Raw genomic sequence first — 288,358 nt, 5'->3', positions numbered from 1 at the left:
AGAACCTGCCCCTCTGCTAGCACAAGGGAGAGGGTTCGCCTGTATTTTCCCAGAAACAGAACGACAGCCTCTTTGGGTCCCAGGAAGGTACATCCGGCCTGCAACACAGCAGCTTGACCTAGATGATATCCCGCGCCCACTAGCGCCAGACCCCGAAGATATCCCACGCCCTTTGATACCAGAACACAATACTAATGGCAATGATTGAGACATCGGCCAAGCCCCCTCCAAAAAATGTTTCTATTCCAATGAGTGCTCTCTCTAAGTTTCTTTCTGCTGATTGCCCCTCCTCTATGGAGGCTCTTTTTTCCTCTTTGTCATTCCAGATCTTTCTAAAGACCCAACTCTGCACAAGAGAAGCCTCTGCTACCTCCGCAACCCGCCGTTGACAAGTGCCTGACCTTCACCAAAACGTGCCTTATAACCTATCAATAAAGGGAACTCACCGTGCAAATGCTCCTCAAGCTCCCCTCCCACCCACTCTTACTTTGCTTTTTTCTTGCAATTTTCATTTTTCTAACAATCTTTTCAGCTGTCTGTCTCGCAGCCACAGCCCCAACAGACTGGAACCTTCGTCAACGTCTTCTCCTCGCTATTGCCTGGTTGCTTCTAATTGCTATCCTCATCTCTCTTGTAGTCCTTCTCCCATGACCACTATGCACCCCCAAGTACATTCATCTGAGCCTACTACCCCAACACCGTCGCCCATGGGGACCACACCAGCTCTCTCTCGCCGCGAACGACGTCGACAACACTTCTTTGCCCGCCGCCTAAGCCGACTTTCTCTTGAAGATGATGACCCCATCGAACGCCAAATTCTTCAACTCCTCAGACAAGCCCGCTCTATCCAGACCCCCGCCTCCTGCCCCTCCACCCTCCCCCGTCTCATTCATCTCCTTATCCTCATGCTGTCTCTAGCCTCCTCTGCTACCGCCAACCTGAATCACCAGCCCTTCAATTGGACCCTCAGCCTCTGGCAGTTTGAAAAACTTCTCGCCTTCAACGTGACTGCTGGAGCCCCCTCCTTCACGCTGCACGTTTGCCGGCTAGCTGGATACGATCACACAGATACTAAAATCTCAAGCTCTGTTATAAATACATTTAACATGGGGTACATCAGTAATAAGTTGCCACCCCGACCCAAGTGCTCAGGCACCCCTAGCAGTGGTCTTACTGGCCCCTACGGGAAAACTCTTTCCGGTTACTATATATGCCCCCCTTCAGTGAGAGGCTGTCATGATCCGACACATTACTACTGCCCATCCTGGGGCTGTGAAACCATAGCCTATGGCCTGTCTACAACCCCAAAAGACAAAGACCCATATCTCACCCTCAAGTATGGAAATCGATGGGACCGTGTCACACTTTCTGTCAAAGACCCTAATTCAGATCAGTGGTTCACAGGCCGCACTTGGGGGATCCGTCTGTATATGACCGAGTATGACCCTGGTGCCTTTTTTATTATAATGAAAAGACCTGTCTCCGCCCCACTCTCTGCTATTGGTCCCAACCACATCCTTAACCATCCTCCCCCACCCACTGTTCACCTTCTTCCGTCCTCATCTACTCCCCTCAAAATCTCTTCCACCTCGACCGCCTTCGTTCCTTCTACTAGGCCCACTTCCCCCCCTGCTTCAGATTTACAACCACATCCTCTCATCTCCTCTAGTCCCTACTTCAAACTCCTAAACGCCTCCTATTTCTCTCTCAACGCCTCCCACCCCAACCTCACTCGCTCTTGCTGGTTGTGTCTTTCCCCCAGCCTCCCCCTCTATGATCCACTTGCTATTCCTTCACCACTCTTTACTTCCTCCACCGACGATTCCCCCTCTTCCTGCAATTGGAATCAATCTACTCATGTCCCACTCACTTTTACGTACATCTCTTCCAAAGGTTTATGCATTCACCCCCATTCTTCTCGCACTCCCAGCCTTACAGCCTGTGCCAACTATACCTCCCCAAATATCTCTACCAAATACTTAATTCCTCTAAACACTACCCTATGGCTTTGCTCTTCCACCGGACTTACTCCATGCTTATCTGTTGCTACACTTAACAAGACCAAAGAAACATGTGCTCTTATCCTCCTCACACCTCGAGTCATTTATCACACTCCTCTACATTTCTTTGAAGCCTTTGATCACACGCAAGAAGCTATTTACCTCCACAAACGCGAACCTATTACTGCTGTACTCACTGTCACTTCCCTCCTAGCTGCAGCTGGAGCTGCCACTGGTGTTGCAGCTCTAGCCACACAAGCATCTGCCCTCCAAAACCTCAGACAAGCAGTAGACTCTGATATCATCTACCTCCGTGATGCAGTCAAATACCTTAAAGACTCTCTTAATTCTCTCTCTGAAGTTGTCCTGCAAAACCGCCGAGGCCTTGACCTCCTCCTCCTTAAAGAAGGTGGCCTATGTGCTGCTCTAGGAGAAGAATGCTGCGTTTATGCTAACTATACCGGCTTAGTAGACTCTAGCTTAAAAGAACTTGAAAAAGGTCTCAACCAACGCCGACTTGAACGAGCCCAAACTGCTGGTTCCTGGGGCTTCCTGCAGCCCCTCCTCCCCTATCTCCTCCCGTTACTAACCCCAGTTCTGCTCATTGTCCTGGGCCTCACCGTCGGTCCCTGGGCCATTCGACGAATCATCCGCCTTGCCAAAGATCATGCTGACAGTGTATTCTCCTCATTTGTCCAAATTCATTACCAATGTCTCGTTGCTTCTGATTCCATTCCTCAATCTCGACCATGTCCTCGCCCCCCTTCCCACCGTACTTCCTGCCTGTAAGCTGCTTACTGTAGAACTTCCTGACCGTAGCCGCCGGCACGGGTTTGTTTCCCTCGGCGTAAAGGGCTTGGGTGCACCCCCCGCCCCCCTTTATTGCTATACGTCAGAGAAATTTTGCAGTTAAGTTAGCCACAGTGCTATCCACCCCAAAAAAGCAACATCAGGTTAGATATTTCATTTAGCACTAGCACGTACCGACCCTAAGGGCTATACATGCATCCTGATCAAATGCTATGTCATTTGCCCTTAGCCAGTCAATTCTGCCCCCTCACCCCTCGTCCTCCCCAGAGATACTCTGTTTTCATCTACTCTCCCTTAAAAAACAGAAGGAGCAATTGTTGCTGCATCCCTTCCCCCAGCCTTTGTTATCTCCTTCCTCCAGCCGCTGCTGTCCTTCCCGCCAGTCCCGCCCACGTTGCCAATATATAATCTGCCTTCTTCCCTGGCTACTGCCTACCTCATAGCCGCCTGCACAACTCCGCCTATCCACTACCGCCCCGTAGTTAACCCGCCCCAGCTCCTGCCCCTCCCTCTACCCAACCCTATATAACCAAGTGTATTTCCGCAATAAAGCAGACTTGTTCCTGCGCTCAGGCTGTCTCCATGGTTTTTACCGCGCGTCCCCCACGCCTGGAGAACCTAGGCCTACGCGCTGGCCTAGGGGCTTCCCGCCGAGCCGTGGAAGGCTGCCCGGACCTCGTGGGCCGCTAATCACTGCCAGCGAGCCCACAAACAACCACACAACAGTCAAAAGAATATTGAATCTCCATATTCCTTCTTTTTAGGATGCACTGGAAATCAATTCTGGGATCTTCCAGAGTGGAGAGATGGTTCAGTGTCTTGCACCACCTCAGTTCTTGGCCTGCTGTGTCTCTTTTTTTATTTTTAATTATTTATTTTTAAAACTTTGTATTATCTTTTTTTAAAGATACATAAATCACATAAAATGTTAAAATAAAAAATACAAGACATTCCCATATACCCTACTCCCCATACCCCCTACTCCTCTCACATTGACAACTACTTTCATTAGTGTGGTACATTCATTGTGCTTGATGAGCACATCTCACAGCATTGCTACACAGCATGGATTATGGTTTATGTTGTAGTTTACACTCTTTCCCAGTCCATTCAGGTATTTTCCCAAAGGTGGTAAAAGTTATGTCCTAGGAAAAATGGGCAGTTGACAATAACAGCTTCTCATAATTACCAAAAACTGGAAGGAACCAAGAAATTCAATAGGTGAATGAATAAATAAAGGGTGGTAATCCATAAAATGGCATATTATTTAGCCATAAAAAGAAACAAGCTGGCTGCCAGAGTCCATTTATTCAGTGAGGGGCAAGTGCAACACCACATTAGCCACGGGTATCCCCTACTCCCATACCTTGATTATGGTAAAGTTGTCTCTTTGCAGCTGAGAAGCACTCATTTTAAGGTTTTCCCCACAGGTACAGCTGCCATGGCCAGGTCACAAAAAGAGTTGGTGGCAGCCAGAATTGATATAGAGTTCTGTTCTGGGCCAGCATGCATGCTATCTGAGGAGGGTGTAAGTAAGTATCTAAGCCAGTTAATCTCAGTGAAAAATGCAGTTTGGGTTTGGTTCTTCAACATCTGGGTGGCCAGCCAGGATGCCAAGTGTGTGGTCAAAATGTAAGGTGCCGCTGCCATCATCAGTCCTCAACAGAACAAGAATACCAAACAGCTTCATCTTTAACTACTCCTACTACTCACACACCTTGGCTTAGGACCCCCAGGTTATAAAAACAACAGGCATATTGGGACAGAGAAGAAATGCTTATTGGAACTTTTGATGCAAAGCCATAGAGCTCTTCAAGACTCATTTTGGCCCTTCTGCAACCACAAGATGCTTAAGTCCAGAGTAGAAGTTCAGTGAATGAAGTTAAAGTTGAGTAAATCACTGAGGAAAATGGTATCTTAGTTGTCCATCATGGATTTATTAGGAAAAGGGCTAGGGATTTTAAGGAGGTAAGAATCTAATGAATATGAGAGTTGCAGGTGGAGAGAAATAGTGCCCAGAGATTTTACAGCTATCGTGCTGATATCTGCATCATGTATACCTGGATGTGTTTTGATAGTGACCATCTCAATGGCTTCTTATGGGCGGTGATGTGATGACACAAAGGAACTCTTAGAGTATTTAACATCTGTAGAACATGGAAGCCATTTTCTGCATGTCTTCAACCAGAATTTCCTTCTGCAAAATATCCTTTATGGTATGTGACCTCTGCTTACTCAACACCACAGAGCAGATGATGTGGACATAACTACTCAGGGAGCGAAGTCCCATATGGGGGGTGCAGAGCAGCAAAGCCTTGTCAAGAAACCAGGGTAATACATGAATGATACCATGGCAAGTTGATATTCAGCTCCAGGTCTGACAAAAAGCATGGTGAGGAGAAGCTTTGAAATCTATTTAGTGAAGATTAGGAGAGTACACTGGTCTACAAAAGAGAAGAGAGACATCTCTGGACAGATAAATCTAAGAGTTTTCCATATTTTTTAAAACCAGTTCCTTTCAGAAAAGGTATTGGAAAATAATGTCTATTTCATGATGGGAATTGTATTTATATGTGTACATGTGCACACACGGATGTGTATAGCATATTTTTGGGCTCAATTAGAATTCTTCAGACTCTTTAAATTCGCATGTTGGCAAGTATATAATTTTCTAAGTTGGTCATTTTGTGGATATCTGTTATTCCAAACTAAAGAGCCTTTCAGATACTCTTAAAAGAGTTCAATTTTCTGGGATAGGGAAACCCATCCTTGAAGTGTATTCATGGGTCCTAGGTGGTCCAATTAAGCCATATCCACTCACAAATGGACCCATAAATATGTTTGTCCTTTCTTAATATTCTGCTATTCCACTGTAATATTCCAATTCTGACATGGACACATCTTGGAAAAAACAATGAAGATAAATTATCTACTATTAGGGCATGAAAGAAGGGGTAGATCTAAGAGGATTAAAATTTAGAGATTTGAGAGATGTAGGATCCAAGGAACAGTACAAGGAGGGGTTCAGTCTGGCTTCTCCGATAGCAGTGTGTGTATGAGTATGCATGAATGTGTGCATGTAAACATGTGTGTATGTATATGGGGGTATTTGAAAGTGAATGTATGTATGAGTGTGGGCTTTCCAGTGTTAATATGTGTAAATTTGTGAATGACAGAATGTGTGGGCTCTTAGTGTATGATTATGTGTATTTGCGTAACTCTGTGTTAGTGTGTGTTTTTGTATTCTGTAACTGTTCATCCGAGTGTGTATGTGTACATTACTGAGCTTTTGAATGTCTGTGAAAGTTTGTTTCCATGTGTAAGAATGTGTACACATGAATTATCATGTAGGTGGCCATGTTTGTTTTCAGAATTTTATTTAATTATTGCCTGTTCACATCCTTTCTCATCCACTGTAGCATGAATAGATGGAGAGTGATGATTTATGTGCATAGTATTCAATATTCCATTACATACACACACACACACATATATACTGCATTTTGTTTATCCATACTTCAGTTGATGGACACTTGGGTTGCTTCCATCTTTTGGCAATAATGAATAATGATGCTATGAACATTGGTGTGCAAATATGTGTTCAAGTTCCTGTTTTCAATACTTCTGGGTATATCTCTTAAAGAGGGTTTGCTGGGTCATCTAGTAAATCTTTATTTACCTTCCTGAAGGTAAACTGTCCTCCATAGGATGTGCACAATTTTACATTCCCACCTGTGGTGAATGTTCCCATTCCTCCAAATTCTCTCCTACACTTGTAATTTTGTTTTGACTAGTATCATTCCAGTGGGTGTGAAATCATATCTCAATGGGATTTGATTTGTAATCCTCTAATAGCTTGTGATGAGCATCACTTCATGTGCTCTTATCTATTTCTATATCCTCTTTGGAGAAATGTCTATACAAGTATTTAGCTCATTTTTAAATTGGATTTTTGTTGTTGTTGAGTTGTAGGATTTCTATATATATTCTGGATATTATACCCATATCAGTTGTGTGGTTGACAAATATTTTTTTCCCATTAAGTAGGCTGTCTCTGCATTTTTGCAGTAAAGCGCTTTGATGCACAAAAGTTATTCATTGTGAGGAGGTCTCATTTTTCTATTTTCGTTGCTTGGGCTTTGGGTATAGAGTCTAAGAAACCGTTGAACAAGTGAACATCCTGAAGATGCTAAATTACATTTTCTTTAGGAGTTTTATGGTCCCGGCTCTTATATTTAGGTCTTATGAGTTGATTTTTGTATATGATGTGAGATAGGGTTTTTTTTCCATAATTTTGTATATTGATCATTTGTTTTTTCAGCACCATTTGCTGAAGAGACAGTTTTCCAATTGAGTGGACTTTGCAACTTTGTCAGAAATGCCGTAGATGTGAAAAACCATTTCTGAACTCTAAATTCGATTCCATTGTCAAAATACCTAACTTGTTTCAGAATACTGTTTTGATCACTAATTTTCTGATGTTTTAAAGGCAGGAAGTATGAATCTATTGATTTCATTCTTCTTTTTCAAGATTTTTTTGGCCACTCACAGAATAGACTATTGAAATTTTGACTGGGATTGTGTTGAACGTCTATATGATTTTGCTTAGAATTGACATATTAATGACATTTAGTCTTTCAAGCCATGAGCAAGGAATATCCTTCCACTTATTTAGGTCTAATTTGATTCCTTTAAAAATTTTTTTTAATTCTGTAAACAAGTCTTTATGTACTTCATTACAAGTATTCTTACATATTTTGTTGTTTTAGTTGCTATTGTAAATGGAATTTTTTTAAAATTTTCTCCTCTGATTGTTCATTACTAGTGTATTAGAACACTACCAATTTCTGCATATCTGCTTTGTACCCTGTGACATCACTAAATTCTTTTATTAGCTCTAGTATATTTTTGTCATTTAGGGGGAATTTCTACATATAATATCATGTCAGCTGCAAATAGTGAAAGTTTTACTTCTTCCTCTCTGAATTTGGATCTCTTTTGTTTCTTTTTTTAAAAAAGATAAGACAACATTGGCTAATACTTTCAGTATGATACTCAATAATATTGGTAGCAGGTCACATGCTCATCTTTTTTTTTTTTTAATGTGTGGAATACTGCATATATATATATTTTTAAAGATTATTTATTTATCCCCCCCCCCCCTCCCCTGGTTGTCTGTTCTTGGTGTCTATTTGCTGCGTCTTGTTTCTTTGTCCGCTTCTGTTGTCGTCAGCGGCACGGCACGGGAAGTGTGGGCGGCGCCATTCCTGGGCAGGCTGCTCTTTCTTTTCACGCTGGGCGGCTTTCCTCACGGGCGCACTCCTTGCGCGTTGGGCTCCCCCATGCGGGGACACACTTGCGTGGCAGGGCACTCCTTGTGCGCATCAGCACTGTGCATGGCCAGCTCCACACGGGTCAAGGAGGCCCGGGGTTTGAACCACGGACCTCCCATATGGTAGACGGACGCCCTAACCACTGGGCCAAAGTCCGTTTCCCCACATGCTCATCTTGTTCCAGATCTCAGAGGCAAAGCTTTCAGTCTTTGACCATTGAATGTGATATGAGCTTTGGAGTTTTATCATATGACTTTTATTACGTTGAGGAAGTTTCTCTTTATTCATATTTTTCTAAGTGTTTTTTTTCAATAACAGTGGTAAATTTCTCAAATGCCTTTTCTGTGTCAATTGAGATTATTGTGTCTTTTTATTCACTTCACTTTTTAAATTTTGTGTATTCCATTAATTTATTTTCTTGTGGTGAACAATCATTATATGCATGGAATAAAATCCACTTGATCATGGTGTTTAATTTTTTTGATGTGCTGCTGGATTTGATATTGTTGAGAATTTTCACATGTATATTGACAAAAGAAATTGGTATATTTTGTTGTTTTTCTAAAATCTTTACCTGTTTTAGGCATTAGGGTGATTTTGTCCTCACAAAAAGAGTTGGATGGTACACCCTCCTCTTCAATTTCTGGAAGAATTTGAGAAGGACTGGAGATAAGTCTTAGAATAAGAGATTCACTGGTCCTGTGCTTTTTTTTCATGGTAGGTTTTTGGCATCTGATTCAATAGCTTTACTTGTAATTGATTTGTTGAGGACTTCCAATTTCTGTCAAATAGGTGTAGACCGTTTGTGCCTCGAGGAATTTGTCCATTTCACCTAGGTTGTCAAATTTGTTGGCATATTGCTGTTCATAGTATCCTCTTATGATCCTTTTTTATTCCTCTGAGTTCAGTACTATAGGCCTTCTTCTCAATTATGATTTTTTTTGTGTCTTCTCTTTTTTTCTCTTCAGTCTAGTGAATATTTTTGTCAATTTTCTTGATCTTTCCAAAATGCCAACTTTTGGTTTCAGTAATTCTTTCTATTGACTTTTTTTTCTCAATTTCATTAATTTCTCCTCTAATCGTTGTTATTTTTTTTTTTCCTTTGACTTGCTCTGGGATTAGTTTGCATTTATTTTTCTACTTACCCTAGGTGTGATTTTAGGGCTTTGATTTTAGCTAATTCTTTTTTAATGTAAGTGTTTAGGGCTATAAATTTCCCTCTGAGCAATACAATTGTGGAATCCCATAAGTTTTCATATGTTGTGTTCTCATTTTCATTCATCTGAAGATATTTATTGATTTTCCTTGAAATTTCTTCTTTGACTCAATGATTATTTACTCAGTGATTTAAATCTTTAAATCCATTTATTTGTGGATTTTACTGTGTTATTAACTTCCGGTATTTCCATTACGGTCAGAGAAAATGCTGTGTAGCATTTCAGTCTTTCTAAATTTATTGAGACCTTTTTTGTGACCCATCACATGGTCTATCCTGGATAATACCTGTGCACTTGAGAAGAAAGTATATCCTGCTGTCTCAGGGTACAATGTTTGATATATGCCTAAGTCTAGGTCACACATTAAATTATTATATTTCTGCTTTCTTATTGAATTTCTGACTAGATGTTCTATATATTGATGGTAGTGGAGTATTGAAGTCTGAAATTATTATTGTAAAGAGGTTTACTTCAGTTTTTTTCCAGTATTTTGGCAAATACTAATAGTAAATACAGTATTTACCTCATGTATTTTGGTGCACTGTGGTTAGGGTATTTCTTCTTGGTGGATTGCCAGGTTTTTGAATATAGTGTCATTTTAATAATATCTTTTGACTGAAAGTCTATTTTTTTTATTGATTTTGTAAAAATATTACATTAAAAAAAAATTAGGTCCCATTCAACCCCACCACCCCCACCTCACCACTCCCCCCCCCCAGCAACATTCACTCCCATCATCATGACACATCCATTGCATTTGGTAAGTACATCTCTGGGCATCTCTGCACCTCATGGTCAATGGTCCACATCATGGCCCATACTCTCCCCCATTCCATCTAGTGGGCCCTGGGAGGATTTACAATGTCCGGTGATTGCCCCTGAAGCACCATCCAGGGCAACTGCAAGTCCCAAAGGCGCCTCCACATCTCATCTCTTCCTGCCATTCCCCATACCCATCAGCCACCATGTCCACTTTTCCCACTCCAATGCCACCTTTTCTCTGTGGACCTTGGATTGGTTGTGCCCGTTGCACCTCTATGTCAAGAGGAGGCTCAGATTCCACATGGATACTGGATGCAATCCTCCTGCTTTCAGTTGTAGGCACTCTGGGCTCCATGCTGTGGTGGTTGTCCTTCTTCAACTCCATCTTAGCTGAGTGAGGTGAGTCCAATAATTCAGATTGTAGGAGCTGGAGTCTGTTGAGGCTCAGGGCCTGGCTATCATATTGTCAGTCCAGAGATTCAAATCCCCTAAATATATCTTAAACCCCAACACCAACTACAATTCCAGTAAAGTAGCATGAAAATCTTATGAAAAGAGATCCCATCTGAATCCAGTGTAATCATGCCAAAACACCAGCTCCAAAGAAGGTCCATCTGACATGGCAGTGAACCCCATCTGCCATGGCCATAGAACCCGTGGGTCTCTTTAGCCCTCCAAGAAACCAATACGTGGGGATTGTATCTACTTTATCTGTCTCTTAGACTCTGCTCAATTGTGCATAAGGGCAATCATTCTGACAGCCTCCAGACTCTTTTTTAGAGACTCGTAGCCATATAAACTCATTTCTCCTTTCCTTTTCCCCCTTACATTAGGTCAAACAGCATTTTAAAGTCATGTTATTATATGTAGACAGGGATATTCTGCTGATCCACATCGAACCTTCAATTCAAGGTCATTTTCCAGTTGCATCATCAGTTGGTAGTTGATAGTGATCTCTCGGTGCCAAGGAGGCTCATCCCTGGGTGTCAAGTCCCACGCTGGGGGGAAGGCATTGCATTTACATGCTGAGTTTGGCTTCGAGACTGGCCACATTTGAGTAACATGAAGGCTGTCAGGAGGAAACTCCTAGGCACAGTGCTGCTCTAGGCCTTGTTTTTATTTCAGGTGTATAGGCTCACAAGCATAGTCATTAGTATCAGGGGCTCACTGTTGGACCCTCATTCCTTCCTGGTCCTTACCGTTGCACTAGGGGACTGCCACTGCTCCCCTAGGGACCATGACAGAGCACCCCCGGCCAGGAACCCAGTACCCCCCAGCTGTTGTTTTTAATTGTTGCCACTATGAGTATATCCAAACATTACCATGCACCCTGGACATATGCCCTGTATAACTGCCTGTCAACCATATATCACCTGTCAATAACATCCTATACCAGTATTCCTCTGCTGCCATTGTTGAACCATTCTGTGATCCAAAACTTCCTGAAAAATGAAGCCCAACATAAAGCCCAATATAAAGGATCCCTTACTAGTAAAATGGATTATATCGATGGGGTTAAAGGTTAGATATAGAATACATATTGATTTGGAAAAATTCTACCTCCTATCTTTTTCTTTTATTTTTTCCTAATTATTGAGCTTCTCTTCACAAGAGCCTTAGATCACAGTAATTCATATATACAATATACAGTACTCCCACACATCCACCACAAAACCTTTTCCCTTCCACAGTGATATTCTTATAACTTATTCATATCATATTTACTTAAACTGATGTACAGACTCTGCGACAATAGCTTTGAAGCAAGGTGACATCTGTGCTTACATTGTGGTCCATACTTTAGGATATACAGTTTTCTAAATTTTTAGTTATCCTATGTTTTACATTATGGTTTACATTATTAGTCTGTCGTCCCCTTTATGTTTTTGGTGTAATATTACATGTTTTATATCCGTCTTTGTGTACTCTCACAAAACTCCTCTCTTACCCCCACATTTACCTTGGTTCCATCCATTCCACATCCATTTTCCCCTCCCCTTGGGGCCCACAGTGACAGCCAATCGCCATTTCCTGAAGAGCCACGTCCAGAAATACTTGCAACAGTGTTCAGGGCCTGACTTGCTCAGGGCCTGACTTGCCCTAATGCCCTGGGAGCCGTCCTTTCTCTCGAGAGATACAGTTCCCTCTTTTTTGATGGCATTAGCCCTCCCCAGTATGTGGGGTCACCCCCACTCTCACTACTTGGGTCTCTATCCAATGGTACAACCCACCCTGGCAAAATAAGCATTCAGATATTCCCCAGGAGTCTGTCCTGTGTCAGACCATCCCCTCTGAGCATCCTAAACAGATAACCCTCCTAATTATATTTTGATACGGTTTTCTCAGCATTTTACTCTCAACAAACACCTGACACTCTCTTACGTTCATATGTTGCCCTTCCCTCCCCCCAATTTTTTGGGCACTAATACCCATCTGCCCATCCCCAGCCCCCCTCAAACCCGCAAAGCCCCACCCAAAGGCAACCCCTTGCCCCCATTTTATCTCTTCTTTGTGCTCATACTTACTGCCAGCTCATCATAGATTCCACCCCTGCAGACGTCGGCTCACATCCTTCCTCCACCCCCTGATTTCCTGTAAGCCTATCGTTCAGGCTCTAGCTCTCTGAGGCAGCTTGCTTATTTCATATCATTGAGGTCATGTACTATTTGTCCTTCAATGCCTGGGTTGCTTCACTCAGAATAAGTTTCTCAAGATTCATCCATGTTATCACGTGTGTTTGTAGTGTATTTGTTCTTAAAGCCGAGTAGTATTATATTGTATGTATATACCACTTTTTATTGATCCACTCATCTGTTGATGGGCATTTGGGTTGATTCCAACTTTTGGCGATAGTGAACAATGCTGCTATGAACATTGGTGTACATATATCGGTTTGTGTCCTTGTTTACAGTTCTGCTGGGTATATACCCAGCAGTGGTATTGCTGGGTCATATGGCAAATCTATGGTTACTTTTTTGGGAAACGCCAAACTGTCCTCCAGAATGGTTGTATCCTTCTGCATTCCCACCAGCAGTGGATGAGTGTTCCCATTTCTTCACATCCACTCCAGCATTTGTATTCTTCTGTTTTTTTCACAGCTGCCAATCTTATGGGAGTAAGATGGTATCTGATTGTAGTATTGATTTGCATTTCCCTGATAGCTAGAGATTTGGAGCATTTTTTCGTGTGCTTTTTAGCCATTTCTATTTCTTCTTTTGGAGAAGTGTCTGTTTAAATCTTTTTCCCATTTTTTAAATGGGCTGTTTATCTTTTTATTTTCAAGATATAGGAGTTCTTTATATATGCAAGTTATAAGTCTCTTATCAGATATATGGTTGCCAAATATTTTCTCCCACTGTGTGGGTTCCCTTTTTACTTTCTTGACAAACACCTTTGAGGTGCAGAAGGCTTTAATTTTGAGGAAGTCCCTTTTATCTATTAGTTCTTTTTCTGCTCATGCTTTTGGTGTGATATTCATGGAGCCACTTCCTATTACAAGGTCCTGTAGATGTTTCCCTACACTGCTTTCCAAAGTCTTTATGGTCTTGGCTCTTCTATTTAGGTCTTTGATCCATCTTGACTTGATCTTTGTATAAGGTGTGAGATGGTAATCCTCTTTCATTCTTCTCCATATGGCTATCCAGTTCTCCAGGCATCATTTGTTGAATAGGCCATTCTCTCCCAGTTGAGAGGATTTGGTGGATTTATTGAATATTATATGGCTATATATGTGAGGTTCTATATCAGAACTTTCAATTCAATTCCATTGGTCTATGTGTCTCTCCTTATGCCAATACCATGCTGTTTTCACTACTGTAGCTTTGTAGTATGTTTTGAAGTCAGCTTGTGTGATTCCTCCAATTTCGGTTTTCTTTTTCAATATATCTTTGGCTATTCGGGGCCTCTTTCCTTTCCAAATAAATTTCATAGTTAGTTTTTCTAGTTCCTTAAAGAATGCTGTGTTTATTATTATTGGGATTGCATTGAATGTGTAGATCAGTTTTGGTAGGATAGACATCTTAATAATATTTAGTCTTCCTATCCATGAACAAGGAATATTCTTCCATTTATTTAGGTCTTCTTTGATTTCCTTGAACAATCTTGTATAGTTCTCCATGTATAAGTTTTTTTACATATTTAGTTAAATTCATTCCTAAATATTTGATTTTTTTATTTACTATTGGGAATAGTATTTGTTTTTTGATTTCCTCCTGATCTTGCTCATTATTGGTGTACAGAAATGCTACTGAGTTTTGCGCATTGATCTTATAACCTGCGACTTTACTAAACTCATTTATGAGTTCTAGAAGCTTTGTTGTAGATCTCTCAGGGTTTTCTATGTATAGGATCAAGTCATCTGCAAATAATGAAATTTTGACTTCTTCCTTTCCTATTTGATTGCCTTTTATATCTGGTTCTTGCCTCAGTGCTCAAGCAAGTACTTCTAAGACAATGTTAAATAGAAGGGGAGAGAGTGGGCATACTTATCTTGTTCCTGACTTTAGAGGGAAGGACTTTAGGATTTGTCCATTGTAAACAATGTTGGCTGTAGGTTTTTCATATATACTCTTTGTCATGTTTAAAAAATTTCCTTGTATTCCGATCTTTTGGAGTGTTTTTATCAAGAAAGGGTGCTGTATTTTGTCAAATGCTTTTTCTGCATCTATAGATATAATCATGTGATTTTTTTTCCTTCAATCTGTTTCTATGGTGTATTACACTGATTGATTTTCTTATGGTGAACCATCCTTGCATACCTGGAATGAATCCCACTTCATCGTGGTGTATAACTCATTGAATGTGTTGTTGAATATGATTAGCAAGTATTTTGTTAAGTATTAGTGCATCTAGGTTCATTAGAGAAATTGGCCTGTAATTTCCCTTTCTTGTGGTGTCTTTGTTTGGCTTTGGTACTAGGGTAATGTTGGCATCATAGAAGGAGTTAGGCAATGTTCCTTGTGTTTCGATTTTTTGGAAGAGTTTCAGCAGGATTGGTGTTAGTTCTTTCTGGAATGTTTTGTAGAATTCACCTGTGAAGCCGTCTGGCCCTGGGCTCTTCTTAGTTGGGAGGTTTTTAGTGATGGATTCTATCTCTTTACTTGTGGTTGGTTTGTTGAGATCATCCATTTCTTCTTTCGTCAATATAGGCTGTTTATGTGTTTCTAGGAATTTGTCCATTTCCTCTGAATTGTCTTTTTTGTTGGAATATAGTTTTTCAAAGTATCCTCTTATGATAGTCTATTTCTGTGGGGTCAGTGGTGATATCTCCTTTCTCAATTCTTATTTTGTGTATTTGCATCTTCTCTCTTTTTTTCTTTGTTAGTCTCGCTAAAGGTTTGTCAATTTTGTTGATCTTCTCAAAAAACCAGCTCTTGGTGTTGTTTATCTTTTGAAGTGCTTTCTTATTTTCTATTTCATTTAGTTCTGCTCTTATCTTTGTTATTTCCTTCCTTCTTCTTCCTGTGGGATTAGTTTGTTGTTTTTTTTCTAATTCCTCCAAATATGCAGTTAGTTCTTCAATTTTTGCTCTTTCTTCTTTTTTGATGTATGAATTTATGGCTATAAATTTCCCTCTCCGTACTGCTTTTCCTGCATCCCATAAATTTTGGTATGTTGTGTTGTCATTATGATTTGTTCCAAGGTAGTCGTTGATTTCTTTTGAGATTTCCTCTTTGACCCACTAGTTTTCTAAGAGTGTGCTGATTAATTTCCAAATCATGGTGTGAAATCTGGGCCTCTGACCCTTGCAAATTTCTAGCTTCACTCCACTGTGGTCAGCAATATTATTTTGTATGATTTTGATCTTTCTGAATTCATTAAGCCTTTCTTTGTGGCCTAGCATATGGTCTATCTTGGAGAATGATCCATGTGCGCTTGAGAAAAATCTATATCCTGCTGTGTTTGGGTGTAATGATCTATATATGTCTATTAGGTCCAGCTTCTCTAATATACTGTTCAAATGTTTTGTTTCTTTAGTGATTCTCTTTTGAGATGTTCTGTCCAGAGTTGATAGTGGTGTATTAAAATCCCCCACTATAATTGTAGAAGCATCTATTCTTTCACTTAGTTTTTCCAACGTTCGCCTCATGTATTTAGAGGCACCCTTGTTAGGAGCATAAATATTTATGATTGTTCGATCTTGACAGATTGTCCCTTTCACTAAAATGTAGTATCCTTCATTGTCTCTTACAATTGTTTTGCATTTAAAGTCTATTTTGACTGATATTAATATATAGCTATTCCTGCCTTTTTTTTGGTTATTGTTTGTTTGTATGATTGTTTTCCAGCCATTCACTTTCAACCTCCATGAGTCTCTGGATCTAAGATGTGTCTCTTGTAGACGGCATATAGATGGGTCATATTTCCTTATCCAGTGTCCCAGTCTGAATCTTTTGATAGGTGAGTTTAATCCATTGACATTCCGTGTTATTACTTTCAAGGAATTATTTGTGTTAGCCATATTTTGATTGGACTTGTGTTTGTCATATTTTGCTTGCTTTTTTTTCTTCTCTTTTTGTCTTTTTGTTGCTCTTACACTCTCCTCCAACTCTGCCTGTCCTGTTTTTTCCTTTCTTCCTGCAGAACTCCCTTTAGAATTTCTTGAATGGCAGGTTTCTTGCTGGCATACTCTTTCAGTTTCTGTTTGTCTGTGAATATTTTGAACTCTCCATCATTTTTGAATGCTAGTTTAGCTGGATAGAGTATTCTTGGTTGGAAATTTTTTTCCTTTAGTACCTTGACTATATCCTACCACTTCCTTCTTGCCTCCATGGTTTCAGATGAGAAATCAGCACTTAATCTTATGGAGCTTCCCTTGTATGTGATGGTTTTCTTTTCTCTTTCTGCTTTTAGAATTTTCTCTTTGTCTAGAGCGTTGGATGATTTGACAAGTATATGTCTTGAGGTGGGCCTGTTGGGCTTTATGACAATTGGGGTGTGCTGTGCTACTTGTATATGTACATAAGTCTCTTTCAGTAGATTTGGGAAGTTTTCAGCCATTATTTCCTGCAGCACTCCTTCTGACCCCTTTCCCTTCTCTTCTCCTTCTGGAATGCCTATAATACGTATGTTTGAGCATTTTGCATTATCATTCTGGTCCCTAAGTCCTAGCTGGATTTTTTCTATCTTTTTATCGACCAATTCTACTATCTGTTTGATTTCCGATGTACTGTCTTCCACATCGCTAATTCTCTGCTCTGCCTCTTCTAGTCTGCTGATATTTGCTGCAAGTGTATTTTTGATTTCTTGAACTTTGGTGTTCATTCCCATCATATCTGTTATCTTTTTGTGTATGTCTGCAATTTCCCCTCCAAGTGTTGTCTTCATGTTGTTAGCTTCTCTCTTTACTTCATTAAATTTGTTGGTGATAAATGTTCTGAGATATTTAATTACTTATGCAACGTTCTGTTCCCCTTCCTGATTTTTAGTTTGTTCATTGGGTCAGCCATGTTTTCCTGATTACTGGTTTGGTTTGTAGATTTTTGTTGCTGTCTGGTCATCATTTTTTCTTGTTGGGTTTAATCAGTTCCTTAGCTTCTTTGTCTAGTCTTGGGGATTTATTAGCTGTTGTTTTTGCATAAGTGTTATATCTTCTCTTTGTCACATTGTTCATCTTATTCTAATTTCTTATTGCTGTTTGAGTTCACTTTAATGGAGAGTATTAGGGCCAGGGAAAGGCAATTGTGTAAGCAAGGAAAAAGTGTAAATTAGTGTTGGTGATAAATGTTAACAGAGCAACAATATGAGATCTGGGAGGATGGATATTAGATTCATGTAAATTGTATAGAGTTATAGCAGTAGGTATAGTACCTATAATGAGGTAGTCGACTGAATATGGGCGGAATATGGTATGAATTTAAAAACTAGTATTTTCATGAGAGAGGGAAAGAGAAAAGAAAGGTAATAGTTTCAAGAGTGAATAACAGAGAGAAAACAAAACAACGGTATTAGAAATTAAGAGTTAGACACTTTGGGGATCAAAGAAAGGGAGATGGAATATAGGAGAGACAGTAGATGATGGAGGATATCAAGATGTAGGGGAAAGGGGATAGTGTAGGTAGCCAAAATCAGTTCACACAGAAATGAGGCAGTGGAGGATGAGGAAACCCAGCAAATGTGAGGTGTTCTCTGTAGCACCTATTGTATAATTATGATAAAATAAAATAAGAAGAAAATGAGGGACAAGAGAGAGAGAAAAAAACAGAAAAAAAAGAGAAGAAAGGAAGAAAGAACAAGGGGGTGGGTAAAGGGCAGAGAACAGGTAGGGAAAAGAAAAAAAAGATATACATCAACCACAACAGCAACAACACCAAAAAAACCCTAAATAATTGGAAAAAAAAAAGACTTTGGGGGATACGCTGGGAGAAAAGACTAGGGATAATGCAATGTTAGCAATCAGGACATTAAAAAAAAATTAAAAATAAGATAAAATGAAAATAAAAACAAAACAAAATGAAACAAAAAAGAAAAAATGCAAACATTGATGGCTAGGACATTCAAGGCCCTCAGATGGACCTCAGGGCATGATGGATTCAGGGGTGGCTAGTCTGAGATATTGAAGACTCAAGAGGTGTGAGTCTCTGGGGTGTGGGCCACCAGGGTTTAGGGGACTCAGACCTGGCAACCTCAAATCTGGTCAACAGGGAGCCTGGGAGCACCACAGTGTAACACAGCCTTCAGGGATCCCTGTAGCTGGGTGCCAGCCCTATGGGGGAAGTCAGATCCACAAACACTATCTTATGTGTCTGAACCAGGCAATTCACTCACTCACTGGGGTCTATTCTGTGGATGTATCATCAATTCGGCTTCAGGACAGTTCCCACCCTGTAAGCCCCTGGAACGGCCACCTGAGGGTGCCTCTATACTGCAGCCAATTTAATGATGCAGATCAGAAGCCAGACCTGGGCAAGGGGCTCCAGCCAGAAACACAGACAACAGAGTCCAAAACCGAAATTCCCAAGCTTCGCAAAATATTCCCCCAATCAGCTTCCAGACGTGTCCCCCCCCCCTCCCCGCCACACTCTATAACAGCCTCCCGGTTACGTTCCTTTATTTCCAGCAATCTAAGCCCGCTATAGATCTGCAGCTGGGCTTTGTGGGGCAGGGCTCCAGGCAGAAGCGCTATTACTTGTGTCCGCAATCAAAATTTCCCCGCTTTGCAACAAAACCCCCATTTGTCTCGCCAAATCGGTCTGCAAATGTGTCCTGTCCTGTCAACCCCCTAACAGCTCGCCCCGGGCTCGTGAATTCCCCAGTACTGCAGGGCCTCCAAAAAGCACGGCCGCAGCACCGGTTCCGCGGCTCCACCCACCCCAGGAGGGAGCGTCTGGTGCGTAGCTCTCACCTCCATGCAATAGAATTTCAATTATATCTTATAGACTAATCCTCTCCATTACCTTCCCACCAAATTGATGTCCAGACACTTCCTGCCCTGCAAAAATCCCGAAACAGCCTGGTCCTGGAGAACCTCCAATGCTGCCCAGCCACTTCTTTGCAGGAGAGACCGCCAGGTAAGGTCACTCAGCCACCATCTTGCCTGTACTTTGGTTTTTATATGTCACACCTTTTAAAAAATATTTTATTGTCTTTTTTTTAAAGATACATAGATCACACAAAATGTTACATAAAAAACATAAGAGGTTCCCATATACCCCACATCCCCCACACCTCCCACATCAACAACTTCTTTCATTAGTGTGGTACATTGATTGCATTTAATGAGGACATTTTTTAACATTGCTACAAAGCATGGATTAGAGTTTATGTTGTAGTTTACATTCTCTCCCAGTCCGTTCAGTGGGTTATGGCAGACTATATAATGTCCCTCATCTGTCCCTGCAATATCATTCTTTTTGTCTCTCTTTTCCTTTACCACAACATTCTTTTCTGTATAGTTGATCTTTTTTTATCTGTCTGACTGGTCACTTTGTCATTTCTGTATCTGTATATATATTTTAATTCTTTATGGTTATTCTGGTCTTTATATTACACAACCTACATCTATAACTTACTTATTTAAAAATAATCAGTAGCATACATATTCTGTGCTTTTATGTCCCTTCATTTCCCTCTATATTTCTGTTCCACTTTACTATTTTATATTTTGTGCATCTTTAAATCAGGAAATATGCCTGTTTTTTGGTTCAATTGTATTCTGATTCTTTTAGGACCTAAAGAGTAGAGTTGTATATTTTAGATTCAGTACTATTGGGCTTTTAAAAATGCCTTTTTTTGTTTTTAAAAAACTTTAGATTACATAACTGTAATCATATTCAATGGTGAAAGTCTAAAGACATTCCTCTAAGATCTGGAACAAGAAATTGCTGCCCACTGTCACCACACTTATTTGACATTGTATTAAATGAGCTTGCTCAAACACTTAGGCAAGTAAAAGAAACATAATTAAAATTGGAAAGGAAGAAGTAAAACTTTCACAATCTGTGGATGACTCAAACAACTAAGAGTAAATTTAACTAAAAGATTTCTACACAACTAACTGTACAACATTGATGAAGGAAATAAAAAAGACCTAAATAATTGGAAGAATATTCAAAATTCTTGCATCAGAAGACTAAATTGTCCTACCCAAATTGATTTACAGATATAACACAATCTTCCACCAAATTACTACAGCATTTTTGTACTCAACCAGAAAAGCCAATTTTAAAATTTATTTGGGAAATCAAAGGGCTCCAAATTGCCAAAAACTTGTTGAAAAAGGTAAACAAAATTGGAGGAATCATGCTAACTAACTTTAAAGCACACCACCAAGCTACAATGTTCTAAACTGCATTGTATTGGCACAAGGATAGAGACACTGAACAATGGAACAAATATGAGGGTTCTGATATAGATCCATGCACATATGGTTTATTGATATTCAACAAGGCCACAAAGCACACTCAACTGGGACAGAATAGTCTGTTCAACAAATGGTGCTGGGAAAACCGGAAATCTATGTCCAAAAGAATGAGAGAGGATTACCATCTCACAACCTATACAAAAATTAACTAAAGAAGGATCAAAAACCTAAATATAACAGGCAAGACCACAAAGCTCCTATTGGTGGGAAGTACTTATGAGATTCTCTATTAAGAAAATGTTTTATAAACTTTATACCAAAGCATGAGAAGCAACAACAAAAAAAAAATAAATGGTGCCTTCTCAAAATTTAAAACTTTTATGCTTCAAAGGATTTTGTCAATAAGGTGAAAAAGCAGCCTACACAATGGGAAAAAAATATTTCAGAATCACTTATCCAGTAAGGGTCTAATGTCCAGGATATAAAAATAAATCTCAAAAATAAGAAGACGAAGAATCCATTTTCAAAATGGGCAAGAGATTTGAATAGGTAATTTTCCAGAGAAGAAATACAAATTGCTAAAAAGCATATGAAATGATACTCAACACCACTATTTAGTAAGGAAATGCAAATCAAAACCACAATGAGATATCATCTTACACTTATTAGACTGGCTGCAAAAACAAAACAAACAGAAAACCTCCAGTTTGAAGAGGATGTGGAGAATGACAGCAGTAAACTCTTACTGGTGGGAATGTAAATGGCATAGCCATTATAGAGGACAATTCTGTTATTCTTCAGAAAGTTAACTATCGATTTCCTATATGATCCTGCAATCCCACCACTAGGCATATACACAGAAGAATTGAAAGTAGGAATATGAACAGATATATCCACACCAATGTTCACAATAGCATTATTCATTAGTGCACAAAATTTGAAGCAAACCAAATGTCCACCAATGGAAGAATGGATAAAAATGTAGTATATATACTAACACATTGGAGTATTACTCAGCCATAAAAAGGAATGGACAGAAGCAGGGCAAGATGGTGTCTTAGTGAGTGCATCCTTGTCATCTCTCTTGCAAAAACCAGCTGAGTAGGGATAGAATCCTGTACAAGTGAGCTGTTTTGGAAACCCACAAAGCAAGAGGTTGCTGGACATCAATCTAGAGAGAATGTGACAAAAGGAGTGTTTCCTCAAGGTAAAACCATGGTGTTCTTGGACTTGTGCTGAAGCTGTGGAAGGCAAATCCCTTCCCCTAGGACTGATAGCTGCAGCATTCCCTGAACTCTGCTGGCCATATGCGAGTGTTCCAGACCCCCTGATTCCCCAAACCCACAATCCCCAAACCCACATTCCTTGAAAGCTGTGTTCCCCAAACACCATGTTCCCCTTACCCTGCATTCCTTGAACTGGCATTCCCTGAGCCTGTGTTCCCTGAACCCAGTGCACACTAAACACCAGCATTCCCCTAGCCAACCAGACTTGGACAAACTCTGAGAGTGAAAAGGTTCTGGTGAGGGATGCAGACGGGCCGGAGGGGTGCAGGTTCAAACTTCTGGTCACTCCTTTTGTGAGTCTGGAGGAACATGCCAGCTCTCTTGGGGAGCAGCTAGGAAGAGAGAAGTGAATCTGCTGAGGCAGACTGATTTACCTAAATGCACTGAGATACAGAAAATTGGTCTAAGAGAAGGTGGAATCAGGCAATTAACTAGCCCTGGGCAACACACTTAAGGAAAGGGGACAGTAGGAAGTGCTTTGTAGGCTTCCAATAACATATTTAGTTTTCCTGGCAAGGTGTGGGTGCACTCTCTCAAAAAGACTGAGAGTCATTATTTTCTGTGATGATTTGGTTCAACAGGGTCCCATTTGAATCACAGAGGGGAGCTCTCACTTGGGCTTCCTGCTGCTCTGGGAGAGAGAGAAGTGGGGAAGGAAGAAAGGCAGAAGGACAGATTCCTAAGTAGTCTATTCAATTGCAAAGAGAACTCCTTTCTTGAGGGTTTGTCTGATTTTTTTGTTGGTTTGTTTTCTTTTCTTTCCTTCCTCTTTATCCCCCAACACCTTTTTATTCTTTTTTTTTTCTAATAGGTGCTGCAGGCAATATTTTTGTTTGCTGTGATTCCTCATCCTCAATTTCCTCTTTTCTGTGTGTACTGATTTTGGCTACCAATGATATTCCCTTTCCTTTACATCTCTCTATCTTCCATCTACTGTTGTTGCTGTCATATTCCACCTCTCTTTGTTTAGCCCCCAATTTTTCAGGCTTTTTGTTTCTAACACCTCTATTCTGTTTTATATCTTTTATTCACTCTTTTGTTATTGTCTTTGTTTTCTTTTTCCCTTTCTCCTGATCACACTGATCTTTTAATTCATACTATATTTTTCTCCATATTCAGTTTCCCATCTCATTTTATGTACTCTTTTTATTTTTTTTATTGCTTTTTATTGTTATAACTCTACACAGCTTACATGAGTTTAATATTAATTTTCCTAGGTCTTACATGGTTCTTCTGAGGACGTTTACTACGAATACTACTATTATACTTTTTCTATTCTTACCTCTTTTGTTTTCCCTGGACCTAATCTTTTTCCTTCAAGGGAACTTAGACAACAAGGAAATAGAATAAGAGGAACAAAGTGTCAATGAGAAGACACAACAAACACATAAAAATAGCACCTAAATAAACTCTGAGACTAGACAGAGAACCTAATCAACTGAACAAACCCTTTAAGATAAAATGATGACCAGAGAGCAAAAAAAATTACAAAACATACCAATAATCAGGAAGATATGGCCCAATCCAATGAACAAACTGAAAAAAAAAAAAAACAGGAAGAGGAGCAGAACATTGAAAACTAATCAAAACTCACCAAACAAATATCATGGACCAACTTAATGAAGTGGAGGAAGAGATAAAGGATATTAAGAAAGCACATGGAGAGCATACAGAAGAAATTGTAAACATACACACACAAAAAAATGGATATCATAGGAATGGTACAATCCAAGACATAAAAAATACCTTCTCAGCAAATAACAGCAGATTTGAAAAAGGAAAGGAAAGAATTACTGATGTGGAATACAGTACATTTGAAATCAAACAATAGTAGAATTAATTGATAAAAAGATAGAAAAAATCCATCAGGGACTAAGGGATCTGAATTACAAACAAAATGCAAAAGCATATGCATGATAGATATCCCAGAAGGAGAAGTGAAAGGAAAGGGGACTGAAGGGGTGTTGGAGCAAATAATGTCTGAAAACTTCCCAAATCTATTGAGGGAAATTCTTGTGCATATCTAGGAATCACAATGCACACCAAACAACATAAATCCCAAAAAGCTTACCCCAAGACATATACTTGTCAAATTATCCAATGCTCAAGACAAAGAGAAAATAATGAAGGCAGAAGGAGAAAAGAAATCCATCAAATACAAGGGAACCTCAATATGATTAATCTGAAACCATGGAGGCAAGAAGGCAGTGGTATGACAGAGTCAAGGTACCAAAAGAAAAAAAATTATTCCAAGAATATTCTATCCAGCAAAGATGGCATTCAAAAATGTTGGAGAGTTCAAAATATTCGCAGATAAACACTAAAAGAGTATGCCAACAAGAAACTGGCCCTTCAAGAAATACTAAAGGGAGTTCTGTGGAAGGAAAGAAAAAACAGGAGAGAAAGAATTGGAGGAGAGTGTCAGTCCAACTAAAAAGACAAAAAGAGAAATAAAAACAACATATGAGGTATACAAATCCAAAGAAAATATGTCTAATATAAGTAATTCTTTGAGAGTCTTAACACTAAATGTCAATGGATTAAACTCCCCTGACAAGAGACACAGACTCACAGAATGGATAAGGAAATATGACCCATCTATATGCTGTCTACAAGAAACCCATCTTAGACACAGGAATTCAAGGAGGTTGAAAGAGAACAGCTGGAAACCAATCATACAAGCAAACAAATAACCAAAAAAGTGCAAGAGTAGCTATACTAATATTGGACAAAATAAGTTTTAAATGAAAACCTATTTTGAGAGCAAAGAGGGACACTACATATTAGTAAAAGAGGTAATCTTTCAAGATGAAAGAGCAATCACGCACATTTATGCACCTAATCAGGGCACCTCCAAATATATGAGAAAAAACTGGAAAAACTAAGTGAGGATAGATGCCTCTGCAATTAGAGTAGGGAACTTTAATACACCATTATCACCATTTGACAGATCATGTCACACAGAGAATCAATAAAGAAGCAAAGATTTTGAACAATTTATTAGAGGATCTGGACCTCATAGACATAGACAGAACATTACACCCAAATACAGCAGGATATACATTTTTCTCCAGAACACATGGGTCATTCTCTAAGATAGATAAAATGCTAGTTCACAAAGAAAGTCTCAAGGAATTCAGAAAGATCGAAGTCATGCAAAATAATTTCTATGACCACAGAGGCTGAAAGTCTGCAAGGTCCAGAGAACCAAATTAGACACCAAGATATGGAAGTTAAGGAGCACACTCTTAGACAAAGGTGGGTCAAAGGAGGAAATCTTAAAAGAAATCAGTAACTACCTTGAAACCAATGAAAATGACAGCACAACCTATCAAAACTTATGGGATGCAGCAAAAGCTGTATACTGAGAGGGAAATTCATAACCATAAATTCAAATATCAAAAAAGAAGAAAGAGCTAAAAATCAAAGACCTAAGTGCACACTTGGAAGAACTGGTAAAAAAAATTTTTTTAAATTAACCCCAAAGGAAGAAGAGAAAGAAAGAAAGAGAGAGAGAAAGAGAGAAAGAGAGAGAGAAAGAGAGAAAGAAAGAAAGAAAGAAAGAAAGAAAGAAAGAAAGAAAGAAAGAAAGAAAGAAAGAAAGAAAGAAAGAAAGAAAGAAAGAAAGAAAAGGACAGAACTAAATAAAATAGGAAATAAGTAAGTACTAGAAAAAATAAACAAAGAGTTGGTTCTTTGAGAAGATCAGCCTCCCTGGTGCCGAGGGGTTACTACCAATCACTAAATTGTGATGCAACTATAAAGAGACCTTGAATAAAAGAGTTAACTCAGACAAGCAGAATGTCTAAGCACACATATAGGATCATGTGTTAAAAACTTTTTGACCTTGAATAAAAGGGTGAAATGGCAAAGACAAATGAGTTTATATGGCTAAGAGTCTTCAAAAAAGAGTCAGGAGGTCATCAGAGGGTTCGTGCTTACACATGCCTCAGCAGGACCCCAGAAACAGCTAAAGTAGATACAACCCTAGGTATGGGTGCTCCTGAAGACTACAGAGACCCAAGGGTATATGGTCATGGCATATGGATTTGAAGTTCTGTTCCATGTCAATGGGTGCTACTTTGGAATTTGTGGTCCTGAGTGTGATGGAGCTGAACTCAGATGTGACCTTTCTACACATGCATCCTCTGTCACTTTTACTGCACCTATGATTGGTGTTAGGGATGGGGTATACCCAGAAGACTTGAGTTTCTGGACTGCCCATGTGCCACCTGCATCCTGAGCCTCAGCAGAGTTGCAGCTCCTTCTCTCTGGTCCGTTGGATTTACCCAGGTCAGCTAACAAGGAGGTGAAGATGGTCAACCACACACCAGGGAATCAAGAGTGCCTACAACTGCAAGCAGGAGAATTGCATCCATCATCCACATGGAATCTAAGCCCCCTCTTGATAAAAAGGTGGAGTGGACATCACCATCCCAGGGTCCACAGAATGGAGGAATAAAATATGGCTAAGAGTGGACTCACTGGTGTTCTACTATAAAACTATTGTGAAAAGTAATAGAAGAAATTGGAGCATTGACGTGGAGAAAGTGTCCACAGTAGTTGCTGAGGACAGGGAGAGGGAAGAAGAGATGTGATGTGGGGCTATTTTTTGGGACTTGGAGTTGTTCTAAATGATATTGCAGGTTCAGATACAGGACTTTATTTTTTTCTCTCTCTTTTTATTTTTTTAATGTTACATTAAAAAAAAATGAGAGATCCCCACATAACGCCAACCCCCTCACCCCACTCCTCCCAAATCAGCAACCTCTTTCATCATCATGGGACATTCATTGCATGTGGTGAATAAATTTTGGAGCACTGCTGCACCACATGGATAATGGTTTACATTGTAGTGTACACTCTCCCCCAGTCCACCCAGTGGGCCATGGCAGGACATACCTTGTCCAGCATCTATCCTTGCAGTACCACCCAGGACAACTCCAAGTCCTGAAAATGCCCCCACATCATATCTCTTCTTCTCTCTCCCTACCCTCAGCAGCTACCATGGCCACTTTCTCCACATCAATGCTACAATTTCTTCCCTTACTAATCACAGTAGTTCCATAGTAGAATATCAGTAAGTCCACTCTAATCCATACTCTATTCCACCATCTGGTGGGCCCTGGGATGGTTATGACCACTCCACCTCTATATCGAGAGGGGCTTAGATTCCACATGGATGATGGATACAATTCTACTTGCAATTGTAGACACTCTTGGCTCCCCGGTGTGGTGGTTGACCTTCTTCACCTCCCTGTTCTCTGGCTGGGGTAAGTCCAATAAACCAGAGGGTAGGAGTTGCAAGTCTGCTAAGTCTCAGGGCCTGACTGTCACATGGACAGTCCAGAGATTCAGGTCTCCTGAGTATACTGAATGTATTGGGGGAGAGTGTGAATTTCACTGTAAACTAGTGTGGTGTAGTAGTGCTCTAAAATGTGTTTGCCTAGTGCAATGAGTGTGCCATAATGATGAGGGAGGTTTTTGGTGTGGGAGGAGTGGGTGGGGGGTGTACAGGAACCTCTTATGATTTTTAATGTAACTTTTTTTGTGATGTATATATCTTTAAGAAAATACAATTTACAAAAATAATGGGGTTGCAGGTGGGAAAAATTTAGCATAGAACCAAAAAAATAAATACAAAAAAACATTAAAAAATAAATAAATGTTTTATGGTGGGTCTGGGGAAATACTGTATATTGTATATACGAATTTTGGTGATCTAAGACTCTTCTGAAGCTGACATTATGTTGGGATTCACTTTACGGGAAGTTTTGGATCACAGAGTGGTTCAACAATGGCAGCGGAGGAATACTGATATGGGATGTTATTGACAGGATATATATGGTTGACAGGGAGTTATACAGGGCATATGCCCAGGGTATATGGTAATGTCTATATATACTCATAGTGGAAACAATTAAAAACAACAGCTGGGGGGGTACTGGGCTCCTGGCCGGGGGGTCACTGTTGTGGGCCCTGGGAGAGCAGCGGCAATCCTCCAGGTGCAACGGCAAGAACCAGGAAGGAAGGAGGGCCCAACAGTGGGCCCTTGATATTAATGGCTACACTTTTGAGCCTATGCACCTGCAATATGAACAAGGCCTAGAGTAGCATTGTGCCTGGGGGTTTCCTCCTGACAGCCTTCATGTTACTCAAATGTGGCCACTCTCACAGCCAAACTCAGCGTGTAGATGTGATGCATTCCCCCCAGCGTGGGACACGACACCCGGGGATGAGCCTCCCTGGCACAGAGGGATCACTACCACATACCAGCTGAAGAAGCAACTAGAAAATGTCCTTGAATTAAAGATTCAATGCGGAACAGCAGAATATACCTGTCTACATATAATAACATGACTTCGGGAAGCGGTTTGACCTAATGTAAGGGGGAAATGGAGAGGAGAAATGAGATTATAAGGCTGTGAGTCTCTAAAAAAGAGTCTGGAGGTTGTCAGAAGGAATACCCCTATGTACAACTGAACAGAGTCTAAGAGACAGATAAGGTAGATACAACCCCAGGTATTGGTTCTTTTGAGGGATAAAGAGACCCACGGGTTCTATGGTCATGGCAGAAGGGGTTCACTGCCATGACAGATGGCCCTTCTTTGGAGCTGGTGTTTCTGCGTGATGGAAATGGACTCAGAGGGGATCTCTTTTCACAAGACTTGCATGCTACTTTATTGGAATTGTATTTGGTGCTGAGTTTAAGATATATGTAGGGGATTTGAATCTCTGGACTGATAATATGACACCCAGGCCCAGAGCCTCAACAGACTTCAGCTCCTACACTTTGACTTATTGGACTTACTCCACTCAGCTAACATGGAGTTGAAGAAGGTCAACCACCACAGCATGGAGCCTAGAGTGTCTACAACTAGAAGCGGGAAGAGTGTATCCAGTACCCATGTGGAATCTAAGCCCTCACTTGACATAGGTGTGCAATGGACACAACCAATCCAATGTCCACAGAGGAAATGTGAAATGGGTGTGGGAACGGTAGCCATGGGGGCTGCTGGGTGTGGGGAACGGGAGGAAGAGATGAGGTGTGGAGGCGTTTTCGGGACGTGGAGTTGTCCTGGATACTGCTTCACGGACAATTACGGGACACTGTAGATCCCCCCAGGGCCCACTGGATGGAACGTGAGAGAGTCTGGGCTATGATGTGGACCATTGACTATGGGGTGCAGTGATGCTCAGAGATGAACTTACCAGGTGCAATGGATGTATCATGATGATGGGAGAGAGTGTTGCTGTGGGGGGAGTGGGGGGCGGGGGCGGTGGGGTTGAATGGGACCTCATATATATTTTTTAATGTAATTAAAAAATAATAATAAATAAATAAATAAAAAATAAATAAATAAATATATTTACAAGCTATCAAAAATAAAAAAATAAAATAAAATTATAAGAGCACAAGTGTTGAGAGGATGTAGAGGGGTGGGAACCCTCATCTACTACTTGTTGCAATACAGGATACAGCCATTCTGGAGGAGTCTGGTGGTTCTTCAAAAAACTTGCTATAGATTTGCCATATGACACAGCAATTCCACTGCTTTGTATATACTCAGAAGAACTGAAAACAAGGGCACAAACCAATATGTGCACACCTATGTTCACAGTGGCATTATCCAATATTGCCAAAACTTGGAGTCAACCAAAATATCCAACAATAGATGAATGGATAAACAAAATGTGGTATATACATACAATGGAATACTACTCAAGTGGAAGAAGGAATACAGTACTAACACATGGAATAACACGAATTAATTTTAAGGACCTTATGTTGAGTGAAGCAAGCCAGGCATTGAAGGACAAATACTACATTAACTCTTGGATATGAAATAAGCAAATCAAGTGTCTCAGAAAGCTAGAAACTGGATGATAGGCTTACAGAAAATTGGGGCAGGGGGAGAGGAAGGTTATGAGCTGATGCCTACAAGGGTGAAATCTATGATAAAGTGGAGGTAAGTATCTGAACAGGAACAGGATAAAATTTGGGCATAGAGATACTATTTGGTGGGGCTTTTCAGACTTGAGGAGAGTTAGCATTGGGAGGATGGGTCAGATGGTCCAAGGAATTTGGGGAAGGTTGGGTGGAGCATGTGACCATGGGAGATTGTCAGGTATGTGGTTGAAACTATAATGCTGAGAAAAAATCTTTAGAAAATATAATAAGGAAGGGTTGCTTGTTTAAAGTGCTTATTAGGGGGCATCTGTGACAGTGTGCACCTGGGACGTGCTTCTAGGGACTGTGTGAGTGCTCATCTTTTCATAATTTGTTATATCATTGGGGGAGACCCATACAATGAGTAGGAAGGTGTTGTACCCCCATCCTGGCGAGGTCTGATATTCTCAAACAGAGAGAAGTGTTTGTCTCTAGAGTATTGGTGGCTCCAAACTGGGAAGGACAGTCTAGTGTGTCAAGGCCTCGGCATTGCTGCAGGATGTATGAATCAGATCCTACAAGCAGTGAAGCTTGGTTGTCACTGTGGGCCCTGAGGGGGTGGGTGGGAGAGAGGAATAGAACAGATGGAAGAAGGGTGACTGGGGGGCAATGGAAGTGTTCCACAAGTTCATGCAATGATAGATACAGGATACGAAAAATTACACAAAAAAATGTATGAAAGTCTATAGACTAAAATGCAAACTATAATGTAAAACATAATGTAATTAAAAATTTAGAAAAGTGTACAGTCTAAAATATAAACCATAATGTAAAACAAAATGGAACCATGTTTGAGAGGTATGTTTCAATATCTGTACATCACCTACAGCACATGTAGAAAGATCATTGCTGGGGAAGGGGGAAAATGGTTTGGTGTTGGATATATGGGAGTCCCCTATATTGTATATCTGAATTACTGTGATCTAAAACTTTTTTGAAAACAAAATTAAAAATTAGAAAAAAAACACAAAGAAAGCATGTAGACACTGAGGAAGAAATGAAAGAAATTGCCTTGCTACTGTATTGTATATACAGTATGTATATACAATATATACAGTATATTGTATGCCCTGTATGGGCAACACCTATTATAGTGATGAGAAGCAAAACATCAAAAACAAAGCTATTGAGGCCCCCATATATACCCCATCCCCCCCACCCCCCTCCTCCCATATCAACAACCTCTTCCATCATTGTGGCACATTCACTGCACCTGGTGAATACATTCTGGATCATTGCTGCACCATATGGGCGGTGGTCTACATTGTAATCTACATTCTCCCCCAGTCCACCCAGTGGGCCATGGCAGGACACACAATGTCCAGCATCATCCCTGCAGTACCACCCAGTACATCTCCAAATCCTGAAAGTGCACCCACATCATATCTCTTCTTCCCTCTCCCTACCATCAGCAGCTACTGTGGCCACTTTCTCCACATCAGTATTACAATTTCCTCCCTTACTAATCACAATAGTTCCCCAGCAGATCACCAGTAAATCCACTCTAATCCATATTCTATTCTTCCATCCTGTGGACCCTGGGATGGCTATGTCCAGTGCCCCTCTACATCAAGAGGGGCTTAGATTCTATGTGGATGATGAATGCAATTCTCCTGCTTGCAGCTGTAGGCACTCTTGGCTCCCTGGTGTGGTGGTTGATCTTCACCTCCCTGTTAGCTGGCCAGAGTAAGTCCAATAAACCAGAGGGTAGGAGCTGCACATCTGCTGAGGCTCAGGGCCTGACATCACTAACTGCCACAGTTAACAAATCCTCAAGCAAAAGGCTCCTGTGTTTCTAGGAATGTCTGGATACCATAGGGAAGCCACATTTTGTCATGAAATCAACAACCCTTCAGAGGGCCCTATCAGGGAATTTTAGAAAATCTTTTTCCCTGATACATTGCAGTTATACTCATTTATACATCTGTATTCATGAATCTTCTACTCCTTTCATCTGAAGCTATAATTTTCAATTTACCTGTTAAGCGTATTTCTCAGAGACTTAAATCCTTTGGCTTGTTCATATGCTAGTTGATCCCTTAGATCCAGCAGATCCATCGTCAAATCTTACTTTCCATTTCTTAGGGCTTTCCCTGGATAACCAACAAAATGATGATGATGGAACAGCCCAACCCCCACAAAACAGGGAGTATCCTCAACTGCAGACAAAAGAATTCTGTTCTGCTGCTCTTAGTATCTACATCCCTTCTCTGACTGAAGCACTCAAAGTGGACATTGCCCCCAAATCACTCAAGATTGAGGAATGAATAAAAATGGGGTTTGGGTGTATCCACTGACCAAACAGATTTTGTTACTGTAGTTATTATCTTCTGTTCATTAAATATCTTGTAACATTGACATAAAAATAATTTTTAAATAACAAATTAATTTACTATCAATGTGAAAAAACAAAGCTTTATAATATTTTTCAATTTTTAACCCCATTTTATTTATAGCTTATTTTAGTTTTTCTAAATTAGTATGTATTCTATTTCTAATCTTTAACCCTATCACTACTATTTCATTTTCCAATTAATTGAATTTGGCAATATATTGGGCTTCATTTTGAAGAAGTTTTGGACCACAGAGAGCTTCGACCATAGCAGGAGAGGAATACAGGTGTGGGTGTTATTGATGGGCAGCACAAGGTTGGGAGACAGTTCTCCAGGGCATGTATATAGGGTACATAAAAATGTTCAGCTATGTGCTGGTTATTTTCATAGTAGCTACAGTTACAAATGACAACTGAGGGAGTGCTGAGTTGCTATCCAGGGGAGCTGTGTCACATTCCCCAATGGAACAGCAACAATCCCCTAAGTGCAAGGGCAAAGACCAATGAAGAAGGATGATCCAATGATGAGTCCTTGATACTGATGACTATGCTTATGCTCCTGTGTGCTTCTAATATGAACTAGACCTAGAACTGCAGGGTGCCTAAGAGTTACTACCTGAGAGCCTCCATGTTGCTTAAATGTGGCCACACTCTCAGCCAAACTCAGCATGTAAATGCATTGCCTTCCCTCCAGCATGGGATGTGACTCCCAGGAATAAGCCTCCCTGGTGCCAAGGGATTACTACCAATCACTAACTGGTGATGCAACTAGAAATTCAAGAAATTCAAGAAAGAGACCTTGAATAAATGGGACAACTCAGACCAGCAGAATATCTCAGCATACATGTAGAATCATGTGTTAAAACCTGCCTTTTGACTTTGAATAAAAGGGAGAAATGGCAAAAACAAATGAATTTATATGGCTAAGATTCTTCAAAAAAGAGTCAGAGGTCATCAGAGGGGTCACGCTTACACACACCTAAGTAGGGTCCCATAGACAGCCAAAATAGATACCACCCCAGGTACTGGTGCTCCAGGGGGCTACAGAGATACACAGGCTCTATGGTCATTGTAGATTGTTCTGGAGTTCAGGGCCATGTAAGTGGATCCTACTTTGGAATTTGTGTTCCTGAGTGTGATTGAGTTGGACTCAGATGTGACTTTTCTACACTTGTCTCTTCTGTCACTTTTACTGACTCTGTGGTTTGCAATAGGGTTGGTGTATACTCAGGAGACTTGAATCTCTGGACTGTCCATGTGCTGGCTGGGCTCTGGTCCTCAGCAGAGTTGCAGCTCCTACTTTCTGGTTCATTGGACTTACCCAGGTCAGCTAACAGGGAGGTAAAGATGGTTAACTACCACAGCAGGGAACCGAGAGTGCCTATAACTGCAAGCAGGAGAATCACATCCAACATCCATGTGAGATCTATGACCTCTCTTGATATAGAGTTAGAGTGTACATCACCATCCCAGGAGGAAAAAAATATGAATGAGCATGAGCTTACTGATATTCTACTATAGAACTATTGTGACTCTAGCAATGGAAGAAATTGTATCATTCATGTTGAAACAGTGGCCATGGTAGTTGCTGAGGGCAGGGAGTGGGAAGAAGAGATGTGTTGTGGGGGCATTTTTGTGTCTTGGAGTTGTCCTAAGTAATTTTGCAGGTATCCTGCCATAACCCAGTGAATGTACTGGGGTGAGTCTAAACTACAATGTAAGCTATTATTCACGTGTTGCAGCAGTGTTCCAAAATCTATTCACCAAATGTAATGAATGTGCCACAATGATGAAAGCAGTTGTTGATGTGGGAGGAGTGGAGTGGGGGTCGTGTGGTGTATATGGAAACCTCTTATACTTTTTAATGTAACATTTTGTGATCTATGTATCTTCAAAAAATACAATAAAAAATGATGGGTGTGGGGGTGGGGAGGGGGTATATGGGAACTTCTTATGTTTTTTAATGTCACGTTTTGTGTGATCTATTAACTTTAAAAAAAGATAATTAAAAATAAAATAAAGAGGCAAATATGGCAAAAAACAAGACACTATGACAAGATGAGCCCTCACACACTCCCAAGAAGCCTGCCCCTTTGCCAGTTGCCCCCCTTAACACCTTAAACAGGTAATCCTTCCTTATTATATTTTCTAAAGAGTTTTCTCAACATAGTTTCAACCACATGCCCAACAATCTCCCATGTTCATCTGCTCCCCCCAACACTCCACCCATTTCCTTGGGCCATGTGACCCATCCTCCCAACCCTAGCCCCCTTCAAGCCTGAAGCCCTCCCAGTAGTATCCCTATGCCCCTATCTTATCACTGCCCTGTACAAATACTTACCTCCTCTTTATCATAGATTTCACCCATGAAGGCATCAGCTCATACATTTCCTCTTCCCCTCCCCAATTTCCCATAAGTCTATTATCCAGTCTGTAGCTCTCTGAGACAGCTTGGTTTGCTTATTTCATATCAGAGAAGTCATGTAGCATTTGTCCTTCAGTGCCTGGCTTGCTTCACTCAACCTAAGGTCCTCGAAATTCATCCATGTTATCCCATGTGTTTATACTATATTCCTTTTTATAGCCGAGCAGTATTTCATTGTGTATATATATATATATACACACACCACATTTTGTTTATCCTTTCATCTGTTGATGGGCATTTAAGTTGATTCCAACTTTTGGCAATATAAATAATGCTGCTGTGAACATTTGTGTGCATACATCAGTTTGTATTGTTCTTTTCAATTCTTCTGGGTATATACCCAGCCATGGAGTTGCTGGGTCAAATGGCAAATCTATAGCCAATTTTTTGAGAAACTGCCTAACTGTACTCCAGAATGGTTGTATCCTTCTGCATTCCCACCAGCAGTGGATGAGTGACCCATTCCTCCACATTCTGTCCAACACTTGTAATCTTCTGTGTTTTTTTTTATAGTCATCAGTCTCATGGGAGCAAAATGGTATCTCATTGTAGTTTTGACTTGCATTTCCCTAATTTCTAGTGATTTTGTGCATCTTTTCATGTGCTTTTTAGCCATTTGTGTTTCTTCTTTGGGGAAGCATCTGCTCAGATCTCTTGTCCATTTTTTAAATGGGTTATTTGTCTTTTTATTTTTGAGATATAGGAATTCTTTATATATGAAGAATATTAGTCTCCTATCAGATATATTGTTACCAAATATTTTCTACCATTGGTTAGGCTGTCTTTTCACTTTCTTGAGACATTCCTTTGAGACTACCACCACACTTTTAAGAGTAGCAAACTGAGGCTAGAGCCTGCAGTAATGTTCCCCAGGCACACAACTGTTGGGTGGCAGAACAATCATTGTGGAAGAAAGCCATGCTCAACTTATAAACAGCTGGGCTAGCACCTGTTTGATGGAGTTGGCGACTGAGTAATTTAACTGAAAAATGTTTAGGTAGGCTAAGTCATCCTTCAGGATGGCAGGTACCAAGGGCCCCATGAGCTTCTCCCAAGTGCCTTTCCTGTCATTGTGTACCATGAAGAGGTTAAAATTAGGTAAAAATTAGATATGATCACTCTCTGACATGAACCTTCTAATGACTTTGTATTATAATTAGAATCAGAGCTGAGTTGCTCAAACTAACTGATCTTGTAGTGTTGCAGCAAAGCCAGGAGTTCTGAACAGCAGAAAAACCCAAAACCAGCTCTCAGGAGAAATGGAGGAACATATTTATTACACGTGGGCCCAGAGGAGTGTCAATCTCCAAATTCTGAGCCCATTTTTCAGTTTTCATAGGTTTATATAGGAATTTATGTAGGATCAGCATGACTTTTACTCATTGGCTAATGCATTACTAGGCAAAATTTTGCAAGTGGGGTCAGAGAAACAGAATTCAGGTGCAAGGTTGTGGGCTGATTCACAGAAGTGGGGGGGGCAAGGGAGTCACTTGTTTGATATCTTCCTGCTAGGGCATGATTTCACAGGCTGATTTACAAAAACAGGAGACAGGAGTCATTCATTTGATATTCTCCTACAAGGCCATGCTCTCACAGTCCAATCCACAGAAGTGGGGGCAGGAGTGACTTGTTAAATATTTTTGCAAGGTTATGCTTTTTATTTCTCAACAATGGATAGTCTAGGTCAAGATGACCCCAATGATTGACCTTTGTAGAAGACCCCAAGAAGTTTTTCTCTCAGCACAGAGAATATCCATCTTGAAGATGAATCAAGCATGGGTGGGTGGGTTAAGGAAAGAGCAATGTAGACAGGAAAGTGAGGGGTCTCTAAGATGGACAAATGCATGGCCTCTTCTGGGTGAAGAACGTCCCAGTTATGCTTGCATTGGGGCAGAAGGAGCATCCTGGGGAGTCTGTTATGAACAGAACACAGAATGTCTTCAGGTGGAGCCTTGTACTGCAGGTTGGGAATAACAAGGGAAATCAAAGGGACATGATTCAGGCCTTCTAATCACAGTCTCAGCAACTCGGAGCTGGAACAAGTTTAATCAGTACATGCCCATCCCCACTCAAGCCCAGATCCTAATCATTAGCCATGGATGAGGAAGTCAACCTTAATGTCTTCCTTTGCACAGCACTGGTGCTATGGTGTCCAGGGTGAAAAGACTGGCTGGGACTTCATGTTACTCAAATGTGGCCAGTCTCGAAGCCAAACTCAGCATGTAAATGCAATGCCTTCCCCCCAGCGTGGGACATGACACCCGGGGATGAGCCTCCCTGGCACCGAGGGACCACTATCAACTACCAACTGATGATGCAACTGGAAAATGACCTTATACAGAAGGTTCAACACGGATCAGCAGAATATCCCTGTCTACATAAAATAACATGACTTTAAAATGCTGTTTGACCTAATGTAAGGGGGAAATGGAAAGGAGAAATGAGTTTATATGGCTACGAGTCTCTAAAAAAGAGTCTGGAGGCTGTCAGAAGGATTGCCCTTATGCACAACTGAGCAGACTCTGAGAGACAGATAAAGCAGATACAACCCCCAAATATCGGTTCCTTCGAGGGCTAAAGAGACCCATGGGAGTTATGGTCATGGCCGATGGAGTTAACTACCAGGTCAGATGGCCCCTCTTTGGAACTGGTGTTTATGTGTGATTGTGTGATGAATCTGGACTCAGATGGGATCTCTCTTCATAAGACTTTCATGCTAATGTGCTGGAGGTGCAGTTAGTGTCGGGGTTTAAGATATATTTAGGGGATTTGAATCTCTGGACTGACAATGTGATAGCCAGGTCCTGAGCCTCAACAGACTCCAGCACCTACAATCTGACTTATTGGGCTCACCACACTCAGCTAAGATGGAGTTGAGGAAGGACAACCACCACACCATGGAGCCTAGAGTGATTACAACTGAAAGTGGGAGGATTGCATCCAGCATCCATGTGGAATCTGAGCCTCCTCTTGACATAGAGGTGCAATGGACACAACCAATCCAATGTCCACATAGAAAAGGTGGCATTGGATTGAGAAAAGTGGACATGATGGCTGATGGGTATGGAGAAAGGCAGGAAGAGATGAGAGGTGGAGGCATCTTTGGGACATGGAGCTGCCCTGGATGGTGCTTCAGGGGCAATCACTGGACATTGTAAATCCTCACAGGGCCCACTGGATGGAATGGGGGAGAGTATGGGCCATGATCTGGACCATTGACCATGAGGTGCAGAGGTGCCCAAAGATGTACTTGCCAAATGCAATGGATGTGTCATGATGATGGAAAGGAGTGTTGCTGGGGGGGGAGAGGTGGGGTGGGGGTGGTAGGGTTCAATGGGACCTCATATATATATATTTTTAATGTAATATTATTACAAAGTCAATTAAAAAAATTAAAAAAAAAAAAAGACTGGCTTGGAGTCCCAGAGCTGCCAAGTTGTCAAGGAGTTATTGAGGAAGTCGGTGCACAAGCAGGGCCCCCAGCACTAATGTCATTTACTCCTCGTGCCTGGATTACTTGAGTGGAGTGAGCTCCTCCATGTCCAACAGCTCACAGTCATGCTGGGAGTAATATGTAAATCTCTTTTCTTTCAGCTGCCTCACATTCACACAGTCTTTCAGCTGACACTTACAGAATATCTTCCATGTATACAGAGATATGAGAGCACTTTGGGCCTCCTCCAATGTCTTTTTACAGACTGGGAGGGAATGGAGATGGTATATCACCAAGGTAAATGCTGACATAGAGATGAGGAGGAGATCTCATGTGAACAAGAAAGCCACCTTCTTCAGAAAGTATATAAGTTCAAGCAGAGTTTGTAGAAGAGGCAATGGTAGTAGTAAGTCACTATGAAATGTGAGGTGGTGGAAAAGACATGCTGGGAATAGCATTGCTGTCTGGACAATGCATGAACAAACATGTTCTCAACAGGCCTTTGTGGTTATGTCATGATGTTAGAGTACAGAGGAGGGGAGGGTGATGAATCAACATACAAATGACATGAAGATTAAGATTTAGGGACCCCATTGCAAGGGGCTTGTAGGAATTTTAAAGTAATTTTGTATTATATTCATTAAAGTTATACCTCCTAGGTGGCGGATTAGGCGGCGGACTTGGCTCAGTGGTTAGGGCATCCATCTACCGCATGGGAGGTCTGCAGTTCAAACCCTGGGGGGCCTCCTTGGCCCATGTGCTTCTGGTCCATGCGCAGTGCTGATGCATGTGAGGAGTGCCCTGCCACACAGGGGTGTCCCCCGCATAGGGGAGCCCCATGCGCAAGGAATGCGCCCCATAAGGAGAGCCGCCCAGCGCGAAAGAAAGTGCAGCCTGCCCAGGAATGGTGCCACACACACAGAGAGCTGACACAGCAAGATGACACAACAAAAAGAGACACAGATTCCCGTGCCACTGACAACAACAGAAGTGGACAAAGATGACACAGCAAATAGACACAGAGAACAGACAACCAGGATGGGGGGTGGGGGGAGAGAAATAAACAAACAAACAAATAAAAAAACATTGCTATACTCTGGTATTTCTGACACCTGTGGCTTTTTAAAAGACGACTTATTTATTTGTTTATTTATTTATTTATTTATTTATTCATTCATTCTTTCCACCCTCTCATTGTTTGTGCTCACTGTCAGATCATTGTGTGCTTGTCTTCCAAAAGGAGGCACTGGAAAACTTACCTGGGCCCTTACATGAGGGAAGGAGGTGCCTAATCACTTGAGCCACCACCACTCTCTGCTTTGTTGTGTCTCTCATTATGTTTTCCTCCTTTTGTCTCTTGTTGTATCATCTCATTGCATCAGCTCACCACACCAGCCCATTGTGTCAGTTTGCTGTCTTGCTCATCTTCTTTAGGAGGCACTTGGAACTGAACCATGGCCTCCCATGTAATCGGTAGGAGCTCAAGCACTTGAGCTATATAAACTTCCCTTGACACCTGTGTTTTTGCAAACTTCTGACCTCATCCTCTAGGGGCAGGGTCTGAAGATTCTCAGCTTAGATTCTGCCCCATCTACTGCCAACCATGCTGCCCTCTTCAACCCCTAAAACCAAGCCATCTTCAGCAATCACCTGAACCACCTCACCCCTGCATCTGCCACTATGCAGATGGTGACATATCCAGAGAAGGGCCTCATATTCTCCAAGGTCACACAATCACTCAGTATCAGATCTAGTGATTACATTAGGATTGTATATTATAGCTAGCAGAAAACCCAAATAGTGACATAAACAAAAAAGAACTTTTTTTTCTTCTCAACCTGTTGGCAGTGCATACTGACCCCTGACTGACTAAGATGACAGTTCAGTGATCGTTTCTCTTTCTGCCCTGGCATCTTGGTGTGTGGTTTCCATCCTTAAAACTCTCATGGTCCAAGATGTGTTCTGGAGCTCCAGCATGGAGAAGCAATTATTTCTGTTTTAAGATGGCAGGAAGCAAAAAAGGAGAAAGGGAAAAGTGGGTCTCACAGCTGGGTCAGATCTGTGTAATCAGCCTCCCAAAGCCCCACACTGTCCTTCTACTCACATCCCGTACACCTGAACTTAATCTGGTCTCTCCATGCAGAGGATATAGTGGAATAGAAAGCACTTTTCAAACTGTGAAGCCATGGCACTGTGCCCATTTCTTATTTCCCTTAGCATTATTCAAACTTATTTACAGGTTCTTATTTATTCAAACATTGCAGAAAATTAGTATGAAATAATTCTTCCACTCAGATATCCTGTTTGTCCACCAGAGACAATATCTTTCTAATGTTTCCTTTGTATCCTTCCAGAAATTTTCTATGCACCATGCAAATACGGTGTGCGTGTGTATTTGTGGTAGCCCACTCAAATCCAGTGTTGCCAAACAGAAATATAAGTTCAGTCACGTATGCATTATAAATTATCTAGGAGCAACTACACAAAAGTAAAAGCAATTAGTCAAATTGTAATAATCTATTTCATTAAATTTAACATATCCAAAATACTATCATATAACATATCATAAATATAAAATATTTTAAGGAGATATTTTCACTTCTATTTTCATACCATGTATTTGCAATTTCCTTCTAGCACTTACTTCTCCTCTCAGTCCAGATATGTGCCTGCTGGTTACTGATTCAGACTAAGGACTAATATGCACTTGATTTTTCCACTTAGCCATTTACTTTGGAATTTCCAAATGGTCCTTTTCAACATATACAGGTAAACTTCACTCTCTTCCAAGGCTGCACCATGATGTTTTGTGTAGATTTGCTGTAAGTGATTTAACTAATTAATGTGTGATGCATAGGAGGTATCCAGTCTTTCAATGACACAAGCAGCATTGTGAACATCTTTATAGAGATGACTGTTTGCATAGGTGTAATTAGATTTTGGAGAAGATGTTAGAATTGGAATTACAAAGTAAAAAGGTTTTGATTATTTGTCTGATTGCTTAAATACAGAAATCCCCCAACTCTCAGTTCCTATGGCATTCTCAGCCCTCTTCCTCCGCACACATAACTCATCATCTTTCTTTATTGGATTCCTTTCACTCTTCTTAGCTTTGTTTTGAAAGCACTTTGATGATTCTGAGTCTTCCTTTTAATCTTTGTTAGGTGAGTGCAGAGCAACCTTTAATGCAGGGCTAATTCCTCCACACAACAGAGGTCATGCATTCTGAGTACTTTGCCTGAATACCCTGGAATTGGGAGCATTTTACATTCTGCCTGGTGGAAGCATGAACTTTTCCCAGTCTTGGGTGTCCTGTGAGTATTGTGCTGTCTGTTGCTGTCTCATGGCTTCTTAGGACTTTGTTTGGCTCCTTATACACATGTGTTTTATTTAGATGAAAACTTGAGGGGAATCCCCTGAAGAGCTTCAAAGTCTTCTCTCTCTCGCTGTAGCTCTTTCCTCTCCATGCCTCTCTCTCCTTTTGCCACTCTGCCTTCAAGTAGAGCTGCCTGTTCTTCCCAGCACCATGGTCTGATCTTATTGACACTGCCAAAATGTGTCCAGGCCACAAACTGTGGGCAATCACCTCATTTGTGTCACTTAATCTGATCAACGTGACTTGTTTTCTAGTGACTAAAACTGTGTTTTCATATATTCCATTTTTCACAACTGTGTTGGGGTACACATATCTCTGTTTTACTGAAGGGAAATTGAAATTTAGGGGAATGGCATGAGAGGCAAGAAAGACTGATGAAAGGATTCAGAGAATATGAGTACTGGTTTTTGATCTGCTACAGACTTGCTGTGAGGCTTTGTGTCTGAATCTCCTTTTACCCATCTGGAAGATAAAGTGAAGTGCAAGTGTCATTGTGCAATTCCTATTTGCCTATTCTCTTTGTAACACTAGGAGTTTAACAATTATATTAGCATCCATTTTGCATATGTAGAATCAAAGGCAGAGGGCAGTTAAGCAATTTGTCCAAGAAAGGAAGACTGGGATTTGGAGCAAGGCTGCTGGTATCAGTGCTGTGTTTTCACAACTACCCACTACTGCCGCCCCAGGTGATTCTAGCCCAGGATGAGGTAATCTCTAGGGACTTCCCTCCTCTGAGCTTCTCTGGTTCCATACTTGTCTACAGTCATCTGTGAGTTTATGGCTTAGAGTGCCCAGTCAGGTTGCTAGTGACCTTGCCAAACAGTTCTAAAACCCCAGACCAGTTTTGAGACACAAACCACAAAACTATTCACCCTGTTGTCACTCTGAGGACTAGGATGACACCCATCAAATCTCTGAGTGATGGATTGTGATCTAGAGCTCCCTGTCCATGAGGTTTTTGGAAAGTCACCTCCTTTGTGAGCCTCAGTTTTTTCATCTGCAGTTCACTGCTGCCACAAACAGTGGGAAAGTCCCTACCACTGCAGTAACCACAAAACCATTTCTCACCTCCTGAGATTTCTTATCACACAGCAAACTCCCAGGCCCATGAATCCCATGAAACACAAGGACAAATCCACCAATATGGGTCTGCCTTATGCCAGAATGTTCCCTTAATATGTGTATAAACAATTTTAATGAACAAGAATGGAAGTATAATACAATATAATCAAGCCAGTGCCAGCAATGCAATTATATAAGGGACTCAGAAGTTTTCCACCTTCTTTGATAGGAGCACTTTATTCCATGGAAGTCTTCATAGTTCATCTCAGAAAAATCTTACAAATGAATATTTCTCGTTTGTCTTGTACTGTGAACCACAATGACATTTTTGGGGTTTTCTTGAAGGCTGCAAGAGTTTTTGTCTGAATCACAATTTTTCTAAAGCAAGACCTAATCAGGGATTGGCACGTAAGAACATATTGGAGATGTAGGTGGAAGATAGTTTTCTGGGAGTCTTGGAAGTTATTTCTCCCTTCTGAGAAGTTCTCATAGAGAATTTCCATCTGCACCCTAGATGTAGACAACTTCCTGCTGGTGCTAATGTAAGCATGGCTCTTTCCTTTAGAAGGGCTTTGCCTCCTGGGTACCACAAAGAACAAACATGTCTCTTAGAGAGAAAATGATTTATTGTGAGTGCACAAGTAAGGAACTGGTGGAATCTTCACAAACCAGTTCAAAGTGATAAAGGGAGCTAGGGGTTTTATAGGCAAAAAAAGGAAAAGGTATAGTTGAGAAGAAAAACAAATATTTTAAAAATATATGATGTGAAGGATCTTGTGAGGAGGGTACATGCAATTTCTCAGTCCTGTGTTATCTCAAGCACATCAAATTTTTCCTTGAGTTCAGCAGCTAATAAACCAAAGTTTTCATATAGCCAAGAACTCCAGGAAGCCAAGAACTTCATGGCTTCTTTCTCAGCCAACTGCTCAAGGATATTAGTTTTTTCTCTCTGAGAAAAGGTACAGATTTACACCCTTCTGTCTGATTTTGCTTTGAGATAGTATCTTATTCCTGTAAGCAAAACTGAAAAGGTCTGGTTAATATCCTTGTGGGAACTAAGTGTAAAGAGTTAACTTCTAAAATTAGAGGAAGAGAAAACCAGCTCAATTCGTTTTAGAAGTTTTAGACATGCTTAAGTGAAGAACTCTTAATAAGCACATTTTCCAGCTCTCACATCCTTCCTTATGTTTATTCTCTTCTTTTTAATTAGATATCTTATTTTTATTGTCTTTTTTAAAGGATACATTACATAGATCACACAAAATGTTACATTAATTCCTCAGGAAGCTAAATACAGAACTGGCATATGATCCAGCAATTCCTGTACTAGGAATATATCCAGAAGAACTAAAAACTGTGACACGAGCAGACATCTGCATAACAATGTTCATAGCAGCGTTGTTCACAGTTGCCAAAAAATGGAAACAACCCAAGCATCCATCCACCAATGAATGGATGAACAAAATGTGGTATATATGTATGATGGAATATTATGCTGCAATAAGAAGAAATGAAATTGGGGCATATGTGATAACATGGATGAGTCTTGAAGACATTATACTGAGCGAAGTAAGCCAGACATAAAAGAACAAATATTACATGGTCTCATTAATATGAACTAAATACAAATAATAAACACATGGAATTAAAACCTAGAGTACAGGTTGTAAGGAAATAAGAGGAGGTTTGAGAAGAACTATGGATGCTTAATGTATGTAGAAGTTTTAATTAACTTGACTGTAAAAGTGTAAAGATGGATAGAGTTGAGAGTAGCACATTATAGTGAGTAGCAACTGGTTGTAAATGGGATTGTGGGAGAAAGGAGCGGGAGAGGGCGCAGGCTGTGGCTGCTCTGGCTGCTGCCTCTGCTGGTCTCAAAAACAGTTTTTTGAGCATTAGAAATTCTTCAGGGCCAGGTTGTTTTGGGATTTTGCAAGTCAGGAGGTGTCTGGACATTGATTTCGTGGGGAGGTAATAGAGAAAATTCATGTTAAACATAAAATTGAGGCTCGCTTACACGGAGGTGGGGGCTGCACGTGGAATGTTCCCTCCTGGGGTGGGCGGAGCTGCAGCACCAGCACAGAGGCTGCGATTCCTGGAGGCTCTGCGGTACTGGGTAATTCATAAGCCCTTAGTGGGCTATTGGGGAGCTAACAGGGCAGGAGGCCTTCGCAGACGGATTTGGGGAGATAGACGGGAGTTTTATTGCGAGGAGGGGAATTTTTTATTGCGGACACAAATAATAGCACTTCTGGCTAGAGCCCCGCCCCCAAGGCCAGCTGTCAACCTGCAGCAGCCTTAAATCGCTGGCAGCAAAGAGACGTCACCAGGAGGCTATTTCGGGGGATGGCAGGGTGGGAGGTGGCTGGAAGCTGATTAGGGGAATTTTTTGCGAGGCATGGGATTTTTGATTTTGGACACTGATACAGTGCTTCCAGCTAGAGCCCTGCCCCCTAAGCCTAGCTGTGGATCTACAGCATCCTTAAATTGGTTGCACTATAGAGGCACCCCCAACTGGCTGTGTCGGGGGCCTGCAGGGTGGGAGGTGTCCTGAAGTCGAATTGGTGATACAACCACACAAGAGACCTTAGTGAAAGGGGGAATTGCAGGTTTTGGAGACATAGATCAGAGTTTGTGGACGTGACTGCTCCCACAGGGCTGGCACCCAGCTGCGGGGATCCCTGAAGGCTGTGTTGCACTGCAGTGCTCCCAGGCTCCCTGTTAAACAGATTTAAGGTTGCCAGGTCTGTGTCCCTTAAACCCTGATGGCTGACACCCCAGAGACTCACACCTCTTGAGCCTGCAATATCACAGACTTTCCATCCCTGAATCCACCATGCCCTGAGGCCCATCTGAGGTCCTTGATTGTTCTAGCCCTCAATGTTTGCGTGTTTTTTTTTTAATTTTAATTTTTAATTTTTTATTTTCTATTGTCCTGGTTGCTAATATTGCATTATTTCCTAGTCTTTTCTCCCATTGTATCCCCCAAGGTCTTTTTCTTTTTTCATTTATTTAGGGGTCTTTGGTTGTTGCTGCTGTTGGTGTTCTATATCTCCTTTTATTTCCTTACTTGTTCCCCTCCCTTTTCTTTACCCACCCCCCCTTTTCTTTCTTTCTTCTCTCCCTTTTTTTTTCTCTCTTTTCTCTTGTCCCGCATTTTCTTCTTATTTTATTTTATCTTAATTACACAATAGGTGCTGCAGGGAACACCTCACATTTGCTGGGTTTCCTCATCCTCTGTTGCCTCATTTCTGTGTGAATTGATTTTCACTACCTACACTATCCCCTTTCCCCCACATCTTGATATCCTCCATCATCTATGTCTCTCCTATATTCCACCTTCCTGTCTTTGATCCCCAAATTGTCTAACTCCTAATTTCTAATACCTTTGATTTGTTTTCTGTCTTTTATCCACTATTGAAACTATTGCCTCTCTTTTCTCTTTCCCTCTCTCACGAAAACACTACCTATTAATTCATACCATATTCCTCCCATATTCACTCAACTACCTCATTATAGGTACTCTACTTACTGCTATAACTCTACACAACTTACATGAATCTAATATCCATCCTCCCAGATCTCATATTTTTGCTCTGTTAACATTTATTACCAATACTACTTTAAACATTTTCCTTTCTTTACACAATTGCCTTCCCTTGGCCCTAATACTTTCCGTCAAAGTGAACTCAGCCAGCAATAAGAAATTAGAATAAGAAGAACAAAATGACAAAGAGAAGATATGATACTTATGCAAAAACAACAGCTAATTAATCCCCAAGACTAGACAAAGAAGCTAAGGAACTTATTAAACCCATCAAGATAAAAAGATGACCAGACAGCAACAAAAATCTACAAACCAAACCAGTAATCAGGAAAACATGGCTGAATCCAATGAACAAACTAAAAACCAGGAAGGGGAGCAGAACTTTGCACAAGTAATTAAAGACCTCAGAACATATATCACCGACAAATTTAATGAAGTAAAGAAAGAGGTTAACAATATGAAGACAACACTTGGAAGGGAAATTGCAGACATACGCAAAATGATAACAGATATGATGGGAATGAACACCACAGTTCAAGAAATCAAAAACACACTTGCAGCAAATACCAGCAGATTAGAAGAGGCAGAGCAGAGAATTAGCGATGTGGAAGACAGTACATCAGAAATCAAACAGATAGTAGAATTGATCAATAAAAAGATAGAAAAATTCCAGCTAGGACTTAGGGACCTGAATGATAATGCAAAACGCTCAAACATACATATTATAGGCATCCCAGAAGGAGAAGAGAAGGGAAAGGGATCAGAAGGAGTGTTGCAGGAAATAATGGCTGAAAACTTCCCAAATCTACTGAAAGAGACAGATGTACATATCCAAGAAGTGCAACGTACTCCAAATATAAACCCCAACAGGCCCACCCCAAGACATATACTTGTCAAATCATCCAACGCTCAAGACAAAGAGAAAATTCTAAAAGCAGAAAGAGAAAAGAAAACCATCACATACAAGGGAAGCTCCATAAGATTAAGTGCTGATTTCTCATCAGAAACCATGCAGGCAAGAAGGCAGTGGTATGATATAGTCAAGATACTAAAAGAAAAAATTTCCAACCAAGAATACTCTATCCAGCTAAACTAGCATTCAAAAATTATGGACAGTTCAAAATGTTTACAGATAAACAGAAATTGAAAGAGTATGCCAACAAGAAACCTCCCCTTCAAGAAATTCTAAAGGGAGTTCTGCAGGAAGAAAGAAAAAAACAGGACAGGCAGACTTGGAGGAGAGTGTAAGAGCGACAAAAAAGACAAAAAGAGAAGAAAAAACAAACAAACAAACAAAATATGACAAACACAAGTCCAATCAAAATATGGCTAACATAAATAATTCCTTCAAAGTAATAACACTGAATGTCAATGGATTAAACTCACCTATCAAAAGATTCAGATTGGGACATTGGATAAGGAACTATGACCCATCTATATGCTGTCTACAAGAGACACATCTTAGACCCAGAGATTCATGGAGGCTGAAAGTGAATGGTTGAAAAACAATCTTACAAGCAAAAAATAACCAAAAAAAAAAAAAAAGGCAGGAGTAGCTATATTAATATCAGACAAAATAGACTTTAAATGCGAAACAATTGTGAGAGACAAAGAAGGATACTACATATTAGTGAAAGGGACAATGTCTCAAGAAGAACAAACAATCATAAATATTTATGCTCCTAACAAGGGCGCCTCTAAATACATGAGGCAAACACTGGAAAAACTAAGTGAAAGAATAGATGCATCTACATTTATAGTGGGAGATTTTAATACACCACTATCAACTCTGGACAGAACATCTCAAAAGAGAATCACTAAAGAAACAAAATATTTGAACAGTATATTAGAGGAGCTGGATCTAATAGACATATACAGATCATTACACCCAAACACAGCAGGATATACATTTTTCTCAAGTGCACATGGATCATTCTCCAAGATAGACCATACGCTAGGGCACAAAGAAAGGCTTAATGAATTCAGAAAGATTGAAATCATACAAAATAATATCTCTGACCACAGTGGAGTGAAGCTGGAAATCTGCAAGGGTCAGGGGCCCAGATTTCACACCAAGATATGGAAATTACACAGCACACTCTTAGAAAAGCAGTGGGTCAAAGAGAAAACCTGAAAAGAAATCAATGACTACCTAGAAACAAATGATAATGATAACACAACGTACCAAAATCTATGCGATGCAGCAAAAGCAGTACTGAGAGGGAAGTTTATAGCCATAAATTCATACATCAAAAAAGAAGAAAGAGCAAAAATTGAAGAACTAACTGCACATTTGGAGGAATTAGAAAAAAACAACGAAGTAATCCCACAGGAAGAAGAAGGAAGGAAATAACAAAGATAAGAGCAGAACTAAATGAAATAGAAAATAAGAAAGCACTTCAAAAGATAAACAACACCAACAGCTGGTTTTTTGAGAAGATTAATAAAATTGACAAAACTTTAGAGAGACTAACAAAGAAAAAAAGAGAGAAGATGCAAATATACAAAATAAGAAATGAAAAAGGAGATATCACCGCTAACCCCACAGAAATAAAGACTATCATAAGAGGATACTTTGAAAAACTATATTCCAACAAAAAAAACAATTCAGAGGAAATGGACAAATTCCTAGAAACACATTAACAGCCTATATTGATGAAAGAAGAAATTGAAGATCTCAACAAACCAATCACGAGTAAAGAGATAGAATGAGCCATTAAAAACCTCCCAAATAAGAAGAACCCAGGGCCAGATGGCTTCACAGGTGAATTCTATAAAACATTCCGGAAAGAACTAACACCAATCCGCTGAAACTCTTCCAAAAAAGTCAAAACAGAAGGAACATCACCTAACTCATTCTATGATGCCAATATTACCCTAGTTCCAAAATCAAACAAAGACACCACAAGAAAGGAAAATTACAGACCAATTTCTCTAATGAACCTAGATGCAAAAATACTTAACAAAAGTTGCTAATCATATTCAACAACACATTAAACGAATTATACACCACGACGAAGTGGGATTCATTCCAGGTATGCAAGGATGGTTCACCATAAGAAAATCAATCAATGTAATACACCATAGAAACAGATTGAAGGGAAAAAATCACATGATTATATCTATAGATGCAGAAAAAGCATTTGACAAAACACAGCACACTTTCTTGATAAAAACACTCCAAAAGATCGGAATACAAGGAAATTTTTTGAACATGATAAAAAGCATATATGAAAAACCCACAGCCAACATTCTTTACAATGGAGAAATCCTAAAATCCTCCCCCCTAAAGTCAGGAACAAGACAAGAAAGCCCACTCTCTCCCCTTCTATTTAACATTGTCTTAGAAGTACTTGCTTGAGCACTGAGGCAAGAACCAGATATAAAAAGCATTCAAATTGGAAAAGAAGAAGTCAAAATTTCATTATTTGCAGATGACATGGTCCTATACATAGAAAACCCTGAGAGGTCTACAACAAAGCTTCTAGAACTCATAAATGAGTTTAGTAAAGTCGCAGGTAATAAGATCAATGCGCAAAAATCAGTAGCATTTCTGTACACCAATAATGAGCAAGATCAGGAGGAAATCAAGAAACAAATACCATTCACAATAGTAAATAAAAAAATCAAATACTTAGGAATAAATTTAACTAAAGATGTAAAAAACTTATACACCAAGAACTATACAAGACTGTTCAAGGAAATCAAAGAACACCTAAATAAATGGAAGAATATTCCCTGTTCATGGATAGGATACTAAATATTATTAAGATGTCTATATACCAAAACTGATCTACATATTCAATGCAATCCCAATAAAAATCATCACAGCCTTCTTTAAGGAACTAGAAAAACTAACTATGAAATTTATTTGGAAAGGAAAGAGGCCCCGAATAGCCAAAGACATATTGAAAAAGAAAAACAAAATTGGAGGAATCACACAAGCTGACTTCAAAACATACTACAAAGCTACAGTAGTGAAAACAGCATGGTATTGGCATAAGGAGAGACACACAGACCAATGGAATCGAATTGAAAGTTCTGATATAGAACCTCATATATATAGTCGTATTATATTCGATAAAGCCACCAAACCGTCTGAACTGGGAGAGAATGGCCTAGTCAACAAATGGTGCCTGCAGAACTGGATATCCATATGTAGAAGAATGAAAGAGGATTACCATCTCACACCTTATACAAAGATCAACTCAAGATGGATCAAAGACCTAAATATAAGAGCCAAGACCATAAAGACCTTGGAAAGCAGTGTAGGGAAACATCTACAAGACCTTATAATAGGAAATGGCTTCATGAACGTCACACCAAAAGCACGAGCAGCAAAAGAACAAATAGATAAATGGGACTTCCTCAAAATTAAAGCCTTCTGCACCTCAAAGGAGTTAGTCAAGAAAGTAAAAAGGGAACCTACACAATGGGAGAAAATATTTGGCAACCATATATCCAATAAGAGACTTATAACTTGCATACATAAAGAACTCCTATACCTTGAAAATAAAAAGATAAACAACCCATTTAAAAAATGGGAAAAAGATTTAAACAGACACTTCTCCAAAGAAGAAATACAAATGGCTAAAAAGCACATAAAAAATGCTCAAAATCATTAGCTATCAGGGAAATGCAAATCAAAACTACAATGAGATACCATTTTACTCCCATAAGATTGGCAGCTATGAAACAAACAGAAGAATACAAATGCTGGAGTGGATGTGAAGAAATGGGAACACTCATCCACTGCTGGTGGGAATGCAGAAGGATACAACCATTCTGGAGGACAGTTTGGCGTTTTCTCAAAAAACTAACCATAGATTTGCCATATGACCCAGCAATTCCACTGCTGGGTTATACCCAGCAGAACTGAAAACAAGGACACAAACCGATATATGCACACCAATGTTCATAGCAGCATTGTTCACTATCGGCAAAAGTTGGAATCAACCCAAGTGCCCATCAACAGATGAGTGGATCAATAAAATGTGGTCTATACATACAATGGAATACTACTTGGCTTTAAGAACAAATACACTACAAACACACTTGATAACATGGATAAATCTTGAGAACCTTATGTTGAGTGAAACAACCCAGGCATTGAAGGACAAATACTACATGACCTCAATGATATGAAATAAGCAAGCTGCCTCAGAGAGCCGGAGACTGGAAGATAGGCTTACAGGAAATCAGGGGGTAGAGGAAGAATGTAAGCTGACACCTACCTGGGTGAAATCTATGATAAGCTGGAGGTAAGTATGTGTACAAGGAAGGGATAAAATGGGGCATAGGGTTACCTTTGGGTGGGGCTTTGGGGGTTTGAGGGGGGCTAGGGATGAGTGGATGGGTAATATTGCCCAAGAAATTGGGGGGAAGGTGGGGCAATACATGAACATAGGAGATTGTCAGGTGTTGTTTGAGAGTATAATGCTGAGAAAACCTTTTCAAAATATAATTAGGAGAGTTACCTGTTTAAGATACTCAAAGGGGATAACCTGACGCAGGACAGAATCCTAGGGAATATCTGAATGCTCATTTTGCCAGAGTGGGTTATATCATTGGGTAGAGACCCATATAATGAGAGTGAAGGTAGACCCACAACCTGGGCAGTAGTAATGCCATCAATAGAGGGAACTGTATCTCTTAATAGAAATGGTGGCTCCCAGGGCATTAGGGCAGTGGATCAGGTCAGGCCCTCAGCACTGTTGCAAGTATTTCTGAACGTGGCTCCTCAGGAAATGAAGATTGACTGTCACTGTGGGCCCCAAGGGGAGGGGGAAATAGATATTGAATAGATGGAACCAGAGGAAATGTGAGAGCAAGGGAAGTGTTTCACAAGATACACAAGGATGGATATAAAACATGTAATATTACACCAAAAACATAAGGGACGACAGACTAATAATGTAAACCATAATGTAAATCATAGGATAACTAAAAAATTTAGAAAACTGTATAGCCTAGAGTATAAACCACAATCTAAACACAAATGTTACTTTGTTTGAAAGCCATTGTCTCAATATCTGTACATCAGTTTCAGTAAATATGATAAGAATACGTTAAAAGATTATCTCTGTGGAAGGGAAAAGATTTTATAATGGGATATGTGGGACTACTGTATATTGTATATATGAATTACTGTGATCTAAGGCTCCTGTGAAGAGAAGCTCAATAATTAGGAAAAAAGAAAAGAAAAAGATAGGATGCAGAATTTTTCCAAATCAATATATAGTCTATATCTAACCTTTAAACTCATCGCTATATTCCATTTTAATATTAAGGGAACCTGACATTATATTGGGCTTACTGTTCAGGAAGTTTTGGATCACAGAGTGGTTCAACAATGGCAGCGGAGGAATATTGGTATGGGATGATATTGACAGGGGACATATGGTTGACAGGGAGTTATACAGGGCATGTGTCCAGGGTGCAAGGAAATGTTTGGATATACTCATAGTGGAAACAATTAAAAACAACAGCTGGGGGGGTACTGGGTTCCTGGCCAGGGGGGTGGGACTCTGTCCTGGTCCCTAGGGGAGCAGCAGCAGTCCCTCAGGTCAACGGTAAGGACCAGGAAGGAATGAGGGTCCAACAATGACAACCTGATACTAATGACTATGCTTGTGAGCCTATACACCTGAAATAAGAACAAGGCCTAGAGCAGCACTGTGCCTAGGGGTTCCCTCCTGACAGCCTCTGTGTTACTCAAATGTGGTCAGTTTCAAGCCAAACTCAGCATGTAAGGGCAATGCCTTCCCCCCAGCGTGGGACATGACACCCGGGGATGAGCCTCCCTGGCACCGAGGGATCACTACCAAGTACCAGCTGATGACATAACTAGAAAATGACCTTGAATTAAAGGTTCAACATGGACCAGCAGAATATCCCTATCTACATATAATAAAAGGAGTTAAAAATGCTGTTTGACCTAAAGTAAGTGGGAAATGGAAAGGATAAATGAGTTTATATGGCTATGAGTCTGTAAAAAAGAGGCTGGAGCTTGTCAGAAGGATTGCCCTTATGTACACCTGAGCAGGGTCCCAGAGACAGATAAAGTAGATACAACCCCAGGTACTGGTTCTTTTGAGGGCTAAAGAGACCCACAGGTTCTATGGTTATGGCAGATGGAGTTCACTGCCATGTCGGTTGGCCCTTCTTTGGAGCTGGTGTTTGTGTGTGATAGAACTGGACTCAAATGGGATCTCTTTTCACAAGCCTTTCATGCTACTTTACTGGAATTGTATTTGGTGTGGGGTTTAAGATATATCTAGGGGATTTGAATCTCTGGACTGACAATATGATAGCCAGGCCCTGAGCCTCAACAGACTTCGGCTCCTACACTCTGATTTATTGGACTTACCTCACTCAGCTAACATGGAGTTGAAGAAGGCCAACCACCACACCAAAGAGCCTAGAGTGCCTACAACTGAAAGCAGGAGAATTGCATCCAGTATCCATGTGGAATCTAAGCCCCCTCTTGACATAGATGTGGAATGGACACAACCAAGCCAAGGTCCACAGGAAGGAGGACTACAGTAAGGATTAGAGTGGACTTAATGATATCCTATTCATGAACTATTGTGGTTAATAATCGAGAAAATGTGGCATTGGTGTGGAAAAAGTGGCCATGGTGGCTGCTGGGTGCGGGGAATGGGAGGAAGAGATGATATGTGGAGGAATTTTCGGGACTTGGAGTTGTCCTGAGTGGTGCTGCAGGGACAATTGCCAGACATTCTATGTCCTCCCATGGCCCATTGGATGGAATGTGGGAGAGTGTGGGCTATGGTGTGGACTATAGGCCATGGGGTGCAGCGATGCCCAGAGATGTACTCACCAGATGCAATGGATGAGTCAAGATGATGGGGGAGAGTGTTACTGTGGGGGGAGTGGTGGGGTGGGGGCGGTGGGGGTGAATGGGGACCTCATATTTTTTTAATGTAATATTTTTTTAAAAAATGAATAAATTGAGTAGAATTTGAAAAAAGTAAAAATAAAAAAAATAAATGGGATTGTAACGGAAAAAATAGTCTAGGGAAGTAAATGTCAATAGAAAGAAAGCTAAAGAATAATCTAGGGACTGAATAATGCAGTGAGCCGAGGCGGTTGAGAATTGTGGTTAAGGGTTCAAATGCAAGAGATTCCTTCTGTTAGCTACAGTAGATGTACATCACTGTTGCAGCATGATGGGAATAAGGAGAAATATGGGAAAACTATAATTGGTGTGACCTATAGACTGTGGTTAACAGCAATACTCTAATATTCTTGCATTAATGCCAAGCTATACTGTGTTGATAATGGAGGTGTATGGAAAAAGTGTGCCAAATGTATGCTATGGACCATGATTGGTGGTAATAGTCTGATGATATTATCTCATAATCTGTAACAAATGTTCCACCAGGGCATCGAGTTGTATCGGAAATCTACACATCTGTATGATTGTTTTGCAAGTTCAAATTATCTGGAACAAAAACACATTTTAAAAAATGCTATGGGTTGTGGGGAAAATACACAAAATGTAAGATAATGAAAAAAAAAGTTACATTAAAAAATATAAGAGGTTCCTATACATCCCATTCCCCAAACCCTCACTCCTCCCACATCAACAATCTCTTTCATCAGTGTGGCACATTCTTTGCATTTGATGAATACATTTGGGAGCACTGGTACACTGCATGGATTATTCTTCAGAAAATATGTTTCATTAGTAATCTCCATATAAGGAAAATGGGTGAGGGTCTCATCTTCTGTAGTTACTTCCTGTTGGTTAGGGATGAAGAAAATTCTTATATCATTTTGGAGGATGCTCTAGACATAAACCCACCAAGGCATTATAGGCAGCAGCAACACAAGCATATGGCAAGCAAAATAAAGGTAATATTTCAGAGAATCATTCTCCATTTCATAGGTAGATTCATTAATCACTCAGAAAATGAGTGAAGTCTGCCAAGATTTTCAACATGTTCAATATCACATTGCATATGACCCAGTATAGAGGTGATGTTATCACATTACTCAGGTAAGTAGGTATAGCTTTTTTTTAATTAAAATTATTTATTTTTAAAAATTACATTAAAAAAAATATGAAGTCCCAATCAACCCCACCGCCCCCACCCCCCACTCCCCCCACAGCAACACTCTCTCCCATCATCGTGAGACATCCATTGCACCCAGTAAGTACATCTCTGAACATCACTGCACCCTGTAGTCAATGGTCCACATCATAGCCCACACTCTCCCACGTTCCATCCAGTGGGCCCTGGGGGGATCTACAATGCTTTTTATACCAATTAATGCACACATTCCCCCTTAAGCTGCAGTTAATATGTTCAAAACCATTCTATTTGGGAGGACAACGTTTCTCATCTATGCTATTTCTTTATTTAGCAAAGTGAATCATTGCTTAGCATCTACTACAAAATGAGTAGTAACATTTGCCAGGGCAGTAACCTGCATGAGAGCATCTAGTGCTCACCCTCCTGGCAGAAAATAGATAGAGGACATTTCCTACCTTTGTAAGGATATTTTGGACGTGACTGAGTATATGGCTTCTTTTTCTTTCTTTTTTTTTTTTTTTGACTTACCTATTCATTTTATTATTTTTATATTTTATTTTTAATTAACCTTTTTTAAAGTTAATACATCACATCACAGAAAATGTTACATTAAAAAGCATAAGAGGTTCCCAAATACCCCAGTCCCCACTCCTCCATTGTGATCATTTTTATTAATTGCATATTTTTGAAACTACATAGATCACAAAAAATGTTACATTAAAAATATAAGAGGTTCTCACATATCCCCCAATCCCCCACCCCACTCCTCCCACATCAACAACCTCTTTCATCATTGTGGCACATTCACTGCATTTGTTAAATACATTTTGGAGCAATGCTACACCACATGGATAATAGTCTACATTATCAGTCCAAAGATTCAAGTCTCCTGAGGATACACCAACCCTAGTGTCAATCACAGGCTCAGTAAAAGTGACAGAAGAGACATGTGTAGAAAGATCACATCTAAGTCCAACTCCATCACACTCAGGAACACAAATTCCAAAGCAGGGCCCACTGACATGGCACTGAACTCCAGAGCCATCTGCCATGACCATAGAACATATGGGTCTCTGTGACTCTCAGGAGAACCAGTACCTGGGGTTGTATCTACTTTGGCTGTCTCTGGGGTCCTGCTGAGGTGTGTGTAAGCATGACTCCCCTGGTGACCTCCCAACTATTTTTTGAAGACTCTTAGCAATGTAAATTCATTTGTTTTTGCCATTTCCCTTGTTTTTTTTCAAGGTTAAAAAACAGTTTTTAACACATAATCCCACATGTAGGTGTTGGGAACTGAGGCACAGTGGCCTCACGAGGAGAGATGTGCTGTCTCCATGGTTACTGTCTCCATGGCTACGCTTGCAACCTAATGAATGTGATAATTAAGAGTTCCTGGCAGATAGGATGAAGCTGTTAAAGGCTGAAAGAAAAGATGAGCACATACCTTGTGTAGTAAATAGAACACTTAGACTTTGTACCTTGAGATAAGATTTTTTAAAATTCCTTAGACTATGAGTAATGCTGATAGTTAACTATATGTTGCTGCTTGTTGTCACATAGGCTACGTGTTCCTGCTTGTTGTCATGTAGACTGGGGTATATAGAGAACCCCTTGTAAACAATAAAGTTGTCTGAGGAGTTATTACTTGCAGACCCCAGCCCTCTCGCTCATTCTTGCTTTTGTTTCCTTCACCCTTTTCCCTTTCTTTCATTCCCGATACCCTTTGGGTCCAAATCTCCAACATGTAAGCTGAGATATTCTGCTGGTCTGAGTTACCCTTTTATTCAAGGTCTCTTTCTAGTTGCATCACCAGTTAGTGATTGGTAATAATCCCTTGGCACCAGGGAGGTTCATCCTTAGTGTCTACATTCTCTTTTTTTTTTTTTTCTAATTTTTAATTTTGTCTTCAAAAAAGTTTTATATCACAGTAATTCACATATATAATATAGGGAACTCCCATGTATCCAACATTGAATCCTTTTCCCCCTTCCCTGGCAATGATCTTTTTACATGTTCATGTTATATTTGTTGACCCTATTTGCTCTTGCAGGGCAGGTGGGGAAGGTTTCTATCCACCCTAAATATGTGCCAACCAATAGTAGAAAGGAACAGAAATTTCTGGATGCTTGGGGCATCGCAGTAAAATCTATTTGCCAATCTCCTCTAGAGGAAAAACCTTGATCTTGCACCCCTGCTGTTAGAGGGATCTGCTAGTCTTTGGGTTATTTTTATGGCATAAAATACATTTGTCCATAATTTTATGAATTGCTTCTCGAATTTTTGGTCCTGCAATATGTCCTCTAATCCATGCTGCTAAGGCCTGTTTTCCATAATGGGTTCCTTGGTGCAAATATCATGGTACAGGTTCCATTATTTTTTCTGGTAACAAAACTTGGCCTGATTCTGACTACAGCCATCCTTCTTTTAATTTGACATTAAATCCCCATTCTCTATCTCTGTCTAGATCTTTTTTTTTATAGGAAGGGGTAAATGAGGTGAAGTCCAAAATTGGGATAAGAGCTAATTCTTTCAAGTTCTGAACTTTGAACAGTGTCTCAGCTGCCTTTTTTTGTTGCAAAATCAGTTTTAGCTTACTCTTTTGCTAAATATTTGCCAGACCTTTGGTTCCAAGGGAAGTGCATTACTGCAAATTCTGTGGGTGGCAATACAGCTTCTAGTAAGGTTAAAAGAGTCTCTGGATATTTAGTTTATTATTGATGGTCAGAAAGCCCTCTTTCACTCCAAATTTCAACATGGGTATGTACTACAGAAAAAGCATAATGAGAGTCTGTGTAAACATTTGTACCCCAAGCTGGCCACCCAGAGACCACCTCCTCAATTACCTGAACGCAGTCATGCAAAGCAGGGCCACTGAATTCTTTTAGCAGCATAGCTATGTTTAAAACTGTAGAAATTAAGAGGTCCACATTTGGATTATCCAACAATATAGCCTATTTTCCTTGCCTAATGGCAATGAGCCAGTAACCCCCTTTTTGCTTGAGTAGGGAGACCACACTATGTGAGGTGTGCACTGTAACTTCTTGACCCAAGGTAAACTTTGCAGCTTCCTGCAGAACATTGTGAGTAGTAGTCACAGCCTGGAGACAAATTGGCCAGCCCTCTGCTACCAAACCCAGTTTCTTTGAGAAATATTCCACAAGACTTTGATGCTCTCCTAAAGTATGACCACTAAGCCCTAGTCCTTGTCTTTCATGTAAAAACAGGTCAAAAGTTTTAGGGATCAGGCAGTCCCAAAGCTATAGCTGTGCTCAGCTTTTTTTTGATTTGGTGAAAGACATGATTGCATTCTCCAGTCCACTCTAGGGCTTCTGTGTATTGAGCCCTGCACAGCATTATACAAGGTTATGCAATGAATCCAAAGTTGGGGATCCAGATATGGCAGAAGCACACCATTCATTTTTCAAGAGCTATAGTTGCCTCTCTATCTTAGGGACAGAAATATTCACCAGGGCTTGTCTTCTACCTGACAGGAGGGTCTTCTGGCCCTGAGTGAGAAAATACCCTAAGGATTTGATACAGGATTTAGTAAAATAAGCCATTCTCTGAAATACCTTGTATCCCCTGGAGAGTAGAAAATGGAAAGTTCTAATGGCATTTGCATATGAATCTTCTGCAGTCTGACTGCCTATTAGTATGTCTTCTATATATTGGAATATGATGCCTTGATGCAATTGCCCTGTGGCCAATGATAAAGGGATCAGGGCAGCATGGCTCTTGGCTGGTTGGCCAAAAATTGTTAATGTAAGCATTGCTATTTCCAACAGAAGGACCCACCTGATCCTCTGCCACAAAGAAGAAACATATCACTCAATGAGAAAGTGATTTATTATGGGTGTATAAGCAAGGAACTGGGGGAATCTTCCCCAAAACAATCTATATATAGTGAGATTGGAGCTAGGGTTTTTAAGGGCAAAGAAAAAGGTGGTAAGTGAGAAGACAAGTTTAAAAGTAAAGAGGAAAAAAGAACAAGAAGGCTTCTAGGGGCTTTGTGAGGAGGGTACATGCAATTTCTCAGTCCTGCATTGCCTAAGCACACCAATTCTGTCCTTGGTTCAGTGGCCAATAAACCATAGTTTAGATATGGTTGTGCAGGTGCCCATAAGCAAGATCTTCATGACTCCTTCCTAAGCTGAATGCTCAAGGATATCAAGGTTTTATTTCTCTGAGAAAAGATACAGATTATTGCATCATGGGGTGCTACTGAGACCATTCTATCTGGTTTTGTTTTCAAACTTAATCTCACTTTTGTAAGCATAGCTTAGATGATCTGGGTTAATATCCTGCAGGGAACTAAGTACAAAGAATATTAAAATTAGATTAGTAGATAAAGTAGCTCAGCAGGGTAATAGAAGATCCAGAACAGCCTAAGTGAAGAAATTTTAATTGGCATATTTTCCAGCTATTAACTGAAAAATTATTCCATGTCAACTTTGATTTGAATCTGGCAAAGGTCATCTGGTAATTAGCAAACTAGCCTCATAACCAGATGGATTAAACATGGATTTTAGGTCCTGAAAACTCAAAGAAAACAAAACAACCAAGGTAATACACTCCCAATTGTAAGAAGACTTGATTTTATCACTTTTCTTTCCCATGTTTCATTAGAAGGTGATATCAAATGTAAGTTTACAGAGTTCTTTCACTGCCTATAACCATATGAAGTCACTACAGAATTGTGGATCAGGACTCTGCACTCACCCGGCAGAAGTGTGTCTCTGCATCTCACTCAGCCTCCACAATCACATGCACACAACCACCCTCCTTCCCTTCCTTTCTCAGATCTAGAAAAGATGGTTTCCTCCCAAACCCCCTGGGAGTACTCGGGTCTTCTTGGGAGATGATCAGGCTCCCCTTCTGAATTCCAATGTCAGACTTTCCCTATACTATGCCATGGGGGAGTCTTACCCATCTGGTATGCAAAGCTCCTCTGCTTCATTCTCAGGGTCTCCTTCAAACCCTTCAGTATCTCCAGTTTCTTCCAGGAGAGCTCCAGCAGAGTCCACAACCTCTTTCTGGACTAAAGGAGCTGAAGCACCCTGGGCCACGGTTTGCCTGGGCCCTCCCAGCTTCCTCAGAGGCATCAGAGAGGGGCAACTAAATGTTGCCATCTCTGGTCTCCACAGCAATCCGACAAGCCCCAGAAATGTAGTGGCAGTTGAGAGGATTCGATGATCGCAGTATTGAAGACCAGGATGCAAGACTCTTCTGAGGAGGAATTTTTATTACAACTGGCCAAAGACTGAGTGGTGACCATGGTTTTTAGGTCCCTTTTATGCAGAAAACTTAGGGGTGGAGGTCAAGGGGCACTTTCGCTGTGAAGGGACTTCTTTGTTAGATCAGGTTTCTGTTTCTTGGGGCCTAGGGGCTTTTAGGACACCAAGTAAGCATGAATACACATACTGTTCACATCCTTCCTGAATTCATAGAGCCTATAGAGCTGATATCACTTAATTGGCTTTTAGAAAACTATGCAAGCTTGAACGTGAATAAACTCACAGTCTACTTCAATACATACTAGATAGAGGAAGTTCATGGTATTTCACACAATCCCTCTATTCTTCTGTATGTAGTTTTACATCTGTGAAATGGCGATAACATCGATTATAGCTTCCAAGTTTAGTATGCCTTTGTAAAAATGTAATAAGATGGTTGGTATAAGCATTTGTCCTAGCACAAACATATAATAAAACAGCACTTTTTCCTGAATGCGATCATTGTCACCCCACTTCCCCAGGTCACACTTATCTGCTCTGTGCCTTATCCTCTCTGAAGGCATCCCACCCCAGACCTTCCTCTGTAGTAGGAGGAAATGCAAATGGGACCCCTCCCTTTGCTGATGTAAACCAGCCCAGCCCTGATCCTGCAGTTCCGGGAGAGGAACCCCACCCCTGGATTCCCAGGTATTTCCATTCTGTGACAGGAGCTAAAAAGATAACATTCACCAGGAAGTTTGATTGGAGCTAGGTTTTCATTGTTGTATTTTTAAAAGGACTTTTATGGATAAAATTTAAATATTGAGTACATGAGTGCATATGGGTGAGAAAAAGAATGGATATTTATGAAATCTTTCTGACTAGGATTTCTTAGTGCCTGGAGGTGTCCAATGTTGGAGTTTGGGAGATATTTGGTATGGCCTTAGAGTATCTCTAAGACTCTCAAGGATAGCCCTTGTATTCACCTTCAGTAACTACTGGATGAGCCTGTTCTAAGAGGGTCCTGAGAGTGGTCTGGTGTGATGGAATTAAGTTATACTATGCAGATTCTATAAAAGGCCAGTTCATCATCTCAGGATCTAAGGCCTAGAATATGCTGTGTCTGAAAAAGGATAGCCTGAGAGCCAAGGACACTGCTGTGTATTACTGAGTGAGACACAGTAAAGGGAGGTAGTGTGAGCCCAGACTCAAACCTCCCATGCGGAATGGCCTCCAGGGGGTGCTCAGTTCCCCACATCTCTAACAGCATGTGCACACAGAGGCATATGATGGTGTATTAGTCATCTGGAGATTTCTCTAATTGTCTGTGTTTCACCTTCTCTCCCAGTGATCAGTTGTCATGATCAGTAATCAGTGTCACTATGGATGCCTCAAGAGTCCAGCCACTGAGAACAATGAGCAAGTTCAATGCCCACAGGATCTGTGGAAACCCAGATGAACCTGCAGATGCTGGGCAGCTACAACAGCACTACTGCAAACAACTGTAGCTCTGTTATCAATGGCCAGGACTCCTGCCAAGAACATTTCTAGGTGGCACCAACAGCCAACAAAACGAATGTTCAAGATGAAAGAAGATTTTCTGTGTGAGACCCACTCTGCAGGGAATAAAGTAGGGGCCAAGGTCCACAGCTCCCTACTGGACCAAGAGAATTGAGTGCAAGGGGCATTCAGGAATACCAAGCCCAAGGAACAAGATGAGGGTAGGTACAAGGGAAAGTCAAGAACATGCAGCCTCAGGACAAGGAAAAGGTATAGGGGAGGAGAAACTCAAGACTCCTGAGCCAAAAAAAAAGCATGTACAGGGCAGATATAAGGGAAGCTCTGCATCATGGAGTCCAGGAACCTGAACTGGGGTCGGTTGGAGAGAAAGTTATGAGACCAGGGTCCAGGAAGATTGTCAGGTTCAGGGGAGCTAAGCACTACTGAGTCCAAAGGACAGGACCTGGAGCATTTGGAGGGAGAGCTTGGGACCATGAACCCAAGCATACAGGGCCAAGACAGGGGCAGAAGGCACTCAGGAACATGGAGCCCATGGTCAGGACCAGGATTGGTGCATGGGGAGCTCAGGAACAATGAGGGCAGGTACAGGTGCAGGAAACACTCCAGACTTCGTAGCCAAGGGGCCAGGAACAAGGGTAAGTGGAAGTTAGAAGCACTAATCTCAGGGACCAGGATCAGGGACTGGAACAGAGGAGCTCAATTTCTTTAAGTCCAGGGACCATAATGAAGGGAAATTGCTGGGGGCAAGAGAAGCAAATAAGCTAGGGGACAAGACCATGAGCATGTGCAAGGAGAGTAGAAGGGAACTTCTTTTTAGCACCTGGAATTTCTTCTTATGACTTCTCTCTTTATCCTATCAAAAGGATAAGATAAACCTGGTCTTGACTTTGTTTACATGGCATAAGAGAGAGGCCCAGGGGGCTGATGTGGCTCAAGCAGTTTAGTGCCTGCCTCCCACATGGGAGGTCCCTGGTTCACTTCCCTTTGTCTCCTAAAGTAAACAGACAACAAGCAGAAAATGAGCAGAACATGAGCAAAAATAAGGAACAGACACAGAGCAGACAAGGAGCAAAACAACAAGCAAACAATGACTAAAACAATGAGCAGACAATGAGCAAACAATAAGCAAACAATGAAAAGATGAGCAAAACAATGAGCAAAAGCAATGAGCAGACAATGAACAAAAACAGAGGAGAACAAAATCAGGGTAAAAGAAATAAAAAAAATAGAAGCTCATGCAAGGTGCCTAAGAATTACCTCCTGAGAACCCCCATGTTGCTCAAATGTGTCCACTCTCTAAGCCAAACTCAGCAGGTAAATGCATTATCTTCCCCCAAGCATGAGACATGACTCCTGGGGATGAGTCTCCCTGGCACCAAGGGATTACTACCAAGCACCAGCTGGTGATGCAACTAGAAAAAGGCCTGGAATGAAAGGGGCAAATGTTAAAGACAAAATGAGTCAGGAGGTCATTACAGGGATCATGCTTATGCATGTCTCAGCAGTATCTCAGAAACAGCCGAAGTAGATAAAACCACAGGTAGTGGTGCTCCTGAGGTCTTTGGAGACACCCAGGTCCTATGGTCATGACAAATGGCTCTCGAGTTCAGTGCCTTGCCAGTGGGCCCACTTTGGAATTTGTGCTCCTGCGTGTAAATGGAGCTGGACTCAGATGTGACCACTCTACTCATGCCCCTTCTGTCACTTTTACTGAAATTGTGGTTGGAGCTGGACTTGCTCAGAAGACTTGAATCTCTAGACTGTCTATCTGCCAGCTGGGTCCTGAGTCTCAGCAGAGTTGCAACACCTGCTCTCTGGTTCATTGGACTTACCCAGGTCAGTTAACAGGGAGGTGAGGATGGTCAACCACCACACCAGGGAACTTAGAACCTACAGCTGCAAGCAGGAGAATTCTATCCATCAGCCATGTGGGATCTAAACCTCCCCTTGATTTAGAGGAGGAGTGGATATCACCATCCCAGTGTCTTCAGGATGGAGGAATAAAATATGTAATAGAGTGAATTTACTGGTATTCTACTATAGAACTATTGTGACTCTAGCAATGGAAGAAATTGTATCACTGATGTGGAGACAGTAGCCATGGGAGTTGCTGAAGTCAGAGGGAGGGAAAAAGGTGTGATATTTGGGCGCTTCTTGAACTTGGAGTTGTCCTCAGTAATATTGCAGGGACATGTGCAGGACATTATATATGCTGCTATAACCCAATGAATGGACCGAGAGAGAGTGTAAACCACAACATAAGGTATAATCCATGCTGTGTAGAAATGCTCCAAAATGTACTCATCAAATGAATGTAACACACTAATGAAGTTGTTAATGAGGGAGGAGTGGGGGGTATAGGGAGAGGGGTATATGGGAACCTCTTATATTTTTAATGTAATATTTTGTGTGATTTCTACATCTAAAAAATGATAATAAAAGTGAAAAAATAAAGATATTAAAAGAAAGGAAAAAATAGTGGATTTTATAGTATAAAAAAGATACAGGTTCAGTGAAATTCCATTAATGCACTTAATTTTGGGTAAGTCATTGATAAAAGCAATAAAATTATGTTAAACAACATTCACCAAAGTTCATCCACATGAATAAACATAATCAAATGCCACTCTCAAAATCAATATACCAAACAGGGAGATGTGGAAATATGACACCACTGGAATATTCACTTTAACCTTCAGCACTGTGTCCTCACAGTTACAAAATTCACTCTGGTATTCCAGTTAAACATATTTTGCATCATTTGAAATTTTCCCTCAGTTCTTGGAGAATATATACTTTTCACTCTCTTTTCACTTTTCATTTCAGTTTGGGATGTTTGATTGACCTATATTCAGATTCAGATTTGTTCCTTAATATTTTCCATTCTATCGATTATTGCATCAAAGACATTCCTTTATGCTACAAAATTATTATTATTCATTTATTTTAGGTGTTCCTAGTTTAAATCTCCTTCTTACATTACCCATCTACTATTTCTCATTGTGTACTTGTTCCATTAGTGCCCTTTACATACAAAACACTTTTTAATCCCTATATGAGAATTTCAAAATGTAAATTCTTTCTGAGTGTAGTTCTAATGCTTGCTTTTTTCTTTTCATTCTGCTTTTTTCCCCCTTGCCTTGCATGTCATATTATGTTTTATTGAAAGCGTATCATGTGGTGTTGGCTAGGAGAAACTGAGGTAAAAAAACTTTTGACTGAGAATATGATTATCTATAAGGAAATTGGACTGTATTCCATCTATGTTAAGCTATAGGTATCAGAGCCTTAAAATTCTTTTGGCCTTGCATAACCTCTACCTTTGACTTTGAGCTTCCTTAAATTGTCCTCCTCTTCTGAGAGCATGTGTCTTGCAGCCTTTTCAGCTCTAGTCCAGTTTTACTAGTGGACTATGATTAGGCCAATCCACTGTAAGTTTGGGCTTGAGGTGTGGAGGAGAGAGTGCTTTATGCAATCTAACTATTAATTCTCAAATTTTAGTGATTCTCTGCATTGGAGCTGTGACCTTCAAAAGTGTTTTCCAGTTGTATGTATTTCTCCATGCCCTTACTCCCTTTCCTAACTGCATAGTCCACAGTCTTTTTCCTTTAAGGACTTACCACTTTTTAAATAAAAATCATTATAAACTTTATTTTTAGAGAGCTTTACAATACACAAAAGATATATCAAAAGTATAGGTTTTACCATTTTGAATCCACCCTTACTTTATTTATTTTTAACATATTTTCTAATTCAATTGTCTTTTTTAAAGATATAAATCACACAAAAAGTTACTTTAAGAAATATGAGGTTCCCACATACCCCACATCCCACACCCCTACTCCTCCCACATCAACAACCTCCCTTATCATTGTAGCACATTTATTGCATTTGGTGAATACATTTTGGAGCTCTGCTGAGCCATATGGATTATAGTTTACCTCATAGTTTATGCCTCCCCCAGTACATTCAGTGGGTTATAGCAGGATATACAATGTCCAGCATCTGTCCCTGCAATATCATTTAGGACAAATCCAAGTCCACAAAATGCCCCCAAATCTGATCTCTACTTCCCTCTCCCTGTCCTCAGCAACTACCTTGGCCACTTTCTCCAGATCAATGCTACAGTTTCTTCCATTATTAGTCACAATAGCTCTTTAGTAGAATACCAGTAAGTTCATTCTAATCCATATTTTATTCCTTCATCCTGTGAACCCTGGGTTGGTGATGTCTGCTCCACCTATATATTGAGAGGGCACGTAGATCCATGGTTGATGGACGGTTCTCCTTCTTAGACTTGCAGGCACTCTCAGTTCCCTGGTGTGGTGGTTGATCATCTTCACCTCCCTGTTTGTCAACCTATGCAAGTCCAACAAACTGGAGAATAGGAGCTGCAACTCTGCTGAGGTTCAGGACCTAGCTGGAACATGGCTAGTCCAGAGATTGAAGACTCTAGGGTATACACAAACCCCAGCACCAACCACAGGTTCAGTAAAAGTGATAAAAGAGGCATGTGTAGAAAGTTCTAACCTGAGTCCAACTCTATCACATTCAGGAACACAAACTCCCAGGTAAGGCCCACTGACAAGGTGCTGAACTCCCGAGTCAACTGCCATGACCATAGATCCTGTGTGTCTCCACAGCCCCCAGGATCACCAGCAACTGGGATTGTATACACTATGGCTCCCTCTGGGATCCTGCTGAGGCATGTGTAAGTGTGACCCTCTGATGACCTCCCGATCCTTTTGTTGAGGACTCTTTCCCAAATAAACTCATTCAATATCTCTTTCTAGTTGCATCCCCAAGCGCCAGGGAGTATCATCCCTTGAAGTCATGTTCCATTCTGGGGTGAATGTAATGCATTCACACGTTGAGTTTGGCTTAGAGAGTGGCCACATTTGAGCAACATGGAGACTGTCAGGAGGTAACTCTTAGGCACCCTGCAGCTCTAGGCTTAGTTCAAATTTCAGGCGCACAGGCTCACAAGCATACTCATCAGTATCAAGGGCTCATCACTGGAGCATCCTTCCTCACTGGTCTTTGCCATTGCACTTGGGGGATTGTTGCTACTCCATTGAGGAATGTGACAGATCTCCCTTGGCTAGTAACTCAGTACCCCTGCAGTTGTAGTTCGTAACTATAACTACTATGAAATTATCCGACATATATCCAAACAATTTTATGTACCTTATATACATGCCCTGGAGAACTCCCTCCCAACCATGTTTCCCCCATCAATAACACCCTACAAGGAATGGATAAGATGGGGACAAAGGGATGCCTTTGGCAGGGACTTTGCAGCCTTGAGGGGTCTAGCATTGGGAAGATGGGTCAGATGGCCCAAGGAATTGAGGGGAGGGCTGGGGGAACTGTTGAACATGGGAGATTGTCAGGTATGTGACTGAGACTATAATGTTGAGAAAACTCTTTAGAACATATTATAAAGAAGGATCACCTGTTTAAGGTGCTTAAGGGGGGCATCTGGCTCAGGGGCTGTCTTAGATCTAGGAAGTGTGTGAGTGCTCATCTTGTCATAGTGTGATGTATCATTGAGTGGGGACTCATACAATGAATGGGAAGGTGTACCCAAATCCTGGGGAGGCCTGATGCTCTCAAACAGAAGTAACTGTGTCTCTTAAGAGAACTGGTGGCTCCCAGTGTGAGAGGGCAGTTTAGTATGTCAAGTCCTCAGCATTGTTGCAAGTATCTGTGAATCTGGTCCTTCAAGTAATGAAGACTGATTGTCACAGTGGGCCCTGAGGGGAGAGGAGATAGGAATAGAATAGATGGAAGTAGGGTAACTGGGGACAATGGAAGTGCTCCACAAGATCATGCAATGATGAATATAGAACCTGTTAAATTACACCGAAATGTATTAAAGTCTATAGGCTATAAAGTAAACCATAATGTAAAACATAAGGTAACTAAAAATTTTAAATGTTGTGCAGCCTAAAATATAAAACATAATGTAAACCAAAATGGAACCATGTTTGATAGCTGTGTTTCAATATCTGTACATCAGTTGCAGCAAATATAACATGAACATGTAAAAAGATCGTTGCTGCAGAATGGGGAAGAGGGTTTGATGTTGGATATATGGGAATCCCCTATATTGTGTGTATGACTATACTGTGATCTAAAACTTTTTTGAAGACAAAATTAAAAATTAGAAAAAAAGAAAAAGAAAAGATGTAGACACTGAAAAAGAAATGGAAGAAAGTGCCTTGCCACTGCATACACAGGGCAACACTTATTACAGTGATGAAAGGTAAAATGGCAAAAAAAAAGTTTTATGATATTTTTTCATTTTTAATACCCCAATTTATTTTTACTTTATTTTAGTTTTTCTAAATTAGTATTTATTCTATTTCTAATCTTTCAACTTTTCACTATTTCATTTTCCTATTAATTGAATTGGCAATGTATTAGGCTTCATTTCTGAAGAAGTTTTGGACCACTGAGGAGATCAACTATGGCAAGGGGGAACACAGTGTGGCGTATTATTGCCCTTACAAAATCTATGAATTTCATTAACTTTTCTGTGCCCAATAGGCATGTCTTATGCTGTGTTATAAATATTTTCTGAATACAAAACAGAAGGAAGTGAAATAAATGTTTTACATTTATGTTTTTAAAAAATTATTGATAGCTATTCCCAATTTATATCAGTGTCTTGGGCAATAAATTGAAAATATCAATCATCTTTCAGCCATATTAAAATAATCCATAAATAATCTCTCTTAATTGAGCCATTCAGTATTCAGTCCTCTTGTAATTTATCACTTAAAATAGCTTTTAGGATAGCATTTACACTCCCATTAATCTCACATTTAACTTTCCCATAATTGATTTATCATCTTCAAGTCATCTCTCAATTGTCTTGCAACCTACCCTATCAGCTGCATTCCCTAAATATATCTCTTATTTGGCCTTGTTCTCAAATCTGTCTTAATATTACTTCAGCTTTCTATCACTGTTAAATACCTTGCTTCCTCAGTATGTTTCCCTTTTCACTGTATCTTTTTCTGAGTTGACTATATTGCTGCTTTCTTTCTCTCCCTCTCTCTCTCCCTATATATATATAATGGGATCAGTAATCAAATTTTCTGACATTATTCATTACTTTGGTACACACTAATGACCTTCCCTTTGATTTCTTATTCTGTTCAGTATGAAATTCTAACACTTTTCTGGGTATAGCAGGATTGCACAAATCAGACATTGCTAAATTGTTTCTTATTTTATTCCTGTGTTTTCTTCTACATTAATGCAAAAATAATTTTCTGTTCTTTGATTTCATTAGGAACTAGAACATTAAGAAAGACACACAGATTATTACAGTCTAGATTTCCATCTAATGAATGTACAAACCAGGTATTCCTCTGCCATGAGAGTGTACACTTCAATTGTTATTCACGTTTCATGCAAGAGACTGTGTAATATATAAGGAAATTAATAAGAAAGAGAAAGTCATTTTGGCTTTTAAGTTGGTTAGAGACCAGGAAGAAAGTGGTGGAAATTTTCAGTGCATGATAACATTGAGCTGAAGAAGGTCAACCACCACACCATGGAGCCAAGAGTACCTACAACTGAAAGCAGGAGGATTGCATCCAGCATCCATGTGGAATCTAAGCCCCCTCTTGATATAGATGTGGAGTGGACACAACCAATCCAAGGTCCACAGGATGGAGGAATAGAATATGGAGTAGAGTGGACTTACTGATATTCTATTCATGAACTATTGTGATTAGTAATCGAAGAAAATATGGCATTGGTGTGGAGAAGGTGGCCATGGTGGCTGCTGGGTGTGGGGAATGGGAGGAAGAGATGAAACATGGAGGCGTTTTCGGGACTTGGAGTTGTCCTGGGTGGTGCTGCAGGGACAATTACCGGACATTGTATGTCCTCCCATGGCCCACTGGGTGGACTGTGGGAGAGTGTGGGCTATGATGCGGACCATTGACCATGAGGTGCAATGATGCTCAGAGATGTACTCACCAAATGCAATGAATGTCTCATGATGATGGAGGAGAGTGTTGCTATGGGGGGAGGCGTGGGGTGAGGGGGATGAGGGTATATGGGGACCTCATATTTTTTTAATGTAATGTTAAAAAAATGAAAAGACAAAAAAAAAGAGAAAAAAAATTTTCAGTGCATGAGCCTTAAGTTAATACTCAACTGAGTGAAAATTCTTTCCAAGTGTTTTGCTCTGCAATGGTCTACTAAATATGAGTCTGAGATTCTCTCTTACGTGTTCTATTTGTTTAGTATTTTGAATTTAAAAGGTTGATGTCTTCTAGAAATGGTTAAATAGTTGAAATGGTCAGATATTTAGCCAAATAATATTAACTTGTAGTTCCTACACATCTAGATTGTGTAGTATACACATTTCTGAAAAGTTTCTACTTTCCTTTGAACTCATGTGTCTGCTACTCAAAGGATGCATTCTACATGATGTCTGCCTACTCACATAATCACCACATCCTCTCAAAGCATGCCAGGGCACAGTCAGTGCATCTATCCATTGAGTGATGCTATGTATTAGAATATTATTAAAAGGGTGAATGTAGATAAATAAATTTAATACAAAATGATGGAAATGTGGTATAAGGAAACTATTAAACAATGCAAGATGAATTGGTTTTATTAGGTATTAGGAAAATCAGACTTCATTAAAATGACAAACAATTAACAGGGAGGTGAGGATGGCCAACCACCACAGCAGGGAATGGAGAGAGTCTACAACTACAAGCAAGAGAATCCCATCCATCAGCCACGTGGGATCTAAGCCACCTCTCAATTTAAAGGTGGGGTGGACATCATCATCCAAGGGTCCTCAGAGTGGAGGAATAAAATATGGATTAGGGAGGATTTACTGGTATTCTACTATAGAATTATTGTGACTCTAGCAATGAAAGAAACTGTATCATTGATGTGGATACAGTGGCCATGGGATTTGCTGAGGGCAGGGAGAGGAAAGAAGAGGTGTGATATGGGGGCATTTTGGTACTTGTCCTTGTCCTGAATGATATTGCAGGGACAGATGCAGGACATTATATATCCTTCCATTACCCACTGAATGGCCTGGGAGAGACAATGTTAAACTATAAACAATGTGGTGTAGCAAGGCTGCAAAATGTATTATCAAATGCAATAAATGTGCCACACTGATGAAAAAGGTTAATTGAGGAGTGGGGGTGGGGTGGGGAGTGGGATGTATGGGAATCTCATATATTTAATGTAACATTTTGTATGATCTATGCATCTTATCTTTAAAAAAAGATAAAAATATGGAAAACATGAAGAGGCTTATTTCATAGTGAGAAATGGGCCAGTTAATCATGAAGAAGAAAACAGTACCAACAGAATATGACTCCAATAATGGAGCTAAATGAAATAAAACAAAGACAGTTCTAGAAGGAGAGAAATCCAGAATTACAATGAGAAATTCCGTTTTCCTAATATTCAATAGATTAGGCAAAAATAATACAAAAGTATTGATCAAAATTTTCAACAGACTCATTTGCTTTGGCATATTTAAAATGAATGAATACCATCGAAATAACAATTTGAGGACATTCAGGCATTATCAACTAAATGTAGTCAACCAATATCACTTGCAAGTATTTCTTCTAGCTATTGGTTAAATGAGCATTTTATAATATCATATATCATACCTATTTTCCTAATTAGTATTTGCTGTACTATTAACTTCTTAGTGGCTGCTAAAATAATTTTAAAAATCATTTTTGCATCATCTCATTCTACCTTAAATTATATGAAATTTCTTCATGTGTGTGTAAGGGCATGATGATAGTACTTTTCCAAATCCTATCTTCACTTGTATCCTTGTTTTTGTCCAATATCTTTTTTATATGTTATAAACATGCAATACCTGATGAAAATTATTACTTTCAGTGGTTAACTTATAAAGAAACTAAAATGACAAAATATTAAATTTTACTTCTATTTATTTGTTTCACATTGTTTCCATATCTTCAAATTCATGACATAAAATATTCATTCTTTCTGAAAAGTACCTTTAAGCATTTATGAAAGTGTGGGTATGCTGGGAAAAAAAGTCTATTTTCTCCCTATCTGAACAATTTGAATTTCATGTCAGTTTTCACTGGATATAGAAATCTGGCTTATTTTACTTTTTCTTTCCTAACTAAAATTATCATCCCATCTTGTTACCATGGTTTTGATGACCAGTCTGTTGTGTTAGTTTTCTTATTCCTGTTAGTAGTGCATCATCCAAAACTATATTAAATTATGTGATATTGACCCACAGGACTAGGATATTCTACTCTCTTTTCCCAAGTATTAATTTTTATTTTATTTCTGAATTTAGGTAATATATATTGACCTAAGGTCAATGACTTTTATTTATTTATTTTGACATATGCATTAAATCACCTGAGGATGGCATTACTCAATATTGCTCCTGTGTTACTTTTTTGTATTTCTTGGGTTTGTATTTAAAAATTGCCATATTTGTATTGAATTTGCCAACAAATCTGGTCATCTGTCTTCCTTTTCCCTTTTCAGATTTTTACATATTAATCATATTTATATTTACTTCTTTGTTTATATTTTAGTTACAATATTTGGGTCAAATATTAAACTCATTCTATCATTTTGTCTATTTGGATTATTTCCTTGCTTTTATATTTAAAAATTAAATAACTTTTTTTATTGTTCTTTTTTATTTATCCTTATTATAATCTCTTTATTTTCTGCTCACATGACCTCACCCTAACTTTATGCTATGCCCTTTTTGTGGGTGTTTTTGTGAGTCCAGTCATAGTTGATTTGGAGTTTATTGTTGCCACGTGTACCTGAGTTTGAATATTTTGCTGCTCTGGCACAAGAAATATTAGTTACCTCTAGTGATACCTTGTTTTGTGTCCCTGCTTGGGAAGTGATCTGTTTCTTGTGCTCTGAACAGAATGCTGTTCTCAGGTTTCCTAATCGTTGCAGTGTGGTGGAGGAAGTTGGACTAAAGTGGCAGCATTCTTTAATCTCCTGATGGAACTTTCTAAATCTAAGTATGGGGTGTGGCAGTCTATGAGTCACTTTCCCTTTTCCGGAGAAGCAGTTCTTGATCTAAAATTAATTACTGCCTATGAAGGTAGTGTGTTGCTCTTCCCATATCTTTCCTCTCACATCTCTAATGGTTTTCCCTCCACCAGCGTCCTCTGATACCTGTTTTGGTGACCTTCCTGGAAAATAAACTTTTATTCCTCAGGGAAGATGCAGTGGGTGGTGAGATATTTTTGGGGTAGAATCCATTCCATTCCAAGTTTTGATGGGATTTACCTTTACTCATAGGATAAAGTTTATGATGGAGATTAGTACGCTGTCTGCAAATTGACAGTCTGAGAAATGAGGACATGGCCATATATTATTGTCTGAGGCACACAGCGAGGGGAAGACATTGCAAACCCAGGCTGAAATGTTCCATGTAGAGCAGCCTCCTGGGGGCACTCAGGACTTCACAGCTCAGGATCATTTTCAGACAAAAGCATGGTAGGGTGTGTTTTTCATAGGTAGTTTCCCATAAGGTCTAGATTTCCATATCGTTCCCAGTGAACAGTTGTTTTGGCCAGTGATCTGTGTTCCTGAGGATGCACAGAGAGGCCAGTAACTGAGAACAGAGTAAAGAATTTTGATGCCAATGAGCTCTGTTGGAACCCACAGCACTCTTCAAGGGGCTGCAGATCCTGGCCAGCTACAAAAGCTATACTGGCCACAACTGTAGCTCAGCCATCCATGGCCATGATTCCTGCCAAGGACAGTTCCAGCTACTACCTATATCCAACAACCTGAATGCTCAGGACCAAAAAACAGGACTCACAATGCAGAAGCGTGAAGGAGTCAAGGCACTCAGCTCCATGCAGGGCCAGCAGGACTGACTGCGTGGGGATCTCAGGAGCACCAAGCCTAGGGGCCTGGTTCAGGGGCAGATGCACAGACAGGATCATGAGTCACTCAAGACCATGGAGTCCAGGTCCCAGGACCAGGACAGGTATGGAGAGACCTAGGACAACTGATCACCAGTGCCAAGTTGAGAGACAGGTGCATTGGGCTTTCTTCTCATGACTTCTTTGCTCAGCTTTATGGGGTCAGGTAAGCCTAGTCTTGCCTCTCCTGTGTTTTATCCAGGATATAAATTCAGTGGAATTTCATTAAATCACCTCTATTTGGGCAATCCCATTGTTATATAAAATCTATGAAGTTATGTGAAACAAACAGTATGCATAGAAGTTCATTCACCTGAACTGATTTAACCAAATGTCAATGTCACAATGAATTCAGAAAACAGGGAGATGAGGAGATAAATCTTCAATGAAAAATGCTTTTTTACCTTTACCACAGTGTCCTCACAGTGATATGATTTACTCCACATGTGGATCTGATTTGCTTCCCTACACCTCCCCTCATAGCTCTTCCACCCATTGACCCATCGCTAACCTTGGAACATGGAGTGTGATATTCTCCTTAGACCCCAAATTCTGCCATAATCATCAGTGAATTTCATGTCCAGGCTAAGTCCTTTTCAACTCACATTACTACCTCACCCATGAGGAATACAGCTAGGGATGAATGTCTTACCATATTTATTTTTAAATTTACAAATTATGTTATTACATTGCTGATTTGCATTATGCTGTATTCAACTTGCCTCTACAACATGATGAAGTAGAAATGTATATTTAGAGATGAGTAGATTTACATCTCTCAATACTCAGGTGAGGAGACAGAGGGTGAGTAGAGATGACTTTCCACAGTTGCACAGGTGTGACAAGTTAGGGACAGAACCAAGTAAGTGTTCCCTGGGCAATTATGGTGTCTCTAGTGAGATTACACACAGATCTTTTCTGACTCCCATGAAGGATACTACTACTAATGGCAGCAATGTAAATTTCTAAAAGCACTGAAAACTTACTAAAATTGCAATCATGATGTCACGAGTGAGGAATGGCATCAGGAAAATGGAAAAGGTGGTACCAATAACACTACCCACACTGATAAAAAATCAGCCAGAATCCATTAGAGCCAACATTGTCAGGGCATATACATACTATATAATCCATATGTGTATTTGCACACACACACACACATATATATAAATGCTGGGATAGTGGCACAATGACCATATTTCCAAAGCCATCTGTGTTCCTTGGCTGCATCTGAATCCCTGACCAGGTTATTCAGCACATTTCCCACCTGGAAGTAGAGGAAACTGGGCATGGTAATGGGGTAACCCAAGGGTAGGACCGATTCTCCAAGGTCTCAACCACCATTCTCCTCCCAAGGTGCTCCTAAGAGAAGAATCACTCCTCATCCCCTTTCATTTTACATACAGAGTTACTCCGCACATGCAAATCACTACATGGGCAGATAGATGAAATCATGGCACAAATTTTCTTAAGTTTAGGTTTCTTCTATGTGAGAAAACACATTTTCTGGGCATCATGGACCTCATTCACAAGAAATTGAAAGCCTTGTGGTTCTTCCTCTTTCTAGTGACAACTACCAGATGTGAGTTTCTCAGGGATTAAGACATGAAGATAATGGGGATGATGCATCTGTGCACATGACTCACTGTGGTTCTCCTTGTCCTCAGATGTCCAGTCCCAGATGCAGCTGCAGGAGTCAGGACCTGGCCTGGTGAAGCTCTCACAGACCCTGTCCCTCACCTGCTCTGTCTCTGGGTTCTCTTTAACCAGCTATGGTGTGGACTGGATCCTCCAGTCTCCAGGAAAGGGACACAAGTGGGTTGGTGACATACATAGTGTTGGAAGTATGTTGGAAGCACTATAAACCAACTCTTCAGTTTTGACTCAGTATTACAATGGGCATCTCCAAGAATGAAGTTTATTTAAAGCTGAGCAGCCTGAGAGTTGAGGATATGGTCACTTATTACTGTGTGAGACACAGTGAGAGAAAGTCATGGTGTGCTTAGACAAAAACCTAACCTCAGGGCACAGCAGGGGCCTGGGCTGCTTACAGAGCTCAGGACCACCAGGGGGCACTCAGGGGCCAACCCAAGAGGCAGGTGCAGAGGGGCTGGAAAGGAGTTCCCTGACCTTGCCTAGGGTTCCTTCTTCTTGCTCCATAACATGTAACACCCAGAGAACAGCCATTGCATCTTTTCTAAGCTATTCTATGATGTATTCAATATTCAATCTCAGTGCTGTTTCTTTTTTTTTACTACCTCTGTATGTGTATAAACAGACACATATATACTATTTTTAAAAATATGTAAATTGCTATTTGTCCCCATTTTCTGAATAATCCTTAAAAAGTGGGCAAAAATTGCATTTGCTGTCTCTGAAATTATATTTAGCAAGTTAACTCACATTTCTGAGAATTCCTGGCAAATAACAATTATCCCCTCCTGTCATGTACATCCCCATGTCCTCAGGAGGAAGGAGCAAGAAGCAGGATAACCTAGCCCTCTCTTAGCTACAGAATCCAAGTGCCTCCATTTGTTCCCTCCCTCTCATGTAACATCAAGGACAAGGTCCCTGCAGTTGCATTAAACCCCTTATAAATTATGATCCAATTTCATACAAGGCCATCATTGTATCACAAACACAGGCTTTAATAGATATATAGGATAAAAATGAACTCACAACATGTTATTTTAATGCAAAGAACATTCCTGATATGATTCAAATCAAATCAGTAACTTCCCTTTGATTTTACATGCAAGAATGTTTCATTCATTTATTAGCAAAGTCTTTTACCCTAAAATTATAAAAAACTTTTTATACATCATAATATTTAGCTACTCCTTATAGATAATTGTGAGTAAAGTTATCATTAAGAACTTGTCAGGAAGTGGATTTGGCCCAACAGATAGGGCATCCGCCTATCACATGGGAGGTCCCAGGTTCAAACCCAGGGTCTCCTGACCCATGTGATAAGCTGGCCCACATGCAGTGCTGATGCATGCAAGGAGTGCTGTGTCATGTAGGGGTGTCCGCCCATATAGGGGAGCCCCAGGCACAGGGAATGTGCCCCAAAAGGAGAGCCACCCAGAGCGAAAAAAGTGCAACCTGCCCAGGAGTGGCATCACACACAGGGAGAGCTGATGCAGCAAGATGATGCAACAAAAATGAGACATGGATTCCGGGTGCCACTGACAAGAATACAAGCAGGGGGAAACGGACTTTGGCTCAGTGGTTAGGGCATCCGTCTACCACATGGGAGGCCCCCGGTTCAAGCCCTGGGCCTCCTTGCTCCGTGTGGAGCTGGCCCATGCGCAGTGCTGATGCGCGCAAGGAGTGCCATGCCACACAGGGGTGTCCCCTGCGTAGGGGAGCCCCACGCGCAAGGAGTGCACCCATAAGGAGAGCCGCCTAGCGCGAAGGAGGGAGCAGCCTGCCAAGAAATGGCGCCGCCCACACTTCCCGTGCCGCTGATGACAACAGAAGCAGACAAAGAAACAAGACGCAGCAAAAAGACACAGAAAACAGACAACTGGGGGAGGGGAGGGGAATTAAATAAATAAAAATAAATCTTTAAAAAAAAAAAAGAATACAAGCAGGCACAGAAGAACACACAGTGAATGGACACAGAGAGCAGACAACTCAGGGGGGTGGGTAGTAAAGGGGAGAGAAATAAAATAAAAAATAAAAATAATTTTAAAAATTAAAAAAAAAAGAACTTGTCACACCCCTAATTCTCCCTGCCCAGTCTTAGGCTTCTGAAGGCAGATCTTACCTGACAGAACTCAGAGGAATGGAGACCTACTCAGATGTATTCCTGGGCCTCATATTCCAGCAAACCTGGAAAGTAGAGCATGACTCCAATTGCTTCCACCATGCTCTGCACCTCCATGTGGAAACAGCTTTCTCATGATGCATCTTGTGCCTAAGGAATGATTATTCCAGTTTCTGGTTGTGTAAGTTCAAGTGCATCTATAGGTTCCAGGCCAGTAGTAAATATACCTTTGCTAATCTTGACTATCACCTGAAACATACTTGGCACCTTAACTATTGTAAGTTCTGATCTAGGTAAGCTTCCTGGAGAGAGGCTGAGATATGAGCAAATGAGCAGTGTTATGAATATCATCCAGGTTGCCCCTGCCCCTTCTCCTAATGCAACATTTGTCATATCATGTATTTCTTAAATGATCCTGGGGTAGAGACTCTTTTTATCAGTTGTTTCCTCCCCAGATGTGCTAGTTATTCACCACTGTCTTCAACGCCTATTACAAAGTTCTTCATCTCCATCAAAAAAATTAAAAAATGCTTTGAATGAACTGTATAGTATATGATTTATATCTTAAAATTATTTTTTAAAAATGAAGATTGTTTCCTGGAGAAAAGTGAAGGGGTGGGAGACAGAAATTATAGATACTGAGTGGAAAATTTGGGAAATCAATCTTGGGATGGTGGTGATGGTTAACATGTTTACGTATATGTACATACTTACCAAATGCTACAGCTAATTATGTAATGACTATATGTCAATTATGCCTTAATAATGCTGATACAAATAAACAAAAGAATAGATGAATCTAATGGAGAGACAGAGATAAATCATGATATGTGAAATGCCAGAGAGCTCTTTAAATATATCTGCATGAACACTGTTTGTCTCTACATTTCAGGAAGACACTTAAGAAGTAGCAACATCATACAATGGTCTCATTACACAAAGGGGATGCAACAAATCTATCTAGGCATGTCCCACTCTGTCTTCAAGTTGGTTCAGGGGAGCCATTGAGTCTAATGTTGAGGAACCCAGGCCAGATATTAGGACTCACTATCAATAGAAATAGACCTTGGGTATTGTCCAACTATTCTACTTTTTATTTCAAATTTTACATCTGTAAAATGAAGGTGAATTGGATGTCTTCTTCACAAAGTTTCTGTACATATGTATACATAAAATAAAATCATGTTCTAAGTGTTTAGTCTAGTACAATCAAATAATGCTAACACCTGCCTTGGGATAATTCTGTGGCTCTACCCCAAAAGCTAGCAGGGTGGGTCTTGCAAATATCTTTCCTCTCTTTGCTGATCTAAACCAGCCCAGCCCTGAATCTGCAGCTCTACAAGAGGAGCCCCAGCTAAGGGATTCCCTGGTGTTCCAATTTGGTGATTAAGACTTAACACAGGTGAATCACATGATATACATCCTGAGCTGAGTTTTCTCATCACTATTTTAAAAGGTTATTTTATAGGAAACAAGAGATAGAGTATGTAAGATGATATGAGTGAGAGAAATGAGGGATAATTATGGCCATTTTCCTGACCAGGATGTATGTGCTTACAGATTTTCAATGGGAAGTCTGGATGAAAATTCATACAGCATAGGGTTTCTCTGAAACTCTCCTTGGAAGCTTCTGGATTCACCTCCGGTAGACACAACATGAACTGGGTCCACAGGATCCAGGGATGGGCTAGAGTGCATCTCAGACTTTAGTAATGCTGTCACTGCCACACACAATACAGAACTCTGAAGGAATAATTCACCATCCCCAGACAGTTTGCCATGGACACACTGTCTACAGATGGACAGTCAGAGCTGAGGACACAGCTGTGTATTGCTGAGGCAGACTCTGTAAAAGGAGGTAGTGAGAGCCCAGACTTAATTCTACCTTACGGGAGGTCTGTAAGTGGTCAGGATGCCGGAGTAGTCAACACATACTGAGCATAGTCCCATTCCCAGGAACAGGAAGAGAAAGATTAAGGGCTGGTTTCCTAATCCATGACTTCCACTAAATTGAACTTTTTCTCCTGGAATCTTTCTAGATTTAATCTTTCCAGATTTAAGATTTTACTTTCTACTGAAGTAAGATTGTATTCAAAGGAAACATTCTCACACATAGACTCAAATAAGGAAGAAGTGGCTCAGCAAGTGGTCTCCTGGATAAGATATCTGAGAGATATCTGAGGCAGCTCAGGGCAGACTGGTGAATCTTTTCCAATCAGACTCAGGAAGGAGGCATCAGCGGGATTCTTAAAGTAGGACAGTCCCTGTAATTCATGTTGGAACTAAGAGAGAGGCTATGCCAGGATCAGTAGCCTATAAACCTTAGTGGACCTCACATTTAATTCTCCTCACACAGAAGTATGCATATCAGACTCAGCTCTGGTCTAGTTGTCTCTTTTTTTTTTTTCATAATCCATTTTATTTTTTCCTGTTATGGCAAGTTCTTTGGGGTATACTTCAGCCAAAATTGAACATCAAAGTAATCCTTTGCATGGAGCCTAGAGTGTCTACAACTGAAAGCAGGAGGAGTGCATCCAGTATCCATGTGGAATCTAAGCCCCCACTTGACATAGATGTGCAATGGTCACGACCAATCCAATGTCCACAGAGAAAATGTGGAATGGGTGTGGGAAGGGTAGCCATGGTGGCTGCTGGGTTTGGGGAATGGGAGGAAGAGATGAGATGTGGAGGCGTTTTCGGGACGAGGAGATGTCCTGGGTGGTGCTTCACGGACAATGACGGGACATTGTAGATCCCCTCAGGGCCCACTGGATGGAACATGGGGGAGTGTGGGCTATGATGTGGACCATTGACTAGGGGTGCAGTGATGCTCAGAGATGTACTTACCAGGTGCAATGGATGTGTCATGATGATGGGAGAGAGTGTTGCGGTGGGGGGAGTGGGGGGTGGGGGCGGGGGGATTGAATGGGACCTCATATTTTTTTAATGTAATTTTTAAAAAATAAATAAATAATTTTAAAAAAAAGTAATCCTTTGTCTCAAAGGACCTAGTCTGCCTTAGCATTGCGCCCAACTTGGTCCTTGACCCACAGTAGCCCTAGAGTCTCCTGCCTTTCACACAAACATGGTGATGATCTCAAAGAAGAGCAACTGGGCACTTAGTGCTTTATGTCCCTGCATATGGAGAAATGGTAGGTCCATTCTCAGGGCCAGCACATTATGTAATGATTTTTATTTTTTTTAGGGTTGACAAGGGAGTAAAGAATTTATGAAAAAGAGAAGAGAGATAGCACACACCAGACACATGGGTTTCTGCTGTTCTACAGTGTTGGAAGCATGCCTGTGGCCCCAGGGTAGGTCTTCGGTATGCTTTTCCTCCTCATTTTTCCCCATATTAAGGAAGGATATCAGTTTTTTGCTGCCCTGGTTGGTTACCTTTCTACCTTCACCTGTCAGTTTTCAGGGAACCAATAGAAAAGTCTGTTTGGAGTCATCCAGGGTTCCTTTTAAGCCTGAGAGTTTCAAATGGGACCTTGTGACCAGGTTCTTTGGCTGGCTTTTTGGCTGTAATGGCTATGACTTTGTTCTCAGTCAACTGCCATCCCTCAGATATATGCTACTTTTAATACAAAAAAAGCATGGTTGTATTTTATTATTGCTGATGACATAGAGTTAAACACGTAGCTGCAAACAAGTTAAATTGATCACAGCCAATCCAATTGTATTATTAAGTGATGTTATGTTATGTGCTGTTGCTTGCAAATGTCTTTCTTATTAAGTATTAGTAAAAGTATAAGTATTGACATGTGTTCCCTAGGAATAGAGTAAGTTAGTCCCTTACCCCAAAAAATCCCCTGCTTTCCCATCAAAATAGCAGAGATTTACCCAAGTGCTAAGTGTGGGGGATTCATAGATACCAAAATCTTGGAGTCTGCAGAGAATACCAGCTGATTAACACATAGATTCAGGACATTCCTCATGTTGGGAGGCATCGAGGTATCCCTTCGTTTGAGTGCTTATACCTATCTAATGAAATATTCAGAATTAGGAAACTCATGAGGCTGTCACACCTTAGCTCTTTCTGCCACTCACAATCCTAGGAAATTGAAGGTGCAATTTAATCTTCATCTTTCTATCTCCTGTTTCTCTTTCTTACTTGTCACAAGTTTATTTAGAGACAAGTGCTAACATTTATTTGGCCCCTTCTATTCTCAGAATCTGCTGGATTGAGCTAGTAAACTCAATAAAACATTGATTTTTTCCCCAATATACTGTAATGTATGTATTTGAGAATGTCAGTGGTTGTCCAGAATCGTATTTATGTCAGCATAATCAGTAATCATATTAATTACCTTCTTTCATGCTGAAACAAGAAAAAGTCATTCCAACACTGGCAGATAGGTGAGTTTTCTTTTTGGAAAAAAAAAATGTTATGCTCTTCAATTTTATTTATCTCCCCTCAAGTTTTGTGAATACAGTCATTATGGTGGATAAACTATTTAAAAATACTGGATACATGTTCGATTTAGTTAGATTTCTGGAGACGCGTGCATGGACTAATCACCTACTGCAGAATGAAGACAGGAATCTCCAAGCTACAGGGGATGGAGGGCAGGGAGGAGCAGGAGAGGGTGAGGGAGGTTACTGTAAGGATCCAGGCCTTGCTCTCCTAGGGGCAGCCCACAGCTCTTAACTCATTCTGGGATCCTGTCAATTTGGAAAGAACCTCTTAATTTATCTTTGATGCATTGATGGACTTGCTGCAATTCTTAGGGTTCCTTGATTTTTATCTCTGTCTCACATTATATTATAATCTCTCCATTTTCACTGACTTCCAAGCTCTCACTCCTCTCATTGAGTCCAAATGCCTGCTCTTCAGGCCTTCTGTCATATAGATTAATGCTTATTCTCCTTCAGTTTGCCCACAAGAGGATCTTAGAAGATCTTATTCTCAAATATGAGTTCACAGCTTAACTGATAATACATCTTTAAAGGGTTCCATTTACAAATAGGTTCACACACATAGGAACACAAATTAAAATTGAGATATGTCCCCCATATATATCTCACCACCAACACGTTATATTATTGGGAAACAATTGTTACAAACTATGAAAGAGCATCATCAAGACATTACTATTCACTAACCAATATCTTACATTTGTTGTATTTTCCCCCCAACCCATTCTGTTATTGATAACCTATATCAGTATTATATATTTGTCATTCAGGAGAAAGCATTCTTATGTTTGTTCTGTTAATCACAATCCATGATCTACCACTGTTTTCCTTTCATAGTACTATCCCTTACTTTGTACAATCCATTCAAAGTGTACATTCAGTGGCTTTTATTTTCATCACAGAGCTGTGCTGAACTGATTTTTGAAAAGGTGGCAAAGATCACTCAATTGAGAAAAAACAGTCTCCTCAACAAGTGGTGCAGGGGAAACTGGATCAATATTTACAAGAAAAAGAAGGAGGACCCCTAACTCATGCCATATACAAAAATCAATTCACGATGAGAGAAAGACCATAATATAAGTGCTAGAACTATAAAAGTACTTGAAGAAAATGTAGGTAAACATCTTTAGGACATTTGCTAGACAATGGTGTCTTAGACTTTGAATACAAATCACAAACAACAGAAGAAAAAATATAGAAAAATAGGACCTCCTCAAAATTAAAAGAAAAAAAAGGTCATCTAAGGTCTTTGTCACAAAATTGAAAGCACACATTATCAGCTGGAGACAGTATTTGGAAACCACATATCTGGTAATGGTTTATATCCAGAATGTATAAAGAAATCCTTCAACTCAACAATAAAAAGACAACCCAATTTTTAAAATTGGCTAAACACTTGAACAGACATTTTTCCTAAGAGAAAATATAAATGGCTAAAAAGTTCATCAGAAGATGCTTGATAGTACTACTACTAGGGAAATATAAACAAATCAAAACCACAATGAAATATCATTTCACATACACTAAATTGCCACTACTGACATGGCAGAAAACAGGTTTTGGAGAGAATACAGAGAAATAGGAGCAGTCATTCACTGCTGTTTGGAATGTAAAATGGTGCAGCTACTTTGGAAGACAGTTTAACAGTTCCTCATTAATCTAAGTGCAAAATTACCACATGATCTTATAATCCTACCATATAACCTAGTGATCCTGCTATGATGTATATAACCAGAACTGAAAGCTGAAACCATATTTGTCCTTTTGCGTCAGACTGAATTTACTCCACATTATATCATCAAGGTTCATCCATGTTTTCACATGCATCCTGATTTCATTTAATCTTACAGCTGACAAGTATTCCAATGTATGTATATATCACATTTTGTTTATCCACTCGTTGTACACTCAGGTTGTATCCATATTTTAGCAATTGTGAATAATGCTTCTATGAACATCAGTGTGTAAATGTCAGTTCATGTGCTTGCTTTCAGTTCTTTTAAAAATTCGTGTCTATAACATGGTGTTCACTATTTGGTGTGACATTAGTCTTGTACTGTCTTTTAATACAGTTTGCAATATTTCATTTGCTTATTTGTACATATTTGTAATGACCAATTTAAGGTCAAGAGTAGTGAGTACTACATCCTGGATTCCTCATGTGCAGGTTTTAATGAATCCTTTTTATTTCAATTTCCCGGTGTACATGCCTTACATTCCTGATTTTTTTAATATTTTAATGTATTTGTTACAAATCTGGACACCTACAAAATCATAAATGTACATCTGGAAATCAAGAGCTTCTACAAACAGGATTTATTTTTAAATTTTATTTCTTTTTGTATTTAATATCTTTTTAAAAAATACATAGATCACACAAAATGCTACATTGAAAAATATGTTTCCCATAGACCCCATTTCCCACAAACACCACTCCTCCCACATCAACAACTTCTTTCATTAGTGTGGTACATTCATTGTATTTGATGAACACATTTCAGAGCACTGCTACACAGCCAGGAGAAAGAGGATGGTGAGAGGCAGTCCACAGGATGCCTAGCCAATGGCCACTGCCTGGCGCTGAAAATTCCCTCTGCCAAAAGACACAGAGACCACTGATCCCCAGGTCAAGGGGAAAGGCAGACTGCGGCCAGCTGTGATTTTAATTGTGCAGTTGTCAGTGTTTATATGTATTTCAGGCAAGCTGTTAAGTGTTAACTAGAGTGGGGAAAAGTATGCGCAAAAGAGGTTATCACTATGTATCGCTGTTGGATACAAATTGTTCCAAAGTTCACAATTCTTGGGGTCAGGGGACTGAGCATGTAATATTCAGGAGGAGGAAGTGAGGGCCCTCTATGGAGGGGGCTGTGTGGCCCCCTGGAAAGTGGCTGCCTAGGATTGATCTGTGATTGATGTGAGAACCCTCTCACATCCTACCAATAGCTCAACTGATGCAAGGTTTGCTGTTAAGAGTCTTGGTTGAGCCAGACTGCCTGGTAACTTGGGGAGAGGCGTTTCCCAGTAAAAAATGTTCCATGCCTGTGTCAAAGTGGCGTCCCTGATCTTTAAATTATGTCTTGATATCAGGTGGTTTAGTTCTTCTAAATCAATTCTTTTATTTCAAAGGTTTTTTGACAGTTCTAAGTTATTTTTATTCCCATATGAATTTAAGATCTTCTCCTTAGTTTCAGAAAAACTTGCTGGAATCCTACTTGGTATTGTTTTATTTTTCTTATTTATTTATTTATTTTTAAAGATTTATTTTATTTATTTCTCTACCTTCCCAGCCCCCAACCCAGTTGTCTGTTCTATGTGTCCATTTGCTGCGTCTTCTTTGTCTGCTTCTGTTGTTGTCAGCGGCACAGGAATCTGTGTTTCTTTTTGTTGTGTCATCTCATGTCAGTTCTTCGTGTGTACAGTGCCATTCCTGGGCAGGCTCTACTTTCTTTCTCACTGGGTGCCTCTCCTTACAGGGTGCACTCCTTGTGCGTGGGGCTCCCCTACGTGGGGGACACCCCTATGTGGCAGGGCACTCCTTGCACACATCAGCACTGCATGTGGGCCAGCTCACCACACAGGTCAGGAGGCCCTGGGTTTGAACCCTGGACCTCCCATGTGGTAGATGAATGCCTATCCACTGGGCCAAGTACGCTTCCCTTGTTTTAAATAAATAAATAAATTTGGGGAGAATTGAGACCTTAACAATACTGTGTAAATATCCATTTACATAGCCTACCTCACCATTTATTTACTTTTCCTTTTTTTTAGAAAGGTTTTTAAAGTAAATGATCAGTGTAATGATCTTTTTCATCATTTAGATACATATATGTGTTTATGTTTTTGATGCTATTGTAAATTCAATTTTTATTTTGATATTTCACTGCACTATATTGCAATACAATTTATTACTTTTCATTTTTATTTTGAAATAATTATAGAGTTGCAGGAGTTTGTAAAGATGATATATGGAGATATCCCATATACTCTTTACCCAGTATCCACTAATAGTAACTTCTTTCAGTTCAGTGTCAGCAGGCTCTGTAAGACTGCTTCTGTGTTGACTCCTGATGTGGTTAATCATAATAAGCATTTTTAGTAGTGGTTTATTCATTATATATATAAAAACAGAATTATAGCTTACTTTGTTTCTATGATGGGTTTGTTTTCTAATTCACTTTAGCCTGTTCTACTTGGTATCAACTGCTTTCTATTTCTGCAGTGGGCTGGATTTTATCTCTTTCTTCAAACATTCGTACATCTATTTTTGAAATAGATGGCCATGAATCAAGATCTTTTCTTATAAGGTCCTGGTCTGATAGCATCCCAGTGATAGGCTGGTCATACCTCATCAGAGAGAAACAGAATGGTGTTCATGTCTTTTCCTCCTTACTGAGAATTTGTGTGATTAAGGTGATTTTGGAATATCTCCTCAGATTGGGACTGTAATTCTCTTTCTGCAAAGATTTGTTGGGTAGTGGTGTGGGATATTTTCTCCTCTCCTCTCCCCTCCTCTCTTCTCCCCTCCTTTCCTCACCTCTCCTCTCCTCTCCTTTCCTTCCCTTCCCTCTCTTTTCCTCTCCTCTCCTCTTCTCTTTTCAGTTCAAAAACTGGCTTTGAATTCTACAGTTGGTGTGTGGGTGTTGTGTGTATGTCAACTTTGCAAGGTGGATTTTCAGACTTGGGGCCTTTTGATCTCTGTGTTTCAACTTTGTAGACTTCAGTATTTCATGCTATCGTTTGTGCCCTGTTGGTGTGGTGTCTGTAAGTTCTGTTGAGAATGTATGCCTGCTTTGAATCCTGACATGGGTAATTTTTCCTCCTATAATCATCGGTTTGACTAGATTTTTATTCATTTTATGTGTATATTTGAATCACAATTTTTTTATCTGTAGTATTTCATGCCAATAAGATGTGAGAAATTCCCAAATAGGAATTTGATTATCCACAGAGAAATATGGCCTCAATGAAAACTGAATAACTAAACCAATAATTTATTTCATTCTTAGATATTATTATGTCCAATATTTAGAGCTGAAATTTAAAAAATAGAATTTTGTTATAATTCATTTCTAGTATATTAGAATTATCATTTACATTCATAAATGTTTGTCACCATACTATCTCTTTCTTTTCATGGATTATATTAAACCTAACCTGACCTTACATCCTTTTTTAAAATTTATCATTTCTTTAAATCTATTTTCTATTTTAGTTTACAATTTTACAATAAAGATCTTTTCAATGGTCAAAAGAAAAAAACCATTGATTATACACTTTAGCTAGATGATATGGTATGTGAATATACTGAATAAAACTCCTTGATTAAAAAAAATAAATGTTTATGCAAGAATAGCCAGAATAGAAATATGTACTACAAGGGAAACAGAGAGATTGAGAGGGAAGTTATTTCCTTGTTTTTCTGTGTTTTCTTTATTAATACTATTGAAATAATGAAAAGGTTTAATAATGATTGCAGTGATGAATGCAAATCTCTGTGAATATACCAAGCACCATTGATTGTACACATTGGGTAAATTGTGAGCTTTGTTAATATGTATCAATAAAATAGATTTGTTTTAAAAATAGGGCGGTTCTAGGGAAAAATACACCAAATGAGATACAGATTATAATTATTGGTAATATTTTGATGATGCCCTTGCCTAGTTTGTAACAAATGGTTCACAATGCAAGGTCTCGGTGGAGTCATGAGGTATGGGACCCCTGTATGGTGTTACACCTGTTTATTTAGTAAAGTCACAGTTTTTACCATACACTTCATCTTGACGTATATTCATGTATGAATGATAGCCATCAATAAAAATGCATTAACAGGGCCCTTCGGCAGAGCCGCGCCTCCCTGCGGGCTTGCAGGCTAGCGAGCCAGGGAACGAGAGCTCGGTGGCGGCGGGCGAGCCTCCTGGCTCCTCTGCGGCCCGCCGGAGGCGGAGGGCGCCCGGGGCAGGGGCCGCTGAGCCCGCCACTCCGCGCGGCACAGCCCGAGGCGGCGCCCTCCTCCGCGCCGGCCGGGCCCACCGACCTCCCGCCGTAGCCGGGAGACCACGCTCTCTGGCTTCTGTCCTCAGTCAGGGCTGCTCTCAAAGCCGCCCGCGGTGCCTGTGACTGCAGGTTCAGGCCTGAGAGGCTGGGAAGACAGAGCTCATCCTGGAGAAGGCGACTGAGTGGTCATCTCGCGTACTGTCCTGAAAGCTTTGAGTGCGTGCTAACTCTGGTCTTCTCCAATCCCACCTGACACTTGACTCCAGGTATAAAACCCAAAACATGAACAACGGTAAGTATAACCAATGCTCAAGACTGATTTGGCTAGAACTGGAACACTGTTGCCTACAACATGTTACAGAAGAATTAGAAAAGTCAAAGTAATGGATCATTACAAAAAAGAGCCTTCATTCTTCAAAGAAGATAACGTGGGACCATTTTACTACAAACTTCCTTTCTACGATACCACGGAGCTCTTCATTGAAACTTTGACTGGAACATGTTTTGAGCTAAGAGTTTCACCTTTTGAAGCTGTCATTTCTGTGAAAGCAAAAATTCAGCGATTGGAAGGTATTCCCATCCGCCAGCAGCACTTAATTTGGAATAACATGGAACTTGAAGATGATTATTGCTTAAATGATTACAACATTTCAGAAAGTTGTACCTTGAAGCTGGTATTGACTATGCGTGGTGGACCTATAAATACTAGAAGAGTTCCTATGGAAGATCCTCTCAGGGAGATGGCTGAGTACATGGATTCCAGCTGAAATGAGGTTTGGAAGAAGACCTCCCGCAACAAACAAGTTACATTTTTGGTACATCGAGAAGGAGATCAATTGAATTTCTTTCAAGTAGTAAATAGGGGAGATGGCGCTCTAACACCATTATCTGAATCTTTAAGTGGTGCTTCTGTGTATAATCTGTATAGGGATGAGGATGAAGAAATAGAACCTTCTCTTTCTGGGCAACAGATAATTGAGAATTCATAACAATGAATAAGATGAAGCTGCTGAAGGCAAAGATGAAAAACAGGAATCTCAGCAAAAAGCCTAAGAAAGCGGTCAAGGTAAAACCTCATCCACCTGTAGCGTCTCTACCTTCCAGTGGTTCCACAGCAGCAGCTCGCCAGATTGTTAAGAGTTCTCCCCCACATTGGGCAGTCTTGCTTACCTTCTCCTGGGAATACTTACCTACCTGAGACTTCTAAGAATGTACTTGCAAGTTTGACAACTCTGCCGCCTGCTGATAGACCCATATCATCTATTGCTAGTGATTTCCTTAAGGATGCTGGTAACTGGGAGAGTAACGCACTGCCTCACTCCAATAGTAGCATCATCAAACTACCACCACAGATACCTCATCTAGAGTTTGAATATGACAAAGAGCTTACTGATTCTATTCATCTTGCACCATCTCTGCCTAGGTAGACAGAACACTTTTCAGGAAATGTGCCATCTAATAATGAGGATGAGACTGTCTTATTTCCAACTACAGAACAGTGTGTAACTGAAGAATCTTTTCTACCTGAAGTGGGTTCATTTGCTTCATTAACAGAAGGAAACACTGATGAACAGAGCAGTGGCTTAGAAGGTATGTGCAAGGTCAATCCAGAGGTCTTGCTCACTAATGGTGCTAAAGGGTGGAAAGCTGCAGAGCACCATCTTAAACATGTGGCCAGGGTGTTGAATGGTGAGTCAGTAGATTACTCACCATGAATTAAGTCCTCACAAGGATAGACTCTTGTCTCCTATTCATTGTTCTGTACCAATGTCACTACAAAATTCTCCGGTGAAAACATAGTGGCAGCCCACTATGTTTTGAATTTGGGAACCTCCAATCTTCTTCACAAAACGGGCTCAGGTCATTGGATGTTCAAAATATAACTGATCCTTCCTTTTGTAGGACTACTCGCTTTCGAGGAGTTAAATTGATTCACCTGGGAAAAGATCTGATATTATTTCTAAAGTTGAGGCTCAGGATATCACAGAAATGACTAACAAGGCTTCCAAAGAGCCTGTTAAGTGTGTAAATAATATAGGTTTTCTTGCTTTGCTGGCCCGGAGTGCAAGCAGAGACAGTTTACAGACCACATGTGCGGCAGGCAGACTTCGGACTTCTGGAATTGAGCTTTGTCCAAATGTCCAGCATTTTCAGGAAGAAAACCTTAGGAAAACCTCTCCCCAGTTAAAATGTACAGAGATTTTTCTATCTGCCCATGGTATTGGAATGACTGGAAATAATGCAGCAACATAGAAAAGAGTAGGAGAATGTAATCATCACCTCCCACCCATGAAAGCCCCTATCCAAACAAAGAAGAAAACAGCAAAGCATTGTTTTCTTTGTGGAAAGCAAACTGGACTGGCTACTAGTTACAAATGCAGGCAGGTTGGCAAGCTGGAGAAGCTGAAGTGCTTTCTCTGTGGTGACCCAGCTTTGGTATTATGTAAAATAAAACATGCTTTAAATTGGCTATTCCTAATACCATCATTAAGGTGATGTTCAATTAGTAGTTGAACTAAACTCAAGAACAGGTAGACAGCACATGAGTTTCCAAAAAGTGAAAGCAGATCCTTTCCTGCCCCTTAAATTAGATTTCAACCAATGGGAGAGTGTAAATTCTTATGATAGATATAATTGCTTTTTGTTTTAATATAGCTTGGAAGAACCTCCCCTTACCCCAAGAATCTATTCAAAATTTAACAAAAGGACTAAATTTAAAGCTGATGTACTATAAACTTTAACAATTAAATAGACTCTTTGATTTCAAAACAGCTGAATAATATATTTACAAAAAAATAATCAAACAGATACAAGCTTTTCCCACCTGTAATTATTTCTTTTATTAGCATTGGATAAATATGCTCCAAGGGGGAAAAATGCTCCAAGTGTTAGGTTGAGACCAGACACTGAAAAGACTGATGCTTTTTAGAGTGTTTTCTGTTCAAATAAAAACTGCTCATCTTATTGCTAGAAATATTTCATAAAATCTTTTCATGGGATAGTCAATTTTCTCACGAGACTGAACTTCTAAGAAATTCAGTTTCTCAGGTTTTTATAGATAAAAGAAATGGTGAAACTATTTATCAGGTCTTACAATTTTACTATATCCTAAAGGTCGATATCATGTTTAATTCTGTAGTAGATTATTATAAACTGTCATGTTCATATATAACTGTTCTTGGGGTGGCAGGGAGTCTTCTGCCTGTTTATGAGTAGAAGGGAATTGTCAGCTCTGTAATTGCTAAACAGAACCAAAGAGGTCCTGTTGGACTACCTGAAGGCAAGCTCTGATCTCTCAAAGAGGTAAACCTTTCATAGAAATGTGACTATTCACGTGAACTTTTTGTGCTTTAGGTGTGAAAACAACTTCTGTGCCTCTCACCGCTATGCAGAAACTCACAGTTGCACCTATGATTACAAAAGTGCAGGGAGGAGATACTTGCAGGAGGCAAATCCTGTTAATGCACCCAAACTTCCAAAAATCTAACTCTTGCTCTGCACATAGCTGTTCTTCCTGAGGAATCATATTATAATGACAGAGGAAATATTGTTTAGACTGCATTATTTTTGTTTGACTCCAAAAGACTGGCCAAACAACAAAACCATACAATGCGTACTGTTGAAGAATGAGGATACGGATGTAGTTGACATATTTATTCTTCGGTGAATCACAAGTTTTAAAAGTAGTTTTTAAAATTTCACACCATAATGACTTAACTTTGTTATTGCACAACTTGTGTTAAGTGTTTTGTATTTGATATCACAAGTTCACTGAACAAATCTTCAAAAGATGCACTTTAGAAAGTGACACTGTGTAACCAGGTTTTCACGTGCATAGGAAAGAGCAGGCATGTAATGACTTTACTCAAATCTACCACATGGGTGTTGTGTTTTTTTGTGGGAACAGGGTGGGCCTATTTTTTAAAATCCCATGTGTGAAAGTTTATTGAGTTTACTAGGAAATTCCTTTTTATTTCAAACTACTTTTTATAAAAATAACATTTGATTTTCCAGTGTGATTTTTAACACATATCTATTCTTTCCAAAATTCAGATTGACATTCAGATATGTGTATCCATTCTATAAAACATATCATGTTAATCATAGTATATATTCTTAAAATACTACTTCTTGAATGGTAGTTTTAAAATAGAAGATATACCGCTTTTGCTGTTAAATACAGAAAACCCAATTTATAGTCAACTTTAAAAATTGGCTACATTTAAAACAAAATTTCACAACTTGGTTTGTTTCTCTTAATATGTTGAGTACTGTTACCAGGAGAAATTCAAATAAAAATTTAATTTCGTTATGGAAAAAAAAATGTGTTAACAGAAAGAGGGAGGTGAGAGTCACACATGAAGATTTGGTATTTACCTATTTCTCTAGCCTGGTCTTCCAGTTGTTGCTCATCCAAGATGGAGGCTGTGATCATGGGTCCCTTGAGTGGGAGGGCTATACTCTCTGACTGGAGTATTCAGCCCTTGATTTTTATGAACCATTCCCATCACCTCCCCTGTATTCTTGTGAATAGTCATATAGGTCCATATCTTCTTGTTCAGTTTACAAGCAGCTTTTCCATATTGAGTTTTGGCAGGGAATTTCACATGTCATAGGAGAGACTTTGTAGTTGGGGGGCTGTTAGTTCTCTGTGTTTGTGCATAAATATGTGAGTGTGCCTCTGTGTTTTCCACTTAATTTCTTTGTAAGAATAACTTACATTTTATTTCAAATACTTTCTAAAGAAATAGAATATGACATAACAGTAGTTATTTATATATGTGAAACTGCATCAGATTTCCTCTAGGCATGAGGAAACCTCAAAGGATATGGAGACAAATCTGAAATGTTTTCCTTGATTCAAAAGGTAGAACTTGCTATCAATCCTGTAAATATTCATAAAATATTTCAAAAAGAACTCCTCCTAATTTTTGAATTAGAAGTGGGATTATTCAGAAATTAAGGAATCAGAAAGAAACATTTGGGACGTGCTTGTCATTATTCTCCCATTTAGCGTAGTTAACATTATTTAATTAACTAAAAAAAGAAAAGTTGGCCAAAAATTTTTGTACAAAATGCATTCACAACTAAATAAAATCATTGGAGTCTCTTGTAAAAAATTGTACTTTTAAAAAGAGCTAAAAACTTTCATTTTCAAAAAGTATTGATGTTATATTTTGAGCAATGCTTTCACTCTTAGCTAATAATTTATATGAAAATGATAATATATATTTAACTCTTACTTTAAGTGTTCGTATTTTACCAGGTATTTTAAAAATTGTATTTCAATTTAAACACAAAATATGTTCATGATGGAATATGATCAAAATCTTACTATTAACTGTAGTCCATATCTTCCATTTGGTCTATTTTCCCCCAACCTATCACACTATTATTTTTATAAATATACTTTTACTACAGAGGTTGTGAACTAACAAAACAATCATGCACTCTGTCAGAATTCCCATACAATCCTCCATTATCCCACCTTTCCATAGTGGAACATTTCTTACAGATTATGAATAATACCATCAGACTGACCACTAACCCTGGTCCATACCATACATTTGGCCCACTTTTTCCATACTTTCCCATTAATAACATGTCATCATTGTTTTGTGTATTTTGTGTGTATCTGTTTTGACCACTGGTATGTTTTAATTTTCCCCCCATAATCATGAGTTTGACTAGTGGTTTATTTATTGTACTTCTATATTTGAACAACTACCCCACTGCACTTAAAAACAGAATTAGGGCTTAGTATTTGTTCTAGGATACACTTGTATTCTCTCTCATTCTTGCCTGTGCTTTTGGCATTGCCTTCTTTATACATACTCTCCTTTCAAAACAGTCACTCTTCCATGCCCCTAGCCCCAGGTAATTCAGTGGGTGACGTGTTTGGGCCATGCCCAGCAGGGATCCCAGTGGTGGAGGGTGTGAGAAGAGACTTTCCATGCAGGTGCTGGGCACCACCCAGTAACCACTTTACCCTGGGCCTGAATTGTCAAGGGTGACTGTAATCCTGCCTTGCCAGTCTGCACTACTCAGAGCCATTTTGGAATCCAGGGTCCAAAAACCAATTTCTTGGTCCTTGAACAGGCTATCCATTGTGCTATGCTCAGGTGTATCTGGTATCCAGTGGCTTCTGACTCAATGATTCATCATTGAGGATTCAATATTTTCTCATTTTTCTGGTCATTTCTTACTTGAACCTTGGCTTACTAAGCTCTGAGGGGCCCCATTTTGAAATATTGTGGTCCTTCTAGTGATCATGTTATCTGTGGTAATTTAGACCAATAAGATGTGAGGAATTCCCAAAAAGGAATTTGATTATTTGGAAAGAATTATGGCCTTAATGGAAATTGAATAACTGAACCAATAATTTATTTCCTTCACAGAGATCATTATGTCCAATAGTTAGAGCTGGAATATAAAAACTAGAATTTGATATTACTACTTTCTATTATATTAGGATTATTTACCTTTATAAATGTTTGTTACAGAAAGATGTGGCTCAAGTAATTCGGTACCCATCTACTATATGGGAGGCTCTGGGTTTGATTCCTGGGACCTCTTGTTGAAGGCAAGTGGGTCAGTGCACTGCTGGCCTATGTAGCAAGCTGGCCCACATGGAGAACTGGACTATGTGCTGAGCTGGTCTGCATGGAGAGCTGGCATGTGCAGATAGCTGGCACGTGCGGAGAGTGATGCAACAAGATGACACAACACAAAGGAGACACAGGAAAAAGACTATGAGAGACACAACAAACCAGGGAGGTGAGGTGGCTCAAGTGACTGCATGCCTCTCTCCCACGTTGGAAGTTCCCAGGATTTGTTCCCAGTGTCTCATGAAGAAAAGACAAGAAGAAACAGAAGATTGTGCAGTGAGTGGACACAAAAAGAAGACAGTGAGTGGAAGTAGCAAGGCGGGGGGGGGGGGGGAATAAATAAAAATAGATCTTTAAATAATTCTTGCCATACTATCTTTCTTATTTTATGTATCTTCATAAAAAGAATTTAATAAAATTCTTTTAAAAAAAGAAAATTGCTAGTTGGCTATACATGTTTTCAAAAGCTGTCAACTGGCCATCAATCCATTTACAGCAAAATATATTCTGTACAATTTGGAGCAAAAAAATATTTTTAGATAGATGTAGTGTTTGTTTTGAAGTTAAGAACTTTAAACGCTGGTCTAATATTCCTTTTGGATTCATTATTGCATTGTCTCCTTTTATCAAAAATAAATTTTGCCAAGCCTGTCCCCTTTATTTCCCAGCATAATTTTATTATAATGCACAAAAAAATAATTTTTCTTCAATACACAATATTTAACTCATAAGGTTTTAAACTCAGAAAATGAGGATGGCATTATAATTTGCATCCACTTGGTGGCGGACTTGGCCCAGTGGGTTGGGTGTCCATCTACCACATGGGAGGTCCGCGGTTCAAACCCCAGGCCTCCTTGACCCGTGTGGAGCTGGCCCATGTGCAGTGCTGATGTGCGCAAGGAGTGCCCTGCCAGGCAGGGGTGTCCCCCACGTAGGGGTGTCCCCTGCAAGACTGCGCCCTGTAAGGAGAGCTGCCCAGCGCGAAAGAAAGTGCAGCCTGCCCAGAAATGGTGCCTCATACAGGCAGAGCTGACACAAGATGATGCAACAAAAAGAAACACAGATTCCCGTGCCGCTGACAACAACAGAAACGGACAAAGAAGACACAGCAAATAGACACAGAACAGATAATGGGGGGGGGGGGGGGCGCGCGGAGATAAATAAATAAATAAATCTTTTAAAAAAATAATTTGCATCCTCTTGACCTTTATCTTTGTTGTAGAATTTTTTTTAGCTGAAACTTATGTCATGTATAAATTGGTTAAGTAAATTAGTTGGTAATTGAAATTTCCATAGAATAAAGATAAATATAAAATTTTAAAAACTTATTTGAGTTTCAAATTTACAGTTATTAAACATAAAGCACACTAAAATATGCATGTTATCATCTGCAATAAAAATTATATTTTTTAAAAATTAAGAAGCTGAAGACATATGTTTAACCTGGTACAGAATCTTTATTTTAATAAGCCCTGTCCTGAGTTTTAAATAGTAGATGTATTGTTGACATTTTCTCTTTTTCATTTGCAATTCAGACTGGAAACACTTGAAGGTCTGGTCCTGCAGGGAAGTGGGAAATTGCTCCCAGATCAGAAATGCTTACCTCTGAGTTGAAATGCCTACTTGAGATTGGCCACAGAAAGGCCATGTTTTTACTCAGCCATTCTGCTACAGAGTAGCAGCAGGTCTTACTTCATTTTAAAACTTTGTTTCCTGTAATGTTTTAAATCTTTTCTTTATAACTTAGGAATTGCAAGAAGCTGCATTTATTTATTTATTTATTTAATGTGGGACGATACATCAGATTTAACAAGAATGTAAGGTCAGTTCTCTAAGAGGAAAAGTATCCAAAATAGCAAAAGTAGAACCAGGTAAAACATACAGATTTTAATTTTTTTTAAGTCTTTATGTTTTTAAAAAGATAATCTTTTATCTGTCTCTTTTACACAATTAAAGTAACTGTGTCCTTGATTTAAATAGAAAGTGTTTCTTCTTGATTAAATTGTAGATATAATAATAAAAAAGTAACATATAAAAAACCTTATGCTAATTTTCTCAAAGATATGAGTCTCAGTATATTAGATTGAGCCAAACTAAGTCAGGGTGAGTGTAGGAAATGGGGCTAATTCTAAATTGATATAGAATTTCTATTTGGAGTGATGGAAAAAATCGGGTAGTGAATGATAGTGACAACATTGTGAATGTAAATAACACCATTGAATTTATATTGTTAACTGGTTAACGTGTAACATTTTAGGTTGTATGTATGCTACCAGAAGAAAAGTTTTAAAAATCAAAAATTTATACAAGGAAAACAAGAATCCTAACATAAAATATAGACTACAGCTAACCATATAAGTCTCATAAAAGAATTTCAGCAAATTTAATGAAATTACCGCATTAATGCAAAGTGTTAATAGGGAAATCCATGTGTCAAAGAAGGGTATATGGCTAAAGTAAGGGGGAAATGGAAAGGAGAAATGAGTTTATATGGCTACGAGTTTCTAAAAAAGAGTCTGGAGGCTGGCAGAAGGATTGCCCTCATGCACAACTGAGCAGAGTCAGAGAGACAGATAAAGCAGATACAACCCCCAGATATTGGTTCCTTTGAGGGCTAAAGAGACCCACGGGAGTTATGGTCATGGCCGATGGGGTTAACTACCAGGGCAGATGGCCCCTCTTTGGAAATGGTGTTTATGTGTGATGAATCTGGACTCAGATGGGATCTCCCTTCATAAGACTTTCATGCCAATGTGCTGGAGGTGCAGTTAATGTTGGGGTTTAAGATATATTTAGGGGATTTGAATCTCTGGACTGACAATGTGATAGCCAGATCCTGAGCCTCAACAGACTCCAGTACCTACAATCTGATTTATTGGACTTACCACACTCAGCTAAGATGGAGTTGAAGAAGGACAACCACCACACCATGGAGCCTAGAGTGATTACAACTGAAAATGGGAGGATTGCACCCAGCATCCAGGTGGAATCTGACCCTCCTCTTGACATAGAGGTGCAATGGACACAACCAATCCAATGTCCACATAGAAGAGGTGGCATTGGAATGGGAAAAGTGGACATAGTGGACGAAGGGTATGGGGAAAGGCAGGAAGAGATGAGAGGTGGAGGTGTCTTTGGGACATGGAGCTGCCCTGGATGGTACTTCAGAGGCAATCACCGGACATTGTAAATCCTCACAGGGCCCACTGGATGGAATGGAGGAGAGTATGGGCTATGATGTGAACCAATGTATATGAGGTGCAGAGGTGCCCAAAGATGTACTTACAAAATCCAATGGATGTGTCATGATGATGGGAACGAGTGTTGTTGGGGGGGGGGGAGAGGGGGGGTGGGGGGATGGGGTTGAATGGGACCTCACATATATATTTTTAATGTAATATTATTACAAAGTCAATAAAAAATAAAAAAATTAAAAAAAAAGGGTATATGGGAATTCTATTCTTTATGTGTGATCTATCTGTAAGCTATAACTTCTCTAATAAAATAGTTTTTAAATGTATATTAAAAATACAAAGTAAAATGTCAGAAGAGGCATGTGTAGAAAGGTCACATTGGGTACAACTCCATCACACTCAGGAGCACAAATTCCAAAGTAGGGCTCACTGACATGGCACTGAACTCCAGAGCCATCTGCCATGACCATAGAACCTTTGTGTTTCTGCAGTCCTCAGGACCACCGGTACCTGGGGATGTATCTACTTTGGATCTCTCTAGGATCCTGCCGAGGTGTGCATAAGGGTGACCCCTCTGATGGCTTCCTGATCTTTTTCGAAGACACTTAGCCATATAAACTCATTTGTCTTTTCCACTTTCCTCTTTTATTCAAAGTCAAAAAGGAGTTTTTAACACATGATCCTACATGTAGGCTGAGGTATTCTGCTGGTCTGAGTTGACCCTTTTATTCAAGGTCTCTTTCTAGTTGCATCACCTGTTAGTGATTGGTAGTAATCCCTTGGCATCAGGGAGGCTCATTCCCAGGAGGCAGGTCCCATGCTGTGGGAAAGTAATGCCTTTACATGGTGAGTTTGGGTTTGAGAGTGGCCACATTTGAGCAACATGGAGGCTCTCAAGAGGTAACTCTTTTTTTTTATTCATTTTTAAAAAAAATATTACATTCAAAAAATATGAGGTCCCCATTCACCCACACCGCCCCCACCCCACCACTCCCCCCACAGTAACACTCTCCCCCATCATCATGACACATCCATTGCATCTGGTGAGTACATCTCTGGACATCGCTGCACCCCATGGCCAATGGTCCACACCATAGCCCACACTCTCCCACGTTCCATCCAGTGGGCCATGGGAGGACATACAATGTCCAGCAATTGTCCCTGCAGCACCACCCAGGACAACTCCAAGTCCCGAAAATGCCTCCACATCTCATCTCTTCCTCCCATTCCCCACACCCAGCAGCCACCATGGCCACTTTTTCCACACCAATGTAACTCTTGGGGGGGAAGGGGAGAAAGGGAGAGAAATAAATAAAAAATAAATCTTTAAAAACAAAAAGAGGTAACTCTTTGGCACCCTGCATCTTTAGGACTAGTTCATATTTCAGGCACACAGGCTCATAAGCATAGTTATCAGCATCCAAGGCTCATCATTGGATCATCCTTCTTCATTGGTCTTTGCCATTGCACTTGGGGGATTGTTGCTGTTCTATTGAGGAATGTGACAGAACTCCCCTGGATAGGAACTCAGCACTCCCTCAGTTGTTGTTTGTAGCTGTAATTACTATGAAAGTACCCAACATATATCCAAACATTTCTATGTCCCCTGTATACATCCCTGGAGAACTCCCTTCCATGTCAATAACATCCCACATCAGCGTTCATCCCCTGCCATAGTTGAACTTCTCTGTGGTCCAAAACTTCTTTAAAAATGAAGACTAATGTATTGCCAAATTCAATTAATGGGAAAATGAAATAGTACTGATAGGTTTAAAGATTAGAAATAGAAAATAAACTAATTTAGAAAAAACTAAAATAAAGTAACAATAAATTGGGGTATTAAAAAATGGAAATATTATAAGATTTTTTTGACCTTTTGTCTTTCATCACTGTAATAAGTGTTGCTCTCTATGTACAGTGGCAAGGCAATTTCTTTCATTTCTTCCTCAGTGTCTACATCCTTTGCTTCTTCTTTTTAATTTTGTCTTCAAAATTTTTAATTCACAGTAATTCACATGTACAATATAGGGGACTCCAACATATCCAACATCAAACCATTTCTCCCCTTCCTCAGCAATAATCTTTATGCATATTCATGTTATATTTATGGCAGGTGATGTATAGATATTGAAACATAACTATCAAATATGGTTCCATTTTGGTTTACATTATGTTGGACTCAGGTGTGACCTTTCTACATTGATCTTCTGTCACTTGTACTGAATTTGTGGTTGGTGCTAGGGTTGGTGTATACTCAGGAGACTTGAATCTCTGGACTGTCCATATGCCAGCTGCACCCTGAGCTTCAGCAGAGTTGCAACTTCTACTCTCTGGTTAAGGTGGTCAACCACCACACCAGGGAAGTGAGAGTGCCTACAACTGCAAGTAGGAGAATTGCATCTAATATCCATGTGAGATCTAAGGCCTCTCTTGATATAGAGGTGGAGTGCACCTCACCATCCCAGGGTCCACAGGATGGAGGAATAAAATATGGATTAAGGTGGACTTACTGATATTCTACTATAGAACTATTGTGACTAGTTACTAGTAGTGGAAGAAATTGTAGCATTGATGTGGAGAAAGTGGCCACAGTAATTGTTGATGGCAGGGAGAAGGAAGAAGAGATGTGATGCAAGAGCATTTTTGGGACTTGGATTTGTCCTAAATGATATTGCAGGGACAGATGCTGGACATTATATATCCTGCTGTAACCCACTGAATATACTGAGGGAGAGTGTAAAATGCAATGTAAGCTATTATCCATGTGGTACAGAAGTGCTCCAAAATGTATTCACCAAATGCAATAAATGTACCACAATAACAAAAGAGGTTGTTGGTGTGGGAGGAGTGGGGTGGTGTGGTGTGTGATATATGGGAACCTCATTTTTTAATGTAACATTTTTTGTAATCTTTGTATCCTCAAAAAATACAATTTAAAAAATGATGGGGGTGGGGTGGTGGGAAGTGGGGTATATGGAAACCTCATGTTTTTCAATGTAACATTTTGTGTGATCTATTAAATTTTAAAAAGATAATTAAAAATAAAATAAAATTTAAATAAAACAAAAAAACCCACACCATTAATTCATTTAAAAAAATGGACTCTATAGATTGCCACAGCAAAACTATTTGGCAAAATCAAAGAACAATTCATGATTAAAAACAAACAAATAAGCAAACAAAAATAGGAATACATATTTAGCATCTTAGTTGGGAAAGCCTGAAAGCTTCCTTAATAGGTTTAGAAACAAATCAAACATGAAATCTTAAATTGTTACTTTTCATCATTGTCCTGGATAAACCAGACAGAGGAATTAACTAGGGAAACAGAATAGGCACCAAAATAAGAAATAAAGAAGTAAAACTGCTTCTCATTGAAGATGACATGATTTATGTAAAAAGCATCCTCTAGCATTACCAGAAATACTTTTAGAGCTAAAAACCATTATCGACAAAGTTGCACACAAATTATTGTATTTCTGTACTATAGCAGCAAATAATAAGAAAAGGAAATTTTAAAAGCAATTTATTTTAAAACAGCATCAAAAATCTTAAAAAATACTTAGGAAGAAATTCAACCAAGGAGATGGAAGAGGAGAGGGGGCAAGATGGCGGCTGAGTGAACATCCCTGTTAGAGTCTTCTGCAGGGAATCGGCTGGGCGGCGTTGGAGACTCTTTGGGACCGGATTGTTTCGGGATTTTTGCTGGTCCGGAGGTGTCTGGACATCGATTTGGAGGGAAGGTAACAGAGAGGATTCGTCTGTGAAATATACACGGAGATCCCAGCTACCTGTAGAGGATTCCCTTCTTGGGTAGGCAGAGACGAGGCATCTAGCCCCGCTCGGTGGGGCTGAGCCAGGCCGGGCCGGGCCGCGGTAGCGTTTGGAGCCGGGCGGGGCCGGTGCAGGCCCCGGCTGCGGGCCGCGGTAGCGCTTGGAGCCGGGCGGGGCCGCTGCAGGCCCCGGCTGCGGGCCGCGGTAGCGCTTGGAGCCGGGCGGGGCCGCTGCAGGCCCCGGCTGCGGGCCGCGGTAGCGCTAGGAGACGGGCGGGGCCGGTGCAGGCCCCGGCTGCGGGCCGCGGTAGCGCTTGGAACCGGGCGGGGCCGGTGCAGGCTCCGGCTGCGGGCCGCGGTAGCGTTTGGAGCCAGGCGGGCCCGGGTCAGGCCGCGGCGGGTACGGAGCCGGGCAGGGCCGGTCCAGGCCGCGGTGGCGGGAGGTGGATGCCGGAGCCGGCTGGGCCGCTGTAGCGAGCGGAGCTGGGCGGAGCCAGGCCAGGCCAAGGCGGCGTGAGGAGCCGGGCAGAGCCGGTCCAAGCCTCCGCGGCGGGCGGAGCCGGGCCTGCGGAGGGGTTTCTGTTTTTTTTGTTTGTTTGTTTGTTTGTTTGTTTGTTTTTTGTTTTTTTGTTTTTTTTTTTAAATTTTACTTAATTTTTTTTTTTTTTTTTTTTTTTTTTTTTTTTTGAGCATCTGCAGTACTGGGGAGTTCGTGGGCCCTGGGCGGCCTATTGGGGGTTTGTGGGAAGGGAGGTGCTTGCAGACCCATTTGGGCAGACAGACGGGGGGGTTTTAGGGCAAAGCGGGGGGAAGTTGTTGTTTTAGATAGTGTTGCAATTGTGACACGTGTGTACCTATATCTCTCTTCTCCCTATCCGTTCCCCACCGTTTGCCCATCCTCTTTTTCTTTCTTCCTTTCTTCTTGCCTTTCTTTTTTCTTTATTATAATTAGTTTGTTGTTGTTTTTTTTTTTTTTTTTCGGTTTTCTCTTTCCCTCTTGTCCCTCATCTTCCACTTATTTTTACTTTAATTCAAGTATACAATAGGTGCTACAGGGAACACCTCACATTTGCTGGGTTTTCCCATCCTCCACTGCCTCATTTCTGTGTGAACTGATTTAGGCTACCTACACTATCCCCCTTCCCCTGCATCTTGATATCCACTATCATCTACTGTCTCTCCTATATTCCACCCCCCACCTCCCGCTCTTTGATCCACAAAGTGTCTAACTCTTAATTTCTAATACCTTTGTTCTGTTTTCTGTCTATTATCCACTCTTGAAACTATTACCTTTCTTTTCTTTTTCCCTCTCTCATGAAAACAATAGCTGTGTAGTTCATACCATATTCCTCCCAAATTCAGTCATCAACTTCATAAAAGGTACTCTACCTACAGCTATAACTCTATACAATCTACATGAATCTAACCTCCATCCTTCCAGATCTCATATTCCTGCTTTATTAACATACATCACCAATACAACTTTACACTTTTCCCTTGCTTACACAATTGCCTTTCCCCAACACTAATACTTTCCTCTAAAGTGAACTTAACCAACAACAAGTAACTAGAATAAGAAGAAAAAAGTGACAAAGAGAAGATATAACACCTGTGCAAAAATAACAACTAATTAACCTCCAAGAGCAGACAAAGAAGCTAAGGAACTGATTAAATTCGTCAAAATAAAGAGATGACCAGAAAGCAACAAAAATCTACGAACCAAACCAATAATCAGGAAAACATGGCTGAATCCAATCAACAAACCAATAATCACGAAGGGGAGCAAAACTTGGCACAAGCAATGAAAGATCTCAGAACATTTATCACCGACAAATTTGATGCAGTAATGAAAGAGGTTAACAACATGAAGACATCACTTGGAGGGGAAATTGCAGACATACGCAAAAACATAACAGATATGATGGGAATGAACACCACAGTTCAAGAAATCAAAAATACACTTGCAGCAAATATCAGCAGACTAGAAGAGACAGAGCAGAGAATTAGCGATGTGGAAGACAGTACATCAGAAATCAAACAGATAGTAGAAGGGGTCAATAAGAAGATAGAAAAAATCCAATTAGGATTTAGGGACCTGAATGACAATGCAAAACGCTCAAACATACGTATTATAGGCATTCCAGAAGGTGAAGAGAAGGGAAAGGGGTCAGAAAGAGTGTTGCAGGAAATAATGGCTGAAAACTTCCCAAATCTACTGAAAGAGACAGATGTACATATCCAAGAAGCACAGCGCACTCCACAAGTCATAAACCCCAACAGGCCCACCCCAAGACATATACTTGTCAAATTATCCAATGCTCAAGACAAAGAGAAAATCCTAAAAGCAGCAAGAGAAAAGAAAACCATCACATACAAGGGAAGCTCAATTAGATTAAGTGCTGATTTCTCTTCTGAAACCATGGAGGCAAGAAGACAGTGGTATGATATAGTCAAGGTACTAAAGGAAAAAAATTTCCAACCAAGAATACTCTATCCAGCTAAACTAGCATTCAAACATGATGGAGAGTTCAAAATATTCGCAGACAAACAGAAACTGAAAGAGTATACCAACAAGAAACCTCCCCTTCAAGAAATTCTAAAGGGAGTTCTGCAGGAAGAAAGGAAAAAACAGGAAAGGCAAAGTTGGAGGAGAGTATAAGACCAACAACAACAACAAAAAAGACAAAAAAAAAATATACAAACAAAATATGACAAACACAAATCCAATCAAAATATGGCTAACACAAATAATTCCTTGATAGTAATAACACTGAATGTCAATGGATTAAACTCACCTATCAAAAGATTCAGACTGGGACACTGGATAAGGAAATATGACCCATCCATATGCTGTCTACAAGAGACACATCTTAGACCCAGAGACGCATGGAGATTGAAAGTGAAAGGCTGGAAAACAATCATACAAGCTAACAATAACCAAAAAAAGGCAGGAGTAGCTATATTAATATCAGACAAAATAGACTTTAAATGTGAAACAATTGTGAGAGACAAAGAAGGATACTACATTTTAGTCAAAGGGAAAATCTGTCAAGAAGATCGAACAATCATAAATATCTATGCCCCTAACAAGGGTGCCTCTAAATACGTCAGGCAAACGCTGGAAAAACTAAGTGAAAGAATAGATACATCTACAATTATAGTGGGGGATTTTAATACACCACTATCAACTCTGGACAGAACATCTCAAAAGAGAATCACCAAAGAAACAAAACATCTGAATAGTATATTAGAGGAGCTCGATCTAATAGACATATATAGATCGCTACACCCAAACACAGCAGGATATACATTTTTCTCAAGCGCACATGGATCATTCTCCAAGATAGATCATATGCTAGGCCACAAAGAAAGGCTGAACGAATTCAGAAAGATTGAAATCATACAAAACATTATCTCTGACCACAATGGAGTCAAGCTGGAGATTTGCAAGGGAAAGAAGCCCAGATTTCACACCACAATTTGGAAATTAAACAACACACTCTTAGAAAAACAGTGGGTCAAAGAGGAAATCTCAAAAGAAATCAATGACTACCTTGAAACAAACGATAATGATAACACAACATACCAAAATTTATGGGATGCAGCAAAAGCAGTACTGAGAGGGAAGTTTATAGCCATAAATTCATATATCAAAAAAGAAGAAAGAGCAAAAATTGAAGAACTAACTGCACATTTGAAGGAATTAGAAAAACAACAACAAAGTAACCCAACAGGAAGAAGAAGGAAGGAAATAACAAAGATAAGAGCAGAACTAAATGAAATAGAAAATAAGAAAGCACTTGAACAGATAAACAAGACCAAGAGCTGGTTTTTTGAGAAGATTAACAAAATTGACAAACCTTTAGCAACACTAACAAAGAAAAAAAGAGAGAAGATGCAAATACACAAAATAAGAAATGAGAAAGGCGATATCACCACTGACCCCACAGAAATAAAGACTATCATAAGAGGATATTTTGAAAAACTATATTCCAACAAAAATGACAATCTAGAGGAAATGGACAAATTCCTAGAAACACATAAACAGCCCATATTGACAAAAGAAGAAATTGATGATCTTAACAAACCAATCACAAGCAGAGAGATAGAATCAGTTATTAAAAATCTCCCAACAAAGAAGAGCCCAGGGCCAGATGGCTTCACAGGTGAATTCTATAAAACATTCCGGAAAGAACTGACACCAATCCTGCTGAAACTATTCCAAACCATCGAAACAGAAAGAACATTACCCAACTCCTTCTATGATGCCAACATTACCCTAGTACCAAAGCCAAACAAAGACATCACAAGAAAGGAAAATTACAGACCAATTTCTCTAATGAACCTAGACGCAAAAATACTTAACAAAATACTTGCTAATCGTATTCAACAACACATTACACGAATTATACACCACGACCAAGTGGGATTCATCCCAGGTATGCAAGGATGGTTCAACATAAGAAAATCAATCAACGTAATACACCATATAAACAGATTGAAGGAAAAAAATCACATGATTATATCTATTGATGCAGAAAAAGCATTTGACAAAATACAGCACCCTTTCTTGATAAAAACACTCCAAATGATTGGAATACAAGGAAATTTTTTGAACATGATAAAGAGTATATATGAAAAACCTAAAGCCAATATTGTTTACAATGGAGAAATCCTAGACTCCTTCCCTCTAAACTCAGGAACAAGACAAGGATGCCCACTGTCGCCGCTCCTATTTAACATTGTCTTAGAAGTACTTGCTCGAGCACTGAGGCAAGAACCAGAAATAAAAGGCATTCAAATTGGAAAGGAAGAAGTCAAAATTTCATTATTTGCAGATGACATGATCCTATACATAGAAAACCCTGAGAGATCTACAACGAAGATTCTAGAACTCATAAATGAGTTTAGTAAAGTCGCAGGTTATAAGATCAATGCGCAAAAATCAGTAGCATTTCTGTACACCAATAATGAGCAAGATCAGGAGGAAATCAAGAAACAAATACCATTCACAATAGTAAATAAAAAAATCAAATACTTAGGAATAAATTTAACTAAAGAGGTAAAGAACTTATACACTGAGAACTATACAAGATTGTTCAAGGAAATCAAAGAAGACCTAAATAAATGGAAGACTATTCCTTGTTCATGGATAGGAAGACTGAACATTATTAAGATGTCTATCCTACCAAAATTGATCTACACATTCAATGCAATCCCAATAAAAATCAATGCAGCCTTCTTTAAGGAACTAGAAAAACTAACTATGAAATTTATTTGGAAAGGAAAGAGACCCCGAATATCCAAAGACATACTGAAAAAGAAAAACGAAATTGGAGGAATCACACTACCTGACTTCAAAACATACTATAAAGCTACGGTGGTGAAAACAGCATGGTATTGGCATAAGGAGAGACATATAGACCAATGGAATCGAATTGAAAGCTCTGATATAGAACCTCACATATACAACCACATAATATTCGATAAAGCCACCAAACCCTCTCAACTGGGAGAGAGTGGCCTATTCAACAAATGGTGTCTGGAGAACTGGATAGCCATATGTAGAAGAATGAAAGAGGATTACCATCTCACACCTTATACAAAGATCAACTCAAGATGGATCAAAGACCTAAATATAAGAGCCAAGACCATAAAAACCTTAGAAAGCAGTGTAGGGAAACATCTACAGGACCTTGTAATAGGTAATGGATTTATGAATATCTCACCAAAAGCACGAGCAGCAAAAGAACTAATAGATAAATGGGACTTCCTCAAAATTAAAGCCTTCTGCACCTCAAAGGAGTTTGTCAAGAAAGTAAAAAGGGAGCCCACACAGTGGGAGAAAATATTTGGCAATCATATATCTGATAAGAAACTTATAACTTGCATATATAAAGAACTCCTACATCTTGAAAATAAAAAGATAAACAATCCATTTAAAAAATGGGAAAAAGACTTAAACAGACACTTCTCCGAAGAAGAAATACAAATGGCAAGAAAGCACATGAAAAAATGTTCCAAATCTCTAGCTATCAGGGAAATGCAAATCAAAACCACAATGAGATACCATCTTACACCCATAAGATTGGCAGCTATGAAAAAAACAGAAGAATACAAGTGCTGGAGAGGATGTGAAGGAAGGGGAACACTCATCCACTGCTGGTGGGAATGCAGAAGGATCCAACCATTCTGGAGAACAGTATGGCGGTTTCTCAAAGAACTAGCCATAGATTTGCCATATGACCCAGCAATACCACTGCTGGGAATATACCCAGCAGAACTGAAAACAAGAACACAAACCAATATATGTACACCAATGTTCATAGCAGCATTGTTCACTATTGCCAAAAGTTGGAATCAACCCAAATGCCCATCAACAGACGAGTGGATCAATAAAATGTGGTATATACACACAATGGAATACTACTCGGCTGTAAGAACAAACACACTACAAACACATGTGATAACATGGATGAATCTTGAGAATCTTATGTTGAGTGAAGCCACCCAGACATTGAAGGACAAATACTACATGACCTCAATGATATGAAATAAACAAGCTGCCCTAGATAGCAAGAGACTGAAACGATAGGCTTGCAGGAAATCGGAGGGTGGAGGAAGGATATGAGCCGATGTCTGCAGGGGTGGAATTTAAGACGAGATGGTGGTAAGTATGAACACAAAGAAGAGATAAAAGGGGGGCAAGGGGTTGCCTTTGCTTGGGGCTTTGCGGGTTTGAGGGTGGCTGGGGAGGGACGGGTGGGTAACGTTGCCCAAAAGTGGGGGGAGGGAGGGGTAGCATACGAACCAGGAGAGGGTCAGGTGTTGGTGGAGAGTAAAATGCCGAGAAAATCATATCAAAATATAATAAAGAGGGTTACCTGTTTAGAATGCTCGGAGGGGAGGGTCTGATGCAGGACGGGCTCCTGGGGAATGTCTAAATGCTCATTCTGCCAGAGTGGGTGACACCATGGGGTAGAAACCCAAGTAGTGAGAGTGGGGGTGGACCCACATCCTGGGGAGGACTAATGCCATCCAATAGAGGGAACTGTATCCCTCGAGAGAAAGGGTGGCTCCCAGGGCATTGGGGCAGTTGAGCAAGTTAGGCCCTGAACACTATTCCATCTATCTCTGGAAGTGGCTCCTCAGGAAACTGAGGTTGGCTATCACTGAGGGCACCAAGGTGGAAGGGAAAATGGACGTTAAATGTGTGGAACCAAAGTAAATGGGGGGTAAGAGAGGAGTTTCCTGAGAGTACACAAGGATGGATATAAAACATGTAATATTACACCATAACATATAGGAGATGACAGACTGATAATGTAAACCATAATGTAAAACATAGGATAACTAAAAATGTAAAGAACTGTGTATCCTAAAGTATGCACCATAATGTAAACACAGATGTCACCTTGTTAGAAAGCTAATGTCTCAGACTCTGTACATCACCTTAAGTAAATATGATATGAATAGGGCGTAAGAGTATCACTGTGGAAGGGAAAAGGTTTTCTGGTGGATGTGTGGGAGTGCTGTATATTATATATATACATTGCTGTGGTCTAGGACTCCTGTGAAGAAAAGCTGAATAATTAGGGGGGGGGGGGGGAAAAAAAATAGGATGTGGAATTTTTTCAAGTCAACATTCTTTATCTAAGTTCTTTATCTAACTTTATCCAAGTTCTTTATCTATCCTTTAAACTCATCGCTATATGCCATTCCCTAGTAAGGGACCATGACATTATATTGGGCTTCAAATTTCGGGGAGTTCTGGATCACAGAGTGTTTCAACAATGGCAATGGAGGGATACTGGTATGGGATACCAATGACAGGTGATATATGACTGACAGGGAGCTGTACAGAACATATGTCCAGGGTGCATGGTAATGTTTGGATATACTCATAGTGGCAACAATTAAAAACCACAGTAGGGGGGGTACTGGGTTCCTGGCCAGTGGTGCTCTGTCGTGGTCCCTAGGGGAGCAGCGACAGTCTCCCAGGTACAGTGGTGGGGACCGGGAGGGAGTGAGGGTTCAACAGTGAGCCCCTGATACTAATGACTATGCTTGTGAGCTGATAAACCCAAAATAAGAACAAGGCCTAGAGCAACTTTGTGCCTGGGAATTTCCTTCTGTCAGCCTTCATGTTACTCAAATGTGGCCAGTCTCGAAGCCAAACTCAGCATGTAAATGCAATGCCTTCCCCCCAGCGTGGGACATGACACCCGGGGATGGGCCTCCCTGGCAACGAGGGACCACTATCAACTACCAACTGATGATGCAACTGGAAAATGACCTTATACAGAAGGTTCAATGCGGATCAGCAGAAGGTCCATGTCTACATAAAATACCATGACTTTAAAATGCTGTTTGACCTAAAGTAAGGGGGAAATGGAAAGGAGAAATGAGTTTATATGGCTACGAGTTTCTAAAAAAGAGTCTGGAGGCTGGCAGAAGGTTTGCCCTCATGCACAACTGAGCAGAGTCAGAGAGACAGATAAAGCAGATACAACCCCCAGATATTGGTTCCTTTGAGGGCTAAAGAGACCCATGGGAGTTATGGTCATGGCCGACGGGGTTAACTACCAGGGCAGATGGCCCCTCTTTGGAAATGGTGTTTATGTGTGATGAATCTGGACTCAGATGGGATCTCCCTTCATAAGACTTTCATGCTAATGTGCTGGAGGTGCAGTTAATGTTGGGGTTTAAGATATATTTAGGGGATTTGAATCTCTGGACTGACAATGTGATAGCCAGATCCTGAGCCTCAACAGACTCCAGCACCTACAATCTGATTTATTGGACTTACCACACTCAGCTAAGATGGAGGTGAAGAAGGACAACCACCACACCATGGAGCCTAGAGTGATTACAACTGAAAATGGGAGGATTGCATCCAGCATCCAGGTGGAATCTGAGCCTCCTCTTGACATAAAGGTGCAATGGACACAACCAATCCAGTGTCCACATAGAAGAGGTGGCATTGGATTGGGAAAAGTGGACATAATGGACAAAGGGTATGGGGAAAGGCAGGAAGAGATGAGAGGTGGAGGCGTCTTCGGGACATGGAGCTGCCCTGGATGGTGCTTCAGAGGTAATCACCGGACATTGTAAATCCTCACAGGGCCTACATGATGGAATAGAGGAGAGTATGGGCCATGATGTGAACCAATGTATATGAGGTGCAGAGGTGCCCAGAGATGTACTTACCAAGTCCAGTGGATGTGTCATGATGATGGGAACGAGTGTTATTGGGGGGGGGGGGAGAGGGGGGGTGGGGGGGTGGAGTTGAATGGGACCTCACATATATATTTTTAATGTAATATTATTACAAAGTCAATAAAAAATAAAAAAATTAAAAAAAAAAAAAAAAAAAAAAAAAGGAGATGGAAGATTTGTAACTTGAAAACTACGAACCATTTATGAGATACATTTTAGGAATGTAACATTAATGAAAACTTTTTAATATATGTGTGTTAAATGTAAAAAAAAAACACAAAAAACTTATTTATCACCATTACTGGTTCATGAGAAATTGTTAAACATTGCAATTATGCCAAATGAAAATGAAAGGAGTGTCATAGTAAAATAAGAAAATATTTTTGAAAGGTTCATTTTCACTAAATTCAAGAAATAAATATTAAAATAAATACGGGATTTCTTATATATAAAATTATATACTTAAATTGTTTTATTTTAAATTCCACATACTTCTCAATTTTAAATAGTTTTCACTACTCTAATGTTCCAAGAATTATTGCACATTAAATCTTTATAAAAACATGTAGGAAAGCAGATGTGGCTCAAGGTCTTGTGTGCCCACCTACCATGTGAGGTATTGTATTTGGTTCCTGGTGCCTCCTAAAAAGACAAGACAGCAGTAGAAGTGATGGGCTGGCACAGCCAGCTGATAGTGCAACAAGATGACAACACAATAAGATGACATTGCAACAAGATGACAATACAAGAAAGAAACACAATGAAAGATAACCAGGGAGCAGAAGTGGTTCAAGAAATTGGACACCACCTTCCCACATGAGAGGTCCATGGTTTAGTTCCTGGTGCCTCCAGAACAAATGAAGACAAGCAGACAGTGAGTACAAAACAACAAGGGGGGAGAGAGAAATAAATATAATATATCTTTTCTAAAAAAAGATAATCAGGGTCACCCATGTTCCCTTTCTCCTTGGGCTCCAATGTGGCTTACCTGGCATCAGTATATCCCCAAATTTCCCAATTGAAAAATCCCAATGTTTTCTATATTGAGTCACAATAGCTTATGCTTTCCCACTCTCTCTGAATCTGTCAGAATTTTACATAAAAACAATCCTAAATCAGTAAAAGCTATGCAGAATGCCTTGATTGGAACTTGCATAAGTCTTCCTAAATTATTCAATGAAAAAGTAAAGAATAAATTCCATGGGAGCAGTCCAGAAAATGAAATGCTTTGTGCTCCCTGTCTAAGAACAATCTTCTCAGAAAACATGTGACAAAGCCCTTTCATCATGAACAGAAAGTCTTTTACTAACTGAGGAAATATCTAGGAAAAATTTGTAACCAAGGAGTAAAGGATTTATACACAGAAAAATACAAAACATAGGTAAAAGAAATCAAAGAAGAACCAAATAAAAAGAAGGATATTCTGTGTTCGTGCATTAGAAGACAAAATATTGTTAACTTGTTAATCCTAACCAGAGCAATTTATAGAATAACGCAATCCCAATCAACACTAACAACCTTCTTTTTACAAATGGAAGAACCAATCAAAAATTTATTTGGAAGGTTAAAGGTTTTCAAATAGGTAAGGCCATCTTGAAATAGATCAGTGCAAATGGAGGAATCATATTTCCCAATCTTAAATCTTAATAGAGTGACATGGACGTGGCTCAAGCGATTGGGCTCCTGTCCACCATATGGTAGATACATGGTTCAATTCCTGGGCCTCCTGGTAAAGGCAAGTTGGCCCATGTGTTGAGCTGGCCCATGTGAAATGCTGGTCCATAAGGAATGTTGACCCATGTGACAAGCTGGTCCAAGTGGAGAGCAGGCACAGCAAGATGATACAACAAAAAGAGACACAAAGGAGAGACAATAACAGATGCAGCAGCCAGGGAGCTGAGGTGGCACAAGAGAATGAGCATCTCTCTCCCACTCTGGAATGTCCCAGGATCAGTTCCTGGTGACACTTAAAAAGAAGACAAGCAGACACAGAAGAACACAGTGAATGGACACACAGAGCAGACAACAAGGGGGGGGGAGAAATAAATAAATAAATCTTTTTAAAAACTTATTAGAAATTCACTGTAATTAAAACAGCATTAGCACTCTCTGCCTAGAGAAGCTTGCACCAAATATTGGTATTTCCATATTTGTCTCCCATTTCTTAGCAAGCTCTATTCTTTCCCCCATTTCCCAATAAATTCTTTTTACTGATCTAAATAAACTGGTGTGTTCTTAAGTTCATTTATGTAAAAAAAACCAAGAACTTAGAGGAATCCAATGCTTGCCTGTCTTCATTTTGTGAACCATTGCATGGAAAAAATGAGTGGTGCCTCCTGACCCCCTCAGAATGCTGTTAAAGTTAAAGGAATTGCCAGCTGGGGGCACTAATCCTGAGTGAAGCCAGTTGCCCAGGGAAGTGCCAACTCGCCAGAAGCTCCTGATGGGACATTTGAGTGCCAGTCATTGGATGGTCTGAAATACATCTTCAGGAGACAAAGCTATGTAATGTCTGTGTCAAAGCCAGCTGTTCCCTCTAACTCTAGGCCAAATGCCTATTGCTAGGGGGAAGGCAAGCCAGACACCCCTTAAGGAATCTTGTCTGATTTCTTTACCAGTAGTTTGTCCCGATATAGTAATTAAAGGGGAAGTGCCTCTTCTTGTCCTCCTCTTAGCTGTCTTAAACATAACCACCACCATGGAAAACTGGGATTGGCAATTTAAACCAAACCCTGTTATCTATCACAATCTCTCCTTATAGCTAACTAACCGCATAGGAGAAACTAGCCCTGCCTAGGACAGCAAACAAAATCTTGCTGCTGTGGTTCTGCAAAATCACAGAGCCCTAAACATTCTAAAGCAGCATGGGGGTGGACGTGCCTATGTCTTTTTTTTTAAAATGCTGTTTCTATAAAAGTTTCTCTGGAATAGTCTTAGGCAGCATTCAAATCTTCAAGATGAAGCCTATTAACTTCAGTGGGATGCAGTCTCTGAAGGCACCTGGCCTTTCTCATTCTCATGGTCCAGTATGTCATAGCTGGTCCCCTTTTTGTGCCCACTTACCACTATCTTCTTTACACTTTTAGTGGGCCCATCTACCTTCAAAATTCTAAATAAGTTTATTTCTTCCACAATCAACACATTCCAAAACAAGAAATTAGTCACATGGGCTTTCAGCCAGCTCCAAAAAGTGTCAGACCCATCTTCCCTCAACTTCAATTGTATATACAGAGAGGTTTGCACCCTGTCAGGCAAAGACAACTGTTCTAACCAGCAGGACGTATCTACAGAAGAATGATCATCACCCCTCAATACCCCCTTAAGAATACGAGTTTGAACTCTCTGAGGGGAAAGTTGAGGCAGGTTATTCAGAGAAATGAGGAGAAGATGAGCAACACCATGGCTGACAGACAACCATGCCAACAGACAAGATGGCTGTAAAGCCTCACTGAGACCTTGAGTTTATCTTTTTTTTTTGGTATTTATTTATTTTTTTAATGTTACATTAAAAAAATATGAGGTCCCCATATACCCCCACCACCCTCGCCCCAACCCTCCCCCCATAACAACAATCTCCTCCATCATCATGAGATATTCATTGCATTTGGTGAATACATCTCTGAGCACCACTGCACCTCATGGTCAATGGTCCACACCATAGCCCTCACTCTCCCACATTCCACCCAGTGGGCCATGGGAGGACATACAATGTCTGCTAATTGTCCCTGCAGCACCACCCAGGACAACTCCAAGTCCCAAAAACACCCCCAGTTTCTCTTTCTAGGAACTCCCCTTGGCCCTGGATATTCCAAATTCACCTCACCATTTTCTCCCAACATTGGTGGGGTCACCAATAATAGTTGGGGCCCATCCCTTTATCATTAGCATGAGGGAGGAAAAATGAACAATTTAAAAGGTAGCCATGTGGGTCAGAGCACACGCTCTCTGCCTAGAGGAGCCTGCACCAACTCTTCTTGTGTATTTTCATCTTTCTCTTCCACTTCTCAGCAAACTCTGTTCTTTCCCACTTCCCAAAAGTTCATTTTACTGGCCTAACTATAAAAAAGCAGCATTGTAATCCCATAAGAACAGACATATAAATCAATAGAACTGAATTTGAGATATTAGAAACAAATCCTTATGTTTATGGCCAAATGATTTTTGACAAGGGAGCAAAGACCAATTAGGAAAGAGTAGTTTCTTCAACAAATGGTCCTGGGAAAATTGGATCGCCATTTTCAAAAATGAAGGATGACTGCTAATACACATCTTATTAAAAAATCAAGTCAAAATGGATGCAAGATGTGAATATTAGACTCAGAACTATGAAACTCAGAAGGTAATGTGGAGAATCATCTTCAAGACCTTGTGTTAAGCAATTGTTTATTATACTTTACACACAAAAGCACAAGAAGAAAATGAAAAATTAGATAAATTGGACCTCATAAAAATTAAAATATTTTATCCCTCAAATGATTTTATCAAGAATGTGAAATGACAACCTACACTAAGGGAAAAATGTTTTTGAAACAAAACATCTGATAAAGTTATACTATAGAGAATCTAGTTTAAAAATCCTTCAACCAACAGCAAAAGCAACAACAAAATTTTAAAAATGGGGAAAAGATGAACTGACATTTTTCCAAAGATTAAAAAAATGGATACAATGCAAATCAAAAGATTAACTATAGGGAAATGCAAATCAAAACTAAAAAGATAAATCAATCACACCCGTTAGAATGAAAGATTAAAAACACAGACAATTATATGTGTTTGAGTGATTCAGAGAAATAGGAAAACTCATTCATTGCCAGTGGGATTATAAAATGGTGCAGCTTCTGTGGAAGACAGTTTGCTGTTCCTCAGGAAGTTAGTTATAGCATTACCGTATGACCTTACAACCTCATGAAGGAAATACTCAAAATATTTGAAACCAGGGACTCAAAGATATATTTGCACGGTGATATTCATAGCAGCATTATTTACAATTGCCAAAAGACAGAAGCAACCTAAGTGTCCATCAACTGATGAGTGTATTACATACATACAATGGAATATTTTCACGTTGTAAAAATGCATGAAGTTTTGGCACACACAGCAGCATGGATGAACCTTGAACACATCTCATTGTGTGAAATAAACCAGATACAAAAGGGCAAATACTGTATTATCTTACAGATATGAAATAATTAGAATATGCAAACTTGTAGTGTCAGAATCTAGAACACAGTTTACTAAGGAATAGGGCAGTGATAGGGAATGGAAAATTAAAACTAAAAATGTACAGTGTTCCTATTTGGAATGGTACAAATGTTTTGGTAATGGATGGTGCTGATGGTAGCACTGCCTTGTGAACATAATTAACAACACAAAAATATATATCTGAATGTTTCTAAAAAGGGAATTTTAGGGTTGTATATGTGGTAACAAAATTTAAATTAAAATCAACCATGGAACTGCACTACCCAGAAAGTGAACCATGGACAATTGTAAAAATATATTTTCATCAGTTGTAACAAATGTTGATATCAATGGAAGCTGTTAACAAAATGGGAATCCTGCATTTCCTGCATGATGTTTTGTAAACCCACAACTTCCATAATAAAGAAAAAAATGGTATTGACATTTGGTAAAAGAAAAAAATCTTGCAAAAAATCAATTAAGTAATTAATTTTAAAAATTTGCCACAATACAATTATCATGCCTTAAATTATTAATAATATGAGCAACGAGAATTATGCAAGAATAGCACAAGCTACCTTAGAAAGAAGTAAGATCCACCTTGGTTTACAATGCTTACTGAGTCTGGACAATGTTCCTGGCAGACAATGATTTCTATTTTGCTGGGGAACTGGCCACACAAAAGCTTCTGGATTCTTATTTTAGTGATTTTTTTCCTCAATAAGAAACATTTGCATATTCATACTTAAAATATTTATATGAACAGTGCTTTCTTTTTTACTTTGTACGAAAATTACTTTTTAAATTGTGAATTTAGAAACAGTGGGTCCACTTTATAACCATTTTTTTTTCTTTTTTGAACAAGTCACAGTATATACAAATAAGTAAGTAACAAATTGTGATCAGTTGCATAATTGCTCCTGATTCTTCATTCACTGTTTTTCTTTGACTTTGCTATGTTACTTTGCAGTTCTTCTCATTAGAAGCAGAATACATTTTGTCACGCCACTGATGTTGAACTTTGCTAGTGGATTGTTGGCAAAAGTGAAGGGTTCCATTTCTGAACCTAGGTCTTAAGAGGTATTGTATGTTGCCACAAGCTCTCCTGTGGACTGTGATCCAGAATGAAAAGACATGTTCTGGGAAGCCTGCTGGTTGCAGAAGAATAAAAATACTTGGAGAAGAGCTGAACTGAATCTGTGGCTTGAAGGGAAGTCAAACTGTTATCAGCAGAGCTGTCCCACCTGGCATTAAATATGTGTAAATGATAAATAAAAGGCACTGAGGTTCACAAAAACAGAAATAGTGATGCAAAACTTCCCAAACTGATTAAAAATATTAATATACAGAACAAAGAAACTGAACAAACCCCAAGTAGATTAAAAACAGAGACCCACCTCTTGGTAAACCATAATCAGAATACTGAAAGCCAAAGATAATGACAGTATTGAAAGCATAAAGTGAAAAACAACTCAGCACATACAGAGGAGCATCAATAAGATTAATTGTTGACATAATCATCAGCAATGGAGGCCAGAAGAGAGTAGGTTGACATCTTCAAAGATATGTAACCAAAATAAACCCATGAATTTCATATAGAACAGATGTATATTTCAAAAGTGTAGGAAAAATTGAAATATGCAAATGTTTAGTTGTTTCAGAAGACAGACCATAATTCCCTTCCCCTTGAATATGCCTGAACTTTGTGATTCATTTGCAGTGAACAGAGTATGGAAAGAAAACAACTTCACACCAGAGAAATCTGGTCTCCCCTTACAGCCCAGAACAGCTCTGTCTTCTACTCCTGCTACTCTCTTGGCCAAGGTGCTCTTCTTGACCTTCAAGAGAACTGCAGATCCTTATGCTGCTGACAGGTGTGCTAGATGGCTAAGCTGCAGGGTAGGATGAGAGACCCAAGCCAGAGACAGGGACAGAATTTGGAGAGAAGATGTGAACATTCTCTAAAGAGGGGAGACCATACATCATGTTCTGTGAACTGCTCTGATCCATCTTGGAGGTCCTTTAGGCCCTGGACTGATAAGTGCCCATTTTGGGGTCTCCTTCTCATTTTTCACGTTTCTGCTTCCATTCTCCACAGCACAGCAGCTTGGACCCTGGACCACTTTCAGGTTGGAAGAGAGTCTTAATACGTAATTGATTTTTTGAAGATATCATCATAATACATGCTCATGGTTGACTAAATAGTTAAGAACCTTAGATAAACACTCATGGTGTAGTTCTTTGGGCCAAACCTATAGTAGTTGGTTAGAGTCTCCATTTTTAGAGAATTGGAATATGTCTAGATTACTTGACACAATGCCAATGCAAAAAATCTACTTAGTGACTTTGGGGTGGAATGATGCTAACCATATGCATATCTTAACAGAAAACTTTCTGTAAGACTATATAAAAGTAAGTCTTTCTAGTGGTCACTCTCTGTGTGATTTATTGGTAATACATCTATTGGCTTCTTTATCTGTTACAGAATATTAAATGGATAGATGTATAGAAAGTGACCAGCTAGGATGGAAATATGAATAGGAACATAAAAAGGAACAAAATTCTGATATATGAGAGAGCGTGAATGAAACTTGAAGACATCATGTTGACTGAAGTAAGTCAGATAAAAATAGAAATAGTTTATGCTCTCACTGATATGAAACAAATAGAATAATCAAACTCATAGAATCTAGAATATAGGTTACCAGAGGACAGGGTGAGGATAGGGAATAGGAAGTTAAGGCTTAAATTGCACTGTGATCCTGTTGGGATTGATTAAAAAGTTTGGTAATAGATGGTGATGGTAGCAAAGTATTAAGCACTAAAATGTATATCTGAATGTAGTTAAAAAGGGAAATGGCTTGTATAGATAGAAATAGAATACAGTTTTTTATAAATCTATGGATCTGGCCTAAACACACAGTGAACCCTCTGTTTAACCATATTCAATACTATAATTGTAGAAATGTGCCATCATCAGTTACAACAAACATCTACCAGAAAATAAAGACCAAGTGTACTTTTTCATTTGCTGGAATTCTTTTTTTTTCTGTATTGTATTGTTTATTCTGGCAGATCCCTTCATGCGTGGTAATGTTAACCTCTCACTTTCTCTGACATGGACATCCCTAGTGAGATCCCATGGTGGAGGGGTAGCTGCTCAGCTGCCCAGATCCAGGATAAGCTTTCAGTTACTGTTCCTGTCAGAGTCACTGGTGAAAAAGACAACTGTCTTCAAGAACTGCATGGACATTAGCCCTCCTCAAATTTATGTCTAGCAAGGCAGAAGTAGCAGCATCTTCTGGCCTGATATTCACATCCAAATGGACATAAAGAGCAAGTGCACCTCTCTCTTTTTCTCTGTTATTTTGTTGCTTATGGTTTTGGTTGTGCACCTCCAAAGGGATAAGCAGAGGTCCTGGTTTAGGTTTTGGCCTTGCAAGCAGAGCTTCTGGCTTCCCACCAGAATACAAGAGAATTGAAAGGACAGCTACACTTCATTTTTTCCCCTTTTCTGTGGGTTTTTAAAATCTAATTATTAGTGATTTTTCTTTTCTCTTTGTCCCCCTATCTCTTATTCTATCTCTCCTTTCTTTTCTTTTCTTCCTATTCTTAGTGGAATTAAGACTGGGAGAAAAGATTTCCAGAATGGACAATGCAGCATAATATCCAGAATGTTCAGTTCTGAACAAAAATATACAAAATATAAAAACACACAGGAAAGTATAACATAGTCAGAGAAGAAAAATAATTTGATGGAAATATTACACATGAAGTACAATCTGTGGAATTATAAATCAAAGACCTTAGGACAACTCTCATACATAGGATCAATGAGAAAAGGGAAAATATGGACAAAATTAAAGGAAATCAGGAAAACAATATATAAACTAAACGAAAATTTCAATAGTTATAAATTACAAAGAACAGCCAAGTGGAAATTTTGTGAACTCAAAATTACAATAACTGAAATGAATAATTCAATAGCAGATTGAATTGAAATTTGATAGCAGATTGGAGGAGGCCAAAGAAAGAATTAATGAAATCAAAGACAATATTTGAAATTATGCAGATAAAGAAACAGAAGAAAAGAGAATGAAAGAAAACACAACAGCGCCCAAGGTGACTGTGAAACATAATCAAGAGTACCAGTATATAAATAATAGGAATCCCAGAAATAGAAGAGAGAGATAAATGACCAAAAACAACATTTAAAGAAACAATGGCAGAAAATTTCCCAAATCAGATGGAAGTCATAAATACACAAATCCAAGATGCTCTATGAATGCCAAGCAAAATAAAGTAAAAGAGATCTATATCAAGACATTTTATGATCAACTTGAGCATTTGCGTCTATCACAGGGTAAGCAAATCTCAGTTCATATAGTATCTATTTCTAGAAAGACCAATTTCTTGTCTCCAAGGTTTACTCGAATCAGTTGGGTCCACAATATCTGGAGACTTCCCCCATGGAATCTGCCTCGTAGCTATCTGCTGTTTATCTTTTGTTGGCAGATTGAACAGTTCTTGACATTGTGTGCTTCAGAAGTTACAAGAGGATTATGTTTAAATTCAGCACACCTCTGCATACTGCAATACCCCAATGTCCATTCCTTTCATGGTTCTAAGTGAACACTTTAAGTGAGCAAACTGGAGTATCAAGTGATGGGTTCCAAACAACTTCCAATTCTGAAGATTGCTCTTCTGATGGGCATTGAAATGTCTGATTGTAATGCATGTGTCTAATTACATGGTGATTCATACAGTGCCCCTTATAAGATTATATAAAATTATAAGTTATTACATAGGATAATTTTAATACAATGTCACTTGGAAGGGTGAAAAGTAGAAGCCCCAATTACAAATGGCTCCAAACAAGAGAAGGCTGCTCCATAAGTGCACATGGGTTTGCAGCTGAGAAGAAGATAACTCCAAGATGGTGCCAAGGGGGTGCAGTTAATTGTAGCATACAAGATATAGTTAGCTGGGCTTTAAGAGCTCTCTGTATTGGCTAATCTGAATTATTCTGGGTTAGCTCTTGGGCATAGGGATTTTACCTAGTTATTTGATACCTGATACTCAGGAGATTAGGGTGGGCATACAGTGGCCCCAGAGTATGAGAGCTTGATAAGAAAGTGATTGTTGTGTGGATATATTTAACTGATCAAGAGGGGTTACTGACAGGCCAATAGCCAGGGCATCAAAATTTATTCAAGAGAGCACTTGGAAGAAACTCTGTTACAATTAAAACCTTGATATCTTGACCTCAGTTTTAAGCTTGACTACTTGGCATTTGTGAGTGGCTGAAATAGCAGACTTCCATAGAGTAAGTTATAAATTGATCTAAACAACATAGAAAATATTTTATAGTGATAGTCAAAAGAAAAAACCAAATACAAGCATTAGAATTTCCTGGAGGTTGGAGTTTAGAAGGACTCCCCAATTGTTTGGCATTACACTGAGGGAAAAAATGGGTGTGTCAGGGGCATCTAGTAATATTTTTGTTGAATTATGCATTGTGATAAAACATGGTTTCTGCTTTCTATGGTGGTTTTTTCATAGTCCAGCTTTTCAGTTAAAGTGAACTTTTGACAAGTGCTGTTAATCCATATACAAGTATTAATATTATAAACAGCTTCTTGAGTAATACTTACTGAAGTGCCAATCTATTGTAAAAAAAAAAACCATTTTTACAAGGATTACCTGGCCTTAAATAAGCAGGCTTTATATGTTTTATCTTTTAGAAATGTGAAATACTAGAGTTGTATATGTCTATAGATAGATCTCAATGATTTTTGATTGTTGGGCTGTTGCAGTGTAGCCTGCAGCCATACCAGCAAGTCTTAAAAGGGTTGCAAATACCAATGTTAAAGGTATGACTGTGGCATGCCAATAATATTTAGCTGGGCTGGGAAAGGAATGAATAATATACACATAAGTAGGAAGGCCAAGGGAGGCTGGAATATCTGTTTATGACTTAGGAGGTAGTGGAAGAGTGATGTAGTGGAAGTTAGCACTCACATTTTGGGGGCTAAAATTATGGTTCTATATCATTATCTTTAGAATGGAAAATTTTACCTTTCCTCAGGTAATGTAGGATTGCTAAAGAACAGGACTGGATGAAGATTGTGGTTATTTTGGACATAGAGAGAAGGTGTGGAGTTACCCATTGCATCACTTACATGTGCTATGTATTAAGGGAACATGAGAGCAATCATCAGCTACAATGTGGGGTAGACATCCTAGAATCAAGGAGGTGGCAGTATTGGAAGGACTTTTAATTTACCAATATTTTCTATCTCTGGCCCATATAGGAGCTAGATACAGTTTTGGAAGCATGACATTGGCAAATCCTGCAGCTGTGGTTTGTCAATGCATGAATGACTAGTTCAGTTAATATATGTGTAGATCGGACATCTGTGCAAATATCCAAGGTATTCGGGTGATGAATTTGGTTTTAATTTGCCATGTAGTCTTTTGTGGGGACAAGAGGGCAGTTAGGATAGGAAACACTGAGGTGAGAATGTGGATGCTGAATAATGATTTAGAGGGAGGGAAAGAGAGTGAAGAGAAATGAATAGGTAGCACATTGGGAAGCCAGAATAATTCTCCTATTGTACCAAGAAGAACAAGGCATGGATCTTTCTATAAGACCACCAGATAGGCAAGAGAGGTGTTATTATCAGGAACCTTAATCTTGGAGGCAAGCTGGGTTTATTGGAATGGGTCCCACAAGTACTTAACATGGCAAATATTAGTATTACAACCATGAGAGGACATAAATTAAATTACAATTTAATTTGGCCTTTAGTCTGGCCTTTAGTCCAAGCAAGATTGAGTCACAGTGAAAGCAAAGGGTATTGTCTAGAAAATTAGTTTGGTGGGTTTCACTGTTTAAAATAGGACTTGACAAAGTGACTAGTCTGAAAATTTGATGGTGTCTGTGGTCTTTCATGAGACTTTCCCAACTTTGGTGTAGTTGGGACTCTTGATATTTGGTTGGAAGCAGGGGTGAATGATCTCTAACTATGAACTCTTGGGATAGGGGACTTTTGTCTGAGGTGATGTATTCTTTAGCAGTGAGTTCCCAGGCTGAGATGCTGTTACCTGGGATATGGGGCAGAGATATGCTTCCCAAGTGGAAATTCACTTGAATTGATAAAGGTCATGTATTTTTCAGCTCTATGGCATTAAAATGAGGCTAAGTACCTTGTAGAATTTGGAAGCAATATTAGTCCAGGAGTCTGACTTGCAAATATTTACTAAATCAAGGAGCATTTGGGGAGCACAGCTAATGAAGTTGATGCTGATGTAATTTGACCAAAGAGCCAGTACTTGATTAACACAATTAAAGCCCCAATTAATGGTTGCTGAATGTAAAAGCTCCCAAGGATCCAAAGTTTTGCCCACTTAGGTGATGAGAAGGACTCTGTTACAAATATGCTTTAAATCATATGGCCTGATTTGGGTGCATGTTGCTAATAATGTGTCAGGATGTTTGGTAATTAAAATACTTGTTCCTGAGGTTGAAGCTTCAGCATTAGACTATAGTCAGCCCCTCCAATTTATGCAATTATTATGAGACTTTTTGCCTCAGTTGTTGGCTCAGTTGGTGATAGAAAAGACTGCAAAGATGCAGTCAGTGGAAATTGAAGGATTCATATCAGTGGGAAAGTTTGACAAAGAGTGCTTCATTAGTGGTTCCCTGCCCATGTTATGATAACTTAAATAGGGCAATCATAAAGTTTTAGAAAAAATGAACTAAAAATCAAAGAAGAGCTGTGAAATATAAATATTAGGCATGAGAGAGAAATTGATTAGCAAAGTAAAATCACCAACACAACCAGATGCTTAGATAAAAAATAAATAAATAAAAGACAATAAAAACAGAAAGATATGGCCCAGACAAAGGAGCAAATCAAAATTTGACATGAGACACAGAAGAAAAGACAACTAATCAATGATGTGCACAAACATCTCAATCAATTCAAGGAGGGGGAGAAAATATGACTATAAAAATAAAGAATATTAAGATGATAATGTGTGAGCATAAAGAACAATTTGAAACCTGCAAAGGAAAGTAACAAAGTTTAAGGGAATAAGAGACACAATGAATGACATTGAAAATATGTTAGAGACATGTAATAGCATATTTCAGTTGGTTAAGGATAGAATTAGTGAATTGGAAGATGAAGTATCTGAACTTAAAAAGACAGAAGAAAAGGAGAAAAGAATGGAAAAAATCTCAGGAAATTGATTGATACTGTGGAACACACAAACATAGACACTATAGGTGTCTGAGAAGGAGAAGAGAATGAGAAAGTGGTAGAAAGTATATCTGAAGAAATAATTCCTAATATTTTTCCAATTCTTATGGAATATCATCAAGAAGAGCAACATACCCCAAACAAAATGAATCTGCATAGACTTGCTCCAAGACATCTCCTATTCAGAATGTCACATTTTTTTAGATAAAAAGAAGTTTCTGAGAGCAGATAAAGAAATGAAATATATCATTTACAAGGGAGCTTCAATAAGTTTATGTGCTGATACCTCATTAGAAACCAGGGAGGCAGGAAGACAGTGGTGCAATCTATTTAAGATACTGAAAGAAAAGAAAAACTGTGAGGCAAGAATTCTTTATAAAAAAAAATCTATCTCTCGAAATAAAGGTGAGTTTAAAGTCTTTACAGACAAATAAACATTTAGAGAGTATGTCACCAAGAGACTGGTGCTACATGAGATAACAAAAGTGTGAGTTAGAACCTGAAAGGAAATGACAAAGGCAAAAGGCTTGGAGAAGAGTATTGAAATGAATATTTAAAGTAAAGGTAACTGGAAGGGTTAAAATACAGAAAATAGCAAGATATGGCAATATTATATTGGATTATATTTTATTTAGTTGAGGGGTCCTTGATCAAATTACCTGTTAAGATTAGGACTTTGATTTGATCATGTCAGTAAGGCATGACTCAGGTTGAATCCCCACACCCATGGTGGATAAATATAAATGGGCATTCAAACAAGAAGATGTCAGAGGATAGAACTTTGTAATTTTGATCCTGCCATGTGACAGAAAGAAGTCTCAAACTGCTAAAGCCCTTGGGAGAGCTGGACTATTTGCCTGATAGCTTACAGCTAACCTTGGGAAGAGAGACTAAACTAGGTGTTCTTAAAGAGGAGTCCAAATTCCCCCAAGGGATCCATGAAAGATATCAGTGTGTTCTTGAGCTTGAATTGAAAAAATTCAACTTATCATCTTTATTTTCTCTTACCTCTGTTGTTGAGAGCCATAAAACTATCTATCACTACCATCTGAGAAAGGGACCATAGTTTTCACTTGACTGGTAAAAGGGTGAAACAAAAAAACGTTAAGAATCCCTATGCCAGGAGATAGGGGAAGACCTGGGTGAAAAGCCTTAGTCCAGCCTGCATGTGAGAGAGAGGAAGAGCAGAGGGGAAGACTGAATCCTTGCAGAGATCAGTGACTGTCTATGTTCAAGTCATACCAACTGACTTTGGTGAGAAAGCAACCTTGAGTTAGATCTTTCAGGGTGTTTTAACTATAAGCTTTTTATCCCAAATAAGTACTCCTTGTAAAAGTCAACAAATTTCTGGTACTTTGCATTGACACCCCTTTGGCAGACTAATACAATTCCCAATCAAAAGATGACAGAATGGATAAAAATATAAGCCATCTGTTTGTTTTCTACAGGATGTTCACCTTAGACACAAGGACACAATCAGGCTGAAAGTATGGGAAGAAATATTACATGCAATAGTAATAAAAAATGATCTGAAGTAGCAATGCTAATACTAGAAAACTAGATTTTAAAAGAAAAACTGTCATAAGAGATGAAGAAGTTATATATAATAAAAGGGACAATTATCAAGAAGAAATAATAATAAATATTATTCATCTAACTTATGTGCCCCCAAAAGAGTCACATACCTCAAATCTGAAGGGAGGGATATATACTCTACAATAATTGTTGGAGATGTCACACTGCTATCAGCAATGGGTAGAACATCAACAGAGGAAAAGTAAGGAAATAGAGAGCTTGACTAATATGGTAAATAAACTAGATCTAACAGACATTTGTATTACATTACACTCTCAAACAATTCTGTGTGTGTGTATGTATATATACCTTCCTTTTGAGTGTTCAAGGATTTCTCTTCATGATAAGCCTTATGTTGGGACTTAAGTCAGATCTCCATAAATTTGTAAAGACTGAAATTATAGAAAGTACTCTTTGATCATAATAGAATAAAGTTTGAAATTAATAATGGGAGGAAAAATGAGAAATTCACAAATATATGGAAATTAAACAATACAGTTAAATATTCAGCAGTTCAAAGGAGAAATTGCAAGAGAAATCCTAAATCTCTCAAGATGATTGAAAACAAGAAGACAGCATATCACACCATATGGATACAGTAAAAGCAGTGTTGAGAATGAAATTGATAGCTCTCAATTCTTACATTAAAAACAAGAAAGAGCTACAATCAAAGACCTAAATGGACACCTGGAGGAACTAGGAAAAGAACAGCAAACTAATCCAAAAGCCAGCAGAAGGAAAGAAACAGTAAGGATTAGAGCAGAAATAAATAAAACATAGAATTAAAAATCAATAGAGTCAAAAGCACATTCTTTGTGATAAAAAATTGGACAAATTCTCAACTAGACTAAAAATAAAAAAGAGAAGTTGCAAATAAACAAAATCAGATATGAGAAGGGGACATGACCACTGACCCAGGAAAAATAAATGGGATCATAAAAGCATACTTTTAATGGCTGTACAAGAGCAAAGCTGACAATATTGATGAAATGGTTAAATTCCTAGATACATATGAGCAACCCACACTAATACTAGAATAAATTGAAGACTTCAACAAACTAACCAAAATAAGGAAAGTGACAGAGTCATCAACAACCTCCCCCAAATGAATGCCCATTATCAGATGTCTTCTCAAGTGATTTCTACAAATTATTTCAAGTAGCTCTAATACTAATTTTGCTCAAATTCATCCTAAAAATTGAACAAGAAGGAATGCTAACAAACTCGTTTAATGAAGCCAACATCACTTTAATACTAAAGTCAGAGATATTAGACAACGGAAAATTATAGACCAGTTTCTCTAATAAATAAAGATGAAAAATCCTCAACAAAAATATTTTCTAACTGAATTAAAAAAGCACATTAGAAAATTATTCATCAGGATGAAATGGGTTTTATACCTGGAATGCAAGGGTGGTTCAACGTAAGATAGTCAATCAGTGTAATACATGAAAATAATAAAATGAAGATGAAAAAAATCACAGGATCATCTCATCTGATGCAGAAGAGGCACAAAATGCCATATCCCTTCTTTATGAAAACACTCTGAAATATAAGAATATCAGGAAAATTTTTTCATATGATAAAGTTCATATTGGAAAAACTCACAAAAGACATCATAATCAATGGTGAATGACTGCAAGCTTTCCCACTGAAACTGGGGGAAAAAAAAGAAAAGGATGCCCAATGTCTCCACTGTTATTCAATATTGTGCTAGAAGTTCTAGCTAGAGTAATTAGGCAAGAAAAAGATATAAAAGTCAACAAAATATTAAAGGAACAAGTAAAACTTTTGCTTTTCATGTATAATATAATCCTGTATATAATCTCATAAAATCTACAACAAAACAACTAGAAAGTATAGATTATTTCAGCAAAGTGACTTGATGCTTAATATGTAAAGAACCAATAGACTTACTATTCCCTGGTAATGATCAAAACTGAGGAAGAACAAAATTCCTTTTAAAATCACAACTGAAGGAATCAAATATTTAGGAATAAACTTAAACAAAGGATATGAAGTGCCTGTATTCAGTGACCTACAAAATATTAGTAAAAGAAACCAAAGGAGACTGAAGTAAATGGAAGGACATTTTGTATTAATTGGTTGGGAGATTGAATATCACTAAGATGTCAATTGTACTCATGCTGATCTATAGATTTAATGCAATCCCCATAAAATTTCCAACAACTTTCTTTGTAGAACTGGAAATGCCAATTATCAAATTTATCTGGAAAGGAAAAGGCTCCTGAATAGCCAAAAATATCTATTAAAAAAGAGAATGAATTGGGAAGACATGCATTCCCAGACTTGGAGGCATATTATTTAGTTACAGCAGTAAAAAGAACGTGTACTTGCATAAAGGTAGATTGACAGATGAAATGCAAACAAGAGTTTAAAAGTAGACCCTCATATCTATGGTCAAGTGTTTTTTGACAAGACTCTTAAGCCAACCCAGCTCTGTCAGAACAGCCTATTCAACAAATTGTGCTGGGAAAAGTGGATATCCATATCCAAAAGAAAGAAAGAGGACCCTAATATCACAATTTATACAAAAATTACCTCAAAAATTGGTCACGGAACTAAATCTAGAATCTATAACCATAATACTCCTAGAAGAAAATAGATTTTAGAATGTGAGATATGAATGTGATTGTTTTTTCCTTCATTTTATCCATTAATAAGGAGACCTTGGTCGTGTTATTTAACCAATCTGTGCTCATTTATTTATTTTTTGGAAAACTGGAGAAACAACTGTTTGATTGTAGAATTAAATAATTGAGTATGGATAGAATTTTTTAGAGTAATGCTTCCATAATTTGAAAACCCCGTTTTCATCTATTTTCTTTTTTTAAGTGGAAATGAAGTTAAAAGTATCAATTGTGGTAGGGTGTTAGGCCCAGATTTCCTGTTCCGCCCCCCTCTTCATCCCCCTCGCTCCCCACTTCTGTAGCTCTGTATTCCTAATTTAATTGATAAGAAACCTAAGCTCCTGTCCCTGCTCCCTCCCAAAATATTCCGTTCTGATAGCAGCAACCTGTGACTGAGGAATGCAGATTGAACTTCAATGCCAATATGTGTTATCTTGCCTTGACCTGAAAACTGCAAAACTAGCATAAACCATCAGAAACTAGCCCCTTTGTAGTCTAGCCCGAAAATGAGTTATAAATACCCCCCTCCCCTCCTTGGCTGCTGCAGTCTGTTCTGATTCAGCCCGCCTGCTAACTCTCTCTTAATTAAAGTCTTTGCTTAAACTGATTTCAGCTCCTGGTCTGATTTCTGAGACACCTCCCTTCCACCGCGTCCCCTCCCACACTAACAGAGGGCTGACGTCATCAATACAGCGACGGAAGGTATCCCCTGAAAGAACTTCAGAGATATCCAGTGACTTTAAGAGCAGATTCCAGTGCTCCGGAGGATGGCAGAAGCTGGAGAAGGAATCTACAAACAGTGAATTGGAGAAAGAGAAAAATATCAGGTAGGCAAATTCCATCCACGACCTGCCGGTCCACTTCCCTTCCCTCTCAATGGGTCTCATGCGGTGCTTGGGAGTTCTCCAGAGGCGGCATGGGACCTTCTCACCGGAGAAAAAGATTTTAGAAGAACGCAGAGCAGTGAGTTAGAATCCCACGCATATCCAGGAACAGAGATCCAAGTCCATTCACAAAGGCAGGGTGGAAAACAAGCTCCTGAGGTGTGCTGAAAACAAAGGGTTCCTGGGTTGAGGGAGGAGTGAAAACACGGCAGAATGGTGGTAGCTGAGTGGTGCACTCACTCAACCCAGTTACTCTCGGTGGGATTCTAAACGCGGAGTGGAGTTTTCTGGAGGACTCACCATTCTGAGATGACTCTATCTGACTCCCAGAGGCAGATAACCTAGCCGGGAAGAAACCTGAGGCAAAAAAGCCTCATAGAGAAAAACGTGGGGATGTATAAACTGAACTGCTCTGTGTCTAGAGGTCCCAGAAATGAAATGTGCAAGGAAAATGCGGTACTGGGAGAGGAAGAGAATTTAAAGAAATCGCAGGAACTGGAGACAAAATTCTGCAAAAAAATAAAGGGAACTAATCAAGTTTCCTTCTGAAAGCAGAGAAGAAAGAAGCTGGCACGTTAGGGCAGTTTGTTCTAATGTCTCAGGCCCTGGGAAAATGAGCATTAACAAGATAGGACCTAAGTTAAGCTTCAGTTTGCTGATAGAGGGACTCCATCTAGGGCATAAATTAATTTACTTAACATTTCCCTCAGTTTGATCTGGCTCTCAGCTACTGATCAAAATTTAAGGTGTTGAGCTCATTTTCAGTTACTGCCTAAGGTACTGGAGTGATATTGGTTGTTTTCATGGTAGTCATGACATAGGTAGTCATTACGTCATCACTTTTTCCTTGATCATTTTTATGTCACCCTTGACATAAAGAAAACATTTGCTAGTTCACAAGTGCCTGGTGACATACATTCGAAATTCTTGAGGGAAAACAGTGCACCAGGGAGACTAAAATGAGTACTATGAATGGAAAAAAATGCCCATCTCATTGTATGCTCCTAAGCTCAGGCAGGGCCCATGATTTGAACCAACTGAAAGCAAAGTAATCAAATCAGGGCCCTGAGGAAGTCCTTAACTGTTTAAACCATGTGGCATTTATTTTCCTGCCATTGTGTTATGTGTGGAACAACTTCCCCAGAAGTGTTTACTCAAGTAGAGCAGGTGGTGTTGGCATTTTCAAAAATGCTTCTTGTTCAGCTAAGTAATAATGGTTTGGCAATGCTGTTGTCTAAAATAAGTTAAGCAAATAAATCCAAAGACTTGCTGTGCTGCTATAGCTCTAATCATAGATTCAGTAATTTCTTCTATTGTGATTAGTAAATATCTAATACTGCTTTCATTTGTTTTACCTCAAGCCAAGGTAGCAACAATCTGCCAAAAGAGGCAAAACCAGAATCATTGACTCCCTGGGTTTATCCTATTTTACTTGAGAATATACTCTGAGGCAACTAGTTCAGTGAGAAGTTTCAGATTGATTATAAACTCTTAAGGGGCTGTGAGGAGACCAAGTGCACACTGCCCAGGTATTTACCAGCTATTAAGGCAGTTTGCTCAGGCATATCTCATAAAATTTCCATAATAAAGATATTGCCTGACAGAACAATGTCAGTACAGCCAAACTGATCTTATTTATGGATCCATTTCTAGGAATACTGTCATTTGTCCTTTGTATCTAAGGGTCTGTGGTATTCAGAGTATAAATGAGGAACTGACAAAAATTTATTTGTGTTATGAATCTTTTGCAGATCCAGTACCTTAAACCTGAAAGTGGACATGCATTATTAAGGTAACTTGTAGTTCATGGAGGCATATAGACTATTATAGTAATGTTTCCAAGCTCTTCTATGATATGTTTAATCATCTAGACGAGTTCTGTCTATATAGTGATTGATACTTGCCATTTCCTCCCAATTCACTATATTATTTTTTAACCAAAGAGTAATGTTTTTATTTCTTAATAATACTTTTTTGTTAGTTCTCATGTAAAAGATCCTAATGTAAAAAAAATCATTAAAAAAGGAAAGAAAAGCATGGAAAACTGACCCAGAATATTGAGGTTTTATTTACAAAGCTTCTTTTGTTGTACAGAAAGTAAAAATGCTGTTACAACCTTGGAGTTGCTAGTAACTGTGGATAATTAGCAATCACCAGTCACAGCTAGCCATGCTACAGCAAGTTTTAGGTGAAAAATTACAATTTTGTAAGCTGACAATTTTGTTGGGTTGAGGCCCCGATGCTTGGTGGTAGATTTCAAAGAAGAACTAAATGGTAGAATGCCACAATAACTATTCTTTGGCTTTTTAAAGACCGATTCCTAGGACATTGGTGTTTTAAGAGAGAAAGTGTTTCTTTGCTATTCTAGCAAAGAGGTCATTGGCACAAGGACTTAAAAATCTCCCTTCTAGATTTTGAGGAGCTTAGGGTTTTTATGTGTTCAAACGGCAGCATGGAGTAGTTACAATCACCATAGTAAATGTACAGAAAGGTGAGTATAGTTTTCAAATAACCATAAACAAATGTAAGGTCAGCCTAGAATAACCATCAAAATATTAAGTATACCCAAGGATGAACCTAATTTTGAAATAACTAAGCAAATGTAAGGTAAGACTAGAGTAACCATCACAAGATTAAGTATATGCAGAGGAGAGCCTAGTTTCAAAAAACTGTAAAGAAGGGTGAGGTTGAGCTAGTCAATTTCAATAATTTCAGTTATTAACTTTTGGTCATTCTGTATTATATTGAAAAAAAGGAAAAATTACATTATATAACAATAAAGTAACCATAACCTTTTGTTATCAGAATTCTTTTTTTTAAGGTTTATTTTTTATTTATTTCTCTCCCCTTTCTCCTTCCCCATTGTTTGCTCTCTGTGTCCATTTACTATGTGTTCTGTGTCCACTTCCATTCTTGTCGGTGGCATTGGGAATCTGTCTGTTTTTGTTGCATCATCTTGCTGCATCAGCTCTCCATGTATGCAGTGCCACTCTTGAGCGGGCTGCACTTTTTTCAAATGGGGTGGCTCCCCTTGCAGGGCTCACTCCTTGTGCATGGGGCTCCCCTACATGGGGACACCCCTGCATGACATGGTGCTCCTTGCGCATGTCAGGACTGTGCATGGGTCTGCTCACCACATGGGCCACGAGGCCCTGGGTTTGAACCATGGACCTCCTATATAGTATATGGATGCTCTATCAGTTGAGCCAAATCTGCTTTCCTGTTATCACAATTCTGAATTCTTAGTTGCAAGTTTACAGGCCCAAGAAAGCTTAAAGCAGAGTAAAGAGGACCTTGGGTCTAGTATTCGTATTTGATATACAACAAAGAGACTTGTGATGGTTAGGCTAATTCCCTAATAGTTTATTTGGGACAAGAAATAAATTTGTTACGGTAGAACAATGAGGCCCCCTGCTATGTGCATAGCTGAGAGTATTTGGTGACAAATCCAACAATCTGCAGTGTTACTCCCCTTTGAAATGTCCTTGGAGAAGCATAAAATGGCATTGTCTCTCCAGGCTAGTGCAACGATAAAGCATAGGAAAATATATGCCTTATAAGTGTTAGATAAAATTGTCTCGAGATCTCATTTATGTGAACACTTGGTCTGCCATTTTGGGAATAAGTAGGCTATCACATGACATTGTCTACTTTATTTCCTGGCTAGTTTGATTTTTAAGTTTCCAGAGTTAGAACAAGTCCAGGAGTCTGATGGAACTTTTTGTAGTTGAGTCAGGCCGACCCATGATCGACAACTCTGTAATTAAGATCTATTGTCAGAAGTTAGGAGATCTATTGTCAGAAGTTATGAGGATCTAGGGATGCCTTTTTGTCTGTGTCATTCGCAGTAGGCCCATAATCCTAGTGTCAGATTATGATTAATGGTGTATCTGTCATGTGGGACAGGAAACGTCCTTTACCTGTTGAAGATAATCTTTAGCATAATGCATTAAGAATTTACAAATTGGGTTATATCATGTCATGAAAATAAGTTATCAGTTCTCCATTTTATTCACAGGGATAGGTCTGCTAGTAACAATTTCATCTGGGAAGAGATTGTGTTCACCAAAGGGAGTGGTATGAGGGTAAAATTTTGGCTCAGGGAAGGCCATGTTCTACAGTTAATTCACACAGTTTTAATTTAAGTTTATACTAACAGCACTTTTACTAATGGCTCTTTTCACATGAAAGTATGCAAAAACATTTTAAAATTTACTCAGGCTCATTTCTTTTTGTATGTGTATCAATCTTAATGATGGAAACCATAGTTGGGAATAAAATGGCAGAAAGGAGATACCTGGTTCACAATTTTCAACTGGCATACCAGAAAATGTTAGGAATTCTCTTTGTTTCCATGGCATACTGAAATCATGAATTGAAGCAAAAGCATATCTGTTATCACTACAGAGGTTAGAATTTCCTTCACATAGGAGGCTGGCTTAGGTAAGAGCATAGAGTTCATCCTCTTTGGCAAAAGAAGATTGTGAAAGGCTACATTATTCAGTCAGTAAGCGGTTACCACATACCCTGCTTGGAATGTACCATGAAGTTTCTAGCATTAACAGAATGACATCTGGGCTGATTATAAGAGCACAAATGGAGTTGCTAATTTTGAAGTTACCAGTTTATAGTCATCGGGAACATCCTCATCAGTAAATGTAGGAGAGTTGTAAGGTTAAGAATACTGCAACATTTTGGTGAAGGTTGAGGTAAAGTAAAAGGTTCTCATAAGTCAATTCTTTGGAGGAAAAATGTTAGGTATGCTCAGAGTTTAGTTTACTGAGGCTCTATCTAATTTGGCCGCTTCTGCTATAGCTTTAGCACAATTTGGGTAAGCACAGACAACTGCATTAAGGTGTAGAACCTAAAAAGCAATAGATTTGGAATTTCCTCTATGTTCTTGAGTTAAAATTCCTAAGATTTGGATATATAACTATTGACTCCAATTATTTCCTCTTAACAAGGAGGACAGATCCTGATTGAACTGTGCAAATATTTGTATTACCATAATATAATTATTATGTATTACATAAGACCATAAATATAAAGAATATTCCAAAAGAGTTTCAAATTATGGTGGAGTCAGGCCATAAAAAATGAATATTTTATGAATTATAGATAGCTTAATTCAGGGAGGGATCCCTTGTATCTAGAAAATAGAATAATATTAGCAAGAATCAAAAAAAACTATAATCATTCTTTATCAGTTTATATAGCCTTAGGTGATTAATCCTTCTTTCATTTGATCTGTTACTGATTTCATGAACTTATCCACTTCTTCACTAGAATTCTGGAGATCTTGGCTCAGTACAGAGGTATGCTCTCAAAGTTATTTAAAAGTGTCATTAAAATCTGATACCCCAGAAAAGTTGACATAACCTTTTCTGTAAGGCTCTGAGACGATCATTTTTGCTCATAGCACACTGGTGTCTGTAGCTGATTGTGTTTTCATGGATGCATTAGAGCAAAAACTATTTGTAGATAACAGAAGAATCTTAAATTGTCCATAGTTAATTTATTGCTGTTTTACAGAAGAGAACAATCAGGTGAGAGTTTATGAAACATTATATTAAGAACAGCTGGACTTCTGACCAATAATGCTATTGTCTAATATCAGATATATATATATATCAGTACTTGGACAATTCCTGAACAGTTACGTTATTGACAAGTTTTAAGAACTTTATGTCATTTCTGAAATGTTTATATTAACATTTAATCCTATAAATATAACTAATAGAAAATTTAAAAATTCTTTTAAATTTGAAAACACATCCTGTGCAACTAACATGTCAAATAAAACTAGTTTTAACACTTCTCTTTTTACAATATTAAAAAAAAAATACTTTTTGTGATTTTTCAGTGGGTTCCTGGAAAATCCTGAGAATCTGAGATCAAGAAGGTATTATTTATGGTTCAATTTTTGGTAGGAACTTGTCAAAAGTTGCCAGATTTTAACGTTTTGTTAAACAGGATCATGAGAAATTGGGAAATATTTAGTTCCCTACTTAATGAAAGTGACAGCAAAAGATTTTACAAGTTGAGAGAGGGTATAGCATAATGGCAAAAATATACTTAAGTATTTCAAAAGAGAAGATATATTCTCTTAAACAATAATGGATAAGATCAATATAAAACACATGAAATTTTTTTGGGTAAAATACAAAATCTTTACTATCCCAGCAAGTTATGCAGATATTTCAGAAAAATCTTTTTTTATTTTTTAGTAAGAGGAAACCAATAATCCAAGAATACTTTGTCATTTTAACAGAAAGAAATCAAATGCCAGTTTTACATGGAGCTACTGTTTGATAAAACTCTTAAAAGCCTTATAAGCCTACCAAATCTAAACCAACCCTGATCATGACAAATAAAATCTCTTTTCTGTAAACCTCTTACACCTTTCTATATTCAGGATTGTCCTACATATTATTATTTCTCATTTTGCAACAACACGTCATTTTACTTCATGACAAAACTCTTTTCTTTTAACAAAATACATCTTGCCTTCCTTATGTATTTAAGTTATAAAAAGTTCTTGTAAACTGTCTTTACCCCAGTGTCCTTCTTTTTTTTTTTATTTCTCTCCCCTTCCCGCCCCAGTTATCTGTTCTCTGTGTCCATTTGCTGCGTATTGTTCTTTTTGTCCACTTCTGTTGTTGTGAGCCGCACGGGAATCTGTGTTTCTTTTTGTTGCATCATCTTGTTGTGTCAGCTCTCCGTGTGGGTGGCACCTTTCTTGGGCAGGCTGCACTTTCTTTCGCGCTGGGCGGCTCTCCTTACGGGGCGCACTCCTTGCGCGTGGGGCTCCCCTACGCGGGGGACACCCCTGCGTGGCAGGGCACTCCTTGCGCACATCAGCACTGCACATGGAACAGCTCCACAAGGGTCACGGAGGCTGGGGTTTGAACCGCGTACCTCTACGGATGCCCTAACCACTGGGCCAAGTCCACTTCCCCCCAGTATCCTTCTGAACACAATTTACATTTTTGATTATCTTAAGAATCTAGTAGATATAAGCCTTTATTATTTGATTAGAAATCTATAAATTTAGGAAGAACAAACCCAAGTAGAATAAAATTATTGTTATATTGTACTTAGTATTGATAATTCCAAAGACATGGTTATTTTTATCTAACTAACAATATTTAATCGGTCCTCTTTGTCTAGTTTTTTTAAAAATTTTTTTAAATTGATTTTGTAAAAATATTACATTAAAAAATATGAGGTTCCATTCGACCCCACCACCCCCACCGCACCCCTCCCCCCCCCAGCTACACTCACTCCCATCATCATGACACATCCATTGCATTTGGTAAGTACATCTCTGGGTATCTCTGCACCTCATGGTCATTGGTCCACATCATGGCCCACACTCTCCCCCATTGCATCCAGTGAGCCCTGGGAGGATTTACAATGTCCGGTGATTGCCCCTGAAGCACCATCCAGGGCAACTCCAAGTCCCAAAGGCGCCTCCACATCTCATCTCTTCCTGCCATTCCCCATACCCATCAGCCACCATGTCCACTTTTCCCACTCCATTGCCACCTTTTCTCTGAGGTCCTTGGATTGGTTGTGTCCGTTGCACCTCTATGTCAAGAGGAGGCTCAGATTCCACATGGTTACTGGATGCAATCCTCCTGCTTTCAGTTGTAGGCACTCTAGGCTCCATGGTGTGGTGGTTGTCCTTCTTCAACTCCATCTTAGCTGAGTGAGGTGAGTCCAATAATTCAGATTGTAGGAGCTGGAGTCTGTTGAGGCTCAGGGCCTGGCTATCATATTGTCAGTAAAAAGATTCAATCCCCTAAATATATCTTAAACCCCAATACCAACTACAATTCCAGTAAAGTAGCATGATAGTCTTATGAAAAGAGATCCCCTCTGGGTCCAGTTTCATCACGCAGAAACACCAGCTCCAAAGAAGGGCCATCTGACATGGCAGTGAACCCTATCTGCCATGACTGTAGAACCCGTGGGTCCCTTTAGCCCTCAAAGGAACCAATACCTGGGGATTGTATCTACTTTATCTGTCTCTTAGACTCTGCTCAGTTGTGCATAAGGGAAATCCTTCTGACAGCCTCCAGACTCTTTTTTTTTTTTAGAGACTCATAGCCATATAAACTCATTCTCCTTTCTATTTCCCCCTTACATTAGATCAAACAGCATTTTAAAGTCATATTATTCTATGTAGACAGGGATATTCTACTGATCCGCATCGAACCTTCAATTCAAGGTCATTTTCCAGTTGCATTATCAGTTGTTAGTTGATAGTGATCCCTTGGTGCCAGGGAGGCTCATCCCCGGGTGTCATGTCCCACGCTGGGGGGAAGGCATTGCATTTAGATGCTGAGTTAGGGTTTGAGACTGGCCACATTTGAGTAACATGAAGGCTGTCAGGAGGAAATTCCCAGGCACAGTGCTGCTCTAGGCCTTGTTCTTATTTCAGGCATATAGGCTCACAAGCATAGTCATTAGTATCAGGGGCTTACTGTTGGACCCTCATTCCTTCTCGGTCCTTGCTGCTGCACTTGGGGGACTGCCGCTGCTCCCCTAGGGACCACGACTTTGCCTAGGTTTTAAATGAATTGTGTAAATTTTAATTTTCTTCAAAAGATTGGATTCATTTCTATGAATACTTTGCTTTCACCAGAACTATTAGCAGTTTGTTTTACTTAATTGCTCGAACTAAAGAAGTTTTAATTTATATGCATAAGTGCTTGTTTTACCTTTGTAAAACTTGAACAGAATTCTTTGAAGAAATTTCAGAATTGTGTAATACCATCCAGGGGTAGGAAAATATCATACATCAAAATTATAGGCAGACACAAATAGAAAGCTTATAGCTTGAATTAAAAATAAGTTAACCATTTGTCAAACAAAATCATAGAAATAAATATAGAAATCCCATCATCTTATAATTTCTCATTTGCCTTTTGCAAAGAATTCTTTAATGAAACTATTTTCATGTCTTGTGATATCTTAGTAAACTCTGAGTATAAATTAATGTGGACATTCCATTCTGCTGATCAGTTTTAGAGCACCTGTTATGGAGTAATGAGTAATTTTGTCTAATTGTATCATCCCCAGAACAGACACTGAAATTCCAGGTTGTCTTTCATGCCTATTTGTTAGACTGGCACAGCTTCCGCCCTATAAATTTTGAACATGTAATATGCCAGAGTGTAGGGAATAAAATTTTTTTGATAAAGGGGAGGATCCCTCTTTATCATTTTACTTCTTATCTTGTGCACAGGACAAAGAAACCAATAGTAGACAGAAATGAAGCTGGTGTAACAAAAGGCGAGCAACTCAGTCCAAGCTCAAAATTTGGACTTTCTCATCAGTAAGATTGACCCACTAACCTTTGGACTGAGAGCTAGCAAAATCAGAGAACTCAAATGCAAAAATAGTGGAGCTCAGATCTGAGAGAGATGCATCCATGAACCTTGGAAATGGTGGGGAGAAAAGAAAACACAAAGAGTTCAGCAGTAACTTTTGTTTGTCTTTCTTGTCTCCAGACTCGTTAGTAGTCACTACTGAATCCTGTCCTCATAGCCAAAATTGCCAAAAATAAGATGCAAAATGTCCACAGGAATTGAACTTTTTGTGTCTCACAGCTTTTTAAAGTTCATGAATCAGGTAACATACAAGCCATAAAATGGAAGGGACTCTGAAGAGTGAGAGCAAGAAGGATTCTGTAGGCAAAAAAGATAGTCTTAAAGGAATCTTACTGATTGGCGCAGCACAGTGTTCCTCCCTTGGCTTAGACTTGACTAAGAGGAACTAAGCTACAGAAGAAGAATTTGTTGTTCCCAAGATTCAAGCTTTGGGACAGGAGCACTTACATTGTCAGGAACTCAGTTAAGCTTTGGTTTGCTGACATGATGCTTAGTATGAGGGACTGAATCTCAGCCTATGTACTCTAACATCATATAGGCTTGTACTTCTTGTTTTGACAATAAATATCCTTACTACTTTCTCAAAAGTATAATTTCCACAGTTGTTCAACAAAGTGTATGTTAAAGAATTAAAAAAACAACAACTACATTTAAGCATCTCATGGTCCCATGATATAAATATTTCATACAATAGGATGATTGCAAACCTCAAAAATTTGAAAAGGATGACCAATATTCCCTATTCAAAAGGAAATATAACCAGAAAATAATGGTGAACATGGAGAATATAATCTATGAACTGAAAATTAAGGGTGAAAATCCTTCTAAATAACCTTGGCCCAAATAATAAACATACATCATGAAAAATAATACTTGTTGAATATTTTTTACATAAAATTTCTAGAGTCACAAATTTAGACCCATATTACTAATTATTGGCCTTCTATTGTGTCAAATACGTACATAAGTCAAAATAAATAATTAAGTGATATAAATACCTACCTTAAAAAGTTTGAAGAACGGACAATTACGGGACATTGTAGATCCCCCCAGGGCCCACTGGATGGAACGTGGGAGAGTGTGGGCTATGATGTGGACCATTGACTATGGGGTGCAGTGATGCCTAGAGATGTACTTACCAGGTGCAATGGATGTGTCACGATGATGGGAGAGAGTGTTGCTGTGGGGGGAGTGGGGGGTGGGGGCGGTGGGGCTGAATGAGACCTCATTTTTTTAATGTAATTTTTAAAAAATAAATAATTAAAAAAAATAAATAAATACAAAACATTTAAAAAAGTTTGAAGAAATAAAAGTAACAATTACTGGAGGGTAGACATGGAAGGGAATTAATAGAGAAGCAAAAAACAGATCATTTATAAATGGAAAAAATAGAAGTACCTAGGTCCAGATCAATGTGTCTATTAGTTATTTCTGCAGTGAAGGTAGTGTTCTATATCTGCACACTCTATTACAGCTGCTGATAGCCATATACAGTTATTGGGCTGTTGAAATGTGGTTAGTGGTATTGAAGCACTGAATCTTTAGTGTTATTTGAATTTAGTTAATTTAAATTTAATAGTCATGTATGGTTATTGCTTACAGTATTGAAAAGCAAAGAACTCAAATCTTGGACAATGCAATGAAAAGTAATGAAATAGATTTAAAACAAAAATGAATAAAAAAGACACAAGTAGTCAAAAATAGGCAATAAGAATGGTGAGGTAAAAGTTGATACAAGAAAATGAAAGATAGCTCTTTGGTATTAAAAAGTCTGGATATAGTCAGGACTTATAAAAGTGAAAGTAAATGAGGCCTGCTCACATTTGTTCTTTGGAGAATCCACCAGAACCTCCAAATTGGAATACATGGTGAAGTCAGCTTGGTTCTGAGTCAGGTTCCAAAATAAAGCAGGACTTTATTTTTTTTAATTTGTTGATGTTTAATTTGTTGATGTTCAATTGTTCATAGTATCATTTTACAATCTTTTTTAAAAATTTATTGAAATATATCACTCATACATAAGCATACATAAACAAGTGTATAATAGTTGTGAACTTACAAAACAAAGATATATATAACATCAAATATATATAATATCTCACCCTACCACCAATAACTTGCATTGTTTTTAACCTTAACTAATAAATAGCGTTGTCAAAATATTGCTACTAAACAAAGTAATTTTCCCCTAATCAATCCTATTATTATCTTTATATCATTTAAATATGAACATACATGAACAAGTGTATAGTAAAAGTAGTGAATTTACAGAGCAAACATGCATAACATCATACAGGGGTCCCATACATCAACCCTCCAACAACACCTTGCTTTGTCATGAGATGTTTGTTACAAATTATGAAAGAATATTGTCAAAATCTTACTAAGTCCTTGTCGTACATTTGGTGTCTTTTTCCCCCAACCCATCCTATTATTATTTTTTAAATATATTTTTTAATGACAGAAATTGTAAACTTATAAAACAATCATACCACATGTGCAGAATCCCCAAACAACACCCCTTCATCAACACACCACATTGTGGTATGTCATTTGCTACAGATAAAATATCATCTGATTGTTACCATGTCCATAGTGTACATTGGGCTCACATTTTTCATTCTGCCTCAGTATTAACACAGTACATCTTTTGCATAGATGCAAGAATATTATATTATTACTACTAACTCCAGTCCATAGGTCACTCCAGCTGTTTTTTTCCCATGCTTCTCCACATTCCCAACACCCTGCAGTAGTGATATACATTTGTTCTAGCTAACAAAGGATACTTATATCTGTGCCATCAACCACAATTCTCATCCACCTCTTGGTTTACTGTGCTATCCACTTCCTAGATTATTCTCTAGCATTCTGTCAATTGGCATTGACATAATTAGACTACCACTTTTAGTCATATCCCCATTTATAAACTAGCTGTTACTGTGTGCTACCACCACTCTATATATTTTCATACCTTTACAGTAAAGCTGATTAAAACTTCTACATACATTAAACATCAGTAGTCTCTTCTGTCCTCCTCTTACCTCCTTTAAGAATCCACCATCTACCACCAGGTCTTAAAGATATTTTCCTACAATTTCTTCCAGAAGTTTTATGGTTCTTGCTTTTATTTTTAGTTTTTTTATCCATTTTGAGTTAGTTTTTGGATAAGGAGTGAGATAGGGGTCCTCTTTCTTTCAGCTATGGGTATCCAATTCTTTCAGCATCTTTTGTTTGATTGGATTGCTCTGTCTGAGCTGTGTGACTTTGACAGGCTAGTCAAAAATCACTTGACCATACCTGTGAGGGTCTGTTTCTGAACCATAAATTTGGTTCCATTGGTCTATTGTGTCTGTCTTTAGGCTAGAACCATGCTGTTTTTACCACTATAGGTAGTTATTATGATTTAAAGTCTGGAGATGAGGGTTCACTTTTTCTTTTTATGATGTTTCTGGCTATTCAGGACTCCTTACCCTTCCAAATAAATTTAATGATCATGTTTTCAATTTTTTCTTTAATGCTGGTGGAATTTTTATCAGGATTACATTAAATCTGTATATCAATCTGAGTAAAATTGACATCTTGATGATAATTAGCCTTCTAATCCATGAGCATGGAATGTTCTTCCAGTTATTTAGGGCGTTTTTGATTAGCATTGAGCATTTAGCATTGAGCTGCATTTTTCTGAATACAAGTGCTTTACATCATTGGATAAGTATATTCCTGACTTTTTGAGTTTTATCTGTCATTTTTTAATTTCGCTATTCTTTTGACACTTTTAGTTACTTTTATTGCTATAATCTTCATGTCTAGACTCTCTTCCAGGCCCCTCTCTCCTGTCTTTTCTTTTCAGGCTCTAGCACACCCTTTAGTATTTCTTGAATATCTGGTCTCTTGCTTAGAAATTCTCTCAGTTTCTGTTTATCTGTGAATATTCTAATTTTGCACTCATTTTTGAAAGACAGTCTTGCTGGATATAAGATTTTTGGCTGGAAGTTTTTCTCTTGTAGTATCTTAAATATATCAGACCACTGTCTTCTTGCCTCCATGGTTTTTGGTGAGAAATCAGCACTTAATCTTATTGGAAATCCCTTATATGTTATGCATTGCTTTTCTCTTGCTGCTCTCAAAATTCTCTCTTTGTCTTTGGCACTTGACATTCTGATGAGTATGTGTCTTGGAGTTGGTCTATTTGGATTTTTTTCAGATGGGAGTATGTTGTGCTTCTTGGACATGGATATCTATGTCCTTCAATAGGCTTGGGAAATTTTCTACCATTATTTTTTCAAATATTTCTTCTGCCCCTTTTCCTTTACTTCTCCTTCTGGGACACACATGACATGTATTTTTGTATGCTTTTTGCTATCATTTAGTTCCCTGAGACCTTGTTGAATTTTTTCCATTCTTCATCTGTTCTTTTGTATGTTCACTTTCAGAGGCCATTTTTTCAAGCTCACCAATCCTTTCTTCTGCCTCTTCAAATCTGCTATTATATGATTCTAATGTTTTTTAATTTCAGTGATTGCACCTTTCATTCCCATAAGATCTGCTATTTTTCTATGTATGCTTTGAAATTCTTCTTTGCGCTCATCCAGTCTCTTCTTAATATCCTTCATCTCTTTAGCCATCTCATTGGATTTTATTAAGGAGCTTTGTTTGAACATCTGTAATTTGTTTTCTCAACTCCTTTATGTCATCTGGAGGCTTATCTTGTTCTTTTAACTGGGCCATAGCTTCCTGTTTCTTGGTGTGAATTGTAATTTTTTTAAATTTCTCTTCCCTTCCCTCCCCCCCAGTTGTCTGTTCTCTGTGTCCATTCGCTGTGTGTTCTCCTGTGACTGCATCTATCCTTATCAGTGGCACCAGGAATCTGTGTTTCTTTATGTTGCATCATCTTATTATGTCAGCTCTCTGTGTGTGCAGCGCCATTCTTGGGCAGGCTGCACTTTCTTTCCCTCTGGGTGGCTCTTCTTACGGGGTGCACTCCTTATACATGGGGTTCCCCTACATGGGGGACACCCCTGCATGGCACGACACTCCTTGCGTGCATCAGCACTGCGCATGGGCCAGCTCCACATGGGTCAAGGAGGCCCAGGGTTTGCACTGCGGACTTCCCATTGGTAGGCAAATGCCCTATCCATTGGGCCAACTTCGCTTCCTGGATTGTAGTTTTTTGTTGGTGTCTTCACATCTGGCTTACTACAATAATTATTCTGGGTGCAGTTTTTCTCTTTAGTTTAGGACTTCCTATCTTTTCTCCCTTGCTGGTTGTGTAGTAGGAGCGAAGCATGTAGTTGGTGCTGTAAGCTGTGGAGGGTCAAGCTTGCCCTAATTGCACCAGGGATCAATGAAGCTTCTTCCAACTTTCTCCTTTGCCAGGAGTAGGGACAGAGTCACAGCCATGTGGAATAATCCAAGTGCAGGCCTAGACTATAGTTGCCCAGAGAGACTGATGAAACTTCACATCCCTTTCTCCCCTGCCTGAGGCGGGAATGGAGCTGCAGATGGGGGCAGCAATCTACAAAGTGTAGGTCCAAGATGACCACAGTTGCCCTGGTAGACTTCTGATTTTCAGTCTATTCCAGCCAAAGTTACCTGTAGTTACCTTTATAGGTTGGTGCAGTGCTTCTCAGTCTTCTCCCCACCAGAGGCGGGACTGAAGCCTAGGCTAGGGCTGCAGGCTGATCTGTGTGAAAGAAACTGATTCCTGCTGACATTGAGAGTTTCAGTCAGCCCGGGTTCCCCTCAGGCTCCGGCCAGAGTCAAAATGGTGGCTACTGGCCTCTTTCTGACTTGGGCTGGTTCATACCCCAGTTGTTACTAGAGTTATATCTTAGCCTGTTGAGTCTACCAATCAGTGGCTGAAATTGGCAGCCAACTGTCTCCTGCTCCCCCGTTTCTGGGAAAGGGAATTTCCGATTCCAGCCGCAGAATAGCTCCTGGGGTGGCTCATGCCACCAGAGTAGGATATAGTCCCCGGCCTTCATGGCATGGCTGGTAATTTCCCAAGAGGCTGGCACAGGTCCCCGCAACTTCCTCCCTGCTGGAAGTGGCACTGGGGCCTAGACCAGAGCTGCAGTATGAACTGGATGGAAAGAAGGCAGTCCCCAGCAGCACTGTCATTTTCAGTCTGCCCACTTTCCCTCGTGCCAGGTGTGGAGTTAAGATGGTGGCTCCTGGCCTCTTTCTGACTTGGACAGGTTCAAACTTTAGCTGTTCTCATGATTATACTGTAGCCCACTGAATTTCCTCATCATAGCTGAAATTGATGCCCAACTGTCTCTTCCTCCCCTGTTTTGGGAAAGTGTAGCTTTCAATTCCAGCCATGGAACAGCTCCTGATATGGCTTTTGCCTCCAGTGGAGGGAGATTGGGCACCAGCCTCCCAAGCATGGAGCACTCTACTTATGAGTCTTCTCTGCAGATGGGCAGTCTTCTCCTTCCACTCTTTCAAGGACATTGCAGGATACTCTTCTGGTCTCCTGGAGCCCCCAAACATGTGCTTTAGCTAGCTCTAGAGAGCTCTGGGTGTTTACTGATTGCCCTGTAGCAGGGCTGACTCTAGGAGCTCCTTACTCTGCTGCCATCTTTCTGGTTCTGGTCCATCTTACAGTCTTTCAATTTCTATAGCCAGTAGTCATGGACAATTTCATTTCTGACTTTAGTTAGTCTTGTTTTCTCTTTTCCTTGTCAGTGGAGCTAAAGGTTTAGCAATTTTATTGTCAAAGAATGAACTTTTGGGTTTGTTGATTTTTCTGTACTATTTTCTCTCTTCCCTATTCCATCATGTCCATTTTAATCCTTACTATTTCCTTCCTTCTGGCTTAGTTTGCTTTTTTTTCCATAGTTCCTTAATTTATAGGGTAAGTTTTTGATTATTGATTTAAGATTTTTCTCTTTATTAAAGTAACTGTTTATACATATAAATTATACTCTGAACACTCCTTTAATTTTATTCCATAAGTTTTAGTTGTCTTATGATTTTAGTTCATCTCAAAGTATTTCCTAATTTCTTCATTTTTTTTTTAAGCCCTTGGTTGCTTAAAAATGTATTGTTAATTTTCATATACTTGTGAGCTTTTGAGGTTTCTTTCTGGAATTAAATTTTACTTTCATTATTGTTCAAGAATGTATTAAATCTTTAAAAAATTTTTAGACTTTTTTGTGACCAGATATTTGGTCTAACCTGTAGAATATCCCAGGTGTACTAGTTAAGACAATTTTGGGACCAAATATTTGGTCTAACCTGTAGAATATCCCAGGTGCACTAGTTAAGAATGTACCAGGTGCACTAGTAGGTTCTTCTACTATTGTTTGGCATGACTTGTATATATCTTCCAGGGTCAGAGTGGCTTATAGTGTTGTTCAATTCCATTGATTTAGGGTTTGTGGGGCAAAATAGTTCTTTCCTCTAAAGTTCATTAGCGACTTGTCTATGAAGTCCTGTAATGGTGGTATAGGAAACAAAAACATCCAGGATGGCCTTCTTTCTGACTCTGATGTAAATATAACAATTGGGAAAACTTTCTTGAATATTCAATTCCAATGATGATGCCTATCTAAAGCTTACCAGAACCTCTGTGTTTCTACCAAAGTATGTACCACTATAACAATACACTTCTTGACTACATCCTCCAGCAAACAATGAACTCCAAATTGTTAGGAGTCTAGTGAGTCTGCTTATATTACAACATCAGAGTTTGGCATATGAAGAGACTCAGAAATGTTGATGACAGAATGAAAGACACTGATATGGGTATTTTTTATTATTAAAGCCCAAGTTTCGGATTAATATTGATGGAATCCACTTATGAGGGAAGTAATTTAAGATCTGTAAAGAATTCAGTAACCATCAAAGGAATGCTGGTCATTGATGTGGATGTATACAGGGGCTACCTGAGTCAGTATTAAGGATGGTTGAATAAAAGCCATCAATGTTCATTGTCCGAAACCCTTTCCCGCAAACCTAAACTGAGATTGGTGATGGTGTGGTAATAAAAGACTATGTAATCCAAGCTATATAAATTTATGAATACTTAGACTCCTTGTTTTCAGGATAAAAATCATTTAATACAGAATTTCATCAATAGCAGTGACAATAAATTTTCATCAGGAAGTCATTTATTTGTAGGCAAGTTTAAAAAGTATATTTTTGTCTTATGCTGTTTAGAGACCTGTTGGATTATTTAAAAGGATTCCCTTTTCCATTTTACCAAAATAAGTTTCATGTTTTATGTCAAAGTTATAATGAATATTTCCTGGATTATTTAGTTTAAATTATGGCATCTATTTTTGTTATTTTAATAGCATCATATTTTCTAATATTGATGATGGAAATTGATCCATAAAATCTATCATTTCCTCAATTCATCCTGTGAGGTGTTTGATGTTTGTGGAATTATTCCTTCCAGGAATCAGTGACATGGAGATGTATGATATTATTTAGAAAATGTGGAAAATTTTGAACAATGTCCCTTCCCTAAGGATGGGCCTATTTTCTATGATTTGTATATTATAATCAGTACTCAAATGTTTCTATATAATTCTTTTCAACTTGCATGCAAAATTTTCTAAATTGATAAAATATCTTAGGACTCAAACTTCACAGTTTTCATAAAAAAGGCATGAGTGGGCAGACCCTGGGCAAATAAAGAGCTTCAAGGCCTGAAAATTAATTTTAAAAAGCAATAATAGTAATAAAATATCAAATCAAATATGATTGTTGTCTATAACCACAAGGAAAATATATGAAAAATATATTGATGGAAATGGTAATACTATAATACAGAAAATCCAAAAAATATGAAAACAGGCATTAATGGAAGAAACAAGGGCCACAAAAATATATAATACTCCCAAAGACTAAATAACAAGATGGCAGAAGATAGTAAAAAATCATCAGTAGTGACTTTTGTATGTATGGTTTTTTGTTTTTTTTTTTGTATTTTTTGAAGATACATACATCACATAAAATGTTACATTAAAAAATATAGGAGTTTCTCATATACCCCACACCCACACCCCCACTCCTCCCATGTCAACAACCTCTTTCATCATTCATTGTATTTGGTGAATACATTTTGGAGCACTGGTACACCGCATAGATAATAGTTTACATCGAAGTTTATACTCTCCCCAGTACATTCAGTGGGTTATGGAAGGGTATATAAAGTCCAGCATCTCTCCCTGCAGTAGAGAAAGTGACCATGGTATTTGCTGAGGAGCAGGGAGAGTGAAGAAGTGTGATGTTGGGACATTTTCAGGACATGGAGTTGTCCTAAATGATATTGTAGTAATGACTTTTAATTGTCTTGGTCTTGGATGGAGTGTTTGATTCTGCTTTTCTACTATCCTCCCAGACATGCTAATGCTGTAAATCTATCTACCACACACTATAAGAACCAAGGCCTTGTTTGGTGTCACAGAGAATTTGTTCCTTATAGAATATGTTCTCAAACTTTGATACCAATAGGAGTCATACCTGGAGTTGTCAAACTCCCAACACCCAGGCCATACATGGGAACAATTAAATCTTGATCTCTGATGCTAGGACCCAAGCATTAGTATTTGTTAGTTTCCAAGAGATTTCTACATGCCAAGTCTTTAGAGATCCATGCCCTTAGAGCACATGATGCAAAATGGGAAATGTCTACATTAAATGTGCAAATAATCATAAGCACAATTGCATATTTTTTAATAAAATGAAAATTATTCTCATATGTATAGGTTGGTATATATTAAGAGTGTTTTCCTAGTGACATTTGTAACCATATTCAGAATTTAAAATCAACTAAATAAGGAAGTTAATAAGAGTGAAATAATTCAGTTTCATTCAAATATAAATTCAAAGTCTTAGTAAGAAAACCATAAACTTGCATAGTACTCTAGGGTAGATACTTAAATTTAAATTTTTGACATACAAAAACAAAATTATAAAATAAGCTTCTCATTTTGTCACAGTAAGAATAAATTGTTCTAGAGACTACAATGTGGCCTCTGCCCTAACACTCCCCTCCTCCATGCTTTATAACACTAACCATTTTCATTTTTGTCACAAAAGTAACATCAGTCACAAGTATTCATATTTTTTCATCTTCACTTCATTCATTCATTCATTCATTCATTCATTCATTTATTTATTTTAGTAGGTATTGGGGATGGAATTCAGGATCTGTTACACAGGAAGTAAATGCACAAATATAGAGCTACATTTGCTACCCTTTATTTTATTTTTTTTCAGGGTACAAGATTATTTTTCTTTCTTGTTTAATAGCCCTGGGTAAAACTTTCAACATAATATTGAATAGCAGTGGTAAAACAAGTATCCTTGTATCATTACTAATCTTAGGGAGAAAGCTTTCTGTCTTTCCCCATTGGTATTTGCTTTTCATGAAGGTCCTTCATTATTTTGAGGAAGTTTCCATATTTCATATTTTTCTGATTTTAATGTGCTTTATGTTTTTAAAAGATATTTAATTACATAAATACTACTTAAAAATATGGGGGATTCCCATATGCCCCACTCCCTACCCTACCCACATTTTCCCACATTAACAACATCCTTCATTAGTGTGGTATATTTATTACAATTGATGAACACATTTTGGAGGTTTGCCACTAAGTGTGGATTATAGTTTACATTGTAGTTTACACTCTCACTTGCACAATTTTGTAAGTTATGGCAGTATATATAATGGCCTGTATCTGTCATTGCAATGTCATTCAGTGCAATTACCTCATCCTGAAAATGTCCCATTATGACATCTGTTTTTCCCTCTCCCTCCCCTCAGAACCTCCAGTGGCCACTGCCTCCATATCAGTGATAAAAGTTCTTCCACTGCTAGAATCATAATAAGTTTATGCTAGAATACCAGTAAGTCTATTCTTGTCCATTGTTCATTTACCAGTCCTGAGGATTCTGGGACAGTGATAGCCATTCCACATCTAACTGAGAGGGGGCTTAGATCCCATAGGGCAGATGGATGGGGCTATCCTTGCTGTTGCAGATACTCAGTTCCTTGGAATGGTCATTGTCCATCATTATCTCCTTAGTTGTCCTGGGTGATTCAAATGAACTAGAGAGTAGATGTTGCAATTCTGTTGAGATTCAGGGCCCAGCCAGCACAAGGAGAGCACAAAGATTTAAGTCTCTTGGACATACAGTGATCAACTCTAATACTAATTATGGGTTCAAATTGATGGGGCAGAAGAGACATGTCTAGGGAAATAACAATTGAGTCCAACTCTGTCATACTGGGGAGCATAAATTTCAAAGTAGGGTGCACTGGCATGGCACCAAAATCCTGCTTTTTTTTGCCTTGCCTGTAGTGTCTAGATGTCTCTGCTATTTGAGGCAATATTTACTTTGGCAGTCAATGAGATCCTGTTGAGGTTTGCATAAGTGTAACCTCTGGGATGACTTCCTAACTCACTTTGAAGTGTCTTAGCCATATAAACTCATTTGTCTCTACCTCTTACCCCTTTTGGTCAAGTCTTTTTCCAGTTGCATTGCTAGTTGGTGCTTGGTAGTAATCCTTCAGAGCCAGGGAGGCTCATCCCAGTAGTCGTGTCCCACCCTGGGAGAAGATAATGCGTTTATATGTCAAGTTTCGCTTAGAGAGAAGCCACATTTGAGCAAAAAGGAGGCTTTCAGGAGATAACTCTGAGACACCCAATAACACTAGGCTAAGTTTCAATTTCAAAATTAAATGTTCATAAGTATAGTCATCAGTATCATGGGCCCATCAAAGGACCATCCTCCAGGACTAGTCACTGCCCTTGTACTCAGGTGATTTTTGCTGTTCCATTAGAGAATGTGGCAGAACGCCCCAGGATGGGAATTCAGTATTTTTACCACTATTGTGTAAATATCCACTTACCATGACTAAGCCCCATAAACATTTGAACACAATTATATGCTTTAGATATGTGCCCCATGTGAACCTATTCCCATGTATCCCCCATCATTGACACCTTACACTAATGACCCATCATAGTTGTAACCCTTCTGTGATCCAGACCTTCTTCAAAAATGAAGGCAGCAAAATATTCAAATACAATTAATAGGAAAACTAAGTAATGCATTTTAAAAAAATAAAATATAAGAAATTAAAAAATAAAAAATAAATTTGGAACAATAAAAAGTACTTTAAAAATATTTAATTTTTTTACATTATTTCTTTCATCACTGTAAATCTGTTGTCTTGCATGTATAGTGACATTTCCACCATTTATAATCCCAGCGCTTATTTATTTCATGCTGTCTTCAAAGAAGTTTTATGTTATAGAAAAGTCATGTACAGAATATAGGGGATTTGCATAAATACAACCTCCGCCTTTTTTCCTTTCCCCTATTAATAACAATTTACATGTGGATGGTTCATTTGCTACAATTATGCAACTATTAAAGCATTGTTACTAACCATGGTCAATGATTTACCTTATTGTTTACATTTACAATTTATTTTTATAAATTGTGATAAAATTTAAAATGGCCTGTATTCATCACTGTAATACCATGTAGTACAATTCCATTATCACCAAAATGTCCCATGTTTCATCTACTCTATTATTCCCTCTCCCTCCCTATAGGACCCATGGCACAACCAAGCTTCACTCCTTGAAGAACAAGATTCATAGTTACTTGCAACAATGTTGACATATTGGCCCGTCTTCTCCTACGAGGTACTGCCTATGCTCTCGAGTGACTCTCACCCCTTTGTTTGAGAACAGAGCAGGACTTCCCAAGATGGGTGTCCAACACTTTCCCACTCATTGTATGGGTCTCCACCCACTGATATAACCCATTATGACAAGATGAACACTCACTTACTCCCTAGAGGTCTGTTCCAGGTGTGCCCTGTCCCACCTATCCCCCACATCCAACACCATAGAAAAGTAACACTACCTTGTCATACTTGCCGAAAGAATATCCCCAACACTTAGTTTCAGCCAAATACCCACAAATCCCCAATGTTCACCTGCTCCTTACTCTAGCCCTACCCCCAGTTACATGGACAGTCCAGCCCACCCTCCACACCCGACAGCTTCACAAGCCAGCACCGCCAAACTCAGTAGCATAATTGCATCACTGTCATGCCATCCACTGCACAACTGCACATTTCTACCTTATCATAGATTTTGCCCATATGGGCATTTACTTACAACGTTCTCCCTTTCTGTCTCCTCTAAACCTATCTTCCAGATTTTAGCTCTGTGAGTCTGCTCAATTTGCTTAATTCATATTAGTGAATTCATGTAATATTTATTCTTCAGTGCCCAGCTTGCTTCACACAACATAAGATCTTCAAGATTCATCCGTAGTATCCTGTGTGTTAAAACTGCATTCCTTCTTTCAACTGAGTAATATTTCATTGTATGTATATACCACATATTGTTTATTCATTCATCTATTGATGGTCATTTTGGTTGTTTCCAACTTTTGGCAATACTGAATAATGCAGCTATCAACATTGTTGTGCATATATCTGTTCACGTTCCTGATACAATTCTTCTGGTTATATAATTGCAGTGGGATTGCTGGATCATATGGCAGTTCTAGAGTTAGCTTCATGAGGGACTGCCAAACTGTCCTCCATAATGGCTGCAACATTCTACATTCCCACAAGCAGTGATTAAGGTTTACTATTTCTTCACTTCATCTCTAACACTTTTAGACCTCTGTTTTCTTAAATTTCCATCCAAAGTAATTGGTATAAGATGATATCCCATTGGTTTCAATTTGTATTTCCCTAATAGATAGTGATGTTGAGAATCTTTTCATGTGATTTTTAGCCATTAGTATTTCTTCTTTGTAGAAGTGTCTATTCACATCACTTGCCCATTTTAAAAATGGGTTGTTTGTCTTTTTATTTTTGAGTTGCAGGGTTTCATTATATATACTGTGTACCAGGCTCCTATCAGATATATCATTACCAAATATTTTCTCATATTGTGTAGGCTACCTATTCACTTTCTTGAAAAATTCCTTTGAGGTGTAAAAGTTTTTAATTTTGAGGAGGCAATAATTTATTTTTTCTTTCATTCCTTATGCTTTTGGTATAAAGTTCATGAAACCATTTCCTAATACAAGATCCTGTAGATGCTTCCTTAGGTCATATTCCAAGGTCTTTATGGTCTTGTCTTTTATATTTAGACCTTTGATTCATCTTGAGTTAATATTTGTATAAGGTGTGAGATGGTGTCAACTCTCATACTTTTGGGAATGGACATTCTGTTTTCCAAGCACCATTTGTTGAAGAGGCCATTCTCTCCCATTTGAAAGAGCTTGGTGCCTTGTCAAATATCAATTGACTGTATATCCATGGAACTGTAACAGAACTCACAATTCAGTTCCATTGGTCCCTACGTCTTTGTGCCAGTACCATGCAATTTTGGCCAAAGTGGTTTTTAATATGTTTTAAAGTCAGGTAGTATGATTCCTCTGATTTCATTTTTCTTTTTCAATATGAATTGGGTGTTCAGGGCCTCTTGCCTTTCCAAATAAATTTCATAGTGAACTTTCCCAATTCAGTAAAGAATGCTGTGGTAATTTGTATTGAGATTCTATTAAATATGTTAATCACTTTGTGTAAGATAAACGTCTTAATGAGTTATAGTTTTCCTATCCATGAACAGCAAATATTCTTCCATTTATATAGGTCTTCTTTGATTTCCTTTAACACTGTTGTGTAGTTTTCTGCATACAAGTCATTTACATTAAAATTTATTATAGGTATTTAATAGTTTTCATTGCTAATGTAAACAGAATTTTTTCTTGATTTCCTCCTCAGATTGCTCATTATTGGTATACAGAAATGCTACTGATTTATGCATGTTGATCTTAAAACCTGCCACTTTACTGAACTCATTTATCAGCTCTAAAAGGTTCGTTGTATATATTTCTCAGAGCTTTCTATGCATAGGATCATGCCATTTACAAATAGTGAAATCTTTACTTCTTTCTTTCCTATTTTGTTGACTTTTATATCTTTTGTCTCAGTGCTCAAGCAGATATTCTAACAGTGTTAAATAAGACCAAGGAATGTGGACATCTTTGTTTTGGGAATAGGTGCTGTATTTTCAAATGCTCTTTCTGCATTTATTGAGATGACTGATTATTTTAATTTTCATCTGTTTATATGTTATATTACATACATTGATTTTCTTATGTTGGACCATGCTTGCATACCATGTGTGAGACCTATTTGGTCATGGTGTATAATGCATTTGATGTATTGATGAATACACTTAGCAACTATTTTGTTGAAGATTTTAGCATCTGGTTTCATTAGAGAGATTGGTCTATAGGTTTCCTTTATTGTGGCATCTTTATTTGGCTTTGGTAGTAGAGTGATGTTGGCATCATAGAATAGATGTGCAATGTTCCCTCCACATCTACTTTGTGGAATACTCTAAACAGGATTGGAATTAGTTCTTTCCAGAGTGTTTGGTAGATATTGCCTCTGAAGCTATGTGGTCTTCAACTCTTCTTTAGTTGGGAGGTTATTGATGACTACTTCTGTCTTGTTACTTGTGATTGGTCTTACAAGTTCATCAATTTCTTCTTTCATCAATATAGGCTACTTGTGTGTATCTAGGAATTTGAAGAAATTATTCATCTCATTGACATACAATTTTTCAAAGTATCCTCTTTATTTCTGGGTGGGCATTATTGATATAACCCTTCCTTGTTTTGTATTTTATGTATTTGCATCTTCTCTCTTTTCATTTTTGTTAAGTCTAGGTAGGTACTTATCAATTTTACTAATCTCAAAGAACCACCTTTTTTTTTTCCATTATGGTTTCCATTATGGTTTATATTTTAGGTGCTACACACATACACACACACATATATATATTTAAAGAGCACCTAGTTTTTATTTATTTTTACACATTTTTTAAAATTAAAGATCACACAGAACATTACATTAAAACACATAAGATGTTCCCATATAACCCAGTCCCCACTCCCCCACCCAATCATTTTTATAAGTTGTATATTTTTGAACATATATACGTCACAAAAAAACGTTACATTAAAACACATGAGGTTCCCACATACCCCCACTCACACACCCCAATCCTCCCACACCAACAACCTCCCCCATCATTGTGGCACATTCATTGCATTCACCGAACACATTTTGAAGCATTGCTGCACCACATGGATGATAGTTTACCCTGTAGTTCACACTCCCCCCCAGTACATTCAATATGTTTTGGCAGGATATATAAAGTCCAGTACGTTACCCTGCAATATCATTTAGGACAACTCCAAGCCCCCCAAATTCCTCCATATCACATCTCTTCTCTCCACTCCTTGCCCTCAGCAACTACTATGGCCACTTTCTCCACATCAATGCTACAATTTCTTCTATTACCAGTCACAAAAGTTTTATAATAGAATATCAGTAAGTCCATTCTGTGGACCCTGGGATGGTGATGTCCACACCACCTCTATATCAAGAGGAGGCTTAGATTCCCCATGGATGATGGATACAGTTCTTCTGCTTGCAGTTGTGGCAGTCTTCATTCCTTGGGGTGTGGGTGGACCATCTTAACTTCCCTGTTAGCTGACCTGGGTAAGTCCAATGAACCAGAGAGTAGAAGTTGCAACTCTGCTGAGGCTCAGAGTCCAGCTGGCACATGGGCAATCCAGAGATTCAAGTCCCCTGAGTATACACCATCCCTCGTGCCAAACACAGGTTCAGTAAAAGGGACAGAAAAGGCATGTGTAGAAAGGTCACATCTGATTCCAACTCCATCACACTCAGGAACAAATTCCACTGACATGGCACAGAACTCCAAATCCATCTGCCATGACCATATACCCTGTGGGTCTCCATAGCCTTCAGGACAACCAGGACTTAGGGTTCTATCTACTTTGATTGTTACTGAGATCCTGCTGAGGTGTACATAAGTGCAACCCCTCTGACGACCTCCCAACTCTTTTTTAAAGATTCTTAGCCATATACATTCATTTGTCGTTGCCATTTCCCCCTTTTATTCAGGTTCAAAAAGCAGTTTTTAACATGATCCTACATGTAGGCTGAGATATTCTGCTGGTCTGAGTTGACCCTTTTATTCAGCATTTCTTTGTAGTTGTATAACCAGTTATTGATTGGTAATCCCTTGGTGCCAGGGAGGCTCATTCCTGGGAGTCATGACTCATGCTGGGGGGAAGGTAATACACTTACATGCTGAGTTTGGCTTAGAGAGTAGCCACATTTGAGCAACATGGAGGCTCTCAGGAGGTAACTCTTAGGCACCCCTCAGTTCTAGGCCTAGTTCATATTTCAGGCACATAGGCTCATAAGCATAGTTATTGTATCAAGGGCTCATCACTGGACCATCCTTCCTTGTTGGCTTTGCCGTTGCACTTGGGGGATTATTGATGTTCCATTGGGGAATGTGACAGAGCTCCCCTGAGTAAGAACTCAGCAGTCCCTCAGTTGTTTGTAACTGTAACTACTATGAAAATACCCAACATATATCAGAACATTTTTATTTCCCCTATATATACATGCCCTGGAGAACTCCCTCCCAATCATGTGCCCCCCTTCAATAATACCGTATACCAGTGTTCCTCCCCTGCCTTAGTTGACCCTCTCTGTGGTTCAAAACTTCTTCAACAATAAAGCCTAATATATTGCCAAATTCATTTAATAGGAAAATGAAGTATAGTGATGGGTTTAAAGATTAGAAATAGAATACGTACTAATGTAGAAATACTAAAATAAAGTAAAAGGGAAGCGAATTTGGCTCAACAGATAGAGTGACTGCCTACCACATGGGAGTTTCAGGGTTCAAACCCAGGGCCTCCTGACCCGTATGATGAGATGGCCCATGTGTAGTGCTGATATGTTCAAGGAGTGCTGTGCCATGCAGGGGTGTTCCCCATGTAGGGTACCCCCATGTGCAATGAGTACCCCATAAGGAGAGCCACCCAGCACAAAAAAAGTGCAGCCTGCTCAGGAGTGATGCTGCACACACGGAGAACTGATGCAGCAAGATGATGTAACAAAAAGAGACACAGATTCCCTGTGCCTCTGACAAGAATATAAGGACACAGAAGAACACACAGTGAACGAACATAGAGAGCAGACAACTGGGGGGGGGGGGACAGGGAAGGAGAGAGAAATAAATTAAAAAATAATAATAATAAAGTAAAAAGTAAATTGGTGTGTTAAAAAATGAAAAACATTATAAAGCTTTGTTTTTAACATTTTGCCTTTCATCACTGTATTAGGTGTTGCCCTATATTTACAGTGGTAAGGCACTGTCTTTCATTTCTTCCTCAGTGTCTACATCCTTTCTTTTTTTTCCTAAATATTAATTTTGTTTTCAAAAAAGTTTTAGATCACAGTAATTCACATATACATTATAAGAGACTCCCATATATCCATCAAACCCTTTTCCCCCTTCCCCAGCAATGATCTTTTTACATGTTCATGTTATATTTGCTGCAACTGATATACAGATTTTGAAACATAGCTATCAAACATGGCTTCATTTTGGTTTACATTTTCATATATATATTAGACAAATGTCTAAATTTTTAGTTTCCTTACGTTTTACATGATGGTTTACGTTTTAGCTTATAGACTTTTATACATTTTTGGTGTTAGTTAACATGTCCTATATCCATTATTATATGATCTTGTAGAGCACTTCCATTGCCCCCCAGTTTTCCATTTATTCTATACTTCTCTCCCCTTCCCCTCAGGGCTCACAGTGACAATCAATCTTTAGTACTTGAGGGACCAGATTTACAGATACTTGCAACAATGTTGAGGGCTTTACATACTAGACTGCCCTTACCCATTCGAAGTCACTAATTCCCGAGAGAGAAACAATTCCCTCTGTTTGAGAACATCAGGTCTCCCCAGTATATGGGTATACCTTCACATGCATTGTATGGGTCTCCACCCAATGATATAATGCACTATGACAAAATGCGCACTCACACACTCCCTAGAAGCCTGCCTCTGTGCCAGATGCACACCCTTAAGCACCTTAAACACATAATCCTCCCTTACTATATTTTCTAAAGAGTTTTCTCAAGATTATAGTTCCAGCCATATACCTGACAGTCTCCCATATTCAACTGTTCCCCCAGCGCTTCCCTCCAATTCCTTGGGACAATCTGACCCATCTTCCCAATGCTGGACCCCCTTAAGCCCACAAAGCCCTGCCCAAAGGTATCCCTATGCCCCCATCTTATCCCTTCTCTGTGCAAATACTTACCTCCAGCTTATCGTAGATTTGACCCGTGTAGGCATCACCTTACAACCTTCCTCTCCCTCCCAAAATCCTTTAGGCCTGTCTTTTGGTCTCTAGCTCTCTGAGACAGCTTGGTTTGCTTATTTCATATCAGGGAGGTCATGTAGTGTTTGTCCTTCAATGCCGGGCTTGCTTAACTCAACATAAGGTCCTCAAGATTCATCCGTGTCATCACATGTGTTTGTACTGTATTCCTTCTTAGAGCTGAGTAGTATTCCATTGTGTGTATATACCACATTTTATTTATCCATTCATCTATTGATGGGCATTTGGATTGATTCCAACTTTTGGCAATAGTGAATAATGCTGCTATGAACATTGGTGTGGCTATATATATTTGTGTATTTATTTTCAGTTCTTCTGGGTATATACCCAGCAGTGGAATTGCTTGTTCATATGACAAATCTATAACTAACTTTTTCAGAAACTGCCGAACTGTTCTCCAGAATGGCTGGATCCCTCTGCATCCCCACCAGTAGTGGATGAGTGTTCCCATTCCTCTACATCCTCTCCAGCACTTGTAGTCTTCTGGTTTTTTTGATAGCTGCCAGTCTTATGGGAGTAAGATGTTATTGCATTGCAGTTTTGATTTGCATTTCCCTAATAGCTAGTGATGTTGAGCATTTTTTCATGTGCTTTTTATCCATTTGTATTTCTTCTTTGGAGAAGCGTCTGTTCCAATCGTTTGCCCATTTTTTAAATGGGCTGTTTTTCTTTTTATAGTAGAGATATAGGAATTTTTTATATATGCAGTATATAAGTCTCCTATCAGATATATGTTTACCAAATATTTTCTCCCATTGGGTAGCCTGTCTTTTCACTTTCTTGACAAACTCCTTTGAGGTGCAGAAGGCTTTAATTTTGAGGAAGTCCCATTTATCTGTTTGTTCTTTTGTGGCTTATGCTTTGCGTTTGAAGTTCATGAAGCCATTTCCTATTACAAGGTCATGTAGATGCTTCCCTACATTGTTTTCCAAGGTCCTTATGGTCTTGGCGCCTATATTTAGGTCTTTGATCCATCTTGAGTTGATTTTTGTATAAGGTGTGAGATGGTAGTCCTCTTTCCTTTTTTTGCCTATGGATATCCAGTTCTCCAGGCACCATTTGTTAAAGAGGCCATTCTCTCCCAGTTGAATGGGCTTGGTGGTCTTGTTGAATATCAGATGACTGCATATATGAGGATCTGTAAAATAACCAGCTTTTGATTTTATTTTTTCCAGTGCTTTCTTATTTTCAATTGCATTTAGCTCTGCTCTAATCTTTGGGATTTCCTTCTATTTACTTGCTTTGGGGTTTGTTTCTTTTTTTTAATTCCTCCATGCGTGCAGTTAGGTCTTTGTTTTTTTCTCTTCATTCTTTTTTAATATAGGCAGCTATGGCTAAGAATTTCCCTCACAGCACTGTTTTTGCTGCATTCTATAGCTTTTGCTATGTTGTGTCATCTTTTTCATTCATGTTAAGGTAGCTATTGATTTCTTTTAGAATTTCCTCCTTATCTTTGTACCTAATCTAATTCTCTGACCCTTACTGATTTCCAGGTTCATTCCATTGTGGTCAGAGCAATTATTTTGTATAATTTCAATCTTTCTGTATTTTTTGAGTGTTGTTCTGTGACCTAGCATGTTGTCTATCTTTAAGAATGTTCAATGTGAACTCAAGAAGAATATGTATCCTGTTGTATTTGGATGTAATGTTCTGTATTCATCTATTAGGTTCACATCCTTTAATGTATTATTCATGATCTTTGTTTCTTCATTGATTCTCTGTCGAGACATTCTGTCTAATGAAAATAATGGTATAGTAAATTTCTTCCCTATGATTTTAAAGGTTTTTATTACTACACTTAGTTTTTCCAGTGCTTACCTCATGTATTTTTAGGCACCCTGATTAATTGCTTAAACATTTATCATTGTTCTTTATTCCTGACAGATGATCCTTTTAATTTTTAGTGTCCTTATTTGTCTCTTACACTAGTTTTAAATTTAAATTTTGTCCAATATTAGTATAGCTACTTCCACCCTTTTCTGATTATTATTTGCTTGTAGCATTGTTTTCCATCCATTCACTCTCAGTCTCCTTTCATTGCTGGGTCTAAGATGAGTTTCTTGTAGACAACATATAGATGGGACATATTTCCTTATCCATTCTGCCAATCTATCTCTTGATTGGTGAGTTTAATTCATTAGCATTTGATGATATTACTATTTAAGGAATTACTTACATCGGTCACTTTTTTGTGTTAATGTATAGCCTATGTTTTCTTTTTTATCTATTTAGTTATTCTTGTACTCTCTTCCAACTCTCTTTCTCTTGTTTTTTTCCTCTCAACTTGCAGAAATCACTTTAGTGTTTCTTGAAGAGCATGTTATTGAAATACTCTCTTAATTTCTTTTTATTTGTGTATATTTTGAACTCACCCTCATTTTTTGAATGCCAGCTTTGCTGTATAGAAAATTCTTGGCTGGAAAGTTTTTCTTTCAGCACCTTAACTATATTCATGCCACTACCTTCTTGCCTATATGGTTTCCAATGAGAAATCACCAGTTAATCTTATTGAGCTTCCCTTGTATGTGATAGATTTCCTTTCTCTTGATGCTTTTAGTATTCTCTGTCTTGAGCATTGGACAATTTGACAAGTATATGTTTTTGGGTAGGCCTGTTAAGATCTATATACTTGGAGCATGCTGTGCTTCCTAAATGTGTATGTCCATGTCCCTCAGTATAGTTGGGAACTTTTCAGATATTATTTCCTCCAACACTTCTTCTAGCCCCTTTCCCTTCTCTTCTCCCTCTGCGATGCCTATAATACATATGTTTGTGTGTTTCATGTTGTCATCCAAATCCCTAAGTCGCTGCTGGATTTTTTCTATCTTTTAAAATGTATCTATTCTACTATCTGTCTGATTTCAGATGTACTATCTTCCACTTTGCAGATTCTTTCCTCTGGCTGTTCAAATCTGCTGTTATGTGCTTCCAGTGTAATTTTGTTTTCTTGCCTTCTGTCATTCATCAACATCCTTTTCTGAATGTTTACAATTTCTTCAGTATATTCCCCCAATGTCTTCTTAATATGCCTTATCTCTTTTTTCACTTCAAGTTGATTCATGATATTTGTTTAGACAACCATGATTAGTTGTTCCACATTCTGCATCTCTTCCTGTCTTTTAGTTTGTTCATTAGACTGAGTCATGTCTTCCTATTTTTTTGGTGTCTGGGAATCTGTTTTTCTTGATGGGCTTATTTGAATCATTAGCTTCTCTTTTTATTTTAGGGTTTCATTTTTTTGGGGTGTGTGTGGTGAGGTTAATTTTAATACTTGGCTTCTCTTATTCTATATCCTTGCAGTTGTCTGTGCTCTCTTGAAAAAAATGTTAGGACCAGAGTAAAGGAAATACATAAAAAGTAAAAGAGAATAGTTATAATTATATTTAAAAAGTAGCAGAGGAACTGTGTAAGAACTTAAAATTAAGTAATATGAGTAAAAATCATAAAAATAAAAAGGAATAAGAATAAGAAGAAGTGGAATAAGAAAAAAAAACAAAAAAACAGGAAAAATTATAATGAATTAAAAGGGCAGAGAGATGAGTTGAGAAAATTAAAACAAGAAATAAGATAGAAAAATGCAGTATGAATTAAAAGGGCAGAGAGATGAGAAGACAGCAAAAGGAAAGGAAAAAAGTGTGACACAGGGAAGGAAAAAAAACTAAAAATGAAGACCACAGAAGAAGAGGTGTAATGGAAGAAAAGCAATAGAATTCAGAAGACAGGAAAATGAAGTAATGAAGAGAAATAAAGTAGGTTGAAAAATAATTAAAATAAAGGTAATAAAGAAAGCAAAAACAACAAATAAGAAAGAAAGAAACAAACAAAAAACAATGAAGAAGCCACTCAGAAAAAACTGACTTCCTTCTCAGGCCCTGGAGACCTTCTCAGGCTGCTGGTCTACATCAATTAATTACCCTGCATGCCGCCCTCCACAGGTAATGTATCCTGTAGTGAATAAAATAAAAAAAGGAACCAAGATTCAAAAAACCACAAAACACACAGTAGAAACACAGTCTATAGGATCCCAAACATAAAATTTTAGCTGAGTGCCTTGAATCTCCCTGGACTCCTTCTCTTCGGAGGTATACTGGTCTTGAACTGGTGATTTTGGACATGTAAGGTAGGAATTTTTCCACTGCACTACATATCTCTATACACTAAATAGGCTTTTGAAAGCTTGTTGGGCTCTTCCTGCCCCCATTTCTTTTAGGTGAGTTGGACTTTTAATAGTTTTCAGTGGCTGGGCTTGATAGTTGCCTGTCTCTGCTGCTTCCCTGGCCAAGTTCCTCTCTCCCAGGGTGGCTGGGTGTTCAGTGTCAGCTGGTATCCTTTCTCAGATTCAAAGGGGGCTCAGGTGTCCCAACCCAGAGGAATGCTACTACACTCCACCCTTCACTAGACCCCCCTTCCTACCAGGGAATTCTCCCTCCCTCTTAGTTAGCTGGTGAATGCCAGGGAGTCCACAGAGGCTTTGTGACTTGAGGGTGGGGCTCAGCTTTTTCCAGGCACAGGGATGAATAACTCAGGGTTTTCCCTTGGGCCCTTTATCTCTTTGTCCAGCTACTTCCAGATTGATGCCCTGAAGTCTCCTGCTCTGTATATTCCCAGAAATACCTCACTTTGGTAGGATTTACCCATCCTCAGCTGTTTTTTTTTTTTGAAAGTGTTAGGCCTCAAGGAAGGGCCTTTATGCAGAACCAGAGATGGCATAAAGAAAACTTCAAAACAAGAGTTAGGCCAACTCTCATTTATTACATCTGCAGAGGTAAGTTTCCAAGCCTGTCTACAGTGACTCAGACCTGAATCCTCATGCTGCAGTTTCACTCTTGCTTAAATACTCAAGTTACTACTTACTGTTTGTATTGATTTTGCATTAGTTTTTATGCATATGGATGAACACACGTAGCTGGTAGTATAATTGAATGATTAGTATGTTCAGGAATTCACCCTTGCACATACATTGCATGATCAAGACAGGGGAAGGTAACTCCACCCCTGGGTGGGAAATTTATTATGTTAATTAAGTAAGTTGATGTGAGGAGAGCAAGGGGCTGCTTCTGTGCAGTCTTCCAAATTGAACCAGTTGAAGCTGGTTTTCATACTTCATTGCTTCAACAGGATATTCTTGACTACCAAAATTGGAATTTGGCAGAAAAAGAGAGTTGCATCTCGTTACTTTCTCATTTATGTACAATTCATTCCTTTGTATCCTAGCAACAGGGAGAGACAACAAGTTACTTTCGGGTATTAAGTCATCTTACATCCATCAATTCCCTCCTTCTGATGGTCCAATGATGAGCCCTTGATACTGATGACTATGCTTGTGAGCCAGTGTGCCTGAAAATTGAACTAGACCTGGAGCTGCAGTGTGCCTAAGAGTTACCTCCTGAGAGCCTTCATGTTGTTCAAATGTGGCCACTCTCTAAGCATGTAAATGTATTACCTTACCTGCAGGGTGCCTAAGAGTTACTTCCTGAGAGCTTTCATGGTGCTCAAATGTGGCCACTCTCTAAGCATGTAAATGAATTACCTTCCCCCCAGCATGGGACATGATTCCTGGGGATGAGCCTCCCTGGTGTGAAGGGCTTACTACCAATCACTAACTGGTGATGCAACTAGAAAGAGATCTTGAATGAAAGGAGGAAATGGTGAAGATAAATGAGTTTACATGGCTAAGATTCTTCAAAAAAAGAGTTGGGAGGTAAGCAGAGGGGTCACATTTACACATACCTCAGCAAGATCCCATAGACAGCCAGAGGGGCTACAATCCTAGGTGTTGGTGTTCCTGGGGGCTGTGGAGACACACAGGTTCTACAGTCATGGCAGTTGACTCTGAAGTTTAGTGCCCTGTCAGTGGGCCCTACCTTGGAGTTTGTTTTCCTGAGTGTGATGGAATTGGACTCATGTATGAACTTTCTATACATGCCTCTTTTATCACTTTCACTGAACCTGTGGTTGGTGCTGGGGTTGGTGTGTACCTAGGAGACTTCAATCTGTGGATTGGCCATGTGCCAGCTGGTCCCTGAGTCTCAGGAGAATTGCACCTCCTACTCTCCAGTTTGTTGTACTTGCATAGGTCAGCTAATGGAGGTGAAGATGGTCAACCACCATACAAGTGAACCAAGACTGTCTCCAACTCCAAGCAGGAGAATTGCAACCATTAACATGGATCTAAGCCCCCTCTTAATATAGAGGTGGAGTGGACATCACTAACCCAGGGTCCACAGGATGGAGGAATAAAAGATGGATTAGAGCGAATTTACTGGTATTCTACTATAGAGCTATTCTGAGTAATAATGGAAGAAACTGTAGCATTGATCTGGGAATGTGGGCAAGGTAGTTGCTGAGGGCAGGGAGAGGGAAGTAGAGATGAGATGTGGGGCATTTTGGGGACTTGGAGCTGTCCTAAATGATATGGTAGGGTCAGATGCTCGACATTATATATCCTGCCATAGCCCATGAAATGAACTGGGTGAGAGTAAAAGCTACGATGTAAACTATAATCCATGTAGTTCAGCAGTACTCCAAAATGTATTCACGAAATGCAGTGAATGTGCCACAATGATAAGAGAGGTTGTTGATGTGGAAGGAGGGGGGAGTTGGGGGGTGGGGTATGTGGGAATCTCTTATATTTTTTAATGTAACATTTTTTTAAATTGATTTATGTGTCTTCAAAAAAAGACAATTAAATAAAAATACATAATAAAAAAATCCCTCCTTCTAGTTTTTGGCAATATTCTAATTACAGGGGGAAGGGATGGAGCTCAGATCTTCTGTAACTACTTCCTGCTGACATTATGGGTGGTGATGTCTTAGGATAGTATTGTAAGAGGGTGGTCTAAGGAGGGAAAGTAGGTCTGTTAATTTATGCAATTACTTCTGAATAAAGCATTGCATGCATGATATAAGTAAAGATACAAATGCTAAAAGAATTAAGATAATAATTAATGGTCCTATGTAGGGGAGCAGCCATTTGGCAAGGTTAGATGGGTTCAAAACAGAAAAATTACTTTCCTGTGTCATGAGATCTTTGTCTCTGTCCTTTAGTTCATTAATGCTTTCAAGGAATTTGCCTGATTCATTTACATAGTAACAGCAGTCTTCTTTGAGGAATAAACGTGTTCCTCCTTGTGCAGCTGTTAGCAAATCAAATGGTTGGTGGTTTTGCAGCACTACTGCAGTTAAGGAGTTTATTTGCTTTTGTACTATTAAGAGAGTGTCTGCTCTCTGAGCCATGTCTGCTCCTGCTTCTTTGGAGAGATCAGTAGCTAGGTACAAAGATGCAGTTGCAGATCCAGTGGATGCTGTGATTCCTAAGAAGGTAAATAAGGGGATTAATGGGATTGCTCTCTTTGTTCTGGGGCTAAATTCTGTTGTTACTGGGAAGGGTAAGGTGGTGCTGTTGTTCATTGTGAATACCACAGAGAAAACATATCCAAGACTACAAAGTCCTTTCCAATACAGTAGAAGGGATAGATAAGCAGAATTTCTACAAAGAATATATACATTCCTAATTTGATATTTAAGCTAGCAGTAAAAGTTGTATTTGTTACACCTTGTTTCCATTCTCACTTGCTTGACTGCCAAGAGTTCAATGTGAAAAGGGAAACTTCTCCTTGGATTACAGCAGCACTAAGCAGTGGGTCTGACTATAGGTGATGGGATTGTTTTCCACTGGATTTAGCTTCGTTGTATTACATGTTAGGATGATTTACATAGGAAGAGTTCGGTATCCTGCGATTTCGATCATTTGTGGTGTTAATGAGGATGTTATACATTCCTTGGGGTTTTCCTTTACAAAAGGTTGTTGAATTTTCTTCTAAATTTCCTATGAAAGTATATGGTTGTTTCTTAAGAATTTGAGGCCCCAATTGGAGATGCAAATTAAGATGATAATTTGTTGAGCCAGTAGTTATAGTATAGACATTTGCACTTCTGCTTTTAACATTTTGGGGGAATACCCAGGCAGTCAAGTTACATTGTTGGGGTCCAGGCCTTTGTAGAATTGGCTAAAATGCACATGCTATTTCTGTGATTACTGTTATCTACATTAAACACTTCTCCAATTATTTGAGGAGGTGTTGTGACAATTTATGTGTAGCATTTAGGTGCTACACAAGTGGGTCAAGTGAACTTGTTTGAGTGGGCTTTCCTGACTGCTGCTTTTAACATGCAGATTGACTGAAGCATTCCATAATATAGTTGGGCCAGGCATTGCTTGATACTGATGATGCAAATTTATGCAGTACAAACACTTGATTCTATTGTAGAGGTTTTGGATGATCTGCAAAATTTGCGAGAGATGAGTGATATATAACCTCAGGGCTAGTTACTGGCAGGTCCTATAGAACAAAGAACAAGATTATTTGGTGAATTTATTTTCTTCCTAAACAGGAACCACAGGTTCTCAACTGGCTACATGTCATATTTTACTTCATGTATCCCATTTGGTTTTAAGCTGATCTTCAGGATGTTTGTTTTTCCAACATTTTAAAAGAACCTGATCCCAGATTGAGAAGGAGTGCATATTTGCATATGTGCATGGTGTTAAAGAGTTTTCCTAAGTGAAAAGCCCACTTATGGAGGGCTCCCTCTAAGGTTACTGACAAATTCAGTTTTCCCCTCAGGTTACTTAGAATGGGCTTTCCATACATAAACTGGAAAGGACATAAATTCTCTTCTAGGGGCCACCCTTACCCAAAGGAGAGGTAGGTTAAGGACTTCTGTCCATTTCAACTATGTTTCTTGCAAATTTTATGTGAGGCTTTCTTTATAGTGTAGTTCATTCTTTCCACCTTTCCTGATAACTCATGTCGGCAGGCTGCATGCATTTTCCACTTAATTCCAAGACACTGATTGACACCTTGCACCACAGCTGAAATAAAAGCAGGTCCATTATCTGACAGAATTCTTTGGGGCAGGCCAAACCTCAGGATGATTTCTGGGAGGAGGAATTTAGTTACCGTGGAATGCTTTTCTGTGCAGCAGGGAAAGGCTTCCACCCTCCTTGAAAAGGTGTCTGCAAATGACAAAGATACTTAAAGTTTCCTGTGGATTTTGGCATTACTGTGAAGTCTACTTGCCTGTCTTCAGCTGGGGTAAGCCCTCAACTTTGTGTCCCAAAAGAAGTCCATGATGTCCCCTTTGGGTTATTTTTCTGGCAAGTAAGACTGGTTAGAGACTTTGCACTGTTCGAGCAAGGTGACCACCAGTCAGTGAAGAAGGCTCACCAGTGCTTGCTGTCCCAAATGTGTGGTTTGGTGATAAGAAACTAGGGGATATACTAGATTTTCAGGCAGATAAAATTGTCCTTGGCTGTTTTTCACCTACTTATCCCCTTTTTCAAGTTTCTCTGAATTTTCTTGAAAACCCCATCCTCTTGCGTGTTTGAGGTCTGCAGTGGTATACACTGGCAGAAAACTTCCTCTATATGTTGAGGAAGCTGAGGTTTAATGACTGCGTCTGCTTGACTAGGAGGGTAGCCTTTTCTTATGGCCTCTTTTGCTGCTTGATCTGCTTGCCTGTTCATTAGGGCTACATAGGAGACTCCCTTTTGATGTCCCTGGCAGTGCATTACAGCTACTTCTGCAAGTAGTTTTACTGCTTCTAAAAGTTGTTATTTTTGTGGCATGCTTAATATCTTTCTGCCCAGATGGCAAAAGTCCTCTCTCCTTCCAAAGACCCCATGTGCATGCAAGGTAAAAAAGGCATATTTTGATTCAGTGTAAATATTCACTCTTTTTCCACCCCCTCTTTGAAAGGCTCTAACAGAGCAACAAGCTCAGCTTTTTGTGCAGAACTCCCTGCGGGAAGTGGTGCAGTTTCTAGTATTTCCCCCACAGTTAGAAGAGCCTATCTAGCTTTTCAAACACTCCCTTCACTGAAGCTACTTCCATCAGTGAAGATTTCTAAATCTGGATTTAGTAGAATAGTATCCTACAAGTCTTTCTTGGAAGAAAAGACTTCCTCTAGTCATGAATAGGTATTTCCTCAGTACTTGATGGGAGTAGAGAAGCTCGATTAAAGTTTGCACAAGCTTTTAATTTAACTTCTGGGTTGTCTAGGAGTCCTGCTTGATATTTTCCAAGCCTCTCTTGAGTTAGCCACAGATTTCCTTTTCCTTCACGCAGCGTGAGTACTTGCTGGGGGTGTGAATGGTGAGGGGCTGTCTTAATGTAAATTTTCCAGCTTTCTGTGGTAATATACAGGTTGCAGGAGAAGCCCTTAAACATGCTGGCCACCTTTTGCAGTATTGTCTAGCAATTTTTAGAAGTATGTTCCCAGATGATGATGCTTACCTCCCAATTTCAGGGTTAATTCTCCAAGGGCTACAGCTTGTTTTTCATGGACAAATAAATCAAAAGGTGTTCTGAGATCTGGTTATCCCAGGGCAGGGCCACTCATTTGCTCCCTTTTCAGTTGGTGAAAGACTTTCTTACATTCAAAGGTCCATTGGAGGGGGTCTGCATACCCACTAACCAAAGATGTGTGCAGGGGTTTAGCTATTAGCCCAAAATTTGGAATCCAGTTTCAGCAGAACCTGGCTATGCCTAAATGTCCCCACAGCTGGCGATGGCTCTTTGGGCTTTTTATTTCTAAAATAGCTTTTACTATAACTGTTGTCAGGGTCCTTATTCCTTTCTTTAGTTCAAACCCAGGATAATGGACTGATTTCTGGACTAACTATGCTTTACTCTTAGAGACTTCCTATCCTAAGTTTGCTAAGCTCTTTAGCATTTTAGTTGTATGTTTAACACCTTCTTCTTTGGTTGGGCTTGCAATTAAAATATCATCTACATACTGAAGATATTGTCAATTTAAATGTAACTGTCTCTGGCAAGTCCTGGGCTAATTGTTCACCAGAAATGTTTGGGGAATTTTTGATCCCTTGGGGCAGCACAGTCCAGGTATATGGTTGTTTTTGTCCTGTACTTGGTTCTTCCCACTCATAAGCAAAAATTTTTGAGAGGAGCTATCCAAAGGAATGTAAAAGAAGGCATCTATTAAATCTAATACTGAAAAACATTCATTTTCTGCATTGAGAGTTGTAAGCAAGGTATATGGGTTTGGCACAACTAGGTGGATATCTTGTAAGAAATGGGCATCAGTTTAGTTTTCACATAAAGGAAGAAAAAATTAATCTTTAATATTGAGCCTACTGCCTCAATCCAATACTCCCAGGTTAAACAGGAACAACGGAAACCAGCTAAACCAGTCCTATAGCCAGTAAAAAGGATGCACAAGAAAGAGCTAAGTCAATACCAGTTCAGCACTAAATTCCATACCTTATTTGGCAGAAGGAGCAGGTAAAAGCCAAAACAGTTGGAATATGACGGGGGAAGCTGTTAATCAAAAACTGGGGAACTTGCATGGGAAAGTTAATCTTCTCACTAGGCTGCAACCTCTGAAGTATACCCTCTATGGAGAAACAAAGGAAGGGCTTGCAATCTAGGCCTCAGGGTATAAACTAGCATTTTTCTTTGTTTGTGGTGCCAGCCACATTTTCTGATTGTGCACTCCTTCTTGCAAGATTGAGAATAAATTCTCTTCTTCTCCAGAATTGGGTGAGCCTTATTTTCTTCCAGAAGGAGATTTCTTTCTCACAACTTTGGGGGCTAATCTAGGATTCTGAAGCTTCACAGAGCAGACCCCAAGGGTGGATGATGGGGAGACACATCCTGCTGTTTTAAGTGGTCTTAGACTCCACTGCTGGGAGCCTTTTCCTCTAGCAGCCATGGATCCCGAGAACAGACACTTAGATCTGCTGATTGTGGGTGAGAAAAAGGGAAAGGAAAATCTGCCTCTCATTGACCATGTGACCCCATATATAGACCAGGGTAAGAACAAGGACTATTACATATTACCTTGGTGGTCAGAAATTCTGATGAGTCTGAGGTTGATTGTGCATGCATGAAACATGTGACACACACCATGAAGTAAGTGCAGAGTACGAATTCACGTTTCCCTTCTCCCATGAGAGAAAGGGCTGGAAATGGATGAAATGAAGGATTTGAGAGAAAGAGACCCAGGCAAGATTTGGAATGGGGAATAGAGGCAGGGGCCAACTGGGAAAAAGGGAAAGCGGGTATCTGTAGGATCCCCTGGGGACATTGCTCTGGATAGTCCATTAGGGAGGATTTTGGGACATTGGCTCAATAATGATCAGACCAAGGGAAAGGAAATGACTGCCCAATGTATTCTGGCAAAATATGGGGCAAATGAAGATTGGGTTCCTGCCAACTTTGCTTTTATATTTTTCTGTGGTTTTCTGTTTGTTCAGTGTATGTTTTAATACCTCCAGGTGGTAATATTAAATTGACAATGAAAATTTTTAAAAGAACTCTATTCAAATGGCTAAAAATTAAAAAAAAAAACATGTTGGTAGAGTATGGAAATCTTTGAAATACCTAAATTGAAATGAATATTTTATTCTTTTTTCACAGAACAGAATGAGGGATATGAGACTTAAGTAGATACAGAAAGATGTAAAAGGTTTGTGGGAGTGCTGACTAAAATTGGTAAGTTTGTTCAAAGGGATGTGTTTTTTCCTAAGATATGATTGCTTGGTTTCATAAAATCAGAATGGAAAGAAGCAGGACAAAACTTGAATGCATTTGGCAAGTTGTAGAAGGTAGCATTAAGTAAGGGAATGTGTTTTGTGAAAGTGGACTTTGTCTTAAGATAAAGCAACTATTATGAATGAAGCAACTAGTTATGAACAGTTATAAGAAGTTTATAGAGGCAATGTTTAAGCCAAAATATTTGCAAGGCTAATTCCAGTAAGTCAGTATTAAACAGAAACTGAATTTATTTTAATAACAAAAAGTAGCTTCATAACAGGAAAAACTGCCAGAGGCCACTTCAATCTGCATATTTAAGTGATTATCAAAGAAGATAATCTTAATTCCATTGGGCATCTGTATTGCTGAAGTGAAATACTTGTTAATTAATGTGATCATGGTGAAGTTTAAAAGTAAAAATCTCCATGGTGCTGAAGGGCACTATGTATGAAGCCGATGGAATACTGGCGCCTAGCTTCTCTGTAGGGTCAACAGTGCTGCAGCATGCTGGCAATGTGAAGGACATGCTAAGTGGAGCAGTGATTACCAGAGTGCTGTGAGAAGAACTTAAACTTAATTGGCATTATGGCCTGCTCCAAAATAGAGACAACTTGTATAGAGTTACAAACGTGGACCTTGGATCTATTAATTGCACCTCAAAAAATAAAACACTATGTATTCATTAGTGCATTGATTGGTATTAAGTACTGTACTTATATCTCTCCTATTCTAGATATATGTTTGATGATTATAGTGATATCTTTTTTAAATTATATGCAGAGGGATATTGAACAGGTTAAAATATTCTGATAAACTTCATTTTCTAAGTAGTTAATGAACATGCTTAGTCCAAGTCTCCATTCTAGCCCTTATTCTAAAACCTGTCCCACTCATATCCTGGGGAGGACTGGCAAGCCCACATGCCATTCTGACAAGGCTGAACATTTTTCTGCCAGGGAGGAAACAGTAAATGAAGTGCTTGGATCCATTTCAGCTTAACCTCTTCAAGATAGTCTATGGGTAACCTTTCCTCACCTAAGACCTGAAAACTAATTTCTGACAAAAACCTGCAAAATAAAGCCCATCAACTTTGAGAAGATGCAGCCTTTAGGCACTTGGCCATTTCTATTTTTGTGGTCCAATATCATTTCAGTGAAACCCAATATCATCAAATTCTAATTAAATTTATTTCTTCCATCTTGTTAGCCATACAAAGATTTCATCCAGTTTCACCCAGGGTGCCATAGTCATCTTCCTCCCACCATGTGAGAATAGTAAGAGGGTTTTACACCTTGTCAGGAGGATTGGAGACCTCCATTCCTTAAAGTAAAAAAAATCTCTTCCTTAAGAATTATCTTCTACTTTGTCATCCCTCAGGCATTCAGGTCTGCTGGCTGAGACTCTGCCTCTTGAATTTGCAGTCTACCAACACTGATTGTGCAGTTGGGTCCTATTCAAGTCATGAAAAGAATCCAGACTCAAACTAACCTGGGAAGGACTTTATCAGTCTTACTGACAACTGAAACAGTAGTCCAAATGGCAGAAAATGCCTGGGCTCATTACACTTAAGTAAATGGACCAGTACCTGAGCTGTACAATAAGTATTCAACAGTATCACCTGAGTCCTGGAAAATAACTCCAATTTCAGATCCCTTAAAGATCACTCTGAGAAGGCAATAGTTGGGAAGGCATATCAGAAAGGGAGAGGGACTGGTCAGACTCGATATCAGTGAAGTTTGTAGGAAAATATCTCTGTACTTATAGGGAAGGCTATTATCTATATCCACCTTATCTAATGCCTCAAGAGAGTAGCAGATAAAGGATTTAAAATTTCTTTTTTTTTTTTAAAGACTTATTTATTCCCCCCCCCCCCCCCCCCCCCCCCGTTGTCTGTTCTCTGTGTCTATTTGCTGCGTCTTGTTTCTTTGTCTGCATCTGTGTTTGTCGGTGGCAGGAACAAAAGAAAGCAGGTTAAGCCAGTCCTGTAGCCAGTAAAAAGGATGCACAAGAAAGAGCTAAGTCAATACCAATTCAGCACTGAATTACATACCTTATTTGGCAAAAGGAGCAGGTAAAGGCCAAAACAGTTGGAATGTGGTGGGAGAAGCTGTTAATAAAAAACTGGGGAACTTGCATGGGAAAGTAAAACTTCTCAGATAGGCTGTAACTTCTGAAGTATCCAATCCATGCAGAAAGAGGGGAAGGGCTTGCATGCTAGGGTTTGGGGTATAGACTGTGACATTTTTCTTTGAGATGCCAGCCACATTTTCTGATTGTGCACTCCTTCTTGCAAGATTGAGAATAAATTATTTTATCTTCCACAATCAGGTGAGCCTTATTTTCTTCCAAAAGGAGATTTCTTTCTTACAGTCTTCAACTATTTTATTTATAGCCCTTAAATCTTGGATGAACCTGTACTCTCCACTTGTACCAGACTTTAAAGCAGGTAGAACTGGAGTGTTATATCATGATATGCAATTTCAGATCAGATCCATGGCCAATAACCATTGAATTATTGGTGCTAACTCATTTTTGCTTTAAAAGGAATTGGGTACTCTTTGATGCAAATTGGCTGGGTTTGAGGTTTTAACTGTACTTCTACTGGATTTGCACATGGAGCATGACTGGGGAATCTTGTTGAAGTTTACCTAAAAGGCCCCTTCCTAAAAGAAGGATTGGACACTCATGCATGTAGAGAAATTTGTGATGAACCTGGTCTTTCCCAATCTGGCAGCTTTAAGGACTAAAAACTGCAGATGTGAAGTTTTTCCATTAAGAGACAATGTGGGTTTCCCCAGCTACCATCATTTGGGGTTTTCCTGCTTTTAGCTTGGGGCACTCCTTTTTTCCAGTGGCCTCTACCTTTGCAATAGGGGCAGTGTTGTGGTCCTAAGGTTGGGCACTCAGAACCCTTCTGCTGTCCCAAGATTGCTTACATGCCTTTGTCTTTCCTGCCCTATTTCCAGTGCCAATAGTGCCACTTGCTGTTTCATCTGCTTTTATTTTTCCTCCATGGCTGGGTCTATATTTGTGTACACTTTAAAAGCAATTTCCACTAATTGTGAGATAGGCATACCAAGTCTTCCATCTAACTTCTGCAATTTCTGATGAATATCAGGGGATTTTGACTAATAAAGTTTAAATTTACCATACATGTATTTTCAGGATTTTCTGGGTCTATGCCTGTATATCTGAAAAAAGCATTAAAGATATGCTCAAGAAAGGCAGAAGTATTTTCCTGCTGCCCTTGTTGGACTTCCTGCAATTTAGTGATCGATTTTTGCTTTGGAGCACCTCTCCACAGCCCAGCAAGAATGCAGACCTTATAATGATCAAAGCATTTCATATGGCCTTGGTCATTAGGAATCTGATGAGGATCAGTTTCAGGGACTGCCTCATTTGGGGGGCCATAAATAGGGTTTTGAGGTGCCACTTGACTCAATGCCTCAGCTTCTTGTTGCACTTTCTTGAAGACCATATGCCTTTCCTCAGGGGTGAGGAGGATGTTCATAAGGGCTTGTATATTAGCCCAGGTTGGGTCGTGTGTGGCAAAAATGGAAACCAACAGAGTCTTTGATTTCTTGGGATCTGCACAATAAGCTGGAGTGTTATTTTTCCAATTAAACAAATCAGAGGTGGTGAAAGGAGTGTGAACATAAAGAGAGCCTCAGGGTCATACTTGATCATGAATTCCATTTGGAACTTATCAGTGCAGGAACTGACCTGCTATCTCCTTTGGATTGTCGGGGCTACCCTGGCCAAAAACAGCTCCACTCTGAGCATAAGAGGGAGATTGGAGGAAAGGCCTTTGTGGGAGGGAAAGGGGCCTGATACCTCTAAAGGAAGTGTAGGTTTTGGCAGTGGTCCTGGTGGGGAAGGAGGCAGAGGTGGTCCAGAATGAGGTGGTGGGGTGCTTAAGTCAAGGAGTTCATCAATGTGTTCTAAGAAAGAGGATCCTAGGACCTCAACTGTTTCTGTAACAGGGGCTGAACGGGGACACACACTACCCACACTACCTTAACCCAAAACTCTTTCTAGTTTCCTTATCTTTCCACAACTCAAAGAAGACTTGAACAAATGTGATTTTTGCTCATTTCTCTTGCTTTTTACTAAACAAGTCCAATTGCAATGTAGTATGAAAATTCAAAGACCCATTTTCTGACCAAATTTCTCTGTCATCTAATCTATATCTAGGCCAAGCTTCATTACAAAAATTAATTAGTTTTCTGTATCCCAAATGCCCCAAATTTAGAACAATTTTTCAGAATGCATCCTAGTGGGGAGCACTCAGGTCCAAATGCCTCATTCCCCATTGTTTCAGAAAAGAGAGAGAGAAGAGCCAAAATAAAGGCACAAAAGACAGCAGCAGCCTTCCCCTTAAAAGGACAGAGGGAGTGGGACTCAAACCCACAAAACCTCTCCCACTGTAACCAAACCTCCACTACCTTAGTGAAGGTAAACCAAATGCTACCTTTCAGTTAGCCAAAACCAAACAGCAGGTCTCTTTTTTCAGATAGTGAGGTAGTGGGACTCAAACCAACCAAAACCTCTTCCACTGTAACCAAACCACTACTTTAGTAAAGGTAAACCAAATGCTAACTCGTGGTCAGCTAGAAGGAAAAAAGGAATGAATAAAGGAATGAACTCACCCACCACAGTAAGATGACCTGGTTCTCAATCCTAACCTCATGAGCCTTGGTTCCTTTGGTGCCTGAAAAGGGGCTCTGCCCTGGGGAACCCCTGAGTCCACAGGAAAATCCCCAGCAGCTACTGGAGTCTGGGATGCCTCAGTGAAGGCATCCTCCACAGTTCACCTTGGAAGCATTCTCTGGTTACTATTTTTATTTATTTATTTATTTAAGCCCTGGCAGAGTCACCAATTTGTTAGGCGTCAAGGCAGGGCCTTTATGGATAACCAGAGATGGCATGAAGAAAACTTCAACATTAGAGTTAGGCAAAGTCACATTTATTACATCTGCAGAGTTAAGGAGCCAAGGCCAGTCTAAAGTGACTCAGACCCATCTCCTCATACTGCAGTTTTATTCTTGCATAAATACCCAAGTTTACTGCTTTGCATTTGTATTGATTATGCATTAGTTTTTATGCATATGAATGAACACACATAGTTGGCTATATACTTGTATGATTAGTATTGCTGCACTAGCTCAGCAGTAGGTTGCCTCAAAGGGAAGGTAATGCAGAACTTAAGAAATAAAGGACAGAGAGAAAGTCAAAAGAGAGGAAATGAAGATGGGACCAGGAGACTCACACTTTCTGAAACTGAGAGCCTCAATCCTATTTTCCACATCATATTTATTGGAAAATTACCAAGCATCTATTTGCTATCAGAACCGCAACATCTACAGTAATAGGGAACAGGTCATACAAAGTTCACATGCAATTCAAGCTATTTTCCCACATGGTATGTTCAGGAAATCAAGCTTGCACATACATTGCAAGATCAAGAAAGGGGCAGAGAACGCCACTCCTGTTTGGGAAATTTACTATGGTTAATTAAGCAAGTTGAAGTGAGGTCAGCAAGGGGCTTCTTCTCTGCAGGTCCAGCCAACTGGTTGAAGCTGTTTTTCATACTTCATTGCTTCAACAGGCTATTCTTAACTGCCGAAAGTGGAATTTGGCAGAAATAAAGGGTTGCAGCTCATTACCTTCTGATTTACGTACGATTCTTTGCTTTCTTTCCTAGCAAAGGGAGTTACTTTCAGGTATTTGATCATCCTACGTCCATCAAAAGGGCTGGGCAGTGCCTACCCACAATGATGTCATTTTCCTGGAACTCCCTTCATTTTATTTTTAATCCCAGCCTTCCTCCAGTGAATTTGAGCTCTTTGTCCAATAAGACCCATATTATTTGTTTCGCTCTTGTATCTCCTTGACTTTGAATATTTCCTGTTACAAAGAATGAGCTCTATAGTATTTATTGAATTTATTAATGAAGTAGCCTTTCAATCATCCTTCTCAATGACCTTATCTCTTTCTTTTCCAAAATTGTAAGAGGATTTTAACTTTTTAATTATCTTCTAAATCCAATCAAAGTGAACAGAATGCATCTCAGTGAATGAAACCCTGACTACACTTAGTAACTGTGCAGTCAGGATTTGTTCCCTGGAATGTATCACTCATTTGATTTACTAAGTGTTTTCCCTATACAAGGGGAATGCAAATAGTGGTTGCGTTTTCTCAAAGAAAAAGATAATTCAGAACATCCAAAGAAGAGTAAAGTGTGGCTTTTCTGTGGAACTTGCCTCAGAATTGAATTGACCTCAAAGTCCTCTCATTTTTTGGATTACAGGGCTGTTGACAACTATGAGATGTGACCTTGCCTTCCCCATTACCCTTTACTATTACTTTTTATACATTGATTCTATCATTGATTCTATTACTTTCATCATTCAAACTTTTTTATTTACAATAAAATTTAAGTATTCATGGACTTAGTTGTAGGAGATATCAGCTGTATATTAAGCATTATACTTCATTTCTTTAAGACATGCTTCTTCCTCAATCATGATACTTGTTGCCCTCTGAATAAATATCTTAATATATTTGAATTTTATTGGTATATAATTTTTACATCCCCCGGTATTCAGTTCATTTTCCATTTGAGGCCAACCTTTTTCAATGTGCAACAGTTAGTAAGTTTTTCTTCATCTCCTGCTCACCGTATGTTGTGATATAGCTTACACCTTCCCCTCTTATATCCACTACCCTTGAGACGCTCATTATCTGCATCTCAGTGTAACCACTGAATCCCTTTTTTCTTTAAGTTTCCTCAACAAATCCCTTGGTTTCCTTCTTTTATAATCTAATTCTGTCCTGGTCTCCTAGGTCACATCACTCTCTTGGATTATTTCTGGCCCCGCTTACTATATATTGTCAAGCTATTTCTGAAACATTAACTTTTAAGTCTTCAGAACTCAATCCTAGCCTTTCTTTTACTTGTCTTTTTACCTAGGCAATATCTTCAATTCCTTCAACCTTGTTCATCATCTGTGTTTATAGTATTTACACTTACCAGTCCAAATATCATATCTGAGTTCAAGACCTAAAAATATATTCTGCCCTGAGGTTCTCAGCGTTTTCTCATCAGTAACTTAAGTGGTCTCACCTTTTGCATATCTTGCTCTTTAATAAGACAAACCTGATTGAATGAGCTAACCTGACACACAGTAGCCCAGAAACCTTGGAGATATTCGTCACTCAAAATATTGATATTTCTAAGAGAGATGTACTCTTCTAAAGTGGCTCTTAAACTACATGGGATCAGATTCTCTTTTAATTGCTAGTATGTATGCCCTTGGACAGGCCTAGCTCAGAACTGACCAACATTTACACATAAATGAAAAAAGCTTATCATTTTCCTGAGGATTATGTTCTGGAATTGAAGGTGACTGGAATAGTCCATGGGCTTGGTACTTGGTGCAGCAGAATAGAGAGACATCCTAAGCTAGGCTAGGAAGTGAAAGTGGTTTTATTGGCAAAAGGAGAATAGGAGATCTAACCAATCTCAAATCTGAGTCCTTATTGAGGGGTTTTCTTATAGCAATTATACAAGTTTGAAGCAAAGAAAGTTAATCATTGAGTTGAGCTCTCTGGGAAGGTTTTGGACAATTTCTCTGGTGTTCTGCTCTGGTTAACACTATAATGCATATTGTGCCTGATACCTGTAACTCTCATGGTGATAAGGATAAAAGAATGAGTGAAGCATTATATGTGTACATAAGACATTTTTCTTTACAAAGAATAAATATAAGGTTTGGTTAATATCAAACAACACAGGACTCTGTGCTTTCCTACAGGAACTTTGTGTTTACCCTAAGGTACTTGTAAGTTACATGTACATTTTATTTTACTTATGCTGCAGTTTCTCCCTGATTATACATATACTTTCAATCATCAAATTAATTTTTGGAATCTGGTCATTGTTCAATCTGACTGCTTCCTCCTGAGGTGGGGCATACCAGTTATGGATTTTCTTGATGGAATGTTGACCCATGGTGTGTAAGTTTATACTGATTGTTGTTTGAGTGATTGAGGTGGGTTTCAGAAGAAACACTTCAGTTCTACATGAAGGAAACAGGTGTAAAATTGTGTTAATTGACTACATAAGAAGATAGTACATTTTAGAATTCAACACTTATTATTAGTAGTAAAATAATCGTTAGGCCCGTTTGGAGGATTGTGTGTAGCAAGGACCTAGCACCTAATGGAAGACAACTAAAGAAATCAAAGAAATTGATTGGAGCAGATGGGGTTAAGATAGTTAGAATTTATTCATACATGGTAAAAGAGTGAAAATATTAGATTCATCAGGAATGTAAGTACAGCATTCTGTTTTTATTATAGCACATGTACATCCTTGAGAATCTGCTAGGATGTTTCACATCATTCAGTTTTGTAGAACAACTTTATGTTGAGTCATTGCAGTGTAAATAAGGAAGGGCTATACTTTAATAGCTATCATTTAGGGCTTATAAGGTACAATTATTTAGTACATTCCCTCTACTAATTACATCTTCAATTCCTACATAAGGAACAAAAATTGCTGCTGGGTGATTGTACTAATGGAAGATGTTCCAGGTCAGTTTGTCTTGAAGCAGGGATAAATTAGCTGCTGAAGATGGTAGGGTGGTGTGAATAGGTCTTTGGGCCTATGATGGCCCCAAGGTACATCTTAACCAGCCTGGGGGTAATCATGGCCACAGAGTTGTCCCAGAAATCTACTGAGTGCTATTTGATGCTATCCAGTATATTCCTGAATCTGTTTTCTCAGTCAGTTCCACACCATTCACCAGACTATAAAGTGATTGCTGGCAATTTATAGGTAACAAGTGTACTAGTTTATCACTAAGGGAAGGATTGTGCTGCTGGGAGTGATTCTTTTAATGTTCAGGTCATATGTTCAGTTTTACTGTAGTTTGAGGCCTAAAAGAAGAGTGTAGTCACCAAACAATGCCCAGCAAACCACAAACATCTCTGACTACTTTAGAGATGAAAGTGGCACCACTGAAACTGAATGGAGAGAGGGAGTCCAAACCTAGGAATAATTTCCTTAGTAGACATTTAAACAACTTTATGGGCTTATTCTCTCTGTGAAAGCTTCCACCCATCCAATAAAATTGTCAACAAACACTATCAGATATCTAAAATTTTCTAGGGTCTTTGACATCACAGTAAAATCAACTTGCCAGTCTTTTCCACTGAGCCCTCAATATTTCACTCTGATTGATTAAGTGGGGATTTGGTGTGGGGTCAAGGATTTACTTGAGTGCAAGTCACACATTGATCAGTTATATTTTGAATGGTTAAGGATAAACTGGGACCCCTCAGGAACTGACTAATCCATTTATACAGAGTTTCACATCCATAATGAGTAATTGGTGAAAGTATGTTATGAATGGTTTAAGGAGTCCCTCAAGGACAAGAATTTTATGTAGATCATCATGATCATTGCCACTTTCTAACCATCCTTGTTCTGTTAAATTTTTAATTTCTGAAATTCCCACTCAGAACGAGTCCAAAATTTGGTATCCAAAGCCTGCCATACCTAATATTGAAGATTCCCACATCTTTAAAGCTCAGGTCCCTGTTCACTGGGAGATAACAGTGGGGACTTTTGATTAAACATGGCGGAAGTTGCAGATGGGTTTTCTCTCTTAGCCATTTTTTTTACTGCCTTATCTGCTAGTTTATTGCATCAAGCATCTTTGCTATTATTAGATCGATGTCCTTTAGAGTGGATGACCACCAATTCTTTTGTAAAACTTCTTCTATACTCTTCATAATATATATGACCTTAGCCTTTCCATTTAAACCACATAATCATACCCATTTAAACCAAACAGCTATACCCACATAATAGTATTTCTAGTTACAGACATGTTGCAATTTCACATTTTCTATTCTAAAATTGTAACATGGAACTGTGTAGCATAGTAAAACCACATGTGAAATATGACTGTGGATAAAATTGCACATATAAGACTTTTTCATTGAAACTGAACAAATGTATGTTAATGCTACAAGATTTTAATATCACACAGAAAACCCATGTTAAATGAAAGAAACCAGACACAAAGTACTACACATTGTATGATTCAAATTATATAAAATGTAAGTATGAATCAATTTAAAAGATAAGATTGGATTAGTGGTTATGTAGAACTGGGGAAAGGAATGCTAAGTGATGTGGAGTTTTTCTTTTCAGAGTTATGAAATTGTTCTAAAACTTTTTGTGGTGTTGAATGCACAAAATTGTGATTATACTAAAAGCCGTTGATTATACACTTTGGATCATATGGTATGTGAATATACCTTAATATATCTTAATAAAACTGTTTAATAAATAAATACCTGAACAAGAATAACAAGAAATAGCAGCCATTTACAGTGGGGAAAGCATAGGGAAATTGAGAGTTGAAGAATTTTCTTGTTGGTTTTTGTTTATTATTAATATTGAAATAATGAAAATGCTCTAAAAAGGTGATGAGGTGATGAATGCACAACTATGTGGTTATATCAAATTCCATTGGTTGAAAAAACAGCATTTAGCAGTTGCAGAATTAAATCTTCATGTTTAATCGTCTTTACTGGTAGTGTTTAGTAAACCAACACTCTTTCCAAAATGCTCCATAGGCATACAGGATGGCAAAAGCATATCTAGCATTAGTATATATAATTGTTTTCTGTCCTTTGTTCAATGACAGGACTCTTAATTCACCTCTTTGTGCGAAGTTCCTGGGAGACTCTGCTTCTAGTATTTCAGTGGGAGTGACTACTGAGTAGTCTGCCTGTGCTTTCCATGATCCATGGAACTGCTCCCATTAGAGATAATTTCTTCTGGGTATGATAATGGGATATTAGAAAGTCTGTTAACAGAAAGGTCTGGGTTCTGGGCTTCTAGATTCTTGGCTTATGTCACATAAAAGAATTTAAGGACATGGTCTTTGGTAGGCAAGGGATAAAAGGGTGTATTTAAAAAAAAGAAGATGTGGAAAGTACATGGTCTGGGACATGGACTGCAGATGTTCTCCAGAGTGAGATATGTATGTGGGACCCCAAGTCAGGCCCTTTAAAAGTCTTACCCATTGATAACTCTGCTTTCTGGAGAAGGCTACTAGTGAGAACTACAGCTAGCAAGGCTACAGACTTGAGCTGCTTTGATAAGTAAACAATTGGCCTGATGTTTCTTCCAAATTCTTATACAAATTGTCCCAATGCAATGCCTTGGTCATTCATATACAAACAACATAAATTCTTTCATTAGGTCAGGGAGTCTCAGGGCTGGGGCTGAGAAGAGCTCTTGAAATTCCAGAGAACATTCTGGGGTATATTCTAAGAGATCTTTTTCTTCCCCCTTTAAGGGTCCATATAGGGATTTAACAATGAGTCCAAAATTTGGTATCCAAAGCCTGCCATACCTAAAAACCATATAATTCCTTTCTGTTTCGTGTCTCTGATACTTACCATAAGATTTCCTTTCTCCTGGGCAGCAGGACTCATAGTCCTTCTGAGAATTAAAGCCCAAGTTATTTTATTTTTATTTTTTTATGTCTTTTTTTTTTTTTAAAGATACATAGGTCACAGAAAATGTTACATTAAAAAACATAAGAGGTTTCCATATACCCCACACCCCATAGCCAAGCCCATGGTATTTTAAATAGGTTTTGAGGGAGTGGGCTGGTGGCCAAACTTTGACCCTTGGGCAGAGGGAGGGAGAGCCAACCAATAGGATAAAATGATTTTCAAGCCATCACCCTAATTAATAATCAATGAATCTGATGCCTCCTAGGTAGCATCCTATTAATATAAAATGGTATCCATCTTCCAAACCTCAGCACATGTTCCCTTGCAGAACCCAATATCTATCCATTTTGAGCATTGCAACTTAAGGTTCAACCACCAGGGTGGTTGCACAATGAACCTATACCTAGCACAGCCCCTAAGCTCTGGGTACACTTCCATCTTTGCCTTAGGTGCACATCCATTGTCACCTGGGCCAGGCTGCAGCTATAATGCTAAGTGCACTTCTATCATTGCCCAGGCAAGGCTTGAGCTATAACACTGAGGGAACTTCCATACTCACCCCAGGCAGGCTAACATCCAAGCAGTAACACTGTGAACTCAAGTTGTAACACTGACTTATAATCAAATAAAAATCTGGTCACCACATTGAGGTCACATTACTTAATTCTGAAATCCATCTGAACTGAGGATCAAAAATGGCAATAAAAGGTTTGAGCTTTCTTTACAGGAACTTTGTATTCTTTCTCTGGCAGTCTCTTTAGCATTACTCTTGTGTTTTGATTTGAGGCTTCCTGGGTTTTGCTAGCTATGAGTATATTATCAGCACTCAGAAGAAAATGTCCTTCTTGGAGGCATATTCTTTGTAAGTCCTTGGACAATGTCTGTCCAAAAAGAGTTGGGGTGTTTTTGAATACTTGTGACAATACAGTGAAATAATGTTGTTTTATTCCAGTATTGGGATCCTCCCACTCAAAAACAGAAAGCTTTTTTGATTCTTTCTCTAAGGATATGCAGTAAAAAGCATCTTTGAATTCTAAAAAATGTGCAAAGCTTAAACATCTAAGGTCCTGACAAGGAGTATATATGGATTAGGCACTATTGGGTGGATGTCTTCTACCACTTGATTAACAACTCTTAAGTCTTGCACAGATCTCTACTCTTGTGTGCCAGGTTTCAGGACTGGTAAGATGGACAAGTTAAAGTCTGACAAGCAAGGTCTGATTAGGACCCAAGTGAGGAACATTTTTTTCTTTTTCAGGCACTTATAGCTCATCAATTACAACTTACTGAGTTATTCCTCTAGAGTTCAGAAAGACACACAGATGAACACAGATTCATTAAGTGACAGAGAACAGGTCTTCTTATTAATAAAAAAATAAAGAAGAGAAAAAAATGCTTAGTCATAGTCATACCTCACAAAATCTAACCCCATATTCTTTTTTTTACCTTTAGAATTAAAATAGTACCAACTTTACTTTTGCTACAAAAACATTACAATATTGTTGTTAATTATAGTCTATGAAATACATTAGTTATATTTTTCACATGTACCACCACATTCTTAACACCCTAAAGGAGAGGCACATTCCTGTATTTATCTTATTAACTACAATCCTCATCTACTTCCAAAATCATTGCTGTAGATTCCCAACATTTTCCTCCAGCTATTCTCCAACTAACATTTATCTTCCTAGACTACTCATTTCAGCCACAAACCAAAAGTATTTGTTACATTCATTATAATATATTACTATCAAGTCCAACCATTACTATATATTTACATTTGAACTTATTAAACATACTACATACTTCCAATATCTTCTTCCCCTTCTTACCCCATTCCATCTCTAACCAACTTACACTTCATAGTCCAACTCTATATGTCTACTCATCATATTTAGTTCATATCAATGAGACCATACAATATTCCTTCTTTTGAATAGGGCCTATTTCTTTCAATATAATATATTCAAGGTTACTCCATGTTTTCTTGTGCTTCCCAATTGACATTTTCTTATAGCTGAATGAGATTCCATCATATGAATACACCACGTCTTGTTTATCCATTCATTGTTTGATGGACACTTAAGTTTTTTCCATCTTTTAGCAATGGCAAATAATGCCACTATGAACATTGGTGTGCAAATATTGGTTGAAGTCAGTGCTTTTAGTTCTTCTGAATATATTTCTATTAGTGGGATTGCTGGATCATATGGTGTCACTCTATTTAGTGTCCTGATGAAGTACCATATAATTGTCCACAGTGGTTGCACCATTTTATAATACCATGAACAATGAAGGAGTTCCTATTTCTCCACATTCTCTGCAGCACTTGTAGTTTTCTGTTCTTTTTTTTTAACTGGTGTTTTTTGGGGTTTTCTTGCATTGACAGTGATTTACAATTCATAACTTTTACTTTTGGTCCATCAACTGCTGCTTAACTATATTTTCTTCCCAAATATGTAAATAGAAAAAAAACTGTAATGCTAATAGCGTTTAAAAAAATAGTTATATTTTATCCTTCTTAACATTTCATAGCTATGTAATAGGCACTTAAAAACATGTGCTGAATTGTTTCCATAGTATCATGAGAAACACAGAAGACATACCTACAGAGGAAGACTGGATTAAGGGGAAGATCCTCTTGAACTTGCATACTTCCAGCTACTGTCAGCTGATCACTCAGCGAAGTCTGAGATGCACTGACAGGAAACTTCCTCATGAATGTCCTCTTCACTTAAGTTTTTTACTTTGACATGGATGTCTTCAGTACAAAGAGGCAAGCTAGGTATTGTGTTCTCACAAGGCACATAATCAGCCACTCTTCTACAAGGCTCAGATAGGCCAGGAAATTCTAAAGTCAAGGTATTTTCTACCTTCTTAACCTTTTTAGGCTATATCATTCAATCAACTCCAAAAGTAAAAGTTCAGGGAAAAGCTAAAGAAGAGTCAGCTGGCTGATCTCTACTTTCTGAGTAGGAAGCTGAAGAATTCAATACCTGAGGAGAACTTGTTTGTTTGCTACACTTCCCAGGATTTTCAGGAAACATAACTATGGAGCTTTTATGCATTCCCTTGGACTCTTGGCAAACAGGAATGATTCTTTCTATACACTGCACTTTGAAGACACTGGAAAAATGCTTCCATCTCAATAAGTGAAATTGCAGTTGAAATTATTTTCTTTTAGAGGATCTTTACCCTTTTCTGGTTGGCTGTTTGGTGTATTCCATAAAATGCTTGATTTCATGAACTCCAAGCAGGTGCTGGCAATAATAAATATTCATATGTAGCTAGAGTCAGCTAGATCATCAATAATATTTTCTGTGTTAATTGACAGAATGGTTGTATAAGCATATTCTAAAAGGGATAGAAGCCAGTCACTGTAACGTGATGGAAACCCAACACATTCTTGTTTTCATTCTTGACTAGTCCCACAAGTTTGGTGGGAAAGAAATCACTACAAGCCACTAGGGCCACCTTATGTGCCTAGAAGAATTTGTCAAGAGCACAAGTAATGATAGCACAAAAGTGTCCATCATTTTGGAGCATATTTAGCTTTCCATGCATTTCATGGCTGTTGGAAGAGGAGTAAATGTTTTTGCCCCCCTCTTCTCCTTCCTCTCCTACAGATGCTTTATAAGGTGCAATGAGTCAGAACTGCCTTGTGGAGGCAGTGTATGGACTTGAGCCTACTGCTGCTGCTGCTGCTCCTCCCACCAGGTCTGGCGGGTGACCCAGGGAAGGGTGAGGCATGTGGCTCATTCCTGGTCCTCCCAGGGGCAGAAGCCCAATCTCAGGCCACTGCACAGATACCCATGCACAGCCTCCGGCTGAGGTATGGTGGCACATCCCTAAGGGGATTGAGAGTGGTGGCTGAGCAGCCTGGGCTTCCGTTGGGCTCTAAGGGAGGGGTGAGGACCAGCGGCAGCTGCTGGAGATGGAGATGCTTGGCAGTGGGCAGTGCGCAGTTCGGGGAGTGCGATGACCCTTCCGGTTGTCCTGTGGTCCTGATGGGGCTTGGTGGTGAGGGGAAGAGGGAGAGAGGGGAAGGTAGGGGAGGGGAGGTTGGTGATAGGGAGTTGCTACCGCCTGTGCCTGTGCTGCCACTGTTCTTCTGTTCTTTTAATAATGGCGATGCTATACTTTGGGAGATGAGTTTTAATCTGCATTTCCCTAATAACTAGTGATGTTGAATTTTTTTCATGTGTCTTTTGGTCACTTCGGAAAAATTTTTGTTCAATTTTGCTCATTTTTTAAATGGGGTTGCTTGTCATTTTGTCGATCATTTTGTGTGATGTCTTTACATATCATGGAGATAAATCCCTCTTCAGGTATGTGTTTCACAAGATTTTTTTTATCATTGAATAAGTTGCCTTTTGACTTTCTTGACAAAGTCTTTTGAAGAACAGAAGAGTTTAATTTTGAGACAGTCCAATTTATCTAGTTTTTCTTTTGTTGCTTGTGCTTTGGGTGTAAGGTCCAAGAAACCATCACTAACCACAAGATCTTAAAGACATTTTGTAAATTTTCTTCTAGGAGATTTATAGTTCTAGTTTTTATAGTTGGTCCTTGATCCATTTTATATCAATGTTTGTATATGGTGTGAGATAAGGGTCCTCTTTCTTTTAGATATGGATATTCAGTTTTCCTAGCACCATTTGATGATTAGGCTATTATGATCTATTTGAGTGTGTTTAAAAGCCTTGTTAAAAATCACTTAACCATAGATTTGTGGATCTATTAATGAACTCTTGATTTGATTCCATTGGTTAATCTGTCTGTCTTTATGCCAGTACCATGCTGTTTCTACCACCGTAAGCTAGATAATATACTTTAAATTCTGGAAGTAAGAGTCCTCCAGCTTCATTCATTTTTTAAAATTAATTTTAGCTATTTGGGGACCTTTATACTTGCACATAAATTTGATAATTGGTGTCTCCATTTCTACAAAGAAGGATATCAGAATTTTAGCTAGGATTGCATTAAATCTGTAGAGAAGTTCAGATCAAATAGACATCTTAAAAAATATTTAGTCTTCCAAATGATGAACACAGAATATCCTACTTAGATCATCCTTGGTTTCTCTTAGCAATGATTTATAGTTTTCAAAGTACAGATCCTTTATGTCCTTCATTAAATTTACTCATAAATATTTGATACTTTTGGTCAATATTGTAAATAAAAATTTTTTCTGTCTTCCTCCTCAGATTGCTCATTTAGAGTGTATAGAAAGCTATTGGTTTCTGCATATAGATCTTGTATCCTGCCACTTCCTGAAATTGTCTATACATTTTAATAGTTTTGTTGTGGATTGTGGGGATTTTCTAACAATAGGATCATATCAACAACAGATAAAGTTTTATTTCTTATTTCATATTTGGGTACCATTTACTTCATTTTCTTGCCTAATTGCTCTAGCTAGAACTTCTAGCACCATATTGAATAACAGTGGGGATAGTGGGCATCCTTGTGGAAAAGCTGTCAGTCTTTCACCACTGAGTACAATGTTACCTGTGGGTTTTTCATATGTGCACTTTATCATATTGAAAAGTTTCCTTTTATTTCTTCATTTTGGAGTATTTTTTATCAAGAAAATTTGTTTTATTTGTCAAATGTCTTTTCTGTATCAAATAAAATGATAGTGCATGTATTCTTAAATTTATTGTTGTAGTGTATTACACTGATTTTCTTATGTTGAACCACTCATGCATACCTAGTATAAAGGTATCGTGATGTATATTTTACAAGTGTTTTTGGATTCAGTTATTATTTTGCTGAGGATTTTTGCATCTATATTCGTTAAAGGAAATGGTTTGTAATTTTCTTTTTTCATAATATCTTTATATAACCTTGGTATTAGGGTTATGTTAGCTTCATAGAGTGAGTTGGGGAGCATTACTTCCTGTTCACTTTTGAGGAAGAGTTTGAACCAATTTCATATTAGATTATCATTAAATGTTTTGTAGAATTCACCTGTGAAGTCATCTTTCCCTGGACTTTTCATTTTGGGGATTTTTAACAAATCAATATTATTGATACATATTAAAAAAACATCAGTCCGTGCAAAGTATATGATCCATGGTATCATGTTGTGCATTCATCCCTCCAGTCACTCCCAGAACATTTTCATTATTCCAATAATAATAATACCAAAAAGCAAAAACTAAACAAGCAAACACACAAAATCTATTGCCACTCAGTCTCTCTGTGCTTACTCTGATATACAAAGATGCTATTGTTTCCTTCTCTCCAGTTTATTTGTATTTATATTTTGTAAAAACATTCATATATACAATATCACCTACATTCATATTTTACATGAGGTTTCACTATGTTATACAGTCCCAATTTTCAGCTTTCCTTCTAGTAATATAAATGTCCTTAGGCCTTCACTTTCTTTTTTTGTTTTTGATTTTTATTACCTTTTTTTAAAGATACATGGAACACACAAAACCTTACATAAAAAAAGTAAGAGGTGCCCATATACCCAAACCCCACTCCTCCCACATTGACAATTTCTTTCATTAGTGTGGTATTCATTGCATTTCATGAGTACATTTTGTAGCATTGCTACACAGAATGGATTATAGCTTACATTATAGTTTACACTCTCTCCCAGTCCATTCAGTGGGTTATGGCAGGATATATAATGTCCTGTATCTGTTCCTGCAATAACATTAAAAACAACTCGAAGTCCCAGAAATGCGCCAATATCACACCTTTTTTCCTTCTCCCTGGTTTCACCTTTTTTCCCTCTCCTTGGTTTCCGTAATTCCCTTGGCCACTGTTTCCACATCAGTGATATAATTTCTTCCGTTGGTAGAGTCACAGTAATTCTATAGTAGAATACCAAAAGTCTACTATAATCTGTATTTTATTTCTCCATTCTGAGGACCCTAGGATGGCAGTATCCACTCCACATGCAAATTGAGAAGGGGCTTAGATCTCACCTGGCTGATGGATGGAATTCTCCTGCTTGCACCTATAGACCCTCAGTTCCCTGGTGTGGTGGATGACTATCCTCACCTCTCTGTTAGCTGATCTGGGTAATTCCAACAGACGGGAGAGTAGCTGTTACAACCCTGCTAAAGCTCAAGGACCAGCTGGCACAGAGACAGTCCAGAGATTCATTTCCTGAGCATACACCAATCCCAGTTCCAACCACAGTTTCAATAAAAGTGACAGAAGAGGCATACATACAGAGGTCACATCTAAATCCAACTCCATCACACTTGGGAACCCAAATTCCAAAGCAGGACCCACTGCAAGGCACTGAAATCCAGAGCCATCTGTCATGACATAGGCCCTGAGTGTCTCTGTAAGCTTCAGGCACGCCACTACCTTTAGTTGTATCTAGTTTGGCTTTATCTGAGATCTTGCTGAGATGTGCTTAAGCATGTCCCCTCTGATGAACTCCCAACTCATTTTGAAGTCTCTTAGCCATATAAATTCATTTGTCTTTACCATCTCTCCCTTTTATTCAAGGTCTGTTTCTAGTAGCATCACCAGGTAATGCTTGACAGTAATCACTTGGCACCAGGGAGTCTCTTCCTCAGGATTTATGTCGCACAGTGGGGGGAAGGCAATGCATTTACATGATGAGCTTGGCCTAGAAAGTGTCCACATTTGAGCAAAATAGAGGTTCTTAAGAGGTAACTTTTAGGCACCCAGCAGGTCTAGGCCTATTTGCAATTTCAAGCACACAGGCTCATAAGCATAGTAATCAGTATCAAGGGCCCATCATAGGACCATCCTTCTTCACTGGTCTTTGCCATGGCACTTGGGGAATTGTTGCTGTGCCACTGGGGAGGGACACAGTTTCCTGGAATGGAAATGCAGCACTCTCTCAGTTGTCATGTGAATTCTACCCACTATGTCAATACCCAGTAAACATCTGAACATAATAACATTATATGCAACCCCTGGAGAACTCCCTTCCACCCATGCCTCCCAATCAGTGACACTTCACATCAGAACTCCTCCCCTGCCATATTTGATCCTCTCTGTGATCCAAATGTTCTTCAAAACTGAAGCCTAATATATTGCAAATTCATTAATAGGGAAATGAAATAGTAATGATAGGTTTAAAGATTAGAAATAGAATACATAATAATTTAGAAAAACTAAAATAAAAATAAATTAGGGTATTAAAAAATGAAAAATATCATTAAAATTTTTTTTTGACATTTTCCTTTCATCAGTGTATATACCTGTGTACATACAGGTGTTGCCCTGTATGTATAGTGACAAGGCAATCTCTTATATTACTTCCTCAGTGTCTGTATCCTATTTTTTTGCCTTCAAAAAATTTTAGGTCACAGTAAAGTCACATATAGAATATAGGGAACTCCCGTATACCCTACATCAAACCCTATTTCTCCCTCCCCAGCAATGATATTTTAACATGTGGCTGTTACTTTTGCTGCAACTGATTTACAGATATTGAAACATAGCTGCTAACCATGGTTCCATTATGGTTTACATTATGGTTTATATTTTAGACTATACACTTTTATAAATTTTTGGAGATTTTAACATGGCCTGTATCCTTCATCACAGGATCATGCAGAATGATTCAATTCCTCCCCAGTTACCATGTCTTCCAACAATTCTATTCCTCTCTCCCCTCCCCTCTGGGCCCACAGTGAAGGGGTAAAAAATGGTATCTCATTGTAGTTTTGATTTGCATTTCCCTAATAACTAGTGATGTTGAGCATCTTTTCATGTGTTTTTTAGACATTTGTATTTCTTCTTTGAAGAAGCATCTGTTCAAATCACTTGCCCATTTTTCAAATGAGTTGTTTATCCTTTTATTTTTGAATATAGGATTTCTTTATATATGCTTAATATTAAGCTTGTATCAGATAAATGGTTATCAAATATTTTCTCCTATTGGGTAGGATTTCTTTTCTCTTTCTTAATAAACTTTGAGGTGCAAAATGCTTTAGTTTTGAGGAGGTCCCATTTATCAATTTTTATTCACTACCTGTGCTTTAGGTGTGAAGTTCATGAAGACATTTCTTATTAAACATTCCTGTAGATGCTTCCCTATATTGTCTTCCAAGGTCTTTACTGTCTTGTCTCTTATATTTAGAGATCTTTATACATCTTGAGTTCATTCTTGTATAATGTGTGAGATGGTAATTCTCTCTCATTCTTTTGCATATGGATATCCAGTTCTCCAAGCACCATTTGTTGAGGAAGCCATTATCTCCCAGTTGAGTGGGCTTGGTGGCCTTGTTGAGTATCAGATAACTTTATATGTGAGGATTTATATCAAAACTCTCAGTTAGGTTCCATTGGTCATTATGGCTATTCTTCTGACAATACCATGCTGTTTTGACTACTATAGCTTTGTGATATATTTTAAAGTCAGGTACTGTGAATCCTTCTACTTCATTTTTATTTTTCAATATGTCTTTGGCTATTCAGGGCCTCTTCCCCTTCCAAATAAATTTCATAGTTATTTTTTCCATGTCATTGAAATAATGATGTGTTAATTTTTATTGGTTTGCATTAAATCCGTAGATCAGTTTGGGTAGGATAGACATCTTAATAATATTTAGTTTTCCTATCCATTAACAGGGAATGTTCTTCCATTTATTTAAGTCTTCCTTGATTTCCTCTAACAGTGTTGTATAGTTATCTGTGTATAAGTCTTCTACATCTTTAGTTAAATTTATTCCTAGGTTTTCTATTTTTTTAATTTGCTATTGTAAATGGTATTTTTTTCTTGATTTCCTCCTCAGATTGCTCATTATTGGTGTACAGTAATTTACTAATTTTTGCACATTGATATTATAACATGCAACTTTCATGAACTCATAAGTTTTAGAAGCTTTGCTGTAGTTCTCAGGGCTTTCTATGTATAAGATCATGTCGTCCAGAAAGAGTGAAATTTTGCCTTCTTCCTTTCCAATTTGGATGCTTTTATATCTGTTTATTTCCTCAGTACTCAAATAAGTACTTTTAACACAATGTTAAATAGGAGGAGTGATAGTGGGCATTTTTGTCTTGTTCCTGGACTTAGAGGGAAAGATTTTAGGATTTCATAAATTTAAATGTTAGCTGTGAGTTTTTCCTATATAGCCTCTATATTGTTCCGAAAGTTTCCTTTTATTGCTATGTTTTGCAGTGTTTCTTCAGGAAAGGTTGCTCTATTTTGTCAAAAGGTTTTTCTGCATCTATAGATATGATCATGTGATTTTTATTTTGATCTGTTTCTGTGGTGTATTACAATGATGAATTTTCTTATGTTGAAATATCCTTGAATACCAGGGATGAAAACCAGTTAGTCATGGTGTGTAATTCTTTTGATGTGTTGTTGAATATAATTAACAATTACTTCGTTGAGGATTTTAGCATCTAGATTCATTAGAGAGATTGGTCTGTAATTTTTCTTCCTTTTGGTGTCTTTGTTTGACTTTTGGTGTTAGGGTAATTTTGGCATCATAGAATGAGTTAGGCAATGTTCTTTGTATTTTGATTTTTTGGAAGAAGAGTTTAAGCAAGATTTGTGTTAGTTCTTTCTGGAATGTTTGGTAGACTTCATCTCTGAAGCCATCTGGCCCAGGGCTCTTCTTAGTTGAGAGGTTTTTGATAACTGATTCTGTCTCTGTGATTTCTTTGTAGAGATCATCAATTTCATCTTTCTCAATTGTAAGCTCCTAATGTGTTTCTAGGAATTTGTCCATTTTCTCTAAATTGTCCCTCTTATTAGCATATAGTTTTCAGAGTATCCTCTTATGATAGTCTTTATTTCTGTGGGGTCAGTGGTGATATCATCCTCTTTCTCATTTCTTATTTTGTGTATTTGCATCTTTTTTTCTTAGTTAGTCTAGCTAAGGATATGTCAATTTTATTGATCTTCTCAAAGAACCAGCTTGTTGTTTCGATTATTTTTTCTAGTGCCTTCTTATTTTCTATTTCATTTAGTTCTGCTCTGTTTTTTCTTTCAACCTGCAGAACTGCCTTTAGGATTTCTTGAAGGGAAGTTTAGTTATTGGCATACTCTTAGTTTCTGTTTATCTGTGATTATTTTGAATATCCATCAGTTTTTAATGCCAACTTTGCTGGATAGAGTAATTTTGGCTGGAATTTTTTTTTTCCTTTTAGTACTTTGTGTATGTCATACCTCTGTCTTGCCTCCATGGTTTCAGACGAGAAATCAATACTTAATCTCATTGAGCTTCCCTTGCATGTGATGGTTCTCCTTTCTCTTACTGCCTTTAGTATATTCTCTTTTTTTCTTGAGCATTGGATAATTTGATAAACATATGCCTTGGGGTAGGCCTGTTGGGATTTATACAGTTGGGGTGCATTGAGCTTCCTGGACATGTACATCCATCTCAGTCAATCGGTTTGGGAAGTATTCATCCATTATTTCTTCCAACAACTCTTCTGCCCCCTTTCCCTTCTCTTCTTTTTCTGCAATGTCTATAATGTGTATGTTTATGCATTTTATGTTGTCATTCAAATCCCTATGTCCTTGCTGGATTCTTTCTATCTTTTTTTATTACCTTTTCTTGGAGTTACATAAATCACACTAAATTTTACAATAAAAAATATAAGAGGTTCCCATGTACTCCACTCCCTTCACCCCACACTCCTCCCACATTGAAAACTTCCTTCTTTAGTGTGGTACATCCAGTGCATTTGATGAGTACATTTGGAGCACTGCTACACAGCATGGATTATAGTTTATGATGTAGTTTGCACTCTCTCCCAGTCCATTCAGTGGTTTACGGCAGGATATATAATGTCCTGCATCTGTCCCTGCAGTATCATTCAGGACAACTCCAAGTCCTGGAAATGCCCCAATATCACATTTCTTTTTCCCTCTCCCTGCCTTCAGCAACTCCCACAGCTACTGTCTCCACATCAATGATATAATTTCTTCCATTGGTAGAATCACAATAATGCTATAGTAGAATACCAGTAAGTCCATTCTAATCCATATTTTATTCCTCCATCCTGAGGACCCTGGGATTTCCATGTCCACTCCTCCTCTAAATTGAGAGGGGGCTTAGATCCCACATGACTAATACATGAAATTCCCTTGCTTGCAGCTATAGACTCTCTCAGTTCCCTGGTGTGGTGGTTGGCTATTTTCTCCTCCCTGTTAACTGACCTGCATAAAGCCAATGAATTGGAGAGTAGGCATTGCAGCTATCCTGAGGATCAGGGCCCAGCTGGCACATAGATAGTCCAAAGATTCAAGTCTACTGATCATTCACCAACAGCAGCACCAATCACAGGTTCAGTAAAAGTGACAGAAGTGGCATGAAGAGATCACATCTGATTCCAATTCCATCACACTTAGAAGCAGAAATTCCAAAATAGGAACCTCCATTGGCAAGAAAATGAACTCTAGAGCCATCTATCATGATTGTAGGACTTGGGTGTCTCTGTAGCCCTCAGGAGTACCACTACTTGAGGTTGCATATACCCTGGCTGTCACTGAGATGCTGCAGAGATGTATGAAAGCATGACCCCTCTGATGACCTCCTGACACATTTTAAAGACTCTTAGTCATATAACTCATTTGTCTTTACCATTACCACCTTTTATTCAAGTTCTTTTTCTAGTTTCATCACCAGGTGCTGCGTAATTTAATACCTTGGTGCCAGTGATGCTCATCCACAGAAGTCATGTCCCAAACTAGCAGGGAGACAGTACATTTACATGTTGAGTTTGGCTGAGAGGTTGGTGAGATTTGAGCAGGAGGAACCCTTAAACACCATTTAACTCTAGGCCTAGTAGAAACCTCAAGCACACAGGCTCATAAGCTTAGTTAACAGTATTAAGGGTCCATCATTGGACCATCATTCTTCACTGGTCCTTGCCCCTGCCCTTGGCGGATTTTTGCTGCTCCATAGGGGAGGCCAATAGAGTTTCCGAGGATGGGAACTCAGCACTCCCTCAGTTGTCATGTAGAACTCCACCTCGTATGTCAGTACCTAATGAACATCTGAACATATCTATGTACCTTACATGCAAGCCCTGGAGAACTCCCTTGCACCCCTGCATCCTCCATCAATGCCACCTCACAACAGTGCTCCTCCCCTGCCACAGTTAAACCCCTCTGTGGTCCAAAACTTCTTCAAAAATGAAGTCTAATATATTGCCAAATTCAAGTAATAGGAAAATGAAATAGTAATTTAGGTTTAAAGATTAGAAATAGAATACATAATAATTTAGAAAATCTAAAGTAAAGTAACAAATAAATTGGGGTATTAAATGAAAAATATCATAAACTTTTTTTGAAGTTTTCCCTTTCATCAGTGTAATAGGTGTTGCTCTGTATGTACTGTTGCAAGGCAATCTATTCTAATTCTTCCTCACATCTTTTTTAAAAATTATATCTTTAAATAAGTTTTAGGACACATTAAAATCACATATAGAATATAGGGAAATCCCATGTACACAGCATCAAGCCCTTTTCCCCTTTCCCCAACAATGACCTTTTCACATGTGGATGTTATATTTGCTACAACTGATGTACAGATATTGAAACATAGCTACCAACCATGGTTCCATTATGGTTTACATTATAGGTTACATTTTAGACTGTACACTTTCATAAATTTTTGGTTACATTATGGTTTACATTTTAGAATACACAAATTTATAACTTTTTGGTGAGATTTAAAATGGCCTGCATTCATCATTGCAGGATCATGCGGAACAGTTCCATTGCCCCCCATTTGCCCACACTTCCAACTTTTCTGTTCTGTCTCTCCCTCCCCTCCAGGGCCCACAGTTAAAACCAAGCTTCACTGCTTGAAGGACAAGAATCATAGATACTTGCAACCATTCTGAGGTTATGACAGAGTAGTTTGTCCTCCCCCATTGGGAGGAAAATCTCCCATGTTCCCTTGCTCCCTCCCAACCATCCCCCCAATTCTTTTGACCTTCTGACTTATCCTTGCAACCCATGCTCTCAAGAGACACTTTCCCTTCTGAGAACATCAGGTCTCCCCAGGATGGGGCATCACACCTTCCCACTCCTTGTATGCATAACCACCCACTGATATAATACACTGTGAAATGATGAGCCTTCACACACTCCCTAGAAGCCTGCCCCAGGTACACCCTGTGCCCAATGCCTATCAAACACCTTAAACCAGTACCCCTTCCTTAATGTATTTTCTAAAGATTTTTCTCAACACTATAGTTTCAACCACATACCATACAATCTCCCGTGTTCACTTGCTCCCTCTCAACCATCCCACCAATTCTTTTGACCATCTGACCCATCCTTCCAACCCACAGCCCCCTCAAGCCTGCAAACAGCAACCCAATAGTATCCCTGTGCCCCATCTTATCCCTTCACTGCACAACTACTTACCTCCTCTTTATCTTAGATTTTGCCCATATGCACTTTGTGTCACAACCTTCCTCTCCCCCCCATTACCTGTAAGCCTATCTTCCATCTCTAGCTCTCTGATACAGCTTGATTTCCTTTATTTATATCAGAAGGGTCATGTAGTATTTGTTCTTCATTGTCTGGCTTGCTTCACTCAACATAATGTCCTCAAGATTCATCTGTGTTAGCCCATGTGTTAGTACTTTATTCCTTCTTACAGCTGAGTAATATTCCATTGTATGTATATACCACATTTTGTTTATCTGTTCATCAGATGATTGTCATTTGGTTATTTACAACTTTTGGCAATAGTGAATAATGCTGCTATGAACATTGGTGTGCATATATAAGTTTGTGACCTTGTTTTCAGTTCTGGATATATACCCAGAAGTGAAATTGCTGGGTTATATGGCAAATCTACAGTCGGTTTTTTGAGGAACTGCCAAACTGTCCTCCAGAATGACTGGATCCTTCTACATCCCCACCAGCAGTAGATGATGATTCCCATTTCCCCACTACCTCCCCAAATCTTGTCATCCTCTGTTGTTTTAACAGCCATCAGGCTAATGGGTGTACAATGTATCTCATTGTAGTTTTTTGGTTTTTGGTGGGTTTTTTTTTGCATTTTCCTGATAGCTAGTGATGTTGCGCATCTTTTCATGTTCATTTTGCCATTCTTATTTCTTCTTTGGAGAAGCATTTGTTCAAATCTCTTGCCCATTTTTAAAATGGGTTTTTATTAGTCTTTTTCTTTTTGAGATATAAGATTATTTATGCTGGATATTAGCCTCCTATCAGATATTTGGTTACCAAATATTTTCTCTCCTTGTGTAGAATGCCGTCTCACTTTCTTGATAAACTCCTTTTAGGTGTAAAAAGCTTCAATTTTGAGGAGGTCCCATTTATCTATTTTTTCTTTTGCTGTTTGTGATGTGGGACTGAAGTTCATGAAGTTGTTTCCAATTATTAAGTCCTGTAGATGCTTCCCTACATTTGCTTCCAAGGTCTTTATGGTCTTGGCTCTTATATTTAAATCTTTGACCTATTTTGTGTTGCTTTTTGTATAAGATATGAGATGGAAAGCTTCTCTCATTCTTTTGCATAAGGATATCTAATTCTCCAAGCACCATTTTTATTGAGGAAGCTATTCTCTCCCAGTTGAGTTGGCTTGGTGGCCTTGTCGAATATCAGATGACTATATTTTTGAGTATATATATCAGAACTCTCAATTTGATTCCATTGGTCAGTATGTCTATCCCTGTGCCAACACCATGTCATTTTGACACTATACCTTTGTAGTATGTTTTTAAGTCAGGTAGTGTGATTCCTCTGATTTCATTTTTCTTTTTCAATATGTCTTTGGCTATTCAAGGTCTCTTTCCCTTACAATTAAATTTCATAGTTTTTCCAACTCATTTTAAAAAATGTTGTGTTGATTTTTATTGGGATTGCATTAAGTCTGTAGATCAGTTTGGGTAGGACAGACATCTTAATGATATTTATTCTTCCTGTCCATGAACAGGAAATATTCTTCCATTATTTATCTTTTTGATTTACTTTAAAAGTATTGCATTGTTTTCTGTGTGTATTTTACATCTTTACTTAAATTTTTCCTAGGTATTTGATTTTTTTATTTATTATTGCAAAATAAAATTACAATAGTAAAGGAGGAAATTCATTTCCTCCTCAGATTGCTCATTTTTGGTGTAGGTTTGTTTAGTTTATTAGCTTCCTCATCTAGTCTTAGCTTTTATTTTGGTGCTGTTTTTGTGTTGTGTTGTTTTCTCTTTGACACTTTATTCTTCTTATTCTGTATCCTTGTTGTTGTCTAAGTTCCCTTGAAGAAAAACGGTTACAGCCAGGGAAAGCAAAAGATATAAGAAGGAAAAACTATAATAGTATTATTGATAGTAAATATTAGCAGAAGAACCACATAAGACCCAGGAGAATGTTTATTAAACTCATGTAAGCAGTGTAAACATATAGAAATAAAATTTGGAGTACCTACAATGATATTGGAGAAGAATATAGTATGAATTAAAAGGCCAGCATGATCAGGAGAGAGGGAAAGAGATAAGAAAGGACAATATCAGAAAGATTCAAAAAAAGATAAAAAAAAAAAAAAAAAGATAGGATGTGGAATTTTTTCAAGTCAACATTCTTTATCTAAGTTCTTTATCTAACTTTATCCAAGTTCCTTATCTATCCTTTAAACCCATCGCTATATGCCATTCCCTAGTAAGGGACCATGACATTATATTGGGCTTCAAATTTCGGGGAGTTCTGGATCACAGAGTGTTTCAACAATGGCAATGGAGGGATACTGGTATGGGATACCAATGACAGGTGATATATGGCTGACAGGGAGCTGTACAGAACATATGTCCAGGGTGCATGGTAATGTTTGGATATACTCATAGTGGCAACAATTAAAAACCACAGCAGGGTGGGTACTGGGTTCCTGGCCAGTGGTGCTCTGTCGTGGTCCCTAGGGGAGCAGCAACAGTCTCCCAGGTACAGCGGCGGGGACCGGGAGGGAGTGAGGGTTCAACAGTGAGCCCCTGATGCTAATGACTATGCTTGTGAGCTGATAAACCTAAAATAAGAACAAGGCCTAGAGCAACATTGTGCCTGGGAATTTCCTCCTGTCAGCCTTCATGTTACTCAAATGTGGCCAGTCTCGAAGCCAAACTCAGCATGTAAATGCAATGCCTTCCCCCCAGCGTGGGACATGACACCCGGGGATGAGCCTCCCTGGCAACGAGGGACCACTATCAACTACCAACTGATGATGCAACTGGAAAATGACCTTATACGGAAGGTTCAATGCGGATCAGCAGAATATCCACGTCTACATAAAATACCATGACTTTAAAATGCTGTTTGACCTAAAGAAAGGGGGAAATGAAAAGGAGAAATGAGTTTATATGGCTACGAGTTTCTAAAAAAGAGTCTGGAGGCTGGCAGAAGGATTGCCCTCATGCACAACTGAGCAGAGTCAGAGAGACAGATAAAGCAGATACAACCCCCAGATATTGGTTCCTTCGAGGGCTAAAGAGACCCATGGGAGTTATGGTCATGGCCGATGGGGTTAACTACCAGGGCAGATGGCCCCTCTTTGGAAATGGTGTTTATGTGTGATGAATCTGGACTCAGATGGGATCTTCCTTCATAAGACTTTCATGCTAATGTGCTGGAGGTGCAGTTAATGTTGGGGTTTAAGATATATTTAGGGGATTTGAATCTCTGGACTGACAATGTGATAGCCAGGTCCTGAGCCTCAACAGACTCCAGCACCTACAATCTGATCTATTGGACTTACCACACTCAGCTAAGATGAAGTTGAAGAAGGACAACCACCACACCATGGAGCCTAGAGTGATTACAACTGAAAATGGGAGGATTGCATCCAGCATCCAGGTGGAATCTGAGCCTCCTCTTGACATAGAGGTGCAATGGACACAACCAATCCAATGTCCACAAAGAAGAGGTGGCATTGGATTGGGAAAAGTGGACATGGTGGATGATGGGTATGGGGAAAGGCAGGAAGAGATGAGAGGTGGAGGCGTCTTTGGGACATGGAGCTGCCCTGGATGGTGCTTCAGAGGTAATCACCGGACATTGTAAATCCTCACAGGGCCCACTGGATGGAATGGAGGAGAGTATGGGCCATGATGTGGACCATTGTCTATGAGGTGCAGAGGTGCCCAAAGATGTACTTACCAAATCCAATGGATGTGTCATGATGATGGGAACGAGTGTTGTTGGGGGGGGAGAGGGGGGGGTGGGGGGGTGGGGTTGAATGGGACCTCACATATATATTTTTAATGTAATATTATTACAAAGTCAATTAAAAAAAAAAGAAAAAAAAAGAAAAGAAAATTTCAATCTTAAAAAAAAAAAAAAAAAAGATAGAAAACCGAATAGAAGTGTTAGAAATAAAAGGCCAGAAAAAGAAAAATTGGGTGCTAAACAGAGGTGGAATGTAAGAGCAATAACAGAAGGTGTAATATGGAATGATGTAGGAAAGAAAAAAGAGAGCACTGACTGCCAAAATCAGTACACACAGAAAAGAGGAAATAAAGGATGAGGAAGCATAGCAAAAGTAACAAGCCGGCAGCACCTAATAGAAAAAAGGCAAAAAAAAAAAAAAGGGGGGGGGGGCGGAGAGAGAAATAGGAAGAAAAGAAAAGAACACAAACAAACAAAAAAACTAGACAAGCCCTCAAGCAAGGAGTCACTCAAATATTAAGAAAAACTAAGTATTCCTCTTATGTCCTTATGGAGCTTGTCAGGCTCCTGGTGTTAATCAATCAATTACCCTACAGCTTTTGTGCTGCAGATTTTGAAGTGGGTTTTAGTGAGTAAACTAAGTTAAATTTTGTAACAAAAGTAATTTTTTAATGAAAAATAAGAGGCCCAAGGGGAGCTAATACAAGATAGTGTCTATGTTTTCACTGTCTGAAAGTATCAGCTAGCTCTTTATCCCAGTGGGTCACTATTCCAAGAATATCCAGGAACTGAACTAGAGACCTTGCACATTTCAAGGCTGAAATTCCTCCACAGGGCCAAACTCTCCTTCTGGGTCAACCTGCTCCTCAAACTGAGTCCCCTTCCTGGGGCAGGATTGACTCTTTGCAACTGAATAAACTAATTAGGAATCTGTCCTTCCCTATTTCTCCCTTCCTCACTTCCCTCTTTCCCAGGGCAGCATGAAGCCTGTGTGAGTGCTCCTCTCTGAAATTCAAATGGAAACCTGGTGAACCAACACAAAACAGAAAATAATGACTCCATCTCCTTGTGAGAGAACACCCACACCTTGCTGCAAATCCTAAGTATGCTCTTGGAAGCCTACCAACCTCTTCCTACTGTCCCACTCCCTTAGGAGTATTGCACAGGCCCAGTTCATTGCCTGACTCCACCTTCTCCCAGATCTGTTTTCCCTACCCAAGGGTGGTTAGGTAAATCAGGGTGCTTCAGCAGATCACCTCTCTCCTCTTCCTGGTTTCTCCTTCAAGCCAGCTGGTATGTTCCCTAATGCTCAAAGGGGGTCCAGACAATTGAACCTGCACTCTGGGACCCGTGGGACCCAGCTCTACCGTTCATTAGAACCCTCCCACTCTCAGAGTTTGTGTCCTATGGCTGTGTGACCTGTGGTATTTGTGGAATGCTGTGGCTACCTGCCCAGAGGGAAGGGCTTAGCCTTCTCACAGCTCTAGCCACAAGCACCAGAAACCAATATTTCACCTTGAGCAATCACTCTTAATTTACACTCTCTCCAGATCAATATTGAGGAGACACCTGCTTTGTGGTTTCCCAAATGTGCTCATTCAAGCAGGATTTTGTCCTCACTCAGCCATTTTTTGTAAGAGAGAATGTTGATGCACTTCCTCTGACACCATCTTGCCCTACCTCCTTCCCTTTCAACCACTGACATATTTTATTTTTATTTTTTAATTGTCCTTTTCTTTAAAGATACATATATAACAAAAAATGTAACATTAAAAAATATATGGGGTTTCCACATACCCGGTACCCCACATCCCCACTCACACACTAACAACCTCTTTCATCATTTTGGTACATCCATTGCACTTGATGAATACACTCTGGAGCACTGCTGCACCGCATGGGTCATAGTCCACATTGTAGTCTACACTCTCCCCCAGTCCATCCAGTGGGCCATGGCAGGATATATAATATCCAACATCTGTCCCTGTAACATCATTTAGGACAACTCCAAGTCCCCAAAAGCCCCCACATCATACCTCTTCTTCCCTCTCCCCACCCTCAGCAACTACCATGGCCACTGTCTCCACATCAATGGTACAATTTCTTCCACTGTTAGAGTCACAATAGTTCTATAGTAGAATACCAGTAAGTCAACTCTAATCCATACTTTATTCCTCTATCCTGTGAACCCTGGGATGGTGATATCCACTCCACCTCTAAATTGAGAGGGGACTTAGACCCTATATGGCTGTTAGATGCAATTCTACTTGCAGTTGTAGGCATTTAGTTCCCTGGTATAGTGGTTGACTATCTTCACCTCACTGTTAGATGACCTGGCCAAGTCCAATGAGCTGGAGAGTAGGTGTTGCAACTCTGCTGAGGCTCACGGCCCAGCTGGTACACAGCCAATCCAGAGATTCAAGTCTTTGAGTATACACCAGCCCCAGGTTCAGTAAGAGTGACAGAAGAGGCATGTGTAGAAAGGTCACATCTGAGTCCAACTCCATCACACTCAGGAGCACAAATTCCATAGTAGGGCTGGCTGACAAGGCACTCAACTCCAGAGCCATCTCCCATGATCCTGGAACCTGTGTGCCTCCATAGTCCTCAGGACCATCAGTACCTAACCACTGTCATTTGGGGATGTTTTTGATCACTGTTTAATTTTTCCTTTTTTGGGGGGAGGGTGTTTGGTTTGTTGAGGTTTTCTATTTCTTGGAAGTTCAGTGTAGTTTGTTCATGTTTTATAATAATTTGTCCATTTCATCAATGTTGTCTAGTTTGTTGGCATCCAGTTTTTGATAGTGTCCTCTTATACTCTGTTTTATTTCTGTTGGGTCAGGGATAATGACATTCTTCTCATTTCTAATTTTATTTTTTATTTGTTATTCTAGTCTTTGGATAATCAGTAAACCAAAAGACTTACAATTTTTGGTTCTGTTGATTTTCTCTGATGTTTTTAATTCTCCATTTTATATTTCTGTTCTAATTTTTATTATTCCTTCTGTTTGCTTTGTTATTAATTTCATACTATTCTTCTAATTCTTCCATGTGTGCTTTTAGGTCTTTCATTTTATCTCTTTTTTTTTTTATTGAAGTCTGGAAATTTCCTCTCACTATTGCCTTTTCTGGAGCCCTAAGTTTTGATATGTTGTGTCCTCATTTTCATTTGTCTTTACTGATTTTTCTTGCAGTTCTTTAAACTACTGATTATTTAAAAGTATATTGTTGCTTTTTAAATTTTTTTTATTTATTTCTCTCCCCTCCCCCTTTCTGCCCCAGTTGTGTGTTCTCTGTGTCCATTCACTGTGTGTTCTTTGGTGTCCACTTCTGTTCTTGTCAGTGGCACCTGGAATCTGTGTCTCTTTTTGTTGCATCATCTTGCTGTACCAGCTCTCCATGTGTGTGGTGCCATTCCTGGGCAGGCTCAACTTTCTTTTGTGCTGGGCAGCTCTCCTGATGGGGCATACTCCTTGCATGTGGGGCTCCTTATGCAGGGGACACATCTGTGTGGCAGGGCACTCCTTGCATGCATTAGCACTGTGAATGGGCCAGCTCCACATGGGTCAAGGAGACCCTGGGTTTGAACCCTGGACCACCCATGTGGTAGGCGGATGCTCTATTCATTGAGCCAAGTCTCCTTCCCCAAGAGTATATTGTTTAGTGTCCATATATCTGTGAATTTTCCTCTTTAACACCTGTTATTCATTCCCAGATTTGTTCCAGTATGGTCAGAGAAAGTGCTTTGTATGACTTCAATATTTTTAAACTTATTGAGACCTGACTTATGTCTCCTATTTTGGAGAAAGATCCATGAGCACCTGAGTAAAGTATATATCCTGTTGTTTTGCAGCAGAATTTTCTATGAATATCCCAGACCTTGTTCCTTTATATTATGCAAGCTTTCAGTTTCCTTAATTATCCTCTGCCCAGATGTTCTACCTAATGTTGACTTGGAGTGTTGAAGTCTTTAAGAATTATTTATAGACATTTATTTCTCCTTTGAGTTTTGCTAGTGTGTGTCATATATTTTTGGGCATCTATGGTAAGTGAATAAATATTTAATACTATATTTTTTCATGGTGAGTTGTTCCTTTTTAAAAATATTGAACCATATTTCATCTCTTATAAGAATTTTGCATTTAAAATCTATTTTTCCTGACATTCATATCACTATACCTCCGCTTTTTTATTGCTATGCATGGAATATTTTATTCCAACCTTTCATATTCAGCCTTATTGTGTCCTCGCATCTGAAGTGAGTCTTCTGTAGAAAACCAAGATGGCTCATTTTAAAAATCAGTTCTGTCAATCTATGTCTTTTAATTGGGAAGTTTAATCTTTTAACATTCAGTGTTATTATTATAAAAACATTACTTATTTTGTACATTTTATCCTTTTGCTCTCAATTGTAATATCTTACTATTTTCTGTCTTGTAACACTTTCATTTTCTCTTACTTATGCCCAAGGTGCTCTTACTTGTCTTTTTCTTTCAGAATGTAACACACTCTTTGATATCTCTTATAGATTTAGTCACTTAGTCACATACTTTCTCAGCTCAATTTTTGATTATCTGTAAAAACTTTAAGCTCATCTTCATTTATGAAGGATAGTTTTACCAGATACTCACTTTCATTTATGAAGGATATTTTTGCCAGATAATGAAGTCTTGGCTGGCCATTTTTCTCTTTTTGTACTGTAAACATATTGTGTCTCTGCCTTCTCACCTCCATGGTTTCTGAAGACAGAACAGAACTTAGCTTTATTAAGTCTCCCTTGTAAGCAATACAAGCTTTTCTCTTGCTGCTCTCAAAATCCTTTCATAATGCTTGGTCTTTGACAGTGTGCATAGATGTCTCACAGTAATTTTATTAGGATTCATGCACTTTTGGGTTCATTGTTCATTGTTTTCAAAAGTTGTCAGTTATTTGAACTGCCTGACTCCCTGGGACATGAATATGGTTGTGAGGGTTACTATTGGCTAGAAAGTCAGCATGACCTTGATCATTTTCTTACACAATTTGCTTTGCCTCTGAAGTTAAAATTACATTCAGTAAGGATGGGATATCTGCCCCATTGATTGTGAGAGTTCCAAATATAGATTTGAAGAGAGATTTTCAACTTTCTGGTGTTGTGTCTGTAGTTAAGGACTCAATCTTTCCAATTATATAGCTCTATTATTGAAAGTGGAGTATGCATATATAGATGATCCCTTAGTTGTCCTCTTGCATCCATTCCTGCAGGTAGTTGTCAAAGAGGGAATTGGCCCTGACTTTGCTCTTCCAAGGTAGAGGCACCCTGACTAAAAGTCTCACCACTCTGGGTGAGGGTCAGGAGGTAATTTCTGGGGGTTCTAATGGTAAATCAGGTTAGTTCATTTCTTTCCTTCTTATATGGCAGTGGAGATGGTATAAGAGTTGTTGAGAATCTCAAGTCTCAGTGTATTCAAAATGATGGTATCTAACACATCATCAGAAAAAAAAACATCACCCTTATGGATAGAATCTTGGAGGGTCTTTTCTGACTTTTATTCACCCGTCCTTAAGCTATTTAATTCCTGCTTTGGTTCAGAAGTGTGAGTGATTTTTTACTGGTTGGGGTCTTAAACTCTTGCCATTTTTGGCTTTCAAGTGTTGGGGACACAAGGCCTAATTGGCAGTACACAATATTTGAAATAATCTCTTGAGTTTTTTATTATTTTTATTTTGGGCTAACTCCATAAAATATTGAATATAAGGACTCTCATCCCATTTGCTTAACCTTCAGAATAGATCCAATTGCAGAAGAGTATTGTATGTGCTGGTCATTTTTGTTCATCCTCTAATGCATATTGAGGCCAGATTTACTTAAAAAGACAGATCATTCTTTTTTTTATTTGTTCATACCCAAATTGTTCCCAATGTTTAATAATGCAACCTGTTAGGTTGCTCTCTTTCTTTCACCTCAGAACTCTGTTTACTTCTCATTTCAGTAGTTTGGCTAAACAAGTTCCAAGAAACCTAGGGAGGCGGCGGACTTGGCCCAGTGGTTAGGGCATCCATGAGGACATGGGAGGTCCTCAGTTCAAACCCCAGGCCTCCTTGACCCGTGTGGAGCTGGCCCATGCGCAGTGCTGATGCGCGCAAGGAGTACTCTGCCACCCCCGGGTGTCCCCGCGTAAGGGAACCCCACGCGCAAGGAGTGCACCCCATAAGGAGAGCCACCCAGCGCGAAAGAAAAGTGCAGCCTGCCTAAGAATGGCGCCTCCCACACGGAGAGCTGACACAAGATGATGCAACGGAAAAGAAACACAGATTCCCATGCCGCTGATGACAACAGAAGCGGACAAAGAAGATGCAGCAAATACACACAGAAGAACAGACAACCGGGAAGGGGGGATGAGGGAAGAGAAATAAATAAATAAATCTTTTTAAAAAGAAAGAGTGGATTGCTGAAAGAACATATGCTTTTAAAAAAAAAAAAAACCTAAGGAACCAATGTTAGTAACACCTCCTTATATCAGGGGCTGCTCCTTTTCCTAGACCACACTCCAAAACCAAGCATGACAAATTTCTACTTCCAGCTTCAGCCAGAGCTATTGTGCTGCTAAAAAGGAGAGTACAACCTCACACACAATACACAGAGAAGTGGGCCTATTTCCCTTTATCCTCTGCCACCTTTACGGAATCTAGACACCCAGGGCAAGAGATTCATGTTCCAAATCTCAGAATAAAATACTCTGGAAGCTACAGAGCCAGAGCCCATGCACATCTAAACTTGGGAGGCCACCGAGCAGTGTCCTTATCATGAGTACACTAGTCCCATCTTGGTTACCAAAATGGTCCACAGGTCATCACACAGCATAGCAGAATAGGAAGACACATAAAACTGTGCTAGGGAAGAAAAGTGGTTTTATCAGAATGTGGATGGCAGGAAATCAAATCAACCTCAAATATGCCTCCCTATTAAGGGATTTCATACAGCTTTAATTTAGATTTGAAACAAAGAAGTTTACTGAATTGAGATCTTTGAGAGTTGGCTCAGGAGTTTCTCTAGTGTTCTGCTCTGATTAATATCATGATAAATATCATGCCTGGTGACTACGTCTCATGGTGATTAAGGAAAAAACAATGTGTGAAGCATTCCATGCTTACATAAAGCATTTTCCTTTACAAACAAGGAACATATGGTCTGCTTAATATCAAAGAAAGCAAATAAAACTATTTGCTTTCTTACAAAAAATTTATATCTATCCTAAGTTGTTTGGTAGGTTACACATAGATTTTATTTTACTAATGCTGCAGAAATTAGGCTGAAAGCACATAGGACTACATTAGAAAATCATGAAAATGGAGTAATTGATTACTTAAAATGCATATTACCAAAATAATGAAGTGCAATGTTTTAATTTTAGAAGAGTGAATTAAAAAAGAAAATGGCAAATATTTATGTGGCTGTAAATACTGGTACCTGAAATGGAAATACATTACTTGATTTCCCTACAGAAATAATTTATTCTTCTATATCTCAAGATATGTTTGAATAACTTTGTAATTTTAAATTTAAAAATTCTTTAAAGCCCATCTTATTCATAGGAAAATCAGCAGTGAAATTTAATCACATATTGGGAACACTAATATTTTGAAGTTTGAAGCAATATCTGACATAATAACACCTGTACTAGATGGTCTCTCCTTTTCTTGGTTGTGAAACATACACACTCAACAATTAAATATTTTTCCTTGAATATGGTTTTTCAAACAAAATTTTCTATTTTTATAGTCATATGAATGACAGAAAATATTGGTTGATTACAAGTCTATAGACATACAGATTAATAGATATCTTCTTACTATAGATGCTCTACTGTACTTATCCAAAACAAGCAAAATCCATAAATGTGTGAGGTCTCTTGTTCAAGGCAGGAAGATAGATTTTGAGACTGTTAGAAAGAAGTGAATGACACAAGGCATGGCTTGATTTGATTTATCTTGACTAACATCTGAGTTAATTAAGGTGTTATTTGAATTATAGGACTGATGAGGTTGTCAAATGCATAAAAAGAGGATCACCCATCAACATGGTGCTTTTCCTAGAGAGAAAGAAGCTGTGAACTACAGTGTGGTGAAAGCAGCCTCATTAAAACTTAGATTCCTTGCCTTTTCAGTCTTATGTGTTCTGATAAGTAAAAGAGAGAATTTTAACCGGGTGGGAGAGTTTTGATTTATTTTGAAAATAATTTTCTTTTTATTTAGAAGGTTCTATTTAATTTAGCTGCAGGCATTTGGGTCCAGGCCATGTGAGGTAATGTTAAGTTATTGTGGATATATATTATCTCTGTACTTATAATTATATTTAATTTTCAAAGGGAAATTCACCCAAAATTAATATTCAGAGAAGAATTTTATGCAGTTACACCAGTGGGAGAGACAAACAAATGAACAAATGTGTAATGAAAAATTATATGAGTGACCTGAGTGAATAGAAGAATTGTAATAGAGGCTATAGGAAGGGCAAAGCCTATCTTATTTTGGAGTTCAGTGAAGAGATTCCTGAAGAAATGCAACATAGAGACTGAAGGAACATTGTATGATTTAGAAAAATGTTTGAGGGATTGTGGTGGGAATGAAGGATGAATGTGGTAATCAGTGCTGAAATAACAGATTACCTTAAATGTGTTTGTGTGTTCCTCAGCACATTTCTACTTTAAACCTTGGATACCTGGAAGAGTCCTAAATGCAGTTTATCCAATTTGAAGGGAAATATTTTGTTAAAGTAGCATACATTGATTATATTTATCTCTTTTTTTGTAGAGAAAATACTTTTCTATTGTTTTTTTTGTCTTTATTCATTCTTTTATATTACATTCAAAAAATATGAGGTCCCCATATACCTCCCACCCCCCTCACCCCACTACTCCCCCCATAGCAACATTCTCCTCCATCATCATGAGACATTCATTGCACTTGACAAACACATCTCTGAGCATCGCTGCACCTCATGGTCAATGGTCCACACTCTCCCACAATGGCCCATACTCTCCCATGTTCCATCCAGTGGGCCATGGGAGGACATACAATGTCCAGTAATTGTCCCTGCAGCACCACCCAGGATAACTCCAAGTCCCGAAAACACCTCCACATCTCATCTCTTCCTCCCATTCCCCACACCCAGCAGCCACCTTGGCCACTTTCTCCACACCAGTGCCACATTTTCTTCAATTACTGATCACAGCAGTTTGTGCATAGAATATCAGTAAGTCAACTCTAATCAATATTATATTCCTCCATCCTGTGGACCTTGGATTGGTTGGGTACATTCCACATCTATGTCTAAGAGGGGGCTTAGATTCCACATGGATGCTGGATGCAATCCTTGATTGACATCTAGGTTAACCAGAGAGTGATATATATAGGAGGATAATTTTTTTTATTTATGGGTTTGTATGGGTAATGTATTGAATTATATTTGATTTTCTGTGCCTCTACCTATGAAAATAGAGGTCTTTATTGTCATTTTAGAGCTGAGAGTGCAATAAATTGAAGCAATTGAATACACGTGTGAGAATGTCATGACTATGTACAGAAATGGGAGAGAAAGGGGCTACAATTGAGTCTTGAGATGTTCTAATAATATAGTTTCAGGAAGGAATACCATGCAGAATACAAAATGAAGAAGTAAATAGAACAGTTTGAATACATTCAGGGGTTGAGATATCAGAGAAGTCTAGGAAAAAGAAAGTTCTCAAAAGGTCTAATTGTTTACTTCCAAGTTATAGACTGAGGAACACAAACTGGGTTTATTCATGGGGAGCTCATTGGAGATGATAGCGCTAGACCTCAAGGAGGGCCTTTATGGATAGCCAGAGATGGCATAAAGAAAACTTCAACATGAGAGTTAGGCAAACTCACATTTATTACATCTGCAGGGGTAGGGAGCCAAGGCCAGTCTAAAGTGACTCAGACCTGACTCTATATGCTGCAGTTTCACTCTTGTTTAAATACCCAAGTTACTACTTAGCATTTGCTTTGCTTATGCATTAGTTTTTATGCATATGGATGAACACACATAGCTGGTTATATAATTGTATGATTAGTATGTTCAGGAAATCACTCTTGCACATACATTGCATGATCAAGAAAGAGGCAGATAATTCCACACCTGGTAGGAATTTTACTATGTTAATTAAGCAATTTGAAGTGAGGACAGCAAGGGGCTGCTTCTGAGCAGGTCCAGCCAACCAGTTGAAACTGGTTTTCCTGCTTCTTTGCTTCAACAGGATATTCTTAACCACCAAAAGCAGAATTTGGCACAAAGAGAGGGTTGCATTTCATTACCTTCTGATTTACATACAATTCTTTTTCTTTGTATCCTAGTAACAGGGAGAGAAACAAGTTACTTTCAAGTATTCAGCCACACTACACCCATCAATAGCATGATTTTTAAAGAGGAAGTCAGTGATGTTATTAAGCTGTCATTTTAGGCTGTGTGATGACAGGTTAAATATGCTCATACAGATTGATTGTGAAAGAAGAAAGATCAGTTATGAGAGAAAATTGGCACAGGGGACATCTGTAGAGGAACTGAAGAACAAAGCCAATGACCTCATTATATGGGAAAGTAATTAATTTTCATCCCTTCTTTGGAGGGCTCTAAGAAGAGCAATAAGCTCATTTTTTTGTGCAGAACTCCCTGGGGGAAGTGGTGCAGCTTCTATACTTCCCCTGCAGTTACAAGAGCATATCCAGCTTTCCAAACACCTCCTTCAACAAAGCTACTTCCTTCAGTGAAGATTTCTAAATCTGCATTTAGTAGAAGTGTATCCTGCAAGTCTTTCCTGGAAGAAAAGACTTCTAATGTTTCTATAGTTATGAATAGGTATTTCCTCAGTACTTGATGGGAGTAGAGAAGCTGAATTTGAGGTTGCACAAACTTTTAATTTAATTTTAGGTTGTCTGGGAGTGTGGCTTGATATTTTCCAAGCCTCCCTTGGGTTAGCCAAAGATTCCCTTTCCTTCAAGCATTGTGAATACTCGATGGGAGGTATGAATGGTGAGGGGCTGTCCTAATGTAAATTTTTTAGCTTTCTGTAGTAAGATACTGGTTGCAGCAACACCTCTTAAACATGCTGGCCACCCTTTTGCAGTATTGTATAGCAATTTTGAGAAGTATGCTAACGGACGGTACTCACCTCCCAATTTCTGGGTTAATGCTCCAAGGGCTACAGCTTGTTTTTTATGGATAAATAAATCAAAAGGTTTTCTGAGATCTGGTAGTCCCAGGGCAGGGGCACTCATTCGTTCCGTCTTCAGTTGGCAAAATGCTTGCTCACATTCGGAGATTCACTGGAGGAGCTCTATGTGCCCACCAACTAAAGCTGTGTGCAGGGGTTTAGCTATTAGCCCAAAATTTGGAATCCAGATTCAGGAAAACCTAGCCATGCCTAAAAATCCCCAAAGCTGGTAATAGCTCTTTGGGCTTTTTATTTTTTTAATTTTTTAAAAAGATTTATTTATTTATTTTATTTCTCTCCCCTCCTCCTCCGCTCCCCCCCATTGTCTGTGTCCATTTGCTGTGTATTCTTCTGTGTCCTTTGTATTCTTGTCAGTGGCACCGGGAATCTGTCTTTTTCTTGCGTCATCTTGTTGTGTCAGCTCTCCCTGTGTACAGCACCATTGCTGGGCAGGCTCTGCTTTTTTTCCACTCTGGGCAGCTCTCCTTATGGGGTGCGCTCCTTGCATGTGGGGCTCCCCTACGCGGGGACACCCCTGCGTGGCAGGGCACTCCTTGTGCGCATCAGCACTGCGCATGGGCCAGCTCCACACGGCTCAAGGAGGCCCGGGGTTTGAACCGCGGACCTCCCATGTGGTAGATGGACGCCCTGTCTGTTGGGCCAAATCCACTTCCTGGGCTTTTTATTTTTAAAATAGCTTTTACTCTAGCAGTAGTTAGGGTTCTTGTTCTTTTTTTTAATTCAACCCAAGATAGCGGACTGATTTCTGGACTAACTGCACTTTACTCCTTGAGACTTTGTTCCCCAAGGTTGCTAAGATATTTAGCACTTTAATTGCATCTTTAACAAATTCTTCTTGGTTTGGGCTTGCAATTGAAATGTCATCTACATACTGAAGATATTGCCCATTTAACATAACTGTTTTTCGCAAGTCCTGGGCTAATAGTTCACCAAAAATAGTTGGGGAATTTTTGAACCCTTGGGGCAGCAAAGTCCAGGTATATGGTTGCTTATGTCCTGTACTTGGTTCTTCCCACTCAAAGGCAAAAATTTCTGGAGAAGAGCTATCCAGAGGAATGCAAAAGAAGGCATTTCTTAAATCTAATACTGAAAACCATTCTCTGCATTGAGAGTAGTAAGCAAGGTACATGGGTTTGGCACAACTAGTTGGATATTTTCAACTATTTTATTTATAGCCCTTAAATCTTGGATAAACCGGTACTCTCCACTTGTACCAGGCTATAAAATGGGTAGAACTGGAGTGTTATACCGTGATCTGCAAGTTCAGATCAGTTCTGTGGCCAATAGTTGGTGAATTATTGGAGCTAACCCTATTTTTGCTTTAAAAGGAAGTGGGTACTGCTTGATGTAAATTGGCTGGGCATTAGGTTTTAATTGTATTTTTACTGGATTTGCACGTGCACGTGGCAAGCGAATCCTGTTGCCCAAAATGCTATATTTACCTAAGAGTTTATTTGAAGGGGATGGTTATTATTTTCTTCATGCTCTCTTCCTACTTCATCTAACAGGGCAGCCTGGAGGGCCCATGCTTGGTTTCTTGGGACTCTCACATTTAGATATCCTTTTTTAAAAGTGATTTCTGTTTGAAGTTCAGCTAAAAGGTCCCTTAATTTCTCTCCTCTTCCCCCCTGTCTACTTTCTGTGTCCATTAGCTCTGTGTTCTTCTGTGACTGCGTCTATCCTTATCAGCAGCACCAGGAATCTGTGTTTCTTTTTGTTGCATCATCTTGTTGTGTCACCTCTCTGTGTGTGTGGTGCCATTCTTGGGCAGGCTGCACTTTCTTTCACGCTGGGTGGCTCTCCTTATGGGGTGCACTCCTTGCACATGGGGCTCCCGTACATGAGGGACACCTCTGCATGGCAGGGCACTCCTTACATGCATCAGCACCGTGCATGGGCCAGCTCCACATGGGTCAAGGAGGTCCAGGGTTTGAACTGTGGACCTCCCATGTGGTAGGTGGATGCCCTATCCATTGGGCCAAGTCTGCTTCCCAAAGGTTCTTTTTTAAAAGGGGGATTGGACACTCAGGTATGTATAGAAATTGGTGACGAACCTGGTCTTTTCCAATCTAGCAGCTTAAAGGGGCTAAAAACTGGGGTTGTGAAGTTTTTACCATAGCTACAGACATGGTGGTTTCCTTTTTGGTAAGAGGGCTTAGTTGTTTATTAACTACTGAGTAAGTAGTTCTTGTAACCATGAGAAACTTGACTTGCTTTCTTCCCACTGTTGCAATTACCTGGGGCTCTTGTTCCGAGATGAAGATACTGGGTGGGCGGGTCCAGTCCCCGAATTCCGGGTTTCATCATTCAGAGTTACTGTGGGTTTACTCAGCTACCATTATTTGGGGTTTATCTGCTTTTAGCTTGGGACACTCCTTTTTCCAGTGACCTTTACCTTTGCAATAGGCACACTGTTGTGGTCCTAAGGTTGGCCACTCAGAACCCTTCTGCTGCCCTGGCTTTGCATGCCCAAGATTGCCCACATGCCTTGGTCTCCCCTGTGCTATTGCCAGTGTTAATAGCACCACTTGCTGTTTTATCTGCTTGTGCTGTTTTTCCTCCATGGCTTGGTCCCTATTTGTATACACTTTAAAGGCAGTTTCCACTAATCGTGAGATAGGCATACTAAGCCCTCCATTTAACTTTTGCAATTTCTTTTTTTTATAGTATCATTTATTTTTTCTTTATTTTTTTTAATGTTACAGTAAAAAAATATGAGATCCCCATATACCCCCCATTCCCCTCACCCCACTCCTCCCATAACGACAACCTCCTCCATCATCATGGGACGTTCATTGCACTTGGTGAATACATCTCTTAGCCTGCTGCACCACATGGTCAATGGTCCACATTATAGTTTACACTCTCCCCCAGTCCACCCAGTGGGCCATGGCAGGACATACCATGTCCAGTAACTGTCCCTGCAGTAGCACCCAGGACAACTCCAAGTCCTGAAAATGCCCCCACATCATATCTCTTCTTCCCATTCCTCACCCTCAGCAACTACCATGGCCACTTTCTCCATATCAGTGCTACATTTACTTCCATTACTAATCACAATAGTTCCAGAATAGTATACCAGTAAGTCCACTCTAATCCATATTCTTCCTCCATTCTGTGGACCCTGGGATGGTTATGTCTACTCCATCTCTATATTGAGAGGGTGCTTAGATTCCACTTGGATGATGGATGCAATTCTCCTGCTTGCAGTTGTAGGCACTCTTGGCTCCCTGGTGTGGTAGTTGACCTTCACCTCCCTGTTAGCTAGCTGGGGTAAATCCAATAAGCCAGAGGGTAGGAGTTGCAAGTCTATTGAGGCTCAGGGCCTGGCTATCATATGGACAGTCCAGAGATTCAGGTCCCTTGAGTATACACTAAGCCCCAGCCCCAACCACAGGTCCAGTAAAAGTAACCGGAGAGGCTTGTGGACAAAGATCACATCTGAGTCCAACTCCATCACACTCAGAAACACAAACTCCAAACTTTTGCAATTTCTGGCAAATATCAGGGGTACTTTGACTAATAAAGGTTAAATTTACCGTCATGCATTTTCAGGCTTTTCTGAATCTGTGTTTATATATTTACAAAAAGCATTAAAGATATGCTCAAGAAAGGCAGAGGGATTTTTCTGCAGTTCTTGTTGGACTTCCTGTAATTTAGTGATTGATTTTTGCTTTGGAGCACCTTTTCGCAGCCCAACAAGAATGCAGATTTTATAATGGTTAAGATGGTTCATATGGTTTGGTCATTAGGATTCCAATAAGGATCAGTTTCAGGGACTGCCTCATTTGGGGAGCTATAAATAGGGTTTCAAGGTGCTGCCTGCCACAATGCCTCAGCTTCTTGTTGCACTTTTTCAAGGACCATACATCTCTCCTCAGGGGTGAGGAGGACGTTTATAAGGGCTTGTATATCAGCCCACGTTGGACTGAGTGTGGCAAAAATGGAAACAAGCAGGATTGTTACTTTCGCAAGATCTGCACGATAAGCTGGAGTGTTATTTTTCCAATTAAATAAATCAGAGGTGGTGAAAGGAGTGTGGATGAAAAGAAAGCCTCAAGATTGTTCTTGATCATCAATTATATTTGGAACTTGCCAGAGTGGGAACTGGCTTATAGTCTCCTTTGGTTGGGGGGACTACACTGGACAAAAACAGCTCCACTCCAAGTATAGGAGGGAGATTGGAGGAAAGGCCCTTGTGGGACGGAAAGGGGGCCTGATACCTCTAAGGGAAGAGTGGATTTTAGCAGTGGCCCTGGTGGGGGAGGAGGCAGAGGTGGTCAGTAATGAGGGGTGGGATACTTAAGGAGTTCATCAATGGGTTTTAAGAGAGGGGATCCCAGGACTTCAACTGTTTTTGTAACCAGGGCTGAAGGGGGCCCACACAACATTAACCCACAACTCTTTCTAGTTTCCTTATTTTTCCACAACTCAAAGACTTGAACATATGGGATTTCTGCCCAATTCTCTTGCTGTTTACAAAACAAGTCCAATTGCAGTATAGTATTAAAATTTAAAGACCCATCTTATGGCCAAATTTTTCCATCATCTAGTCTATATCTAGGCCAAGCTTCATTACAAAAAATAATTTTTCTGTAACACAGGTTCCCCCAAATTTAGACCAATTTTTCAGGGTGCATCCTAGTGGGGAGCACTCAGGTACCGATGCCTTGTTCCCCATGGTGGCCAAAAGAGAAAGAGAGAACAGCCAAAAATAAAGGCACAAAAGGCAACAGACCATGAAACCTCTCCCACTACCAAACCCATGAAACGTCTCCCACGGCCATCAAAACTTTGCTGTCTTAGCAAAGGTAAACTATATGCTAACTCACAGTTAGCCAAAGCCAAACAGCAGGTTTCCCTTTTAAGAGAGAGAGGAAGTGGGACTCAAACCTACCAAAATCTCTCCCACTATAACCAAACCTCCACTACCCTAGTGAAGGTAAACAAATGCTAACTTGTAGTTAGCTAAAAGAAAAAGAGTAATGAATAAAGGAATGAACTCACCCGCCAGGGGAAGGAGACAACCTGGTCCTCAATCCTAACCTCATTAGACTTGGTTCCTTTGGCAGCTGGAAAGGGACTCTGCCCCAGGGAACCCCCAAGTCCTCAGGAAAATCCTGAGTGGCTGCCAGAGTCAGGGGTGCCTCGGTGCAGACAATCATTTCCACAGCTCACCTTGGAAGCATTCTCTGTTTACTATTTTTATTTATTTTGTCCCATCTGGGTCACCAATTTGTTAGGCCTCAAGGCAGGGCCTTTATGGGGAACCACGTTGAAGTTTTCTTCATGCCATCTCTGGTTATCCATAAAACTTCAACATGAGAGTTAAGCAAACTCATATTTATTATGTCTGCAGAGGTAAAGAGCCAAGGCCAGTCTAAAGTGACTCAGACCCGTCTCCCTGTGCTGCAGGTTCACTCTTGTTTAAATATCCAAGTTACTACTTAGCATTTGCTTTGATTATGCATTAGTTTTTATGCATATGGATGAACACACATAGCTAGTTATATAATTGTATGATTAGTATGTTCAGGAAATCACTCTGGCACATACACTGCATGATCAAGAAAGGGGTGGATAACTCCACACCTGGTAGGAATTTTACTATGTTAATTAAGCAAGTTGAAGTGAGGACAGCAAGGGGCTACTTCTGTGCAGGTCCGGCCAACCAGTTGAAGCTGGTTTTCATACTTCATTACTTCAGCAGGATATTCTTAACCATCAAAAGCAGAATTTGGCACAAAGAGAGGGTTGTATTTCATTACCTTCGATTTACATATAATTCTTTTCTTTGTATCCTAGCAACAGGGAGAGAAACAAGTTATTTTCAAGTATTCAGTCATCCTACACCCATCAATAGCATGATATTTAAAGATGAAGTCAGTGATGTTATTAAGCCATTACTTTGCACTATATGCTGACAGGTTAAAAATGCTCATACAGATTGACTGTGAGAAAAGAAAGAGATCAGGCATGAGAGAAAATTGGCACAGGGGACATTTTCATTCCTAATAGAAGAGAAACATTGAGGTTAAATGATGAGGTGATCACGATAAGAAAGAGATGTTACAGGTAAAGATTTCAAGAGGAAACAGGAAAGATGGGAATTCACTTGGAGACATTCAATCAAGTGATAAGACCCTTCATGAAAGAGAATGATTAATTAATGGGTAGGAATGCAGAAATAGTGATTACAGGAATGTTATGAAGATAAATTGAGGTGATTTCTCAAATTATGTCATTCAGCTTATTATTAGGAGGTAATGTGAAATGTGAGAGAATGTCATGTCCAAAACTGTAGGACAACACATGATTATGGAATGTGGAAAATGACTCAATTATCTAGATATATCAGATACATTTGAAAGCACTAGGAGTCTTGATTTTGTGTTGAGACCTAAAGCAAGAACTTGTAATGTGCTGTGTCAGGTGCAGTAAAAACAAGACAGATCATGAGTGACCTTCTATTAGTATAGAAGTGGTGAATAGTAAGATATTATTGACAGATAGGGTAAATAAAGCAACATCAGGAATATCATTCTCAGAAAGAATATGCTGACATAAGTATGCTTGGGTTGATTGGTAGTAAACATTAAATGAGATGTAAGCTGATGTTTTGGAAGTGGGCTGAATGCAATGGAGGTTTCTTTGTGACAGGAAGATCTGGGCATGAGGTGTAACTGTGGTAACAGACTATGTAAGGAAGATGCTTTGAAAACGTGGTGAGGATCTGACTATTGATATGAGGAATGACATTCCAGTTAATACATAAGGATGACATGTAACTGTTAATTTATTTGAGGTTAGGATACAGGAAGAAAAAATTGAAACTCTAGCTGTGTCTTTTTTTGTCCATTTAAGTTTGTCATATTATTCTAGCTTTCTGATCCTCTCTTAAATTGGTAAAAATATTGGCAGGGTTAGTATGAGGATTAAATTTTTAAAAATATGTAATTCTCCAAACATATTGAATACAAATGTTTTCTCCCTGGACTTCAAGTACAAATGGCTAAGTTAATACAAGATCTGTTTATAATAAATTCTCATTTAATAGTCCATGAAATGGAGATAATTATTAATGATATTTTAGAGAAGAACTTAACAGTATATACCTTTTCACAAACATAAATAATGAAATGTAACTGATGATGATTAAAATAGGACAAGATTTCAGCAATCACTTCAAACTGTTCAAATGTAAAATGTATTTTCTCCCCAATTCCTTTCTTCTCATGCTCCTAATCCTATGAGGGTTGTGGGACATGACAAAGACATGATGACCTATATATTTCTGATATTTTTTGATTCAGGGGATTTTCATTACTAGATTTGATTGATGGGAGCCAGTGATTCCACCCAATTGATGAAGACCTTGAATTTATCAACCCGATAATAAAATGCATTCTTAATTTTCTTGGTTGATTTTCAAATACTTTGGGGTGATATGTAAAACTCAGTGTCAGAGGGGGTTGCATTGTTAAACATCACATATGGAAGAACAAGATGATTTAGGACATGTGTATCCACAAGGTTAAGTTTAGGGTAGAGCAGGAAGGGTATTAAGAGTACAGAAAACAGAAGTGGATATTGGAGAACCAATGCTAGTGCAAAAACCAAGAACAAGTTTAATTGAGTAACTTCAGTCTGCTTTCTTTGGTGGTGGAGGCATAATTCCAAACAAGACTTGGGTCAGGAATTCCTAAGTTTTAGAATCATGGATGCAATTGAAAGTTTCAGTCTAATTTGGTAGTCAGTGAGATCCTGCTGAGATATGCATAAGTGTCACCTCTGGAATGACCTCCTGATTCACTCTGAAGTCTATTAGCCACATAAACTCATTTGTCTTTACCTTTCTCCCTCTTTGGTCAAGGTCTTTTTCCAGTTGCATTGCTGGTAAGTGCTTGGTAGTAATCCCTCAGTGCCAGGGAGGCTCATCCCTGAGAGTCATGTCCTATGCTGGGAGGAAGTTTTGAGTTTATATGTTGAGTTTGGCTTAGAGAAAGAGCACATTAGAGCAACAATGAGGTTCCCAGGAGATAATGTTTAGGCACCCTATTATACTATACCAAGTTTCAATTTCAAAAGTAATGTTTCATAAGTTCCGGCATCAATATGAAGGGCCCGTCAATGTCCATCTTTCTTCACAGCCATTGCCTCTGTACTTGGATTCTTGCTGTTTCATCAGAGAATGGGGCAGAGTTCCCCAGGATGGGAATTCAATAATCTTTTGGTTATTGTGTGAATCTCCACCCACTATGACAATGCCCCATGAACATTTGAACAGATTTATTTGTCTAAAATATATGCCCATGTGAACCTTCTCCCCTCTATCCCCTTCACTGACACCCAACACAAATGATCCTTCCCTGCCATAGTTGTAACCCTTTGTGATCCCAAAATTCTTTAATAATGAAGCCAATAAAATGGCCAAATACAACTAAGAAAATGAATTAATACTGATAATTATAAAAATAGGAAATAAAATTAAAAATTAAAATTAAAAATAAAATAGGGATAAAAATAATGAAAGAATGTTTTTTTTTTATTTTGCCTTTCATCACTGTAAGATCTGTTGCCTGCACATACAGTGGCAGTTTCCTCAATTTATTCCCCCAGTGTCTTACTTTTTTCATTTTGTTCTCAATGAGGTTTTAGTTCACAGCAATGTCACATGCAAAACATAGGGGACTCCCATATATCCAAAAATTTCCCCCTTTTCCCCATTCCCCTATTAATAATATTTTATGTGTGGATGGTACATTTGTTACAGCTGATATACAAATATTGAGGTATAAGTACCAGCCATGGTCAGTGGTTTACATTTTGGGATATACACTTTTATAAATTTTGATGAAACTTAATATGGCCGGTATCTGTCATTGCAAGATCATGTAGAACATTCATTGACTGCCAAATTAGACAATACCCGAAATAGCAGGACTCCTGAGGGCTCTGGAGACACCCAGTCACTATGTTCAGAGTAGATAGTTCATGAGGTTGGTGTCTTGCCAGGGTGCCCTACTTTGGTGTTTGTGCTCCCCAGTGTGACAGAATTGGACTCAGTTGCAGTTTGCCTACACATGGCTCTTCAGTCCCTTCTATTTGAACCTATAGTCAGTGGTGGAGTTGGTATGTGTACCTTCAACAGACTTGAATGTTTGGACTGTCCATGTGCCAGCTGCGAACTGAGCATGATGAGGTTGCAGCACTTACTCTCTAGTTCATTGGGCTCACCCAGAACTATTAACAAAGAGGTGATGATGGAAAACCACAATACCAAGGAGCCAATAGAGCCTAGAACTGCAAGCTAGAGTCCCATCCATATGGGACTGAAACCCCTCTCAATTATAGTTGGAGTAGGCATCACCATCCCAGAATCCTCAGGGTTAGGGAATAAACTATGGACTAGAGTGGACTTACACATATTCTACTATAGACTTATTGTGATTCTACAATGGAAAATCTTATATTATTGATGTGGAGGCAGTGAGCACTGTATACTGGGAGGTCAGGGAGAGGAAAAACATGTAATATGGGGACATTTTCAAGACTTGGGAATTGTCCTAATGACATTGCAATGAGAGATACAGGCCATTATATACCTTGCCATAACCTACAGAATTGGGTAAGAGAGTAAACTACAATGTAAACTATAATTCATGTTTAGTTGCAATGCTCCAAAATGTGTTCATCAATTTTGCAATGAATGTACCATACTAATGAAGGTTGTTGTTAATGGGGGCAAATGTGGGTGGTGTGGGGAGCAGGGCATATGGGAATTCCCTATGTTTTTAACGTAATATTTATGTAATCAAAATATCTTTTTTAAAAAATTTAAAAATTATAAAAGAAAGTCAATATCATGGGCTAATTAATAAATACAATTCATGGATTTTCGTGTCATCTGTACAATGTAGGTATTCATATCTTTATTAGCTAGAGAAGATAAGACCTCTGACCTCTTCTCCCTGGGAAAGGAGAGTTTTCCCCTTATTTCCCTTGGAGCACACTTCATATTCCTCTTGTGGATTGGGCTATTTACTACCAGGTGAAGGGTTTGGCATTCATAACAGGTGGGCTTGGAATTTGTGATCATGTCTTGACTCTTAAGGCTTCTTTCTCCATTTTCAGCCTTTCTCACCTTCTGCTTGCTGGTTTTGAGTCAAAATCCAGAGGAAGACAGATGCCAGCTCAAGTATTGATAATGGAATCACAGGTGAGTTGAGAATTCTTTAACTGAAATTTCACCTCTGTGGCCCTAAGATTGGAAGATTTTTCCTGTTGGCATGGATAATCCAAGTGCATTCAGGAGCTATTCAAGTATCTGAGCTTAAATTAAGATTATACAGGGCTCTAGAATAATTATGGTAAGTTAGGTACTGATCAATAAAATGTGCCACAATGATGAAAAAGGTTGTTGATGTGGTAGGAGTGGAGGGTTGGGTGTGGGGTATGTAGAACCTCATATTTTTAATGTAACATTTTTTGTGATCTATGTATCTTTTAGAAAAGGACAATTTAATTAAAAAATTAAAAAATAATATCCTTCCAACCATTATAATAGTTGTTTCCAGTTTCCATAAAGGCTTGATAATCTCTGGAAAGATGAGATATTTTTGTTTTCTCACCCAACTCATGGCCTCATTAGAGAAATAATACATTCATGAATCATGTTAGTGCCTGAAATTCCTTTCGTATATAGTGAGTAGAGGTAATAATGATGAGTAAGAATATTATTTTACAGTTAGGAAAGTGGCTGTTTACAACTGCTGCATTCAATCAAAGCAGTGTTGCAGGTACCAGGGTGTAAGGCTAAAGTACATATGCCAGAAGCACAAGAGAAGCTTAGTAAATAAAAGGAAATGAGAAATCAATTATTTATTTTCCCCAATTTTAATTTTCTTAAAATTTTTGGTAGAAAGTATTTGCACATTTTGAAATATTCAAAAATTTCTCCTTACCACTGTTCTTTAAATTTCCCACTTCAATTTTCCTAAATAAAATTTATTCAAATTTTATAAATGGATGTAATGTATAGCAATTATTTTTCCTTCATTTTAAAGATTTGGAGATACCAGAAGCAATGAAGAGGCTTCTTTTAATCTTTATCAGACAGATGACATGAAGATAAAATAGAGACAATGAAAACTGGTATTTGTAGGCCCCAGAAACTGTTGACATTGGGATGAACCCTAACATAGGAATGATCAGTCTATGGTCAGTTTCAGTACAATGGTCTAAGGATTCCATAGCTTTTGGCTCTGATCCATCTGTAGTTTCACAATATAATGAATACTTCAGATATGTAGAGATGAGGCAAGCAGACATTGTTGAATCTGAGTTCCATATGAAACCTGTTTTGCTGATTTCTGGATATTGCTCCAAATCTCCTGCCATTTTCATGAATGATAGACCTGTGAATTTAATTTAGGTAGAAAGCACTTCACACATTAGCTGATTGGATTTTCAAAATACATATATTTTTTAAAGAAAACAGACTTTATTGCTCAGAAATTAAAAATATAAGTCTTAAACTGAGATAAGGTTATCAACATCAAACTAATTTTCTCCATTTGCTTCTATTCATCTGTCTTCTTGGCCAATTCATTTTTCTTCCCAAGATTGTTGCATGCCACACTTGAGGCTAAGAAGAATTTCTGAATACCCCGGCTATGGACCTGAACATTGATCTGCAGCTACCTATATGTTGTAACTTTAGGTACCTCTTAAAGTTGTTTTTTTTTTTCAGCCATCTTTTTTTGAGAAAACATTTAGCATTATGATCTTCATACTTCTTTAAAACTTAGGCTTTGTTGCATCACATCAGGGTGTCCCCAGGCCACCCTCCCTCACGGCTGACAGGCACACGCGCACCTTCCTCTCTCGGCTGCCTGGAGCAAAAGCCATAACATATTCTTAAACAGTGTTATAAATGAGAGGAAAATGAGGTCATGTATATAGGGTTATAATTTAACCATACTCATTTTATTCTTTTAAAGTCTTTTTGTTTTGAAATACTTTTAAACTTACAGGACCATTAAAATAATATTGATGATGCCTGTAAATTAACTTAAAATTGAAAGGAAAGATATTTCACTTATGAATACTTGAGTGAAATCTTTATAATCAACAGCAAAAAGTCATAATGCCAGTTTATTGTGAAATTTCCAAGTGTATATCATACAATATGGCATGTGATATTCCTTAACTATAATGTTTTATCCATGCAGATTGTATATGTGACTGTGAGCTTATCAGAAAGGCAATGGCTGTTGAGAATTGGTAATTATAGTGGAACCCCATACACATTGTTTTACAGGCTATTAAGTGTTGGGTGGGTTTTTAAAAAAATATTTACTCTTATTTGTATAATAAATTTTATTTTTAAAGGGATTTTAGATTACAGAAATGTTACATCAAAAGTATAATGAATTCCAGTGCACCCCAATTCTCCTTCTCCCACATTCTCCCTATTAACATTTTACAGTAGTGTAATACATTTTTTACAATTGAATAAATATTGAAACATTGTTACCCAGGACTGCAATTTACCATATGTTTTACACTTTGCACCACACAATTTCATGTATAAAATCCTGTATACATCATAGCAATATATTGCAGAACAATTCCAATAGTCTATTTTCCACCTATTCTTCCCTTCCCCTTCCCCTCAGAACCTCTGGTAACTGCTATCTTTATATCAATTTTACAAGTTCTTCCATTACTACACTAATAATATCTACTTTAGTCCATGGTTTTAATCCTTCCTTTTGTTCATTTATTCCTCAATCTTGAGGAGTATGTGATGGCATTTTCCACTCTGCTTCAGATTGAGTGGATGCTTAGATTTTATGGGACAGGTGGAAGGAATGGTTTTGCTTGCAGTTGTAGATACTCTCTGTTTTGGGATATGGGGTTGTCCAGCATCAACATTATATTTGTTGTCTATATGAGTCGGATAAAGTGGACATTAGGTGTTGGCTGCAACTCTGCTGAGATTCAAGACTCAACTGACATATTGACAGACTGAAAATTCAAGTCTCAGAGATGTTTATTTAACTTGAATGATACTGATTATTGCCTCAAAAGATGTAGAAGAATCAAATATAGAGAAATTATGAGTCTAACTCTGTTACATTGGGGAAATAGGTTGTCATATATTGCAAGGTAGTATACATTGTTGTAAGAAGATATGGAGGAATAGGAACACACATCCACTGCTAGTGGGAATGTAGAATGGTGTAGCCATTGTGGAGAGTAGTTTGGTGGTTCATCAGGAAGCCAAGAATAGAGTTGACATATGATCCAACAATTCCAGTATAAGGAATATACCCAGAAGAATTGAAAGGAGGGACATGAACATATATATGCACACAAATGTTTATCACAGCATTATTCACTACTTCCCAAAGTTGGAAGCAATCCAAATTTACATCAAAGGATGAAGGGAAAAACAAGATGTGAATATACACATATATATAGAATATTACTCAGTTGTAAGAAGGAAGTATTGACGCATGAGATAACATGGATGAACCCCAAGACTTTATGTTGAGTGGTATAAGGCAGTCACTAAAGGAGAAATATTGCATGATCTCACTGATATGAATTAAGGATATTTAGCAGACCAACAGAAATGAATTCTGGAAGATAGTTTGCCAGTAGATAGAAAGGGAGTAGAGAATGGTGAGGTGATGCTCAATCTGGGGAGAAACTATGATAATGTGGATGGGGTTCGTTTGGCAGAGGATGGAGCTAATGGTGTAGCAACAGTTTGTTTGGGGGCAGGGGTCCTGGAATGTGATTATTGAAGGGTTGGGGGATGGCTCAGGATATCCATGGAGCTGACAGGAGGTTTGGAGTACAGAGCAGGTGAACTTTAGGGAGGTGGTGGACTATAGTTGATAATACAGTGTTATTTTGGGAACTGTGGCAGGAGAGGGTCACTGTGGAGGATGCTGTCATTGGGGGGTGCATTTATAGGGAAGGGTACACCTGGGGCATGCCTCTTTAAAATATGAACATATTCATGTTGGCATAGCATGTTATCTCAGTGGGTGGAAACCTTCACAATAATAATTTTAAACTCCCATCCTGGGGATTCCAGCTACATTCACAAATAGAGGGGCAAGAATCTTTCAAGTACGTAAGCAATGCCTAATAAAACAAAGAAAATGTCAAAACCCTGATTAACAAACAAATGCACTACATTACCCCCTGCTTGGGACATGATTTCCATTAATGAGACTCCCTGGAACCAAGGGATTAATGTGAAGCACCAACTAGTGATGCCTTTGTAAAAAAAACCTTGGCCAGTGATTCAGTGATTTAATGGAATCATTAAATATGCAATAGTTTTTATGGTTAAGAGAATTCAGTGTAAATGGGATGTGATTCTATAGGTTACTCCTGTTATTTTGACCAATTACACTAAGGATAATTGTAAAGATAGCCCTGTGTGAACCCAAATTTTTTGATGATTCAGGAGTTAGTGACCTTCAAAGATGTAGCTGTAGACTTCACCCAGGAAGAGTGGGACATACTAGACTCCTCTGAGAGAAAGCTATTCAGAGAAGTGATGCTGGAGAATATCAATCATCTGGTCTCAGTGGGTAAGAATCTAAAATTGTATCTATCACCTATATCTATGTCTATTTTCCATATTCTAACCTATGTATCTACAGTTTACCTTTATATTTCCTGTAAATCATTTCCATTTATTAATTCAAATACCTAGATCAACTTTTCCATGCTGTCATATAATCTTTATTTTCTCTTATATTTTATAGGCTATAATTTTAATATATTTATATTATTTTAGTACATATACAAAACTGCCTAACTGAAGTTTCTTTCCTTACTTTTTACTTACATCTATTTAACCCCAATATAATTTTATCTGATCACAACCTAATGTCTTTCATGAATCTGCATTTACAACAATCAGTGCAGTGTGGAGAACTCAATGGATACTTTTTGGATGGATAAATAATTAGCTGTGTGAAATAAGTATTCTGCTCCAAGTACTATGCAGAAGTTTCAGAAAACTGTAAAAAAAAAAAAAATTGCATATATCTTTTCCCACATAGAATTTAGATCTTTTGATGGAACTTGTTTACTGGATTTTTTAACTTAATAATCTCATAAAGCATAGATAGATTGATAGGTGATGAATTATTGTTTGTTTTTGGCTTATTATTATTATTGAATTAATGAACTGCTCTAATAATGATTGAAGTGATGAATGCACAACTATGTGATTATTCCAAATACTATTGATTGTACAACTTGAATGGATTGTATGATTTATTAATATGTATCAATATAATTGACTTGTTTAAAAAATATTCAGTCACTGTGGAAACATAGATTTCTCCCTATTTAGAATTAACAGGATTCTTCACTTTTTTTCTGAAGCACCTCTTATGTTTTTAGAGCATTCTCATTATTTCAATAATCATAATAGACAAAAACCAGACACACAAAGATTCTTCACTTGTCAATTCTTCTGTGACTCTCCTATTTTACAAAGCTGCTATTTCTGACAATTCTTGCAGATTTATTAAACAGTTTAATTGAGATATATTCATATGCCATACAATCTATCCAAAGGAAAATCAATGGTTTTTAGTGTAATCATTATGTTGTGTATTCAATATCACAGAAATTTTTAGAACAATTTCATTCCTCCAAAAAAAAAAACTCCACTCCCCTTAGCCCTTTTCCAGACCTACATAACCACTAATCTATTTTCTTTATAAATTGATTTATATTTTATATAAATGGTATGATATAATATATAGTATTTTGCATCTCATTTCTTTCACTTAACTTAATGTTTTTGTCTGATATTAACATCATGTAATATTAACATACATTTGTTCAGCTTCAAAGAAAAGTCATAATGCTCTTTTAACTATTATATATGAATCTAATGTTTTATTACACTTCAAGTATTCATTAAGTTGATATTCTTTTCCAGATCATTGTGAATGTTGGAAACATACTGAGAGGAATACTTGAAAACTTCAGACATTTTCATTTCCCTAATCCTATTCTAACATGTTATTGTGTTTTTTCCAATTATTACAGGCAGGAAAAGTGCCTTTAAAAAATGGGAAATGATAGAAATGTTATTCAACCCACTTATCTGTGGGAAAGACACTTCTGAAATCATGTCATTGGTAAGCTTCATTGTGTGAACTCGATTTTCTACATAGATACCTTGAATTGGGATAAATTAGTAATTTAATAAAATAACCTAATTGAAATCAATGCTGGGATTAAATGCTAAGCCAGCAAAAAATCTGTGTTTGAATTTAGGGAAAAATTAACTTAAGTCAAAAATTGTACCCTGAGAGCATATTTAAAAAGAACTGTATAAACAGGTTTCACATATATTATTTTTGATACATAATGAAGTTCAAAATTGATCAGATAACTCTGAAATTGAATTTCTATAATAAAATCTCTGTGTGTGGAGAACAATAATTTATATGTGAAAGTAATATGGGAATCATTTTAACTGGAATCTATCATTGAGGGAATAGTCTAACATTCATATGTAGGGAAATAAGGAAATTCATGTATAGGGACAAATGTTTTACAGTCTCTCATCTAATTCCCCACAGCAGAGATCTAACATTCAAAGAAATTCCTTCAAATGCAATTATTTGCAAGAAGATTCCACTGACAGATCCACAGTGACTCGATATGCTTTAATTTACATGACAAAGAAAACATGTTTTTGCAGCACAATGGCAAAACTACACAGTGACCATTCAGCATTTAATCAGCATAAGCAGAATCATGATTGCCAGTATTCTTTTAGAGAATATGAGAGAACTCATACTGGACAGAAATACTATTTATGCCATATCTGTGGGAAATATTTTGCTCATTGCTATTCCCTTAAACAACATGAGAGAACTCACACTCTAGAAAAACATCATGAATGTCATCTATCTGGCAAAGTCTTCAGTCAGTATTCTAAACTCAAACAACATGAGGGAACTCACACTAGTGAGAAACCCTATGCATGTCATCCATGTGGGAAATACTTCACTCTTTGCTCTTACCTTAAACAACATGAGAGGACTCACACTGGAGAGAAACCCCATGAATGTCATCTTTGTGGTAAATCCTTCATTCATCACTGTTACCTTAAGCAACATGAGAGGACTCACCTTAGAGAGAAATCTCTTCAATGTCACGTATGTGGAAAAGGCTTCAGTCAATATTTTAGTCTTAAAAAACATGAGAGAACTCACACTGGTGAGAAACCTTATGCATGTCATCTATGTGGGAAATGCTTCACTCAACGCTCTTCCCTTAAAGATCATGAGAGGATTCACACTGGAGAGAAACCCCATGAATGTCATATATGTGGCAAAGGCTTTGGAAAATATTCTGCTCTTAAAACACATGAGAGAACTCACACTGGTGAGAAACCCTATGCATGTCATCTATGTGGTAAATCCTTCACACATCACTCTTCCCTTAGAAACCATGAGAGGATTCACACTGGAGAGAAACCCCATGAATGTCATCTATGTGGTAAATCCTTCACTCATCACTCTTCTCTTAGAAATCATGAGAGGATTCACACTGGAGAGAAACCCCATGAATGTCATATATGTGGCAAAGGCTTCAGAAGATATTCTGATCTTAAAAAACATGAGAGGACTCACACTGGTGAGAAACCCTATGCATGTCCTCTGTGTGGGAAAAGCTTCACTCAAATCTCTTCACTTAAAACACATGAGAGGACTCACACTAGAGAGAAACCCCATGAATGTCACCTATGTGGTAAATCCTTCACTCATCACTCTTACCTTAAACAACATGAGAAGATTCACACTGGAGAGAAACCCCATGAATGTCATCTATGTGGTAAATCCTTCACTCATCACTCTTACCTTAAACAACATGAGAGGACCCACACTGGAGAGAAACCACATGAATGTCATGTATGTGGAAAAGGCTTCAGCCAAAATTTTAATCTTAAACAACATGAGAGGATTCACACTAGAGAGAAACTGCATGAGTGTCATATATGTGGCAAAGGCTTCAGTCAATATTCTAATCTTAAAAATCATAAGAGAACTCACACTGGTGAGAAACCCTATGCATGTCATCTATGTGGGAAATGCTTCACTCAATGCATTTCCCTTAAAGAACATGAGAGGACTCACACTGGTGAGAAACCCCATGAATGTCATATATGTGGTAAATCCTTCACGCATCGCTCTTCCCTTAGACAACATGAGAGGATTCACACTGGAGAGAAACCCCATGAATGTCATACACGTGACAAAGGCTTCAGTTGATATTCTAAACTTAAACAACATGATAGAACTCACCCTGGAGAGAAATCCTATGAATGACATCTTTGTGGGGAAGCTCTCATTGTATTCTCTTCCCTTAAATACCATGAGAGATGTCACACTGGAGAAAAAAATCCATAAATGTCATCTTTATGGAAAAGCCTTCATTCAGTCCTCTTTCCCAAAACAATATGAGAGAACTCACACTGGTGAGAAACACCATGAATGTCATCTGTGTGGCAATGACTGTTTTCATCATTCTTCTGTTAAAACACATGAGAGAACTCCCTCTGGAGAGAAACCTCATGAATGTCAGTTATATGGGAAAGCGTTCAGTCAATATTTTTATCTTATAGAACATGAGAGATCTAACACTGAAGAGAAACCACATGAATGTCATCTATGCAGTAAAGGAAATTCACACATCTGTCCCTTGGAAATAGAGAACCACAGTCAATTCTCAGGCATCACAGGATCTGACAATGAGCAATCCTACAGGAAGCCTGTGGCCCAGCCTGCTTAGAGTAGGTGTAGCTGAGCGAAACATGGAGGGAGCTGAGGGAACTTAGCCAGAAATGTTTCTTTTTCAACTTCCTTTTCTTTGAAGTTTTTTTTAAAATTTTTTCTTTATCCAGGTCCTGGCAGAAAGACTGGCTGTGGGAATATTTATTGGCAGGTTAAAACAGCTGGAGAAGAGTAGACTAGTGAATTTCTAGTGACCTGAGAGGGAGGCCTAGTTTCTAAAAAAATACTTTTGTGTTCTTTTCAGTTGACCAAAGTAGGCAGTCTGTGTGCATCAGGTGGTCTGAAATGGAGAACCAAATTTTTGTTTCCTTTCATATTGTTTTATTTTGCCTATTTGTTTCTTCTCTGTTTCCTCATTTCCATTCTTTTTTTTTTTTTTTGTATTTTTCTAATTTCTTTCTTTAACAATTTCCATGTTTTTATTTTTCCCTTTTTTAATTTTCCTCCCTTTTATCTGTTATTTTTCTTCCTTTTTCATGTTATTTCATCCTCCTTTTTCTTTGTTCTCTTTCCTTCCTCTTATTTTTCTTTCATCCTTAATATTCTGGGATATTTTCCTCATCTTTTCTTCCCTCCTACCTTTCCTATTTTGTTTTCTCTTCTTAGTCAGACTTGATTATTTTATTTTGTTTTTTTTCCTACTTTCACCTTTAAAAGAATTTATTCCCATCTATTATCTCTCTCAATATTTACTTTTTCTATTTCTTTTTGTTCGTTTTCCTTCTTTTTAATTTTTTCTCTTTTACTTTCCTTTCCTTTTATTGTTGAGTTAATATATTTTCTTTTGGACATGGTCAATTACAAAGATATAGAAAGAGTGGAACTGAGAGGGCTCCTAACACAAAACCAAAGGCAAATAAAACCCTAGAATAGAAAGAGAAACTAACCCACTGAATGAGAGCCTCAACATAAACTGGTCTGGACAGTAAAAAATTACAGCCATATTAGGAAACCAGAATTTATGGCCCAGTCTCATGAACAACCTAACAAGTAAAAGGAGACACACAATGTGGAAGAACCAATCAAAGATTTCCAAATATCCTAAATCAACTCAGTGAAATGAAGTAAGAGTTAAGGATATCAGAAAGACATTGGGGGGTGACATACTGATGATCACTGATTTTACAGTGATGAAAGACACCATGGAAGAAATTCTAAAAATTCAATACTAGCATATAATGCCAGATTTGAACAATCAGATGAAAGAATTAATGACACAAAGTACAGGGCAACTGAAAGCACACAGGTCATAAAACAGACAAAAGAAATGGAAATTATTCAGCAGGGATTTAAGGAATTGAATGAAAACATGAAATGCATAAGTGTATGCATTATGGTCATTCCAGAATAGAAGAAAAGGGAAAGAGGCAGTAGAAGTGTTTGAGGAAATAATACCCCCAAATTTCCCAACTCTTATGAGGACATACATGTCCAGGAATTGTGATGTACTGGAAGCACCATAAATCCTAGAAGGCCTATCCCAAAACACATACTTACCAGATTACCAAAACCTCAAAACAAAGACAATCCTGAAAGCACAGGAGAAAATAGGTCCACCACATATAATGGAATAGAATAGTGATTACTCATCTGAAACCATGGATGTGAAAAGGCAGGAGTGTGATATAGGTAAGGTACTAAAAGAAAAAACTTTTAGCCAAGAAATCTGTATCCAGCAAAATTTTCTTTCTAAATTGAAGAGGAACTCAAAGTATTCAAAGAAAAACAGAAATTTAGAGAATTTGTCAACAAAAGTCCTTCCCTTTAAGAAGTACTAAAGAGATTTCTGTAGGTTGAAAGGGGAATAAAGCAGGATAGGGGTGTTGGAGATTGGAGAAAGGAAGATTATTGGTAAGAGTAACTAAAAGGATAAAAAAGAAATAAAATATGACACACATAAGCCTAAGGAAAAAATTGGCTAACATAAGTACTGCTTTTACAGCCATAATATTGAAAGTTAATGGATTATACTCTCCTAACTAAAGACAGATTGGTGGAATGGATAAAGAAATATGAGCAATCTATATGCTATAGAAGCCCAATTTAGACTCAGGGACTAAACAGGTTTCATAGGAAAGGTTGGAAATGATTTCACATACAAATACCAACCAAGAATGGGCAGGAACTATCAGACAAAATAAATTTTAAATATAAAACATTTATAAGAGACAAGGATGGACACTATGTATTAACAAAATGGGTACTCAACCAAGAAAAAAGAACTATCACAAATATTTATGCCTCTAGCCAGGGAGCACCAAAATACTTGAGGAAAATACTGGCAAAACTAAGGGGGGAGATAGATGCCTCTGCAATCATAGTGGGGGAATTATACACACTATTATAGACATTAGACAGAACATCTCAACAGTGGCTCAATAAACAGAGACCTTGAAAAATATGTTAGAGGAAACTTGAACAAATGGGTAGTACATTACACCCTAAAGCAGCAGTGTATACATTACTGCTCATGAATCATTCTCCAGGATACACCATATGCTAAGTCATTGAGCAAGTCTAAATGAATTTAGAAAGATTAAACTTATACAGGGCACTTTCTCTGTCTATAATGGGATAAAGCTAAAAAACCATGAAGGATGTAGAACTGAAATAAGCACATATATGTGGAAGTTAACACAATCCAGAGAAATCAGTACATATCTTATAGGCAATGAAAATGAGAATACAATATATGAAAATTGAGTGGATGCAGCTAAATCAGTCCTGAAAGGGAATGTGTAGACCTGAAAGCCTACATTAAAAATAGAAAAAGCTAAAATCAGAGATCTAATGCCACACCTGGTGGAACTAGGAAAAAAAACAACAAACTAATCCCAAAGTAAGAAGAAGGAAGGATATAACAAAGAATACAGCAGAATTAAATGAAATGGGGAATAAAAAACATACTAGAAAGAATTAAAAGCAAAAGTTGGTTCTTTGAGAAGATTAATAAAATTGACCCAAACCCTTGAAAAAAGAGAAATTGCAAACAAAAAATCACGAATGAGGGAGGGGATATCACCACTAACCCCTCAGAAATAAAATTTCATAATAGGATACTTTGATAAATTACAAGCCAACTAGATGGATAACTTAGATGAAATGGAGAAATTTCTAGAAACACAGAAATAAAATAAATTGATGAAAGAATAGAAGACCTCAACAGATAAATTACAAATAGTGAGATCAATGAAAGAAAAAATAGAACTGAAAAGTAATCGAAGGAGATTGAAGTAGTCATCAAAATCCTCCCCACTTAACTCTGTAAGATAGTGATACCTTGTAAAAATTAAATATGTATAATATTTCATATATAAGACTGATGTTCCAAAATAAAAATAGAAATATACTAGAAAAATGGGAAAAGAATAGCTATTTCTAGCAGGGGAAGCATAGAGAAATTCAGAGGTTAAGAGTTTTTATTAGAATTGTAATAATGAAAGTGCTCCATGTATTGAATTCCATATGCACAAGTATGTGATTACACTGAATAGCATTGATTGTACACTTTGAATGGATTTATGCTTTAACAGTATGTATCAATAAAATTGAATTGTTGAAAAACATCAACCACAAAATCCTCCCCACCAAGAAAATCCAAGGATCAGCTGGTATTACAGGTGAATTCTACCAATCACTCCTCAAAGAACTAATACCATTCCTGCTCACACTCTTCCAAACAATTGCAGAGTTGGAAAGAGTCCAATTCCAGGTACTATAAGAGGTACTTTCTCATCCAAAGTCATTTGCTATATGCTGAAGCAAGATGCTGGGCAATATCTGTGAGGGTTCAACCTTCCTTCTTCTTAATGCTCCAATATCACAGCTTCTTCTGATCTCAGCCATAGGCTGGGATAAGTCTCATCTCTCTCTCCAGTGCTTGTTTCTTTCTGGGGTCAACTGTTCTGTTCCCTTCACAAGGTAGATGTAGACTATAAGGCTTATCTCTTCCTGGGGCCTCATCTGTGTCTTGGCAGCATCTCTATCCCTATGTTTTCTTCTGTGTGTCTACTTTTGTGAGACTCTGTTTTATCAGAGTCCGAGTTCTACTCTAATTATGCTGCTGAATTAAATCCCTAATCTTATATAAATTAGTCAAACATCTCAGCTGAATCTAATACAATCAAAGGGTTTCACACCCAGAGGAACACACCAGTTTACAAACATAATTTCTCTTTTTGGAATTAATAATTCTGAATAGCCACACCAGCTATTAGGGAAATGCAAATCAAAAACTACAATGAGATATCATCTTACACTTATTAGCCTAACTACTATTAACAAAACTAAACTACAAATGTTGGAGAGGATGTCGTGGAACAGGAACACTCATCCACTGCCAGTGGGAATTTGAAATGCTGCAACCAATGGGGAGGATAGATTTACACTTCCTCAGGAAGCTAAGTATAGAATTGTCATATGATCTGACAGTCCCATTAATAGAAGAATTGAAAGCAAGTCTGCAAACATAAATACACACCAATGTTCATTACAACGTTATTCACAATTACCAAGAGATGGATGCCACCCAAGTTTTCATCAATGAATGAATGGATAAATAAAATGTGGTAAGATACATATGATGGAAATAGTACTCAGCTGTAAAAAAGAATGAAGTATTGAAACATGAGACAACATGGATGAATCTTGAAGACAATATTGAGTGAAGTAAGCCAGTCATTAAGGACAAATATTGCATTATGTCACTGATTTGATCTAAGGATATTGACCAGAGTCCCAGAGCTAGTGTTTTGAATATAGTTTACCAGGGGATGAAAAGTGAGTAGAGAGTGGTGGGCCAATGCTTAATCTTAGGAAAATCTATGATAAAGTGAATGGGGGAGGTTTGGTCAGGAGGATCTCACTAAGTGCCACAATAAAAGCCTCAAACTGGCATGCTCCAGAGGGCTCAAGAGACATCTGGACAGTATAAGCAAGGCACAGAACCTCATGAAATCAGCCTCCCATCACTGTGCCTTAGCTTGGAATATTTGATAACCTATTTCCCCACTTTAACAAAGTAAAACTCATTTATAATTTCCCTTAGAAGATCCTTCTACCCCTTGTATTTGCATCTATAATTAAATATATGTTCCAGAGACTTAAATCTTCAGTCTGTTCATATGCCAGTTGAGCCCTGAATCTCAACACTGTTGCAGCCATCACCTACTCTCCAGTTCATTAGACTTGCCTAAGACTAACCAAATGATGATGGACAACACCCATTCCAAAAAGCAGACAGTATCTAAAACTGCAAGTAAACTCTTCCTTCCATCTTCCCCATAAAGTTTAAGTCCTCTCTCAGTCTGAAGCAGGGCAGAGTCCACCATCCCAAAATCATCAAGATTGAAGAATGAACAACATAAGGGAGAATGAAACCATGGACCAAAGTGGACTTATTATTGTAGTAATGGAAGAACTTGTAACATTGATATAAAGATGGTGGTTAGAAGAGATTCTGAGGGGAGGGGGCAAGACCATGTGGAACACAGGGCTTTTTTATGACTTTGGAATTGTTCTGCATGCAATTGCTCTGATGGGCACAGGTCAATATCCATTTTCTCAAAACTTATAAAATCATACAGTGCAAATTGTATACCATACTGAAAACTTATTATTCATGGTTTGTAGCAGTGCTTTGAAATTTGTTCATCAGTTTTTTAAAATGTGCCATATTTATGTAAGATGTTATTAATAATGGAAAATGTGACAGAGGTTTGGGGTGTATGTGAATCCCCTATTTTAAAAGTAACTTTTTGGTAACCTGAAACTTCTTTAAATATAAAGTAAAAATATATAGCCACACACAAAAAACATGAAATTGGAAGGAAATGTCTTTATTAGGAAGATGAAACCTTTGAAGGATTTCCAGAAAATTTATGGTGAGATTGTATTCAAAGAAAATTTCAGGGGAATCATTTTTTCAGCAATCAGGGAGGTTTTGTGCATCAGTCGTGCTTTTGTAAGGGATAATGTTTGAAGTGTTTGGGCAATGATTGGGTATCTGGGGGCTGAGTTATGGATATCATTGGTGGAAATGATATAGGTTTAGATAATAAGAGAATGTACAGTGTCTTGATTTCTTAATCCTCTAGAGTAAGTGAATATAGTTCCTTGTATGCCTTTCTTGAGTCAGTGATTGAATATCTCAATGACAGTAAAAGATATAATGGCTTTGTTTTTGAACTTAGAGGAAACATTACATTTCAGTAATTAGAATCTTTATCAGTGTTTGTGAGAGTCTTGCACATAGTAGTTCACATTGCCACAGAGAGCACCAGGTCATTCCTGTTGTCCCTCATTAATGGCCCAGTAGGAAGTATCAGTCAAAATGCACTGCAATAATTGTCTTGTGAATGATCAGTTATCTGTTAGATTCCAAAACCTGCAAGTCCCATAGGAAATGTCATTATGATGGTCAAGACTTGAAAATCCTGTCCTTGACAGTAATTATTTAAAAATTATGACCCAGAGCTTTCAAATATCAAAAACTTATGGCTAATTTCATTCCTAGTTTTAGAAGACTGCAGAATGCTTTTCTACTAAAATTGGGGGTTCCTACAAGTATTTCTGTTCTTACCACTATACCTTACCTTATATTTCATACTGAAAGAGAGAAAGCTTTACTCTAAACAGAGACAAAAAATGATGTCTTCTTTATTCAATTCCATTCTATATAGATATATTGCCAGATAGCTTCAGCTTGGCAGATCCATCAATGAACCAACACTGACTATCCAATACCTTCAGGATGCCAATGCAGGGGGGGCAAGTCCTTTGTCTGGCATCACATGAGGATTATTATTCATGAATGTCTAATCCACCCGCACATGCAACTTATCATTTTCTGGGGGCCATGACAAACATGGTCCTGAATTTACTGATGATATTCTTTCATTGTGCACTGCATAGGGAAGGGTTCTGATTATCCAGGATCCAGGATGAGATGAAGGTTTCTATTTTCAGGAGGACCTGAGAGATCTTGATAACACTTCCAATTTCCACCAAGGCCCAAGTGCAAACATTTCCTTTTGGAGGAGTAGTGTTTGCTCAGCCACAGATAGGTCTATTATTAGTCTAAGTTCCTTTTCTCCACCAGGAAGGCAGTATTGCTGCTGCTGACAGTGCAAGGCAGTGCAAACACTGGGCATGCATGGTCTTTCACACCCCCAGTCATGAATTTATTGGGATGGGGAGCATGCATGCAATTTTATTCTGCAGTGTTGTACAGTGGTGTGGTATGTATATGTATAGAAACTTCATAAATTTTAAGCATTCATTGTGTTTTGACTGTTACCACCTTGTCCCCTGGTAATCTAGCTGTAATATTTTGCATCTATGACTTAATTTTTGCATATCACTGAGATCACAATATGTTAACTTCTGCGCCTACCTTTCACTCAACATACCTTGCATTCATTCTTGTTGCATTATCAGAACTTCATTTCTTTTTCAATGCTTGAAAATATTTCATTGTGTTTATATATAACATTTTATCATATATGTATTCATTGATTGTTGAACATTAGTTGCTTCCATCTTTTTGACAAATGTGAATAATACCACTATGAAAATCAGTCTGCAAGTAACAGTTTGAGCTGTTACTTTTAATACATTTTGGTATATACTTAGCATTGGGATTGCCAGGTCATATAGTAGTTCTACACTTAGCTTTCTGTGGAAACCTCCAAATTGTTTTACACAGTGACTGCATTATTTTATATTGCCATAAGCAATTAGTGAGTCTTCCTATCTCTCTACATCCTCTCAAAAACTTACTTTCCACTTTTTAAGATAAGAGCAGCAATGAATATGAAAGTATATTTCTTTTTGGTTTTGGTTTGCATATCTCTGATGGCAAATTATGTTGAACACCTTTTTATTTCCTTCCTCACCATTTCTATATATTCTTTGGAGAGATAGATGTTCAAGTCTTTTATCCAAATTTTAATTGGGTTGTTTGTCATTTTGTTGTTAAGTTGAAATATTCCGTATATACTGGATATTAATCCTTTATCAGTATGTGCTTTCCAAATATTTTCTCTCATTGTATTGGCTGTCATTTATCATTTATGATAAAGTCCTTTGAGCAAAAAAATTTCTAAATTATGATGATGTCCCATCTACCTATTTTCTATTTGTTAACAATTTATTGCTACATATCAATAAAGTATTTACTTCATCCAAAGTGAACAATTAAAGTTATTTGGTATAATCACATAGTTGTGCATTCATCACTTCAATCATTTTTAGAGCATTTTCATTATTTCCGTAGTAATAATAATAAAACAGACAAAAACGTGATTGAGATGAAAAAAATCTCAATCTCTCTGTTTCACTTGCAGTACATAGCTGCTATTGCTGGCTATTCTTGCATAATTATTTAGGCATTTTATACCCTATGAACTATCTAAAGTGAATGATCAGTAGCTTTTAATATAATAACAATGTTGTGCATTCACCAACACAAAAAATCTTACAAATACGTCATTACTCCAAAAAGGAAAACCACACCCCTTAGAATGCCTTCCCTAACCCTTCATAACCACTATTCAAATTTCGTCTCTATAAATTGATTTATATTTATGTTTTATATAAATGGAATTATGCAGTATGTTACACAATACTTGTTTATATTAATGCAGTCATACACTATTTGCCTTTTAGTGTCTGGCTTGCTTCACTCAACATCATGTCCTCCAGTCATCCATGTTGTCATATGCTTCAAGGCTTCATTTTTTTTAACCAGTAAATATATGTTTATTTATCCATTCAGTATTTGATGCACACCTGGGCTGTTTCCAACTTTTAGCAATTGTAAAAAACACCAATATGAACATAAGTTGCAGGTGTCTATTTGTGTCACTGCTTTCAGTTATTCTGCAAATATACTCAGTAGTGGTATTGCTAAGACGTAGCAAACCTATTTTCAGTTTCCTCAGGAATTGCTAAACAGTTCTCCACAATGGCTGTACCATTCTGCATTCCCACAAACAGTGAATGCATTCCTATCTCTCCATATCCTCTCCAACACTTGTAGTTCTCTTTCTTTTTAATAGCAGTCATTCTGATGAGTGGAATAAGATATTTCATTGTAGTTTTGATTTGAATTTCCCTAATGAGTAATGTTGAACATTTTTTCTTGTGTTTTTTCGCCATTTATATTTCTTTTGACAAATGTCTATAAAAGACTTTTGGCCTTTTTGTAATTGGGTCATTTGTCTTTATTGTTGAGTTATAAGTAGTTTATATATCATGGATATTAACACTTATTGGATGTGATTTCCAAATATTGTCTTCCATTGAGTTGCCTGCCTTTTCACCCTTTTACAAAGTTCTGTGAGGTACAAAAATGTTAAGTTTATTTTGAGGAGGTCCCTTTTATCTGTGTTTTCTTTTGTTGTATGTGCTTTGGGTGTAGATTCCAAGAAACCAGATCATATCACAATTTCTTTAAGATTTTCCATAAATTTTCTTCTAGTAGTTTTATGTTCCTGACTTTTATATTTATCTTTGATCCATTTTTGAGTTGACTCTTTCATAGGGAATGAGATAGGTGTCCTCTTTCAATCTTTTATTTATAGATGTCCAGTTCACCCAAAATGGTTTGTTGAAGAGACTGTTTTGTACTATCAACAAAGACTTGATAGTTTTGTCAAAACCCAGTTGACCGCAGATGTGAGGGATTATTTCTGAAGTCTCAATTCTATTCTGCTGATTGATATGTCTCTCTTTATGCCAGTACCATGCTGTTTTGACTATTGTAGCTTTACAATATATTTCAGGGTCAGGAAGTGAAATTCCTCCTATGTCACTCTTCTTTCTTAGAATGCTTTTGACTACTCAGGTGTATTTTCCCTTCCATATTTATTTGGCAAGTGGCTTTTCTATTTATGTGAAATAGGGTATTGGAATTTTGATTGGTATTGCTTTGACTCTATAAATCACTTTCAGTAGATTGACACTGCCAAGATATTTAGTCTTCCAATCCATGAACATGGAATGTCTTTTTATTTGTTTAGGTTTTCATTTATTTCTTTGAGCATTCTTTGTAGTTTTCTGCATATAGATTCTGTACTCCTTTGATTAAATATTTTCCTAGGTATTTAAGTTTTTTTCTCACTATTGTAAATGGAAAATTTCCCCTGATTTACTTCTCAAATGATTCAATACTAGTGTAACAAAACATTACTGATTTTTGCATGTTGTTGTATCCTGCCACTTTGCTGAAGTCATTCATTAGCTCATGTAGCTTTGTTGTAGACATTTCAGAGTTTTCTAAATATAGGTTATGCCATTTGCAAATATTGAGGGTTTTACTTCCTCTTTTCTTATTTGAATGTCCTTAAGTTTTATTTATTGTCTAATTTGTCTAGCTACAACTTCTAGTACAATTTTGAATATCAGTGGTTAAAGAGGGCATTCTTGTCTAGTTCCTGATATTAAAGGTTTCAACCTTTCCCCATTCATTACAATGTTGACTGTGTTTTTTCATATTTGCCTTTTATCATATTGAGGAATTTTCCTTCTATTCCTATCTTTTGAAGAGTTTTTTCAAGAAAGAATGCTGGATTCTGTCTAATGCTTTTTCTGCATCATTTGAGATGATCGTGTGTTTTTTCCTTCAATTGGTTAATGTTGTATTACCCTAAAGGGATGCTGATATAAAATACCAGATATCTGCTGGCTTTTATACAGGGCATTTACTTGGGGTAGAAGCTTACAGTCACATTGCCCTAAAGAGTCCAACTCAAGGCACCATAAGAGGTACTTTCTCACCAACCTCTGTTACCATGTATTGAATCAAGATGGCAGGTGATATCTGCCTTTTTTCTTCCTCTTAAGGCTCCATGGTCCCAGATTCTTCTGATGTCAGCTGTAGGCTGGTATAAGGTTCATCTCTCAGGGCTTCTCAGCTGCTCTGTTCTGTTCAGATGCAAACCTTCAAGCTCATTTCTCTTCCCAAGGCCTCTGCCTTCTCCATGAAGTTGTCTCTCTTCCTCTGTGTTCTGTGTATCTAGTTACACAGTCTTGATTGAGTATTCATTTATATAGCCCACCAAGGGCGTGGGGACACAACTCTGAGTCATCCTAATGATGAGGTCAACCAAATCCCAAATCTGTTTTAATAAAGTAAAAGTGAAACCTCTAAATATAATACAATCAAAGGAGTATCACCCACAGCAGAACAGACCAGTTTACAAATATAATCAATGTCACATTTTGGAATTCATAAATAATATTTAACTGCCAGCTTCTGAATGCCAGAAAGATATTACAGTATTAAGAAAAAAAGAACACTTGAATCAGTAACAGTGTAAGTACAAAATCACATCACAATCAGTTGATAGAAGTACAGTTTGCCTTGAGACAATTTCATGCCTGGCTGTAGATCTCTGAACATTATAAACAAATTTTCTATGTCCATTATACAAAGGGACAAAGGATAAACAAATCTGTTATCATAAACAACAGTTGGGAGGGAAGTGTGAGTCATTGGTCCCCTACAGTTTCTTAAACCTGAATTTTATATTCCTTTAGATTTCAAAGTTTGAGAGTCATTCTCAAGTATGTGATTTCTTTTCCCTGAGTTCTCAGGGGGACTGACCCTTTCCACACACTTGCCCAATGGCCATTTACTTGGTTCCACCATCATCAAGTATCCAGATCTTAATGACCTGGGGACCAAGCTCCAGATCTCAATCACCAAGAACATTGGTGTGATGGCCCTCATTACCCAATCTTGGGGGTAAAGTTTTAGCCCCCTTAGTAGAGTGAGGTGACAGCAAATTCTCCCTAATCTCTGACATACAAACCCTACACTCTCAGAGCAAGAAATTGGAAACTGGGAAACAGACTTGGCCCAGTGGTTAGGGCGTCCGTCTACCACATGGGAGGTCCACGGTTCAAACCCCGGGCCTCCTTGACCCGTGTGGAGCTGGCCCATGCGCAGTGCTGATGCACACAAGGAGTGCCGCACCACGCAGGGGTGTCCCCAGCGTAGAGGAGCCCCACGTGCAAGGAATGCACCCATAAGGAGAGCCGCCCAGCGTGAAAGTTCAGCCTGCCCAGGAATGGCGCCGCCCACACTTCCCGTGCCGCTGACGACAACAGAAGCGGACAAAGAAACAAGATGCGCAAATAGACACAGAGAACAGACAACCAGGGGAGGGGAGGGAATTAAATAAATAAATAAATCTTTTTTTAAAAAAAATTGGAAACCTAGCCTTCCCTAATCTATGGGGGACAAGCCCACCCATCTCAGACATTAGGGTGTCGATCTTACCCCAACACTTGGGGGATGAGATCCTGTAGCCTAAGACAGCAAAACTCACCCTGATCATTGGATTGGAACCCCCCACCTCTTCAAATGCCAGGGCAAATTAACCCTCTCTGTACACATGGGTGGAGTTCCACTATTGGCCCAAGGAAATGTCTTAATTCCAGAATTTCATTCATGATTTTCCTCTTAATGCCCTTTTCCATTCCATCTTTCCCCTCCATGTCCCTTTTATTTCAGGCTGATAGATGTTTCATTCATATGGCTTTCTCAAAAAGATTGTTGGTTTAGCATGTAGAAAGCATGTCCAAGCCATGAGAAAGTAAGACTTTCCACAGGTTTTCCTAGATAACTGCATTTTCAATTCAGATTTACAAGTTCCAAGTGTAGTTAAGTTCTCAAATGGCATGCTTTCCTCTGGGGACTTCATTTCTAGAGGCTCAAAATTCCCAGAATCAGTTTTTGTTTTCTTTTAACCCAACGGTTCAGTTATCAACGTATCTTTCCACTAACAGTTGGCCATAAGCTGCAAGAAAAAGGCAGCTTTTTCCACATTTAGTTTGGAAATCCCTTGGCTAAATGTCCAACTTTGTAGTTTTCAAACTCTGCCTTCCATACAACATGAGGGGCCAATCTTTTAAGTTCTCTGAGACTTTAAAACATGGATCACCTTTCCTCCAGTTTCCAAAAATGGTTTCATCATTTACTTCTAAGGCCTCATAAATAGTCTCTTTAGTGTCCATATTCCTACCAACAGTCTTCAAAACAATCTAGGCCTTTTCTATCAAGCATCTCACAATTCCTCAAAAAAAAAAAAAATACCCCTTACCCATTTATAAAGCTCTTCTAGCATTTTTGGTTATTGCAAAAGCACCACCCCCTCCTGCTAACAAATTCTGTATTAACCAAAAGGGGTGTTGGTGCAAAGTATAGAAATGTGTTGGCTTTTATAAAGGTTATTTATAAATAGCAGCTTACAGTCATAAGGCCCTAAAGAGTCCAACTCATGGGGTCATAAGAGGTCCTTTCTCAGCAAACTCTGTTTCTGTGTGTTGAAGCAAGATGGCAGATGATGTCTGCAAGCATTCTGTCTTCCTTCTTCAGATGTATAATGACCTAAGACTTGTCTCTCAGGATTTCTCAGCTGCTTTGTTTCTTCAGCTGAAAACTATTAGGCTCATCTCTCTTCCCATGGCTTCTGCTGTGACTATGAAGCTGTCTCTCTTCCTCTGCATTCTACTCTTTGAATTTATGTATTCTTTCTTGATTAAGCATCCATTTATACAGTCCACCAACAGTGTGGGGACTCAACTATGAGTTGCCCTAATCACATGGTTGAATCAAATTCCTAATATTGATTTAATAAAGTAAAAGTGAAACCTCCGAATTTAATACTATCAAAGTGGTATAATGCCCAGAGGAACAGACCAGTTTACAAACATAATATCTCTTTTTGGAAACCTTTTTTTACATAAGCATATATTTTTAATTGTATTTTTGAAGATACATAGATCACAAAAAATGTTACATTAAAAAATATGAGATTCCCACATACCCCACAACCCACCACACACACCTCCCAAATCAACAACCTCTTTCATCATTGTGGCACATTAATTACATTTCATGAATACATCTTGGAGCACTGCTACACCATATGGATTATAGTTTACATTGTAGTTTACACTCTCCTGCAGTACATTCAGTGGGTTATGGCAGTATATATATTGCCAACATCTGTCCCCGCAACATCATTTAGGACAACTCCAAGTCCCAATAAAGTCCCCATATCAAATCTCTTCTTCCCTCTCCCTGCCCTCAGCAACTACCATGTCTACTTTCTCCACATCAATGCCACAGTTTCTTCCATTACTAGTCACAATAGTTCCATAGCAGAATAACAGTCCACTTTAATCCATATTTTATTCCTCCATCCTTTGGACCCTGGGATGATGATGTCCCCTCCACCTCATATTGAGAGGGGGCTTAAATCCCACATGGTTAATGGATGCAATTCTGCTTGCCATTGTAGGCACTCTTGGGTCCCTGTTATGGTGGTTGACCATCTTCACCTCCCTGTTAGCTGACCTGGGTAACTTCAACAAACTGGAGAGTAGGGTTTGCAACACTGATGTGGCTCAGGGCCCACCTGGCACATGGCCAGTCCAGAGATACAAGTCTCCTAAGTATACACCAGCCCCTGTACCAACCACAGATTCAGTAAAAGTGACAGAAGATGCACATATAGAAAGGTCACATCTCAGTCCAACTCCATCTCATTTGGGAAAACAAATTCCAAAGTAGAGCCCTCTGACAATGCATTGTACTCCAGAGCCAACTGCCATGACCATAGAACCTGTGTATCTCTGTAGTGCTCAGAAGCACCAGTAACTGTAGTTGTATCTACTTTGGCTGTCTCTGGAATCCTACTGAGTTGTGCATAAGCATGAACCCTCTGATGACCTCCTGACTCTTTTTGAAAACTCATTACCATGTAAACTCATTTGTCTTTACCATTTCTTCTTTTATTCAAGGTCATTTTCTAGTTGCATCACCAGTTAGCAATTAGTAGCAATCCCTCAGTGCCAGGGATGCTCATCCATGGGAGTCATGTCCCACACTGAGGTGAATGTAATGCATTCTCATACTGAGTTTGGGTTAGAGAATCACCACATATGAGCAACATGGAGGTTCTCAGGAGTAACACTTAGGCACCTTACAGCTCTAGGTCTAGTTGAAATTTCAGGCACACAGGCTCATAACCATGGATTTCAGTATTAAGGGCTCATTATTGGACCATCCTTCTTCACTGGCCTTTGTCCTTGGACTTGGGGGATTATTGCTGTTCCTTTGAGGAAAATAACAGAACTCCCCTGGCTAAGAACTCAGCATTCCCTCAGTTGTCATTTGTAACTCTAACTACTATGAAAATACCTAATGAATATCTGAACTTTTAAAAATAGTATCAAAATACCACATGTGGTCTATTACATTGTTTGATTTTCTTATGTTGAACTAGCCTGGCCTACCAGGAATAAATTCCACTTAGTCATGATGTATAAGTCTTTTGTTACGCAGTTGGATTCCACTTGCAATTATTTTGTTGACAATTTTTGCATCTATATTCATTAGAGAGATCGGTCTGGAACTTTCTTTTCTTGAGTCTTTATCTGGCTTTGGTATTAGGATGATGCTGGCTTCATAAATTGTGTTGGGTAATTTTCCCTCCTCTTCAATTTTTTGGATGAGATTAAACAGGATTGGTGTTATCTCTTTTTGAAGTGAATTCACCTGTGAAGCCACCTGGTCCTGGACTTTTCTTTGTTGGAAAATTTTTGATGACTGGCTCATTCTCCTTAAATGTGATTGGTATAAGTGCTTGTATTTCTTGAAGTGTCAGTGTAGGTTGTGTATTTGTAGGAACTTTTCCATTTAATCTAGGTTGTCTAGTTTGATGACATACAGTTTTTCATAATACACTCTTATGATCTTTTTTATTTCTTTTTTTTTATTTTTTTATTGACTTTGTAATAATATTACATTAAAAATATATATATATGTGAGGTCCCATTCAACCCCACCCCCCCACCCCCCCTCTCCCCCCCCCCAACAACACTCGTTCCCATCATCATGACACATCCATTGGATTTGGTAAGTACATCTTTGGGCACCTCTGCACCTCATAGACAATGGTCCACATCATGGCCCATACTCTCCTCCATTCCATCCAGTGGGCCCTGTGAGGATTTACAATGTCCGGTGATTACCTCTGAGGCACCATCCAGGGCAGCTCCATGTCCCAAAGACGCCTCCACCTCTCATCTCTTCCTGCCTTTCCCCATACCCATCGTCCACCGTGTCCACTTTTCCCAATCCAGTGCCACCTCTTCTATGTGGACATTGGATTGGTTGTGTCCATTGCACCTCTATGTCAAGAGGAGGCTCAGATTCCACCTGGATGCTGGATGCAATCCTCCCATTTTCAGGTGTAATCACTCTAGGCTCCATGGTGTGGTGATTGTCCTTCTTCAACTCCATCTTAGCTGAGTGTGGTAAGACCAATAAATCAGATTGTAGGTGCTGGAGTCTGTTGAGGCTCAGGACCTGGCTATCACATTGTCAGTCCAGAGATTCAAATCCCCTAAATATATCTTAAACCCCAACATTAACTGCACCTCCAGCACATTAGCATGAAAGTCTTATGAAGGAAGATCCCATCTGAGTCCAGATTCATCACACATAAACACCATTTCCAAAGAGGGGCCATCTGCCCTGGTAGTTAACCCCATCGGCCATGACCATAACTCTCATGGGTCTCTTTAGCCTTCAAAGGAACCAATATCTGGGGGTTGTATCTGCTTTATCTGTCTCTCTGACTCTGCTCAGTTGTGCATGAGGGCAATCCTTCTGCCAGCCTCCAGACTCTTTTTTAGAAACTTGTAGCCATATAAACTCATTTCTCCTTTCCATTTCCCCCTTACTTTAGGTCAAACAGCATTTTAAAGTCATGTTATTTTATGTAGACATGGATATTCTGCTGATCCGCATTGAACCTTCCATATAAGGTCCTTTTCCAGTTGCATCATCAGTTGGTAGTTGATAGTGGTCCCTCGTTGCCAGGGAGGCTCATCCCCGGGTGTCATGTCCCACGCTGGAGGGAAGGCATTGCATTTACATGCTGAGCTTGGCTTCGAGACTGGCCACATTTGAGTAACATGAAGGCTGACAGGAGGAAATTCCCAGGCACAATGTTGCTCTAGGCCTTGTTCTTATTTTAGGTTTATCAGCTCACAAGCATAGTCATTAGCATCAGGGGCTCACTGTTGAACCCTCACTCCCTCCCGGTCCCCGCCGCTGTACCTGGGAGACTGTCGCTGCTCCCCTAGGGACCACGACAGAGCACCACTGGCCAGGAACCCAGTACCCCCCCTGCTGTGGGATCTTTTTTATTTCTGTGGGGGTTATTCATAACTTGCTCCACTTTCATTTCATCTCTGATTTATTTATTTCCTTCTCTTTTTTTCCGTTAGTATAGTTGGGGTTTGTCCATTTTATTGATCTTAAAGCACCAGCTTTTGGTTTTGTTGACATTTCTATTTTTTTGTTCTTAGTTTCATTTTTTTTTTTTTTCTGCTCTAATGTTTATTATTTCTTTCATTCTTCTTGCTTTGGGAGTGGTTTGACATTCTTTTTTGGTTTATCTGGTTGTTTAGTTAAATCTGAATTTAGCTCTTTCTTTTTCTTCAATATAAGCCTTTAGGGCTATCAATTTCTATCTCGAGACTATCTTAGTTGCATCCTATACATTTTGATAATTTGTGTTCTCTTTTCATTTGTCACAATTATTTTCTGATTTCACTTGCGACTTCTTCTTTGACCCACTGATTATTTAGAAATGTGTTTAACCTCCACATGTTTGTGAATTTACCTTTTTCCTGTCTACTATTAACTCCCAGTTTCATTCCATTATGATATCAGAAGATGCTTTGTATAATTTCAGTCATTTTGTATATATTGAGAGTTGCATTGTGCCCTAATGTGTGATCTATCTTGGAGAAAGATACATGGGAACTTGAGATGAATATATAAACCATTGAGTGGAGATGCAACATTCTGTATGGCTCTTAAGTCTAATTCATTTATCATATTGTTCAAGGTCTCTGTTTTCTTGTTAATCTTCTGTCTAGTTCTATCTAATGAAGTGAGTGTTGCGTTGAAGTCTCCAATGATTATTGTAGAGATGTTTATTTCTTGCTTCAGTTTTGCCCAAGTTTGTCACATGTATTTTGGTGTGCACAGATTAGGTGCATTCATATTTATGACTGTTACTCCTTCCTGGTAGACTGTGCTTTATATTTATTTATAATAGTTTTCTGTCTCATAACTTTTTTTGCATTTGAAGTCTGTCTGATACTACTATAACTAACCCTGCTCTTTTTTGGTTACTATTTGCTTGGAGTATCTTTTTCCAACCTTTCACTTTCAGCCAGTTTGTACCCCTGTGTGTAAGCAGCATATGGATGGCTCATGATTTTTATCCAATTTGTAAGCCTATAGCTTTTGATTGGGGAGTTTAATCCATTCACAATCAGTTATATTAGTGTAAATGCATTATTTGCTTCCACCATTTTCTTCTTTGGTTTTCATATATCATGTATTTGTCTTTTTACTCTATTGTTTATCCTTTCTGCTATTCTTTCTTTTATGCTCCCCTCTGAGCCTCTCTCTCCTGTCTTATTCTTTCATGCTCTATGGCTTCCTCTAATATTTCCTGCAAACTTGGATTCTTTTTTATGAATTATTTTATTTTCTGTTTATGAATATTTTACACTCACCTTCATATTTGAAGGACAATTTTGCTGGATAAAGAATTCTTGGCTGGCTTTTCTCATTCAGTATCCTAATTGTATCATACTACTCTCATACTACTCTCCTCACTTCCATTGTTTCTGATAGGAAATGTGCATGGACTAAGGCTTACTGGATGTCCTTTGAAGTGATGGTTTTCTTCTCCCTTCCTGATGTCAGAATTTTCTCTTTATCATTGATATTTAACATCTAGTAGTATATGTCTTGGAGTAAGTTTATTCAAATTTATTCTGATTGGGGTAAAGTGTACTTCTTGGATATTATATTAGTCAGCCATAGTGATGCTGATGCATAGTACCAGAAATCTGTTGACTTTTTTAGAGGGTATTTATTTATGGTAAAATCTCACAGTTACAAGGCCTTTAAGAATCCACATCAAGGCACCCTAGGTACTTCCTTACTCAAAGACTGTTGTCCCATGTTGAAGCAAGATAGTGGGTGATGTCTGTGAAGGTTCAGCTTTCCTCTTTCCTTTTAAGGCTCTGTGGTTCCACCTTCTTCTGATCTCAGCTGTAGGCTGGCATGCAGCTCATCTCTCTTCCTCTGGGTCTTGTTTCTTTCCAGGCTCAGCTCTGTTTTCTTCACAAGGTAAGGTGTAAATTATCAGGTTCATATGTATTCCAGGGACCACAGGATCCTCTGTGTATCTATTCTGTGTGTGTACCTCCTCTTAAGAGTGTGTTTTATCACCCTACCAAGGGAGCTGGGACTCAAGGATGAGTCCCACTCTACTGATGTGATTGAATAAAAACCCTAATCTTAACATAATTTAATCAGATGTCTCAGCTGAATCTACTGCAATCAAAGGATTATCATGCCCAGAAGAACGGACAAGTTTACAAAACAAAATCTATATCTGTTATTATTATTATTATTATTTTTGGAATTCATAATTAAGATAAAACTGCAACAGACAAGTAAGCTCATTTCTTTCATGGGAGTTGAGAAATTTTCAGCTATTTCCTCAAATATTCTTTGTTTCTTTTCCCTTCTCTTCTCCTTCTGGAACTCCCATGACACATATATTTTTATTTCATGTTGTGATTAAACTCCCTGAGCCCTTGCCCAATTTTTTCATTATTTTATTTTCGCTCTTCAATTTCATATTTTCTGTCTTTGGTATCACTTTTTCATTTTTCCATTATTCTGAGTCTGATATTGTATGACTCTAATGTGTTTTTTATCTCATCTAGTGTATCTGTCATTCCCATGAGCTCTGTTGCTTTTCTATTCAGGATTTCAAATTCTTCCATTTGCTTGCTGAATGTCTTGTGATGTTTACCTCTTTAGCCATATTGTCTTTCAACTCATTAGTTTGATTTTGGAAATTTTTGTGCATCTTGTTAATTAGTTCTCTCAAATCCTGCATCTCTTTTGGGTTTTGAGATATTCCTTTTCTTGGGCATGTCTTCCATCTTCTTAGTATGTCCTATAATATTTTGCTGATGTCTAGGCATCTGAATTGGATGATAGTGTACTAAGATGCTAAATTCCTTTCTCTTTCATAGGATTTAGTAATGGGAGGCTGTGCATTTCTGCTGCTCTTTGATTCTTGGTTCTAACTGAGCAAATTTTCTTTTGTTGCTTGTGATTTGGGTGTAAAGTCTAAGAAACCATTTCCATCCTGAAGGTGCTTCCCTACATCTTCTTCTTAGAAGTTTCATTGTTATATCTCCTGTATTTAGGTCTTTGATACATTTTGAGTTTTGATTTTTGTATATGCTATGAGGTTGAGGTACACATTTTTTCCTCTTTGGTGATGCAGTTTCCCAGCACCATTTGTTGAAAGACAATTCTTTCCAAATTGTTAGGTCTCCTCCACATTGTAAAAATCAATTGTTGGGAAGCAGACTTGGCCCAGTGGTTAGGGCATTCTTCTACCACATGGGACATCTGCATTTCAAACCCCAGGCCTCCTTGACCCTTGTGGAGCTGGCCCACATGCAGTGCTGATGCACACAAGGCATGCCGTTCCATGTAGAGTTGTCCCCGCATAGGGGAGTCCCACACACAAGGAGTGTGCCCCGTAAGGAGAGCTGCCCAGTATGAAAGAAAGTTCAACCTGCCCAAGAATGGTGCCGCACACACAGAGAGCTGACACAAGATGATGCAACAAAAAGAAACAGATTCCCATACTGCTGACAACAACAGAAGCAGGCAAAGAAGAACACCCAGCAAATAGACACAGCAAATGGGTAGGGGGGTCAAAATAAAATAAAATAAAATAATCTTAAAAAAAAAAATCAATTGCCCAGAAAAATGAGGGTTGCCTTCAGAGCTCTCAATATTCTGTCAGTCTTTTTGTCCATGCTTTTTTTGTGTGTGAGGCTGAGAAATAGATTTATTATATGCGGGCCCAGAGGAGAAAAAACTCTCCAAATTCTGAGCCCAGTTTTTCAGTTTTTACAGTTTTATACAGGATTTTATATGGGATCAGAATGAATTTTGCTCATTGACTAATGCATTGCTAGGAAAAATTTGCAACTGGTGTTACAGAAACAGAATGCAGGTGTATGGTCTTGCTTTTGTGGGCTGATTTAGAGAAGTGGGGGGCAGGAATGGTTTGTTAGATTACAGAAGTGGGGGCAGGAGTCATTCATTTGATATTCTCCTGCAAGGCCATGTTCTCATGTGGTGATTTACATAACCAGTGGCAGCAGTAGCTCATTAAATATTTTTACAAGGTTATGTTTTTTATTTCTCAACAATTCCCCCTTTTAACACCCTTATAAATTTTATAGGGTGTTACTCGAGCTAAGTGGAAAAAAACTTAAGGTAGTAAAGCATTTTACAAAACACAAGTATGTTATTAAGATTAGTATTCTTACTAATCTTACACTGTAGTTTTTGGGAGCTGTAGTTGCTAGTTCAGTCCCAAACAGTAAGCCGAGCAGTTTAAAGAGGAGTGGAAATCACAGGGAAAAGGAGTTCATCAAGTCGGGTGATGGTGATTTTTGGTGGCTCCAGGCAATTCAGATTTTCAAGGAACTGTCAGGGACTCGGTGAGTTGTTCAGTCATCTTGTTTGCCAGTGGAGTGTGCCTTTTTAACTCTAGTATGATGAATCCAAGGGGCAATACCTTTATGATGTCTTCTGATATTGTTCAGTTCACCTCTCCTATGAGTCAGGCTGTGGTGGAAGATGTGGTCCACAGGGATCCTTTACCCAAAGGAGGCCCCATCAAGAGGACAGGTGGTGCTGCTTCATTCATGTGGAGATCAATGCCAACTGTACCCACCTATCCCAAACCAGATGCTCAAAGTCCTGCTCAGTTGGGTTTCCTAGTTAGGTAACCAAATGTTGCAGCAAAACCAGGAGTTCTGAAATTAAACATCAGCAATCTATCTCAGTCCTCCTCTTATTTCCTTTAAAAATCCACCACCTACCACCAGGTCTTGAAGATATTTTCCTACAATTTCTTCTAGAAGTTTTATGGTTTCTTGCTTTTATTTTTAGGTTTTTTAATAAGTTTTGAGTTAATTTTTGGATAAGGTGTGAGATAGGGGTCCTCTTTCCTTCTTTCAGCTATGGATATCCAGTTCTTTCAGCACCATTTTGTTGAATGGACTGTTCTGCCCGAGCTCTGTGGGTTTGACAGGCTCGTCAAAGTCACTTGACTATACATGTGGGGGTCTATTTTCTGAACCATCAGTTTGGTTCCATTGGTCTATGTGTCTGTCTCTATGAAAGTACCATGCTGTTTTTACTACTATAGCTAGGGAATATGATTTAAAGTCTGAAGATGAGGGTTTGATTTTCCTTTTTACGATGTTTCTGGCTATTCAGGAGACCCCTTACCCTTCCAAATAAATTTGATAATATTGCTTTCAATTTTCTTAAAAATCCTGGTGAAATTTTTATCAGGATTGCATTGAATCCGTATATCACTTGAGTAGAATTGACATCTTAATGATATTCAGTCTTCCAATATATGAGTATGAAATGCTCTTCCAGTTATTTAGCCTTTTTAAAATTTCTTTTAACACTGAGCTGCAGTTTTCTGAATGCAAGTGCTTTGCCTTATAGGTTAAATTTATTCCTGTCTATTTGAGTTTTATCTGTCATACTTTATTTTCACTACTCTTGACACTTTTAGTTACTTTTACTGATATAGTCTTCATTTCTAGACTCTGTTCCAGCCCTCTCTCTCCTGTCTTTTCTTTTCAGGCTCTAACACACCCGTTAGTATTTCTTGAAAATCTGGTCTCTTCCTTAGAAATTCACTCAGTTTTGGTTTTATCTCTGAATATTCTAATCTAACCCTCATTTTTGAAAGACAGCCTTGCTGGATATAAGATTCTTGGCTGGAAGTTTTTCTCTTGTAGTATTTTAAATATATCATACCACTGTCTTCTTTCCTCCATGGTTTCTGGTGAGAAGTCAGCACTTAGTCTTACTGGGAATCCCTTATATGTTATGCATTGCTTTTCTCTTGCTGTTCTCAGAATTCTCTCTTTGTATTTGGCATTTGATATTCTGATTAGTATGTGTCTATTGTATGTATCTCAGTAGTATGTGTCTATTATATGTGTCTGATTAGTATGGTCTATTTGAATTTTTTCAGAAGGGAGAATGTTGTGCTTCTTGGACACAGAGATCTATGTCCTTCAATAGGCTTGGGAAGTTTTCTACCATTATATCTTCAAATATTCCTTCTGCCCCTTTTCCTATCTTTTCTCCTTCTGGGACATCCATGACACATATTTTTGCATGCCTTTTGCTGTCATTTAGTTCCCTGAGACCTTGTTCAATTTTATCTGTTCTTCGTCTGTTCTTTTGTATGTTTGCTTTCAGAGGCCATTTCTTCAAGCTCACCAATCCTTTCTTCTGCCTCCTCAATTCTGCTGTTATATGATTCCAATGTTTTTAAATGTCCTTTATTGCAACTTTCATTCCCATAAGATCTATTTTTCTATGTATGCTTTCAAATTCTTCTTTTTGCTCATCCAGTGTCTTCTTAATCTCTTTAATCTCTTTAGTCTTCTCATTGAATTTATTAAGGAGATTTGTTTGAACATCTATGATTAGTTGTCTCAACTCCTTTATGTGATCTGGAGGCTTATCTTGTTCTTTTAACTGGACCACATCTTCCTGTTTCTTAGTGTGGGTTGTAAATTTTTTTGGTATCTTGGCATCTGGATTACTAGAGTATTTATTCTAGGTGCATTTTTTCTGTTTAGTTTAGGGGTTCCTGCCCTTTCTCCTTTGCTGGTTGTGCAGTAAGAGCCAAGGATGTAATTGTTGCTATAAATCTGGAGGCTCAAGCTGTTCCCATTGCCTCTGGGACTGATGAAGCTTCTCCCAACTTTCTTCTTTGCCAAAGGTAGGTACAGAGTCACAGCTGTGTGGAATAATCCAAGGCATGCAGGCCTAGACTGTAGTTGACCAGAGACTCATGAAGCTTCACACCCCTTTCTCCCCTGCCTAGGGCGAGGATGGAGCTACAGGTGTGGGCAGCAATAGTGCAGGTCCAAGATGGCCACAGTTGCCCTGGTATACTTCCTGTTATTCAGTATGTGCCAGTCAAATGTACCTGAAGTTACCTGGATATGTGGGGAGCTGAAAGCTAGCCTAGGACTACAGGCTGATCTGGGTGAAAGAAACCAAACCATCACTGTGACTTTCAGTCAGCCCTGCTTCCCTTCAGGCTGGGAGCAGAGTCAAAATTGCGGCTACTAGCCTCTTCCCAACTTGGACCGATTTCACACCCCAGCTGTTCCTAGGGTTATATCTTAGGCAACCGAGTCTACTAATCAGTAGCCAAAATTGGCAGCCAGCTGTCTCCTCCCCTGTTTTTGAGACCTGGAGCTTCCCATTCTAGCCACAGAGTAGCTCCTGGGGTAGTTTGCACTGGCCTCCATGGCTTAGCTGGTAATTTCCCAGAGAGGCCTGCAGCTTCCTCCTTGCTGTAGATGGTCCTGGGGCCTAGGCTAGAGCTGCCATCTGACCTGGGTGGAAAGAAGCCAGTCCCCATAAGCACTGGGATTTTTAGCCTGCCCCACTTCCCCTTGTGCCAGGCATGGAGTTAAGATGGTGCCTCCCAGCCTCTTTCTGACTCAGGCAGGCTCAAACTTTAGCTGTTCTCAGGGCTATAATTTAGCCCACTGAATTTACTCATCAGTAGCTGAAGTTGTTGCCCAACCATATCTTCCTCCCCCATTTTGGAGAAGTGGAGGTTTTAATTCCAGCCACAGAACAGCTCCTGAGGTGCCTTGTGTGTCCAGTGGAAGATGGGCACTGGCATCCATGGTGTGGAGTACTCTACTTATGAATCTTCTCTGCAGACGGACAGTCTCCTCCTTTCCTTCAAGGATGTGGCAGAATGCCCATCCCCCAAACAGGCACTTCAGCCAGCTCCAATAGCTCTGGGTGTTTACCAACTGACCTGTGGCAGGAACTGACTCTAGGAGCACCTTACTGCTCTGCCATCTTGCTAGTTGTCCTCATTTCCATGCTTTTTTAGTTACTGTGACTTTGTAATAAATGTTAAGGTTTGGTTGCATGAGTTCTCCAATTTCAGTCTACTTTTTCAAGATTTGTTTAGCTATTTGGGTCCCATTGCCCTTCCTTATAAATTTTATGATTTGCTTTCCCATTTCTGCAATGAATGTTGTTTGAATTTTAATTGAGGATGCATTGAATCCATAAGTTGCTTTCAGTAGTATTGACATAAGCATGATATCCAACACATGAACCTGAACTGTCTTTTCAAAAATTTAGATTTTTAAAAATATCCTTTAGAAATGTTTTGTAGTAGTCTACAAAGTTCTTTACATACTTGGTTAAATTTATTCCTTGTTTTTTTGTTTTTTTTTTGCAACCGAGAAAGGAATTTATTTATTTCTTCTTCCAGTTCTTCTTTGCTTGTCCATAGAAGCACTAGTGATATTTGGTGTTGGTCTTATATCTTGTATTTGCCAATCTGCTGAATTCATTTACTAGTTCTAGGATTAGTTCTTTTTTATTTTTCAGGATATTCTGTATATGGAACATAAATCTGCAAATAGTGAAAAATACTGCTTCTTTCCATTTTGGATGCATTTTTTTCTTTTTCTAGTCTAATTGCTTTGGCAATAACTTTCAGTACAATGTTGAATAACCATGGTTATAGTGCTCATGCTTTTCTTCTTCCTGACCATAGATGGAAGGCTTTCTGTCCTTCACCAGTAAGTAGGATGTTAGCTATGGGCTTTTCATATATGATCTTTTTAATGGGGATGAAGTTTCCTTCTATTCCTAGAGTTCTGTGTGTTTTTTCTAGAAAGCATGCTATATTTTGTCAAATGCCTTTTCAGCATACATTGAGATGATCATGTGGGGATTTTCTTTCATTATCTTAGTGTGATGGATTATTAATACATTACTTACATATCGGGTGTGATTCCCACTTGATCCTCTTGCCAGTTTGATTTTTGTAAGTCCCAAAAAGCAAAAGATCATGTTTGTGAACATGATCTATTCAAGTGGATGTGATACTCTTTGCATTAAATTCTGTTGAGGGCTCTTTGCTCAGATTACTTGAAAGATCACTTTAGGGCTTTTGAGTGGACTATGTCAGTGAGGAATTAGCCAGCTTGTGTCTCCTCCCTCTTGATCTGTCTGATATAATCAAAGACAGAGCTGACATACACATAGGAAAGGGGAGCTACCATATTTGATACTGCAATGTGAGAGAATAGACTCCAGGTTTGCTTACTGCTGAGCTGCATGGAGAGAAGCCCCTGGGAAGCTCAAAGAACTTAGGCCCAATGATATATAGGGCATATGCCTAGTAGTGTACAGTGAAATCAAGAAGAAAGTAGAGCACCAAGATTGAGAGAAGAGGCCTGGTAAGAGATAAGCCCTATGCCAACTTTGCCCACATCTGCAGAAAGGTGGAGACCTTGGCAGAGATCAGCAGCCATCTTTCTTCATCATCTGTCAACTGACCCTGGTGAGAAACCACCTTTTCTGTGCCATGAATTGCCCAATTCATGGCCTTGGAAGTGTAAGCTTTTACACCATATAAATATCCATTGTAAAAGTCAACACATTTCTGGTGCTTTACATTGGCAGCCCTTTGGCAAACAGATAATTCTTTCAGTGCATTCCTGTATTTGGTTTGCTAGTATTTTGTTGAGAATTTTTACATGTAAATTCAAGGGATATTTGTCCATAGTTTTCCTTTTCTGTGGCATATTTTTCTGGATTTCATATGGAGGTAATTCTGGCATAATAGACTGAGTTAGCTAGTTTTACCTTCTCTTCAGTGTTTTGGAAAATTTTGAGCAAATTTCAAGCTAAATCTTCTTTGAATATTTGTTAAAATTTTCCAGTTAAGCCTTGTGGTCCTGAGATTATCTGGAGCATTTTGATTATGGATTCAACCTCTTTATTAGTAATTGGTTTGTTGATATTCTCTATTTGCTCTTGAGTCAGTGTAGATAGTTTATATGTTTCTAAGAGTTTGTCCATTTCATATAGGTTATCTAATTTATTGCCATACATCTTGTGAACAGTTTTAGGTTATTTTATGGCTTCCAAAAAGAAAAAGATTGCTTTTGAACTAATCCATTCTTGTGGGTGTAGGACCTTTTTGATTGGACTACGTCAGTGAAGAATGACATAGGTTGGGTTTCCACCCTCTTTCTGGGCCTTATATAAAGAAACATAGAGAAAAAGGATGCTGCCATTTATCCTGCCATGTGTGAGAGGGCTTGAGTATCACTAACAACCAAAGTTTAAGCACAAAGCCCCCAAGATGCCATGCTCACAGATCATTTCAAGGATGAATGGATGACTCATATGCCTGAGAGCCCACAGGTGAACTTGGGAAGAAAGTAAATCAGGAAACACTGGAGAGCAGGGCCAGAAAGGGATAAGACCTATACATGGTTGCACACATCTGAGCATCAGAAGATGGTTGAAACTGGAAGTGAAGGCATGTACTTTAGCAGTGAAGAGCTAACATCTTGTTTTGCCACATGTCAGAGCCAAAGGATCATGAGTAGCTAACTTTGGAGAGAAAGCATCCCTGCTGATTCCTTGATCTGGATATTTCAGAGCTTCAGAATTATAAGCTTATATCTTAAATAAAATTCTCATTGTAGAATCCATCTCATTTCTGGTATTTTACATCAGCAGCCTGTGGCAAGCTAAGGCACGTCTGTTCATAGAATCCACAAATAAACCTTTTATATTTCAGTAGGGATGGTAGTAATATCTCCCTTTTCATTTCTAATTTTCATTATTTGTATTCTGTCCTTTATTCTTGTCAGACTAAGTATTGATTTTATTGATATTTACAAGGAATCAATTTGGTTTTGTTAATCCTCTATTGCTTCCTTGTTTACTATTTCATTTCTCTCTGCTCTAATCTTTGTTATTTCCTTCCTTTTGCTTGCTTTTTGTTTAGTTTGCTCTTCTTATTCTTACTGTTCAGAGGTTAGAAATCTGATTTGAACTCATTCTTCAGTTTTAATGTAAACATCTAGAAAAATTAATTTCCCTCTCAGCACTTCCTTTGCTGTGTCCCAGGTGTTTTGGTGTGCTGTATTTTCATTTACATTCACCTCAAGATATTTCCTAAATAAGCTTCAGATTTTCTCTTAATTCCATTGTGTATGAGTATATTAATTTCCACATATTTGGGAATTTCCCCTTTCTCCATCTGTTATTGATTTCTAGACTGATTCCATTGTGGTCAAAGAATACCCATTCTATGATTTCAATATTTTCTAATTTATTGAGACTTGTTTTGTGAGTCAACATATATTCTATCTTGGAAAATGATCCATGTGCACCTGAAAAAATTTTAATTTTGTTTTCTTTCTGTGCAGTGTTCTATAAATATATCTGTTAGGTCTACTTGATTTAGTGTATCATTCAAGTCCTGTCATTCCTTATTGATTTGACTAGATATTCTATCCTTTATTGAGAGAGGTGTGTTAATGTCTCCTACTGTTAATATAGAGTCATCAATTTCTCCCAGCAAATCTATCAAAATTTAATTCATATATTTTTGGGTTCTGATGTTAGATGCATATATATTCATAATTGTTACCCCTTTCTATTGAATTGCCCCCTTTATCAGTATGTAATGACTATCTTTATCACTTTTTAAAATTATTTTTTAAAGTTAATAGATCACATAAAACATTATATTAAAAATACATGAAAGTTTCCCATGTATGACACTCCCCACACCCCAGCCCCATCAATTTAATAGTATTTTTTGAAGATACATAGATCACAAAAAATGTTACAATCAGAAAATATAAGAGGTTCCCGTATGCCCCCACCCCCACTCACCTTACTCCTCCCACATCAATAACCTCTCTCATTGTGGCACATTCATTGCATTTGTTGAAAACATTTTAGAGCGCTGCTGCACCACGTGGATAAAAGTTTACATTGAAATTTGCACTCTCCCCCAGTACTTTCAGTGGGTTATGGCAGCATATATGAAGTCCAGCATCTGTCCCTGAAATATCATTTAGGATAACTCCAAGTCCCAAAAATGCCCCCACATCAAATCTCTTCTTCCCTCTCCTTGTCCTCAGCAACTACCGTGGCCTCTTTCCCCACATCAGTGCTACAATTTCTTCCATTACTAGTCACAACAGTTTCATAGGAGAATGTCAGTAAGTCCACCCTAATCTATTTTGTTTTCCCCATTCTTTGGACCCTGAGATGGTGATGTCCACTCCACCTCTATCTCGAGAGGGAACTTAGATTCCACATGGATGATGGATGCAATTCTCCTACTTGCGGTTGTAGGCACTCTCAGTTCCCTGGTGTGGTGGTGGACCATCTTCACCTCTCTGTTAGCTGACCAGTGTAAGTTCAGTGAACCAGAGGGTAGGAGTTGCAACTCTATTGTCGCTCAAGGCATATGGCATATGGGCAGCTGGCATATGGAACAGTCCAGAGATTCAAGTCTCCTGAGTATGCACTAACCCTAGCACCAACCACAGGTTCAATAAAAGTGACAGAATAGGCATGTGTAGAAAGGTTACATCTGAGCCCAACTCCATCACATTCAGGAAAACAAATTCCAAAGTAGGGCCCACTGACAAGGCACTGAACTGCAGAGCCAACTGCCATGACCATAGAACCTGTGTGTCTCTGCAGCCCTCAGGAGCACCAGTACCTGGGGCTGTATCTACTTTATCTATCCATGGGGTCCTCCTGAGGTGTGCATAAGAATGACCCAACTGATGACATCTTGACCCTTTTTGAAGACTCTTAATCATATGAACTCATTTGTCTTTACCATTTCCCCCTTTTATTCAAGTTTTTTTTCTAGTTGAATCTCCAGTTAGTGATTGATAGCAATCCCTTGACACCAGTGGGGCTCATCCCTGAAAGTCATGTCCCACACTGGGGGAAAGGTAATGCATTTGCATGCTGAGTTTGGCTTTGAGAGTATACACATTTGAGCAACATGGAGACTCCAGGAGGTAACTCTTAGGCATCCTACAACTCTAGGCCTTGTTGAAATTTCAGGCACACAGGCTCATAATCATATCAATATCGAAGGTTAATCATTGAACCATCCTTCTTCATTGGTCTTTGCCCTTGCACTTGGGGATTGTTCCTATTCCATTGGGGAATGTGACGGTGCATCTAACCTGCTTCATATTGTCACAGTATGCAAGCAATTCTTCAAAACCAAATCTAATTCAAATAACAAAGCAGACAAAATTCCCTCCCCTCCTTGGTTTCCCTTTCTAGCTGGCAAGTCTAAAGTCTACAAGTACCACTTGACATCATCAACAGATGGCATGCCTAGGAAGTTAGCCGGGACACCTTCACATATTGTCCTAAGGTGCATGCCAAGAACTGAAAAGGGGATGATTTTAGGTCAAGAAAGGGGATCTATTATTACTACAAAGCACAGTGAGGTATATGGGGTGATAGGAAGGAGTGTCTGGCAACACTCTGGCTACAGTCATCCTATGATTACAGTTAAGATGCTATCGGTGGTTTGTACCTTTGCCCTGCAGAAAGAAAGGAGACCAAAGGAGCTGTGGATGGGGTCTGGGAACCTGAGGAGTTCCTTGAAGAGGCAAAGCCCTTGCACAACCTTGAGACCTGCCTGGGGTGGCAGAGACTCAGGGAGTCAGGGCGGAGGGAACTGCTCAACCAGGTCTCCAGACACACGTTTCCTCATGTTCAACAGTTCAGCCCCCCACACACACGCACACATGCCATTGGGCCTGGGGAGCTGCTCTTAGATGTGACATCCTCTGGATCATGGAAGGCTATTTCCTGGCCATTCAATATATTGGGGGGACTGCTCACAGATAGAAAGGGCCTAGGAGAACCTGGCTTATACGAATTGGGGAAGAGAATGGCCACAAACCATATGTAAAGTTGGTAGTCTTGGATTCTGTTCCAATAAGGGTAGTTGGGGATTGGAGCAGGGGACAGGAAGTTGCCTAAATAGAATGGTCCTAGGGAGATCCACCTAGCCCAGGGAGAACGCAATGGAGAATAAGGCTTTATGAGGACCAGCAGAAGTAACAGAAATGTGTGAAAGGAGATTCTGAGTCATACCTTCCATGCTGGGACCCTGGTGCTGGTGCTACCTGCTCATATATAAAATGAGGGAATCACTGAGTGCCCAGGAGGAGCTCCCTAACAACAGAATCTGACTCCCACATTCAGCCTGGTGGTTCGACTAACCCCTAAGTGCCCTCCAGCTCACCTTTAAACCAGGGAGAGCCTTCAACCCACTTTACCTTTTCTTCTGGCATCCTGTCAGGATGGATGAGGCAGAGCTAGAAAAGGAAAATGACAGAGGCTGCCTAGCCTTTATTTTGGCCCAGATTCAGGGTACTGCCATCCTCCATGTCTGTCCTGACATGATCCATCTTCCTGGCCAGTATTTCTATGGTACCTTGGGATTATGGCCATCAGGGAAGATGGGAGGTGTATTGGTTTCCCTTACATCTCCAAGCTCTCAGCATCTGGATGAGTCTGGGATGGCCTTAAACCTAAGTGACAATGGGGTAAACAGCATTCAGTGGCTGGAGACTGAGGCTAGCATGCCAGATGGTTCACATGAGGCAGTCTGCCCACATGCATTTCCCAGGACCTGCCACTCACACCACCTTCTGACTGGCTTTGTCTGGACTTCCTGGGACACATGGGATTGGACTGGTTGGGAAATCAAGACCTGGGGTTCAATCTGGTACACCCAACTGGGGTTGAAGTGTCTGAACAGAGTCTAGTGTATCCTCACTCAATGTGGCCTACGTACCTGCTCCAGATCTGAACACAGCAATGTGTCAGGACCCCTAGCAACCTGGCATGGAACAGCCTTTGGGAGTGGTGCCACCATTAGGAGATGGCAAAGAGGGGTGATGTGCCCAGGGCCCAGAAAGGATAGAGGAAATGCCTAGAGCCCAGTCATCTCAATTGAGGAACAGAGAGAAGTAGAGATTAACTCAGAGCCCAGGAATGGACAGAGTCCAGAGCGTAAGGTAGGGATATGGCCCCTAGTCCAGGGTTCAATGTCTGCCATGTGGTTTTGCTTTGGAAATGAGTGGCCCAAAGATCCTGGTGACACCTGCCTCTCCCTCCACAGACCTGACCATTTTCCTCTCAGCATATTCACTTGAGTACACGTGCACACACTCATACTCTCCAAACACACATACAGATTTATGGGAGGGATCATGGGGGTGGGTGGCAGAAAGCAATTCCAGAAGTAAGTGTCCTGGTTTCCATGAGGACTCAATGAGGGGAGGGCACACTCCTTTTGAGCACATCCCCCAATACCCACCTACACCCCATCTTATTTTCTAACCAGCCCAGGTTGTTACCCTCATTGTGCACTGGATTGGTGTTGGGTTGGGCCAACAGCTGGTCCCTTCCTTGATCTTCTCAGGACCAGGCCACCCTCCCCCTCAACTGTCACCAACACTTCCCCTCCCAAACCTGACCTCATGGTGGCCTGCCTACCTGACAATCAGAATCTGTTCATAAATGAAGCACATCAGGTCATGAACTGGAGGTGGAGAGAATGAACAGGCCACTCAGAAGTGGCTGGGTCTCTCTCCCCTATTTTGGCAGTGTTTTTCTCCTCCTTAAATTATGAAGTGGCAGGTAGCTGGACTCAGGCTTTCGAGAAGGTTTCTTTTAGGCAGTGGGTCAGGATCTTTGCTGAATCACCATAGCCTGGACACTAAACTCCAGTTTCTGGGGTCAGCTAACTCATTGGCCATCAAAGTGGTCTGTAGTATTAAGGTGAAGGAGTTGGTCCACCACTACCCATCCAGGCTGGACCTCCCATCCAAGTTGCTTCCGGTCCATACCCTCAGGTTTGGAGTTTGGGGTCCCACCCAGGGCAGGGATAAGTGGCATGGCATGAGAGTTATGTATCCTGAGGATTTGAAATCTCACATAAGGTAGGAATGACCTGGCTCTCACCAGTCTCATGGCCTAAGGAAAGTATCCAGAATTTGACTTGAGAAGTTGTGGTTTCTTGGCTCATATCTGACACCCTCTGCTTGGCCTCATTCCTTAGTCCTGGTTCTCTGCCACTATAAAGCAGGGAAATGTAAGTCATCCATCTTATTCAAACTCTGCTCTGGGTGCCTGGAACCCAAAGAGCGTGAAGGACCCTCTATTCATGTTTTGGCTTCTGCATTTGACCAAATGGCTAAGAGGTTAGAAAGCTGCAGGGCTAGCTCTGTCCAACACTCCACCCTTACCCCAGTTTAGGATGACTGTGTCTTCTTTTGAATGTGACTCTCTGGCAGACACCCAGAGCCTCTTAGCACTTCCAAATACCAGGTGCCAGGTTTGACTGCTGTCTGTATTTTTCCTCTTGACCATCTAGTCATGTTGCTGGAGTGCTGCAGCTGTTCTCTACATTGCACAGACAACCTCACCAAGGCTGAAGGTTCAGGGCATGGATGACCCAGGGATAGATATCTCCATGGAAAATGGATCTCTGGGGACTGGTGGGCCTGGGAAGAAACTTAGAACCCACTAACATGACACTGGAACCACTAACAATGTGTACCTCCTTTTCCCCATCCCATTGTGAATATGAGTTCGTCCTGACTAGGGCTAAGACCTGCACAGTCCAGACTATAAAGGCAGACAGTCTAGAAATTCTGGGAAACCACCAGCACCTGCCTTCCAGGACAGGGGCTTGACCTATATTATCCTTTTCTTGGGCAGCTACAGAACCTTTCCCACCTAACAGGCCCTAGAACCTGTTGTTCAAAAGGTGCGAGATCACCTCTGCTCTCCAGGCCAGTGGTGACTTTCCCACCCCATCTTGTGTCTGGGGAATGTCACTTCAGCATGTCACTTCAGTTTGCTTCTTTAAAAGTGTGGAGTTAGAATGGCTAGCCATCTGGGGGAATTGTCTGTACTAAATGGGAGAACCCCCAGAAAGTGCATTTATTGTGTCTGGGTCTATGGAAGGGGTACAGAGGAGAAAGTGTTGTCCATGTGTGGGATTTTCCTCTCCCCCATGAAGGAACTATGCCTCACACCTCACTGACCCTGCACCTTGCATAAACTACTTTTCCATCTGTAAATGATGCTTGAAATTCTATTTAAGGTGACCCCTTCTTGATGTAGCCAGAGCTGGAATTCCTGGGGTCCAGCATGGGACTCCATAAACTCTGATATATGGGACTAGGCTTCTCAGGGCTCATGCATTCCTCAAGCAAATTAGAAGTGACTTCTCATTTTTTAATACCCCAATTTATTTTTACTTTATTTAATTTTTCTAAATTAGTATGTGTTCTATATCTAACCTTTAAACCCATCACTATATTCCATTTTACTATTAATGGAACCTGGCAATATATTAGGCTTCATTTTTAAAGAAGTTTTGGACCATAGAGAGGTTCAACATGGCAGGGGAGGAACACAGGTTGTTATTGATAGGGGGTGGCACATGGTTGGGAGGGAGTTCTCCAGGGCATATATACAGGGTACATAATAATGTTTGGATATTTTCATAGTGGTATCAAATAAAAACAACAACTGAGGGAGTGCTGAGTTCCTAGCCAGGGAATCTCTATCACTTCCCCCAGTGAAACAGCAACAATTCCCCAAGTGCAATGGCAAAGACCAATAAAGATGGATGGTCCAAAAATGAGCCCTTGTTACTGATGGCTATGATTATGAGCCTGTGTGCCTAGAGCTGCAGGGTGCCTTAGAATTACCTCCTGAGACCCTCCACGTTCCTCAAATGTGGCCACTCTCTAAGCCAAATAGCATATAAATGCATTACCCCCCCCCCCCCCCGCAGCATGGGACATGACTCCCAAGGATAAGCCTCCTGGCACTGAGGGATTACTACCAAGCACCAGCTGATGATGTAAACAGAAAAAGACCTTGAATAAAAGGGTCAACTCGGACCAGCAGAATATCTCAGCCTACATGTAATATCACCAGTTAAAAACTTCTTTATGACTTTGGATAAAAGGGGGAAATGGAAAGGACAAATGAGTTTATATGGCTATGAGTCTCCAAAAAAGAGTTGGAAGGTCATCAGAGGGGTAATGCTTACTCATACCTCAGCAGGGTCCCAGAGATAGCCAAAGTAGATAGAAGCCCAGGTATGGGTCTCCTGAGGGCTACAGATACTCAGATTCTACATCATAGAAGATGGCTCTGGAGTTCAGTGCCATGTCAGTTGGCCTTACTTTGGAGTTTGTGTTCCTGAGTGTGATAGAGTTGGACTCAGATATGACCTTTCTACACATGCCTCTTCTGTTACTTTTATTGGACTTGTGGTTGGTGCTGGGATTGGTGTATACTCAGGAGACCTGAATCTCTGGATAGTCCATGTGACAGCCAGGCCCTGAGCCTCAGCAGACTTGCAACTCCTACCTTCTGGTTTATTGTACTTATCCCAGCCCACTAACAGGGAGTTGAAGAAGGTCAACCACCATACTAGGGAGCCAAGAGTGCCTACAACTGCAAGCATGAGAATTGCATCCATCATCCATGTGGAATGTAAGCCCCCTCTTGATATAGAGGGCAAGTGGACATAAGCATCTCAGGGTCCACAGGATGGAGGAAAAGAGTATAGATTATAATGGACTTACTGATATTCTACTATTGAACTATTGTGATTAGTAATAGAAGAAATTGTAGCATTCCTGTGGAGAAAGTGGCCACAGTAGCTGCTGAGGGTAGGGAGAGGGAAGAAGAAGAAGAGATATGTTGTGGGGGCATTTTCAGGACTTGGAGTTGTCCTAGGTGGTACTGCAGGGGCAGATGCTGGACATTGTATGCCCTGCCATGGCCCACTGGGTGGACTGGCAGAGAGTGTAAACTGCAATGTAAACTATTATCCATGTTGTGCAGCAGTGCTCCAAAATGTATTCACCAAATGCTGTGAATGTGCCATGATGATGAAAGAGGTTGTTGATGTGGAGGAGTGGGGTGAGGGGGTTGGGGGTATATGGGGACCTCATATTTTTTGAATGTAACATTTTTTAAAAAATAAGGAAGGGAAAAAAGGAAGTGATTACTATGTGCTGGCACAATTTTCAGTGGTGAGCTGAATTTGGGGAACCTAGCAAAATAAAATTATTTCCTCTTTGGATTGCCATTCCAGTCAGTGCATACCAGTAAGTAAGATTTGACACCATCTAGGTTTCCTCTCAAAGTAGATGTACTTTCCGTCATTGGGAATGCAAGGTGGGTGCCTGGAGCATACAAGAAAATGGTGGACAGTGGGAGAGGAAAGAGGGGCTCTTCTTACACCAGATCAGGGTAGGGTGTTTGGAGTTTGAGACAGGGAGGGTCTGGGCATAGCCCTGGGCCTCACACATTCTGTGATGCCCACTGGAAGGCAGGGCTAATGGGCTTCCCCCAGAAGGATGGCCAGTGTCAAGTGAGCTAAATCTGGTGTGGTGGGTCACTGGAAGAAGAGGGGACCCTGGGGCCTCAGATTCAGTCCGTGAGATTATTAGTCACCAATACAGCCCCACCACAGGCAGCATCTTGCAGCATGGGCTACGGATGGATGGGCCATGAGGGCTCAGGACAAGCTGAAGCAGAATGACAGACTCAGGGCCCTCATGGTTTAGATATTTATGAAGTTCCTATTATGTGATAATGCCAAGCCATCATCAGCAAACCAATCCCTCCTTATCTTCATGGAGTTGTAGCTGGAGACAGCGAGAGGTTGAGGCTGGAGAACTATGAATAGGTCAGACCATTGATAGAGAAAATCCAACAGTCGGGGTTCTTTTCTAGTTCCATACTGGAATCCAGGCCTGTCACTGTCAGCATAGGACAAGTGCACTTAGGGATTGTAGACACAGTCCACTGAACAGGCAGGTGCAGATACATGAGTTTAGAACCTGGGAGGGTTACATTCCAATGGCCATGTGCAGATGGCCCAGTAACCTCACTGTGCAGATTGCCCATCTACCCCCAACAGCACTTCCTCTGTCCTGAGTACCTTGCTGGACCAATGAGTCCTCAGAAGAATTCTTCCAGCCATTAGACCTTCCATTTCCCAAGCAGCTGGAAGACGATGTGCAGCTCATCATACCTGACTCAGACCTGGAGCACTATGCCCAACTTCTTGCTCAGCTTTAGCCCCCAGAATTTCCTGAGGCACAGAGGGTGAGGAGGACAGGTTTTGGTTGCTTGTGAGGGGACAAGTGCCCAACAATGTGGAACTTCCAGAGATGACATTTGTCCAGGATAAAAAATCATCCTCAGATGACTGATCAGGGGGATGGCAATCCAGGGAGATGTCTAGTGGTGGGGTTCTTGGGCTCTGGCTTCCTTCCAAGACAGTGGGATTTTCTCTGTTTTTGGAAAGACATTCAGCCAATCATGTTGGTGAGTCTTCCTCCTCTTTCAACCCCACTTTGCAATGAACCTCTGAGGATGCCCTGTATCTGGAAAAGTGATGAACGAACTTGAGGGCTGCAGATTCCTTGCATGTTTTAGGTGTCATTGCTCTTATACCATTCAGTCAGAGGAGAAGGATATCAGGACTGGTCTCAACCTTCACTGAATTAATGAATAAACAAACCAATGATGGTATCATGAGGACCTTATGCCCCAAGGCAGCAGTCCACACTCCTGGACTTCCTACACACCACTGAGTCACTGAGTCTTTAGAAAAATGTATTAAAATGTCAATTCTATCTGGGCTTCTTCTTTGTCAATGGTACAACTAATTGTCCTCAAATTCAAATGCAGAATTTGGCCATTTATGATCATAGAACACTTGCTTCTTGCTGTGCCTGCCAGCTAAGTCAGGATACTTAAACTAAGAACTGCTCCTCCTCTCATTGGGTCATATCCAACTCTAAAATTTGCTGGTTCCAGACTAAGAGTGATGGTGGTTCTACCTGCTGGACAATGGCTGTTTCATGGATTGCCAAGACAGAATACAGTTTTCATGAACTATCCTTATCCACCCAGAGCTAGAAGTCAACACCCACCCTCTTCACTAGGGCCCTAATCAGTTGCACATATTGCTGGGATCCCAGATGTGCATTGAGAACCCTCCCATGACCAGTTGGCTACAGAATTGGCAAGAGTGAACCATGGCATATCCTGATCTCTTCAATAGGCCCAGACACCATGTCACTTGGTCATGGAAACACCAACCTGCATGGAAAACATCAAGCATAGTTCACAATCTCCATCTTCTCACAGCTGTCCATTGGCTTTTTCTTCTTCCTCATCTATTCCATAAACTTATAGCAGCTGCTCTATGCCATCATGAGTCCTGAAATGTCCGGAGAAGAGAGATGGGGCCAGAATGAAACAGTGCTGTGTATGTACTTATGCATGTTGTCCTGGGTATGCAGGCTTCCAGGGTAGCATCTCTACCATTACGGGGTCTGGGTTCAGGTCCTTCATAAGCTGCTTTGGGAAGTATGGTGTGGAATTTGGTAATCTGTGTATTGACAAGCATCCCAGGGTATTTGAATTAGAAATGTTTAAAAAGCATGTTTCCAGAAAACCTTGGGTGTGACTCATGGGCTCCTTGCATACCATTTTGTGACTGATTTTTTTGCCAAGAAATTTCATACATTTGATAATATTCTGTAAGGGGGCTGTGTCCAAACCAAGGTAAATAACTCAGTCTTGATAAATTCATGGGGTGTGGCTAGTTCTCAAACTACCCGACCAACTCTGGTAGGACTTCCCTGAAATCAGTCACCTTTTGCTTTCTCTGTCCCAGTATGATTAGGCACACAGCCCATCTGGAGCCCATTTCTCTTCCTTACTTCCCCAGTAGGCATTCTTTGCCAATATCAGGTTTGCCTGTTCATGAGAAATGAGTTAGCTTACACAAGCAGAGTGCTAGAGACCACAGGGTACTGTTAACCCTCACCCATGGAAGAAGACAAATAAAGGATGTGCTGCTATGCAGCTGGATGACACAGGCTGGTGTCAGGGCAAAATTGGACCCAGCCCCATCATTGTCCTCTGGGCCTCTAGGTCTAGTCTAACCCAGTCCATTGGTCCTTAGCTCCCAATGCAGACAGCCCAAGTATGCAGCCTGAGGGCATGCTAGCTCTTGGACTGTGAGGTCTGCTTCAAAAGTCCACCCAAAACAAGGTTAAGGGCTAGATGATCCCTCCTGTGTTCTATGTCCTGGGGTAAGGAGATTAGGCACTCTTGTTCCGTCTGAGTTGTATGCCCCAAAGTCTGGGTTCCCAGGTTTTTGTGTCTCCTTTTACCCCAAGCAGCTCTAATCCAGTCTGTTGAAGGTAGTCTCTTGGATCAGGTTGCCCTGAGGTTATCACTGGGCTGTGTATGGTTGCTCTGCTCCTTCATTGCTGTGAATATTCTTCTGTGAACTGTGACAGGGGAGAAGAGTTGGAATATGAAATTCTAGAGTGGGGCCTCTAAATATGTACCAGTAAATTCTAGGGGGGTACTCAGTGGAGAGGGCTTTTGTTAGGAAAGTTCACATGGTGAAAGTCTATAGAGATGAACGTGATAATGAAGAACATCCATATCAATTCTATACACAGGGAAGGGTCCTTAACCCGTGTGTTCCCTCATCCCTCAAATTGTACAGAAAGTTGGGTATGTGCAATGCATATTTTCCAGAGAAAATGTTCATAGCTTTCTCCAGATTTTCAGACAGAATTTAAATTTCTTCTCTCTCTCCTCCACCTGTTTTTTATCTCCCCTGCTTTTTTAAGCTCCACTAAGAATAAATGCCTTGAATGTTCTGGATTTCAATTTAGAATCTTCCAGTAACATCAGGGAAATTAAGCTGAGGTCCAAGACTCCTACCTATGATTGAACTCAGTGTAGGAGACCATGATCCTTCCAACATAGTAAACCACCTATATTTCTTTCAGAAAGGTAGTGTATGAGTAGCAGTCTTCCAAAAGGGCCTGAGACCCAAAATATTTTAAGATCCAGAGACCCCTGGACATTCTTCCTTAGAAGAGGATGTTCACACTAAGAGAATTACGACTTGCCCTCAAAATCTTACATAGGCTTGAAGTGGTATGAGTCAAAGAGTAAGCAGCAAAAAATGTCTTCAACAAGCCCAGAACTGCAGATTTTTGCACAGACGAGCTGGTTACTGACATTCACATGTAAGTAAATAAAATCATGGACTTTCCATGTTCATGGATTGGAAGACTAAATATCATTAAGAGGTCAATTCTATGCAAATTCATTCACAGATTCATCACAATCTTAATAAAAATCCCAACAGCTATTTTTGGAGAAATTGAATAAATTATCAAATATATGGAGGGCAAGGAGCCCCAAAAGGCTGAAAAGATGTTAAAATAAGAACAAAGTTGGTGAACTCTCACTTCCAAACTTTAAAGCATATTACTTCTACAGTGGTAAAAACTGCATGGTACCAGTGTAAAGACACACATTGATCACTGGCACCAAATTGAGAACACAGAAATAGACCCTCACATCTACAGTCAAGTGATTTTTGACAAGGCATTCAAGCCCTCCCATCCACGTCAGAACAGTCTATTTAAAAAATGGCCCTGGAAGAACTGCATATCTATATCCAAAAGAAAGAAAGTAAACCTGTATCTCATACCTTATACAAAAGTTAACTCAAAATGGGTCAAGTACCTAAATATAAATGTGACAACCAAAAAACTGGAGGAAAATGTAGGAAAACCTCTTCAAGATCTTGTGGTAGGCAGTATTTTCTTAAATCTTACCCCCAAAGCATTAGCAAATAAAAGAATAGGTAAATGGGATTTCTTCAAAATTAAACATTTTTGGACCTCAAAGGACTTTGTCAAAGGATGAAAAGGCAACCAACTCAATGGGAGAAAATATTTGGCAATTACATATCCAATAAGTATTTAGCATCATGATATATAAAGAGATCATACAACACACACACAAAAAAGACAAACTACCTTATTAAAATTTAGGCAAAAAACTTGAAAAGACAATTGTCCAAAGAAGAAATAAAAATTCCTTTAAAAAAAGTGAAAAAATGTTCAACATCACTAGAGATTAGGGAAATGCAACTTAAAACTATGCAATATCATTTCACACCTATTAGACTAGTCACTATTAAAAAGTCAGAAAACTGAAAATGTTGGGGAGGATGTAGAGAAATAGGAATGCTTATTCACTGTTGGTGGGAATGTAGAATGGTACAACCAACATGGAGGAATGTTTGAAATTTCCTAAGGATGTTGAATATAGACATGCCACAGGAATGGGTAATACTATTACTAGTTATTTATTCAGGAGAACTGAGAGCAGAGACATGAACAGACTTGGCACACTGATGTGCATAGTGGCATTATTCACAGTTGCCAAAAGTTGGAAACAAGCCAGGTGGCCATCAACTGATGAATGGATAAACAAATTGTGGTTGCATACACATGACAGAATATTATACAGTGTTAAGGAGAAATGAATTCATGAAATATACAGCAAAATGCATGAACCTGGAGGACATTATGTTGAGTGAAGCAAGCCAGGCACAACAGGACAAATACTGTATGATTGTGCTATTAAGAACTAAATATATTGTGTAAACTCATGGAGTTAAATAGAATATAGGTCATCAGAATATAGAAAGAGGGTAGAGAACGGAAAGCTGAGGTTTAATCTGTGCAGAATTGGTAAAAAGGTTGTTTGTAAATCTTTGGAAATGAATAAAAATGGTGAAAGCATATCATGGCACTTGTAAGTAACAGCTATCACATGGATATGACAGGTTGAAAGGGAAAGTCTAAGGTCATATATATTACTAGAAGGAAAACTAAAACTGTAACATGAGACTGTGTAAGAGAACAAATCCTCATGTAAAATATGAATATGTGTAATATGTCTTTTTACAAAATAGAAATAGAAATATATTTGAGAGAATGAAAAAGGATAGCAGCTATATATGGCAGTAGAAGCACAGAGAGATTGAAATGTCGTGAGTTTCATTTGTTTTTTGTTTGTTATTATTATAGGAATAATGAAAGTGCTCTAAGAATGATTGAAGTGATGAATGCACAAATAAGTGATTACACCAAATACCACTGATTGTATAATTTGTCTGGATTTGTGCTTTATTAATACATATAAATAAAATTGATTTGTTAAAAAATAAACAAAATAATAAATAAAAACCAAACCAAACCAAAATAAAATAACATAGTGGGGGGCTGGGGCATGGTGCCCTGGCTTCTATTTTGTGTCTCAAGTCATTTAAACTGAGGGGGAAGGGTGAGGTGAGCAGAATGCACCCAGACAGAGAAAGGGATGGGATGACCATTGCCCTCAGAAGCAAGATGAAGAGCTAGTACAGGAAGTGCTACTGGGAGCCAAGGTGGGAACTGTAGGCACCCTGCTACCAGAAGCTGCTGCTCTATCACCTGTGCTGACAGCTGCTGGAACAGCCTCCAAGCCCTGGTTCTGAGAGGACTGGGGCCTGGACTGGGCCTCAGTCAATTGATTGGCAGTGGGGCTCCCTGGTCCCTGCCCTGACACTCTGGCATCACCTCCACTGCCTTCTCTGCCCAAGCCTGTAGTGCCAGAGGGCCAGGCAGAGCTGGGTGCTGAGAGGTATCCAGTGTTCTTGGGGACCAGGCATGTGATGCAGGTGCTGCAGGCTGGCCAGAATTGTCAGTGAAAGTAGAAGAAAAACCTGAACAACAAATTGAAACAAGAAACTGAGAAATTACCCAACAGTACTGAACCTCACCAACATCAAAGTGCCTTATTTGCCAGAGGACATAGGAAAGCAGTCAAAAATCCTCAAAGATCTTCGATTAGAATAAAAGAAAGCAAACATTCATTGCTCTCTATGGCTGGGAAGAAGAGCAAACTGGTCCAGGAAACCAGAAAACTCACAGGATCTGAGCTTCTGCCTTTGTGCATGAGATTCCAGTGGTGGCATTATAAGCCAAGAGTAGAAAGAGGTGGAAAAGAGGAAACTGGCTGCTTAAAGGGAATGTGCTTACTCTGTGAATGTGCAGAAAAGCATAAATGTTCGATCTCTTCCTCAGATAAACTTGGATGACAGAATACATAAGATGCATGGCCATTCTAGGGTCCACAGGATGGAGGAATAGAGAATGGATTAGAGTGGACTTACTGATATTCTATTCATGAACTATTGTGATTAGTAATCAAAGAAAATGTGGCATTGATGTGGAGAAAGTGGCCATGGTGACTGCTGGGGGTAGGGAGTGGGAGAAAGAGATGTGATGTGGGGGCATTTTTGGGGGTTGGAGTTGTCCTGGGTGGTGCTGCAGGGACAGTTACCAGACATTGTATGTCCTCCCATGGCCCACTGGGTGGACTGTGGGAGAGTGTGGGCTATGGTGTGGACCATTGACCATGAGGTGCAGCAGTGCTCAGAGATGTATTCACCAAATGCAATGAATGTCTCATGATGGAGGAGGTTGTTGTTATGGGTGGAGGAGTGGGATGAGGGAGGTGGGGGGTATATGGGGACCTCATATTTTTTTTAATGTAGCATTAAAAAATAAATAAAGAGAAAAAATTGAAAAAAAAAGATGCTATGTGGCAAGAGCTTAAAGAAACTATCAGTTGCTTAGACATCCTCTTTTTGAAAGTGCAAATGGAAGGCAGAAAAAACAAACAAAAAATGGACACTTATTTAAGAAACCAACTGATTATGATAGGTTTTTCTTGGGGAATTTCCAAATGATAGTTGTTTTAATTAATCTTGGCCACCTGCCCCAGCAGTAGGGCAGGCAGTTGATGCCATAGGCATTTGTAGTTATTTGTGAAGATAATTCCCTAAATCTGATAATCTCATAAAGGTTTTTTTTTTTATATTTAGAAGTCAAAATTTTATTTCAGAGGAACACTTCTGTATTTATCAAGTTCAGAACATTGTGAAACCATATTTTTATATATTTGGTCAATTTTAAATTAAGTTCACTTTTGTCTTTATTAATATATAAAAGTATATTCAGGCATACCCTTCATAATCTTATAAGATGCTGACAGCAAAGACTTTTAAATGGCTATAGATACTTAATATAACCCATTCATGATTTTACATGGAGCCCATTTTCATCTTGTTCTGCATAACTATTCAAACTCCATAGCTAATAAGGTCATTGTGTTTTGCAACATAAGACTCATTTTCATTATGTGTGGTTTTCTCAGTGAAAGAATTAATATCAGGTGAAAAATGAGTTTCAACTGGAGTACTGACTCCAGGTCTAGTAAATATAGAACTCTGGTAGTTCCTGAAAAATTAAACTTGTTTTTCAGCTCAGCTCTTCATGTTGTAGACCATGATATTTAAGACTTATCTGAGCTGTGTGTTACATATTCTCTTTAAGTTATCTTCCAGGCACTTATTATTTAATTGTTCAAATACGTTCCAATAAACAAAGCATTAGTGTACTATGGATTTAGTGTAGAAGTGAAATTTCTTTTGAGTTAGACTCACACATAATTTTCTCTAAATAGTGCAAGGATGTTTAGAATACATAATAGTTTTCATCAAATACAAAATGGTTTTCATTCTTTCTCTAGTGGAGAAAGGAGTCTACTAGGAGGATAAGTATTAAGATTCTTTATGAGAGATAAGAAAGGAGACTTCTTCCACCTATTAGCGTCTCAAGCAGTGTGAATGAAAATTTGGTGTTAGATGAAACTAAGCATTTTTCCTTGATATTTATGAAATGAGTAGTTCTTAGAACTATCACCTTATAACTGTAATAAGATTTGAAAACTCATAGTGAATTGTGAGCTTTTTAATAAATATTTTTACTATGTTTGTATAGTTTTAGGATGAATTCTTTGACAGAGGGCTCTCAAAGCCAATGAGGCATATATTTAGTAAGAAAATCTTAGTTCTACATACTGCCCAAAAAATCTTGTCAATAATTTTGCTAAATTTTGTGATTAAGTCTTTACACTTTGCAGGTACCTAAAAATCAAATTAATGTGGCAATGTGCAATGGTATAGCTGACTGTGAAACCTGTTGCTTTAAAGCCATTTCTTCTATGTTTGATCATGTCCCCTTGGGCTCAAGCTATTCCTTTAGCATCTGACAATCTTAGGAAAGATTGCCCTGATGGACTGTCTCAGAGACCTGACTTTCACTCAGACTTTGAAAAAGCCAGTCTTACCATAGTTTAGAAAACAGAGTCATATTTAATATGCTTATTACTGAAAACTCCAGATATCAGGAAGACCTAGAAGGCAAACACTGACCATTTTCCCTCTTCTCTTTTATTTTTTTTTAATTTTTAAAGATTTATTTTATTTCTCTCCCCTTCACCCCCCCCCAGTTGTCTGCTCTCTGTGTCCATTTGCTGCATGTTCTTGTTTTGTCCGCTTCTGTTGTCAGTGGCATGGGAATCTGTGTTTCTTTTTTTTGTTGCATCATCTTGTGTCAGCTCTCCATGTGTGCAGTGCCATTCCTGGACAGGCTGCACTTTGTTTCACGCTGGGCAGTTCTCCTTACGGGGCGCACTCCTTGTGCATGGGGCTCCCCTACGTGGGGGACACCCCTGCGTGGCACAGCACTCCTTGCACACATCAGCACTGTGCATAGGCCAGCTCCACATGGACCTCCCATGTGGTAGACAGACGCCCTAACCACTGGGCCGAGTCCACTTCCCCCCATTTCTCTTTTAAGTAGAGGAAAAATTAATAAGACTTTTGAAGTATTTTTGTGGTGCATGAACTACAAATGAAGAAATATGAATTAATTGTAAGTCTTCTCAAATGTCCCAAGTCCTTACTTGGTTAGGGTTTCTTTTATTTTCTTTTATTAGGGGTGATTATTACATTTAGAACCAACAAATCATTTTATTTTGCAACAATTCTGTGGGCCTACTTTTTATTTCATCCTAGAAACTAATGTGATTATAATCACGCTCTTAATTCTTGGGAGAAATTGAAAGATAGTGGAATAGTTTAAACTGATCATGTTGAAAAAGTCTGAAACTATTTGAGAATCCAGTGGTATTTAAAATGTAGAATAAAATAATTGTTACATAAGACTCTCTTTAAAAATTTTAAAGTTCTTAAAACAACTTCCATAGAAAATAAAATAGGCCTGTTCATTAGACTCAGGTGAAAACCTTTGGCCTATCCCTGACCTCTATGATGGAAACTGGGAAGGGTTAGCCTTTCTGTTAATTCATATGGCAGTAGGAGATAAAGCTTTAGAAGCAGTCCTGGGATTGGGAGAGGCAAGTGAGTCAGGATTTAGCAAGTATAAGGGAGGAAATCAAGAGGCTATGAAGAATACCTTTAAAGGGATCATCAGTAGACTGGACCCAGTGAGGACATAGCCAGTGTGCTGGAAACTTACCAGTAGAAACTTCCAAAACTAAAGGTAGATGGAAAGAAGAATGAAAAACAATGATACAAAATATGCAAGATCTGTGGGAAAATTACAAAAAAAGTGTGATATAAGTGTAGTAAAAAATAATTGAAGGAGTAGAAAGAGATAAGCAGAGGAAATATATGATGTAGTAATGCCTAAATATTGTGCAAAATTATAAGGAGACACCATAGAGAGATCCAGGATGCGCAGAGAAACTTAGACAAGATACCTTCAAAATACAAATACTGAAAGGAGTAAGAGGAGAGGGAAAGAACAAACACATACAACATCAAAATCTAGTTACCTTGGGAGAAACAAGTCTGAGAATGAGATTGGACTTCTCTTCTGAAGCCATGTAATAAGGAAAGAGAATAGTGAAATAATTGAAATGGTGAAAGAAAATATAAAATATGCTGTAGCAGTTTGATATTATTTCTGAATTTCAAAAAGGAGGGTTATGTTCATATACTGGTATACTGGTCTGTTCCTCTGAGTCTGATCCCTTTTGATTGTATTAGATTCACATGGGATATCTTTGATTAAATTACCTATTAAGATGGGGTTTTGTCTTGGCTTTCAAGGATTGAAGCCCGGTGGTTGTCATGGGCCCCAAGCAGTGGTGGAGTGAGGAACTGAATAGGTGAAAGAGGGGAATTAGGGGGAAATGGAAGTGTTCTCCATGATCTTACAATGATGGGTACAGGCCATGTAAAATTTCTCCAAAAATTTATAAAAGTGTATGTTCTAAAATGTAAACCATAATGTAAAACATTGTCCATGATATATTTCAATATTTGTAAATTAGTTGTAACAAATGTACCATGCACATGTAAAAATGTTATAAATATGGGAAGGAGGGAAAAGGGTGTATGGGAGTACCCTATATAGAGTATGTGACTTTTCTGTGACCTAACACGTCTCTGAAGGCAAAATGATAAAAAGTAAGACAATGGGGAAGAATTGCAAGAAAATCCCACTGTACATCTGGGACAACGGATATTACAGTGATGAAAGGCAAAATTTAAAAATATATATTTTTTATTACTTTTAATAGTTGTTTTTAACTTTTAGTTTATTTTTCTAAATTATTATGAATTTTAATTTTATGTTTAATCTTATGATTTCATTTTCCTATTAATTGCATTTGGCAACACTCAACTTCATTTTTGAAGAAGTTTTGGATCACAGAAGGGTTATAACTATGACAGGAGAAGATTATTGGTATGGGATGTCAGTGATGAGGGATACATGGAAGGAATTTAACCTGGGCATACATCTAAGGTGTATAAATATTTTCAAATGTTTATGGAGCATTGCTACAGTGGGTAGAGATTCACACAACTGCAACAATATTGAATTTCCATCCTGGGGAGCTCTGCCACTTTCTCTAATGGAACAACAACCATCCCCCAAGTACAGGGGCAAAGACTAGTGAAGGAGGATGGTCCATTGATGGGCCCTTGATATTGATGTCTATGCATATGAGCCTTTCTTCTTTTTTTTTTAATTGATTTTGTAAAAATATTACATTAAAAAAAAATGAGGTCCCATTCGACCCCACCATCCCCACTGCACCCCTCCCCCCCCAGTAACACTCACTCCCATCATCATGACACATCCATTGCATTTGGTAAGTACATCTCTGGGTATCTCTGCACCTCATGGTCATTGGTCCACATCATGAGCCTTTCTTTTTGAAACTGCAACTTAGCCTAGTGTTATAGGGGGCCTAAGATTAACCTCCTGAGAGCCTCCATATTGCTCAAATGTGACCTCACTCTAAGCCAAACTCAGCATTATCTTCCCCCCAGCATGGAACATGACTCCGAGGGATGAGCCTCCCTGGCACTAAGGGATTACTACCAAGCACTAGCTGGTCATGTGCCTGGAAAAAGACCCTGAATAAAAGGGGAAAAAGGTAAAAACAAATGAGGTTATATAGCTAAAAGACTTCAAAGTGAGTTGGGAAATCATTCCAGAGGTTACACTTATGCATGTCTTAGCAGGATCTCCTTGACTGCCAAAGTAGATGCTACCCTAAGTAGTGGAGCTCCTGAGAGTTATGGAAATATCCAGACACTATTGTCAGGGCAGATAACTCAGGAGTTTGGTGCCTTGCCTGTGAGCCCTATGTTGAAGTTTGTGCTCATGAAGATGGCAGACTTGGACTCAGATGTGACTTCTCTACATATGCCTCTTCTGTCTCTTTTGTTTGAAACTGTACTTGGTGCTGGAGTTGTTAGGTGTATATTAAGGAGATTTGGATCTCTGAGCTGTCATGTGCCAGCTGGGACCTGAACCTCAGTGGAGTTGCAAAACCTATATTCCAGTTCATTGCACTTACCCAGCACAACTAACAAGGAGGTGAATATGAACAAACACCACACCAAAGAACTGAGAAAGTATCCACTGTAAGCAAGGGAATCCCATCCATCAACCATACGGGATCAAAGCCACCCTCTCAATTAGAGTTGTAGTGTGCATCACCATCCCAGAATCCTCAGGATTAGGGAACAAAATATGGACTAGAGTGGAGTTACTGGTATTCTACTATAGACTTTTATTCTAGCAATGGAAGAAGTTATATAGTTGATGTGGAGACAATGGTAACTGGAGATGCTGAAGTCAGGGAGAGGGAAAGAGAAGTGTAATATGGGGGTATTTTCAGTACTTGAAATTGTCCTGAATGACCTTGCAATGACTATACAGGCCATTATATATCCTGCCATAACCTACAGAATTGAGTGGGAAAGAGTGCAAACTACAGTGTAAACTGTACTCCTTGCTTACTGGCAATTCTCCAAAATGTGTTCACCAATAGCAATGAATGTACCACACTAATGAAAGAAGTTGTTAATGTGGGGAAAAATGAGAGGTGTGGGAGTGGGGTACACCTTTTATTTTTTTATGTAATGGTTTATGTATTCTAAGTATCTTTCAAAAATAAATAAAATTAGAAAGAAATAAAGTATTCAATCAATGGCAAAAAAAATTAGGGTTTTGAATCAACCATGTCAGTAGTTATTACCCAGTGTTGATTCTCCATCCCCTTGGTGGGCTGAAATAGACACTCCATGAAGAAGAAACACAGAAGAGAGTTTCATAGACAGAGAAGAGGAGAGAACTTGCACTTTTGATCCTGCCTTGTGACTGAAAGAAGATTCAAAAAGCTAAAGTCACAGGAAGAGAGATGAGCCCTAAGCCACCCCACATCTAAGATTGTAAGAAGCTGAGCCTACAGAGCCTTAGGAGGAAGAAGGAAGGAGAGACCAGGCAGAGATTGCCCTCCATCTTGCTTCAACATGTGGCAGCTTACTGGGGAGAATCCTGCCTTTTGTTGGACTCTTTAGGGCCTTGTAACTGTAAATTTTATACCAAATAAATACTCTTTATAAAAACCAACAGATTTCTGGTACTTTGCATCAGCATCCCTTTGGCTAACTAATACAGAAGTTGGTACTAGGAGAGCAGGGTACAGTCTAATGCAATTACCAAAATGCCTAAATGGTTTTATAAGTGGAAAAAGGGTATTTTTTGGAAGAAGTTTGAGATGTTTGATAGAAAAACCTAGGTCACTTTGAAGACACTATTGGTACTACTATGGAGACTAAAGTTATTTCGGATAAAACCTTAAAAGAAAATGATGAAATTATTATTGGAAACTGGAAGAAGGGTGAACTGTGTTTTAAAGTTGTAGAGAACTTGATAAGATTGACACCTGTGTTTGTTGGAAGGCAGAATTTGAAAATGGCAATCCTGCAGATTTCACTAAAGGGCTTTCCAAAGTAAATTTGAAGAATGTGATTTGGGTTCTCCTTGCAGCTTTTATCAAAATACTAGAGGAAAAGATAAGCTGAGAGCTCAATTGTTGGATGAAATGAAACCAGAAACTGATTCCACAAATACCAAGTTTCTGGAAATCAAGCCCCCAGATGGAAAGGCACCATTCAAAGAGTTAACTAAATATGGGACACGAGTCAGGATTGAAAATGTGATTTGTGGAAAATTTTACTGTCTGATGGCTTGGACCACAGCTTTCTGCATGCTAAACCAACAAGGATTTTGTGAGACCTGTATGAACAACATCCCTGGCTGCCTGGAATAAAAGGGACATAGAGGGGACTTAGAGTCCAGCGGTGCTCAGAGATGTATCCACCAAATGCAATGAATGTCTCATGATGATGGAGGAGATTGTTGCTGTGGGGGAGGAGTGGAGTGAGGGGGGCGGGGGGTATATGGGGACCTCATATTTTTTTAATGTAATATTAAAAAATAAATAAAGACCAAAAAGACTCAAAAAAAAAAAAAAAAGAGAGACATAGAAGGGAGAGATGGAAGGGAAAATGTCTTCATGGGGAAAATCATGGAAGCTCAGGTCTGGAATTAAGACATGTCCTTGAGCCAAGAGAGTTACCCCACCTGTGTGTTCAGAGAGGATCAGTATACCCTAGCATTTGAAGAGTGAATGTTCTGGCCTGCTGTTCAATGACAGTTTTTCTCCTCAGGCTACAGAGAGAGTGAAGTACGTTCACCAAGCATTCGGGAGAATGAGGTCAACACCCACGTGCTCTGAGAAGTGTGGGACTGTTTCACATAGGTTGGGGAGAGTGAGGACAAAAACTCATTACTCTGAGTGGGGTGGGTCTTTTCCCCATAGATTGGGAAAGGTCAGATTGCCACCTCACTGTTCTGAGAAGATTTAACTTGTATGCAGAAATTAAGGAGAATGTTGCCTCCAAATAACTGTGCTAAGGGTGTTGACACTTTACCCAAGAGACTGGAGAATATGTGGTCATCACCACAATGCTCTTGGAGGGTGAGGTCTGGAGCTCAGTCATCACCCAGATGCTTGATGAGGGTGGAACCTAGAAAATGGCTCTAGGGCAAGGCTGTGGAAAAGGTGGGCTCCATGAGTCCCTGAGAAGAAACTATCATTTTAATAATGAGTATTAGACTTTGAAATCTAATGGAGTATGCCCTGAAGTTTTTCAGAATTGGTGGGGACCAGCGACTCAGATTTCCCTCCAAAATTATACTAAGGATAATGCAAGTGTTTATCCTATGTCTGTCCCTTTGTATACAGGAAGCAGGTAAATTGTTTTGTGGGTTTCACAGGTCTACAGTAAGATGGGACTTTGCCACAAAGCAAAATGTATTTCTATGTACTGATTGTGATATGATTTTGTACTTAACATTGTTACTGATTTAAGGTATTTAAAAAAAGTATTGTAATTATTTTTTTTAATTCAGAGGGTGGAGTGTAACTACTTCATATTATTTATGAATTCCAAAAAGGATTATGTTTGTAAAATGGTCTGTTCCTCTGGGTTTGATCCCCTTTGATTGTATTTGATTCACTGACATGTCTTTGAATAAATTACCTTCTAAGAATAGGGTTTTGGTTCAGACACATCAGTAAGGCATGACTCAGAGTTCAGTCCCCACTCCTTTGGTAGGCTGAAATAAACAGACACTCATTGAAGAAGACAAACAGAAGAGAGAGAGATCCACAGATGTAGAAGAGGAGAGAACTTGGTTATTATGGTCCTACCATGTGACAGAAAGTAGAAGCCTCAAACAGCTAAAGCCACAGGGAGAGATGACTCATAGGCCAGGCTACAACTGAGATTGGAAGAAGCTGGGCCTACAGGATGATAGGAGGAAGAAAGAAGAAGAGTCCAGAAATTGTCCTCCATCTTGCTACAGCCCATGACAGCTAACTTTGGAGAGAAATCAGCCTTGAGTTGGACTATATAGTGCCTTATAACTGAAAGCTTTTACCCCAAATAAATACCCATTATAAAAGCCAACAGATTTTTGATACTTTGCATCAGTACCCCTTTGCCTGACTAATATACAGACCAATGGACCAATGCAGAATTCTGTATCCAGGGAAAAAAATCCATCAAAAGTGAAGGAGACCAAAAACAGGTTCAGTAAAAGTGACAGAAGACGCATGTGTAGAGAAGGCACACCTGAGGCCAACTCCCTCCCACTCAGGAGCACCCATTCCAAAGTATGGCCTTATGGCAAGGAACTAAACTCCATCGCTTTCTGCCACAACCATAGGATCTGGGTGTCTCTGTATCCCTCAGTATTACCACTAACTGGGATTATATCTACTTTGACTGTCTCTGGGATGCTGCTGAGATGTGCATAAGCTTAACCCCTCTGATGACCTTCTGAGTAATTTTGAAGTCTCTTAGCCATATAAACTCATTGGTATTTACTACTTCTCCCTTTTATTCAAGATCTTTTTCTAATTGCATCACCAGTTATTGGTTGGTTGTAATCACTCATTGACAGGGAGGCTCATCCCCAGGAGTCATGTCCCACACTGGGGGGAAAGTAATGCATTTATATGCTCAGTTTGGCTTGCAGAGTGGCCATATTTGAGCAACATGGAGGCTCTCAGGAGGTAACACTTAGGCACCCTGCAGCTCCTTGACAAGTGGAAATTTTTTAGGCACACAGGCTCATAAGCATAATCATCAGTATCAAAGCCCCATCCTTGGATCATTCTTCTTCACTGGTCTTGGCCATTGTACTTGTTGAATGGTTGCTGTTCCACTGGGGAGTGCAACAGATCTCCCCAGGATGGGAACACAGCATGTCCTCAGTTTTCATGTAAAACTCTACCCAATTTGTCAATACCCTATGAACATATGAACATATCTATACATTCTATATGTATGCTGTAGAAAACTCCTTCCCACCTATGCATCATCCATCAATGACACCCACACCAATGCTCCTCCCCTTCCATAGTTGAACCCTTCAATGATCCAAAACTTCTTCAAAAATGAAGTCTAATGTATTGCCAAATTCAGTAAATAGGAAAATGAAATAGAAATGATAGGTTTAAAGATTAGAAATAAAATATACAATAATTTAGGAAAACTAAAATAAAGTAAAAAATAAACTGGGTATTAAAAAATAGAAAATATCATAAAAGTTTTTTAATGTTTGTCTTTCATTATGGTAATAGGTGTTGCTCTGTAGGTACAATGGCAAGGCAATCTCTTCCATTTCTTCCTCAGTGTCTTACAATTTTTCTATTTTGTCTTCAACACATTTTAGGTCACAGTAAATTCACATATAGAATACAGGGGACTCCCACATACCCAACATCCTCCCCTGCTACCCCCTCCCCTGTGTACCCCCCTACACAAACTCCCCTGGGGTTTGTGTATGCAAAAGAAACTTGAATATCTGGACTGTCCATGTACCATCTCAGCCCTGAGCCTCAGCAGAGTTACAGCACCTACTTTCCAGTTCATTGGACATATCCAGGCCAACTAACAAAGAGGTGAGTGTGGTCAACCAACACACCAAGGAACCAAGAGATTCTACAACTGCAAGCAGGAGAATCCTACCCATCAGCCATGTGGGATCTAAGATCCCTCTCATTATAGAGGTGGAGTGGGCATTGTCATCCCAAGATTCTTAGGATGGAGGTATAAAATATGGATTAGAGTGGACTTACTGGTATTCTATTATAGAATAACTGTGACTCTAGCAAAGGAAGAAATTATATCATTGATGTGGAGACAGTGGCCATAGGAGTTGCTGAAGGTATGAAGAGGGAAAAGGAGGTGTGATATGGGGGCATTTTTGGGACTTAAGAGTTGTCCTCAATGATATTGCAAGGATAGACACAGGACATTACATATCCTGCCATAACCCAATGAATGGACTTGGAGAGAGTATAAACTACAACATAAATTATATTCCATGCTGGGTTGCAGTTCTCCAATGTGTACTTACAAATAAAATGAACGTACCACACTAATGAAAGAAGTTGGTGATGTAGAAAGAGTAGGGAGTGTGGGGAATGGGGTATATGGGATCCTCTTATAAAACTTAATGTAACATTGTATGATTTATGTATCACAAGTTATTGGTGATAGGGTGAGATGTTATATATGCTTGTTTGATGTTATATATGTTTATTTGTAAGTTCACAACTATTAAACACTTATTGTTTATGTATGTTTATGTATGAGTGATATATTTCAATAAATTAAAAAAAATAAAAATAGACAAGAAAAAGATATTAAATTTAAAAAATTTTAAAAGAGGTCTGTCAGTGCAAAAAAAGTGAAGGAGAAATAAAGATTGCCTCAAAACTGGGGTAATCTGTTGATAGTAGACTTCCCTTGCAAGAAATGTTGACGGACATTTTTCAGAAAAGAAAAATTATATAGGACAGAATGTCGGATATACAACAAGAAGAAACGGTGATAAGAGGAAATAAGTGAAAGTAAAGTAAAATGTTGTTTTTCCATCTATTTCATTTAAGAGATAAATTATTCAGAATTACTATAGCAACTATATTTCATGATGACAGTTTATGCATAAATGAATTGAATGATGGCAATGGGCAGACGTGGGCAAATGAAAATACTCTGTTCTAAATTACCTAAGTCATGATATAAAGATATTTAAAAGTTTACCTACATACATTAATGCATATTGCAAACACTAAGGCAGGGATTCTTAACAATGAGTCCATGAACTTGAGTTGGAAAAAAAATAACATTGTTCTTGTGGGGATATGTGGCTATGGGTGTGATATAGTTACTAAATAATATACAGTGTAGTTAGGACTAAGTAAGGAGTCCATGGTTTTCACCTGACTGGCAAAGGGGCCCATGGAACAAAAAAAAAAAGTTTAAGAACCACTGCTAAGGCAACCATTACAATAATAAAAATTATGTAGAATTGATGTACTGAACAGGAAAAAAATGGAATCATATATAATGCTCAATTAAATCATTGGGTGTAGAAAAAAAAGTGAAAGAAATCATGAACAATGGGAAGAAATAGAAAACAGTTAAGTGTAGAGTAGACAGTAGCCCAACTGTATTGATAATGACTTAAAATGTCACTGGACTCACCAACCATTTAAAGACAGAAACTAGCAGAGTGCATTTTAAAAAAACAATTATATGCTTTCTATAAAAAATTCACTTTAAATGTAAATCCAGAAAATGAAAATAAAAGAATGAAAAAGGATATACCCTGCAAAAACTATTTCAAAGAAAGCTGGTGTATCAATTTTAGACAAAGCTGATATCAAAACAATGAAAATTATTGGGGAAATAAAAGCACATTACCATTCTATTTACCATACATAAAGGAATCAATTCTCTAAGAGACATATCAGCCCTTAATGTATGTGCACCTAACACACATTAACAGGTCATCCATATATTTCAATAGGATACTTGACTAAAGAATATAAAGAATGATAAATAAAGTCACGTAAAATTTCTCACAATTGTTTTCCTAAGGAAAACACAAGTAAAACTTAATAGAACACAAATAAACATTCAGTAGAGTGCCTACAATTAAAGAAAACAAATGACAAACCAAATGCTGGCAATGATAAGGAACTGCAAGAAACCTAATACATTGTTGATAGAAATTAGTAATAGCACAAGTACTTTGGAAAATTTTCAATAGTTTCTTAAATTTCTAAACCCATACATATGTAATTTGGGGGGGGTGTTAAACAATGGAAATTTATTTGCTCACAGTTCAGAGATAGAAAGAAAAATCAAGTGTTCATCAAGATGAGGCCGTCTTCCTGAAGACTGGCATTCTGAGGCTGGTTGCTGGTGATCCTTCATCCTGGGCTGCTCTTTCACATGGCAATGCACATGGTGGCCTCTTGGCCTCTCTGTTCTCTGCTGGGTTCCACTGATGTTCAGCTTCTGCTCACTGTGGCTTTTTCTCTACATGTGTAAATTTCATTCCACTTATAAAAGTCTCTATTAAAGAGATTAAGACTCCTTTTTTATTAATTTATTTTTAATTGTCCTTTTTTTAAAGATACATAGATCACAAAAAGTTACATTAATAAATATAAGAGGTTCCCATATACACTACCCTCACCCCCCATTCCTCCCACATTAACAATCTCTTTTATCATTTTGACACATTCATTGCATTTGGTGAATAAATGTTGGAACACTGTTGCACTGCATGGACTATAGTTAATATTATAGTTTACATTATAGTTTACATTGTCCCCCAGTACATTCAATGGGTTATGGCAGGATATATAATGTCCAGCATCTGACTCTCTAATATCATTTAGGAAAATTCCAAGTCCAGAAAATGCCCCAACATCACATCTCTTCTTCCCTCTCCCTGCCCCAGCAACTACCATGGCCAATTTCTCTACATCAGTGATACAATTTCTTCCATTGCTAGAGTCACAACAGTTGTAGAGTAGGTTACCAGTAAGTCCACCCTAATCCATATTTTATTCCTACATCCTGTGGATCCTGTGATGGTGAGGTCCACTCCACCTCTAAATTGAGTGGGAGCTTAGATCCCACATGGCTGATGGTTGTGATTCTCCTGCTTTCAACTGTAAGCCCTGTTGGTTCCCTGGTGTGGTGGTTGACAATCTTCATGTCCCTGCTAGCTTATCTGGGTAAGTCCAGTGAAACAGAGCGTAGGATTTGCAACTTTGCTGAGATACAGAGCCAGCTGGCACATGGCCAGTACAGAGATTCAAGTCTCCTGAGTATACACCAACTGCAGAGCCAACCACAGGTTCAGTAACAGTGACAGAAGAGGTATGTGTAGAAAGGACATATTTAGCAAGTCTTCTAGGTATTTATTCAAGGAAAATAAATGTATCCAAAAAAGATTTATGACTGTTCATAGAAACTTAATAGTCCAAAATTGGAGACATATTAAATGTCCATCAACAGGAGTATGAATTTTAAAAATTAACAATATCAGCTAACAAGGAGGTGAAGATGGTCAACCATCACATCAGGAAATCAAAAGTGCCTACAACTCCAAGCAGGAGAATCACATCATTCATCCATGTGGGATCATAGCTCCCTCTTGGTTTAGAGGGGGAGTGGACATCACCATCCCAGGGTCCACAGGATAGAGTGATAAAATACAGATTAGAATGAAAAAACTGGTATTCTATTATACAACTATAGTGACTCTTGCAATGGAAGAAATTTAATTTATATGGTTACAGTAGCCACAGTACTTGCTGAGAGCTGGGAGAGGGAAGAAGAGATGTGATGTGGGTTCATTTTCCTGGACTTGGAGTTGTCCTAAGTGATATTGCAGGGTCAGGTGCTATACATTATATATCCTGCCATAACTCACTTAATGGACTCAGAGAGAGTTTAAACTGTAATGTATATAATCCATGTAGTGCAGGAATGCTCCAAAATGTATTCTCCAAATGCAATGAATATGCCATAATGATGAAAGAGGTTGATGTAGGAGG

General features: G+C 39.0%; 1 protein-coding gene and 1 pseudogene across 6 annotated transcripts; both read left to right on the top strand.

Moving 5' to 3' along the window:
* Positions 1–88,671: 88,671 nt before the first annotated feature.
* Positions 88,672–91,775, top strand: LOC101442394 (AN1-type zinc finger protein 4-like; annotated as a pseudogene).
* Positions 91,776–129,292: 37,517 nt separating this feature from the next.
* Positions 129,293–233,803, top strand: LOC111761895 (zinc finger protein 709-like). 6 transcript variants are annotated; one of them, XM_058299341.1, is made up of 8 exons: positions 129,293–129,583; positions 131,392–131,432; positions 151,629–151,721; positions 170,810–170,884; positions 221,939–222,023; positions 226,296–226,422; positions 227,903–227,994; positions 228,442–233,803. In XM_058299341.1, exons 5-8 carry the CDS (start codon positions 221,991–221,993, stop codon positions 230,137–230,139), a joined length of 1,950 nt encoding a protein of 649 aa, XP_058155324.1. In that variant the 5' UTR covers positions 129,293–129,583; positions 131,392–131,432; positions 151,629–151,721; positions 170,810–170,884; positions 221,939–221,990; the 3' UTR covers positions 230,140–233,803. The 6 variants fall into 6 exon arrangements, with proteins under 6 accessions (XP_058155324.1, XP_058155326.1, XP_058155322.1 ...); XM_058299343.1 differs by having other exon boundaries at positions 129,426–129,583; positions 228,445–233,803; XM_058299339.1 differs by lacking the exon at positions 170,810–170,884 and having other exon boundaries at positions 129,434–129,583.
* Positions 233,804–288,358: the final 54,555 nt, after the last annotated feature.

The sequence above is a fragment of the Dasypus novemcinctus genome, chromosome 6, assembly GCF_030445035.2.
Source record: "Dasypus novemcinctus isolate mDasNov1 chromosome 6, mDasNov1.1.hap2, whole genome shotgun sequence".
Lineage (NCBI taxonomy): Eukaryota > Metazoa > Chordata > Mammalia > Cingulata > Dasypodidae > Dasypus > Dasypus novemcinctus.
Note: the sequence above shows the minus strand (reverse complement) of the source record. Positions and strands in the feature narration are given on the sequence as shown.

Excerpts from the sequence above, each read along its gene's own strand:
- LOC111761895 (XM_058299341.1), top strand. The coding sequence starts at position 221,991 with ATGCCAGCTCAAGTATTGATAATGGAATCACAG. Across the intron at positions 222,024-226,295 it reads TATTGATAATGGAATCACAG|GAGTTAGTGACCTTCAAAGA; the intron begins GTGAGTTGAGAA and ends TTGATGATTCAG. Across the intron at positions 226,423-227,902 it reads CAATCATCTGGTCTCAGTGG|GCAGGAAAAGTGCCTTTAAA; the intron begins GTAAGAATCTAA and ends CAATTATTACAG.